Source organism: Bombus vancouverensis, chromosome 16 (genome assembly GCF_051014615.1).
Source record: "Bombus vancouverensis nearcticus chromosome 16, iyBomVanc1_principal, whole genome shotgun sequence".
NCBI classification, from domain to species: Eukaryota; Metazoa; Arthropoda; class Insecta; order Hymenoptera; family Apidae; genus Bombus; species Bombus vancouverensis.
Genome location: NC_134926.1, coordinates 9,142,631 through 9,372,366, shown reverse-complemented (window position 1 = coordinate 9,372,366; position 229,736 = coordinate 9,142,631). Strand labels below are relative to the sequence as shown.

At 38.4% G+C, this 229,736-nt stretch overlaps 3 protein-coding genes, 1 long non-coding RNA gene and 2 other non-coding genes across 11 annotated transcripts; 3 read left to right on the top strand and 3 right to left on the bottom strand.

Annotated features, from left to right (window-relative positions):
- Nucleotides 1-690: 690 nt before the first annotated feature.
- Nucleotides 691-17,925, top strand: LOC117160191 (neprilysin-1). Of its 4 annotated transcripts, none has more exons than XM_076625523.1 (15): nucleotides 691-796; nucleotides 3,771-3,953; nucleotides 4,569-5,330; nucleotides 6,556-6,778; nucleotides 8,764-8,802; nucleotides 12,543-12,788; nucleotides 13,182-13,390; nucleotides 13,759-13,938; nucleotides 14,350-14,561; nucleotides 14,774-14,990; nucleotides 15,248-15,430; nucleotides 15,540-15,702; nucleotides 15,818-16,134; nucleotides 16,955-17,223; nucleotides 17,496-17,925. In XM_076625523.1, the coding sequence occupies exons 3-15, from the start codon at nucleotides 5,223-5,225 to the stop codon at nucleotides 17,497-17,499; spliced, it is 2,370 nt and encodes a 789-aa protein (XP_076481638.1). In that variant the 5' UTR covers nucleotides 691-796; nucleotides 3,771-3,953; nucleotides 4,569-5,222; the 3' UTR covers nucleotides 17,500-17,925. The 4 variants fall into 4 exon arrangements, with proteins under 4 accessions (XP_076481638.1, XP_076481639.1, XP_076481641.1 ...); XM_076625524.1 differs by lacking the exon at nucleotides 691-796 and adding an exon at nucleotides 1,461-2,116; XM_076625526.1 differs by lacking the exons at nucleotides 691-796; nucleotides 3,771-3,953; nucleotides 4,569-5,330; nucleotides 6,556-6,778; nucleotides 8,764-8,802 and adding an exon at nucleotides 8,836-9,046.
- Nucleotides 17,926-29,454: 11,529 nt separating this feature from the next.
- Nucleotides 29,455-180,306, bottom strand: Ecr (ecdysone receptor). Of its 3 annotated transcripts, XM_076625533.1 has the most exons (8): nucleotides 155,173-155,480; nucleotides 154,515-155,077; nucleotides 148,245-149,747; nucleotides 106,227-107,390; nucleotides 37,338-37,756; nucleotides 36,916-37,173; nucleotides 36,286-36,661; nucleotides 29,455-36,034 (listed from the first exon to the last, which is right to left on the bottom strand). In XM_076625533.1, the coding sequence occupies exons 4-8, from the start codon at nucleotides 106,696-106,698 to the stop codon at nucleotides 35,790-35,792; spliced, it is 1,770 nt and encodes a 589-aa protein (XP_076481648.1). In that variant the 5' UTR covers nucleotides 106,699-107,390; nucleotides 148,245-149,747; nucleotides 154,515-155,077; nucleotides 155,173-155,480; the 3' UTR covers nucleotides 29,455-35,789. The 3 variants fall into 3 exon arrangements, with proteins under 3 accessions (XP_076481648.1, XP_033196662.1, XP_033196665.1); XM_033340771.2 differs by lacking the exons at nucleotides 154,515-155,077; nucleotides 155,173-155,480 and adding an exon at nucleotides 179,589-180,306; XM_033340774.2 differs by lacking the exons at nucleotides 106,227-107,390; nucleotides 148,245-149,747; nucleotides 154,515-155,077; nucleotides 155,173-155,480 and adding an exon at nucleotides 58,417-60,408.
- On the bottom strand, nucleotides 92,909-93,856 carry LOC143303758 (uncharacterized). Its single transcript, XR_013060385.1, has 2 exons — nucleotides 93,466-93,856; nucleotides 92,909-93,188 (listed from the first exon to the last, which is right to left on the bottom strand). It is a non-coding gene; the product is annotated as an uncharacterized LOC143303758 (long non-coding RNA).
- Nucleotides 180,307-183,881: 3,575 nt separating the features above from the next.
- On the top strand, nucleotides 183,882-183,965 carry TRNAL-CAG (transfer RNA leucine (anticodon CAG)). Its single transcript has one exon. It is a non-coding gene; the product is annotated as a tRNA-Leu (tRNA).
- A 36,769-nt stretch (nucleotides 183,966-220,734) lies between these two features.
- Nucleotides 220,735-220,807, bottom strand: TRNAV-CAC (transfer RNA valine (anticodon CAC)). The gene has a single exon. It is a non-coding gene; the product is annotated as a tRNA-Val (tRNA).
- A 2,264-nt stretch (nucleotides 220,808-223,071) lies between these two features.
- On the top strand, nucleotides 223,072-227,930 carry LOC117160200 (uncharacterized). Its single transcript, XM_033340775.2, has 9 exons — nucleotides 223,072-223,246; nucleotides 224,073-224,153; nucleotides 224,233-224,281; nucleotides 224,359-224,449; nucleotides 224,511-224,639; nucleotides 224,802-224,980; nucleotides 225,044-227,245; nucleotides 227,333-227,438; nucleotides 227,596-227,930. The coding sequence occupies exons 1-8, from the start codon at nucleotides 223,094-223,096 to the stop codon at nucleotides 227,377-227,379; spliced, it is 2,931 nt and encodes a 976-aa protein (XP_033196666.2). The 5' UTR covers nucleotides 223,072-223,093; the 3' UTR covers nucleotides 227,380-227,438; nucleotides 227,596-227,930.
- Nucleotides 227,931-229,736: the final 1,806 nt, after the last annotated feature.

Sequence of the window (229,736 nt, the reverse complement as noted above, 5' to 3'; positions counted from 1 at the left end):
CCCGACGTTGCGTCACCCCTGTTCAATAATTCAAAAACAGGTTGCAAATTCGTTCCACCGTTTAAAAAAACGTCTCAACGCCGCTTGCGTCTCTCTGCATGCAAGATGAAATCTTGCATACATTATTATACCTGTGTCTTTTTCACGCCGAACCTAACCTTATTTTGAGCCTCGCTGCAGCAGGCAAACTTATTATAACACCTTGAAACTTATTACAGCGCCTCGTAGCTTTAATGGACTGGAGTTTGTAAGAACGGAATATATAAATTTGGAATTTTCGATTTTGTTAATTAGAATTCTATTTTTATTTATTATATTTCACAATGTATTAGATATGAATCGTTCTATCGATACGAAAATAGTAAATTATATATTTGCGAGGGACTTGTATTTTGATTATTCATTTTAAAAAATAGAAAGAAATAGAAAAAGAAGAATAAAGGGACGATAAAATGGTCGAATTAATTATTATTAATTAAATATTCTAGATATTAAATCGAAGAATTTTTTTATTCAGGATATTGATTGAAATAAACATTTAATTCTCTTCACGATAAATGACATTTTTTTGCTGAAATTTAGCATGAAGTTATTAGATTGCAAATAGTTTGGAAATTATAGGCTCGTATATATGATTTCTTAGGATTACGATAATGACGTGAATTCACAATGACGGCGCATGCTTGATATCGACTTGTACCAGCAACAGCTTCGTGAAACGCAGTCACAGCCGCAGCAGCAACAGCAACAGAGAATGACCACATAAATGGAGAGACAAATAGAAACAGTTTTGCTGGTAAGGCATCTCAAGAAGAATCTTTCAACAATTCTTCAAGCTTTTTTTTCCAATTTATCGTACACGCTATTGTTAGTTTATTTCAATTGTAATTGTCATTCCCTTTCTCTGAACGAAACAATCAATTATTTTTAATACGTTATTTCATTTCCATCTATTTCTCAATTCTACAATTCAAGCTGTCGTAAATATCATAAATTTCAATTCCCAATCTTTATTTTTTGTTGATATTTTATTACATATATATTTTTTTTATTATATATTTTTCAACTTTGAAAATAGTAACTTTTAAAGTAGTTCGTCAGATGGAAAGAGAGCCGTCGAATTTACCCTTTCGGTTCCATGAACGAGTAAATCAAAGCCACGTCGTTGAAATGAAACACCATAAAATTCCACGCCCCAATTGGCACATTTCCTCTAAATGATTCCATTAAGAATGCTCCAGAAAACTACAAATTCATCGAACGAAACAAGTTTCCAGACATTCTCGATTCCCTGTAGCAAGTTCCTCAGCTATTTTAAGATCTTGCAAAGATATATATATATATATTTTGAAAACGTTCAAAATCGTGCGACGTGTCCGCGAAAAAAAGATAGAAAAGGTGCGCCGTCGATTCGCGCAGTCGCGCCGAAATTCTATCGGCAGTCCAACATTGACCGTCGTCCGTGTTCGCGTTTTTTTTCCCGGCTTTCCGCCCGGAAAAATAGCCTACAAACGATAAACCTGTTTATTTTTTAGAAAAAAAAAAAAATTGACGAAGACCTAAAAATAGTTGCACCATCGCTACGAGAGCAAAGTACAAAGTTTATTTTCTATCGTCGAAATTTATTTTATACGAAATTACGAAATATACGAAAACTATCGTCAATTACGATAAAATTGTAAAATTAGTACTTTCGTAAAATACCGGTTCGACATTTTCGTAAAACGAAAGATGAATCTGGGAGTTGGAAAAAATGTTGTTGTTGTTGTTCTTCAACAGCGGTAGTTTGTTTGTTTTCTACGCAGTTTCAAGCGGATATTTCGAAAGGTGTAAATTAATTCGTTCGTCTCGTGTTTAATGGACATCGAAGTGTTGATTGGTGCTTGGACAACGCGTTGAATTCGCGATGCCGCTTGTTGCATCATGATATCGTGTAAACAATTGGAAATGCTGGCGAGAGTGGCACTCGGCATGCCACCCTCCCCGTTCAGCTGCTTGAATTTCACAGTGGAGGCACTTCGGAACGTTTTCGACGACTAACCACTTGACATACACACAGAGTATGGTTGAGAGGTTCAATTCACGCGAAAAAACAACCTTCTTTGGTATAATATACGTACGTATGTATGTACGTTATTACAGTTTATTAATAAATTGTTTAATACGAAAGTAGAGACGGTCCTCGTCGATTTACGATCATCGTAATTCGATAAATATTGTATTAATTTTAATATGATATTAATCAAGAATGATATAAAATACAAATGGAATATTTTATTCCAAATTTTCTGTTTTCTGCACGGTGGTATCTCGTATTTGATATTTTTTTAGAAAATTCGATTTCACCAGCCTCTTTTTATAAATTTAACAATAAATAATTATTATCCAAAAAAAATTCGCTTCGTTATTTTCTATATTATCCTTTTACTATCTATTTTCTTTATTTACAAAAATGAGGTTGAAATGGATCAAACTACAATTAGTATGGCTCAGAATCTTTAAAATAGATCTCGGAATTTGTTGCAAAAAAGATATTTTAAATCCAACAAATTTAATCTTAAATGTAATAAATCCACCCTCTGTAATTATTCGGTTAATTTTATCTCGAAAATGAAACTACGCGAACGAGGATGTTAATTACGTATTTATTATTTTGCAAATAAAATATTTGTGGCGTAAAATTTGCCAGCTCGTTCGACCACTTAACTGGAAGCGCAACCGCGCCTCGATTTTGCGGGGGTAAAGTGCATCGCAAATATCCATCAATAACGCGGTTAACCTGATCAACCGCTTGTTGAATGCATCTTGAATTAGCAAGTAGCTTTTAACACTATTTGGCACACGACATCTCTCTCATTTTGTTTTCGATAAACCCAGATAATGTAAAAATTTAATCAGACCATTTTTGATACACTGTACAGGACTGTAAATAGAAAATTATTCTGTAAAAATGTAAAAATCGTCAAACAGAATTTTGAATTCCAAAAATATTACACAAATAATTAATTATGTTTTAAATAAAAACTTATTGACAAAAGTTTTAACAAATATATCTATATAATTTTAGAATACCAAAGAAGTGCGTCGCTCTTAGATCGTTTCAGTGAGATAAGTATAGCTAGCGAAGAGTTATGGTAGACAAAAAAGCCATAGATTCGAGAGGATTTAACAGTCGAACAAGTCTGTCATTCCGCAGGTTTTTTCGGATTAAAAATTGTATTATTTACCTATACCAGATTTTTCGAGATTCGTAGTACATTTTTCATGCTCTAAAGACTTTTTTTCCTTTTTATGAATTTCTATATTTTTTCATGGAGCCCCTCAACTTATATTTCGCTTGAAAATAAAATATAAAACTTTCTCTAGCATGAATCGACACTAGAAAGAGATAAAGAGGACGGAGAGAAGAAAGAAAAGCAGAAAATACTAAAATACTTGAGAGATTCTTAGGCTACTCTAAAATAACCATACTTCGTATCACATGAATTGATATAAACTAGATTTATTAATAGAAAAACCGAGACATCGATCGATGCTAAAGCTGCATGGACAGTATCTTCGTTTTGCAACTAACTTTAAATTAATTATTCATATATTAGCACCCTCCTCGATATCCTCGTTAAGAAAACTGTCCAAACTATCTCTTATACGATTATTAGCACAAAAAAAAAAATAATTTTGATTATTAAAAAAAAAGAAGATTGTCCGTATAGTTTAAATGGGCCATTAGAAATTATATTTATACTGACAGATTTGTTATTTACTTACAGACTATTTTGTCGAGAGGTGAACGTCATTTTCTGTAAGGAACCAAAGAAAATTGACAACGCGAAAATGTCCCGAACGATGGGCAGGGAAGGGGGGTGGAACGTGGAGGAGGGTGAATTTGTGGAGCAAGCGAACGACGATGTCGATGTACGCACCCCTCTGATCAGCGATCCGTGTCACCCCAGGTAAAACGGTTGCAGATGCTTGAGAAACATTGATACCACGTTCCATGGACGATTATTTGAATATCGAATGAAAAACGGCCACCATTTCATTGATACAGTAGAATGGGGTGTAGTTAGATTTATCATTTAGTTGGTTCTATTATTATATGCAATATATATATATCTTTACTGTTTTCTTAACAACTTTTTTATTTGTGTTTCGATATATTGTCACATATAACGTAGACTGAAAATCATTTTTTAAATAAATAAATCATATGAATAGAAACTATCGGTTAGAAATTATCACACGAGTTGGCAATCGCGAATCAACGAGTAGAAGAACCCAAAATAATAAGAGTAACAAAGAATAATAAGTGACGTTAGCAAACGACAGTCATTCGGGAATCTGATTAATCGCAGAACTACCAATAAAAAATTAATACAATCAAGAATTACAAATTCTATAGATTTCTCATGATAGTGAAACGAAACAGGCAAAGTTACAGACAACAGGGCAATTAGACAATGATGAAAACCCTCATTTACAAATACCATAGGAACCATAACCTAGCATGAAAATCATAAACGTCAAGAACCATGGAAAACTAACGAGAAATCCTATAAATTCCTCAGAAAAGGCGACGGTGTGCCCAGAATCCCCACCCCTGTCGCCTGACTCTCGTTGTAAACAAAATCGAGGGTTGAGGGTGAGGAAGAGGGCGAGTGGAGGGGGCAGGTACAACGGAGGTGGTGCGAGAGTGCTAGGTGTCGGTGGTACTCGTCAGTAGCACAGCGGTCACAGATCCTTTCGGAACAGAAAAGCTGCCCGACCTGAGCCGACCAACACTAATCCTCGGCTTCTCTTTGTCATCCTGACGATGGACTGGCAATTGACCATCGACATCTTCGTCGATCAAAATCGATAAACAAAAAGAGACATCGTCGTTCAAGATCTTCCTCTCTATCGGCCGATAAGGAACAGGGAAAATTGCAGAATCGCAAAGTAATACCATAAAAGTGTATACGAGAGTCTTCTGATAAAGTGTTCGATCGTTAGCCTTCTCTGTTTCGAGTGTTGAATACAAAGATAAACAAGTTGAAAGAATAAAGAAGGTTTGAAAGGGTGGTCGTTGAGCAACGATCAATGGTCGATTGGCTGCGGCGGATCGAGAGCAGCCGCGATGCCAACGTTACACCGGTCGTTGACACAGATAGTCGCTTGAAATTCGGTTCAGTGTCCAGCTACTGCAGTTGATCCAGGGATTCGGTAGCACGGGTAGAGGGAGGATGAAGGCTGAAAGCAACAACGGATACCTGAAGGCGAGCGTGATCGTCGAACAGAATGAGATAACCGGAGGTTCCGGCCAGGAGACGTCTACCACCAATCACCTTCAGGTAAGAGATTTTCATTACTCAGGGGTTGCAAGTAGTAATTTGGTAAAAATGATTTATTATTCGTCCTTTCGACAGCTTATTCGTTGGGTCAATATTTTGTGGCTTTAGAATGCTAATTCGTGGGATTAATGTTTTGTAGGTTTGTCTTGTTCATTTGTTCCATCGGTGTTGTTAATTTTTTGAGAATGCAAGTATTTGGGTTTGTTAATTGTCTCGAGAGAGGATATTTTGATACAAGTGTGGCGCCAATGCAGCCATAAATTAACGAATACACAGAGTACCCTAACCTTCCCTGATTCCGCACGTGTATCATTCAGGTATACCATCCTCAGTGAAACCATAAATTAGCAAATAAGTAGGTATCCTAACCTTCCCTAATCCCAGATATGTATCACTCAGCTGTACCACCCTCGCTTTTATTCCTCTATAAAAATCCATTCTACCAATAATCTTTATCTATTTATTCTTTTATATTTGTCAATGGCAGTGCCAATGTATTTGTTGCATTAAAATATATGGTCTAGTACGATCTTTATAAGAATTCTTATTATTTATTAGAATCATGAATGGAATAATAATTGGTAACGGACTGGGTGGTGGTGAGGATGTTTTGTAAAGCGAAATTGACGAGGTTCTTTGGGACGACGATTCCTTTATGAGAGAGTTCGAGACGTGAGAAAGAGAATCTTAAGGCGCGATTTTCAATAGCAGCTTATTATAAGGGTTCTTTAATGTTCGATAGAATCTCATTGCGTGAATTAAACGAAAAATTGATCTTTACAGAATATAAATAAGTATTCTTTCCAAAAAGATTTCGAATGCTTTGAAACTCCTAAAAAGACAGATCTAAATATTTTTAAAAAATTAGAAAGCTTCCATGTTGATAAAAAAAAAAAAAAAAAACACTCGGACAACCCTAAAATATTTCTCAAATTTCCAAATTCTTAAAAAGTTGCCAAGTTTCCAAATTGTGACAAGAAGAAATCCAAGTATTTCTAAAAGATTCCCCGAGCTTCCAAAATCTCACAAAAAAATATCTTTACCAAAAGATTCCCTCGAACAGCCTTATATCCCTCTTTAGGATAGTTTCATTTTTACACCATTCCTATGCCATAATCACAGTCTCATCAATCTTCGTGTCACACCTACGCGAAAGAAGGAAAAGCAAAATTTCCTACGACTCATAAATCATAAATAGAGGCGTGTAACGTGTTTTCCATCACAGGTGACTTATGGTCCCCGTGGAAACACTACGACGACGGTTCTGCAGCATTCAGGAAACAATCGGAAGCCTCTCGGAATAACGCGCGCGACGTCGATCAGACGAAGAGGGCCAGCCAACAGGCAGCAATTGCTCGGTGTGCTCGCCGTCACTCTTCTTGCCACTTGTCTTTTCATTCTACTGCTATTGGCGTTGAACACGAGCCGCGAATGCGTGCAGGAGCCCCGTAAGTTGAATTAGCCCTAAATGACACGATTAGTTCCGATGGTAGTGATTAATTAAGCGGCTGACAACGGCCAGCTCCACTGTCATACGCTGTACTCCGCGTGGATTTAGGCGTGAAGCGCGTTGACGTGGGATCTAGGTGTCGAAGAATAGCAATACGAGTCTATTGAGTTGATCCGAAGATTGCACGTAGAATTAGAGTGAGTTAGCGTTTGATCGAGCGCGACGGAGAACGAGTTAGGGTAGATAGTGGCATAGAGTGCGCTAGTGTAGTGGCTAGATGTTGCGATATATTGGTTTTAAGCTGTTCTTGGTAGATTGATCCGGAATTAAAATTAGTTACATTGGTGTTAAAATGGTTGGGTTAGCGTTACAGAGGATTGAAGCGAAATTGATGAGAGTTTACGCAGGGTATTTTTTAGTTTAGCGTAGCAGAGATATTATATTTGGTATATCTTATTTTAGTATAAAAATTGAACATGGAGTTACGTATGAAAATAGCTTAATGTGTATATTTAAAAATGGTTCGAAATAGGTTAGATGTTAATATATAGACATAGGTTTAAATGGCGGGATATAGATATGACGTGGTATATCGAAGTGTAATATATTCTATAAAAAAAAGTATAAATCTGTTTTTGAGAACAACGTAAAACAGAAATACAATGCGCCGAAGCACAAAGAACAAAGTCTTAGGAGCTTTCATTGGAAAGTTTGTACTGTTTTCGCAGAAATCTCTTTGCAATCTTGACTCCCACAAGAATTTCTTTCAGCAGAGTTTAATTACAAATTGATGAGAGACTTTTAAAAGAAGATCGCGGAAAAGAGCGCGTCCTCGCGTGAAATTACTCGAGGAAACTATTTTTCTCCTTTATTATACAAAGAAAGTAAATCTTACATCCTAATAACAAAAGTTTCTTTTTCAACAGCAGAGTCACACCAGGCGTTTCATTACTAGAATTCTCTAATTGATTGCAATTAATTATAATTCTCTCCGCTTTAATAAATAAATAACGATAAAAATTCTTGACCAAATTTTTATTATAGTAATTCGTAGAAATATTGGGTTGGAAACTAAGTATCCCTTAGTTGCCAACCCAATAGACTGTAAACTGTGGTGACAGTAAAGCATTAATGAAATTCCCCAGCATAATGCCAACAATAATATAACCAATAGAGACAGTAATATGAAAGAGAAACCGGCATTAAAATGTATGGTGTCATTAGAAAAATTCAATTTTCATTTGCTTTGCATAACCTCCACGACAATTGTTTAGTACCTTCCAAGGATAATTCCATATAGTGATTTATCGATAAATACTATTGTAGAGATATGTCGAGGAATTTCTTGATAAACGTTGCTTTGATATTTGCAATTTATAACCACGATTACACACGGAGAGGAAAGAAAATTACGTAAAAAGGAGAAACAGCAAATGGCTTTCAATGTTCAACAGCTCGTGTCAGAAGGGAACATCAATCAACCGAATCGAATCGAGTCGAGGTTATCAGGTTCTACTCGAAAAGGCCTGTGTTACCTCATAACCACTGATAGAATTAATCACTATAATGACATCTATGAACGTTGGATTAAAAAACGGTTCGAAAAAATATTTTTTTTTTATATACATAATAATACTTTGCTCTAATAGATGATTTATTACAGACCATTGCAAATATCAAGGATTACTTAATCATTTCCCGCGTTTGTGATAAAATGAAATATTATAGTGATTTTTTAGTAGCATCGACAAATTTTATGTAAGTTTATGGAAGCAGAAAATTGTTTTTTCTTGTGGCTGCAATGCTGCTTTTTGGGGGAAAATTGCTTCCTTTCCTCTCGACACTGTGCGCACGATTCTCACTGAATTATTTACATTTTGATAACAATAAACAATTTTTTATCGTATGTCCTTTAGAACGAGATTAAATTTTGGACGCTTGCGACGATAGTGGTTAGTTGGACGTATATTCTCTTTGTTACAGGTCCAAACATTTGCATGACAGAGGAATGCGTGAGAACAGGTAATGTCAAAATTTGAATAAAACTATTTTCCAAAATTCTTCTCTACGTTGCAAACACGCCAGAAAATCCCATGAACGCCAAGCCGCGGAAAAATTCTGCGGATAATTAAAAAACAAAAGAAGAGATAATTGGAAAAAGCCAGAAATTAAAAACCAGATTAAGCCAGTATCCAAGTATTGGTTATTCATAGAGTTTCCAGATTTTTTCCAAACATTTGCATAACAGAGGAACGCGTGAGGACAGGTAATGTCAAAATTTGAATAAAACTATTTTCCAAAAATTCTTCTCTACGTTGCAAACACGCCAGAAAATCCCATGAACGCCAAGCCGCGGAAAAATTCTCCGGATAATTAAAGAACAAAAGAAGAGATAATTGGAAAAAAACCCAGATATTAAAGACCAGATTAAGCCAGATATTAAGCCGGTACCCAAATATTAGTTATTCATAGAGCCCGCAGATTTTTTCCAAACATTCGTATCTAACGCAATTAACGTAGAATCGGGATGACGACCAACTGGATATCGAACCAATTTCTACGAAAAAAAGGGCGAAGGGGGATCGGGTATTCGATCATAGACAGGGCGAAATATCACCAGCCAATATCCGAGCGGAGGTAAATGAAATCAGATCAGTGAGAACTGATTGGTGGTCGGTAGGAATTGTGTTTGTCCCGCGACAAACGCGTGCTCCTCTCGCACACGACTACAAATCGGATTAAGCATTCCCAATGGAATTGCCTGCTGACCGAGAGGTTGGCCTGCGATTGCATTTTCATTTGTCGGGAAATCCGCTATCCGACCCGCTGAAGATACGGCATCGTGCGGTTTAATTGCAGTGGAAACGCGGCCAATCCCAGAACAAGCGGCCACATTCCTGATTACTTATTTATTCGCAGCAACACAGCAAGGCAGAGCGAATTTTCGTTTATTTATCAGCCGAATGAATCACCCTGATCACGCCAGAAATCACTCGATTTATTTGATCCGTTTGTTCGTATAAAATTAATCAGCGAATTATATGCACCATGAATTCAGTTGCGTACCGTGGTGATTGTTTTCTTTTTCTTTTTATTTTTTTTTTTTGTATAAGACGTAGGCTTTCGAAAAAAATAGAGGAACGGTTGTAGTATTTTTTTTACGAGTAATACGATGATTTGAATAGATTCTTCTTTCCAATTTATCACGGCTTTTTTATTTAGCGAAGACTATGACAAATTTGAGAAATCGATTCGCCTTCTCATTTATTAGAAATTAATTGAAGAATTACGGGGATTATTAATTATCCCGTATAATAAAATGGGGAGCCGTTTTAATTAACAAAGTTTCCTCTCGCAAACAATTCGGAATTAGATTAAAAAAATAGAAGACAAGCGATCTCTCACGATGATTAAAATTTCGGGAAGCAGAAAATAGCTTTCGTACGAGATATAATCCAATTCTTTTTTAATATTTCACAATTACCGTGTCTCTGCGCCGCGGGTTGGTAACGAAGTGGTTCGTAGTGGTTGGTCCCTGTGAACAGAGAGCAAAAAAAGAAAAAAAAAGAAGAAAAAGGGAGAAAAAAGTTGCTCGACCTGAATTTAAAATTGCTTAAAAAACAGCAGCCTCTTCGCCAACCACGAGTGTTTAAAGAGTCTGAGCTTGCGTGTTTGTTGAACGTAATTAGAAAAACATTTCCCGACTGTAGGTTTTTATTCGCGTGCACGTTAATTATCACTGGGCTGAGGTTGCTTGTGCAAATGCAAATCTCTTGCGAGTAAATTTGCAATGAAGCGCAACCTTGCATTAAAGCACTTCGAAAAATCCGATTATTTTGAAATATTTCCAGTGCATTACAATCCTCGGTTTACTTACTAACATCGAAAACAACGTTATAATTTTTACAGCAGCCAAAAAAATGCCGTTTATTTTTTATAATAATTACTTTAATAGTATAAGGTTAATTAATCCTTGGTACAGGATATCGAATTGCCCTAGAGCGGTGTTATTACTCGTTAGAGATAGTTTATCGGAAGTGCAATCAATCCTCAGATCACGGTTGGCCTCGTTAAATCTTCCTCGCTCGATTGGTCGTATATTCATCGACCGTAAAATTACCCGTTTCGATTAAACGATTCGTATTACACCTTTAAACGTCGACCAACGATATTACGAACTGTTAACATCTAGGAGCAAGTACTTTCGTCTCTAGAACGTGTATGTATAGTTTATTTATCTTACAAACTTAACAAAATGTGGCACCTATGAGTATTTATAAAAAATGGCGCGACATACGCGTTACAAATATATCGCAGTTATATGAAACGACGTATACGTACATATACGTCACCGGTTATTAACGAAGAAAAATTTTCCGGAAAAAAAATCTTCCATTAAAATAATTTACTGTTACAGTAATGTATTATAAAAAAAACGTATGTGTACCTACAGTGAACGGTTTCTAATTTTCGCGAACGCGTCAAATACCGTGAAAAAGATCGTACGTATAGCAGATATAGGTTAGAAAGTCGCGGCACCAACCTGTTGACAGAAAATGAGATTGCGCAGAACGATTTTATAGCAAAATGATCGCTCACCTACACGTTTAATCTCGAGTTCTCTCGCGTTTACTTTTATATTCTTCGTTTTTTCCCTTTTTCGTTTTTAACGCTTTCATCTTGTTACCTTTGACGCGTCTCTCTCGTTGCCATCGCTGGAATTCAATTTCCTGCACGTGACAGAACAATTTGACGTTCTTGCGCAAAGATACTGTAGCCGATATCAGCTTCGGAATTTAATATCAGCTTGTTCGTCAATATGACCGTGCGTGAACGCGTGACTACGAAAATTTCGATGAATTTCCTCTCTTCAAAACAAAATTCCATGTCCCTTAGATAGAAATTCTCTCCGCGAAAAATTCTACACGCGGAGTATAAAAATTCTTCTATCAATTAGTAGTCGGAGATAATCGCACACATAATATTATAGTCATCTGTAGCCACGTTATAACCACCCTAATTGCATTATATACAGTCATTTTATACACACGTGTGTTAACTAGCAATTTATTGAACGCAAGCAATTACGTTATAGTCTGTTATAGTCTATTATAGTCACGTTATAACCTCCCTAATTGCATTATATGAAGTCATTTTATACACACGTGTGTTAACTAGCAATTTATTGAACGCAAGCAATTACGTTATAGTCTGTTATAGTCTATTATAGTCACGTTATAACCTCCCTAATTGCATTATATACGGTCATTTTATACACACGTGTGTTAACTAGCAATTTGTTGAACGCAAGCAATTACGTTATAGTCCATTATAGTCACGTTATAACCACCCTAATTGCATTATATGCAGTCATTTTATACACACGTGTGTTAAATAGCAATTTGTTGAACGCAAGCAATTACGTTATAGTCTATTATAGTCACGTTGCGATAACGCTCGATCGCTTCAGACTCACTCGTAAATACCTAATTTCACGCGTAGATTGTAGATAGTCGCATTGAATAATCGTAGTCACCTTGTAATTGCTTATAGTCGCGCTAAAATTACTCTTAGACGATTTCTACGAATTTATGATGATTTTTTAGCTGTTTGTAGTCACTTTGAACGCATACGATCACGGCATAATCACTTATAATCACTGTTCGTCAGAAACAGGGGAAGGTTAGGATGTCTAAATAGCGTAGAGTAAGCAAAAGTTGCATTTCTAACTTTTCACTGATGCGATCATCGTGCGATTTCAGCTGCCAGTTTATTATCAGCGATGGATCGCACAGCAGCACCATGTGTCAATTTCTTCCAGTACGCGTGTGGCACGTGGAATCGTCGTCACGTGATTCCAGAAGATCGAAGCTCGATCAGCACGTTCGAGGTGCTGGCCAATCAGCTTCAAGTGATTCTGAAACGCATCCTGGAGGAATCACCGAACGCCGAGGATAACAATGCTACTCTGAAGGCGAAGATGTTCTACAAGTCATGCATGGACATCCGTGGGTACAACGAAAATGCTTTTCGATCGCGTGTTTCTAACGAGTTCCGTGAATTCTATTTGAAAACGATCCTTAAATCGTCTGCTTCCTTAAACGATTCCTTTCCTACTATTTCCTCCAATAAAGTTCCCTTTCTTCCTGCAAGGATTCTATCCTTTTCGTTCTCGTTGAAAACATCTTTCCCTTCTAATCTCATTGAACAATTTTCTTCCTTCTCCTCTTCGCTAGATACACTCCTCTCTTTCTATCCTTATTAAACAAATTTGTTTTCTTTTTATTTCTCTCCAAGAGAATTTCTTCTCCCCTTTCTCGTAATGTTGAATTCGGTTTCGAAGTAAGAAAAGAAATCCGTTGCCACGCTAGGAAGGTGTTTCTAGTCTTCTATTTTCGCAGCTCGTATAAGAAAAATCGGTGACGCGCCATTGAAGAGGACGCTGAAATTCCTTGGCGGCTGGCCAGCGGTGGTTGGACCATCCTGGAAGCCACCACCATATCCCGTCGAAGTTTTATTAGGTCGATTACGAGGGGAATACAACGAGGGAGTATTGCTAGAACAGTGGGTCGGTCCGGATGACAAAAACTCCTCTGCCAATATCCTCCAGGTGCGCCGGCAAAGTAAGGTCCCTTGGTCGACGACTGCACAGTATAACAATTGGATTTACGTTGTACATTCTAGAGCACTGTATAATAAAATTCGTGCAGTAGAACTCCATTTAGGATACGACTTTAGTTTTCAATCATAATGGATTTTTGTCGATCAAAATTGTTATTTGTGAATGTGTGCATTTTTTTTTTTACAATTAACTATATATAAATGGAGTTTTGCAGTAACTTAAATAACGTATAAAATTGTTTATTAAGAAGATACGAACTACTTCGTGTCGTGCTTTAAATTTAAACAGAAGTTACTTTTGCTCGTGCAATATTGCGCAAGCGAAGAATGATCGAACGACTATAAATTGTTCCTCAGCTGGATCAGATGCAAGTGGCGTTGCCAAGTAGGGACTACTACTTGAAGAAGAGCAGCGAGGCTCAACTTAAGGCGTATCATCGCTATATGACGAACGTTGCCGTGTTGCTTGGTGCTAATCCACAAACCGCTGCCGAAGAATTCAATCGCGTGATCAATTTGGAGAAACAGTTGGCAAATGTACGCCTGTCTTACATTTATGACACAACGGATAATTTGTTAATATCGGATCGCTCCATATGTGGATGCACCTCTTTACGAAAAAGCTTCGTATAATTCGTAACGATCATTTGATACAGACAGAATAGAAATAATAAAATAGCAAGCTGTACAAAATTTTACAAAATAGTACAAAATACTCGTTTCTTTCTTTTTTTTTTTTCATTTCTCTGTAGCTAAAAATATGCGTTTATCGACTGATTTGATGTATTAAATTGGTAGGATTCTTCTGCTATTGGATCTCTTTTTATTCGATATTTATTTATCATTCTATTTGAAGAATTTCATATTTTGTGAGAAATTCGATATGCGTTATAGGAACGTCGTATCGCTTTGTTTGACGGTTCGACTTATTTTTAATGAAAATTTCAGGCGTCGATACCGGAGGCTGATAGGCACGATACATCTGCCATTTACCGGAAGTTGACGCTGCGCGAGCTGCAGCGTGAAATTCCGCAGCTGAAGTGGCGCGAATATCTTCAAGAATTTATCAACTCGCCCATAACAGAAGAGGAGCCGATCGTGGCATACGCCATGCCATATTTTATGCAAATGGGCCGTATCGTGCAAAGAACGGACCGCAGGTATTTCGTTAACGTTCAAAGTTTCCAATACATTCGCTTCTTTAATTTTTATACAATTTCTGTTTCTAAGTAAATTCTGCCTTTTCTTCCATTTTTTCTAACTTTTTTTTTTTTTTTAATTTTTCAAATACATATTTAGTCACCGAAAATGAAAATTAATTAATCGCGATATTGATGAAACGTTACATCTTATTTTTAACTATTTTTTACAGAACGCTACATAATTACATATTATGGAGATTGGTGATGTCGATAATGCCTCACATGATCGACGAGTACCAGCAGAAAAGGGTGGAATTCCGGAAGATTCTGTTAGGCATACTGAGCGAGAGGGACAGATGGTCCCAATGTGTCGAATGGACGAACAAAAAGCTTGGCATGGCTGTGGGTGCACTTTTTATTCGCGACAATTTCAATCACGAGAGCAAGGTAATCTTTCCATATAGAAATTCATGATAATTCATTTAAACGGTGTAACATGAATTTCAAAAATGTTTAAATACATGCATGTATATATGTATATAAAAATTCATAAGATACGAGAGATCATTGTGTGTGAGCTGCTAATATAATATTTAAGTAATTTTTACGATTAATATAGATGGTATTAATTTGATATTATTCGGTAATTTGTCAATTGAAATAATGTTATTTTTAGTCGATTTTAAAGTTGATTTGGTTTTCAGGAGACAGCACTCGAAATGATTCGTACGATACGAGAAGCGTTCAATGAACTCTTGGCTGAGAATCATTGGATGGATAATGAAACTAGAGCCGTAGCTAAAAGCAAAGCTGATTCCATGAACGAAAGGATTGGATATCCTGAGTTCCTGAAGGATCCTGTGGAACTTTCGAAGGAATACGTGATGGTACTTAATCTCTTCGTAAATATGCATAGAAGAAGAAATGGAATTTCCAACGAAACTGATGATATTTCATTTTATACGTACGATCTGTTTCTTATCTTTCACATTACAGTTGAACATTACCGAGAATCATTTCCTTGAGAATGTACTGGCTGTGCTGAAATATGACGCTTATCATAATCTAGAGAAACTACGGAAGCCAGTTGATAAAGACAAATGGTCTACAGAGCCAGCCGTCGTGAATGCCTTCTATAATCCCAATAAAAACGACATTGGTAATCATTCGGAATTTATTTCTAGAACGTAGTATTCTTTAGACAATAAGATTTAAGTCTGACAAATAAATTTCGACTGTTCTAATTAAACTAGCAACGATGTTTCTCGTTCCAGTCTTTCCAGCTGGTATTCTTCAGCCACTATTCTACTCTCAGCACTTTCCAAAATCATTGAACTATGGTGGAATAGGAGTGGTAATAGGCCATGAAATTACTCATGGTTTCGATGACAAAGGACGTCAGTTTGACAAAGATGGAAACATGATGCAGTGGTGGAACAACGCCACTGTGAAAGCTTTCAGAGAAAGAGCCCAGTGCATCGTGGATCAGTATTCTAGATATAAGTTGCAGGAAGTTGATCTGTATATCAATGGGAGGATGACTCAGGGAGAGAATATCGCTGATAATGGAGGACTCAAACAGTCATTCAGGGTAACTTACTTTATTGCATATATTTGTTGCAGTTTCTATCATACATTCCTTTTACTCTGTTTCATATTTCTTCTTTTTTTTTCTCATATTGTTCATCTTTGAAATAGGAAATAAAATGTCCATTATTCTTGAGAATAAAGTAAAGTAAGTAAAGTAATAACAACAAGATCATATATTCCTTTTACTCTCTTTCATATTTCTTCTTTTTCTTCTGATATTGCTAATCTTTGAAATAGGAAATAAAATGTCCATTATTCTTGAGAATAAAGTAAAGATAAAGTAAAGTGAGTAAAGTAATAACAACAAGATCATATATTCTTTTTACTCTGTTTCATATTTCTTCTTTTTTCTTCTCATATTGCTCATCTTTGAAATAGGAAATAAAATGTCCATTATTCTTGAGAATAAAGTAAAGATAAAGTAAAGTAAGTAAAGTAATAACAACAAGATCATATATTCTTTTTACTCTGTTTCATATTTCTTCTTTTTTTTCTCATATTGTTCATCTTTGAAATAGGAAATAAAATGTCCATTATTCTTGAGAATAAAGTAAAGATAAAGTAAAGTAAGTAAAGTAATAACAACAAGAACAGTAGAAAAAACAAAGAAATAGAAATATTGAACTTTCCAATTATTCTACTATTTCTACTGCAAACTGAATAATATTTATTTTTGCAATATGAAATATAGAGTCGCATGTTCGTCTTTGTTAAAACCAGTATTCTCTTAATGAAATTAGAATGTTCTTCATAGAATCAGTATTTTCTTAATACAGTTTAAAATCGTTTAGTGAATCTTATATATTTTTACTGCGTTTCAGGCGTATAAGAAGTGGGTGTCGATACACGGTGAAGAACCGATGCTTCCTGGTGTGAATCTCACTCACGATCAGCTGTTCTTCTTGAACTATGCACAGATATGGTGTGGATCCATGAGACCAGAGGATGCATTGACGAAGATACGAAGCAGCGTTCATTCACCGGGTCCTATAAGAGTTTTGGGACCTTTGTCCAATAGCGAAGACTTTGCCAGGGCCTATAATTGTCCTCCAGGCTCACCGATGAATCCGACTAAAAAATGCAACGTTTGGTGAGTTCTTTCCTATCATAGAATCCTTCTGTTTTTGAAATTGAAATATCAAGAAACGCTGTACGTTATTAAAATCTATTTTAAAGCACGAGACAATTTGCAATGAAAATATCGTACACTAAAAGCATTTATTTTAATGAACAAGTTTATCATAGAATTACTTCTTTAATTCAACATATTACTGAATTAAGATATTTTGTGTTACTAACATTTATCTTTAATACGTTTACTACGTCTATTTACATTTATATTATTTTGTACAACAATTACAGGTAATGTCAGAGTTTTCGAAAGAAGAAAAATGGTGAAAGGGAATCTATAATTGGGAATTGCGGTGCCTAGTGCTTTGAAGAGACTATAATCATCGTATTGTTTGGTAACCACGATGGGACCACAAAAGACTATAGAGTTTTATTTCGTCGTGGTTCACTGTGTGTGAGTCTTCTAGCACAGCAAGAGGGTTATACTTGACAGTACAGTGTGTGCATGCGTGTGTATGAAAGAACGTGCCAGTTAAACAGAAGTCATCGAGGGTGAAAAGAATCTGACCACCGTGTGTCAGGCTAAAATTTTCATGAGTAAAAGCTGTGTATATAGAAGATACGTTTTAATCGTGTATGTAATCCTTTATGTGTGATTCATCTCGTCGTGGACGAGTCTAATAAACTTTTCGATCAAATTAAAGAGCAAAGCAAGGCGAAATAGATATCATACGTTTAATTCCCTTCTCTTTACCTTCAGTCGAAATTGTTGAAATTTTAGAGACATCCTTACTTGCACTCTGCCATGAAGTTCATGGCTGGTAGAACCAAAGGTAACTAAAATATATCATAGTACCTTCTATTATACTTCCTTCTTCCCTGCAATCTTGCTGGAATTTTGTTTCATCGGCAGGAACACAGGTAGGTAATAAATCCAATGATTTTCTCTTCCTATCTTTTAGAATATTTCATTCATGCTGCATTACTCACATACTGTATATCCTATACCCAGCATCTAATACCAATTTCCCATATCTTCCATCCTATAGCACATTTTCCACGTGTTCTTTCCCACATCCTATGTGCAATATTTATTGAACCATATTCCATATCCTCCTGTATATTCCATATTCTGTTTCCACACCATTCTCCATCCTTTACATTACAAATAAAACTATTTTCTGTGTGTCCTGTATTCTGATGCATTTATAAATTATAAATAAACAAATACAAATACAATTGCAAATACAAAAAATGGCCACAAAAAGTCATTATGTCCCACTAATGGAATTTGTTCTCCACTGTCATGTAAGTTTGAACAAAAGTTTTAGAACAAAACCAGAATCTTGTACCAGGAGAGCATAACTTGTGAAAAGATGGTACAGAAGATTGCAATTTTGTACCAGGGGAATGTAAGCGGAATTTAGAATAGCTTTCTAAATGAATAAAACAGATTTTTCAATTTATTGCTGATTTACTGAAATCATTTTATCAATATACATACAATTTACACAATGAATGTACAGCTTTTTATATTTGAAGCTTCAGTAACATAGAATATGCTTAATTGTACCGCAGTGTACAAAGTACCCTTAAATAACTAATGAATTAACAATCAATGTAACTTGAATAATTCATTGAAATTTCGCATATTTGCAATTTTTTAGTTTACGCGTGTTAGGATCGATGAAAATTCGATGTTGCTTCCAATGGAACTGCTCTGTGCATTTCTGCAAAAGAAAATATGAAAAAAAAAATTATTAATAATATAGTCTACAAGATCAAGTTAAATTACATTTGCATATAGAGTATTATTATATATAATACAAATATAAATTGAGTGATAATATCTAACTGTGTCATCTTCCAAATAATGGTGAAAACAAGCTACTAATATGATAATAAAAATTAATCGTTTCTACCATGGCCAAAATAACATAGAGCTACATATCTGTAATGAAATAGAAGAAAAATTAGATAATAATACGATGAATAAAATATGTAAATTATTTACTCACTACTTAATATCTGGAAAATATCCAGAAACTTCTTCCAAAGTCATCCATCTATGGTGAAGACTTCGATGAAACTGGTAGCGTGCGAAGTTTCTCGATCATTCTCGATCACCCCCACCACTTCTCTTCAAATTTCTCGTTCTAATTACTGCAGGTCAGACATAATACTGAAAACTAGTAAATTCCGCCTTTTAATCAAACAAAGAAATTTAATAATTGACTAAGATTCCTATACATATTGTCTGTGTTATTAAAATTTACAAAATGAGAGGAATTTAATAATAACCGAGTATTTGTTGAAAGATTTATTCTATATTGGAACATATCATCCATACATAGCACGGTCAATACCGATCTCGCTTTGTTTCATGTAAAAAAGGTGGAAATAAAAATAATATACAACAGACAGAGGGCTCTCCCTCTTTCTCTTTCTCTCACTTCCGGTCAGACTCGCGACGCTCGCCGTAGAGTCGCTTTTCTATCATCTACTACCTCTCTTAATTTACAAGAATTCTTTAATCCAAATTAGAGATCTGTACATATAATATAATTTAATTAATAAAAAGGAAAGGGAGAGAAATTATTCCTAGCACACTGTTGTTTGCTAGATACAACGAGAAAAAGAAAATATCGGTATTTGTAATAGTGAATCGGTACCGATTAAAATAATGAATCAATAACAACGAAAATACAATTTCTAAATTCTATATTTTACACGGGGAAATATATATATATATATATATAATTTTCGAATTTAATTCGAATATATGTATATATAATATATTTAAAATTAAGAATTATTCGGAAGAGAAATAAATTAATATACAAAATGCGAAAGAATATTTTCCAATTTGTTAATATTTTCGGAATTATTTGGACGCCCAGTGTGTGTTCAGTGAGAGAAAGTAAAGAAGAGAAAGAACATCAGTCGACTCGATCAAGTCATCCAATTAATCGCGAATAACAATATGGCTACCTGCGGTCTTCCGGTCTATGTACATGCAACGGGTGATTTCTTTATTTTCTTTCTTTTTCGTATAACGATTATACCTGGAGGAGATATGTACACGTTTTCTCTCCTTTACATTCATTTTCAAACCATCATTATTATTTAATTCAAGAAAGACTTTTTCGTTCGGATATACTGCAGCGAAAATACATTTTCTGTTGAAAGAAATTTAACTTCGGCGCTGTAATTTATCCCATACGTTGTTTTAACGAAAATTTCGCGTCTCTTTTAATATTTGTTGAGTTTATTTCAATACCTCCATTGAAATCTAAAATTTCAATGAAATTAGCACTCAAATTTCGCGCCATTATTAACTTCACGAATCATATATAGTTCTATATCTTGCAATTACGAATATACGTATAATTAGTGCAAAACAATTCATTGTTCAATCAGGGAACATATATAATTCATGAAAAATTGTTTTTCTTTCAAGCTTTCTCGAATTTGATTTCAACTCACAGGCAGAATAACATGTTAAATAAACACTAGAAACTAAAGGAGAAAATTGAAATTCCCAATTTGCTTCTCGTTGAAGCTCTCGTTTTCCTCTATTATAATGTTTCTCTCAAAAAAATAGTCATCTCTTTACATTTTTCTCTCTCGCTTTCTCCTATTAATCTACACCCTGATGCCCATGCATAATCGATTTATAGTGAAATTTTTTTATTGCGTCCACGAGGTCGGATACGTCTTTGCAGTTATTATTCTTTTTTCTCCATTTTCTTTTTTTCTCTTTCTCCCTCTTTACCCCAGAAAAATATATATGTTTATATACATGTATGTACGTATGTATGTATATATGCAATATGTATATTTATATACATAACAGAGTCACGAGATGGAAACCGTCGACAATAGACGATACTTTTATTTTTTATCTTTCGCGAAATAAGTACCAAAGTAAATCCGTCGTCCTGTTTCGTATTCATATTTCGATTTGTCATTTCACGGAAATGTACAAGTAATAAAATATATTTACGATTGATAAAATCCTTGAAATTGCCAGCAATTTTAGTTCTTCGTCTACTTCTCATATCTTTTTTCTGTCCATATTTAATATATCTTTAAACGCTACGGATGTGAGTAATATGAGAAAATTAAGATGGCCAGCAAACATGGCGTCTCAATAGAATCTAACCTCTAAAGAAACTATTGGAGAAATAATTCTATTAAGACTTTAAAATTAGGCGAACTACTTCCTTTTGTTTTCTTTCTGTTAAAAAGAATATTCATTTTTACTTATACCTCTGCCTGCGAGTTTTTTGCTTAAATGGGAATTGTTAACATCCATTCGTCCCTTGTGTCAATTTACGAAAACTTTGTTCCTTTCATTTCTGATCAAGGAATTTTACAGCTTATAATTACTTATCTTTTCACTATCGGGGCATTTCTATTATTTCTGTCAAATTAACACGGTCTAAATTTACAAAAATTCCATTTTTGCAGTAATAGAATTTTCCAGTTTCTAACTATTTACCTCAACTCAAATTGACACCAATAAATTAATAAAAAATATTATTTTAGGAAAATGAGGGACGAATGTGAGTTAAATACGAAGTATACAATGTGACGCAAAGGTCTCCACACGCACGATATTACTATTATAATTTTTCTATTTGTATTGATTTGTATATCGAACATTCTCTTTATAATTTTCACTGTCAGAAAAATGTTTCCTATGTATAAAGATTTTTGCATCACCCTGTATAAGAGATTCAACGTGAGCAGACATCCTCCATGGTTTATGCAGCAACAATGAAACAAAGAAACAAGGGAGGTGGGGATACAATGTACAAAGCTAATTTACAAAGGTGTCGTTCGGTTACCCTCTGTATTTCACGGCTCGTCTCGCGATTCTTCGTCCCTGCTTCTTTTATATGTACACAATGCACTCTCTTTGAACTCTATGGCTTCTGTGATTTTCTCTATCTCTCTCCTTCTCACTCGCACACCACGCATTCTACGTTTATGTTTATTCCTGCCTTCTTATTCTTACATAATAAACGCATTTCTATCGCCAATCGTCTGAGAAATCATCGATTACAAAATTGTTGCCCCTCGTCGTCCGCCATATGTAACGCTCCCCCCATCGCTTCTCTTTATCCCATGAAAAGGCTTTGCAATACTGTGTAAGAAAAATAAATAGCTTCGTCTTCTTTTCTCTAGCACTTCTTCTCTGTTATTAAAATAAACTTTCAACGTTTCTTGGATCTTTCTTTTTCCAGGAAAAATAAATATACTTTAACGATTCAATAGACTTTGTTGTTGGTGCAGTTTTTTAGGTTAGAATTCAACGTGGAAATCATGCAGCGCCCTCTTTCCTTGTCTCTGTTCTCTATTGTTGTACTGGATGTGGGGCACGTTCGTTTTGAAATCGCTCTTCCGGGACGATTTTGTAAAATTACTGTGTTCTTGGTCAAAACTGACGAAAGGCTTCCTTTTAAAGTTCCATCTTTTTAAAACTTGAACTCCTTTTATCGAAGTTTCTTTAAAATCTTTCGAGATTTATTTCTTAAAGAAATGTTGAGATTTGTGTTTTATTGGATTTGGAGATTGTTGCCAAATTGTGTATTTTCGAAATCCAAGTTGAAACAATTAACGTTTCAGAAAGGATGGCAGATTTCCCTCAAAATCAGAAATAAAGAGGGACATTCTCCTCGTTCGTTATGACTCTCACAGTATTGCATATGATAAATGAAATTTGTGAAACAAGCAAACCTTAAACAAAATTTGTCATTTTCTCAAAAAATCGGTGCACTCGAACTTTGTACCACTCGAAGATCGATCTTGCGTGTTTTTCATTAAACACCGCAAGAAAAGTTTGTTCTTACACGTATAACGTGACGTAATTGCACGTTTTTAATTCCTACTATATAGAATTCGAGAACGTCCCAAAAACATTGACTCGTAATGTTTGTATGTATTTTGTATGTAGCTAACTACATACCTCTTTGAATAAAAGCTGTTTTCCATTTAGTCGTTCGTTTTGGGACACTTCGAGTTCAGAATAAAACGGAGATCTTCTGAGATCTTCAGAGTTTTGTTCATAAAATTCTGGATTCTTTCTATTCTTAAATCTTGGGCAAGTGCAAAAATTCTGACGATTGAATTGTGATAGAATACCACTATGACAGAGTCGTCGTTGACATCGGTTTATACCCGAATGATTCCAAAATTATTTTCGGAAGAGGTTTTTTTTACTTTCTTCGCTTAAACCTTTTGGTATTTTGTAAATTGCAATGAACCTTCAATAATTTCCTCTTCTAATTTAATACTTTTATATTTCTCTGTTATATGATTGTTAATTATTTTTTAAAGAAACCGACAGAATTATCGCACTTACTTGATAACAGCGTTGTTCGCGCGGCGCAACTTGGCAACCGCGCGTTGCCAGTGGTTCTCAGCCATTCTTTCTCGAATCATTGCTTAGGGGGCACTTTCGATATTAACTATTGCTTAAAAGATGGAAGTTTATTTGAGTTGATCTCGTGGCATTTATTTCATTCCTTTAAAATAACTTATCTCAAATAAAACAGTAACAAATTTCCTTTTGGTTTCCTAGGAATCAAGTAGCAAAATCAAATAATCTCTTCGCAAAAAGATAATTTCAATAATTTTGTAATCCTATAGTAGTTTCGCAGAATACCCAAAAATAGAGTTAAAATTGCACGATACTTCTAAACCTTAAATAAAAACGAAGCTAAGAGTTTTACAAAACCAAAATAAATTTCCATAAATCTTTTTAGTTTTTCTTCGGATAATTTCTCGAATTATTAAGAACTTTAAACGTCAGGGATACCAACTAACTCGAAAAAGGAGTCAGCCCCGTGGAACACAAACTGGCAACAACGGTCTTCGGTTCTTTCTCCAATATATTTCTCGCCTCGTTTCCTCGCAAAAAATACACATCGATTTTTAAAAGACAGATACATTATCTCGTAGCTCCTCCCGTCCGGTTTCGTCTTTAACATCTGTCGCTCGGTTTTTGTAACTATACATTCAGGATTCGCGTTTCCTCGTCGCCTCTCACTCTCATTCACTCTCATTCTTTTCATTTACTATCTTTCATATGTTTTTTCCATCATTTTCATCGTGCAACACTGTATTATATGCTTAAAGACTTCATCGACATCATTATCATCGTTATTCATCATCATTTAGCAATCGTTAAAATTATTGTACATTATTTAATTAGTAATCGTTAGAATATAATATTGTTGATGTACATGTGGCTCCACCATGTCCATTGCGGAGAACGCGTAAATTACTAGACAGGCGCGAACATCGGGGAATCCAGCTTCGTTAAGAATATCCGAATTGTTCCTAGAAAATTATTCTTCTATCGAAGAATTTTTATCTTTTAACCTTATTTCTTTTTCTTGTATTTTGGAAATCTTGGGCGTTACATTTTTCGGATATTCGAAGAGGTTTCCTGGCGCCACAGTCCATATAATTGCAACTACTTTTATAGGTAAGTTTCAGTTATCGATCCCGGGATTTTTAAAAGCAATGTTACGAAATTACAGAATTACTTGGCAATTTGTGAAATGTTGTAACTTCATAATTTTGCATCTTCATCATTTTATGAATTTGCAATTTTGGAACTTTTTACTTCTACAATTTTTTAAATTTGTGGTTCTCGGTTTTGCAAGAATATGAAAGTTACAAAATTCCCCACAATTTCAAACATTTTCAAACATTCATAAAATACCATACAAATTATTCTGTAATCCCATTAGTTACCTATAATGTATCTAAGGAATTTAATCTCGACGTATTTCTTTCAAATCTTTAAGTCTCTGATTTCTCATTCTGCCAAATTTTAAAATTCGCGAAATCAGATAGACTGGGACGTTGTTCGCACGTGCCTATCAAATATCTACGTCATGTAACTTCTATTAAACGCACACGGGCGCATTAAGACGAACCGCACCGCCGCATTGCCAATTCACAAAAAATCTCCCTGCACCTGCGCGACGAAGTAGTTTTTCCATTATATTTCATCTTCCACGTTGTTTTTCTTTTTCCTTCCGCTCATTCTGGGCGGAGTGCACGCCGAGTCCCTTTCTCTCCTATCATCCAATCTCAACCACTCTCTACACACGCATACACGCATACATACACTCGTCCACGCTCAGTTCCGTTCGAACAGAACTACTAATTGTTGTACATACAAAGTATCGCTTGCCATTTTTGTTAATTTCGCGCGCGCGCGCGCGCGTTTATATGTTGTATACACACGTGTGAGGTTAGTGTTGGGAATCGCAACGCGAACATATCCGTCTCGAAAATGATTTTTCCCTCTTTTACGAATCTCTTTTCTTTAATCACAAACGAACAAATTCGTAACTCGATAAAAATTCGACTAATCGAAAATTTGCCTACTAAAATTTTACCAGTGGACCGTTGAAAGTTAATTAATAATTTTGTAATTGCTATCACGTTCCACGAATAACACCAAAAAATTGCAACGACGCGGAAAAGTTTTGCACGAATCGGCGTTCCTAACCTCAAACAATTTTCAAGGACACTCGTCTACCGAAATCTTTCTTTCTCTTTTTATGTACATAATCTTTTCTTGGCTCGGGCGTCCCATTAAAAAAATTCCTACAGCCGAAAACACGAAAATTTCGAGATTAAGAAACCGTCGACTCCAAGCAAATTCGAAAGTTCCCACGCAAATCGTTCGAACGTATCGCGGGAACGCTTCGAGCGTCGAAAATGAGGAACAACGCCACGAGAAATGTTTTCCTTCAACGCGAATACGCTTCTAAAAAGAATTTCGAAATACAATCGAATTTAACAAATCTAACCTACTAGAATCACAAATGTTTACGCAGAGTGCCCCTGCAAATTCGATCATTAAATTTAATTTAATTTTTACTTTTATCCCTCTTTCACCGATATGAAGATGTCCGCCATTTTAAAATGGCGCCTGTGACAGCGACATCGTGTTATCGATAATTTCTTAAATTAGCTTTCTTACAAACAACTGTCCGATCACAAAGGCGATTTGATTCCCATCACTGTACGCAAAATACCATGTAAATGTGTGTCTGTGTATGTGTGTGTGTAAGCATGTTTGTGTTTGTCTGTGTGCAACCTAGCGAATATATAATATATTGTATATATATAAAACGCTCCAAATAGAAATAATATTTCACTAATTATTAATCGAATACGGAGCAAAAGAACTCCTGTCAAGTTTGTTCTTCTCGATTTCTTCGTTAGTATGCGATTTGTTTTTTTTTATCGTTTTCTACTAAAACGTACAACAATAATTTTTTTCAGTCTAATACATTCCAAAGCACCAATTCGTTAAAGTCTCGCAATCCAATATGGCCGACACAGTCGAGTGTCTAACAGGCCACGGCTTTCTTTTTCTCGCGTTTCTTTTCGATGCACGCGCTTACACCTACTTAAAAATGAAAATAAGAAGTGAAAAAAGAAAAAAATAGAAAAAATGATAAAAAATTGGATAGCCAAAATCCTACGTGTCCATCCTTGCTCTCGACTTAATTTTTACCATCTCACCCCGAATCCTCGGTTTAACAATAATTTCGTTACGTTACGATTAGTATGTATAGTAATTATCGTTACATAGTTGCTAGTAGAAGATACGAGACGCGCTTGAGATTTGCTCTTCGTATGTTTTTATCGAACAAGCGCACGCAGCTTTGAACATCATGTGAAGCACGATCGATCGAGTTCGAGTTGATACAGTTATATAGTTGAGAGGACTAAAAATTTTTTCTTTTTTTCTCTTACGACTAGTAAAACGTAGATTCGAGTCAAGAGACGAATTTACAAGCTAAGAAAAAACGCATGTGCTCGTAGCTCGATTTTGTAAAAGCTAGTATAGTTGTCGTAAAATTTCTAATATAGTTGGTAGTGGCAGCATATACTTGCTTCGATAGTCGTGAAATCCGTTTCGGTCCTCGACGATGAAATATTTTATACTGTTTTCAAGGCTGACGATGATCGATGGTATATAGTCGTTAGTATAGTTCTTGACTATAGTGAATCATCGTCGAATATCGATTACGCGGTTCGAAATCAAACGTTAACCGATCGCAAACGTCCCTCGACGGTAAAAATATCACATACACACGAACAATAACGATTAGTATAGTTGATGGAAATGTTCGAACTACGAGGAAACGACTATACTTGCATCTATATAATGCGATTTGATCTACGCAGACAATTTCCTGTTAAATCGAATTCTATGCGCTCAACTATACTTTGCACCCGATTTAGAGCACCGTAATTATGCTTAACAGTCAACTATAGTTACGTGTCTTTTCGATAAATCGCTTATTCCAGAAAATGTTCTCTTAAATCGAATTACACGCGTCCAACTATGGTTCACACTTCTCTTGGCGCCAAGTAACTATAGTTAATAGTTAAATATAGTTGCACATTTTCCTAAATTTCTTATTCCAGATAAAAAATTTCGCACTAAATTCAATTATGTATGTTTAACTATAATTCACACCCGAGATGCAGCTGTCTAACAATAGTTAATAGTTAACTATAGTTACGTATCTTCTGAATAAACTGCTTGTTTAAAAAATTTCTCACTTAAATCGAATTATATGCGCTCAACTATATTCCACGCTCGATTTAGAGCCCAGTAACTATAATTAACGATTAACTATAGTTGTACATTTTCTCAACCATACTTATTCCAGATACGTTACTCCAATCAAAAATGGCTAGCTGCGGCCTAATATTAAACTTGAAACAACTCCGAGTGCTAACTATTGTCGATTAGAGACCAACTATAAATTATATCGACCGTACTTAATTTTATTTCAATTTCACCAACCGCGTTTTAATAGTTCTATCGCGGAGATATATGTATTTTCATCCGCAAAACTCGAAGGTAAAATTTCAAATCGAGACAACCATATCATCCAACGACAACTATACCTTTTCGCGATCGATCGATCGTACGTGTTTGTTTTCTTTGTATGTGTACGCGTTCTTTCTTTGTGTATGTGTGTATCCGCGTGCATTCTCTGTGATACAAATACAAATGTTAGTGTTAAGTGTTAATAATAATAATAATAATAATAATAATAACAGCGGTAACAGGAGCAATAATAGTAATAAATAGTAGTAATAGTAGTAGTAGTAGTAGTAGCAGTAGTAGTAGTAGTAGTAGTAGCAGTAGTAGTAGTAGTAGTAGTAGTAGTAGTAGTAGTAGTAGTAGTAGTAGTAGTAGCAGTAGCAGTAACAGTAACAGTAGTAGTAGTAGTAGTAGTAGTAGTAGTAGTAGCAGTAGTAGTAGTAGTAGCAGTAGTAGTAGTAGTAGCAGTAGTAGTAGTAGTAGTAGTAGTAGTACTAGTAGTAGTAGTAGTAAGTCGACCGGGTGCACATCCGACGAGGGCAGGTCCTACAGTGACAAACAATGACGGTACTCGTTTTAAAAAATTTTCCAACAGTTTGTACGATCATCAGTACTATACACAGTTATTTTTTCACCATATCGCGTCATTTTTCTAATCCTGTTCTCAACCATTTTCCACACGCTTTACCATCACTATGCTGTTCTTCTTATATGCCTAGCAGCGATGTTATTCTATTTTTTTTGTTGTTTCTTTATAATAAATTATAATAAATCAATTGTTGAGTGGTTTGTTGACAGCAATGGTTGATAGTCGATACGCGTGATGAAAATTTTTGTACGTTTGGTGTTAGTAGTGGCAGCCCCGAAAATTTTGTTAGTCGTTTATGGTTGCAGTTATAGTCGCTTGTTAGAAATGATAGTGCATATACTTTGTTATAGTGATCTTATATGAAGTTCTTATACAACACTGACTTATTGCCGTTTTACCGCCACAATTGTTTTCCTTCTCGAATTTCAAGCACGAATTTTACGTCATAAATAAATTCTCTTCAAATAAATGTCAGATCTTTCTTAGAGATTAGCCTTCGCTAGTTATTATTTTTTTTTCTTATTTATTTTTCTTTTTTGATTGAGCAAATTTCTTAAAATTGCAGAAAAGCATGTTTCCTATAATACGAAAAATCCCAGATTTCGATTTGTTAGTAAATAATACGAGGATCAATTTCACAAAGAATTTCTACGCTATAATTTTCAAAATAATATCAGGACCTTTCAATGAAATTTGGAATTTTATATCATTTTTCGTGAAATTGGTCCAAAAAGGGTTAGTCAAAAATTCCAGAAGGGGTGAAAAACGAAGGCAATAAATTTCGATAAAAATTCTCAGGGCTCCTTACATTTCTCTCTGCCTCTTTCACATTCTCTCGTTTTACAAATAACAATTATGTACAATATAAATCGTATTATTCCACGGATGAGAACAGAAAAAAAAGATGGCGGAGAATATCGTTGCCGTCGACGTTATTATCAAACCCAGAAAAATAATGCATCAAACTACCATAACAAAGTATAATCATTTAACTTTATTTATAATAATCTTCAGCTTATAAGCTTCCTCCGTTTCTTCATTTCTCATCGTTTTTCTACAGCTTCCAATAAATTAGAACGACTCTCTCTCTCTCTCTCTCTTAATCTTCGCGATTAATAACAAGAACCTTCCTCACTGTGGCACTCTTACACTCTCGTTCTCGCTCTCTTACACTCATACTCTCGCTTTCTCTCGCAGGGCCGAACGTTGCCTCCAATAAGAAAATACCGTATCTCAACCGTCTGTCGGCTAATTACGAACAAGGACTGTACAGAGTCGTTTCACATCTCACGTACAAGTATCAAGTTACGAATTCATGGTGACTGATTGCCCCCAACTGAACACGTGGTGTTCATGGTGGAGGTTAGAAGGACACGCCGGGCGCTTTCTTACTAGAACTTCAATTTCGCTGACAAGCGAACTTTATGGTTAGAAAGATCATGGAGATTGTATTTATTCTCCACTGTTCCTTTGTTTTGTACTTGTAACAAATGCGGTCTATGAAACTGTTATTTATATATTTTCCCACTTTTCAGATTTGACAGACTTCATAGATTTATAAATTTCTAGACTTTCGCGATATAACCTAGATTTAACAATTTTTAGATTCTGCAGATTTTCACATTGCACATTTTTCCATTGCACAGATTTTTAGACTTTCTTAAGGAACATTCTCCTTATTAATATACACTAACGTTACTAAAAAAAAAAATCTGTGAAAAATTAAAATTCAATGCCAATATTACCATACAATAAACCTACCTACTTCTGCTACTTAGCAAAATTGCGTATTTTTTAAAAACTCAGTGCGTAACCACTTTACTAATTACTAATTGCTATACGATAGCAATTATTACCAATTATTTTCCTAATTTGAAAAATCCATTATTCAAATTACAGCTATTTCCAATGAATAATCAAATAAAACCTTGACATAATTTCTCAACTCATTCCTTCCATCAGTCACCGTGATTACGATCCAGAATCAGGAATATTCTACAAACATCTACATACGTGTAGGGACAGGCAAAAGGGACACATAGGAGGAGAAACGGACAGATCAGGGTGCTCGGTTGGATAAACAGACAGACAAGAGAGATTGCGGCACGATGCGCATACATATGGTACATAATCAGCGTGTGTAATCTTTCTAGTGTAGGGTGTATGTGTGTCTCTGTATGTGTGCCGTGTGCGCGCGCATACGTGCTGGTGTGGAGTATAAGTGTGGCTCGACACATTTAAAAGGAGTATTATAGTTTGTCCCTTAAAAAACACAGAAACTCGAATCTACGCTTGGCAGTATCATGAACAAATCGTTCGCTCGTACATCGTCAGAAAACTCGAGCGAACGCGCTATATAATATATAGATGTATGTAACGTAATATATACATATATATTTTTTGCATTTTTCATTATCTCGTTTTCGTTAATCGCTTATAATATCTCTAGATGTCGCCAAATGACGCGCGTGGTAGTAGTAGTGTGTCTCCCCTTTGTTCTTAATCCTCCAATTTTTCTCCACTCTGTCATGACTACTTTGTTGAACCATTTTGCAGCAGCGTTCGAGAAAAACGACAACTACGACACATTCAGACAATGAGAAATCGACGTCGACGGTTAACGCCCTTGGCAGTGATCGTAGAATTGCATCTAGTTTTTCTTTCGTTCAAAGTGTTCTGTATGTGTGTTTGTGTGTGTGTGTGTGTGTGTGTGTGTGTATGCGTGTATGTGCACGGTTGTGTTGCTCTGTATGTGTGTGTACCTGTGTGTGTCCTCTCTTCTTCGCTCGTCGCCCCTCCACTCATACTCCCTTGCATTCTGACTCTTTTATTCTATCTTTCTCTCTTTTCACTTCTCAGCTCACACTTACACACGGAGTAACGTGTGACCGGTTTCTGATTCGCCGAAGGATGCGGTTCACCTTGATTCCCGCCCGATCTTTTTACGTCAAACACGTCCGGCTGAGAGAAAACGTCGCCTAAGGCGAGATGCATATCTCAACGCCGCCATCTGACGGTTGCCGCGCGAACTTCACAGGCACCGTGTCGGGAATCATGGCGAAGATTCTTCGCGCAACGGGGAAGACCCTCGGGGATTCGAGGGTGACTCTAGACGCTACAAACGAAAGAGTGTCGATGACGACCTGCCGTCGACGGTCCGTGACGATTTTTCTGCGCTCCAAGGTACAGGGATCTCCATTCTGAGAATTTAATTTCCGCCATGCCGCTCTCCCATCTAGCAAACTGATCACCACAGATTTCATTTATTGCACGATTTTCGCTTTGGTATTGAACCAGGAGTCCAAGGAGCAATTGTTTTCTCCGATTGTGAATGGTCAAGCTCTGAAATTTTAACGGTATTATCTGTTAGGATACTTTCTTTGCTTTCTCTGTTGAAAGCAATCAAGTTCCATGAAAGAAGAGTCTGAAAAATTCTTGAGGTACGGTTGGTAGCTAAGTATGTTCCATTAACCTGTTCACCAAGTTTTTTAAAGCTGGAAGATTAAAGGTATAAATGTAACCCAAACCACGATTTTGAATAAACATACTATTTTTATAAAGATACCGAATTATATTAAAAAAAAAAAAATGAGATATATAATTGTGGACCATACATAGCAAAAAAAAAATCAAAATAAAAGATTAGATAAAGACATTATATCTAAAAAAAATTCTCAATTAACAAGTTAAAAAGAAACTATAATGAGCAAGGTTCGATAAATGGGAAAAGCTCATAGCAAGAAACAAGTAACGTAGTCTGGTCAAAGCTTGATCATTCTAACCGAAGTTGATCCCAATTCTCAACTAAACATCAGTCTACATACATACAACACTTACGTATGAGAGAACGACTTTACAAGTCTTCAGCAATGGCGATTTAACTCAGTGAAACATCTTTGCAGGGTCTCCACTGATAATCAGAAGGGAGTAGATTTTACAAGCTGTCGCAGTACGCTTAAATATTAACTCTGTAAGGACTCTAGAGTCCAAACGAACGTGTTAATTCATCATCGACCCGTGGATTCTCAAACACGCTTCTTACCACGAGTCAATGACTGTTAGCTACTTTACAGATGTATACAATAGGCAATGTCATCGTACTTCAAGAAAATCTTTCTGTTCCCATCACATTCTCACTTTATAGCAGAAACGGCGATGTCTAAAACCACTTGGTGTTTTTTTCGTGATACAACAAATGCGGTGTATAGGTGTGTGCAAATGTGTCTGGTGTTTCTATACAAGGCCCCTCAGCCTCTACTCATTGCTGGAGCCACTTGTTCTAAAGATTTCTTCATCCAATTATACCGATAGACCGTGATCCTTTTGTTCCCAAATTTGGTAACCAATTGGTCATTTTCAGATCCAATCAAATATCCAAATTTGGCTCGCAGCAATGGTCTGAGTCATTGACCGAGTTCCTAAAGGTGTCATCTCATTGATTTTGAAGAACAATGTGAATTACTTCAATGTAGAAGCAACAATCACATTGATGGGCGATGGTGACGATGGTTTGGATATCTTTTTTCTCAGCTTCCAGTAGCTCTGTCTCGCATTTAGCCAGCACTAGGTTCTTTTCACGCTGTTCTGCGGTGTGGCAGTGTATGCCTTACGGCATTAATTTGTAGATCTTTCATCATAGATTCGATGGGACGTGTCGATTGTCCCTGTCCGTGTCAGTTCGATCTGAGGCAACAAGGATGTCGTAACCTAATGGACGTGACTATTGGTGGTGATTATTAGGTCACGTAACTAGTCCCGAGTATCGAACATGAAACCCTCCTCGAGCCCCAAATCGACCAGATCGGAGAAAAACGATATTACCTCGATATAGTAACGTGCCACTTGTATTTTTCGCATCGTTCAACATATAATTGTATAATAGTAAAACACTGTGTCTCTAAGATGTTTCTATTTTTGCTCTAGACGATGTACTAGTAAATCTTCCTCGTGTCCTTCTATATGTATCCAGTCTCATTTTTCTCGTCATCCTTTTATCCAGATGTTCGTCGCCAAACGTAAATCGCCTGTCAAGTTCGATCACCTGTTCTTCTTTTCTTCTAGACTCGACAAAATTTTGCACGCACGTTATTTATCTTTTTTTTCGCTTTTTTTTTTCTTTTTGGTTTGCTCATTTAACTTACTACGAAATTACAACTGCGTACGATCAGTTAATAGCATAGAGTTACAGTGTTACAACATTGAGAATCTTAGTGTACAGTGTGGCTCACATTGGTGTCTGTGTGCATGCGCTGTGTCTTTTCAAATTTACCGATTCTCCTGTGAAACCAAGTGCGTGCGCGCGTGTACGTGGTGTGTACGTGTGTCTGTCACTCTCGGTTCGAGTATGAGCCAGCTGAATGTCCTCTGATTATTCTCAGTGCTACTTCATCCAGCCTCCTTCAGCAATCAAAGTGTGTTTTTATGCTAGCATTGTATGTCCCAGGGTCTGGCTAGGCTGTTGTAGACCCAACGTGTCGAAGCGTATCGTCACCCCCTTAAACCAAATTCCGTCTCCAGCTGATCTGGCGCGACCCTGTTCCATGTTTCTCCTTTAGAAAGATCCTTTTCTCCAATTTCTGTCAGTTTCTCGCGAAATCAGCTCTCACCCTTTTCTCTTCAATGTTTTTGTTCATTTACTCCCTCACTCTTACATGCTGATCTTTCTCTCCGTCTAAACGCAATTTAATTATCCCATCTCAGTCACTCCCTCTCTTTCGCTCTTGACTCTCTCACTCTAACTTTCTCTCCCACGTTTGCACAAGATTTACTTAATATTTTGCTTGATTTTGTTGATTTTTTCATCTTTTTTTTATTAAAAAATTAAAACGGACGGTTAAATTTCATATTTTCGTTTTGTCGGTGAGCCGATGTCCGCTGCTGAAGGCACAAGGCTTTGCACTTGAACTCGGTCACCTAGCCTAGCTTCACTGACTTACTACGACCTACTACCAACTAGCCTCGCTTACTTTTACTTTACTTAACGTCCTACATTGCTACTACGCATTTTTTAATTCTCTCTTCCTTCCTTTCCTGCCCCTTTCCCTTGCCAGTTCACGAAAAAGAAAACCCGGACGCGCGCAAATGCCAAGCCTCGTCTTCTGAATATATACCTATTCGTCGCGGAAAAAATTGTTTCCACCATCATCACTCAACGATCAACTTTTCAACCACCACTCTCTCTTCGAACTTCTCTTTCCACGTATAAACAATGTACATGCTAGCAATATATTATTATGCTATGTGTTGTGATATAGACTCTATGGTATCATTATGTATAATCGTATGGTTTGTTATTATTTTTCATCATCATCATCATTATTATTTTTGTTTCTTCGTTACATCGCACTCGATTCGTGTGTCGGCCAGGCCAGGTCGCTGCTCAACAGCCGGCCGGGCCTACCTCGTCTCTCTCTCTACCCTTATTTGCTCGCACGAAAATACAAGGAGTGCGATTGTATCCTATCATCAATCGTTTATCATCGTGATTATCTCGTAGTGATCAGTCACATTCTCAGCCGAAAATTGCACACGCATACAATTAAACACACACTCTCTCTCACATTCTTGTCTCTTAGCTCCTCTGGTTACACTCGTACTCGCTTGGTTGCTCTTACAACGCGCCCGCTTCTTTACCTTATTACAATTACACATTATACATTTACATATCGATTCCGGGGGTAGCCAGGTAGAGGATATAGTAATAACATAACTGTAGGTAGCTCCTTATTACAGTCTCTGTACTGTCTCTACATATCACAGCCTGGGTGCCTCGCCACTGCCTTCTTCTTCCTGACTTTTTGTATTATGTATCATCCTCCGCATCTAGCTCCAACTAGCACTGCCGAAATTAGCTCTCCTGCAGCCCTCACGAGGCCGGTGCAGAGCGCAGAGAAGGTGAGAAGCGAATTCTGAACGATCCGGTGCTACTCAAAGACGCCGGCGGTCTATTACTCAGGCAGTGGCATGGTGGTGCACTAGTACAGGAGGTTCTGCACGTCCACGTTCCACGTCTGTCGATGATGCTGTGCTCTGTCAGCTTCATCACTCCGGACGCTGCGCGGACTCGCGATGAAACAACAACGGTGTTAGCCGACGGGGATCGGCTACGGGGGAACTAGGGTGTCACGTCCCAGATCTCAGCGAGGAAAACTGGCAGCTTTTTGTTCTTGAACTTCAAACTGAAGCACATCTCGCTGTTCTGGTTGCCGAGGGTCCGCAGTTCGGTCAACACCGACAGAAGCTTCGCGAAGATCGTGCCGGACTTCGGCCTGCGTCTGTTGTCGACGTAAGCCTTCAACGCCTCCAAGTAGATCTCTTGGATTTTCTCGACTTTCCAGCCTTCCAGCAGGTTCGGTCTCTCTGTAAGAAAATAGGGGGATTCTTTTCTTTGTAGGTTGGGCCCATATTCGTGAACGTTGATGAGGCTGATGTTAGGTTAGTTGTGTTTGCGTGAGTATTAGTCCGAAGGTGTTCCTAATGATCCTGTGTATTGTATAAATAATTGACTGAATTCTTCGTGAATTGATGATGTTTGATGATGTTTGACCGAAGTGACGAGAAATTTGTCCAGATCCAAGATTCGGGTGGTCAAAAATTGATTGTATACGTACCTGAGAATATGACAATGGCAGTCAACAACGCGTATTCGGCATTATTCACTTTCATGGCGTACATCTGCCGGCAGAAGTGTAACAAATCCTCAATCGTCTCGCCCATGCCTGCCACGTTGTAACTGTCCCTGGTATAAGGCTGGTTGTTGGCGAATATTATGCTGTCCGTCTGCACGTCGTACTTCCTCGCCATTCGAAGCATCATCACCTCGCTGGAACAGGCCTTCAGCAGGGCCATCTGATCCTCTCGCATCAACTCGTCGAAGCCAGGTAGCCTCTTCGAGAACTCAACGATCAACTGTACCGTCAGGATCGTGATCTCGGTGATGTGCCTGAATTTATAATCACTGATGTCTTCTCCTTCTGAGGGCTGATTCTGGAACAAAATAGGTATAATTATAGTGTTAAGTTCATCGTCCTTTTTTTTTCTTGCGAGTTCCTTTGAGGATCTTTCTTTTCACAAAAAAAGCATTAAGACTATATTAGAGACCACCGAATGATAGCTTTCATTTAATTTCTTATCCTTAATTCTCCATTAGCAACTTTCCAGTACTATAACAGTTTACACTTAACAAGTTATCTTTAGTCTACTCAGATATGATTTGCAGCATTTTCACCGTGTCTACTTACAGTGATCCTCTTGAGATCCTCTTCACTGGGTTGTTCGTACTCGTTCTGGAAATACACGAGCCTGTGTATCAGCTCCTCTTGCTCCGGGCTGATCGGTTTCACGTAGCCATAGGGGCTGACCGGCGTTAGAATACCGCTGCTACCAGACGTGGACAACGATTCTGCTTCTGCTGGTTCAATCTTCACTCCCATCTGATCGCTGCGTATCCCACTGCCTGGGGAACCGTTCATCGTTGTACTGTTCGGCTTGTCCTTCTCCTGGAACAAAACGACCCATTCCTGATTGATCCTGAACTACACAGACATCTCTCTATTATTAAATGTTGAATATGAAATGGCCTATTTTGAAAACGTGTAGAAACGTAGACCCTTTCATCCTTAATGGCTTAATATCGTTTGACGATGAACTGTCAACAGCTTACCTTCTGTGCTTTCTTTTCCTTGCGTTTGACAGCACATTGGTATTCAGGCACGACACACTCAGGCCTCATACCCACTGTCAGACACTTCTTCAGTCTGCATTCCTGACATTTGCGCCGCATGTACATATCGATCTCGCAATTATTCCCGTATTTACACTGGTATACCGCGTTCTTGGTGATGCTGCGCCGGAAGAAACCCTTACAGCCCTCGCAGGTCAGTGCGTTGTAGTGATAACCAGAGGCACGGTCACCACAGACCAGGCACAGTTCCTCCTGCTGCCTCGGGGTTGGTCCTTTCTTCTTCCTGGCGTCACAGCCGTCGCTGCCGCCACCTCCACCGCCCCCTCCGCCTCCACCACCTCCGCCACCACTGCTTCCATAACCGTTCAAAGAGCCAGGCTGCGACAGCTCGTCCCTACCTGCAAACAGATATTGCAAACTAGATTAGAAATTGTTCCTTGCTAGAATTTGAGGTTACGATTGAAGAATAATTTGAATAACCAAAGATTGTTATGAAAATGCTGATTCTCATTAAGAAATTCCGGTTTCTCATTAGGATCTGAGTTCCAATGTAGGTTGCTGTAAAATTACTGGTTCTTTTATATATCGGTTGAGTAAGAGTTTATTTGGTCATGTGTTACACACTGGTCGTTAATACCCAAAAATATTGGCTACTAGGGGTAATATGATGCCCCTGTTGTCCTAAATTCCATCAGTAACCCGATCTCTGCGTTCCATAAATAGGTGAGTCTCCGAGTAGTTCCCATGAACGCCTTAGATATTCAGTTTCTAATTGCTTGCCAACATTCTGATTAATCTTCATTCGCTAATCAGAAGTCATTAAAATCTAGAAGAATCTTAGAAGAATGAAGTTTCTCAAATAAAAACAGATTCTTGGAAAAATATTATCCTCTTCGTAAACCAAGGAACGTAACAGTGTGTTCGTAAAAAATACTATGAAACATGAAAACCTGTATTCTCAAAATATTATTTTATCCTAACCTTACATGGACCTAACCTTAAAAAAAAAATCTCATTTACCGATCAAAGATTTGCAATGGGCCTAGACTAAGACTCGAACAAGCCAAAAATTGAAGGTCTCTCGATTTGAACAAACTCGATGGTGACGAGGTGATTTGATCCGTCGACGACGAGTTCCTGGCGAGGTTTCCGGTGATTACTTGGCGCGTTACGCCGCGGCTGGTGCGCGCGTGTAACGCCCGTGACTCGTTCGGCCGCGAGCAAGCGGGTTCCAGTAACCTACGTGGCGACATCGCCTCTATTACCTCCTTTATCCGTGAAACTTGTCGAATGGAACGCCGCGCGGTAGAAGTCACGGTCGGTGAAAGTACGCGGTGCGCTCTGCACGCACGCGCCTTCCTCTAGCGAGGCGGAATCGAGCGCCGCGTGGCTTTTGCCTCAACGGGAACTCGATTTACAGTGCCACTAATAGAACAAGTAGAATAGTACCACGATAATTATTCTTCGAGACGTAGAATGTACAATTGTTGTTGAATAATTTGGTACCATGACCAAAATTAGATTCTGATCAATATCATGGGTTGCAGTGTAAGTTGGAAGTATGCAGTATTCGAAGACCAGACTATTTAATTTTCTATACATGCTATGGATAATTTTGGTGGAAGTAATTTAATTCTGCTTAAAATAACGCTTCTAATGAATTATTGTGTCTAATAGCGCGACCGAATCCAAGAGGATATTTCATAGAAACAGTCAGAATAGTTCGAGTCACTGGACAACGTTTTATTCCTTTTTGTGGTTATCCACAGTGGTCACAATTTTTTATCTATTTCTTGTCTAACGCTTCTAAATCTGTGCGTTTTTAAAAAAAACACATGAAAGAGGCTGAAGAATTTACAAGGATTCTATACAGAATTTAAAATACAAAATCACTAATTATGTAATATAATTATTATAAAGTAACATGACATTCTAATCTCAGACTAAATATCAGACTCAATGATATATTGAGAATTAAATATTGAATATTATATGGAACGATCGAAGCTGCATTTTTTTTCTTCCTGAGCCTTCCTTTAAAGTAACCGAGTTGTTCATCGATCGAGAGACCGAGAAAGGAAATGTCGCTTCGATTTTCTCCTGTTGCGAAAAGCGAACGTGTTCTCTCTCCTTCTTACTGATTCTGCGACGAGAAGCTTGGAGACGGGTTCCTCAGATCACCCGGAAGTACTGATCAGTGTGAAAACATCCGCCTGGAACACTGAGACACTGACCGGGCTAGGTGGTCACTCGGTTATTACCCCTTCTTCATCGTCCTCTCATCTCAACTCGCAATCTTTTCGCTGCCGATATCTTCATTTCTCCTCTTCTTTTCATCTTTTTGCTTTCTTCCAGACTTTCTTTCTCTTCTCATAAATTTCCTGCCTTTCACATGAGTTTCTGCCTTTAGGAAACATTTTCTGACACTTTTCCGCGCGATACAATATTCTGGTTCGTTAATTCTTAATATCTAAGCGGGCTGTTCTTCAAAGTTTCGTATCTTTCGAAAAAGTTACTAAATCGGGCGGTATTAAGGATACTTTAGATTTGAATTTTTCAGCAATTTCCTGTAACATGTGACATTTCGATTCATACATTCTGGAAATTTAACTAGGGTGCTTGAAGGTTTCGTATCTTTCGAAATAAAGTAACTAGATCGTAGCTACGCGTCGACTAGACTTTCCAGATATTGGATAATATTAAAAACTCCTAGCTTATAATATCCATAGCAATTTTACTATAAATATTCGCTACAAATGGACAACGTTAGTTCCCTTTCGTTTTATACTTGGAATATACCGTTGCAACATTTTAATTAGTGCGTCTGAATGAGGGAACTGTCATTAATCAAATAAAAAACGTTCATCTGAAAATGTCTAGTTTATCATGAAGTTGGTACAGTTCTTACGGTTTGCAGAACGTCTGAAAAATGATTCGCTGGTAATAAATCGGTGAAACTTGGCGAGAGAAGTTCGCGGCAATCCTCTAGGAACTAGATCCAGAGATCTGGACGCACGGGAGAAACTGCAGGCTAATAAATTACCGGTATGACCTGACACTGGCACAAAACTGATACCAACGTCTGGTTTGTGTACATATTAGCAAGTAGCACATAACGATTCTATGTAGAGCGAGCAGGCTTCTCGTTTCAGTGCCCCAAACAGGTTTCCTCGCTACTTAACACTGGTTCGCTCTTGCTGGTATTCTTGATAGTTTCTTCCTCCGCGATGTTGTCAAAATATAATTCAACGTTGGTTCAATTTAATCGACGCTTGTACCGGGATTCAGTGGAAAATGAAAATATCCCTAGATTTTCGAACAATACCTCGCAGACTAAATTTGATTTAATATTCGTCTATGAATGAATTAAGAATGGAGTAATTAACATATTTAAGAATCACTCGAGAAGATCTGGTTGCTAAATTTGTTAGATCTAAATCTTCGTTACGAGCTATCAAAATAGGAGTTAGTTTACTCGTAATAAGTTCTTCGTATGAACTATATCTTTATATCGCTGTTACAGATCTAGTAAAAAATAATGGAGTTATAAAACTTCTTTGGATCTAACGAAAATCTGCTGTTTTTGTGGTCAAAACGTAGCAATTAATCTCCTAATAAGAAGGTTTCTTTTAAAACTAAGTTTCTTAACCTTAAACCTTAGAATATTCATTAAAAACTGATTTACTTTTTAGGTTAGAATCACTTCGAAAGATCAGTTACCGAATAATAAAACATTAGAACTTGAAATATTTGAAGTATACGAAAAAATATGCGAGAATTTTTATAGCAAGGCAGCTTTCTTGCCGCTGACCTTGACACTGACTTCTTTCCACCAAGCCTGTATATTTATAGAGTGCAAGATGGGGAATTTAGAGACCGAGGAAGAGTCTGGAATTTCTCAGTGTGACTAAACAGTTTGGGAGTTCGTATGGCAATGACTTTTTGGTCGTTTCCTGAATATAAAACAAAACGTCGATCCCTATTTAAAATTCCCTATACCTCCTATATTTCTTACGTTTCTCCTTGGAATTTCGATAAATTCGTATGAAGATTCGTATGAAGTAGTTTGAAACTCGTTTAGAATTTGAATGATGAACAAAATTTGATGAAACTCGGAGTTCGTTTATTTGGTAATACCAAACGTTCTAGATTCCTTCCTGGAATTCCTAAACAGAGTTTCGAAGACCCTGAAGCTCCGACGTGCCACAGCGACTTGATCATACATGCAGTGGCACAGTGAACTCATCTAGAAGTTTATTTCAAACTTGTAACGCGAAATTGCTTTTCGAAATTCTTCGTTTGCCGGACGAAAATTGGCTAGTGTTCGCTATATGAAATTCCCTAGAATCTCAGTAATAACGGGTATTATAGTCTATTCGATATCACGTTTATTATTAAATTTCTAATTTTTATTTATTGCGGCGAATATTTTGTTGAATATTTCTCTAGAGAAGTTGTTGAGTTGTCGAGAAGTTTGAAACGATAAATATAGACAACTAGGATCATTAAACTAGGATTAATCTCAAATATTTTCCAAAAGTAATTTTTAAGTAACTAAGAAGTTTAAAAGTTTGCAACTATGGAGAAACTTAATCATGATTAAATCACTTTCTACTGCAGGATGCTTGTAAAGTATAAAATGTAGTGGAAACTGCACAGTTTACGGTGAAGTAGATTTCATAAGCTACAGTATCTACCAGACTGAATACAGTTAACATTGAACGTTCACGTCAGAGCGCAAATGTACCATAGAAATTGCCATCGACCTATCTATTACACAATCTTTGAGGATCTTGACTACAGAAAGCTATCTTTGCAATGATCAAATTTCGAATCAATCTTAAAAGAAGAAATTTCCAGAAAGATTAGCAACGAGCTTTTCATTATCTTAAAAACTGTTAAACCTGCAAACATTGAGATCCAGAAACCCTAATTATAATCGTCACCAAATTTTCCCCATTATCTGTCCCAGAATAAATCTGTCGAAAAAAGAGAAAAGAAAGCATAAATCAAGAACAATTCTACCCAGAGGGCATAAATTAACGACTAATCTGCCCGCAACTACCTAAAAATCCAATGTCCATAAATCACATAAAAATCCAGATATAGGCAAACCTAATAAACTAGAGGAAACCCGACCGTACCTTACTGCAGAATCTAGGGGACATCAAGCAGAAGTTACTCACACAAAGGATAAACTTGCCCAGAAATACTTAAAAAGTTAGTCTCCAAAGGCTTTCCTATACGTCAAACAGAGACAAATGCAGTAAATGGCCAAGAAAGCTGAATCGTAGTGGGTTTCTTCAGAATTCAGAGGACGTCAGCTCAATATTACCTACATAGAAACCAAATCTGTCCCAAAATACCTAAAAATTCAATCTTTTCTATATAGCAAACACAAACAGACAGAGTAAAGGACAGATAAAATCCAAGTGGACTCGGTTTCCTCTTTGGGGGGTGAGGGGGCGCGCGCGCACAGATAGCATACAAGGTGGCTGGCTCTCCTGCTATAAAAAAAACAGATCTGCCGAAAAATACGTAAAAAGCCAGTGTCCAAATACCATCTAAAACGTTAGACATAGGCAAACACAGTAAATGACCAAGGAAACCCGATCGTAGTCGGTTTCTCCAGAATCTAGGGGACACAGAGCAAGTGTACTCGGTTCGACATAGCCGCTATACGACGTGGCTTGCCTCCTATACTCTACGCAGCAAGGTTTCCGTGCTGGTTAGTAGCTCTCTCACGGCGGAGCAGTGAGCGGCCTTGACTCTGGCTGGATGCCTGGCTGTGTAACCGCGCAGGTACCTCTTTTACACGCGCGCACGTTCCTCTGCACGCGTCCTTCTCGATCCTGCTAGCTTGCCTAACAGACAACGAGTGTTCGCCTCTCTCTTCCTCTCACGCAGTCAGCTTCCTCTCTTTCCTCTCCTCTGCCCCTCTACCTCGTTCTCTTCTTCGTCAACTCCTCCTTCCTCTTTCCCTCTCGTCTCTCCTTTCGCCTGCTCGCGTCTCAACCGATCCGCGCTGTCGCTCTTGCCAACAGAGGAAAGCTAAAACGGGCCAGTGAGCACTGCTTGTTGCAGCTGAGCCTCGCTTCCTCCCAACCATCCACGAGGAAAGGAGAACGACGAGACCGTGCTGGGATTGAGTTCCTTCTCGTTCACTGACAGCCCAGAACACGCCGATTCATTGCGGTTTTTGGCCGTTTCCGATTCACACCGAGCTTCTACGAGGGACTTTGGCCAGATTAGACGAACCAATTGCGCTGACGGCATTGTTGTTTGGCTTTATGAATTTTCAGGGCTTACATGCCACGGAGACGAGTAAGGAGAACAGGCATTCCTTTATTTGGTAAAAGGGAGGATTTTCGAAGAGAATTTTTCGCTCGTTAGAGTTATCTTCTCTTTACTAAAATTTGTAGGGCGTATGCTAGGACAGCGTGTGGAGGCAGGTAAAAAGTAAAATTCCGAAACTGTTTTTTACGTGATTTGACAAAGTTTCATTTTCCACCAATCAATCTGAAAGTGCAGAATAATACAAAAACATAGAGAACAGCATACGCAGGCCTTGTAACTCTAGAAGCATTAAGTCTCAGACTGGCGATTAATCATCGCTAATTTTCATCGATTAGAATTGTAAACTTATTTACAAAAAAATGTTCGCAAGGCGAATAAGCTAATTAGGATAACTGTTTCGTAAATTAACTTCTTTTTCCAGTTGTGAGTTGGTGGTGAGCGTCTATGAACAGACTTTTACGTAATATTTCTCTTTCATTTTTAGCCGTTCTGCTTATTCTTGCGTTTGTTGTGTAGAACCGATACCAGGTTAGATTAGGTTAGGTTCCTTCATTCTGTGCAACACAGAAATATGAGAGATGTATAGGAAGATCGAGTACGAAGTGACTACGACGCTAGGACAAGATGGACGACTAGCGGCACATCGCTCTAACGCCGCTGACTATCATTCAGGTCTCTGCGAAATCCGGCCGTAGCACGCGAACACAAAACGCGTCTCTCTCTCCTCGGCTTCTCTTTCATTCCCGTCACATTTCACGGGTACTGCGTTTCTTTTCCACGTTAAAATTCATCGCGCGCACCAGGGGGACGCGACTTCAGCGTCCTAGCGACTTTTATGGCTAATAATATCAGACGAATTATGAAATTTGCGTGTTATACTACTCTTATTAGATTACGTTTTCTCAGAATACTCCACATTCGAATTAGTTCTTTTTTGTCAGCGTTCATATTTCCGTCGAGATGAAAGAATATTCCTTTATTCCGATTTTTACATGTTACCTTTATTTTCGCGTTCGTTGTGCATGTAGAATTAATATTAGGTTAAATTAGGTTTAGATTATGTTACTGAGAATACGATAGATCCAAATTTGTACGTGTCTTTCATTTTCATTTCATTTGAGCATTCGTTTTTATATAATTTTTCTCTTTCCTAGATGTCTTTTATTTTCACGTCTGTTATGAATGTGGAATTAGTATTAGGTTAGTTTAGGTTAGATTAGGTTAGATTTGTTTAAATCAAAATATGGCGTAGACTATAGATAAGTTTCACTTTCCATCTTGTTAAAATTTTAAACGTGCCAAATAAATCAATAAATGTATAAGTTATTAAAAAAAATATCGTCTCGAAAGGGCTAGAAATGGTGGTTTGAGCCACTCCTAACCTGACACGTTGCAAAATCATCAGAAGCAGGAGTGCATGCGGCCTTGCCCTACCCTCGAGTCCCTTTAAATGGCGGCACCCATCTCTGTTTCCATTCTGCATGACATATACACGCGCATGTAACTAATAGATGTCATATCCGGTCACGGTATACGATCTGATAAGATCTGGGAACAAAGGGAAAAGACAAGACCAACACGCGACGACCATCCTCGTAATCCCAAGATAAACATGGGTGCAGTTGCATGGAAAAAATATTCCATTGCTCTCTCTATTGCGATCATAATCGTATCTTTCTCCGTTAGTTATATATAGGGCCACTCGGAAAAAGCCATTTAGCAACTTAAACATTGTAAAATAAAGAATAACGAGGATATCTATGTATTTACGTGAAATTTCATAATTCTTCATAGAAATTTGATAGATCATGCATTTTTAGGAATTCGAATAATTTTTGGAAAATCATGAAACGGTAAAAGTAAGCATTATTTTTTTAAATTCATCCCGATTTGCCATTTTTGTATTCGTTAAGTGGATTTATAGACGTCGAGCGTTTGTTTCCGAAGGATTAAACGTTAATCGCGTAGCCAGTTGACAAAATTGCAAAATTAACAAACGATGAAGTCGACTAGCTTCGCTTCAGCGCTGTGTAATTGACGATTTTCCTCCAATTTACCAAAAATGCCATCAATCTTAGTTTGGTCTAAAGTTGAAGATAAATTTAGGAGGTTCAGTTTAGGATGTATTGTGCACAGTCTATTGTCTTGCCTGTGTAGGTTGGAAAAAGTCGAGATGGAAGACCAGAGAGACAACAGGGGAGGGCAGAAAGCGCGCACAGGAAATCCATGAATCACCGACGACGAATTTATTTTCGTTGGAATGATCCTACGCAACCGTGGACGACTTCGAAGGCCTCGAAAACTCATTTCGTATTCCCGGTGGGCCGCTCAGTATGTTGAAACTTCAGCCACAGGACTTTAATCCACTTCGTCTTCCCAGATTCCGTCGAAAATACTCGTTCCGCCAACTCTGGTTTCCGCTTTCGAAATTTCGTTTATTTTTCACGCTAATTTCTCCATACCGCTCGAATTCAATGGTATCCTGAGATCATCCTCTCAACAGTCGCTTAATTAGGTTTCCAACCAAAAACAACGCCCCTTTTTCTTCGTGAAAATATATACGAAATTAAATTTTGTAGATTTGACAAAAAGTCATTCTATGGCGTTTCTATGCGACGTAATTCTTTGCACAAAATTGAATCAAAAGCGTGGAATGAGTTTTCTTTGTACGAGACGTCGCGCCGTTATGGACGAAGTCGACTTTAAAGTTTCTGGGCTACGTCGCTGAGCGCCAAGCGCCACGATTTTCAAAATCGATTTTCTCGAAAAGGAAACGCGCTAGCAAAGTATTATCCTATGTTCCCGTTCCAATTTTTCACCATCAATTTCTTTCATTCCAATCCATTGCCACCACGAAAGTAACGCGTAGTTTAATGTAAAAATGAATCGGACCAACTCGAAGCTACTGTAAGAAATCATAACAACTAATCGTTCGTCCCTCGATAAAAATGTCCATTCGACTCTCACCAGGAGAATCAGTAGAGTCAGAAAGCGACCGATATCGATAAAAACGATCGTTTTCCCAGCAGCGCTCGTCGACTACCATGGAAGTTAATGGAACGTGATGATTTCCAACGTTTCCATTGCAACCACCGGTCCAGCTGAGCGTGACATTGGCCGCTAGCACCGGATAGGATTTATCCTTGAACCGGAGTAGCCACTGTGACTACTGGTCTCCACTGGCTCAGGCAAGAAACTCGAGGAAGGCTGAATGACATAATATCGTTTCAAGAAATATCATCCAGATTATCTTTAGAGAAGCTACCGAACGATGAAAATTCATAAATTTTGTAAAAATTTCCCTAATAGCGAGTCAGAAACTTCAAACCTCCGTTTCCAAAAATGCCGATATCAGATTCTATCTCTTCTGTGAATTGAGAATTTATAGAAATAAAAATTAATGAAATTTTCCATACCGAGGGTTATGTCGGTATCGAGAAGTCCCTAAAAAGTTGCAGTAACAAAGATCACTAAGTAATTACCACTAAAGAGCTTTTAAGGAAGAAGAACTGTCACATTAAAATCTAACCTATAATCTCTTCTGGATACGTCGCACGATCATCGTGAATAAAACGACTTGGACATGACTGAAAATGTAAATTAAATGTAAAAATTCTCAACAAACCGGTAACACTATGCCCAGATGGTCCTATGTTACGAACCATCAGTGTCAGTTTGAAAAATTTACGGTTGGAAGGTTTTCATGTCAGTCACGCGTCTTCATTTTTGTTATCACGTTCGCCAAGGACAAAATGGCGGATAATGGAGTTACGCTAGTTCTTTTGCAATACGCTATCGAAGAATTATTGAATCAAGACTGTTAGCCAGGCTTTACGATCCATTCTGATTTACAGGTTGGATCGTGGGCACTCTGTTACGCGAAAGTCGCCACGCGGACGTACCGGATACGGTACTTTTACCGGAGGGAATACCATCTTCGTGCCAGCGCAGAGAAAACGCGCATACCGTCCACCACGTCAGGGTTTCCCAACCTCAAATCTCCTAGGACATTTATTCTCTCTTTTTTCAAACTCGTTTCAGATCCAATCAGAAACTTTTCTAGTCTTGTTGAAGTGCAGTTGTATATGCTGATCATGCAATGCATTCAGAAGAGACTTTAGGTTAGGTTTGGTACTGCGTTACTTAACCTAACAATTTTTGAAGTTTCGAAAGCTCATTAAAACTCATTATACTACAATAAAAATATCTCTTGCGTTATGTATAATATGGAACACTAAATGAAACCAAATTATGAAACTCTAAGATTAACTATACTAATGCAAACTGTTCAATTACGACTCAAAGATACCAATTCCGGGCTAAATTGGAAACAAATAATTTTCAAGCTAAAAAGTCCCTTGATTTTGTCGATATATCGTACGGATATACGGATAGAATAGTTAGAACACAAGACTAGGGATCCCTAGAAATTTCTAGTTACAAACTTATATAACATTATTCATCATCCGTTCACTGCGGATCTGATTTTCATTTTCTACCATGTTCTTTTCATTTCTAAACTTTCACAGTTTGCGCTTCTGGCCGTAATCTGGATTAAATATGTGTCTGGATCCGTTCGATTTGTCACCACTCGTACTAGTGACAAAATGTGACCACCAAGTGTCATCATGTCCCAAATCAAACAGAATAGTAACACGACATCGATTCTCGAGTTGAATAAACTACATGACATGTAGTACTACGTCGTTAGCCGTGAAAGTAATAAATGTGACAAGGAACGTGCGATTAATCACTCTCGCGTCTTGCACTTGCGAAATGTCTATTAGTAACTGGATCTGGTAAGTTGGTTTGGTGCCAATGTGACTCATTTCCAGGTGAAACTGAAATTTTTTCGCCGGCTCGTTCTCACCAATCGGAGATCATTACGACGAAACAAAAACCAACGTAACGTTTGATCTCTAATCACCTATCGATATTTTTGAACCAATGACTAACATCGAGCGTTTTTAATCGCAGTGGAAATAGACATTAATGTCTACACAAGAGCACAGGAAGCAATCACTCAACAAGTTAAAAAAGAAGATCATTTATATCTTAGTAGAATAATTAACAAATAAAATCTATACTGGTTTAGACAAAATTTTAAGACATCGGTCTGTAAAAGATGACAAAATTTGCATCAATTATTCTGTGTATATGTTACAGGTAAACAAGCATATAAATACATTTTTCAACATTCGAATAATAATAACTAGAAAATTAGGGATTTTAATTTTGGTTCAGTGTAAACTTTGAGGCACCAATTTGCAAAAGGAAGTCGAACGATATAATTATCTCAAATATGGCAGCAACCAAAAAATTATAACGGCTGACTATTGTATTATTAATAAGTAGAAAATAAATTAAATTGGTATAAATGTGTGATGGTTCGAATTGGACATACAGAATAATTTCAATTGCAAAAAGATACATAGAAAACACATGTCTGCTGTTTGAAACAATGTCTGCCGAAGGAAACAATATACAGATCCAATTGACGCAGAATGGTATTCGAGAGATGCAGCGAGAACGTTCTGAATATAGACCGGTATATTTTAACCCTAGCTACTCTAATTACTATCTGCTTGATGGCCAGCCAATTCCAACTTATTTTCACCGTCATTTTGTTGCAAGTATCTTTAACGTCATTTTTCTCCTCCTAACCTCAACTCGTCTACTGTTCCACTTGATGTATCGGATTAATCAAATCCCCTTTCCAACTATCAATCTAACCTTTAACGACTATAATCCTCCTTTATAGTCACCTAGGAGCCGTTGATTTTAAACCACTACATACATCTCTTCTTTGTTGCTTCAGGGAGGGGGAGGCTACATCGTTGTCACGAGTATCAATTATTTTATTTTATAGTGAAAATAACGAGATTGTTCGTATAGACTTGAAAATTAATAGTACACCACAGAAATAGCATCCTTAAGAAACTTCCTGTCATGGTATCCTTTGTTTAAAATTTGTCCATTCGCGAGAACGAAAACGATGAATGACAATAAATGATTGGTTTGTGTAACATGATAATTTAAGTCACCTAATAGTCGCCTAAAAGTAGCCAACATTCAGCCTAAAACGTACCCTTATTAATATTCAATTTCGTCAATTCAAGACAATTAGTGACTCGTTTAAGAAACGGTATAATTCCCCAGACGATACTTTCGGAGATATTCAAAGTTCCATCCAACACAATGGAGGCCACTACGCAAACTGTTCCTCGGAACAGATGAATAAACATACAAGTGTCATTTGTAAGCGCAGAATTGTTGCCTGATATTTTTTATAACATGTACAAAGGTCTGCAGAGACTTGTAGAGCGCTCGTTCAAAGTTGAGAACCAGTGCTCCACGAGTTTCTGATATCGTTTCCCGTGTACGTGGCTCGTTACCATTCCACGCACAACTCACCAACACAAAGAAAAGCGCGCTCTCATACGATACACCACTTGATGACCACTGACGACCCACTTCTCCTGTCTGGTCGGTCGTTTTGTTGCTCGACGCTTAATCCTAAGTAGTTTTCCCGCATCGAGGAAAAGTTGCCACGGATTCAACCGCCCGACTATCGAGAGAACGTTTCCGTCGTGTGAGCTGCAGCTTTAAAGCGAGTGCAGCGAGCGGAAATGCTGGATCCGACTTCAGACGATGAAGATTTTAGCGTCTCTGGTTGGTTTAACGAAGATTGGAAGCATTTTAAGCTTCGTTTTAGCCAGATTCCTCTTACTTTAGCGAGGCGTCTTTAGTGAGTTGGCTGAAGATTTTGAGCACATGAAAGGTAGCTTTTGGCTCGATTCTGCTTGCGATTACTTTATGTTTTAAAGATCAGGTTAGGATTAAGACTCTGACGATCAAGATTTCAGTGTCTCTGGTTGGCTAAATGAAGATTTTAAGCACTTTAAAGTAGTTTTTTTCCTCTTACAGATGTGTCAATTGCTTCTAACGTAAAACAAATTGATTACCATAGTCTTAGCTAGACTGTATAATTGAACGATAACAAGCATCGATATTCCTAACGAGAAAATCATTTTAAAAGTCGAAGAAGTATGACAAGTTGATCTAAAGAAGCTTAACAGATTTCCTAAATTCCCAAAACTCAAAACCTCAAACTCTGCTAACCTAAAAAATTCGCCAGACAAAATCTCTTCATCAAACTACCGACTAGACAATAAACACGAACCGACTTAATTCCCCACGAGCGAATCGTCACAATCGCGTTCAATTTCATAACTTTAAGAATAGAAATATAGAAATGGAAGCTTCATAGAAATTTGTTTCGTTCAGTGAATACTAAGAATACTTCAAACCCACTGTTATATATTCTGTCTAACGGACAAAGTTAAACCCTAATTTGGGTAACGAAAAGTTATAGAAATTCAAATCACAAGTTAACCTATTGCGCCATGCTCGACCTGAACGATCAATCGAGCGAGATCTACACGTGGACACCTAACCGTAAAGCTTGGTAGATCTCGATTTAGAACAAACTGGCTCACCTTATAAGGAACAACCTGATACATCAGATTATCGTCCGCTAGACGTTGCTTCCACACGATTGAGTCTCCTCTTTCTCGAGTGAGAGTGACCTACTGACCTCTTCCTGCCTCTTTCTCTTTCCCTCTTACTGCCGCCTTCCACCAATTTGGCCCTTTCCCCAACCCTAACCTCTTCATACACCGTGAAACAGGAAATGGAAGGTACACGTGGAAAAAAACGGGCCTAGTGATTCGATGGAGAAATACTTCTCACTTGAAACGATCTTCGGGAGGGTTAAAGATTATGCTGATCCCTGCCAAATAGATTTCATATTCACTTGCTTTGATTTTGGTAACGATGAATATAGGGACTTTGTACATAGTTCTTTTTAGAGGATCATGGGTTTGAGGTTAAGTTGCGGTACTTTTTCTAGGTGTCAAATTTAATGGAAGGAATTATTTATTATTTGCAATTATCATTTGAAGGTTATAGTTTGTCGATTTTTTTAGGTTCCAACACAATATTTCTAGACGAATAAATCAGTATCCCTATATGTATAAATGGTGAAGTGGAAAATATCGAACGCAAGGTAGACGAGTTAACTGACCTGAGTTCAATAAATTAATAAAATTAAGTAAATGTATACGTGTTCTCCCCTCCATTCTTACGGATGAAATCGTTCAGTTTGGGACTCACTTTCGAACGATTTGCACCAACGGGCAGAAACGACACGAAAGATGCAAATTAAATCTAAATATTTCCTTTACGACGTCTAGTAATTACACGGTGGAAAAAGAGAAACGACGTCGCATTACGAGTCTGTGTAATTACGTATCCTCGTGGGGTGCAATTTGCGTGTAATTAACATCATTGAAATGCTCCATTGATACTACTATACCGGTTATTATGCGATTTCATCTGAAAAAAAAATGATCGAGGAACGATGTTTCTCTAAAAACGAGGAAAGGAAATAACCTATTGTTGCATAAATCACGTGAAAAAAAGGAAAATATATTATCCTACATGGAGAACTAATTTTTATTTAAAAGGAAATTTACATGCAAAAAGAAAATATTAATAATTAACACGTAACAAAATTTAACTTACAATTAAGTCGAAATTTATGCGAAAAAGGAAATTGTTGGAAATTTAATTCTCATTTTATATCGAAGTATATGAATGCAGGGCAGTAAGTAACCCTCTAGTGATAAAGTTGGTTCATAGTCGACATATAATGGTTTTAAGTTAGCTGATTTAATTCGTAGTCTGGGTTTCATGTGATAAGGATCATAAACGGTATTTATCATCGTGACCTGTGACTCCGTAGTAGCAGTGGAGAGTTAATGAAAAGAACATGAAATGTGCGATGATTTCAACTCGAAATTCAATATAAAACACACGACATTTATAATTAAAAATATTTCTTTATATATATCTAATCCTCGAATTGAAACGTCGCAAAACTTAATTGAAAAGATCTCATTTATTAATTTATTTACAGGAAATAATAATAATTCAATCGAATTCGAAAGACACAGGAGTTAAGTTTAAATATGTATTTTTTTATTTAAATTTGAGTATGATTAATTTTAGATTACTTGCTCTAATAATTTTTATTATACTAGCGAGAAAATTTTTTATTGTAAAGTTATCGAACCATACACGTTGACATCTTATAAAAAGTCTAAGGTTAGTCGAACAAGGTTTACCAAGAAATGTTCCAACGATATTTCTGAGATATTGTCACGGTTCATTCCCCTCGAGCGTCGCAGACGTGCGAACTAGACGAGCAAACCTTCAGAAATTAATGAGACCCCGACAGAAATCCGCGTGCAAACGTGCAAAAATTTCGCGACCGCATCGTCCTTTCACATTCCGTGTCGCACTTGCGATTCTCGGGAACATTCGTAATTACTTGCAAAGAATTACGTGTAATGCTTGCAAATTACGAAACAGATTCCTCATCTTCTTTATCCTTTTCCCGCCCCTTTTTGAATTTAAATTTTGGATTAAAATTTGAATTTGAATTTAAATTGAATTAAAATTTGAATTTGAATTTAAATTGAATTAAAATTTGAATTTGAATTTAAATTGAATTAAAATTTTTTGAATTTAAATTAAAATTGAATTGAAATTAAATTAAATATAAAAAAATAACTAGAGATCTACGAGAAAAAGGGAAATTTCGTCCGGTATATTTAAACGACTAATATTTTTCTGAAAAGCGCTTGCCTAAACCATTATGATAGTTCTAATTAAAAGAGAAAACCAAATTCCCAAATATTCCAACTCCCAAAATACTCAAACTTCGAAAACTTGAAAATCCACCTAACCATCCATAACCTAACTCCCTTGGCTTTTAAAAAATGAAATCAAAATTTCCAATAAAATGCCCGATTCCTCGACGAAGTTAAAATAAATAACCAGCGAAACTCTGCAATTTCCAAATATTCCGGCTGCCAAATTTCCCAGGGATGGAAAAATGTCAAAATTCACTTTTCCATCTACATAACCTAACTGCCTTAACCTGCAAACAATGAAACCAAAATTCACAATAAAATTTCCAATTTCCAACGATCGCGTAGAACAACCCATGGCTTAAAAGATGACAAATCAGACACGTAAAGAAATAAAAATTCCTGCGTCCTCCTCTATCGAGTTTCCTGTTGAGGCAATGGTGAGATTTTACGAGGCGATCAGGAACGAGTTTCGTGTAGTTCCTTTTCGGTCGCGTCCGGCCAGTTTCTACACGTATACGCGTCTAACGGTGCCCAATCGCCGAAACCGTATGGTGTGTCCGTCACAACGGAATATTTACGAATGCTCGTCTATCTAGTACGTTCGTGGGCCTGTGTGCCGCGTGGCGATCGGTATTCATCCGTTCGACTGGAATTCGATGACCCAATTCGAGAGGAACGAACGACCACGTGCACTTCAGCCTCTAACCATTGGTATCTCGATTACAGCGTCGAGGAACGATCCACCACGTGCACTCGATTGCATTCACAGAACGTCTAGGATGGGAAGGAAGAGGAGTCCTCTAGGGTGGATCACCCGTCTCGATTATCGTCGATTAAGTTAGGAGACAGGGCACGATCCTCGACACTTCTGCTGATCGATACGCTCAAGATCGTGGAATATAGGTTAATGATTGACCAGAGTGGCCTCCATCTTGGTATCCATTTTATGATTTTTGATGGAGATTTCATAGATCTACTGAAGCATTATGGTGTAGTAATATTTTTCAAATTGGATATTTGGAAATTAGAAAAGTTAGGTTATATACATACAAGAGTGTAAAAAGTGAATGAATTTTTCATTTTTAGGATATTTTGTAGAATTACTGAAGTATTTGTGAGCATGTTAATAACTTTCCATGTGCATTTTTTTTTTCTTACGCTATATAATAAAAATTATCTGGCTATTTACCAAAGATCAATTTGCTATGAATCAAATATCGAAATTAATTCTCTTAAACATTCATCTGTTAAAAGAAAATATTCCCTACCGTATTCCAAGTATATTACAAAATAAACAAACATCATCCTGCTATCAAAAACCTCTTTAAACGAGCTAACAAACTCGACTATATCGAATGTGTACCAACCACCTGAAAGTAAAAATTCCCTAGACCCTTCAGAAATAGAACACCGTATAAATTCAGTGTGCGTATAGAGTGTTTGATAAAACTTTCCTGCGTGGTACGATATAAAATAAAAAAAAAAAAAAAAAGAAAAAAGAAAAAATATCACGAGATAAGAAAATACGACCTGTCTACGAAGCCGTGAATCATTGGCGGGGAGGGAAAAAACCGAAAGACCGTGACCCAGTTTCCGGGTCATCGGTATCGCGACTGCAAACGAAAACACAATGGTTCACCGCGTACATCGCACCGACATATACGTGACGCATCGTGTTATTTAAAGCCGCTGTATGTACATACCTGTGTTGGACAGACGTCACACGATGCAATAAACTCGTGGAGAGAGTGCAAGGATGAAAATAACGCGGCCGTGTGAGCGACGATGGGGAACGTAGAGAGGGAGGACAAAGTTTCCACCCCCGTTCTTTCAAGAAAGTGATCGAACTTTCGTCACAAAGATTTTTCATCGTTGAAGGATCATCGTTTATTTATAAACTTTTACTGCTCGTGACAAATAAATTAGTACTCTTCGACATACTGTTGTTTGAGAATTATTTTGGTGCAAGTTATTTCGTTACTATTTTCCACAAAATAGTGTTCTACGTCTATTTCTAATATTTCTTCAAAAATATTAGAAATTCTAGTTTCTTTGAAAAAAATTCTTCATATTTTCAATGCCATTAAAAATATGAACTTGTAGTATAATTGCCTCTATATAGCTCTAAGCTTCAATAGTAATAAATTCTAATATTCGTTATATTAATCAGTTTCCAATAGCATATAATAATTTTAATATTAATAAGTTCTTTTATAAATGAATTTCGACATAAAAATATACGAAGAATGGAAATTCAGATTTGAGATACATATTGCTATATGTGGTAACCCTGGTAACCCTGGTAACCCTGAAAGAGAAAATTCCCCACAGTTAACCCTAAAATTATCCACAATGAAGTTAATTTGGCCAGAACCTTTTAATGGCAGGATGTTTGATTAGTATAAAAACAGAGATATTACGAACTTTACGACTGAGATCACGCAATGAAGGTGAAGTTTCGAATAATACACAAGTCATCGTGCATATTATGCTTCGAATGCAGTGATCTGCGGTAATTAAATAACGGGGTCACGAAGGTCGACAGTTAAACAACCCGGGAATAACTTGGTAATTGCACGTTTCGTGTGAATCTGATTTCACGTGTGCACCAAGCGAACAGGAGAACCTTCACCATGGCATGTTCCCTCGTTCAAGGATCGACCATTCTCTGTGGAATACCCTTCAATTATCGAGAGACAGTGTTATGTTTGTTAACACTGTTATTGTAGCAATGATTAATAGTATTAAATGGATTTTTGTGTGTATAAAAGTTGTTTAAAGGGCATATAATATAAGTATTATATTCTATACACTACATGTCCATGAAGTAATAAATAAAAGATGCTGAGTGTCGTTCAAAGAAATTTTTTTCAACTAAAAAAAAATATAGAGTTCCGTTCGAGGAAATGTATTTTCAACTAAGAGATACAGGGTTCCATGCCAAGAAATTTCGTCCGAGTAAAAAGTACAGAGTTCTGTCTGAAGAAATCTTTTTCCAAGTAAAAAGATACAATGTTGAATATCCAAAATTTTATTTAAATAAAAAATATAGAGTTCTATTCAAAGAAAATTCATTTGTAATTTTAGAATTTTAACTAACAATAATATTAAATATTTAGCATTTAAAAATAACAAACAATTAATTACAATGAACCTCATCAAAATCCATTAAACCACCCACCCGGGATGTTCTTAGAATTAAACCAAATGAAACTGCAAAACCAATACAAAAATTACGAAGGTACCAAATATTTCATTTATTTAATTATTAAAAAATCTTCTGATCTCGCTCAAATCTATTAAATTACGCTTTCGAAAAATTCATCCAATTAAATCAAACGAAACTACGAAAGCAATCGAAAAATCATCTGGAAACTAAAAAAAAAATGCATCGTTGGGAAAAGAGCGGATACAGAGAGTCCCAGGAGATTGCCATCGAGGCCACCGGTTGCAACAAGTCCGAGAGCGTTGATAACGTGGCAAAACAGGAAAAAACGATAAAACGACCGAGTCGGGAGATTAAAAACTCAGCGGCAATAGCGAAAAATAAAAATCTATCAACGAGAGGAACGAAAGAAAAGAGAGACGCGTGAAAAATGGCGAAATTGCGCAATTGACTCCAGCTATGGTGCAAGATGGCGCAATCGATGACGAACGCCATTACCGGGTCCTATGAGGTCGTCGATACTCGTTTTTGGTCCGGCACAATCGGCCTCGACCTGATTTCGTAGAGAAAAAAATTAGGTGAAACTAGGTATGCTTGGTATTTCGAAAAAAAAGGTACAGTCGCTTTCTAACGAAATCGACTGACGTGTGTAGGTCGATCACCTCTAAGGCCGTTTAATGGCTCACGAAACCTTCAACCCACTCGACTTTCGATCTTTCGAAACTCTTTTGTCTTGGCTCTATTTTACGTCTTTCGGACAACCTTTTGTCTTCTTTAATATTCCACATTATATTTACGTAATATTGTACCTTAACCTATTAATTGGAACATCTTCCAACCCATTAAAGACCAACATCTCGTTTACAATATTTTTCGATCAATTTACATTATCGAATTCCGTTTTTTAAACATTCTGGCTATGAAAAGAATTCCAAGGATTCGATTGATATTTCTTGCATCACTACGAAATTTGAAAAAATCGAGGTATTTATAACATTATAATACATCATTTGGTCCTTAATGGTTAATCAGAAAAAGTCAAGGCTTTTGACGAAGATTTTCCAACTTCTCTCTTCTCTTTCTTTTCTGGTCGACTTTGTACAGAGGAATAATTTCAACTAATTAGCAATTTGTCAGCTACAAGTCGAGTAAATTAATTTTTCTGTGGATCCGGCAAACAAAGTAACTCCCCATACCAGTTTCTTTCTTTTTTTTTTAGTCAATTAAAAGTTCGTTATATAGAAAAACCGTTTCCATGTATATTCGTCAGATTTCCCGGACTCTCTGTAGAAAACACGCTCTCTTGCTTTTTAAATTTTTCTTTTGATAGCGTGCAACTGAAATATGACCATACATATCTGTAACTTTTACAAACTCACGAAACTAAAATAATATTTACAAGTGTAAAATCATTAGAAATCACGAAAAATCACTAGAGAGGCCTAGAAACTTGTATAGAACTATAACGTATCTCTATTTTAGAGTAAAAATATACGTTATTGCAAACAACTACTTAAAATATGTATACAGCAATCATAAATAAACTATCGTATCTAAGAAATGAATCATCTAGCGAGTCATATATCTATTTTACTCCAAAAATAACGATTATTAAAATAAAATAAGATTATTATCAAACATAGAGTTACATTATAAATAAAAGAAATTATATTTAAGAAACGAACTATCTGACAGACTTTCTCAAGTAATAGGTTAAAATTCAAAACAAAAACCATGTACACACATGTTACTCTCCCTCTTAAAAAAAGAAACTTTCGTAGCGCCACCTGGAACAGTCCTGGCACGCGGTAAACGGTACAAGTAGCACTCGTGCGCTTACGCAACGCGACAGATACGAAAAGTGTCGAGCACAAACCTTCGACGGGGGTGGTGAACGGCGACGCAGGATCGGTGACCGTTGGCAGCACTGTAGTAGTCGTTGTGGCGGTGATGGTGGTCCGATAATGATCTCCGTTCGTCTGGAGCCCCCGATGAAGGTCGAGATCCCACAACTGAAGCTCTTCGTTCTTGACAGCTGCACTTTCAGGCGTGGATGGTTGAAAATTCGGCGGTGGCGAGAGTACGCCGCTGCTTGACACTTCCGGGCTCGACTCCTGCAGACTTCCGGTGTGCCTGTTGCCCCATCGTCGCTTGACACCGGCGACAGGCACACGGGGCACCGCCTGCAGCATATCGCCAGCCTGCTCCGCCTTCTGGACCACCGTTTGCTGTTCCTTCGGCTCCACCGTCTCAATTTTCCCCGTCACTTCCGCTGGAGAAAAAATCTCGGCCACCGCGATGCACCTTCTCACGCGCACCTACGCGCTTGTACACACGTGTCCACCAGTCTCTTCCTATTCGTCGATCCGATTTTTCTTTCGAACGAAGGCGCGCGGGTACACTTTTGTTTACACGAGGTACGAGGCTACTACGCTAGTCGTTGACCTCGATAATTCGTTCAGCGACCGAAATTGCGGCAAGGAATACGAGGTCAGGGCAGCGCGAGCGAATCGATTCACTGTCAAGAGTCCATGGTCCCCGAGCTCTCACGCATCGTCTGTCTCGCTTGGCCGCGCTGCTTTTCCTCGTGCCCCTCTTCCTCTTCGCAACAGAGCGCTCTGCACGTATACACATACACGTAGTATGCACGACGTACGGTGTGTGTCTGTGAAGAACGTAGACGGGGGAGCTCGTGACGGGAGACGTACGATCGTCTTCGTTTCGCCTCGGTTGCTCTCGTTTCTCTTTCTCTCTCCCCTGCTCTCGACTCCTCTAATGGCGGCCAAGCAGCCACGGAGTGTCGGTCATCGAAGAAACGGGGTCACGATCGCGCAAAAGGGAACGCAGCAGGCGCGGGCGGTGGAGGGGGGAAAGTGGGGACGGAGGGAGGGAGAGAGAGAGAGAGAAAGAGAGGACGCACAGCCAGCCAGCCAGCGGGCGAGCCGACGTCTATCTCTCTCTCTCTGTATGTTGCAGGCACGCCGCGTTTGCTTCTGGAACGTCAACCAGCCGAGTAGCCGTGGTAGAAATGCATGATTTTCACTGGCGAAATTCTCGTTGTCTGAGGCTGCGCGCACGATCGACGAGGAACCGACAGCCAGATGAGTATATACGTGTGTATCGAGGTCACCAGAAGAACGTGTATACGTTCGTTCGAGCGAGTCTCTTTCTTGTTCGCTCCACTTTTCTGTCACGCTGATATGCGGCGGCCACTCTTTCTCCCTCTTTCTTCTCGTTTTCCTTCGTCTTGTCTTCGAGTCGATGATCGTCTCGCTCGCTCTTATCGGACGACCGAGTTTCACGCGGTGTCCTTTTCTCTTTCTACTTTCTCGTTTTCTCTTCGGCACGTACACCACCAATGCTCGAATTACACGCTTTATATATATAATATCGCGTATGTGTATTTCGACCGATGCGTAAGCGATCACTGCGGAACAGATGAAAAGAATTGCAACGCCTTCCGGACTTCAATCGAGCCCTCCATGCCGCGCAACTATCGTCATTCCTGCACACGTGTGCATAGCCGACAAACGTGCGGGAGCCGCGCGACGCACAACAAAACACGACGGTGGTGTTACGTTACGTCACACTCAGGGCATACACACACGCGTACACACGAATTTCAATACGTACCGGTAGCTCTTTTAAGTACGTATAAGTAATACGACCAACGAATGCACACTAATAACAGGTATACACGCAGTGCACAAGAATGTTACGTGTTCCTCTTTATTATTCTTCTCTATTCCCCTTCTTCGTGTGTGAGACGAATACGTGTGAATACGGGCTGCGTGTTACGCACGCGCCTATACGACATTCAACGATGTTACTGCGTCTACGGTCCGACACTGACTGAAGTCGTACGGGCTGGCCGTGCAGGCACGAGGGTGCCCGCCAGGCTCCGACGTACCTCGGCCGACTATCGACCAATCAGCGCACGACTTCTCGCTACTTTCACTGTCGCGCGTACCCTGCACCGTAGGGTGCCCCATACCTGTGCCGCGCAAACGCGGTGTTTTCTGCGCTACAGCCTCGATATGTTTTCCACCTACGCCGTTTTCATTTTTTCCCCCTACCAACGTGTGTACGGTAGATTCTGCGTCAGTGTTACTTTTTTTAGGGAATCCTTTACGACATAGTATCACAATATCTTGTGATAAGTATATGCACTTTTGAGGTCAGTATACGGGGTGTTGTATAAAGGAGGAGGAGGTAATTCTAGGTGGAATAGGAAATTGGAAGGATAGTATAAGGGTTTTTTGTCTGGCGCATCATTTGTGGGAAAATTGAGATCGAACATTTAGAATAGGTGTGCGCTAAATATTTTCAACTACTGTTTTTTTGAAAATAGAGCATTAAATGAGAGAAATCTATCGTACATTTCCGACTTTCTTTTTTTTTTACGTAGAATTATGCACTTTTCAGTTATAAAATAATTACTAGAACTACCTAGTATTTACAACGATAATTCCTTATCAGTATATCTTGTAAAATATGATTCCAAAATATGATATAATATAGGGACTGTAATCAAATCAAAAATTTCAGTTTCTTTTACAATTTTGAGATCGCTATCTTTCCTACGTGCTTCTATTTCATTCCTTTGAGATTTACGTCATACAGAATCTGTGTAATCTGATTCTTTATGATATAATTTTGAGGCTATCACAATTATGCGCGATTTTTCTGTATTGATTACTACACATTTCCAGCATCTTTTTTACTTTTTTGAAGTTGAAGTAGTTGAGAGAAAAGACAAAAGGTACTGTAGTTTTCTTGAGAACGTATCAAATAAATCTAACGTCTTAACGAGTTTTTAATGTCCCCCTCGAGAACAGCATACTAACTCAACTGCAATCCGTTGCTCAGTTTCGTGGAGACGTAATTAATTCGGAATTTTCTCGAATATTTATTATTCACTTTTTATGAGTAAACGTTTTTCAGGACTTGGCTGACAGCTTGCTCTGTTAAGCAGAATACAAGCCGTTATAACCGAAGATTTTCTGAAAAGCATACGCCCACAAAGTCCCCTTGATGCAAATCTCGGCCTTTACATTCGAGAAAATAGATTCTTCCGTAGTTGGAACTTCAATGTGCGGAACCTTGTATCTTTCCAATGCGTTTCAATTAACAAATCTTGGATTTCGTTGAAAATGATATTTCTCAGCGTGAGAAATTGCAATTTCCAATTATATGTTACTATTCCGCTATTTCAGAATTCTTTTATAAAAAAATTCTGAATATTTTTAACTTCTAAAATTATTCCCTAACCTGTTTTGCGCAAAAATAGAAAAGTTTCGTTTTCTTGGAGATTCTTAGTCATCGACTTGACCTTTCACCTGTGTCTTTTTGTTATTTTCATGAATATCACGAACTTGGCCGTGTCTTGTAACAAGAAACGATAGAAAAAGAGCCTGTAAAATGCATACTGTGCCTCTCCTACACGACAATCCAGGAAAACAGAATAATCGAGAAGATATCTCGTTGAATGAAAATCGATAGTCTCCAACGAGACAAGAGATCCTCTTGATAAATTTGATGTGCGTTCTTGGAACCCAACTGAACACACCGTTGACGAAGACTAATCGATCGAATTAACTGTATTTAAATAAAATTTAAATAAAAACTTTGCCCTATAACTTCCGCAATAATTATATCCCTTAACTTAATAACCCTTCCATATTTTTCCTCCAATTTAAGATATTTTTTAAATCACGGATAGACCAAAAGTAAACTACTGTAAAATTTAATATTGATATTTTTTCTTTGCTTGTGAAGCAGCTTTTCAAGATCAGCCGGACGAGACTTGATGATTTGCTTTTGATGAGCTCAAAGTAGACGTCGGCAGTAATGGGCACTCGATGAAATTGATTATTTGAGAAAACCAGCTTAACTCCAGGGTTAAGCAAAGAATCGATTTCTAGGAAGATTCTGATTTACTCTTCGATGCAACACAGCATCGCATTTTCCATTGTTGCCACCGAAAACAAACTAGAACGAATCTACGCGTCATTTATTTAATGTTCTTTTCTCTCCGTGAAGAAGGCAAAATCTAAATTAGTTTTATTAAAGTAGGGTGGGGGGAGGGGACCTAAATAGGAAATTGAGAAACCCGTAAGTCACGGGAAAACTGCCATAAGAGCGCGAAGAACGCGTGTATACTAAACTTGCCTTATGCCTGCCTAGTATGTATATACTCTATGTATATAGGAACCAAGTCCCAAGTTGCAGAATGAGGGTTCGGTGGAGGGAGGCACCCTTTTACTAACTTGATGTTAGGGGGTTACCACCCTATTCGTGACGTCATCCACCTGTTACACCCTGAATAAATACACACGGACGCATGCGCTCGTACACCTACACACCTAAAACACACGCGTACAAACGCGGGCACACAGGTATACGTAGGATCTCGCCGGGAAACACGGTGAATGTCGCGGATCAGTGATGCGCAACCTGTGGTCCGTGACCCGTTTTTCAATGAAGCTACAGCCCCGTTTTTCATTAATTCACAAATTTTCAGGCCGTGCTTCAATGGAAATTACCAGCCTATCTTGTCCGATTCAATCGTTGTCCTGCCAATTTTCTACTTTTTCCAACGAATTCTGTAAATCTTAGGAGCGCTGAGTATTGTATCGTATAGTATAATTTTGTACGGATGGAATTATCTTTTTTTCGAAGATCGAATTTTTCCACCTGAATGTTTGTAATTCGATCTCTATATGTATGTGCAGTTCTTGTTATGTTAAATTAATAATATTACGGTTTTTATATTATTATAATAATTCATGTATCATACATTTTATATTTTGTGGAAATTGATTTTATATCCATCCGCGTTACCACGGATATATAGGGTAATTACTAGATTTTATGCATTTATGCATTTATAGGAAATTCAATATACAAGAGTGAACGAAATACGCGTAATATTGAAACATGTGAAAGATAATAACGAAAATAAAATCCTCAGTAACATATTAGTTATAATATTTAAAACAAATCTATATTTAATTCCCAATTTTTTTATTTGCATTCATAAAAATATGAATTTCCATGAATGCATAAATGCAACCCGATAATTATTCTTTCAATTATATATTAAGACAAATTTCCAGTCACACTGTATATTCATTAAAAATTTTTTAAGCAATTATTAATGAACATGTTATATAACAATCGATATAGAAAGCTTGCAAGGAGTTTGCGAACCACTGTAGCAGTTTCCACAGGGTGGACGAAGGATTCGACGGCTGGGCGCGTGTGGGTCTCGCTTCATCCAGCCAGGGCCATAGGGGTGGGTCATGGCCAGAGAGAAATGAGGACAACCCTCGGCGTAGGCTGAACCTAAAAGTGTGGCTGAATTTCTAAACGAAACCGACAGACTCCTGGAAACATCCTGGGTCAGCTGTGTAAGCTATTATGTCTGGTCAGGATTTCTATTTCTAAAAATTGTAGTTTCAAAAAAGGTCGGAATTTAACGGCCATGAGTTCAAAAGAAATATCGCTTTTGTGGAGAAACCGAGATTCCGACAAAGATGAATCGCTATGTATTTTCATTCCAGTGTAATGGTTTTGGTGATACACAGAAGATTTACAATTTTTTACAATTTTTTACTATTTAAATTTCGTGAAAATCATGTATGACTAAATATAGAACTCTATATTGTCGACATGGAAATGCAGCAATGTTACTAGCAAAGAATTAATATTAATTGTTAATTAATATTGATTTATTACATACAGATGATGATAACATTTCAGGTTAGAATGCTTAATTCCATTTAGTATTCTATACTTCACGCGATAAAGAGTATTATTAATTCCATCGTGTAAAATATGTAATATTATACATAATTAAACGACCATGCCACGTACAAAGACTTACGTTATTTATTACATATTATACGGTTATTAGTAAATTTTCATAATATTTAACAAAATACTCTTCAACACACACAATATGAAATTCAAATTTTCCGTGCGAAATATTCGAATACTTTCTTCAACCAGTGTATCTATATACATTGGCGTAATAATCGTTAACACAACGACTATTTACGTTATCTTTAAAAGAATTAATACACATACAATATAGACAGAGAAATTCGTCAAATACTTTGATGACCCGGTATACGTAGATGCAACAATTGGCAACGCGAAGACGTTATATTATTCAGAAAAATTGATATACTGACAGAGCTATTAAAATGCAATCTATCACACGAAACGCAGCCAGTCGGCTAAATCGGTGAGACGAATATACAGGGTATTTGTAGTCCACTATTAGAAGAACGGAAGAAGTCGAGAAGCGAATACCTATTATAGGTAGTACGCGATGCGTGACTAATGGCGGTAGCCGTAAAAAGAATCATGCGAGATGCTAGGAATTCATTCAGAGAAGTCGAACGCATTAACGTTGCACCGCGATAGCGCTTTAATAACAGGCGATCCAAGGTCGATATGGCTCCGCCACTGTGAAATGTTCAATGTTCAACGATTTCACTGCGTTTCAACCTGCAAGCAACTGGCCGCCAGTTTTATTTGCGCTACCGCCATTTTCTGGACCTCTTAAAATTGCTCTGCTCTTAGTAAATTGTCCGAGACCAAATCAAAGCTTTCTTCCTGATGGTAAACCGCGCTGAATTCACGGGCAGGCTGTTACCGTTGAAAGTAATTCGATCGAATGGACGTTGGTTATTTTCGCTCTAGGGAATTCAGCTCTAGGGAATTCTTGGGAAAATTCCTTTGGTGCATGGCATTGTTACATCGTAGCTGAGATACTGTATGGAATATATGTTTCGTTGAGAGTCAAATAAGTGTAATTAAATAACTAGGCAACAGCTAGGTTAATAGTTAAATAGCCTGATAAAAGAAGTACGTGAACATATGTGTATCGGAAGCAAATAGGAATAACAGTTGCAAAACAAATCCCTTTCCACGATCAGGATTTTAGTAAGTAAATTATTATTATACGTTTCTTCGATGATGATATCGAGGTTATGTGGATATCGAATTATCTTAATCTTCTAACCAAAATATTTTTTGCATCTAACCTCAGTAACGTTATACCAAAGAATAATAATATTACTATGATGTACAAGCTATGGAAATTTCTGTAAGTTTTTTAATAAAGATAATTTTTACTTCAATTCTTCTCGTACGTTCTCTTCTATTTTTCACTGAATTTAGTTTCAGGAGAAGTCTTGGAAAATCAGATTAAAAAATTACATAGAAACAAACATAAATACTGTTGCTGCAAAGGTATTCTTAAGCAAATCTTTATAACGGTTATAAACAACGAAACACGATCTAAGTACATAAAAGTTATCGATACTAAGGTAATACTTAAAATTTCGAATAATCTATATTTACTGTTAATAAAAATCTTTATATCTTTTATCTAATCACTGTACGTATCTACGATCTACAGAAAAGAGAGCCATAAATCTAAAAAGTACACAAACGAACTAAAAATATTGCTGAATACTGGCGACCTTAATTAAATTTGTATAATCTCAATATTCTAATTCTAATTTTTCAAAATTGCGATCTCCCAACATTTTCAGTTTTCAAAGATCTCTGCAACCTTTAAATCAATAGAACACGGTATATTTCGATGTTTAGACGGTTTTATTGCAAAATGACAGATTGTATATCGAAATGAGTCATGGATCAAAATCAAGATCAAGCTGATGTGAGCGTAAATATTTTTCTTGAACGAATTGAATATAAGTCTTGAGTATAAATCCAGTAACGTTAAACACAGTAGCATTTAGAAAAGGATAGTAAATGTATATCCTGCTGCTACTGTGAAAAGCTGAGATCAGCAAATTCGAAGATAAGAAATAAACCACATGGCTGGTCAAGAAATGTTATGAGTAACATTCCAATAAAAATCTGCCATCGAGTCTGAGTGTAACACCTCAAAGTGCACGACGCATAAATTAAGTGTGCGTTATGCAACAGTTTCTCGTCACCTATAAGCTATAGAGAATACTGACAGCTTGAACTAAAAAATATATACCGTCTTGATAATTACAAATCTACAAGTTCTTATCGAAGATGCCCTTAAAATGAAATTTCCATTCTACTTAAACATCACCCAAAAATCTCTAAATTTGTCTTTTAATTAAACAAACCTACGTAAGACCTGTGAAAAAAATTTTTTTTTTAATTCGCGAATAAACGTTGCTATTTACAATAAGAACTGAAATTCTCGGATTAGACGAGGAAGTACGAGGCGTCTGGCCCAGAAACGAGACCAGAGGTCGGTGATACGTGTATCGCTGGTCAAAGATCTCTGCTCATGTGGCGTGCCACGAGGAAACGACTACCGCAACGCTTGTCCGGCCTCGTTGGATCGTTTAGCGTCGTTCACGAGCGAGCCTTAATCACGGTGACCTCGTGCCACTGTTTACGATCCGCGAGTCGTCACAGTGCTGATTCGACGTCATCAATTTTACCTTTCGTCGCGGCACAACTCCGCAGACTCATTTTTTTATTAGTCTCGTGCGACGTAGTATACATGATTTAGAATCTACTTGCCAATAGTGCAGATAAAATAGAATTTGTTGAACTAAAAAATTCAATTATTATTTTTTGATTTATCGAATCTAACAAATTGTGAAATTTCACGTCATTTAGATTTTTATTTCAAAAATTCTATACCTTTGTATCACACGTTCTTACATGTATACTGAAAGTAGGCTAAAATAAAATAAAATAAAAATTGATATTCTGAACGAACTTGTTTTATTTCTTTCCTCATATATATACATATATATACGTATATTTATTTATTTCCATACTTTTGAAACTTTTAAGTGGGTGGAACGAACTATCAACTTCTCACTGATAGCCTAAAACTAACATTGATCTAGGTCAAGGTCCTAGAACGATAACAGGAGATTTGAAAATAATATTGCATCATTTGTATCCACTTTTATCTGTTAAATCGCGTAATACATCATGTTGAAAGGAAAAAGAATGCTGGAGATATGGAAGATAACGAAGATATCTCTTAATGCACCATTAGTCGAACCATCTCATTATTCTTCAAGAACATCGACAGAGTTGCCTTGAATTTAAGATCAGTTTTTCATAGAAAGATAATAATGCCTGCTATTAAACCACTTGGATCAGAACGAGGAAACAAGGCAAATTCAGATCGGATAAAAGAAAATGTGCTGTTACATAGGAAGCAACGTAAAAGAAACGTAGACATTAAGAAACACAGTTTGATCTGCGATCGGATTTACAAATGCAAATTGGAGACACGATTAAATCATCGTTCGAGATAATCAGCGGAGGTAGAGATAAAGAATGCGATGTTCTCACGCTCTGAAAGGCAGAACAACAGGATAAAATAAGGTGAAAACGCAACGTAGAGAGACGATTGTGCAATATGACGGAGAGGTGACCGGGTGTCAAGAGCACCAGAGACGTTTTTTCGTCGCCGTGCACGTATGAATATACACTTGGAAGTCTTCTCGTTAGTAGCATTATCGGTGACTAACGATCATGATCGCCAAGGCCTTTCGTTCTGCTCGGCTGATGCACCGCTCTACTTTGTTACGGGCTCTGTCTCTTTCTGCACGCCACTTTCGATTCAGCTTCGGTTATGTCATCATCTACTATACGTTGGTATTGTTCCACCTTACGTTCTGTTATTTAATCTATTTGCGAAGCAGTTACTCTGTACTCGTCATAGATAAGAAGTTATTTCGTTGTTGATATTAAATGAATTATAATTCTATGTATATGACGATACTGTATAGAATGGAATGTATTTAAGGATATACAAAATTCAACACAAAATTAAACACAAGGATACATTTAATATCGAACGTATTTCGGAAAAAATGGAAGTAAAAGATGAATAAATCTGAGAGTGTATAAGATCGAATAAAAAGAAGAAGCTATACAATATTCTACTCATTTAATTTTGTGTCATGTTTTAAAATATTCTGATGTAGATAGAAAAGATCCTAACCTAGAAAAGCTAATTCCCCTGACAATTACACATTAACATCATAATATTTTCTGTGTTTTTATATATGTTTGTGGAAAGTAAAACGACACCATTGAAATTCTACTATGAAGATCCAGTTAAATAAAACAAGCTTCTACTAAATCCCATTAGAAACATAAATTTCCATATAAAAATCCAGACTAAAGCCATCACGCTTTCCTCGGATCCTTCCTTCAACTCGAAACTCCTCATCCAATAGTTTCAACTTGCAACCTTTCATCAAATATCCTTGGAGGATGCACGACGAGAGAAAACAACCTACCTAGCCAGCGTGTGGTCTGTGTCAGAACCTTGAACTTGAACCTGAACCGTGGCAGACCGTCCCCAGCTCGGTTTCTAGGTTGATCCGGGTCAGGTGTGCCTCGCAATGGGCCTTCGAATTGAGGTTAGGGCTGCATTTCTCTCTGACCGACCCGGTCTACCTGTGAACCTTCGACGAATCGCTCGGGTGACCCCCATGCGAGCATCCGCGCACGCGCCCCTTCGTAATTCTGGAAACGGGACAGCTGCCGTTCCGCTTCCTTCTCCTCTCTCTCTCTCTGTTGCACTTCGTCATCCTAACCCCGTATCGACCTTAGTCTGTCTTTAGGTGACTCAGGCAGTCTGCAGCAGCAGCCACAGCTTTTGTCTCCTTGGTCAATGCGAACAACTGGGGATTTGCTGACGACACCTTTTTTTTGAAAAAATTTAGGAGCACGTATTATATTAGGTGTTACATGACGCCTGTTGATATTTGTAGATGATGGCTGTTGTGGTTTGGGCTGATTTTATGTTTCACAAGGTTCGCATACCTTTCATGACTTTGGGTTTCAACTATGTAGCAAAGGCGTAATTGTTTGAGTAATTCTGTTGACACAACCGTTCTAGCTTCGTAAATATGAAAACAATGGTCAGCGTGTGACATTTACCAACCTGCATAGATTAAATTGAACTATGAATAGAGGTTAAATCGTTATTAGATCAGACTATGGACAAGTTTCGGAAGTAATTTATTGGCTACGGTTAGTTGAGGCGAAAAGACAATTCTGTATTTTGAAAAGTTACGAAGCATCCCTGAACAATTGCAAAATGACGACTATTATGGTCCTTCTAATTGCTAAACGTTAATAGAACCAAACTGAAACGCGAGTTAATTGGCAGGAAGAATACGAAAGAAGAATTTCTATGCGTCCATGTTCAATAGAAAGAGAATAGACTATATCCCTATTTTAACTTGGCTATAGACACTGACTCTCTTCGTGTTGATCGTACTTATCGAACGAATAAAGAAATTTTGTTCGTTGCTTGGTTCAACCACGAACTATATATAGTATAGCATAGCAGAACATCCACGTTGAAATTCTTTATTCAAAAGACAGTGAACAAAGTGAACAAAGAGCAAAAGAGCAACGAACATCAGGCAATCTGTTGAGTAAATTGAGGTATTCCACGAAAAGGAAATCCAGGAAGAGGAACGACATCTGTTCCGGAGGCCCTGACCGCTGGGCTACCACATCCTTCGCTCGCTATTACGCGCTCTGCTCCTCCATGTTGAAGTTTCGAATCTGACGATTTTATGATCTTTCGTAACATGCGATATATCTTTCTTTTTCTAATAAAGAAGATACAAATTTTTTATAATTCCATGCTTCTTAAATTTTTGAAAATAGATTTTAAAATAGACGCCAAATTAAATAGATGAGCCTTATGTAGAACGTGACACATAATAGAGGCCACAATAATGATACAACGAATACAGAATACGTCACGCGTATATAGCGAGAGACCTCGCACGCTAGTCGTTGAATCTTCGTAAAATAATCGGTTTCCGTCTCGAGAAGAGGCGGTTCCGATCGCAACACGCGAGAAACGAGCCGCGAGCAGCGAGTCGCGATGACTGGTAAAAATACCGGTCGAGTGAGTAATTCCGTGGAAGAGCTGGCAGTTCGAGAAAGAGGGGCTCATGGTGACAAAAGAAAATATGCGTCTATCGGTTGCACATGCACCGAACGGCCTTGAACAAGCAGCGAAACCGACCGCACCTTTCCTTGCGTGCGACTCTTCGGCAGTTTCAATTTCTTTGTTCAGACTGTATTTTCTTCCTCCGATTGTACGATTTCAATCCGGTGCTTTGTAGGCTGTAGCCAGATGGTTTTGAGACATAGAAATATTTTCTTTTGTGCAGTTTTATGATGATGATTTGAATTGTATATTGTTGATTCAACAAAATGTTACATTGGTATATTTAATGTTTTTGGTGTAAAAGTTGGATTTAAATTGGTACAGACTTGATTTTCAGATAAAAATAAGAAGATTCGGTGAGATGAATTTCTTTCGAAAAGTGAGTCGATTGAGAGTTACAGGAGATTGAAGTTAGTAGGGTTTGTTGCTTAGTGCAGCGCCCGACAAATTTTAAACGCGGATAACTTTGATGTGGAAGCTGCTTTCGCAAAATTTCTTTTTTCAGTGTTCGTAGTTTTTCGCGGAGAACTTTTTTAAACCTAGTCTGTTGTATTTTAAGCACGAACTTTCTAAATTTTTAAAATTTTAATAATTCTTCCCTTACCTACCTCTATTATCTTTGGTCATTTGCAAAGTGGTTCGTTAAAAAAATAGAGAGAAATGTATAGAGATCTTTGTGTAAATTTCTACACAGAATTTTTTTAAACTCGGTATCTTCTATTTTGAATCCTAACTCTCTGTAGGCGATTTTTTGAAAACGTCAAAATTTTAATAAACAAGCCTTCCTTTTCCTGTCTCTTTTATAAAAATGAGAAAAATTCGAGAAGAGTTTACAAAATTTACGGAATCCATATACTTTTATCTCCAACACCCAACGGCGAATTAATATTTTTTAATTAATGCACGCCCGCTGCGCGTAAAATGGTTCTATCTTGATATTACCATTATTATTCTCGATAATCTGTGCTTCTAATCGCAAATTGTCGGTGTCTCTGATGTTACTCGGCAATGTGGAGGAAACCGGACATGATTACGGAGTCTCTTGAAGCTTCGTTGAGCATCGCGAGGTCTCCGCCACGCATCAGAGTCTCTTTTCTCTCTATTCCCCTCTTGTTTTATCGCCACCCTCGCTCTAACATGTTTTATTTGTCATTTTTTCTCGCGTTAAATGCTCACCTACTATTTCCATTCGCCTTAATTCGTTTTTTGATTCATTCAACGAGCTATAGCAATGAATTCGCGAGAAAAATGACAAAATCAGAATTTTCGATCCAGGGACCGTAACATAATATGTGTTCATATTTAAAACTCACCATGTTCGTAATGTTAAACTGTTGGAGTTTGGTAATTCGAATTATCCAGAATGGTAAATAGTACTCACCTGAAACAGAGAGAAAATAAAATTAACCATGAATTATTTTACAGCAATATTGTCAATTCTCTTGTATATCTTTGCATAATTTTTAGATACTTTCTACGAGAGAAATTTTCTAATAATTACATATATTGGAATATAATTATAGTAGAAATTTTTAAATTCTTAATTATTAAATATTCTAATCATAATAAGAAAAATTAGGTGTATTAAATATTCGTATAGAATACCGAAAATATCTTTCTAAATATAGAGGAGAATTTCACGAATCAAAAATTCAATTGCACTGCGTTCACGTGTAATTAATTAATATTCAGCTGGGAGGTTTTTAGTAAATGCTAATGTTAATTGAGCTGCCATGAGAAAAGCAGCGTTAATTTCCCGGGATTTATATCGAGCATTGGAATTTATTTGCAGGGTCACTTCGAGGGTGACGCGTTCAGCCACCTGTTGTTCCTTTCCCACCGCTGTGTCCACCTAATTGCCATAGTTACTGAGGCTTCGAGTTCTCTGTTCTCTACCTAGCGACAGTTCGACCTTATCTGACACTGCTGAAACCTTTGTTCGACTTACCTGTCCAATACGATGCGCTGAGTGGCGCCACTGACGTCAAACCTTAACTTTCCACAAATTATATACAGGGTGGTTGGTAACTGGTGGTACAAGCGGAAAGGGGGTGATTCTACGCGAAAAAAGAAGTCGAAAATATAGAATAAAATTTTTTTTTTTTTTCAAATTTTTCCATCGAGACAACGATCTACAGTGAGTTCCGTTATAACGTACCGCACGCGTACCGAGCGAAAATTCAAAATCGATTGTCTCGAAAACAAAGCCTCGAACGAAAAATTGTTATTCTATATTTTCGACTTCTTTTTTCGCGTAGAATCACCCCCTTTCCGCTTGTACCACCAGTTACCAACCACCCTGTATATCTTGGAAAGGCCATCAAGGCCACAAGAGCAGAAGAATAAAACGTAAAATTCTATTGTTAATTCGAAGTAATTATTTTCTAATAAAATTTCATTATTTAAAAAAGTCATCATTCGGCAGATTTTACTTTGCACCGAAAAAAGGAGCGTTAGAGAAAGTAACAAGGAGAGTCTCGCTTTATTATTTCTAGGAAATCGACGTTCGTTTAAAAATCACCTCTAAAAAGAAAAGAAAAGAAGAGAAAAATTGATTTTTAACTACCTTCGCGAAGATATAGAAAAGTAAAGAAAAAAATAATCGCTATTGTCAAACGAAACAGCGAACACAAAGATCGAGTAACTTGGGCAAAAAGCGGTCAGGTCGGTTGATCGATTATTTCTTTTTCTGCCGTTGGCAATTCGATTCGTCGAATTTAGTGTACCTGTTCGCGTGCAGCTGGCTTTTCTTTCGCGCAAAACGCGCACAGCAAAGAGGAGATGTTTTGTGGAAGCGGAGCCAGGGGCCTGGTCGTGTCTCCGACTCGTCGTTGCAAGCAATCAGAACATTTTGTTATGGTAATTTCGAGACGAACTCGGCCGGACGCCGACAGAGACTCGTCACAAAGGACGCAAAGCTGCGGCTATTTACATTTTTCGCGAGCCATGTCCGTGAGAAGTTTCGTTCCTGTTTCACGAATCGCCCGGCTCAATTCACACGTGAAATTCACACCGAGCCAATCGCTCGTTCGATCTCTGCAAATCTCCGGATATCATGTTACAACTGGACGGATCGTCTTTCTATTTTTATTACGTTGGCAACTAAGTGATCGCCTAATGACAAAATCCGTAATCGCTCAGTTGCCAATCCAAAATATTTTCCAATCGTTAATATCCAGTCTTGAACGATAATTCACGATATTAGAAATAATTAATGACGTTAGAAAATCGACAAGCCATATACGAGTATAGGTATATCTCACCGAACAATTACAAACTTTCCAACCTTCGGTCTATTTGATATTAACAATCTCGTTGCTGCTACGCAACACCATCTGACAAATAAGTTGGTTCTCCGCATTAAAATTGGATCTGGTTGACAGAGTGTGTAATTTAAAAAATTCTCCTCTTTCCCCATTATTACATACATGAAAAACGAATAATCTCATAATACACGAGTTTCGCTATTCCGTAGAAACTTCAAGCCGCAATTCGTAATTATTAAATGTCAGCTAACGCGTAACAAATGATCGTACGTTTATTCCATCTGGGATTAGATTCGCTCGAGAGAGTATGGAATTTCGAAAATGGATTTTCCACTAGTCGAATAGGGAAAATCTAATCGATTATACTTTCCTCCTCTATGATATCCATTAAGGATAACGCTCGTGGCAATTTTCACATTTTCCAGTCGCCAAGCTTGCCAATTAATCGAAGCAACGAATCCTTCATTCATGAATTTCCAAGAGGTAAGCGAACCGCGCCTCTTTTCCCTCTTATTCATGGATGCTCAACGGTGTACATAAGAAATACGGCTTTAATTGGCCGTCACGGAAGGTTAATTGGTAATTTCTCTCACGCTCGCGAAGCGTCTCACGCGGATTTCTGCTTTGTCAGACATCCCCCTTTTGCGTCCGCCGCTTGGTCAGAAAAGAACCTCTTTCTCGACGTGACTGGGAAGCAGAGAGCAGGAGGTCCGTTCGTCTCGATGAGAATTTTTACAGACATTAGGCGAAAGAATTTACCAAATTGTAAAGTAGAGATTAAATAATAAAAACGAATCAGGCGAAAGCATTTTTTTCACTTGTCCAACCACAACGTTTTGCTTTGTAATGGAAATTTAATAAGAAATAAACTGTGGATATTTGTGCAAATTTTCATGTACATTTTTTACTAACACAATTAAGACAGAGAGATTATCAAAAATCGTAACAAGACTGGTTTGTATCTTTGCGATATTATTATTGTTATTATTATTATATTTATGCAAATACATGTTTCTACGAAAACAATTGACAAGATGTAACCTGGATAGAAAATTGTTTAACGAGTACTATATTTTATGTATTTTTACATGTTATGAGAATTCTTTTCATCTTCAATTTTTCTGCCAATTTATCAAAATATGCAATTTAATAATACGATTTATCGAAAGTTGAACAAATATTCTCTCAGTTTTTAATATCAACGGAACAGAGAAATTTGATTAAGCGGTTCTTCCTTCATGAAGCGAATTTAAACGAAAACTTTTGCAACGTTTCTACGTTGGAAAAAGAAAATTTCTGTAAAAGAGTTTAGAAAAGAGCGCGGCAGTGGGTTTTATTATTATTATTATTTTTTTTCAGAATTCGTGCTTGTAAAGCTACAGATAACCCGAGGCAGCCGTATACCTGAGGAAGGATGGACAGCCATCACATTCCACCAGAGATTAGATTAGCTTCCACCCTTCTTCAGGATCAAAAGTGCAAGTGATTCTACGAAAAAAAACTGAATCGTGCCGAGGAACTATACAGAGTCCAACTGTTCATCGTCAAAGAATCCTTTCTTCTGGAAATTCTGTTGTATTTGTACTCTCTAGACACTTGCACGTTTCAACGAGATTATGACAACGCCCAGATTTAAATAATTTTTAGAACGTTCAGAATATCGTCTAAAAATTCATTGCGAAATTTTATTTAACAATTTTTTGGAATATCCTGTGGGTTTCTATAAAAATTTCAAATAACTTTTGCTATATCAACTAGTTTTGTATAATTGAAAACTTGTATAAACTTGTATGCAAAAATTTCCATGTTAAAAAATCATTCTGATGGCACAATATCAATTAGGATGTGAATTTTCCCCTTTATCTTTAATAATAGCAACTTCAATCGCGAAAAATATGTTCGAAATATTACGAATAGGAAACACGCGTCGTAAAATATGTGAATATTGTATTTTAATTTCTGACTGCGATTTCACATGGGATAACCTAATTTCTACTGAAAAATTCCTTCCTGCGTCTTCCAAAAAGCGAAGAACCACACTAACGCCGCTTTAAATTCCTTTTAAAAATAAAATCTTCTTAAATTGATGCAAAATATTGGGTCGGTAACTAGGTGATTGCGGCTTTTATCATTAGATGGTAATGACAAAATTCGCAATCGCTTAGTTGCCAACCTAGTAGTATCCCTATGCATCAAAAAGTTACCAATAATAAAGAAAAGGAGAGATGTGTCGTGCTACCAAATGGCATGCGATCTAGACACGTATCTCGTGGAGTGACAGCGATAAAAATCTTCATGCGACTCAGGCGAAGATGATGGTGGCCCTCGAAAGGGGAAAACCGCGGTGAAATGGAAGAAAGGGAAGATGGAGTGAGGTAACGGTACGACTAGTAGCGAGATACGTCGGTGGAAAGCCGGTTTAACGTCGACCAGTTTCCTTCATAAATACTAGGAAAGCCTTAGAAAACGATGTTCCTGTGAATGTAGCTACTTCGTCGCGTTTACTTTCAACCCTTTGCACCCGCGCATACCTATTGACACACATTGCCTACTGTACAAACAGGACAGATCCTCTTACGACAATCTACGATCTGTGGGTGCTACGTAAACTACAAAAACCTAGAATCGTTTTGATTATTTTTAGTAGTAGTACGCTTGAGTATGCGATTACCGAGCTACGAGCAATTAGAAATGTACAGATTTTTACTGTGGAAATTCAGTTCCATTATCGACTTACCCTTCGTTGATCCATCTTGTCCGAATCTTCGTATTCGTGTTAATTTGGAAGGAGTCATGAGACACATTAAATATCAAAATTTGTAAAATAACGTTTCGGTAATTCTTGTATAATTTTTATAATTACTGTATGTTCGGAAAAATTAGAAAGGAATAAAGAAATTCTATTTGATTAGTCCAGTGATAAAATAAAGATACGGAAGAAAAGTTGCCAGCCAAAATTGGATACAACTTGCTTGCTATACGCAACGTTTATTTCGTATAATCGACGATCAAAGTTTGTTTCGTCCGAATACTATCACATAACCTAAAAAATTATAAAATCGTCGTGCATAACCTAGAAACTCTTCGATCTAAAGTAATCGTTACACTTATCTAGTAACTTTAAAATCACCAAACTACGAATATTCCAATTACAATGGTTACTAGAGTCACCAGTAATTCTAGGGACACTAAAATAATCGACGCTCCTCATCTATTAGAATTTCAAATCTGACAATATAGTAGATTCTATGAAAATGTCATGAGCCGATCATGTTAATCTGTGACTGGAATAGTTACGATTGCATGTGGAATACGAAAGGCAGATGGTTGGAGGCTGGATCAGCGACGAGATTCGACGTTTCCCGGGGCTTTCCGCGATCGAACCAGCAACGAGATACCGAGCACGTGACTCTCGGTGAGGATTCGCGCGGAACGACCTGCATTCCGCGTTTAGCATTCCTTCCTTGACATCTCGTCGCTGCTCCTCGTCCCTCTGTTTCTCACGGAGAACGCTTCAAGGCCGGGAGTGGGCGCGGAAGGCACACCCGAGCATGCTAATACACGACCCTGATCGCCGATCGACGCGATGACGTTGCTCGTTAAGCCGCTTATACGGGGTGTGTGATAAGTGAACTGCGAATTTTCATGCAAATTCTTATTTTGCAGGATACAATCAAAGGCGCAGAGCAGAAAATAGGTAGAAAATTGTCTTTTACCGACCGAGTACAGTAGAGTCTCGGTTATTCCAGTCCCGTTTAACCGAAGTGTCCGTATTATCCAATTTCATGCCACTCGAAAGTTCAACGTAAAGAACACGAAAGTGTGAACAGTCAGGTATCGTTAAGGGAGTTGATCAAACTTTCAAGCAATTAATTAGTTAATTAAATTTAAATACATACGTACGATGTCACGTTATCGAAATGTTTTTTTTTACAATTTCATCGCACGATTTATTAAGATGCATGGATCCTCCCGTATTATTCGAGTTTTCCATTATCGGAGGTAGGTTAGGTCCACGTTCGTTTCAAGTAAAAATATTTTTAAATTTATAGAAATATCGAACGGGATAAATATTTTGAAATTTCTGACAGCAATAACTTTAGGACACCCAGTACATAGTTACACCGTGGTGTTAATCAAACCAAGTGCAGTGGTCGCGCACTAAGTCGCTTTTGCGCATCCTTTCCAGAGCACAGCCCAAGGTGAACGTTTTTTTCTTATAGGAATCGCATCGCACGAAACACAACACAAATTTTACTTTTCAATTAAGAAGCAAAGATACGATCTTAGAAAAGAATAATTCATAAAGATCGCCTGTATTGTCTATTGTTGAATACCAAGAATCGTATAACGTGCACGTACGTATAGTTATAAAATAGCAATGTATAGTATTTCATAGAAAATGATTTTTGATCTATTTTTGTCACATAAGAATTCGTTAATTACCAACTGCTGGAAAAATCGCTTTTTATCTCTCTGCCATTTTTGTTCGCTAACCAAAGTAACGTAGCTATCTTAAAAGGACACCCTTATTTAGGAAACACCCTATACATGAATAACAATTCACGTAATAAACTGTTCATCATGGTAATTTCCATTTAAACCGCTTGAATTATTATTCACAATTGCAATACGCTTTCAGCCAAAATTATACGTAAAGCAATTTCGGATTCTGCTTTGCTAATTGTACAGGGTCGTTCATTAAGCGGCGGTAATTAAAAAAAAATCGTAGCTACATCGTCGCCAATGGACGACAGAATAAATTCTGCGGCATTGCCGCGAAGGTCGAATGTGGGCGCTCAAGATGACGATGCCACAGGCGCATAGAATGACGAATTTATCCCATCCCGCTGCACAGTTCAGCCTGTGCAATTTTCTAGTTACGTAGGCCTCCAAAAATACTAACTTCGTACTCGCCTCTCGTCAAATTATAGCATAACCTCACCATACCATTGATTACGATTTTTATTCTGGAATATTCCACTCCAAATAAGAATTAGATAACATTGAACTTACATTTAAAAAGTTTTTCCAGAATTTTCCAATATTCTGTATTTCCAAAAGTTTCCCACCTTTTCCAATATTTCACACTCGCAAGAAATCTTCCAATATAGTAGCTACTAAAAGCTTCAGACAGAAATATAGTATATATAAACCTATAGGCATTTTAGAAGATTCTCGATCTATCGATGCTTTTAGCGTGTCAATTATAACCTCAAATTTTCGTCGCAAAGAGACTTCTACCAATTAGGACCTCGTTCCAGTGGCATCAAAAACACGCCGTTGCAAATCAAGTCGCCAAAGAAGCCGGTGCGAAGCGAATTGTTTTCATGGATTGTTAGTGAACACGCAAGGACAACGATCTCGCGTGATAATCGACGCAACAAAATTCAAGGTTCGACCAGTGCACACGCGTAACGTCACTCGATTGGCCATTTTTCCATCCCATTTTTATCGTACTTTATTTCTAGCCAGTTGTTCTTTCGCGATTATTATATCACGACCGATAGGTAAATAATTATCGTGCAAGCGAATGCCGTTTTTGTACAGGTTGCTTCAAAAATGTTAGTCAAACCTCAAAGACACTGAAACGATATTCAACGAGAGAAACGCAACAGCGCTAAGAAACAACGGATCAACGATATCTGCTATTAGATTTCAAGTGTAAATATAGAAGAATAAAATGAACCGTAATACTTGAAAATCTTGAAAAATGTATACTTTTGTATACAAATTGGACCGCAGATTTTTATTGTTTTGTGTAGAACTTAAGAATGCAAAAATAGATAAACTACGTTAAATTTATATTTTGTCTAGTGGCATAAATTTCTGCATAATTTTCATTTTTTAAATGAATGTTTATAAAAATGCGAACTTCCACAAACATCCGCAGTCTACTAGTGATATCTTATCTTGACCTGATTAAAAACTTTCTGTCTCTGATGACTGCAGATTTTTGAAATAGCCTGTATACAAAGGTCAACAAAATAATAACAACTAGCGACACCACGGAGTTCTCATAGTCTCCAACACACTGGCAATATCAACGCTGAGTCGCCATTAAGGTTTATCTACACGAGTAGAGTAATAAAGGAATAATAATAGTTGTTGCTTGTTGCACTTGCTTCCTGGAAACAAATGTTTTTCTCTTCTCTTTCCTTTGGTTTCTTCTTCATCGAGAGGAAAAACCACAATCTGTTTTCTAACAAAACCACTCGATGGCAATTTCGGCGTTTCTCGCTAATTGTTTCCTTATGAGGCTCGTTTTATTAGTCTGACTGGTTGAGAAAGATTACCCAAGTAATTTCCATGGATTTGGATTCCCCTCAACACGAAATTGCTTCGTTCTCGTCTCTGTGCAATTCCATGGTTAAGTGGAACTTGCGAATTATGTATTTCCGTTAAATACAGCGAGTTTGACAAATTAACCATCAGTATTATTTTTCCCTTTTTAATAAATGATAAAAAAAAAAAAGAAAATATCTTTGCTTTATTTAATTTACGATGAGATCAATTTAATTCTGTTCCGGTTCTTCCTCGCGACATATTTTTTTACATTGTCCTATTGAAAAGAATAAATTCTCTACGTTTGAAAATCTAAAATAAATTTTTACTAAAAATGTTGCTCATTCGAGATGTAATATCGGACACCAGGAGACACAAGCGAAAGAAAAGAGGCACTGACCTGCGCAATGAACGCAAGGTGGCCAGAATAGTGGCCACAAGTGATCATATCGGGTTGGGTCACGGTCGTTAGCCCTACAAGTATGACTTCAAGTCGAAATAAAGCCAATTAACAGAGTTAAGGAACACAAACTATAAATTAACCTTGTTAAGCTGCAATAATTTCCGATAGTTTTACTGCCATTCTAATAATACCTCAATTACTTAACGCTTTTGGTTACAATTGTGTTATACTATGGGCTACTATATAGTAAATTAAGCCATTCAGCAGTGTCACCTACTGATCTAAAGGTGCAGACGTGTTTATGATTGCATATTTCTTTCATTTTACTTTCATCCTGCAGCGTAAAAAGGTGAGAATCTTTTCTAAAATTATTGCAACAAATCTTACAAACTCTTGGAAGCAATGGAATAGAAAATTTAGTAAATAGCATTATTGAATAAACTGTTCTTATAAGTATCGTTGAATTTGCGTCATTTGTCTGCATCGTTTTGTTAAAAAGACATGTAAATAGAAGAAAGAACGTAAATTTATTTATATCAATTTTTGTGATAAAGCTACTCATATATCACTACGGTTGAATTCATCTCATCCTTCTCTATAATTTCGTATAAAGGAGTCTAAAGTACTAATGAAAAATGTGATATTAATATTGCAAAGAAAAATAAATATTAAGTTGCACACTAAAGATTCTACATTTATTCCTTTACGCCTCAAATATCTGTCAGTATTATCGACAGCGTAAAAAGATAAGCCAATTTAAATGAAACACCCTGTACAAGTTATACATCAATTTACTTCCCCATCATGCCAATTCCAATTTAATTCCTACCAACCAGGTATACCAATAAAACTCCAAATCCCTCCGAAAGCAGAAAGAAAAAACGAAAAGATTAAATTCCGCGGCAGAGATCCTAACCTCAATCTCTACGATCCCGTTCAATCCGCCTCAAAGAGATTGCGAACGGATTAATGGTTTCCCGTTGAAGCTACGCAAAAACAGAGCAGAGATGGATAGATAGATAGATAGAAAGGGGTAGAGAGAGAGAGAGAGAGAGAGAGAATGAGGTACAGAGAAAGAGTGAGAGAAGCTAAGGCATTAGAAGCATCACTGACCTAACATGTCACGCGTAAAGGCCAGCCGTGACGCGTGGAGATCGCGCGGATCAGGTCAAGGTTGCATACTTTACAACAGTGAAGCAGTTTCCACGGAGGGAAATGGGGAAAATAGGGCACCGGTGACGAAAGCAACACGTTAATACCCTGGCTGTGACGACAGCGAAAGGACGACGTGTCTGTCGGGCTACTTGCGCGCGACCTAACCAAGCTTCAGGCAAACTTCCTGAACCCTGGAACTTTCTAACTTTACCCAGCATCTACCCAGCGTCTTTGCCGTTTTATCGATGGTCATCGAGGTTGACCCCAATTTTAACGTAGGATGCACGCACCTTCAGCCTCGAATGCATAATTCTGTTATTTGATAATATAACGTATATGTATATGGTGTCCCATCCGAAATCGGCCGGAATTTCAAATCGAAGAATTGTCAGGAAAATAGTAGGAAGAGCAAGAAAGACAGAATTACATGGCAAGGCGTAGAATTATAGAATTTATTAGATCGTTTTGCTTTCAGTAGAGAGTCGAGTCTGAACCGGAAAATTAGTAGATTAAATTTGTTCGCAGGCACGTGGGCTCGTGTACCTGTATTTTGAAATGTACGTAACAATTATCTCACAATGGTTAGGTCGTAATACTATGAGTTACCAGGCCATAAAGTCATAAAGCGTCATAAAATATTTCAGGTTCAGGATAAAGAAAGTGACAAGAATACAGGTATATAACGAGGGTGTAAAAACCGTGACAGGGTTGTACAAAGGGATTCTTTTACTCTATACAGCACGTTTTGAATGAACATCTCATAATTTTATATTTGTATTTTGTATTCTAACGTTTTTGTAATATATATTTCTATATTATAGTTTCATAGTGTATAGTCATTTTTGTATTTATTTTGCTTCAAATTCAAGTCATATTCTTTCCGATTTTCTACTAATACGTTGAAATATTAATTAATGCCTGCAATCTTCCTACTTATAAATGAGATCTTCTTACTTATAAAATATAATTCTGTTTCTTACACGGTACTTTAAAACAGAACACAAAGTACAGCTCTGAGCTGCAACTCTAAGACATCAATCGGTACCGCCACTCAATGGTTTAATCTATCCAGAGCTGCTACTTTTATGATGATTGGCTCGCTAAATTCCTTTCATTAATTAATTCCCTACCTATAGCGGAAGATTATAAAATTTCAGTGAAAAATGACGACATGCCTGTTAGCTGAATGACGACAATAATTAACAATAATTAAACTATAATAAGTTGCACAATGACGAACGAGAGCATCGGGTTAAGGGTTGAAAACAGAGAGCTGGCCATGAGCGAGTGATCACAGCATGAAAACACAAGGGCTGATATCAATCGAGCCACTGTCCTGACCGTTCACGTGTAAAGGCCACTCGTGACGCGTGTCGCTGATCCCAGTCACACGTTTCCTCTAAAGGTTGCACATTTTACACTACGTAAATTAATCGACAACATTCGTGTATACGCCGTGCAAAAAGAAAAAAGACACGAATTACGTCAGGAGGGAACATCTCTGACGAAAGCAGCTTTAAAATGCCAACAGAATGTGAAGCGATGAGAAAAAAAACAACGAACCCCTGAATATTGTCTTTGTCATTAACTGCTCGCACTTCCTATTAACATTTCCACTGTGGATTAAAATGACGATGGGTTGCGATAATTAAATATTGCAAAATTTCTTCAAATTTCGTTAAATATGGATTTTGGATATAATTACTTACTTAGTGGTTAACAAATACTCCCCATATGGTGGTTTTTTAAATAATACAAAATGGTTCATATACCATGAGGATTATAAAGCTGAACAAGCGTCAAAAAGTAGTAAAAAATATTGTACGAGCATAGGTTTCTTATTAACACTGGAACTACCGATAGCTATTTCTACCAAAAGCAGTGAAAATGACTGGTCTTTAAAAAATACCTAATAATAGAATATTTTTATATTTATTGGTTGATTACTTTCTTACAGAAGCAATTCCATGTTACGTAGTACATTTTTGGTATTATTAACCCATCTAGGATCCCTAAACGAGGGTTGACACATTTATAAAATTGTAGAACCAGTCATTTTCACTGGTGTGGTATTTCTAGTTTTAGCACCTAGGAATCGATCCGGAATTTTCTTGATAACTGATATCATGATATCGAATGGTACGCAGTAAAGATTTGAAAAACGTGTGGCAAGTTGTAGAAAACGGGGAAACTGGTTAATTGGGGTTCGATAAACAGATTACAGGACTCCTGTACACTCTGACAAGTACTCGCCATTTTGACTGGTGTTGGTACGAGTAGCATTGATACAAAATTATTTTCAGTCTAAATACATAAAAAAGAAAATAAAATTCATTTTTAATTATCGTTGCGAAAGTCATTACACCATTGTGGGAAAAAATATAACATGAAGTAGGAATTTGAAAATAATTTCACTGGTGTGGTAGTTCTAGTGTTAAGAAAAAGAAGGGCAAGTTTCCTATTCAGAAATGTAAGTCTCAAGGACTTTATTAAGAAATTTTACGACTCGAAGTGATTGACAAATTTTCAGCGAAATTTTCCGCCGTTCATTTCAACAAATAAATAAAAGAGATGATTTTGACGAATGACTGTACATCTGTTCCTTTTCCAAGAAATCAGCAGGAAGCTGAACGCCTCGATAACTTCAAAATCCAATTACACATCACGTCACGGTAGACATAAGGCAATCATCGGAGGAAATTCTTCGATGAAAATTCGAAATTTCGCGCTAGATGGTTCACAGAGCGTTTGCTATGTCAAAGCGAGGGTTCGTGGTCGATAAATTGTGCAGCCTTCGACAGCCATGAACGAAGGAAGGATATCTACGAATCGAATTCCCAAGTGAACAGTGGACCAGGATAGGAGGGTCGAGGATAACCACAGGCGTGGTGGGAAGCTGAAAGGCGCGGGACAGGGAAATATGTCGATATCTGGCTATGACCTAGTTGTCCCAGTTGCCCGGGAAAGTGGCGGCGCGACGCCCAGACAATCCAAGAAACACGGTTCCATGGTAATTTCGAGACATGGGTCAACTACCTTCTCACAATATTGTTCCATCTACAACTGAATAATTATCATTAAATACCAGTTATTTTATATAATATTTCTGTTAGGGACTTGCAGATGGAATTTTCTGTCGTCATTTGGAGATCATAAAAAGCAATTTGTATGAATGTCATAGTGGCAGTCGTAATTCTCAAGTATTGGGTTGTCCGAAAAGTTCCTTTCGTTTCATAAGATGATAATAAATGAACAATAATTTATGTTTTATATTATTTTATTGAACTAGGTATGATACATTTCGATACAATAATTCGATAAATTAATATAAAACAAGAAACATTGTATGTCTATTATTTCCTCGTAAAAGGAAAGAAACATTTCGGACAAGCTAATACCGCGCTATTTGTCCTAAGCGGCAGAAATATATATTTAACGTTTGTAAAATATTTGCTCGGCCAATGAAAATCTAATAAAGATCGTCCCAACTTAAAATAAGTAAACGTATCCAATATTTTTATATGTAAGTGTTTTCTTATACACAAAAATTTAATGGAGATCTATAGAGTAAGAGTAACCAATATCCACGGGAAGCTAATGAAAATATTTCTGTTACATAACGACTTCAGACTTCAATGGAAACATTAAAAATTACGAATTTAATGTTATTCACAAAAAAAAAAGAAAGAGAATTCTGAATTTTTAGGAGAAGCATGCGCGTGCAGGTTTTTAATTTCTAAGAACAAGTACAGAAAATTAATATGCACAGAAAACCTATATTGCGCAAAAATTAAAAAAAAAAAAAAAAAATAGAAAAAGAAGAAAGAATTGTATCTCGATGGGCCAATATTATTTGTCAAAAAATTGTTACAAGGACCATGCAGTAGTTTAAACTTGCGAGATCCAATTGCTGTTCTTAAAAAAGCCTGGGCAGCCGGTTGTTTCCGTTAACAGATATCGGTGCGAGGATTTATGATATTCAGCGGGTTTTATAATGCGGAATGACGGTTTATGGGGTAGGTGGGGCACAGTAACCCAAATATCAGCGGAAACTGCGCACACCAAATCGACATTCACGACCCTGACCCGGCACCTTGGGTCGCGTATTTTCACGGAAATCATTTTCCACGCAATGGCCGGAAAATGAGTTTTGCACGTGACACACTGGCCGTCGGAGCGCGCTGTTCTTTTTCCAGCTGAAAACACGACAGTTTATCGCCTTCCGCCGAAACAAAAGGCATTCCTCGCTCTTTACTTTATGACTGGCTACTGGCAACGAAATTTAATAAAATTTACTCGTTCATAGTGCAACCATGGACACGAAAGGCGAAGCAAAGAAGAGTAGAACCTTCTGCATGTGGCCGGTGATATTTGGAAATTACGAAAAACAAAATGAAACAGGGAGTTTCCTCGTATTGGGTTGGCAACTAAGTGATTGCGGATTTTGTCGTTAGGTGGCATTGACAAAGTCCGCAATCACTTAGTTGCTAATCCGATATATTCCATTCATAAATCACATAACCTAAAATGCTTGATCTCATGAAAAATGTAAAAATTCATTTAGATTATCAAAGAGGCGATTAATTAACTTGTACGTTATTAGCATTATCTTATTATTTGTTAGCATTTTGTAAGTTATTTGTATCTCGTAATTTGCGAGGTTCTACCAATTAGAATTAATTTAGTTGTACGAGAGAGTCCGAGATAAAAGGGGTGAGAATAACAACGATAAACGTACGGATTGAAAAATGTAGCTCGTGCTTGTGTGTGTGTTTTTATTCGGTTAAACGGTGGACGCAAATAACACGGGACGTAACTTATTCCAGGTTCCTCGCGACTTAGTTGCGCGCGGCCATTTGTTATGAAATGTAAGAAACCCGCGTTACTGGATACCGAGATAATGTTAAATCTTAAATCAAGACGATTCCAGAAATTCTTCATTACGAGGGAAATTGCCGTAGATGGCTGTGCACAGCCTTTATCGATATAATTTACGAAGCTGAATCAACACGGACAAAGAATTCTCGCAAGATACATATATTACATATGTAGCGAGCATATACTTTTATATTACGACGATTAAGTTTGGTTAGAGCAGAGCCATCTACGCGAGCACCACAGGAAAAAAGAACGTAATAAATCTCATTTTCCACGTTTTGCAAAAGAGCAATTTTAAGCAACCTCGATATTCGAAATTCAATAAAAATTTATACTGTCAATTTCTGCTTTTTTATTCGGTTTTACTATTGAAAAGTAATATTGGATATATATATATAACATATTTTTGTGCGTCATATTTTTGAACATATGGAAAACACTGATTGTCGTAATCAGACGGCGGATCCTCGACTAAACTGCAAATTTTTGACTGCTATATTTTCACAGATACGGAACAACAGTTTCATGCCGAACGAAAGAGGGTTTCATTTTTTAAATTATTTTCCGTATCGCATATAACATGACTATTTGTAATATTGCACTTGTTTCTACGCCTTTGCATATTCGTATCTGTCATTAGATCTACACAGTGCACCATTAGTTTTGTTGTTGCAGACATCGCAGATATGTCAGGCATTTTGAAAAACGAGCCATTATCGTTCGAAAGAGGCTGAAACATTTACAAACGCTTCTCCTGAAAATCCATAAACGTCATTATTCATATACCAATTTGCCTAACAGTATCATATTCACGATGCACCCTAAACTCTAGAAGCTGAATTCGAGGAAATCTGGCCAGGAGGTTGGAGAAAACTAAAGTGTCGTCGACTGGAGAAAACTACTATTGCATTCTCCGTATGGGTAAACGTGTGTGGCAACCGTATGTACGATGCATGTGCCACGTAACTACGATAGGGTAGACAGTTCTGTTCGGTAACTGGAAAGGAGAGAGCCCCGACAGGCCAGTTAGATCGGCGCAAAAGGAGGAACGAGGTTGTAGCTAGAAGAGAAGGTTGAGGTCTGAGTTCGAGGCCAGCTTCCTCACTTTCCCACACTCGTCGCTGTGTTACGTGGCTCGCGTAACGCGCTCGCTGCACTCACAGACTCACCTACATTCCTCGCTTTGGCGCAGCACACGAGCACCTACACACCTGCAACCGTGCGTTGCAATCGTGTTGCAGCAGGGAAACCGCGCCGTTTCTCTCCAGTCACGATTTTTTTTTAGCTCACTACGCTAACGTCCTTTTATTTTCACGTATAAACTGACGTATTGGGTCGGCAACTAAGTGACTGCAGATTTTTCCATACCATCTAATGATAAAATTTACTTGTTCATAGCGCAACCATGGACACGGAAAGCGAAGCAAAGAAAAGTTTCTGTATGTGGTCGGTGATATTTGGAAAATAAGAAAAACAAAATAAAAGAAGTTTCCTTGTATTGAGTCGGCAACTAAGTGATTGCGGATTTTGTCATTAGGTGGTGCTGAAAAATCACTTAGTTGCCAACCCGTACTTTCCATCATTTTGTCGTCTTATTGCGTAAAATTGTTTTCTTTTCGTAAACGAAACCTCTCAGTGGCGCGCGCCATTGGCTTAGTGTTAACACTTTACCGACCGATAGATGTTAATCGGTTTTTCGTCGCCGACGCTTACCGATCGATAGACTATTAATTGGTTTTTCGTTGCCGACAATTTTTCTCATTATTTGAGCAGTAATTTGTTATTTAGTACCAAGGTACCTTGTTCAGTTGCGTTGCTTTGTAAGTTCTCACAGTTTTATACCAATTTGGAAAACTTACCGTTCTGGATAAAGGAAAAGAATGGTATTGAAGAGTCTAAACCGAAACGGAGCTGGCGCCAGGGGAAATCTGTGCCTGAGCTGCCGGTCGGACGTGCGTATGCTGTTGAACCGCTAGCAGTCGGTAAAGTGTTAAGCGGCTGCGGTTGTATCGCGTTATACAACACGCACATGTCAAGTTATACGTGTATGAAAATTTGATTGCGTATCTGTATTTTTCTCAGCGTTGCAGAAAATCGTAGCCGTGTGTTTCTCGCGTAGACGAAACCTCGATTACTTTTATCCAGACACCGGGGCAGAAACAAACGTATCCGCGCACCATTTTGCCATTGTGAGCAAGACGCGTGAGAAAACGGCCGCGAGCAAACAGCCAGGCTTGGATTCAGCGAATTCCAAAGATTCGCACGATAAGTGTCGTAGCATCGTGATACCGTACCGCGAGAGAGAATCCACTCTGCCATTTTCTTGGCAAAGCAAAGCGGCGCATTCCGACGTTGGTCGTGTGAAAAGCCGCGATTTCTCGTCCACGACGAGACCATTACGCCAGGAGGAACGAGATCGAATCGGCAGTTTCAGGCGATCCTAAGGCCAATCCTAACCCAAAACGCGTTTCTACGACCGATATAAAACTTGACTGAGTCTACGGTTGCCAGCGCAGTGATAACACCTTTCTTGGCTTTCCGGGTTCCTATAGTTTCTTTCTTTTGTTAGATGATAGTGGAACTTGGTGTTTCAAGAGTTTCGAGAGCTGCCGAGATTCTGCAAATCGAGAACCTACGAATATTTATAGGGTCTGTGTTCGATAAAAGCGACCTCGCGCGATTATTAAGTAAATTAAATTATTAAGTTGCCAGGTTGTAAAATTATGCGAACGCGCGACGTTATTGAGAAATTAAGTAAATCGCTCGGTCAGTGTGAAACGAATGTATCAAAGTGATAGTAACATGATAAGACGATGTAATAGATAAACTATGGAGTGGAATAATAACAATAATAATAAATAATAATAATCGAAGATTCATTTATCCGCTGATGATAATGATTGATAATGATAATAACGTGGTATTTGCGAGAAACGAATTTTTTTACAGATCGTGTTTCTTCGATTAAACGGAAATATAAATTTACATAAATATCCATAGGTGCACTCATTGAAATAACTATAAATCAATCCGCGATTTATGTACATATTAAGTTTCTAAAAATAGTCTCCGATGTATTTTGTTCACCTTGACGAAACAATTTACGATCTCCAGTAACGTTGCTTCTACGTATAATTTAACAGCCTGATCTTGAATAACTTAATTTATACATTACGCGAAGTCACGTTTGTTAAGAACGGGACCTACAGTACTACTGTACGTTGCAGCATATTGGGTTGGCAACTAAGGGGTTGCGGGTTTTGTCATTACAACCTAATGATAAGATCCGCAATCACTTAGTTACCAATCCAGTATGTAGTCATATGTATTATTACATGGAATGAAATGTCTGATCTATAAAAAATAAATAACCTACCGTATTCGTGATATATTCCTGTCTGAGTTAATAAAATAGTCATCGACAGCTCTTGAATAATCCAGCAGTAATAGAAGTCTGTGTACCCGTCGTCTCCTACTGACTCACCAGACATTACATAAACGTCAGAACGACACCTCTATAATAGAGTTCGCGAATCTTTCGGCGAATCCTGTTGGCCAACGGTCAATGTCAGGAAACGTGTTCGAGTATCACATAAAGAAGAAGCAATTGCCGGGGACAATGTTCCACTTCAAGGATATCTACCGTGCACGGTAAGAGAAGGAGACGGAGAAACAAAGAGAAACGACACAGCTGTCAGATTCTGAACAAATGAATAGACGGAGACTGGAATATCGTAGACTCATCTGTTAAATTAGTTCTTTCTCTTTTTTTTTTTTTTTCTTTAAATTATAAATGAAAATTGCAATTCGTTGTATCGTAAATGTTGTAGCTCGTCTCAAGGCCGTATCCTATTATTAGGCTCGCTCGAACATTCGTCAAGACTCGAGTCTCGAAAAGAATATATACTTCTTTGAAAAAAGACGAGAATAGCGGCGAAGTGGATAAAAAATTCCAAGAAGAAAATGGGAAAATTTGAGACAAACTTTTCGTCCCGGATATCCCTTCGAACTATTCGCCAAAATTCCATCGAAATTAGGTTAGACCTAACACAACCTAACCTAACCATATTAGGAAACCTAACCTCAATAATTCTCATATCGTTAGAAACAAAGATGAAATTTGGAAAGTTTAAAAAATATCGTAATTTTGCAAAACAGTATTTTCATTGACAATTTGTATGAACAGAGTTTTATCGTGTAATTATAATCACGCTCTAATAATAATAATTAACTAACTCAGCTTTTGTTTCGTGAAAATTACAATTTCCCGTTGCAGATCGTCTACTTATTAAGATCTAAACGAATATCATAGTAATCGTTGATCTTGCTGGATAAATCAATCGAAGCAGAACTACGAAAAGTGGCAGAGAATATCAAGGCGAAACTATCGCGACAGTGTTTCACGTTGATTCCTAGTTTGCCACTCGTGCTTACACGTAATTGTAAACTCGAAGGGAGCTGGTGTTCATCGTGCGCGAAAGAAAAACGCAATTAGCTGCTCCTGTACCGCGACCAAGCTCCTCTTCTTCTGTTGTTTGCTTCTGTTACGCCAGTGTGTTCGTCGCCAACGACAGCAAACTGTTTCACGAGAATGGGTCTGGAGACTACTTTAAAAGCGTTTTCCTTTCACGACTCGTGTGTCTTCGTAGCGAGTGTCATTCAAGTTAATTTTAACTGGCTGGAGAATTGCTGTCATCGCGATGCCAACAGGCATTTTCAAGAAGTCTGTTTGACTTTTTATTAAAAGCGCCTAACCAGAGGGAGATATTTCCTTGATACTTCTTCCTCTGCGTGTACTTTTGCCCGAGCTTACGTAATTATGTCTAATTACACGCTCGTCGTTTCGTCTTTTTCCTTCTTTCCTCGCTTGCGAAAACTCTTTCAGACGGAGACAAAAATACAATGACGAGGAAATATAAATCTTCTTCGTGCGTGGTTCATAGCAGTTGTGTACTTGTCTCAAAAACAAAGTTCGTACCACGTTGCTACAAAGATACTATCTTTGGTTAGGAAGCCAACTGCTTCACACGGTAAACCACGATTATTTCACACTTGGAAAAATAAAACTCTTCTTGGTGATAGCAGCGCTGTATTCTCCTCCATCCTCCACGTTTCTTTCTTCCAACATTTCCACAAATTGTACTTTCAATCTTTATTCGTCAACCACGTTTTAGTCAGAGTGACCTTGATCGTATCTCGTCAATAAATTTAATGGAATCTAAGATCCGTAGGAAATTCTATTACACTGAAACGTAGATTCTTAGCAAATATCAGTATCAACGTGAAACTTCTATTTAAGTTGGAAGATGTATACTCTATACCTGGTACAGAAAGTCCCTCTGTCTGACTCTTTGTAAAATGCAATCTCGACGATGAGAAGGCAGCTGACTTCTGATAATTTGATTAAAATATTCAATTCAAACTGGCGAATAAAAATAAAGATAAATTCTCAGAAACATCATGGAAGGCTCATCCGTCTTCGTACACGATGATCTGACAAAATGAATGGTCCTATCAACACTGCATATTCTCTGTCCTGTCATTTTCCATGGTCCATCAGGATCAGCGCAAGTCCACCACTATCCAGTGGCAAAGAAAAAAAGCAAAAAGAAAACGTTTCTTCGATTCTCCGATTCTCTGATAATTAAATTACAATCTGTAAAATAATATCCGTGAAAAAAATAAGATGAGATTATTTCGAAGAATTCCAAGTTAATGTTCCACTGAGATCTGACGAAATGAAACGTTGTACGAAGAGAGCATATCTTGCATCTTGCGAGTGTTCGTGTTTCTCCAGTTCAGCACAAGCCCATCGCTATCTAGTGGCAGGGAAGGGCGTGGAAGAGTCGGCTGATTTCTGATCCACAGGCGGATTTTGCAGGCAAGCGAATTCGCGACGGTGAATGTCAGACGACGATGAAACGATCGCAGTACGTAGAGAAGAAAAAAAGAGACGGAAGTGCTCAAGGACTACGGCGATGGTCGCGTCGAGTGGCTCCCATGTGGTGAACGATCATGAGCGGAGAACACGATCTCCAAGGTGTAGAATAGTGTATAGATAATGGAAGCAGAATCGCCACGCGACTGCGGACCAATTTCGTAACCTGCTTTTCGAATTTCCACCTCCTGTCGCTTTCGTAACGATCGCTGTTCAACCACAGTGTGTCGTTTCGTAACACGGCTTGTAGCTCATTGTCGAAACTGTGGGCCCCTCAGTTTCTGACAAGGTTTCTCCGCTTGGTTAACTCCACCGAGTCAATAGCAAGCGTGCTTTTCTGAATTCCTAAGTGGGCTTGGTACGACCGTGGTGTTTATTGAATTAAACAAATTTTGTAGGTCTTGGAATTCTTGAATATAGAGCAGATTTTTAGGGAATATTTTCGGTATTCAAAGACATTCAAGGATATTCTTGGAATCTGTTTTTTAAAGATTCATATCGTATGCACATTGTCGACTGTTGGAATTTTTAAAGAAATTTCTAGGCGTTGGCACGTGTTGCGGATTTCTCATGAATTTTTCATTCTATGAAAGTGGAAATCTTTCTGACACATGGACATTCAAATTTTTCTTGGTTTCTTGCACATATAGATTTCTATTTCTTCCTCCTAAGAATTTCATTTCCTAATCCTCTTCATAACTTTCCATTCAGCATTCTGTTTCAGTGTGTTGTGTAAGATTGTAGAAGACTGTAAAGAACTAGGATGAAAGAACGTCTACCAACACAGATTTCCTACTTTGTTTCTCTTCTCATAGATAATTACATATACGTATAAATATAGATGTGTAACTTAAGCACAAGAATAAAAAGATTATAAATTGATCTATAAAAGACTAAAGAAGTATAGGAAGAAACGCTATAAAATCATGTTAAAATATATATAGTGCTATAAATTCATTCTTCATTCAATATATATTTATCATCGGCTGAGTCTATTTTTACACACATGGTATTATGCAACCTACCTGTCTACAACGTTTATTAATCATCGTGATTGCAGAAGAATGGAATTCCTTCATTAACATACTGATTTATTTGTCACCAATCCATGTGCACAGCAGCACTTCCTCATTTCGTTATTCTTCGTTTAATAAATGTTAGCACTTATTTATGTATCGTTGATTTACAATGGAACCCAATGCCACGTTATACGAGGCTTCTCTTCATCTATTGTAAGTAGTTCAGTGACCAGTATGTACACCATAGTCGTCTGTTCTACTTTACTTTGAAATCTTCTGCTTCGTTATATCGTGTAAAAGATTGGTTTGAAGATATTACCTGAGAAGGTTTCACGGTTTTGGATTATATTTTAATCTTGTGGCACGCAATTCTGATGAAGTGATTATTTAAAGTTCTATTGGGCTGGCAACTAAGTGATTGCGGATTTTGTCATTAGGTGGTATTGACAAAATCCGCAATCACTTAGTTGTCAGCCTAACAGTTGAGAAGAATTTGTATAAAAATCGTTATTACGCACTTTTCATTCTGAAATAATTTCAGACATTTGGGATACAATGGTTAAACGTTTGATAGCTTATTTAGAATAATATCATTCTAAATCTGGCATTTTAAAAATAATAAGTTTGAATTGTAAAATTTTTATATAGCTTTTAATGCGTTCCAACGAGCGAATTTTTCAGTCAATAAATTTTAAACAATACAATGGTCGCCGATCTGGAAGATTATTTTTTTATAAGTGTAGCTGGTTTTCCTCGAACGGAGTTTCCATTTTCATAACTTCGGAAAACTGTTTACGCGGCTAAAGTTGATTATAAATTCTGCCGTTTCTATAGATGTAATGGACGATTGTGCTTCTACGATGGAAAATATTCTGCAGCGAGTAAAGGTTAGCGTTAACACACTTCACAAGTTTTACGCCGGCCGAGAGGAAAAGTACGCCTTTTATAGACTCTCAGACAATGCGTCGATAGGTTCCTGCTGCGCATTGCCATTTCCTTTCGTCGATTTCCATTATGAAAAAGTGAAACTGTTTCATAACTTTATGTCTTGTTACTTTCCTTTGGCAAATGACGCTTACCTTTGATTTGCTTGAAATATTCTTCACAAGTCTAATTTTAGTCCACTGGCTAGTTCCACTAATGATACTAAATATTATTAGAACTAAAATGGCTAAATGTGACCCCAAATTTAGTATTAAATTTAGAAACAAATATCTAAGATGTAAAAATAATGAAACTTATAAAATAACAATCTTTCATAATTATACAAAAGCATTTTCAGTTACTGGAATATCTCTTATTATGTTTCTGATATTCTGTAGACTTTTAATTATGTATACGGTTTTATGCTACAGATTTTACGTTCACAATTTAAATGGCGATTATCTGCTACAATAGAGGCAACAATGTGCAGGTATTTGTTGTACTACTGCCTATGGTATTATATCATTGGTATTCAGACACTGACGTGTAACTCTAGTAACCCATATCTTTATAATAGCATACCACACTATCTAAATATTAGAATATTAAATAACAGTATGAATATTTGATATTAAGATGAGCACCAGAAAGATAAGAATGTTGTACAATGCTGAAATTGTTAAGAGTTATTTGCACAAAGCTCTGTTGAGGTTTGAGATGCTCTTAAAAGATTGTCCTCACATTATAAGTAATATTAGAATACCAGGTAAGAATATTAAAAATATAGCATATCATAATCGATATCAGAATAACAAGTAACATTAAGTTGTTGTTTAATGTTCTAACCCATAAACCTGACTAATATTGTAACATGTCATTAATACTAAATCCCACTTAGGTATACTAAATATGACACTAAAATATCCAAATAATGAATGTCAATTATCTAATACAATTTATAACGTATAATTGCTATTAATAATCCTAAAATTTTGTCTAGTTTCAATTACCAATTCTGTAATCCATTTACTACATTTAATCCTTCATTGTATATCAACCCAATAATGCATTGCATACAGATTATTATATGTGTAAAAATTGCTGATTTTTATACATTCATATCAAAATTTAAAATATAATCATATAAAAATATAAATTTGTGTGAAAGTCGGTTGTTTAATTATTATTTATTATCTTTTTACTCATATTATATATGATTATAATCAAATTACTACAAATTATTAGTAATATTCTATGTCTACCAATTATTAATAATATCAAACCCAAAAGGAATTCTAAAACTGTACCCAAGCATTTTAAATCTTTCCATATTGTATTTCATCAAAATAGCATAATTTTCAAAAGAAAAAAGGTTAAGAAAGTTATTTCTCTCCATCATATCTCAAAAAAGAAGAAGGAAGAAGAAAAAGAAACTGATATACAATAGCTCTACTAATTCCCCAGATACAAGTCAATTTCACCAGTTTAAAAATCAATTCTCTATACCTCGACCGCGATATAGCCAAACTGTCGCTGAATCTGCGAAGGGGAACTAACGCGGACAGTAAAAACTGGTCGAGCGAGTGCGCCAAGTAAACGCCATTCCTTCCTAGCGTTCTCGTGTCCTCGTGAACCGAGGACGCCTCTTCCCGTTTCTAACCAACTAACATTCCAACATCTTTTTAACGTTAGAAATTGAAACCGAATTGAACACCGCTAAAGAACGAGTTGTACGTACATAGTTTAACAAATATTAAAATATTTTCCACCTTAAAAAGATAAGTCAACGTCGCCATGTTATTAAAATTGTCAAACATTAAAAATTCAAATTTTTTAATCTTGATTTAAAAGGAACAATTTAGATAAAAACGATAATTAATATTACTTAGACCATAAAGTGTCTTTAATTATTTGGTATTATACGTTGTTTAATATGTCAACATTGAATCGATACTGAAATGTGTGTTGTAACATGTCACTTGGAAGTAATGCATAGGTTAGAAAATTTCGTGTCAACGGTGTGGATATATCGAGGTCAATGATCTTTACTAAATGTTGCATACAAATGTTGATAAAGCGAGCATTCTACCTCTTTTCGTTGTAGAATATCGTTGAGGCGATTAATGGACCCTTGCAACATGCTGTCGACAATAGTTCACCGCTTTTTCACACTTTTTACGAAATTACGCCGCCAGTTCGATTTTTCAACAACCGCCAAGCGAAACTGTGCCGCCATCTGCCGATCAAATTGGGTAATACGGGTAATTCCTGGGCTGGTAGATGGCGTCACGGGACCTACTTTTAAAGAGCTACTTTATGAAATTTCGCTGAGACGTTTTAAATCTTTTTCTTTTTATTTAATTAATCATTTATACTCAGACAAAAAATGAATAATATTTTTAAATAATATATGATAAATGCGGCGTGCAGATAAGATGTTTAACTCTGATAAGATAAATTAATATTTTTGTTAAATGATAAACTTATGTACTCCAGTGCAGATTTTTCTATGGTAGCTCTTTTTAAGTGAAATAGAAAAAGATTAAAAACCCTACGAATGAAAATATCATACATATACTGTATATGTAAGATTTTTAAGCCAAGAAAGATAAAGTAAATATTCTTAACAAGATAATGAAATCATGTGTTTTAATACAGCCTTTTAAGCGGTAGCTTTCAAGAAAGAAATTCCTTAGAGTAGCGCGGCAAAGTAAAAGAGGTTATGTGCGTCGAAAGTGACATTCTAAACGAGAGACAAAAATATGATAACCTCCGATCGAAGCAATCGTTTCACTTACGACCGTCATCGACAGTAAATAGCAAAGAAATTTCTTCGATATTTACATGGAAATATTCCCAACGAGGCACAATTGATTCTTTAAGAATTTTTTTTTATTTTTCTTCCTCTTTTTATACGTGCGAAAAGTGGTTTCGGAAATGAGAATAATTACAAACAAGTCCACAACATTTTCAATCAACTTTGAAACATTTAAAAAAATTTTTCTTCCACCATACAAAAATTAATTTTGGAGATGAAGGAAGGTTTTGTTTAATGCAAACGATTGAAGTGGCCGATTCGGTAAGTTCGAAGTTACGATCTCACGAAAATTGCAAGCTGCATAACGCGTAATCGGTTACCTAGCGGTCGAGTTGCGAGCACGAGGTGCCCTTATCTGACCGTGATAACGCGGATCGCGATAAGGTAAGGTACAGTACGTCCTGGCGCCCGCACCTCGAACCAACCCGATATCGTGCGACCTAAATTCGCGAACCTCGCGTTGGTCATCGACTTCGGCTGGTCTCAACCAATGAACACCTGTTTTAAGAGATACGTATGCACATATTTCGCTATTAGAAAATAATTAGATCCTGTTATGTTATCTTCTTAGGAGATAAGGTTATCGTTATTGATAATGAGTTTGAAGTTTCCATAATTGGGTATCGATAATTGAGCAGTTCAATAAGCTATGGAATTTTTTGATTTTTGAACGTTAGTGATTTTAAGGAAGTTCGAAGTTATCCTATAATTTTGAAATATGTTAAAATCGGTTCTGTTTCTTCGAGGACGATACCAGATTGCAACAGGAACTCGGTCTATCGCGACCTCTGAACTAGCTGTTTCCGGAAGCAGTGGGCCTCGCGTGTTTCCGCGTAAACGGACTAGGAAATGGGCCGATCCCTCTCCGGTAAAGCTTACCGATGATGGGCGGAGTGAAGCTCATATAATTGTCTAGATATCGATCAGCTAACAATCAGGATCTACGAAGAAAACATCGATCTAATGAAATGAATAACTAGGGTATGACTACTTCGATATTTTGAGAAATTTTTATCCAAATCACAATTAAAAAATTGCAGGTCCATTATTGTAATAAATAGCAAAAAGTAAAATATTAAATGCTCGATTTTCAGTGAAATTCCAATTTATAATTATCTTGACATTCTTAATAATAAGCTCGAAGCTTTGCTTTTTCCAAATTGAAAGTAAAAAGTAAACTCTATGAGATACAAAAAATTATCTTTCAGCTGTACTTTGATTAATTTCACTTTTCAAGCAGAATTTACTGAAACGTGTAATTAAAATTTGCTAGGAAGAAAATTACATTTAAGTTTATTTACTTTTAAAGCAAAATTTATATTTCGATTAAATAACAAAATACGATAAACTAAACGATGACTTAAAATGAACTGATTCCTAACCTATATTACGGTCGATCGAAACGATATTCACAAAACGATTGGACGAAGTTTCTAAAGATCCTAACTGGCTACTGTTTCATCGGTCGAAGCAGATAAGAAAAAATTCGACAGAAGCATGCGTCCGATGTGAATCACCGCGAAAATTCTAAGCAGGCTTCGCGATTTCGATTGGTCACGAGCTGATGTGGGTCAGGCATGGCCCGCACAGATGATACGCCGATAGCGTTTCTGATAAGCGAAGCGACTGACTGATTACGCACCGACGACCTACATCAACGCCACACGTACACATCTGTTCGTCGTTTCTCAGCGATAACTTCGCATTTTTTCAATCCTCTGGACCCTCGTTTTTCTGTCAGCCACGAGATAATGGCTGGAAGGCTATGTTATCAGTCAGATTCGATTCTTACCCCTTCTTTTTGGATTTCTTTAGTTGATCATGGTTGCTCGAGTACAAGCCAAGTGATCTTTCCTTTATATAACAATTTATTAACTAATAACGATAATAAATTGACAAGTCCCAAGTTATAGGTTATATGGAACTGCGATATTTCCAAATTTCAAATTTTCAACTTAACATTATCTAAACCAAGTAAATTATTTTTACAAAATCTCAGGAATAACCAATAATCCAAAACTTCTCATCAGTAACCGGTCCATTAAATGTGCCTACTTATTTTAAACAATATATAGTGTCTATTCTAGAACGTGGTCCACAATTTCCCTATACAAGATTTTCAAAGACATCTCCAACTAATGTCAGATGACCTTTAAACGCTGTGCAAACGCGATGACAGCAAGATCATTCTTGATCTTTTCCCATAGGGAAAAGGGAGAAGCAAAAAGAAATAAAGGAGAAACGAAGGGAGAACGAAATGAACCAGAAGGACACAGTCTGCAACACAGATTTGAGGTTATGTAAGAGAGCGAGCCACAGAAAAGAAAGATAAAAATACACGATAGAAAGGTGCAGGAGGTGAAGGGAGAAAGCGGAGAGCCCAATGTTTGCTACAGTACAGAGAGGCGAGTCGCCTCCTCTGGCTGTCTCGCTGATAAGCGACTGATAAGTGAACCGTTGGTAAATATAGAATGTCCCGATGTTCTCTCCTCGGTCACGTTGCATATCGACGAGATGTCTGCTCGCCGGTGTGCGGATATGTCAACGATACGTATGTTCTCCTATGTGCTCCTATCGAGCATTAAAATTGCGTCGTGACGCCACACTTTACCACTTAACCTCTACTACCGATTCTACTATTTTTCCATTCAGGAATGTTTTCACTTGCCGATATAATGGATCAAAATTTTGATTTGGAATTGACTGAATTTTTTTTTATCATTGTTGAAAAGTATAACCTCTACTATTGATTAGGACATTTTTTTTATCGAGCATGAAAATATGACGGTTAAAGGTTTTGCCAACTTGACATAGATTGAATCTTTTTGGACGGTCCCAGCAATTTTAATTGAATATTTGGCCTTTGTTGGAGACTTCGATTGAGAAACATTGTCACAAATGACTTGGATGTGATCCAAGTTTTCGTTCAAAGTTTTCACTTGAAATTGATTGATTTTTTTTCGAAAGGTTCCAGGAACCTAAATCGAATTGAATATTTCATACGACCTCTACTATTAATTCAATATGTTTTATACTGAATCAAATCATGTTTCCCAAGAGGAAATAAGATAAGTTCTTGGAAGCATGATCTGTCTGTGAATAGATGTCAAATGCAAGTGCAAAACCGGAGGTTGGAAATGTACTTTCATCTGCGTGGTCCCCAGCTTGCAACGCCCCACCAGAGCTTTTGCGAACGGCTCTCCAGTGCCACTTCCGGTTCTCTAAACCAGAGGCGGATACGGACCGGAAGCACCAGCGGAAGGTCACCGGAAGGATCATCGAAGGACATTGTGCAATTGCTTTCCAGATTGCAACTGCAATTTTCATTCAACCACTAACAGATATTTTCTTCTTCTTTTAAAATAAAAATAACCTTTCCTTGAAACTGTTTCATTCAATAATTGATCTCTAATGTTCACTGACATTAAGATAGTTCAATAAAAAGGGCTAGAAAATCTGATATTTATAAGAGTAACATTTTATGAAGATAATCTCACATCAAAACAAAAAAACTCGATGTCTTCTACGTTTTGTTTTCTCCCTCTTCACAATTTATCACATTCGACATTTGGTAAAATATAGTTCTACAGATGCTGTCAAATTTCAATGAAAATTACATTTATGTTCGTAATTAGAGTTACATTTATAATCACAATCGGAAACGTAAAATCCATAGAAAATCTTCAAATTCCAAGAACCAACACGAAGAACAGTTCAAATCTCTAAAACTAAAATAACACAGACATAACCTAAAAAGATCCGGAAAGTATATATCTAGGGAATTATTTCCAACTTAAAAGTCCATCATCCACGGAAGATCTGGTAAAACGAGAAACGCATCAGTGGTCCACTTGTTCGAGCAAAAAGTCGGAGACCTAACCTAAGTAAGGAGGAAGCATTATGAAAGAAAGAGACGAATACGCGAGAGATAAACAGCACGAAATAACCGGATACCAGGAGCAGACCTTCCCGCGCAAAAACGGCTCGTTCAGCGATGGAAAATTAAATGGTTGGACGCGTGTGTGCGTGTCTGCTGCACGAGTCAGAATAATAATTATATGGGCCAGTGCAGTCGATGCGTGGGAGGAACCGTGGCAACTCAACATATTGTCATTAACCTCGTCCCATCAGCGCCGCTTCACACTTACGTAGGCACACATACAGGGTGTTACAAAAATGTGGACGATAGTTGAAGATCACAAGAGCCTCACACTTTTTATTTTTTATGGGATAATATGTTATGGTTTATCGGTTTCCTAACTGTGATATTAATTCGTAGCTAAATATATAAATAAAATATTATAACTTGAAAAATAAGTCTGAGATGACATATATTTTTATTTAATGAACGTAGAATGAACTTTTTTTTATCGCCCTGATATCTAGCATTACGAATATTGTTCGCTTTTTGTAACACGTTATATATGGATAGAGACAGAGAGAGAGACTCTGTGGCGCGAGTGCATTTACGTAACTGTTGCACTAATCTGCCGCATGAGTCGATATCACGCGATCATCAGTGATCACGCCTCTCAGGTATCGACGCGTGAAGGCTGCTAGTTGAAAACTAGACGAAAGCTCGTGAACTTTCGGACTTTGGATAATAACATAGATATGCTGTATGCTATCCTTTTAAAACTATGCATTACATTTTGAATTTCTTGAATATTTTTTTCTTACGCTTTTTGCAATTCTTTTGTGATTTTATTTCCAGTGTAGTATATTTATGTATTTAGGCGACTCCTCAATTTGGTTATAATCGAATTTCTTACATATACAATTCTATTTAATAAACTGATCCTTAATATTAGAAAAACTTTTATGAAAGTAGATCTAGTCATTAATTACTCGTAGGTCACTATCAAAACAACCTAAACTAACCTAACCTAGTCACGCCTGTATGTATAGGCAACGATATATCGAAGAACTATAATCTTAAATCAAGATACACCTTTCTCAACAGATCAACAGCTCCAGGCTATATTACTACTCCTTAACATATTTCCCCACCAACGAACAACTCCCAAAACAAGCATCAGAACGGATGTCTCCTAAAAAAGAGCGAAAGGCAGCCGGGCAAGCATCAATTTCCCAGCCGATCCCCGACTCTGACGTCTCGCAGAACGCATAAGCTCTAAATAACGCGCAGTATACACGTTACTCTATCTGGTAGTATTAACCTCGCCTGCAACATACATGGCCGCCAACCGCACACAACTACCAGTTTCCATTGGCATGCGAGTGAGCGAAGCCTAGTGATGGACTCAAGTATTTCGCAAGTAGGTTGGAACACTAACTGACAACATTGGAATCCTACATAAGTGTTTTAAAAATAGAAGCAGTACTCCCAAGCGGACTTAAATGTAAATCTGACAAATTTGGATCCTTTATCAGTGATCTGAGAAATACAATAAGTACTCCATGAGTAGATGAGTGGCATCTCGACACTATAAAATTAATCTTGAGTGCTGGATTTGATTCACGATTATCAGTACATGTTAAACTTAATCCCATCACTATTAAACACTCGCGTGGCGCTAGTGACGTGTCAGCCGTCAAAGTATTAAGCATCCATTGTGACCAATCAAAAAAAAGTTTAAGGTCCCGTTAGTTCGATACAGTCTCACAAAATTAACATGTGATAATTCCAAAGTAGAATTCTCAAAGTCACAGGCGCATTATATATGAGCTAAATTTTGAGTTTGCTTTTTTATGGTTACCAGCGTTGTTGTTGAAGGTAAATTGTCAATTACAACACTGAAGTATTATATCTTGCGATTACTATTCGGATCCCGTGAAATGAATCTTGGACAGCGGATTGGTTCGCATTTATTGGTTCATATTGAACTTGATCCCATCAGTAGCAGAGCCCTCTGTGCGTGTTGCTCACGCGAACCGTGTGCACTGCGCACGCACGCGTTCGTGTATCGCCACTCAAGGCCGTATCTGCATCCTGCTGCAATTCACACAGTACCACCCGCTATTAGCCGTTGGAAAATCCGTCGTGGGTTCTCAGACACATTCCTGGGCCGTGGAAAAAAATGGAAACGCTGGATGGATAGGCGCAGTTAACCTCACCTGGGCAGATCCTCGCTTTCCACGAATTTGTCACTTTTCTTTCTTCCATATTGCCCGTCTCGTTTTTAACTTGTTTTAACCTCTCTTTGTGAGGTTTGATCTAATTTTCTGAATATATTGCTTAGATTATTTTGTAGAATTGTTTTAGGACTTTAGTGAATTTCTTCATTCTTTCAAATTCATTATTTTTGAAAGAGAAGGTTTAAAATCCCTTAAATTCATCGTGTTTATTTCTCGCGACGTTGAGAAGATCTAAAGATAAATGTCCCTCGTCGAAAGGTGCATTATGGAAATCGTTTCAAATATTTGCGAGCATCGCTTATCTTTCGTCGTTTGTCATAGGGATGCGGGTCCAATCGGCAACAGTCGCGAACGAAATACCCATATCACACCAAAAACCGCTTAGAACCCCTCCGATAATGGGCTCTATTTCGTAATTAATGTTACAGCCCACATAAATGCGACTAAATAGAACATACCGTTTGTGGTAAATTAGTATGGGACATGCCAGCTGTTCTACTACCTAATTCATGCATTTAATGTATCCTAGAGAGAAGCGAAAGTCCCTAGACCAACTCGTCTCTCAAAAAGCTCTGCAACTGTTTATAAATAAAGTAAAATAACTTAATAGTATGTTAATTGGAGTGGCACATCAATAAATGTTCAGAGTGTAAAGAGTTAATTCATCGGCGTATCTCATCTGAGATTCCTAACCTCAATCTCTCTTTAAAAACCACGAACGATTAAATCCAACCTTCCAACTGCAAAAAGAAGTTAATTAAACGAGATTAATGAAAAACGAGTAAGGAGGAGGAAGGAAAGAAACGGAAATTCTAAGTGAAAAGTCAAGTTCTACTGATAACGACTAATTACCAGGGGCATAATTTATCAATGAAATGAGCTGGCGCGCGACTAATTAACAAAGACCGAAAGTAAAAGGATGAATCATTGCGATGAGATAGTCGACGCAGAAAAATTCAACCGTTTCTCGCGGCTAACGACGAAGAAAAGTTATTAACGACGACAATCGATAATTTAGCCTAATAAAACTGGCGGCGCGGCGCTGGAATACTTAACCCCAGCAGAGGAAAAAGGGAGAAAAAGTTGCACCCTGCACGTGGTAAAAGCAGCCAATTAGCACATGTCGCTGGGCACAGAAATATAACAATCAACCCTATTTTTAAATCGCCTCGAGACACAGCTCTCATTAGCTATTTGATCAGCCGTGGCTTTTCTTTCAGAAATATTTGGAGATCTCTTTTCTAACGCTTTTTAAAAATAACTTTACTGTTATAAAATTACTATATAGTATAAAATTGTCTGAATAAAAGTTTAATGAACATTTTTAGAACTACACTTTACAACTGTGGAAGAAGCTCGCCTCGCCGGTTTATCTGGTATCAAAAACCTTCATTAACGTTAGATAATACTCCTTTTATAGTCCATCGGACTATTTATCAGACCAGGAGTTTCGTTCGTTCAACGAGGAAAAGAAGCGAGGAGGTTAGGTCAGCCTGTTAAGTTCTCATTTGGCGCACGAGTTTCCTGAATTCAGAAACCACGGTTGAATTTTCTCCTGACAAACTGCGTTTCTCATTCATCCTTTGTTTAGTTGCTGCGGAAGACCTTACAAGAATTCTTTAAAATTCTTTATTTACTTTCTACCTTAGGGAATTTTTCTGCGACATCTTGTTATCGAATCTATTATCTAAATATTTTCACCAACGTGAAAGAATTTATCAAAATTAAAACTTCTCAATTTTGTGCTTCCTCCTAATCAACAATTTTACTCAGTTCTTCTTTCTTACTTAGAAATTCATTTCCTTGGATCTACTGGATAAATGTCCACTAAAATGTTAACCTAACCTCATAAATAATTCTGCTTCAAGATCTTCTTGCTAGAAACCTTATCCGTTCATGAGAGAAAATCATATTTCAAAAATTATATTTCATTGACGAGTCTTATGTGTCGATGTGAAATTGAGAAACATACTGATGAATGCTATATTTAATATACGTTTAAATATTTAACTATTTATGTATTTACTCTACTAATCTCAACTACGTATCTGTTTTCCTAACCTAATCTTCATCGAAGCTTCGTTCAACTTGACTCAGAAAATTTCCAAGACCTCGACAACAAACGTCCACCCCCAAGAGGCAATTGAACGAGCTTATCATCGGCGCCCATCGTAGTCTGTATCGCGATCGCCTGGAAGCTTCGCGTGCATCGAAGCTGGCACGCGAGAGAGCGGTGCAGTATGGCAGTAGTGCAAGCAATCACTTGGATTGACGGAAGTGGACACGAGAGACACAACGACTGCAGTGGACGAAGAGAGGGCGGTGGAGACGGGGGAAGTCTGCGTGAGAGGAGAACGTGGCCGGTGACGTCACATCCGGTAGCTGGTCGACGTTTCACTCTCTTTTTCTCTTTCGCAGAACGCGCGCGCCATCAACAGAAAGAAACGCGAACGCGTGCACTGAATTCCTCATGTGTCCCGCGTTTCTCGCTCATGCGTCTTTGCCAGGATTTACACGTGTCATCTTTCTTTTAGCAAGTTCGTAGGTCGAGGATTGCTCAGAAGAGATGAGATTGATCGCTTCTGCAGTTTGAGAACTTCTGCATAGAATAATTTTGTGGCAACACAGCAGAACTGCACTACATATTATTAGTATTCAAGCTTTCCAGATAATGATAACGATAATGATGATAGCTTCGTTGGTTTCATTGGCTTGAGGACCCTCGATGAAGCTAGCCACTCTAACAGTGATAAACAACCCAACGATATCGAAGATTGAGAGCTTCGAAACTTGTGCAACTCGGTACTACATTTTATCGATATGTGTCATTTGGTCTCTGATGAAGCTAACTGCAGTACTTTCCAAGAAAATGTTCCATCTCTTAATGGAGAATTCGGAATTCCTAAATAACAAGAACTCCACTTACCTATTTTACTGTTGGGACTGTAAGGATCGTAGCTGCTGGTGCTCATAGGGCTGGCGTATCCGTTGTTGCTACTGGGCTGCTGCTGCTGTTGATGTGCCAAGGGGCTGGAATGAGCGAGAGGCGGTTGCTGTTGCTGCGACTCGGTCAACTGTTGCTGAGGATTCGTGTAGACCACGTGTTGGCCCTGCAGCGTGGCGGTCGGCGAACCTGGGCTGTTCGCGGCTAGCCAGTCGTCGGGTCTGGCGCTTTTGTTACCCGCCGCGATCCCAGCGAACAGGCCACCGGCCGCAGTAACCGGGCCCGCGACCGATGAGGACGTCGTGGACGTTCCAGCCAGGAGTTCAGGCGTCTCGGCCTTGACCAGCGTCAGGGACGCGGCTCCAGCCACCACAGAGGTGATCGTTCCGACGCCTGCTACCCCGGTATTCGAGCCTCCGTTAGTCGTGTCCATGCTGGAGTCGCTGGTGTCCATGCTGGACGTCGCTGGATCCGCAGTGGCTAACCTGGAAGTGGCTGCCAACACGACACCCCCCGTGCCAACCACTCCCGACGCCTCATCGTAACGCACCGCTACGTTGCCGCTCACTAAGCTGGCCACCGTGACGGGTCCTCTGCTCACCTCTGTTCACTTGCCTCTCAAAGTCCCCTAGGGAGATTCTAGTAGCTTTTGTAAACCCTTTCTCCCAATTTTCTGATGGTTTTGATGAAATTCGAGGTGGTTCGTCGAGTTTTGACGCTGTTTGAAGAGGTTTGAAGAGGTTTGGCTGGCTTGTTTAAGGGGTTCACGATAACCTGGCGGCTTGAAAGGCAGTGGATTTCGTCGTCAGAGGCTCCCAGGCTCGATTAATTGGGTTCTGACCCTTGGATGCCGATGGGTGCTCTGTGAGTTTGGATTCGTATGGGGATTGCAAGAGAAAGACCCAAGTTTGTCCTACGTTTGGTAGGGTGTGAGCGTGTCTTGGGTCCAAGTCTCTTAATCTAACTGCTATTATGCACGCGATTATGCTCTGGTTACAAAGGACGAGACTCGAGTTGGTTGCACCGATTGCTTTTTGGACTCTCGTCGAGGGACTTCCTCTACCGCATCTTGAAGTGCGCCTCGAACCGCGGGCCCAGGTGCATGCTAGTCGAGTCGGATCGTCGTCCGTTGCTGTCTTGAGGTATCTGGAACAGAAGATAACAGCTTGGTCAGTCAAAGTCTTGTTGGATTATGTCTCATTAGATTAATTCAATTTTTATTGCTTTTCTGTCCGAATCGTAGAAACGAAACAGATACTAGGAACTGTACTTGTCGAAAAATCTGTACTTTTCTAAATGTACAATAGAAGAATCCATAACAATATGTACGATAGAAGAGTTTCTAATTGTGCAAACTACGGTCGCTACAAAATTATCAAACTGGTCTCTTTCATACTTTTCATAGCCACGGAATCTCACAAGATAATTAACAGTGTATCATAGTAATTCCCGCGCTAAAAACAAGATTAGAAGTGTCAAGGTTCAGTGTACCCAGAATTTGCATTTCAATCGTTACGGCTACCGCATTGTCCATTAACATCATCACTCGGTTTATCGTTAACGGATCTCAATAGATTGTCTGAAGAGGACGCGATACGTGTAATTTTACGCCTCTCAGGATGCTCAATGTGTCGATAAATATAAACTGACTTGGTAAAATCTGAAGCTTGTTCTGTATCAATGGTGGGCTAATGGAAAATTAGTGGAACTCAATGGAACATTGATAGGAAATTAGCGAGCAATTAATAGAAAAATTCGTAACACGATCTATTTCACGCAACACTGCTCTAACATAGAATTTGTCTTAATAAAATTTCTATTCTCAAATCATTCAGCAGCCGTCATTAATCGGTAAAAAAAGGGTGAAACGGATGGAAAAAAGCATAATTGTTTGGAAATTACAGGTTGCAGAAGAAATGTGTATATATACTGTACAAGAGAGTGCACACGACACGTCATTACGTCTAAGAGGAACTTCAGAACAGCTCTGGATCGACGCCACGCAATTTCCTCCTGCGTGGAGAAATCGCGGGTAATGATACGCTTGAACGATCGGACGAGCAGCAATGAAACGGGAGCTGGATATTCTTGGTCCTCTGATCTAAACTCTCAGTCGCCTGAAAAGCGACCACCAGTGCCAATAAAGTTCTTGCAAGCTCGTGACAATCGCGACGGTTCACCGAATTATGCGATCGCAGAGGATATTTGCGACTAGGAAGATGAAACGAAACGTAACAAGAAAGACCAGGGCAGTTTGAAAGATTAGGAGATCGGGAAAATTACGGGGAAAATTGTCAGGAAATTGTGAATAGAATTCTTAATTTAACAAAAATTTATAATAAAGATTTCTAGTTGAAATTAGTAAAAATTACAGAAACCATTGACGAAATAAATTTTCGCTCAACTTAGTTTCGAAATAAATCGATGAATCATCGAGAGAAATTATTTAGCCATACGTCGATTAAAAAATAGCAGGAAATTTGAAAATATTAATGACAAACGTAGCTTTACTTTTTAAATCACTTTTTTAAGATACAGTTTGAAACTTTTAAAATACAAGGACATCGATATGGCAAGTGGTTTAAATGTCTCAAGTGAGAGAATAAGAGGGTCGGGATGCATCTGACAGGGCAGACGGTTGTTCAACGCGGCAGAGTCACGTGGAAATTGAGCAATTGAGAAAGAGGAGGATTACGACAACGCAGAAGTTGCGTCCCGGAGACACGTCGCTTGAAACAATGCAATTGTAAATTGATAGGATGCTCTGTGTCGGTAGTAGGACGCCTTTTTATCAAGTAACGACGAGTGAAAGTCGCTGTTGGTCACGTGGGCAAATCGCTTTTTACAATTCGCCCGTAAAAACAGTTAAAACTGCAATAAATTGCTGTAATCACATTGTGCCAAGCAAAATATTCTATGTAATTCGAAATGAAAGACCATTACCTCTCGCTTATTTATTTTCAAGAAGCTTTCAGCTTGAAAATTCACTGTAACACGCTTTTTTTCAAAAGAAAAACAGAAGATTCTTGTATGGTATTCGAAAATATCACTATAACGCGTTTAAATCACTTGAAACTATCACGAATCACGAATCTTCACTGTAAAAATAACTTCAAACTACCTGAAACCAATATTTTCAAAATTGCGTTAAAATCACAAATGCAGAAGCCTTTTATCTTGAAATTGAAACAATTATTTCAACAAGTGGCAGAGAAGAGAATTTTATTTTTATTTGTGAGAAATTAATTCCATTCGTTGTACACTTCACTGGAAACAATAACAGCGATGAAAGCATGGAACCACGGTGGCGATTTTTAAAAAGCAATTCTTCAATCTGAATCACACTTCACTGAGATCTAACAGCAAGAAAAACTCTATAAAACCACAGCAACGATTAACAAAAGTAGATTTCCCAGCTTCGATAAATCGTACGTACCGCGACAAATGCATTTAGCGATCGCTGCGCCATCTAGGCTATCCCAAACAGCGTCGAAACGAAACTAAAACGCGGCGGGAATCCCCAAACGCGAAAACCAGCGGACAGGAACGTTGGCGAATCGACGTGGAACGAGCGTTTCGAGGAGACGAGTCGTATGGTGCGACGCAGTTGCCCAAACCGTCCCCACCATGGCGATCCATAGGCCTTGAAACGATGACCAATGGCGAGACAAGACAGAACGATTGGGTCTGCGACTTTCTACGCAACTGCGGCCTGACTGGCCCCAAAAAGACAACTGAGAATTCCGATTGCGACCAGGTCTGCCCTCTCGGCTCCCCTCTAACCTCTTTTGTTTACCTGTCGTTTCCCTACCACGTTTCTCGGTCTCGCAGCTCCATAACGGGCCTGTTACGTTTACTGGTATTCCACTTGTACATTTGAAATGTGTTATGACACTTTTCAGATCCGAGTTTTTACTTTTGTAGTTGAGATTTCTTAATTTCGGACCAGGAGCTCCGCAACAATTGCGAAGTATTTTTTAGAAATACAAAATGTTGTAATTATTTTTATGGGAAATCTAGTTTGTTGGTATTCCGTTTGGATTCTGACGTATTTGGAGTTTGTCGAGGATTTGTATGAACGACAGATCATAGTTGCTGTATCCTAGGCCTGATCTATCGGGCAGTACATCGCTCGTGTCAGTGCAGTCGAGACCGTGTACCCGAAAACAGCGATTTATTAATCACCGTTGTCATCTGGAACACGCACGGCCGACTTCTGACAATAGCAGCCTGGTAGGCCGTGTGTCACCAGCAGAACGACCAAGCTTGCTCTGCACGTCGTTGCGGCACGACTAATCGATTATTAAAGTCGGACATGGCGCATCGGCGATGACACTCGCAGTGATCCTAATATTTGGACGCGGTTCAATTACTAAATCAGTTTCGACGGCGAGATCCTCGCTAATTAACGAGAGTAACATCAGTCATCCGGTCGAAAACTCTACTTTGGTTGAGAATTAATGAAACATTGTTGACAAGTAAAAATTTTAGCATTACCCTAAAAATAAATTAAAAATACAAATTCCAATTCCGCACAATTAATAAAAAGAGCACATTTAAAAAAATGATTCAAAGAATGCATCGGATCAACTGCTCGCAGACAAAATAAAAATGGTCTTAAATCCGGTTTGCAAAGTGTGAGAAGACTCCGCGTGTAGTATGCAAATTGGATGGGTCTCTGTGAGCAGGTCTGGTGGGGCAGGCTCGGTAAGAGAGCTAGGAAGTTCAGAAAGTGCGACGAAAGTGTACGAAAATCGTACGAGTAGTTGTGCAGCTAGTAAAATATCGATCCAATTACAGTGTACGCCCCTTTACCCCTGTCCCTGGCGCTGAACTCATGGGGATTCTGGGTAGGGGGACAGCCTAACCTTCGACACTAACCCTGACCCACCCCACTATGGTCGCTCGCCAATTCCTACCTTCCTTTCGCGACACTCTCACATTTCTCTATCCCTTCTTTAGAGATCCTACGCTTCCCCATTTGATTTTTCGAAATATTCATTTTTTAGAGAAATATTTTTTCAGTTCGATTGGCACTGATGATGAGAACGATGACTTGCATCAGAACAATTGACGATCTTCCATACACAATAGCATTTTCTAAATGATATTCGTTCAAGCGATATTGCAACCTCATCCTGATCGTAGAATTTCTTTTTCGCTATAAACCAAGTCAGCCCGGTGCGGTATTCAATTTCCAATAATTGCGGCTGAAGAGAGTCCGGTCCCTTTTTCTAGCGGTGTTATTTCGTTTTCAACGTAAAAGCTGGTGAGAAACACATCGGCGTCGTCGGTATCGAAACACGTCCGGATATTATTACGGATATTGAATTCATGTCGGAGGCTTGGACGTGCGCGTCGAATCGCAAATTGAATGCGCGGTTGAATCGCGCCTGCACGACGGCAACCGGGAACAGCGTTGCGCCACGCGAAATAGTATATCAACAGGTAGCCCCTCGCGGTTTTTGTCGTATTAATGCTGTTAAATCGAGCAAAATCCTAGCTCCGGTTCAGAAATGTTGACATGAATGGTGGCTTTCCTACGAAGGACAGTAAATCGATGATATAATCAGTTAGGAAGGTGATTGAAGCTACAGTGGCTCACGAAAACACTTTTCCAAGTGAAGTTTAAGAGAAAATGACAAGAAATTCCGAGACATATTTGAAACTGAGAAAATAAATAAGAAAATTGTAAGACAAAATCGATGTTTCGTAATATATTAGATATATTCTTTAAATATGTTTCAGAGATTCGGCAAAAATTTTTACTACAGTAAAATATAGGGTTTAATGAACTCAATTGTATTTTTCATATTAAGAAGTTTACAGAATCCATTTGATTTCGAAAGAAAAGTGTAATTTTCATTATCTGAATTTATTAAAATAATAATCAGAATGGGATGCAAGCATAACAAACAGAATAGGATTTAAGATGGAAAAATGACACTGACACAAGTATAATAATAGAATGGGAATGAATATGAACAGGGCGAGTGGTCGAATTTTTTCATAAAATTTTAAGTAATTTATGCGTGTGCTCAGAGGAAACAACGTGTGTCTGGATTAATTTGAATTAACCAGCGCCGAGTTTGCATGGAATCGTGAAGCTTGTTTTAATTTAGGACAGAGGTACGTGAGGTCTAATTATACGATTCATTTGGATGGAATTAAAAATCTTGGCTTGCATAAAAGATTTTATTTTAGTCGAAATTATTACGTTTATCGTGCATCAACTGGGGATTCTATAAAATTGAAGAAATTATTCCAAAATTGGTAAAGAAGAAGTAACATTGCTAAGTAGGTCGAGACATTCGTGATCAGACATCCTTAACGCTGAAGTCTCTGACGATCCATCTAGGGTCACAAGCAGAAATTTCATATTCTGTCTCAATGAAACCATTTCGCCATTTAACTATTTTTATCGTAAATGCTATTTTTATTTAGAAATAGAATCAGTGATCTTCGATTTTTTCTGGAATTTTCTGGATTTTCTCTGGGACGCGCAGAGTTCAAAGGTAGATTTCGCTTCTGTGGTGAGTAAGAGGCACGGATGCGATCCTCCTCCTGCATCCTCTAGTAGCTCGTGGAAGGTTCATGGCTCGTCTGGATGAGGGGGGTTGCAGGGTGGAGGGATTTATTGCTCAGAGGTCGCAGCCGGGATCCGCATCCTAGAGCTGGGCTAGGCATTGACCTAGATGTCCTGTTTGCGTTTCTAGCGTCATTTTCTTTCGTTTTCCTCTCGACCCACCCTGTCTGCACACATTTATTCTCATCCCTTGTACCACTTTTTATAGACTACACCTCTTATACCGATTTTTGTTAATTTTGCAATATAGAATTTTTAATTTAATTACTCGACAATTTTAAGATTTAATATTGGGATTACAGGAGTCAAAATGACCAATTTTTAATTTTTTATACATTTTTGTTCTTTTTTTCGTATTTTTCCATGTGTATTTGTTCATACGTTAGAGGAGCGAAGGTTCCGTATGTGACTCTAATTCGATGGGCAGGGACTGTAGAGCTAAGGACGTCTGACCAAAGCATCTGAATCTACATCTTCTCTCACGTTTGTAGAATGGACGTTAAAACTCATTTGCATTAAAATCACTCCACCTAATGTTCCATTTCAATAACCAAAACCCATAGACAAAACTCCAACCAATCACAGAACCATCCATGGATCAATACGAAGATCAGGAATCTTAGCGTATCATCAAAAGTATGAAAACCTTGCCTGTATACGAGGAATATCCTCCAGCGATTGCTTGCACGTTTCAACGTCATGAAAAGAGAGAGGAAGAAAGGTTGATGGAAGAGAGCCAGCCCAGGGCCAGAATCTGCAGTCGAGCGAGAAGTTAGGAAGAGGCACACAGGACTGCAGGGATACAGTCACCGAACGAGGATGGAGAAAGCGGAGAGAGGACATCTAGGTCAATGCCTGTCCTCGCTCCAGGGTTCGTATCCCGGCTACAACATCCGATCAACACCACCCTGCAACCCTCCTTGCGTCGAGACTCTCTCTCCCAACCACCGCGCCTCCCAGCGGCGTGTGGCGTATCTCGAAAAGACGCCATAGTTGGATCTCTATAGGGTGAGGCGGAAATTGTGCTGAGACTAAAAGGACCCGGAGATTCTTTCTGCGAGATGAAACTCTTTGACGAACTTTTAGATTGGGGTAAATGTACAGGTCTACTGTGACGATTTATATTATATGGATTTTTAGATGATAAAAAGTATAGCTGTTATTGGGGAATGTAAGGAGGAGGAATGTAACAAGATCGTTTGATATATGAAAAATATGAGGTTAGAAAATATCACTTAGAAAATTAATTGAAATTTTCATAAGAACTGCCTGCAGACTTCTAAATATTCCTGGAGATATTATGCGGACTTGAAAATATCCCCAGAAACTTCATATGGACTTTGAAACCTTTTTAGGGATTTTCCACCAACTTCAAAATCTTCTTAGAGGCTTCTTGTTAGGCACTTCAATTTCTCATACAAAATCTATTAAAAAGTTTCTATAATTCTAGATCCACCTATTAAAATTTCAAATAAAACTGAAATTCTCGAAAAGGAATTTCGTAAAAATCCGCTCGATTCTGTTATTAAAAAGCAATATCGGAAATCGAAAATTAACCACACATTCGCACTAGAATCAAAGATTTGAATTAACCCCCTTTATAATCACCCTGCGAGTTTCGCCCCACCCAGTATACGCGTCTGCCTAGGCTTCCTCCTCTCGTTGGCCCGTGTCTCACTCTCTCCTGGTAACTAGGCCATCAGATCGATCCTGCAGCGGCACCAACACCGCTGCAAGCATTGCCACCACCACGGCAGCACGTCGTCTCAAGTTTCTCCGAGTTGGTCTGGGTTAGGTCTGGGTTAGATCCTCTTCGAGGCCACTCCAGACTTCGGATTCTGGCCGCAGAGAGCTGAGAAAAGATTTTACCGCCTAGTAGAACGTGTTCCTTTGGTCACGTGCATCTTGCATAAAGTTAGAACTCGCGATTCTGCTGAACCAACTTCTCAGTTTCTAGGCTTTGTACGTTGGTAGCACTCATTAACACCTCGATGGGTCGAATGGAAGTGGGAGTTGAGGAAAATGGATGGTACTTGAGAAAATCGTCCGACTCAATGGTTCGTGTAGCTTTGATGAAATTTTTGAATTTCAGGCCAAGTCCTTGCCTCGATATTCAACTTTATAGATATAGTAAAAGATTATGAAATCGCAATGAATCGTCGACTGTGATTAAATTTTAGATATAAGAATCCCAAACAATACGATTTTTATCGTGAGAACCTTCTAATGTTCCTAGACTTTTTCCCTATAGATCTAGTAACTTTACAGTAATAATCGTTACATGGAAATGTGAAAGCGAATCCTAACGTGAAAAATATGACGAGTCCATTTAATTGGAACAGCCAATACGAAACACAGCGAAGAACAGTGGCCGATCTGACCTGGATGCAAGATTCATCGGCGATCGTGCTCGCAGCCAGGCCAGTTAATTTTTCCATTGCATCCAGCAAAGAAACCGATGATCCTGACTATCGTTGACCCCGATGCCAACATCGAGGCCGCGATTATCGCGTCGAGCCACAGATATCAGGCCTTTTCGTTCACGTTACGACAGCCATTACGTAATCGTTACACCGGCTAGACGTTTGAATGGAGCTTCTGTTTAGTTTTGAGTCATCAGCTGCGTGATTTAAACCCTGTTCAGTTAATTAGGCGCCAGGTTGGAGCAATTCACTTCCGTTTGATTAAATATGGAACAATTTATAGGAATTTTGCCAACCTAACCTAAAATTGTAGACTTGCACTTAATATGTTTTTAAACGAATCTTTAAACGATGATGACATTTAAAAATAGCCGAATCTTAATTGGAGAATAAAAGTGTTTTGCATTTAGAATGATCTTTGATTAAAATATACAAAAATTCTATAAGATTATTGCAAGTTATTGCAAGTCTGTAACGCACTGTACGCGTCGTAGTTACAGCGTCCATTTTTAATTGAAAAAAAAAAAAAAATAAAAAAGAATTAGAGAAAGGAAAAGGTCTTGTAAAATGTAAAATTGATATTGCTTTACTTGCAAGGGATTATTAATTATGACAGTATGCGATAGTTACCAGTATTTTTAGAAACTTTCTTTTCCATGATTCTTCTTATTAATATTAAATTATCCTGGGAACAATTAGTGTCCTTATTCTAATCTGCGATAGATATAAGCAGAGCCTAACTGCTATTTTCCTATCTGCTGCTGATAGATCAAGAAACGAGGCATGCTGTTCCAAGATGCACTTTCGAACGGTCGATAAGGATCGACATTGATCCAAATGAGCGGCCTGATGTTTGCACAATCCAGGCTAAACGTGTTCGCTGTCTGCTGACCCGCAAGTAGGTCGCGACAGCCTCCATCTGAAAGTTCATGGTCCATCGCAAGAAGAAAACACTGTGGTTAACCTCTTGTTATTACTCTAACCCTTTATACTATCAATACAATGCACCAAAAATTGTCCAGAAAATATTTTTTCTATATTGACGTGTGCTTCATAGCCGACAGATTATTGGTGGATTGATATCTTTAAAAAGTGAGTGGTTATCGGATGGATAATTGATATATTACTAATTAATAAATTGATATTTAGAAAATTGGCAATAACTGGGTTATTGTTAGCAAAATTAATATCTAGGAATATAGTAGGTGAAAAATTCACAAGTGATAGCTTAATTGGTGGACATTGCCAAAAATTCTCAAATTCTACTAATTATCTAATTTGTTTCAAAATGCTAATGAAAATAAATGTGGCTGGTATTAGAAGAGAAGAAAAATTGCAATATTTGGTAACGTATTCTTTGAAAACCATAAGTTGTTATGTCAAGAGATGAGATGCAATGGAACGACATTCTCAAACATCCATCAACTTTAACGAACCAAGGAAGAATTCGTTCCCTCGCATCGGCCAATTAGAATAATCACTAAAAACGAATGCACATGTTAACCAGAGAAAATATCGGCGCGAGAACGGCGAACTAGCTGGGAATGCGGCGAAAAATTTCAATTGAATGGAAAATATGTTTTTAGAGAGGCCTGTTTTCCATTCGGAATCAAGTCCAACGCTCTTCTTCCTTAATTAACGTTCGAATTGAAATCGGGAACGAGGTGAACGTGGGAGAACAGGAATTATAGAAAATTCTCTTCTTAAACTTGTAGATTATCCGATTTTTCATCTTTATTAATTATAGTAATAACTAGAATTTCTTTAAGCTAATTGTCAGTGAATTAACGTTATTATGCACGGGATTTGATTTTTATTCTAGATAAAGAATGACTTTCTGTGGCAAAAGTATTTACCGAAGAAGATTATCAGAATTGACTAGGTTCCTCAATGTGGCATTTCATATAAACGTCATTATCGGTTTATTGAATTGTCGAAAAAACTTGGTTTTGGTTACATAATTTGAGAATCACTTGGACTAGAAATATTTAAATTAAAAAATTGCAATAGGAAACCCCGTAGAAAATATTTTTAAAGGAAACCACAATTTAGGATCACGCTTAACAAAGATCCAAATTTGGTGACGTAGTTTTTGCAAAACGCCCGAAGCAATTTCAATCAAATTTTGACTGAACGTTCCACTCATAATGTTCAATCAATTGCACATACAGTTTATTACTGGCTCTCCTAAAAAAGAAATTAAATAAAAGATAAATAAAAGATAGTTCTGCAGCTAGTGAATGGTAGTCGTTCTCAAAAAGTTGGACGAACAAAGTAAGATGAGCGAAGATCGTGATTTCGTGGCAAGGGAGTTGCAGAAAGGGAGGGAAAGACTTTAAGCAGAAACTGCTGAGCCACGTTCCTGCGGTACATTGGCTAGAAGACTCGCAACATGCTCTGCTGACTCGGAATCTTTACTTTGTCTCTGGGCGAATCTCTTGAGCAAAGTCAGCCTGTAACACGGTTTCTCTTCAACGCCAGAGAGCTTCGATCGATGCTCCGTGAATGGAACCTGGCGAATGTTCCCGGCAAACTGCGTGCAATCCCTAACTTCCCTATTTTCATCCCTCACGATCACTTTTTTCATATAACGATTCCAAGAAAGGGCCATTGAAAGTAAAAATTGCAAAAAAGAATCTTAATTAACTTATTTCGTTTGTAACTGTTTTTTGGTCGATTTTTGTGACTGAATTTTTTTTTTTTTTTTTAGGCGAGGTTTTGAAAGGGAATTCGAGGAATTTTTCCAATGCTTTCTTCCTCTATCTAGTAGTTTTATGAAGTTTGAAGTATATATTTATATGTATTTTAAATAAATATTCCTTTATTATGAATATTATATCCTTTTACGTTCCTTATATTTTTTATAACATTTATATCCCTCCCTCCAAATCTTCTAATTTTCTACTAATAATTCTTAACGACTACATGTATCACGTCACGATCGATCACATCCGGTGATTAAGGCCAAAAAATCAGAAAATCCTTTCAAACAGCAAACATCTCCCAGAATGACCAACTTCAGACAGCAGATTCCCCTTGTCCGCCATATTATTTCAATTTCTAACCTTTCCATCATATTTCAATTTTATTGTCTACCTTGACAATCAAAAAACTCTTGAAACAGGACAAGATTAATGGAAAAGAGAAACTGAAAAACACGTACATATAAAAGATTCATAAACAAGAATTTATACAGCGTAATAAGGGTTCAGATCAATAAAGAGCGACCATTATTAGCATGATGGTTAGGTTAGGAATAATTTCCATGGATTTTCGCGTGGGAGAGAATGACTGGGAGCGAATTTCCCGTGTAGAAAATCGACGAGAACCAGCCATGGGAGTGTTGCCGCTCACTCGAGGCGCGAGGAAGGGGCCGAGGGATCGATTTCTCGGTTTATTCCGCGGCTGCACGGGGGTGCATGCGCGTTGCAAGTAGGGCAGAGGCGACGCCGACTACGACGCCATCGTCGAACGCGTCCGCCGCAACGAAAACGCGAGTGGGAACGTGTGAACGAAAAATCCCCACGAATGTTTATGAAGTCTTCGATGACTATGGCGATCAACCCCTTAAGTTGTAGGTCTTTTTACAGAATTTAATAAAAAAGTAGTCATATTTTAACGACAGGGGTTATGAAATCTTGGATGACTATGGAGACGAAAGGAAAAATTTACGATATGCTATTAGAAATTTGGAAGGAACATGTTTCGACAAATTCATCTTAGATTGTGTTTGTTTATAAGAATCGTGGAATAAACGGATCTCCAATATCTTTTGTAAAAAGGCATGGGGAATTAAAAATTTGAAAAGAATAGAATATGTAAATTACATACGCTAGAAATAGAATTTGAAAACGTTTTGTCACGCGATATATTTAGAAAACGCAGAGAGGAAGATTCTCTACGGACAAAGCAAACGGAAGTAGCAGGAGCGAGGAAGATGGACCGAAAAAACGCAGTTCATTAAGACAAAAATCTGGTTGAAAGAAAAACCGGTAGCGGACAAAAGACGTTGGCAAAGAAAGGAGATGAAAGACAAGTTACCAGGGTAGTAGAATTAGTAGAAGAAGGAAAAAAGGTGAGAGAAGCCGTAGAACAAGTCAATGGAACACAAAACCAAAGTACAGCACGTGACGCAACATCAAACGCAAAGAAAGGAGAAGGAAAACAAGAGAACGTAAACTAAAGAGACGAAGAAAGTCGGATTCAAAGTGATTACTAAATATGCAGACAAAATGTGGCTTAATCTACTTTTGCTCTCAATATGATGATAACAACATGATATATTTTGCTCTCGATACAGTAATGACGATAATTCGTAGAATTAATAATAAATACACAATTTAATCTTTTTCGTTAGTTTGTAAATAAAATATTATTTGGCTCGTGAACATCTAAAAGAAACTAAAGGAATTTTGTCAAGAAGAAAGTATAGTCATGAAGAACGCACGGATGGAAGAAGAAAGCGTCGACAGAAGCGTGGATCGGGCAAAAACGCCGATAGAGGCGCTGCAGTCGAAAGAGGAAGCAAACAGTCGACGGAAAGCGGAAGGAAGAACGGAGATAAACGGCCACTCTCTCTGTCAATGCACCACACACATATCGACCTAGTTCATAGAACAAGGCTGAATGCCAAGTCACACGAACGCGTGACGTGACGGGGGACCAAAGGAGGGAAGGGGAATTTAATTGGAATTGCTGCGTTCATGAGCTTGAGATAAGAACGAACATGCGAGATTTAGTTGTCATTTTCTGTTATTGGTATACGCACGACAGGATCGGATGTATATGCCGGGAAATTCGCGATTCGCTGCTTCTCAAACGTTATATAGGGTGTTCTCAAACAATATAGCTACTTGTCTTTTGATATACATGACCGAGTGAACATCATTGTGGTGCAAGCTGAGATATTTTGAGAATTTTAATTTAGTAATACGTGTTTTGATTACTAAGAGTATCATCGTTTAATTTCATCATTAATCGTTATATCTCAATTCTTTATATCGTATACTTTAATAAAGTAAAGATAACATAATAACAAGAAGAAAGAATTTAAGTTCCAATGGAGATCGCGCAACGGTTAATTTGGCGGGAAATTCGAATTCAATGTTAAAGATTTGTCGACCCGCGAAAAGTTCCATTCTTGTACGAGCGACTCTATCGGGTCACGCGCTAATAATAGGGCCCTTGATATTAAAATAACTCGGGGTCGCGACATCATTGGTCCACTCGTAGATCACGGTCAAGGACGCTCGTTAGCATTTTAAGAGAATCCCTGCTATCGCTGTTTGATCTCAACGGTTCTCTGATAACAATTAAAATCATATTTTGACTCATTCTAACCTTTAAAAATCACTTTGGCGAACTTTTATGCGAGGCTGGATTTTACATTCTAATGCATTTTGTTCGCAATAACACATCGAGCATCTTTTCTTAATTTCTAACCTAAAAATGGAATTCAATCTTCCTCGCTAGCAACGTATCGTTCACCAACTTTCTATTTCTTAATAAAAATTGGTCAAAATATTTTGGAGCAGCGATTCGATGATAAAAAGCGAACTTCTTCGCGTCTCCTTATCACGCCGAACTGATAACGCGTATCGTTCGATGTCTTTCGATCGATACGAAACGCGCCTCGGAGACCCTTGAACTTGAAAGAAGGCCTTGAACCGCGATCATGGATTCAAAAGACCTCTGTAAATTCGTGCAATAAATCGCAACGATCGATTCGATAGAACAAGTTCAAGAATCGATTCGCTCGCCAATCCGTATCGAATTTCTCGGCTGAAGGAACGCGGGGCAGCCGCCAGCTTCGTTATAGCGAATCGAGAACTGCAACTGGGTCTCCGCGTCTTGAAATAGCGTGTGTATCATCCAGCTTCCGAGGTAAACGCGAAGAGCTACTTCCTCAGTTCGTATCTCCCGCGAAATTACCGAAAATTCATGGCGAATAATTTAAAAATATCGATATAATAAAATATTAACCTTAATAAATATTATTATTAAATACAATTCGCAAATATTCTTCCTACTAAATATTACGATGATATTTAGTTTCGAAATTTATATCAGAAACATAACTTTGGAACGAACTATGGATTTTTATGTACAGTATACAAATATCAAGACTGATTTATCAGTGCAATTATACACTTACTATATTAAACAAAAACCTAACCTCGTTTCCAACTTCAAATCCATTTTTAAAACTTCTCATAACATAATGTAGTTTCTTCGTTTTATAGTTTATTTATCATTTTATTATTACACAAAATCTGCATGCATAATCCGGATAACCTATAGGCGAAACGGAGCGTAACTTTGAAAACACCTGTATCTTCGTAACGAAAGTTTGTTTATCAAACGAAAAGCGAAATACTTCCGCGAAATTCATGATACGCCGGTTGCAAACTGGCTTCCTCAGTTAAATAATGAGAATTAATTTACGAGGCGCAAAGGCATCGGATCTCTGCACTCGCGGAATTGGTTACGCGACCGAAAATAGCGCGTGTTCCAAAAACATTTAGAGTGGCTCTTCCTCGACGTTCTTTTCAATCATTGACACAAACCATTCTGTAAATGCATTACGAAAGAAAAGAAAAGCAGTTTGTTAAATTTATCGACACCATTTAATTTCCCTTTTCTTTTCTTAACCTTCTCAGGGTCGAAACATTTTAGGTTATGTAAACGATTTGTTTTTACAATTAGAATAGATAGAAATATAATTTTGCAAATTGGATGACTTCTGTTTCGCAGATTAATTAATATCGTTGAAAAAAACGAGAAATTTTGAGTATTTGAATATTCTGAAACCTTCATGATTATAGAAATTATTGTATTTAAAAATATACAGAGTAAAAGCTATCGTCGAAGATCGATATAAACGTCGATAAACGTGTCTGAAATTACTCGTTAAGGTCAACATATCGCGGTGCTGGTAGCGCTGCTTAAAGAACAGCATGAACAAATGCAATTCCTATGCGCAGCTGCTCAAACAAGCCGCAGGTCTGCTTTCGAAACCATATGCAGTATGTGTAGAAAAAATTCAATGGCTATATTTAAAACGAGATGTTGAAGCTAGAGTTGGACTGAATGCCAATAATTATTTCGATCGTTAAAAATTTGTTTATTAAAAAAAATAGATATATTTGTAGAGGAGGAACGAGAATTCTGACGTAAAAATTTGGTTATTAAAAGAACTGCTTTATTAAAAATTTCAGGCATTGAAAATTCAATAACTAAAAATTTCAATTACTGAAAATCCGATTATTGAAAATTCAATTATGAAAATAAATTGTGCTAGTATATCTTTATTAAGGATTTCTCTATTATTTAAAATATTCTACATGTTCTGAAATACGATTTTCCCAAAAATACCATAACCTAGAAATATTTCATCCATGAAACCACTGTCTTTGAAAGTCTCCGCTATTGTATCTTTTTCTTACTATAGATTTATCCGATATGCAATCTGATATTCGCGTGAGATAATCTAGTAAATTTTACCGCGTGAGAACATTTTCTAGTAATTAAACTCGGTAATACACGTAACAATTCCACTGCTTCAGTGAACTATTCTAGAGAATGTTCTTTGGCAAGCAGGGTTATTCGATACGTAATTGTCGTGCCTTCAGGAGGTATTCTAGGGAACTTTCGGTTTGATTACAATCGTCTAACACGCAATACCGGCTACAGACTAAAATAGATTCTCTGTGAATGGCTGTTTAACGAATCGATCATCGTAAAAATGAAAGGCAAAAAGTCTGTATAACTGTTCCTCTGGAATTGATTATTTTTGACCGGTTCCCAGACAGCAGAGGCCAAGACTCGTTTCACCGTAAGCTCCCGTGAAATCGATAAATTGTGACCAACCGCTCGCAAATTTGCTTCTTTAATGCGGCTTTGCTCTAACGAGCCCAATAACTCAGCCAGGGTATCGTCCATAGAGTTTGCAGTTCCATATAAAACCTTAAAAACAGATGGGAAACTTGCATTCTTAATATTGGCCGGCCTGTCATGGCCGCCAGTTCAGGCCTCTAGATTGTCTGGTGAAAAATGGAAGAAATCCCCGAGAAACTTGAATCTGACCATAAACTTTGATGGCAGAGTATTAAGTGGTATCAATTATAGCGTGAATGTTGTACACAAATTTTATTACTCGTAACGATTTTTAGTGGGAAATATTTAATAATCCAAATTTGTAATATAGCGGAATGTTCGATAATTGTAAATTATAAGTTTTATCGATAAAATTGGACAACAGAAGTATCGCAAATTAAATGATTCTCCATTAACAAATAATATCTTGAAAAACCCCATTGGCGTATAAAAAATTCCGCTCTAAATGCAGAAACTCCTTAGGGTATTTTATCAGAATCATCGCACATTCTTTCAAGAATGATCATATTAGAAGAATCATTATAATTCTACTTTAGGAAAGAATATTACTCGACAAATTTTTTTCAAATACAAATGATCCTATCTTTAAGAGAAAAAAATTCCTTAGAATACTTCGCCTGGGTAAAAAATTAGAGCATTTACGAGAAAAATTACAACAATTGAATAAACAAAGTCGTGGAAGGATACCTGTAAGCAAGTCGATCGGCGAAAATTAGTGCATTGGCGTCGAACAAAGGTTCGAATGTGGTTGTTTAATCCGAACGAAATTGTGTCGAAGCGGCAGTGCAGCGAGGTCAAGAGCCACGAATACGTTCACCAGGACCTCCTGCGGCGGAGGAGCCGCTACCTCTTCCTCCTTTCTGCTTCTTTCCCTTCTCGAACCCCTCCCTCGATCTTTCGTTCATTCTCTCCTTTTTTATGCGGCCGCACATGGCCGGACACAAGCGACCGTTTGTATACACTGTCGAGCACGTTGCTCGCCTCGGTATTTTTGCTCAGACTTGCGGAGAAATCACGACCAGTTCATCTTGAAATCATTTGCGAGCTTTTATTTTCTCTGGCTGATCGATAATTCAAAGAAATTATTAAAAGGTTAGGTTCTAGTAACTTTTTCAGTAATTGAAATTCCCTAGAAAAATGGCCTTATACGGTCTTATATATAATAGACCCAAAATATGAAATTTAAAAAAATTTTGAATTATTCCAAAATTGTCTATCGCTGTTTGTCGACTCTCGAACACCTAAAGTTCTTCAAGATCCATTTTTATCTAGTCACTGCTACAAATAACTGTGGTATTCGTGACTACTTAATTGGCAACACTTTCGACTGAAGAAAACAACCATATCGCGAATCTACGAGTGTCAAGCTCGGTCAGGCTCGATGGAACTGACATTAAGAACGCTAAATGATCGATTAAAGGCCGCAGCCACGTCAAAGGTCTCATTTCATCGCGCCTAATTGTGTTCCCCTTCAAGCCCGTTTGAAAGTGGACCGTCGATAAAGACAGGCAGAAATAACGATTCAGGAAGTGAGCTAACCAACCAAGCCAGGACAAAGGGAAAGTCCAGAAGAACTGGCGAATCTCCTGCTACAAACGAGAAGAAAAAGTATCGAGAACCACTACATTATACTCGCCATGTAGCTTCTATGGTTGTTTCGTTCTGGCAATTAAGAACGAGGAAAGAGGATTGTGACGCTGCGAACCAAAGAGTTTCCAGGGATTCTCGATAAATATCTCGTTCCTCCTCGCTGTTTTGGTAATTAAGCTGGGAACAAAGCTGATCATGCAAATGGGATTTCAATGTTCCAAGATGAAACACTCAAACTTCGTTTGATCTAACTTGGGTTACATTACGTCTAAGTGTTTTAGGTTATGTTGAGGTATGATGTTTAGGAAATATTTAGTATTGTAAATCTTAATATGAAATACTAGCTCCCAGTTATGATTTTAGATATGTGATACTTTTTAGGTTATGTGACATTTACAAAATGTCCTGTAGGAAATAAAAACTCGATATCTGAACTATTTGTGTCTAGTTTTATTAAATCTTAAGACCGCAATTCCCTAAGAATGATCTTCTCAAGAAACCTAACCTCAAAAGGGATGTATCTAGGCAACGGTATACAAAATTACAATGGGAAAGAACTAGGAGGGGCCGAGTAATAAGAAAACGTTGAACAGTGCAGCGTTACGAAACAAGCCCAGAATAAACCAGCAAGAATCGTTGAAAAAAGAACGGAATGGGTGAGTAGTCCGCGTGGGCGCGTATAATGTTGCGAGTTTACTCGCGCCACTACGGTATACTACGACAGACCGGCAGGTTTATTGTACCGGCGACAAACGTCGCAGAGCACATCAAACGCAAGCATTACGCGTGCTTGTTTACGCCATGTTTGGGCGGCCTTGCGTTCTTCAACCATTCTCTCTCCTTTTCTTTCTCTTATTTTTTCCTTCCTGTCACTTTCTGCACGACTTTTCTCCTTTCCTTAATTTATTAAGAAAAGGAAAAAAACATTTCGACCAATTTATTTTTGAGATTAAAATGAACTATCTTTTAAACTTGTTTTTAGAATTTGCTGTAACTTTTTAGCTCCTTTTCTTGTTCAATATTGTGATACTTTTATTCTTGACAAAACACGTTAGTTATTCTAATCCTTGAAAACAATATATGGAGTGATTATTCATTATTTATTTCCTTCAAAAGGAGGCAAAAAATTAGAAAAACCTGTACCTTCAAAATGGCCACTAACAAGCTTCCATTCACAACTAAATTCCCAAAATTCTACTACTAACCTAACCTCGTCATCTGCATATCTCAGCTGAAAACTAAACAATAGTAAACTATTGTTCCTCTAACCGAAATTCCCCAAATCGCCCTTACAAAGCATCTCGTCAATCGACAATAAGGACCCAACAATTAATAGCGAGAGAGGCGTGTCAAAAAGGCAAGGGTCCACGAAGAATCAGCATAAAGTCAGGGATGAGAAAGGACCAGGCTGACTGGCAAAAAGGACGGTGAAGAAGAGAAGCAGGCTGGTCCTTTCGGCTCTCTCGCGACGCAAACAGAGGCGCGCCACGGTTTTGATCCCGTAGGAATGTTGTTGGCCGTGAGAGAAACGAGAACCAACCGGGAGAGATAAGAAAAATCAGCGAGAGACACCGGGAGAATCTGGTCTCCCTGGCGAAAGTGAGGAGGAGCCTTCGTAATCGGCCTTGAACCCAGCCAGGATCGCTGATCTCAGCCGTGAATGTAGATCCTGATAAAGGATGTGGGCGTTCGTTCGTGAAAAACGAACAGGATAAGACGTCACGCAGCTTCTCGGATTGCCGGCGTCGTTCTGGGAATCCCGAACCTGTATTCCAGCCGAATAGCATCGCCAGCGCCCTCTTTGTTGCCGACGACACGGGCTGCAGCGCTGGAATGATCGAACGTTTTCGTTTGTTCGAGTCGAGTGTCATTTGTGGCGGAAAGTCAAGCGTGAATGGGGCTTAATGCGTGGAAAGAGCGGTTCTCTTGTTGGAATGGCTTTTAGTGGTTGCGTTTTGGACTTTTATAACAAAAGCAGTAGATGGTAATTCTCGTTAAGTTGTAGAATTTATGGAATGAAAAGGTTGAGTGTAAAAAGGGCTTAATGTATAAGAGGAGCTGTTTCTTCGTTGGAATAATACCTTTCGTTGGTTTCGGTGGAAAAAATCATCTTGGAAGTGAGCAAGCGGCGAGGAACCATTAAAAATTCAACTCACTTGAAAAGGAACACAGATTATTTAATCTAATTTAATAATTTCAAATTATAACCAATAAATGTATCAACCTCAAAAAATAACCAAACCTTCTATCGGTCCTTAAAAGTAGGAAAGGACAAGAAAAAAAAGTTACATCGTATGAAACGAACAGCGAGAATTTAATTGAATTGCGCGCGCAATTCAATTTTATTTTCGGGCTGAAAAACGTTCTCTGATTTCTAGCACAGTTGCGTTATCAGTGCGTCCTGACGACCGACGTCCTCGACATCCTCCCTGTCCCATCCCCAGGCTGTCTGTGACGTAGCTTTTCTCCTTGGTTCTCACCGATGTCGTCCAACAATGCACTCTCTGCTCGGATATAACCTCGCCATTGTCCCCGTGGACAGTTTCAGACACGCGGGAACGAAAGAGGAGAGTTGGAGGGGGGAGGCTGCCACGATATCCCGATGAGATACAGAGTGTCTGCCTTGACTCCGCGCGAGCATAATGCGAACATTCAGACACGTTGTGGAACAACAAGCGAGTAATAGGCTCTCGCTTGTCTGGCTTTTTGCTGCCCTATCTTTTCACTCTTGACCATGGTATTTGGTATCTTGGAATTTGGGGGAGCAGTGCTACATTCGTGTTCCTTGAATTAGGTTATGTATCCAAATTGAAAAGTGTGAAACATTGAATGTAATCTCGATACATAACCTAATTTGTAATTGTAATTTGGATTTTGACGAGAGAAAAATTCGTGTATGATCTCTATAGATCTGAATTTGGTAAAACATTCTATAACTTGATTAATTTATGGAGATTTACTCGTGAATATTCTATATTTAAATAGCTCGTGATTGGAATTTTATCTGTCATTTGAATAATTTGCGGTTAGATATACTGTGATCTGATTAATCTATGTTCTGAATATCTTATGACTCGATATTCTATGTTTGAATCATCTGTAATTCGATGAATCCTCAATTGAAAAGATCTATTCATAATTCCCTACTCTCCGATTTTCAAAATCGAATTTTGTACAATTTTTCCACACTATGACTCATGTATTTGTTTATATCCCGCCCACAAATAATTGTATAATCTGTTGTTGGCAAAATCACCATTCTCGAAATTCATGATGATTCTGTACGTCGCACGTGAAATGCAACGAAAATATTTAGTCTCGCTCGGTGGGGAAGAAGTCGAAGAGAAATTTGGCATGAGCCACGTTGTTCCATCACCATGTGACGTTGCCTCTGACAGATCTAAATTATGCATTGTTTGCCGAGCAGAATTGGTCAATTCGTTCTGCAGATGGTTGTATTTTGAGCTACCAGTCAGTGATGAATCTCGTAGCGAGTTTTATGGATTCTTCGAGGCAGCTTGATGGCTTCAGTCAGTCCTGTATTTCGTGCTCTGTTTACCATGATGTTTATCTCGTTTGAAGTGAATTGGGCGTCCAACGAGGAAATAATATAATTTATTTATCCAGACAAATAGTAATTAATGAATACTGTTTAGAAGTTTAGATCAGTTTTCTTAGTTATATACATTGCATAATATTATAATAGTCATGGAGTATTCAAGCATAGACTATGCAAATCATAGATAGAATTCTCAGCTCATTAATCAAAGTTTATAATTTACGAACGTACAACATTTCATCATAGATTACACAATGCACAGACTACTCAATCATTGATGATATAAACCATAGATTACTCAATCATAGAATAACAATTTCGCACGGAACTAAAACATGCGAAATTCAATTAAAGAGTATAATATTTAACCGTGGATTACACGAATCATAGATTATCCAATTATAAATTATCCAACAAAAAATATAAATACTTTATCTTTGTAGATAAAAATTAATGCATCAAATTGGAAGAGTTAATCAGGCAGTATTAAACGCGGACCAAAGGCATTAACAGCGATTGAACCAAAGGTAAACCATACGCCCGATGTAAAATATCGAGCGAGTGCATTTCTCCTACCTATTATTCCCAGCAAGCTCGGCCTTGCACTATCTTTGCCAACTCTGACCATGCCTATTTATAGGGGAAGCTTTGAAAGTCGACGTTCAGGTCACGCCGGACTCTGAACGCCGAAATACACGCGCGACGAGTGCATTGGACAGTGTCGGGACTTCGCCCTCTTCGGGATCGACCACTGCCAACTGTATACTGACGTAACACCGTGAAAACGATATCAGGTGTTCGATCACATTCTATACTATGTCGAGGAACTGTGACACCACCTGCTTTCCTGTGTTCGTGCTAAACCACGTTACAAATTTATAGGTTAGGTTTGACTAGATTAGGTTAGGTTAGAATTTCTCAGGTTAGGAAAGAAGCTTGTCAAAATGGAAAGCTTTGACGAATTTAAAACTGGAAAGCCATAAATATGTCGGCTAATAATTATAGTGGAAGCTTCAAGTTTGAAAGTAAATAGTTCCTTTGAAACTTCACAGAAAAAGATCAGTCGATTTCAACCTGTTGAGGCCTCGCATTGTGATTGCGCAATCCATGTCGAAATTGGTGCACGCATCGACCTGATCCGCTAATGAAACCATCGACCTCGAAGATCACGTTAGGCCTGCTTATTTTCGTCTTTATCAACTGGACGTAACGTTTCATCGTTTCTGGCACGATCAAGTCACAGGCTCCAGCCCGAGACGTGCAATGATCCCTCGACGTTGGCACGGTATTCCTGGTCACGACAGTCGTTAACCAAGATTACGACACGCGATATCCTCCGTACACACGTGTTACTAAAAGATCGACGTTCCTCCACCTGTATTCAATTTGGCACCGAGGCGTTTCTCAACAGTCATCTAGCGGAGATCGTTTTTAATCCCTTTGGTGGTCAGACTATTCTTGTTAGAGATGGTTAACACTAGAATTCTAGGAACTTATCTGATCTGCTAGCTTTTTTAATGGTCATTTTGATGGAGTATGTTTCTTATTAACATTTCCAGTAATTCATATTTAAAACGAAAATTATAAAACGCGCTCTGTCGATAAAATGTTCGAGAATTGGTGCTTAAATAGGTAGATTTTTTTGGATAAAAAGTATGTACAATTTATAGTCTGAAAACTTATCTTAATTAAATCCATCGAATGGCAATTAATATCTATAGAAATATACGATCTTTTCGGGGAAGGGAAAGTTGGCAGTTAATTAGTTTCTATTGAAATGTTCGATCTATTATGAGGACGTAAAAAATGAATAACCAATCGATTTATACGAAACTTTCAAAGGCTGCAGTAATTAACCAGCTTCACTGAAAGTTTCACCATAGCGAATTAACATCAAATTATGGAGAAGTTACGATTATAAAAGGCTACAAAAGGAATTTACTTTAATATCTTTCTTTACTTGCATTCTAACTTCAATTTGTCATTCGCGACAATTTTCAAAGACCAAGTGTCATTAAAATCTACTCAATTTATTGCTAGTATTTTCTCGTAACTCCCTAGGGAATTTATTTCGGAAGCTTGAGCCTGTGGTTCCCCTGGAATACAAGGCAAGATGGCGCCATATTTTACAGGCAATCAGGGGAACGCGTTATTTTCACATTGTCCGCCCGCAATTACGTCGATCGATAAATCATTCGCCGGGCTCCCTTCATAAATCAACGAACTGTCTCGAGACTGATCTTTAGCCTCTCTCTCACACTCCGCGTCTGTTATTTCGAGTGGCTCGTTTCCACGGTGCGACGCTTTCACTTTCATTTCCATTTTATTCCCCTCGACTCGTAAAGTCATTTTCTCCTTCTCCAACAAATTTCCCCCTTAATTTCGCCTCCCTCTCACAAAATTTATCGTTGACTGAAGCTTCCAAAACGAACGATTTTAATCGATTAAAATTTGTTCTCGGATAATGGAACAAAGGATTCCGGCATTTCGAAATTGCCAGTATTTTATCGTTGAGTATAGATTAATCTAAGCGTAAAACGAAGTGGACGAGAAAATGAATCATCTGTAATGGTAGGTTGAGTCGAATTCGACTATTCGTTTCGAGCTTAACGAAGGATTTTCAAGATCCACTCGAAAATCCCTTGTTAAATTTGTTCGTGGACTGAATCGACGTGAGAAGATTAGTGTTTTATAAAAGTTACGTTTTTTGTATTTATAGTCTTTGTTTTGACTAAACAAATTTGAGATTTAAAATATCTCTTTTGTCTATGAACAGAATCAATATGTGTAGATTGGTGTTCCGTAGAGATCTTTTTATTAAATTTTATTCCTTATCGTCTATTCGGTATTTTTATTCAATTTAATTCTAATTTGCCGTCGGCGTTTATTAGTAGGTTATTTAACGAATATAATCGAGCAGGGAAATTACAAAATTGCTCGAACCTTTACAGGGAAGTAATTTGCCAAAAGTATTGATTCTTGATATCGAATTAAAGAAACTAGAAGATCTACCTTCGTTTCAAAGAGCAATTTTAAGTCTAATTTACAATGAATAAAAATAAACAGTCTGGAAAAATGAAATATTTTCACAATAGTTAAATAATAATTAACGATAAACAGAGACGAAATTTGCGTTGCATTTCTTCGCATAGAGATGTATTAAAAATCGGGAATTGTTTGAATGAAACTGGACGGGAAAGGACAGAAACTCGACGAAGTGAAACTTATCAAAGCGAACAACCGGGCCAGAAGGAAAATGTCAGTTGAAGCCGTGGCTGACGTAACAAGAGGTAAGGAACCATGTAATTACCGGTCCGTGTAAGTGTCCGTGCAAGAAACGAGTGTGTTTGAGATTTACGCCTGGCGAATCGCGGACGACTGCCTTGGCCCGCATTCGACGTCCTCCAACGCATGTTCGATGCTTATCGACGCGTCGCCACTGTCGTCTCTGTCGATTAGAATATGGTTAGAATCTGTCACGTGATCTTGCCTTGTCACATGCTATAAAGTTCGTCTTCTCGTTAGATTTATTTGCTCGAAGCGAAAAATTCAGACCACATACTTTGCAAGGATAGAACTGAAGTATTTTTTAAGAGAAGAAAGATCTATACTGTTCGAGTAAGTAGTTAGAAATTTTAGACGAGGTTAGAAAGAAAAGAAAGATAGGTTAAAGCTATATTCGGCAGAAAAATGTATTTTCTTGTCAAACTTATTATTAAAAAGCAAAAATTCCGGTGAGATGACTTTAAAGAACAAAATTTGCAATGTAAAATCCCAGGATAATTTAAAGAATAAATAAAATATCCATATAAATAAAATTACCATATAATGGTAATCATTAATGATAAAAACACGAAGGAGATTGATATTCTTGTGAATTCGATTTTTCAACGAATTATCCACACGAAGAAGCCTGTGATTCATCGAAATCGTCGAGATGAAATGAAGCAAAGGCCGAAGGAGAAGGAGGAGCAGAAAGAATATAGTGGAACTGAAACGTGAGATTCGAAATGCACCGTGACCTTTGAGGAGCAGGATTACGACGAACATTCTGGAGAACGTGGTCACGAACTTGGAGGGCGAGTATCGATCGTCGTGGCACGCGATGCACCTTTTCCTCTGGATCGCAATTCCTCGAGTAGCAAACACGTGGATCGTTGAAACCGGAGACCCACTTTCTAACCTATTAATTTCTTACCGATCGAAGATACCATTGGATTTGATTTCTCCTTAATAAACGCCAAAATAAATATATCATTCTTTTCTTCCCTCGCTCTTTTTTTCTTCCTTTGTCTTTGTTTAAAGAACAGAATTTCCCATTTCAAGTCTAAATCTAACGATAAAGAAAGTTGAAAAAGTTCCCGAAAGATCTCGCTTTTAATTCCAACGGGAAATCGACAGAAGCAAGAAAAACGAGAAACAAGTTATCGTGTTCGATGAAATGGAATTCCAGAGTAAAAAAAAAAAAAAGGCAGAGAAAGACAAAAATGTAACAATTAAAATTGTATCGCAGAATACAAAGAGGGTAGAGGATAAAATCGTCCGTTATCGACGGTGAAACGACACATTTTCTCCATTTTTGTTCACGGCGCGTGCAGAAATTACAATTGTAGAGAACCCTCGCAATTAGCCGATAGGGGATTTTCGGGACGAGGGTTTCATCCCCCCGAGGAAGCTCGCGACGCTGCTGGAGCGGAAGTGGTTGAAAAACGCTCTCCAAGGTGGGCTTGTTACCCGGCCCGATCGATAACACGGTCTCGCAGCCTCGATCCACTCGCGCTTTCGCGAGACGAAAGAGAAACAACGACCGGTTCTTCCCTACAGCGTATTGCATACTCTATGCCAGCAGGTTGCACCGATAAAGGAGCAACGATCCAAAAGATTGATTTGATCGATCGAGCCGAGATAAAATGCGAGTATTTTATTTTTATTTTACATTTTATCTGCATAAACGTTTTCTTACTTTTTTTAATAGAAATATTAATGATTTTGGAATGATAAATTAAGCAAGCGAAAGCTGATAAGGGAGAATAGTTTTTTGAAAGAACGACAGAATAATAAATTTCTCTTCTCAACTTGAATAATAATAATAACAATTGGACTGTAATGAAAATTTTGCGGATTGAAATGGCGATGATTTTACATTTAATATGTGTGTGTGTTTGTTGCGTAAGGATGGGAAAATTGGGAGTAGATCTTTGAATTTTAAATAATAAAACGTCGAATGGAAAGTCGTTGTATTTTGAGAAACAGGCTACTCCTCGATGAATACTTTTTTTTTCCATCGTAATATCCATTTGCAAATCTGAATATCGTTTACTATAACCATCGTTTTTAATAATCGTTGAATTCTCGCATTATTGGTTACAGTACTAAATTCGTACAGTGAATTAAAATTGAAGAATTACAGATAGATTTCTCAGCTCGTGCATTTCTATGAAATGAAATCTTGTTAGAAGAATAATTCGCCTCCATTTGCGATATTGCAGGTGCATAATTTGCAATGTCTGTAAATATTAATGCATTCGTGTGAATGTTTTATCGGAGGGAAGGAGGATTAGCGAAAGATCAGTAACATTAATAACATGGCAGCGTTAGCGTAGTGGTAACTAATACGAAATCCGCGCAGAGACGTTCGAGTAATCGATAACCTTGGCCGATCGTATCGCGCCCACGCCGACTAACGTTGATGCAATAATTATACCGCAAAATAAATTACCAGCATTATCAAACGTGTTAATACGGTTACATAGTAACCACTTGCGCCGATATCGCGCAGTAAACCGAGCAATCGACTCCAACTTCGATATCACTTGTCCTAATAAAATATCAGTGTGATATCTTGAAAGCTAACAGAAATTGTTTGAAAAGTATCAACAAATCCAAACGAATTAATAAATTCATTTAAAAAAATTCCATTATACCTTGGAATAATATTTTTCGGGATATTTTGGAGTTAGCAAAAAGATTTTAATAAATCGATGAACTGATTTAACGAAACTATAAAAATAAAATAAAATATCAGAGTATCTTGAAAGTTATTTGAAGAAAAGAAGATGAATTAAATTTATAATAATAATTTGTCAAAAATAAAATAGCAACACGATAGCTTTTATTAAAAAATGAAAAATTGTATTCGCATGATGGGAGAGTTAATGGAAATATGGAAGAGAAGGTTCGTTATTCTCATAAATGAAGCAAGTAGATTGTGGCATTGCTCGTCAGACACAGTGGATCGTAGAAAAAAGTAATTGCACCGTAAATTAACGGAACGTCTCTCTATCTCAGTATTGATAATACTTATACAAACAAGTAGAACCGTATAATTCTCTAATAGAACTATTTAACCCTTACAAATTCAAAAACGATCCTCGTGAAACCCCATCATAATCGTAATCATCGTTCGAGTCGAAGCCACTCGAACAACTTGGCTCTATCGACTGTAACCGATAAAAGTAAATGTAAAAAGAAGCACGAACGTAAGAAAGCCCGAGGAATATATCGGCGGAACATCGAATTGCCATAATCGAAGCGGTGATTTGGAATGAAAAAAGAATCTACCACCGAAACGATTGGTGAAACCTGTTCAGCATGGAGTCTGCGGTGAACTTGTCCGCTAGAGAGTAACTCGCTATTAGCGATGGGCTCAAGTACGTCGCACGTAAGTTTGAACGTTGACCAACGAGATTCTAATCGTCCGTAAGTATTCTAAAAATAGAAGCAGTACTTTCCAATAGACTGGAATCTTAACGTGACTCACTACGAGCACTTTGAGAAATACAGAAAGTAATTTATGAGTAGACGGGTACTATTCGAACTTTATGAAGCGAATTCGAACGTGTAAGTGGATACTGAACCTGGTCCTGTCAGTAATTAACGCCCACGTGGCGCTAGTGTAGCGTTCCCGGTCGCCATAGTCAGCTTGCATTGTGACCAACCAAGAAAAAGTCTAGAGTCCTATAAGTGTAACATAAAGTTTCACAGAATTAACGCGCGATGGTGTCACAGTAGGATCATCATAACCTCAAATATATCACATATGATAGTAAGTGTGAGTTTGCTATTTACGATTACTCTAGAGCCCTATAAGTGTGACGTAAAGTTTCACAGAATTAACGCGCGATGGTGTCACAGTAGGATCATCATAACCTCAAATATATCACATATGATAGTAAGTGTAAGTTTGCTATTTACAATTACTCTAGAGCCCTATAAGTGTGACATAAAGTTTCACAGAATTAACGCGCGATGGTGTCACAGTAGGATTCTCATAACCTCAAATATATCACATATGATAGTAAGTGTGAGTTTGCTATTTACAATTACTCTAGAACCCTATAAATGTAACGTAAAGTTTCACAGAATTAACGCGCGATGGTGTCACAGTAGGATCATCATAACCTCAAATATATCACATATGGTCGTAAGTATGAGTTTGCTATTTACAATTACCATTGTAGTTGCGTTGTTCATGAAGATAAATTGTCAAGTAACGATTACGTGTTACGATTAGCATTCTTGGGAATTGGATTTGATTCGGATTTATAAGTTCGTATTGAACTTGATTCCATCGCTACTCGCGGTGGTTATTATGGCGTATAGCGCATCGTAACAGCTTCACGGTGCTCAATAGCGTAATTGCAACGGAGTATGGTGCGCGTTACCGCGTACGCGATATTAGCATAATATTCCATGAGAGGCGTCCCGCGTCTAACGCGTTGGCCAACTCTAATGGCAATTATTCTACGGTGAGAGCGAACGTTGCAATCGGGAAAGGATTTCTGATTCGATCGGTGATCGGATTAAATAGAGATTTTTAGTACTCGAATATTGCAAATTTAACTTATGGAAAAATTGTCCAATTTCAACAATTAACAAAGTTTCATGGTGACAAATCGTCGATATTGCTAATTTAATTTCGTTTAAAATACACCTTGGTTTTTATATTTCCGGCGAAAGCACGACAAATCAATTCAATTAATTAATTAATGAATTGGGAAAGGAATAAAGTTTCGATTTTATATTGGGTTGGCAACTAAGTGATTGCGGATTCTGTCGATACCGCCTAATGACAAAACCCGCAATCACTTAGTTGCCAATGGAAATATCGGCGTTTTTCGACGTGCAAATTAGCGAAAATTTCTTTTGCCAAATACAAGGTGGTTGGTAACTGGCGGTACAAGCGGAAAGGGGGTGATTCTACGCGAAAAAAGAAGTAAAAAATATAGAATAACGACCTACAGTGAGATCCGTTATAACGAGACGTGATAAAGTGCACGCGTACCGAGCGATAATTCAAAGTCGATTTTCTCTAAAATAAAGCCTCGAACGAAAAATTGTTATTCTATATTTTCGACTTCTTTTTCCGCGTAGAATCACACTCCCTTTCCGCTTGTACCACCAGTTACCAACCACCCTATATATGGAAATTTTGTATTCTTTCTGCGATAGAAATATGGAAAATTATTAACATCTAATTTTTGTAATAAATGTACGTAACATTTGGAATTTTGTATTAAATAATTCGTGGTAATGTTTGACAAATTTAATGGAAAATATTTCAAGAGTTTGCTAAAGAACGAAGAATTTACTTCGGTGAGATGAAGCCTTCAGATGGTCGAGGGCAGATAAAACGGACTATGTAACTTAAATCACGTTAAGTAGCTTGGGCTGTACCGATATTACCGATTAGAGCCAAGAATTACGAACACGCTAGCAATTATGTTCCCCCGCCTTTCCAGCGTTTCCTCGAACACGTTCTGTGTGTTCCTGCTGACCCATTAGGGCGTGTGAACCTGACCAACCGTTCAGAATTCCGTTTACTTCAAATCTCTTTCCCTCGATGTGCAATTTTCAACAATTTCCTAACTATTAATATATTATCGGAATGGGTTACGAAGATAATTGTTGGTTTTAGTGTTCGCTTCGAGAAACTTTCGCTTTATTCGGAAACTGACCAGTTAGGTTACTTAGTTTCGCTATTAATTATTTTTATAGAAAATTCTTTATGTAAAAAACTTGTATAAACAAGTGTAGTTTGTTTAAACGTTTTCTAGAACTATTTCTAATTTCCAATGTTTCCACTGGCGAAAAGGAAAACGAGAGGAAAATATCTTGTGAATTAATTCTAACAAATAAAAAACAATAAATAAATCATTGAATTATTGAAAAAAACGAGGATGAATAATATTCACATAGCTCTCTTTTCCTTTAAAAGAGAGAAACAAATCTTCGAAAATATCCGTACTACGAAAATAAAAAATTATTGCAAAGGATCGATATCCATGTTTCACCAGCCGTTTCCTGTCAGCTATATTCCTCTTTGCCTTAAAAACCAAAATAAAAAGAAATCTGCAAAAATGTTATACACAGTTATGGGAAAACGACAGGGCGAAAAATCGACATCGATACCTTATCACTTTTCTCCACCGATATATTCCACGTTTTGAAAAGGAAGACACGCGACTGTTCGAACGTAATTGAATTATTCGAAAAGAAGGATAAACTCCAACAATGATCCCATTACACGAGACCATAATCTTTGCTTACTTTCATCCAACCACAAACAAACGAGATACAAAAAAAAAAAAAGAAAAAGAAAAAAACGTCGATAAATCAATATCGATACTCGACCCCTCCTATTTCATGAAATATTCCTTCGCTCCTGCAAAGATAATAAATCCCGAAGAAATATCCTTTAAAAGGAAAGGAAGGATCCTGAAGGGTCGCTACAGGCACTTTATTATTCGCTTGCCTGCAAGAAACCGATCAGGGGAGAGTTCATAGTCCTTAAGGGGTCCAGGAACGCGAACAGGAATAAGAATCGCGTGTTCAACTGGCTGAAATCCTACGCCTCTTCGGTTCGGAATTAACGATTAGGAAACGAACGCGACGGGCAGCCGCGGAAATTCGAAGTGCTCCGAGAGGAAGAAGAGGCGATTGTGTTTCAAGGATCGTTGTAACGTTGCAATAAAGCCGAGAGGACGGGACAAGATACAAGTCGGCGAAAGGTGGGAGTGGCAAGGGTCGTGTAAAAGCCAAGGTAAAACGGAGTTAAATTAATCTTGAGCCCACACTACGACCGATCGTACACGCGAGATCTTTTCACGGGGAACCGAAGCCCCGGTTCCTCTTCAAAGATCGACGTGTGTCGCACGATTTTTAGAGAATGTCAGGAATCTCAGGAATTAGAGAGATTTAATCGTTGAGAATTGTGGATTTTAATCGGCGAAATAAAGGTAAAGGAACACTAAGATTATATTTAGAATTCGTATTAAAATAGTTTTAGATTTATTTAATAAACGATTCCCAGGATCTTCGTCGATTACATTTGCACGGGTCTCGGCGCTCTCTGTGTCTCGCCGTCTTCCATGTCACACTGCCAACGGAACAGTTACATTCATCTGTTTTTCGAGACGCCGCGCGCACATATGCTTCCACACACTCATATTCACGTACGTGCGTCACTACTACGCGACCAATGTAGTCCAGCACACAAAATTATACGTATCTCGATATTAATATCGAGCAATATCAAGGAGTAATATGCCTAAATGAAGGTTAACTGAGCGAGGAACACGGATCATTAAATAATTTAAAAAATAGTCGAATATCTTGTTTGGTTATAATTGATGATAATTGAGATGCGAATTTCTGGGCTTAATATTTTCGAGAAGTTAATTCCGAAAGAAGAATCTCTGGAGGATCCGTCGTTCGCGGCAAAGTACCGCGGATCAGTAGAGACAGAAGCAATGGGCAGACAAAGCGTAAAGAAAGTTAAATAGTCAAAAATAGCAGAATAAATTCTAAAAAAAAAAAAAAAAGGAATTGAAACAATTTAATTTGAAGGAACAGTTCTCGAGAGATCCATCGTTTTAAGACAAAACCTAAAATCAGACGAAACAACCAGAAGCAACTAAAAAATTTGCCAGATTAAATATCAAAATTTAAATAAAATAAACTAGAATAAGATAGGACGACGATTCAAACAATTTGACTGGAAAGAAGACAAGCACCGAGAAACTGCATAGTTCCCGCAATCAGACGGCCAACAGCCGAAATAAGTAGATAGAGGCGCGCGAGTCAGACAAGAAGTCACAGAAGAAATAAAGATGGAAGCATGGCTATTATTTTGCAGCAGAGGATGGCGCTGTCGGTCGGCGGCAGGCGTACAGCGCATTTTGAATAATAGAGACCGCGGTCTATTTATGCTCCGAAATCAATAGCCTCGCGTCTATATCGCCGCTAGAACACACCGGCACGCCGTGGATCGTTCAGTGTCGTTCCTTCGTTGTCCGCATGAATTCACTCCACTTATAAACGCGTCTCATTGTGCTCCAGGGAGACGCTTCTATCGTGGATCGTAAATGGGGAACTAGCTGCCGTTCAGCAGACGTCTTTTTCTTCCCTCCACCTTTTTCCCTTCTCCCTTTTCGAGAGAACGCTACAGCTCTGCAAACAATATAGCGTCTTTGGGCATCTTTCGACGTTTAGGATGCATCGTTCCTCCATTTGACTGGTTTAATCTTGAGAAAATTGTATTGGGTTGGCAACTAAGTGATTGCGGATTTTGTCATCAAGTTGTAATAAAAAAACCCGCAATCACTTAGTTGCCAACCCAATAGCCTCAGCTTAGTCATTAGATATTTTGTTCCTTTAGTTTTCATTTGAACCTGTGCATGCGTGTTTCAGAGATTTGGAAATGAAATTGCAAAGGTGAAAGGCGTCGATTTTCCTGGTTTCCTAACGTTTACAGTACGTCGTTGTACTCGTCCAACGTGAGTTTTAGAAGACCCACATAAATTTAGGCAACGTCGGTCTTCAGTCGCTGGTATACGACTAGAGAACAGATTAGGTAACGTAAACATTAGGAAACACGATCCACAGTCGCTATCTACAAAACCGAACTGAAGGAAAAAAACGAGTGAAACAGATATCTCCAAGGACCAACGTTACGACCACGTTCGGAGAACGTAGCGACTAACGTGACCGTTTAACCCAATCTGCCAAGAATCACAAGCAGCCAGTTTAACATTGACCAGATGAAACCATACGCGATCATCGATACGTATAATTGAGAGACCGGCCGCAGCTGATAAACTGCGTTCAACAAATATCGATATTGCTCGTGAAATAACCAGTCCAGTCTCATGTAGATCGCTTCTTGGTCCGTTGGGAACGGTCATCTTTAATTACGAGAACTTACTCAGCAATAAGCGAGGCGACTCTCGTGAGAAGGAACCGGTCCCGGGACCACGAAACCAGAATTCGCCAGTGAAGCTTGTATAAGAGAGAGGAGGATGAGAAGATGGAGGATATATGTTGCTTTCACCGCGACGCAATTAGGGACGCGATCCTGGATTGCAATTAAGAGGCCGTCAATTACGAAGGCGTGCATGAAAACCTGTAATCCGTCGTCTGTGACGTCTACTAAATTCTCCAGTCTCCTTCTTAACTCAACCACGCCGCCACACGGCATTTCTCGAAACTATACACGCGGCCTATTTTATACAGACCTTCTCCGAAATGAATTTCGCGATGAAACGTAATCTTACGTTTTAATTTTAAAGATTGAGGTTAGGTCTTGGTTATCTTGGTTGCTTTTTCTGATCGTTCAAAGATTTTTACTTTGTGACAGCGAACCGTGAAATGACCCAGTGGCACTTTACTTTACTACCAGACTTGCACACAGAGATCCAGAGAGACTCTTTCCTCGCCGGAGATGTAGAAGCCCAGGCACAAACGGACGTCGGAAAATGACATAGAAAGTTTTCAATTTGTAATTTTAAAAATGTAAAAAGCTCGCAACATTTTTCAGTGGCCGTATGGAACATTTTCGGTTTCTAATTTAAAAAAACCTTTTCTAAAAATTTCCAATCTATAGGACAAGGATACGGAAAGTTGAAAATACTTAACAACAAGAATATGAAAAATTTGCCATTTTTGGAGCAGAGATATTGAAAATTGAAACAGAAATACGAGAAATTTACAATTTGCAAAAATATCTACCTAACCTATGTCAACCTATATCAACCTAACATTGAACTAATAAACCGATAAATTTTCCAATAGAAAAAATTTTAAAAAATTTAAAAGTCCAAGTACAAGCAGAATCCACAGATAAAGAATGGGATAAAAGAAAGAACAATGACCAGAGGAGAATCGAGATCTCAGGATTCATTGTGTGACGGCGGCGTGTAATCCGTGTTAGGCCTGTAAACTGCTCTGGCAGCCTGTGATGCCACCAGGAAGAAAGACAACGAGTCAGAACCAGGGATGATAAAAAAAAAAAAAGGAAAGATAAAAAAGAAAAAAGGCCGCGGAAAAAGAGAGATAGTGAGAGAATGAGGTAGGTTGGGAAACGAGGGGGTGGCTGGGAGAAGCCGACGAGTGTTGAGACTGTATTGATTTCCATTCCGGCCCGTCTGGCTCTAGTCTAGCCCATATCCGGTGTTCTTCGTGCTCTCGCGCCGCGACGCACGTGCACACGCACCTTTCGATCTCCTCGCGACAGTCTGGTCCAGTGTTGTTGCGACATCGTGTGACGCTGTTGGATGACGCATTCTTGTTATGGGATTATTTCAAAAGTAGCGCGCATACCAAGAAACCAAACGCAATTGGACGAAATGTAAGAAGAAATGCGACGAAGAAAAATCGATGATATTAATATCTTTTCGGTGTTCTACGTTCCAGTAATCCTGGCATAATCGGCAAAGAGATTTTACGTGAAAAGTTATTCGTTTCCGGTAAAATTGAACTTGAAAATTTGTTTACTATATGCAAAGTTGACTAATTACCGACCGAGTACGAGTGAAAATTAACAAGAGATTATCGTACGTGGATAAATAAGTAAAAATGTAGACTACTTTTTCTTTAAAGTTTCTTTTTTAAAAAGATAGAATTTCAATGTGTCTCGTCAACAACCAAGTAGTCAGTACGTGTACAAGTGCCAATACATTGAATATTAAAGTCGAGTATCTGTGAAGATAAATCACAACGAGGATAAAATATCACAAGGGAAGTCACGATACCGAAGGATGAATCATTGTTCCAGGAATTGGTCACGGGCGAGTTGTGCAAAGATGAAGAAAGGGGAGAATCGTAGCAGAGTCGGAGGGACGAAGAGAGAAAGGACGAATGAAGCGATTCAAAGGTTTGCGTTGTTAAAACGAGATAACCAAGACCAAACATGGACTTGCCGGCGATTTCAGATGGAGACCGATTCGCGATCCTTTTACGGCCTGGTTACCTTCCTGTCCCTCGTCGCCCAGTCTTTCGTCTGCGTATCTCATCCACAGATAACTATATCCCAAATTCTTCGCTTCAAAAAAACGCTGTTACAATGTCTTTTCCATGTTTACACGCGGCGAATTTCAACGTCTTACGTGGAAGAAAATTCCACCGAATCATACTCAAACCCGGTTCAAACCTAACCTAAAAAGAACGATAACACATTAAGACAAAACAACTGAAACTTAACCGAAAGTCAATGCAAACCGTCGCAAAGCAAAGCAAACGGAAATAATTCTATCTAACTCGCCTAAAACATTCTCACAGCAAACTATGACAAGCCAACCTAAGCTTCCTCAAACGTACCCCAAAACCGATCTAATTCACAGTCTACTTCTTTTCTCTGCTAACAGAGGTAGAGTCAGGTGTCAGATATATTTGGTACTTTAGGACTCTAAAGCAGAAGCAACACCTCAAACGCAACAAGAAATACCCGGTGACCCTGATTGACCCGAACAGGATTCCACACGGTCCGTCCTCGTGGTATCGAGACATAGTCAGACGCTATACGGCTAGAGGCACGCGAGTAATCGATAGTCCGGTTCACAGGCACGCCCGTCAGTTTCCACGCGGGAAGCCAGCAGGAGTCGAAATCCGGCGCGCGGAGACGCAAAGTGTATATAATCGCAGGAGCGTGCCAACGTGGTCGGTTGCGACACTTGTTTTGTGACCTGGATATCTCCACTCTATACCCACTACCTCGTATACCCAGTACCCAGTCGCCTCCCCGGACTGTCCCTTTCCTCTCTTCGGGCGTCCCGCTGCTACCCCTGCTCCTTCTGCACCGAGAAACAGAGACCCGTCGATGCCATTCGAATATCTGGTTCACCGTGCCTGCCGACCGCATGCCGCTCGTCCCACCCTTCGTTGCCAACCCCCCTCTTCGCCGCACGAATTCTTGCAGGGAACCCCGTGACCTCAGCTTCTCCATTCTTCTACAGTAGAACTGCATTTGTTAGAACGAGATTTTAATTAATGGCCGATTTACCGAACTTTCTGCTGGTTCAATTCACGTATCTCAATGCGAACTTCTATTATGCGAACGAGAATGTTTGTCCCCCGACAAATTCAGATAAGTGGAGTTCTACCATACTCAATCTAACTTGCTCTAATTGAGTGCTACAGCACTCATACATGTAACCCGAAGCGCATTACAGACGTGTTAAAAGATTAGTTTTAGAGGTTATGTTTGTCTTTTGTCTCTGGTTGTATCGATGAGATTTAGGGACTTATTTAAGGAGTTTGATGGCACGTAGAATGTGATTAGAGTTTGAGGTTAGGTTATAATTTCCTGTTTCAGGGATTCCTTAGAGGTCTGCGATCTAGACGTCTAAAGTCATTAAACATCTGACATTTTATCGCAATTAGTCCATACCCCATAGGTTAGATTCAAAGATTGTTCATACAATTTGATTTTAAATGTAACATTTGGTAACTAGCAATATTTATACGTTGATATATATGTGTAAAATTTTGCGCAACTTATGCGAATGTTAGGTTAGATTAAATTCAAGGTTAGATTTAAGCATTCATCTTTCTTAGGTCTCTTCAGTTATGAATGTTAGCGATTCAATATCGTATCGTCGTATCAGACGTGCGATATTGAAATTTGAATACGTATTTAGAGTTCGCGTATGTATTTAGAGTAATTGTTGCACGAGAAACCTGTTCTTACTATGTAAATCGATGCCATAATATGTGGCACGTGACTAAATATCATAAGGCAAGGGTTAATCTCGAGTTTGCGTGCATCGTAGAAAATTAAACAGAAAAAATCATAATGCATAGCAGCGAAAACTTCTTTTTATTTAATACCGTTGATAAAAATTAATAAGAGAACGTTATACAATAATATTAACGTTGATCATGATTAAAGTTCTAATACTTTAATACGCCATTTTTACCAGATTTTCAAACCTTCAAACGATCTAGAAATTCCTTTATTCCAAAAATTAATTATTTACTTTAATATACGTATACACGAACATCCATTAGAACATCATAAAACAAAGTTACATTCCAAAGGTGACATTCCTTTAGAATATTTCAATTCTAGTTTTTCAAAGTTCAGAAAGAAATTTTTTTATTTAAATAAACGAAAAATATCATTTTTCTACACTTATCCTACTATTACTACTATTACATCATACTCATCTTATTATTTTCAATACTACCTACTCCAAGCTAACCCTAACCTAACCCCAATCTGTTCTAACTGTTCCTCCTTTAATATAAAATAAATTTATTTGTAGAATAAACGTAGCATATATAAGAATTGTTACAAATACAAACTAAAAGAAAAGAAAAGAAAAAGAAATAATATTCCTAACTAGCTGAGGCTTCGAATCGATATTTTATCGAATTATAATGGCTGCCTCGATACTATTGCGAACAATTGACCGGAGGAGTTGGCGCGAAATCACGAACGGGCTTCGTGGGACGTAGAAGAGGTAATCGAAGCACGTGTGAGCGGACGGCGTCGAGAATTTCAACGAGCAACCGATAACTGTAAACCAAACACTTTTTTCTTTCCTATTGTTCCTCTACCGTCGATTCTTGTCGCGATTTTCGATCGCGTTGCTTCTCGAATTGGATCTTTAACTCTAGTTTGCTGTCGTTTGATCACCAGATCGTGCATGTTTATTTGCATATTTTTATAGACGCAAGTGAGAAAGATAGAATCTATAACAATTACTATACTATGTATATTATACGCATTTTTTATATGTTCAAACAGTTGGATTTGAGGTTAGGTTAGTTAATTTGAACATATTCCAAACTGCTTTCGTATTACCGAAACTATTTTCTAGCCAGATGGCTTTCTCTTAATCCTAATCATAAAAATATAAGTTTGCGTACAGTTCCACGGTCTACTTATAATCCAGTGATGACTATAAGCAATCAAACAAAAGCTCAAACTGTACGAGACACTCGAACAGAACCTGCTTCTCAATTTCGAAATGCCCAAAGGATCTGCCAACTAAGCACAATAAATCAACGTCCACGCTGTTCCACGTTCCTCGACATCGTGAAAATAGTCACGTGTGCACGAAGAACGCGTGGGAGGAGAAGTGGAAGAAGTTTGAAGAAGTTTAAAGCGAACACATAGCGAAGCTAGGAAGGCAGTAGGGACTAGGCTGTCGAAGGCTTCTTAGAAAGCTGTTAAAATGCGAATAGCGTGGCCGTGAACGATACTCGCGAAGACGAGCAAGCACGGGAAATTCGTCACGTAAACGCAGGACAATGACTCTCCTGCTACCTGTGAGCCAAACGAGTCGCCAAGATACCCGTTAGTTGCTTCACCATGAAAAACCCAACGAATCACCTACCGCAGCGCGTGTTGCGCTTGCACATGCCGTGCATCGATACCTAAATCGCTATGAATTTCGTGTTTTTCTATGACCTCGACACGATTACCCCAGCGAAAATACCTGAACCCGGCGATTTACTAGAATATACTCTCGAGGAATGTACAAGAAACGTGACAGTGGTTGGCTTTTTCCGAGGTTCCAGGAATTTCAACATTCATACTCTTCTTGTATATTTTATGTAGGGTGGAATAATGACACAACTACAGGAAAGTGATTTTTCAGGGGAGCAGGGAAACCAATCTCATTTCCTAAAACTTGGAATTCAATAACCAGGCAAATGTTGCACAATGTTGGGATTGAAGCAGTTGTTAGCATTCGAGAGTTGGTTGCAAGTTTATTGAAGTTTGGCCCTGAATTCGTCTCTGTTGTACAGTTACGCAATTCTTGTATCAAAACCGGAGACTGATATTCTACAGTTGTACCAAAAAGTATATTAATGAATAAATTTCAGGGTGTACTAATTTTGTGCTTAAAAAATAGCACAGAGAAATAATTGACAGAACGTTGCAATAGTATTGTCGACACAGGATAATGAAACATCATTCCACAGAGATTCAACACTTAGGTCAAACTTGATCAAAACTTAATAAGATGGACCCAAATTTGATTCAAATCTCCCAACCTTGCCAATCTTATCTGGAATCTGAAAATTTAATGGCTTGACTTGAACTTATTTCAAATCTATTCAAACTGAATTCAAACCCCATCCAACCTAATCAAACCTGCCAAGCCTAAATTCGTATTTCAATAGCTCTTCAATCATATTTTCATCGCAGTCTGGTCAACGTACCTATCTCTATTACTACGACAGCCTGTTCACCTACTATTAATAATATTGTCATACTTTAATCTTCCTTTGAACGTAAATTTAGGTTAGCTCAACATCATATTGTCATACTTCAATCTTTCTTCGAACGTAAATTTAGGTTAGCTTAACATGAAATCTAACTATAAACTTCGACACTCGTCCGGATCGACGTCAATCATTGTCCTGAGCGATCAGAGTGGAAAACGAGGCCAGGAGGGCCTCGCACGTGAATTTCATACGGGGGCCTGTCGAATAATAGTCACGGAACTTGTGCGTTCGTAAGTGAAAGTGAGAGGCCTGGGTAGATTCGACCGAATGTCGAGCAACGATCGTAAAAAGAATTCCATAGGATAATTTACGCCGAGCGAAGCGAGGGGAACGAAGAGATCGACGCTGCTAGATAAAGAAATTGCGAGAAGGTATCGGGCACCTTTCACTTGCGAGCGTGTGACTCCCATCGGCGTGGATCGTCGGCTTTTCGTCCACCCGTGGCCGCTAATTATCGCGCGAGAATGAAGATTCTCGTTGCAAGATAGAGACCCCGGTAAAAGTTCTGCCGCTTTCCGGATCGTGGATATTGGACGTTCGTTAACGAAACACAAGGCTTGCGTTTTCGTGAAAGCACCGCCGATGCGATATCTACTCCTGCGTGAGAACGATTTTCGCAACACGTACCGATCGATTGTAAACCTGTGTATCTTCTCTCTTTTTCATGGTCTGTGTTAATATGAGTGTGTTTGAATATGTTTGAGCGCGTCTCTCGTGGTTTGAGAACGAGCAAGAGGATTCGTTTTGCCCGTATCCGACTTCCCCAGGAGGTTCTTCGTTACTTTTTGTTGAATATTGGGAGTTGATGCAAAATCTTTGATATATAACGGATGATAAGTGTTTGATGATGTTTGATATAGCAATATGCCTGATTTTTACCACGCCTCTTGATCTGTATTTGCGCATTTGTTTTCAGTAGTTTGTATGTCCCTGTAGTTTGATATATATTCAGTAGTTTGTAGTTCCTGAGTGTGTTTGTCGTGGTTTGAGAACGAGGAAGAAGATTCGTCTCGTTCGTGTCAGACTCGTACAGGATGTGCTTTGTTACGGTACATTCAGACTGAACGAAAAATATTCGACGCGATAACTGAACTAGATCTGAATTAGGGTTATCTTATTGATTTTTTAAAATCCTTCTTGAAAAATATTGGCACATATATAACAAATGTTATTCTAAATAAACATTTCTAAATGCAAACAATCCTTTTACAAATACTCAACGACTATTTATTATCGGCATTAATAAATTCCTTTTCTAGAGTTCAATATGCTGTACCGAATATTTAAAAGCAATAGAACTCGAAGAACCAAATTACAGTAAATATACGTTGAAAACTCAGTTACACGAATTATTTGAGAAAATCCTCGAATTAGTCCCGATGAATGAAATTCTACTCTACAACTATCAATTCAAAGAACATCAGACTCACCTTGATCGTATATGTAGAACAGGCTCCGCAATTGCTGAGTAGATTAACCGTGAAAAGTAGAAGTACTCTAACCGTAGCGCGTTCTAGAATTATTTAAGCACTCACACTCTGTTGTACGATCTTCTTCTCTCTTTTCCTCTTAACAACTATCGTTTATTACTTTTTAATTATTATATACTCTTATCGATATCGTTATTATTCTCTTTGCCCTTAGCTGTTACTTGTCGCCTTTCAACAGGCTGCTTTTTACTATTTTACTACTATCGGTGTCTGTTTGTGTGTCTGTATTATATATACTCATTTATTTATATAATATATATATATATATCATATAAATTATTCTTATAAATATATCTGTGTTTGCTGCAGGTACTTCGCTGTCCTGGTTCGTATTAATCGATTAAGGGGCTCGAAGGGGGAGAGGTACCGTTATCAACGAGAATATTCCTGATAAGATCTATATATCGACGCACCACCACGATTCTTCCTCTTCAAATTCTGTCCAACCTTGGACCAAGTGGTTCGTAACTTGCTCGATCCCGATCTTGATCTCAACAGACCGCTCTTCTCTCTCTTGCATACGTTCACGTCCGTATACATACAGATAGTCACTGGGTTTGCCTATGTTTTATGTGTGTTTGTGTACGTTTATGACTTGCAAGTCGAACGAACGAAACTGACGATTATGATTAAAACGTTAAAACTTCTTTCGTCTCTCGTTAGATCTTTTATTTTCTCTGTATATATTTATATATATAATATATGTATAACGTTGCTATTAATTATTAATATTATTATTTATTATTATTTGTATTATTATTATTATTTGTAGTCGCGTTCTTCCGGAGGGGCCTAGGCACTATTACGCTGCGAAAAAGAGGTTATGTTTGAAGGTACTTGTACGCACGAGGTATATGTTCTCAAGGTAGAAGTTATATTTTTTTTTTTGTTCTTTTTTTTTTAATGTACAGGAGCGATATCCCGCTGCAGAAGGAGAATGTCTTGTGTGTGCTCAACCTGGCCACGAGGAAGGAATTTATTTCTCAATGTTTCCCCGTTTCTTTCCCACCCTCTTTCCTTCCCTTCAATTCGATTTTTTGTTGTTTTCTTTTTTCAAATTTTATGGCGTTTTAATCGCGTGCTTCTCTCTCCAAAACACGTATCTGTATTTCTCTATCCCTGTTGATGTTTGCCTCCCCTTTAGAGCTCGCCTTTTTTACTCCCTCTTTCTTTTTCACTCTCCACCCTTTTCGTTTCTTTCGTCGCCGTTTTCGTACTCAGTTTCTTCCACTTCTTCTTCTTCCGCCTCTTTCTTCTCGTTTTCTTCCGAATGGTGAGCCTTTTCGCTTGACGATCGACGGCGGCGCCCTCTACGTCGCGGTACACGCTCTCACGGAAGGTCAGAAGTCGTTATCACCTCCTCGAGCTTTCCCACTTGCTAGCCACATCGCCCTGGGCCCCGCTGCCGCCCTCCTCCCACTGGTGCTCAACTACCACCACCATCTGTAAGCAAAAGTAAATAAATAAATAACATCGTTTTAGGAATATTCTTCTTTTCAAGCGAGTTGATACGAGAAAGTTAGGTTAGGAACGTAAACGATATGCTATGAACGAATATACGTTTATGAGTCTCAAGTTTTTCAATATTATACGATTAATTCCTAAGGAAAGAAACTATATTGTCTGGTTTTTATCATTGCTTAACCACTATCGTCTGCAACCAGAGAAACAGGGTTGTTACATGATTGACATTGTGTAAAGAGAATTAAATTTTAGCGTCAGTGTTCCTTTAGGATCATAAATTTTGAATGGATCGTAGAAACTACCCCTTAACCTCTGTACGATTGGGTACTGTTATTAACCTTTATTACTGCCTAACCTCTGTTTGTCTAACGTTTGTGAAATTATTATCGCCTAATCATCGTAATATGTACGTCTGACAATGCGGACCGAGAATTTAATTTTGAAATTAGTGCTCCATTAGATCCAGGAATCTTGAACACATAGCAGGGACTATCCATTAACCTCTGTACAATTACTGTAATATTGTCTACTCGATATAGTACTGATATTCTCTAAAGGGAACTACATTTTTGAGGTTAGAGTTCATTTAGAGTTTACAAAGCTTCGAACAGATAATACAAATCACCCGTCCAAATCTTTAAAAATTTGAGTAGTACTACCTAATCGCTGCAACGTGATTAATGGTTAATGATCTAACCTGAAGAGGGTGCTTCAACATGATCAAAAATTTCGCAATTAATAATTTTGACTACTATAATTAAACATAAGAAAAGGCAGGAAATTTTCTACGAGAGAACGTAATATCTTCGAAAATGGAATGGCGCGTGTTTGCCAGTGGATTGCAGGGCACGTTGCTTTTAATGCACGTGCATTTCTCTTAGGAGTCAGAAAATTAATTTTCACGGAATACGCAGGCAAAGTGGAACGCACAGGCATAGTCTGAGACCCCCGAACGATCCTGGCAAACCCGCCACGAAGCTGATGAATTTAATATGTCCACGATTACCCATCCCAATAATGAAACATTTCTCTCGTTCCTGAATTACGAGAAATATCGTGCAAACTAAAAGACAAACCTAACCTAGAAACTTCGATCCGGATCTTTTTTAGAATTAAGGCTATGTTTAAGGTTATGTTACAATAACTCAACCAAACGCATTCTCATTAAGATTCGGTAAAATATGAATATGAAAAATCAAAACTATTTCATATACTATGTTACGATATTACATCAAACATAATGCTTCACTCCCTGATAAATAAATAAAAATACAATTTTACATCGAATATAAATGGTATGATAAAATTGTAATCCCTGAAATCTGCAAAATATCCTCGTATGATTTCGCCAATTGTATTACCCAACATCTTGTCATTACACCTATAAATTTATCAACACAAAAATAACCTGCAACACACAACGCATAAAATTTTACTCGAGTCATGTAAGAGGGCCCGGTCAAGCAGGATCTCGTAATAATAATACCAACAGTAATCGTAGCCCCTTCGAGGGCAGCATTAGAACCAACCGTCAAGCCAGACCATAAATAGAAGGGTAAATACCCTATAAATCAGCGGTGTGGCCTCGATCGAGCGGGCAAAAGGGAAACAGGGCTCCGTTTTCGTGCTCGACGGCCCTGAACGCGTCAGAGGAAAACATAGAGACGGCCTGCAACGGAGGGTTTCACGGTATTTTTAATTTCACCCTCTCTGATCGTCGGCCGAGGCGCTCGTGCGCGCGCGCTCACACACACACACACTCGCAATATTGTATCTATGTGTGGCCATTTCACGTGAGAATGGAACAAAGAACGAGGCTCACGCATCAAGCCTGGTTCGCAACGCGACGGCCACGGCCCTGTGGTGTTACGCATGCGAACACAATGTGCTACAGACAATGCAGCTCCCTGGACCTACGTCAATGCGAAATTAAACTGGCACAGTGGCGACCCTGTCCCTCTTCGATCTCCCTAGGGAACTTGCAACTCGTATATTCCACTTCAAATCGCGACTATATGAGCTATTTTTGGGTACTGTGATTATGATCACCGAGGCAAATAGATAGAGGGTTCATGTGTATGCAGAGACAGGACTATTTATTTAGACTTGGATTATTTTTGGTGGAATTAGGGGCTAAATAGGAGTACTTGAACTGTGACTATATCGGCTATTTTGGCATGCAGTGATTATAGTCACTGTGAGAAGCATATTTTTAAGTCGGGTGGGACTAGACTTGTACCTTCGCACTGCTTCTAAACGATGAGCTTCAACCACCCGAGACAACTTTATCAAACAACAAACTAGTCACCAGGTAGAAGTATAATTCATAACGACTATAACGAACAACAGACCAAAAGACATTTTCGCCAAATTTAGAGACAGGTTATACAAGTCACATCTTTCACTTCTTATCTATTACCAATAAAAATTCCAAATTTCCTATATCTAGGGATATTCTACGATATAAGGAAACGTTATAGTTGAAATTTATACGATCGACAATCATTCTGTCTCTTCAACAACTTTATCTATCTGTACTAAAGCTAGTGATATTCCACGATGTACAACAATTTCATACTCATTTGGCAAGTGTATCTTCTTGGAAGTATGTGACCACACAGAGCACCATTGCAAAATGGCGCCACGTTTGAATTTTTAAACGACTGTAAGATCTGAGACGTGTTACTCGAATAGCTCGGAGGACAAGTTTTAGAAATGTCTGTTTCGAGAGAAATTCGCGTATCTCAGGCACCCACTCAGCTTTCCAAGTGGTTCCTCCGTGTAACCGCGCATTTTAGATCGAATCTCCGTGAATGTACGGCGGACGGCTGAAGCTGGATAAGCGGCCTTTTAAAATTATTGCGAAAGATCGTGGCGGAGATCGCGCGACTACAAAAGCCAGCGACGACGAATGTCGCTATAGAGAGGAGACAGCCGAATATCGACGATGGTAATTCACACACAATGGCCGGATAAATTACGGACCGTTTATCAAAGATTCAAATGGATAGCATTCGCGTGAAATACGGATCTAGTTTGAAAGAAAACGGAGAATTGTTTTCGCCATTGTCTTCCTAGAGATGAGATCCCTTTTTCGTAACAAACTTTTTACTACGTAAAACGTATTAATTACTATTACAATGTACTGTAACACATACATTTTATACAGGGTGGTTGGTAACTGGTGGTACAAGCGGAAAGGGGATGATTCTACGCGAAAAAAAAGTCGACAATATAAAATAAAATTTTTTTTTTCAATTTTTCCATCGAGACAACGATCTACAGTGGGATCCGTTATAACGAGACGTGATAAAGTGCACGCGTACCGAGCCCAAATTCAAAGTCGATTTTCTCGAAAACAAAGCCTCGAACGAAAAATTGTTATTCTATATTTTCGACTTCTTTTTTTGCGTAGAATCACCCCCTTTCCGCTTGTACCACCAGTTACCAACCACCCTGTATATCTTTATAATTGCATCTAATCCGTAAAGAATAATACAAATGTAAAATTTGAGTTATTCGTTAAAAAATTGTCGAGCATATTGAACTTGAAGATATCGCTACGCGTCGAATTAAGACGCGTCCTTAACGATCCCGTTTGTCACGGTACTCGACACGTTTGCATCGCGGCCACGAGACGCGGCCACACAGCGGACAACGTATGCAAATGAAAACGAAAATGGAAGGCGTCTACGCACTTCCGGACAGATGTCGAGGCTCAGGCACATTATTCGCCCCACTCCCCTTTCCTATTACTCTCCTTCCTGCATTCTTTCCTTCCCTATGCCTGATCTCTTTCCCCCATTGTCCTTCGACCGCTAGCAGCGCCAAGAAGAATAGCAATGGCTTCGATAATGTTACTTGGCCGTGGTTGGCCGCACTTGCGCCACTGCAACGTAATTTTCTCGCACGGAAAAGAACAGTAACCAGCTCCCCGTGAATTTGTCATTTTATAACCAACCGGGTTTTTAACGCCAACCGTGACTGTTACTTATGAAAATGATGACTAGGCAGATTGAACGTCGTAAGTGTGATTGTAATAGTGGAAAATACTCGTGGTATTCGTTTATGCGTGACTATAACTGGTCAAAGGTAGGAATGATTCTAATAAAAATAAATTACTACCTGCAACCGTTTCTACCTGGCTATTTGGGAACGATGATTACGTAGGATGAATGATCGCAACAGCGTTAATGTTATATTTCTAATATTCACCTATGCGTGATTACTCGACGTAGACAGGTGATTATAAATAGTCGGACACTGGAATGATCGTAGAAAGGTAAAGTAGTCGTCGAAATGACTCTACATCTGTATAAAAAAAAAAAGACGAAAGGAATTATCTTAACGATCTATGTCACAAAAGTCCACTCGTGTTACGCTGTAGAACGTGTAGAAGGACGTGCAACCGAGTGCCATTTGGTCAACGAAGTATCTAGAATCCGCTTGGACGTAGGGAAACGTAACACCTCTATTTTGCAACACTGACAGTACAACGTTTCAATAGCAGACAAAACAGGCCCCGTCTCCTGTTGTGATACCCAAGCTGGCAGTTGTGATACACGGGACTATCCGACGCGTGAAAAAAGAAAAAACAATGAACATAGCCACCACAGGACGTGCATTCACACACGCGATAGTCAAAGGACACGCTAGCAGCGTGGTATGAGTGAAAATGTATGGCTGATCCAGACAAGGTCATTCATAAGTAGCTCAAGTTCAACTAATAGTATTGTATTACGATACCTACGGCCCTCTTCCTCCTTCTTTCTCTCTCGTTCGGGCCTCCTCTATCGTTCAGCCTTCTCTTTTTCGCCTGGATCGTTTCCTTCGTTCACACGAACGAACAATACCTGCTGATCACCGGTTAATTAATTCGTTCTGTAATCCTCCGCCGCTTCTTAGATTCTTCCCGTCATCGTGCAACTCGTTCGTGATCGTTCATCCAATTCCAGACTCTTCCGTTTGTAATTTTTAACTGAAACGGGTCTCTATCGCCCGACGAAAACGACGACAGCAACGTAATTTCGTTATATTTCAAGAATTTTTGTTCGTCAGTTTTTATCGATCGATTTTTCTTATCGATCGATTTTTCTTATCGATCGAGTAAGACCGCAACTGCCATGGACCCCATATAACGACAAGAATTTGGCACGTCGAACCTTTGCATATTATGGAACACGCAGATCCAGGGATTTGGTGGGATTTCGCCGCAGAAATTTGTATAAAAATTGTGCTCGTTAGAATTCTCGTGAAAATCCCTAGTCTACTGATAAATCCACTATGGCACTCTTCCCCTTTTATCTTCCCTTTAAGTGGAAATTAATCACGATGTAAGTCTAAGCTTTGAAATAGCCGAAAACTGCTTCAAATACGATATTCATAGAATTCTACCGATACTTACTAAGTGGTTCCTCGAAGAGGAGTGGTTTCTTGTTTAATTCAAATCCCACCGGGGGAAATTCCCTAGATATATTGCCTGCTGTCAACCGGGGAAAGGAGACAGTGCTGTCACACAGTTTCTTCTCTATTCCCACGGCGACGTGTCAATGATTCTCAGACTTGACAGTCCTCTCCCCGAGCCTCGTCTGCCCGTGATGTTACATAACCTCACAGTTGTGTCGAGGTTCCCGCGCGAGTAGACGCCCGTTTCTGACATCCAATCGATTTCTTTTTACCTGTTCGCCGGATATTATCGCAACCTTGTTGCATAAAATGTTCGAAGACGTTCCAAGGTTCTGGGAGAAAAATAATATCTATCGTCTGCAATAAAAGTATTATAAAAATAATATCTATCGTCTCCACAAAGTATCTCTAACCTATTCGTAAAATTTCGCTATTTCGCAGATCCAATATATTTTAGCGCGGTTAATTTGTCAAATATCCAAATACAGCGTATCTCGTGGATGCTATTTTGAAAGAAATCTGCTGAATCTTGTCAAGTGCAAAGACTACGGTTCTAAAAGTCTAGACCTAACCTAATCTAAACTTCGTTCTTTATTTGTCAAGCGTGTTATAAATTCACGTCTATTTGTACTGTACACAAAGATGGTGCGAGAATTCGCTGCGCAAGATCCAGTGGAAGAAGCATGAAAGTTTATCAGCGATTTTCTAGAGCAAGCAAACAGGTTCACTTTCGTGCGACTCGAGCATGGTCAAGGCTGAGTGTTATTACGCTCTCTCGTTCGCCGGCTGCAAATTACTATTTTCTTTTTCCTTTTTTCTCTCTCGCTGTCTGTCCAAGAGGATCCTTCGCCGCCGTGTCATTGCCGTGCCGGCTATTTTACGTCCTCGCAATCATGCACGCTCTCATTGTCCTCGTAAAACGATGTTTCATGCTCGGCCAAACGTTTGCGTTCGGCTTGAATTGGCGAAAGAAAGGTGAAAATAAAGCGGACGTCCTTTCTTACTGAAACGTTGCAACGTCCTTTCAGACGGAACACTGACACATTTCGCCTTTTTGGTTTCTCAAAGTATTCCTAAAATTTATTTCGAAGATTCGCTAGACCCGCAGAACGACAAGATTTTAAACATTTGGCAAAATCGAGGATACGCACAGACGGAACGCACAACAAATCGTTTGAACTTCAATCGTTTAAATAAAATTCTACATTTTCTTTTCTTTTTTTTTTTTTTTTTTTAGATAATAACTCGATTTTCGAGTAAAATTAGCGAAGCTTTAATTTTCTAAATAAGATACAGGATACAAGAGCGTACTTTACGTCGAAAGAGTAGAATGTATATGTTGATGATTCACGTTTTCTCTCGTGCAAGCAGACCATTTTTTATTCGTCGAGAAGAAAAAAAAAGAGAGAAAAAAAGGAGAGGAAGACGAATAAGATAAGCGACACAAAGAGCCGGTCCGCTTGTGTACCTACATCGCATATACATACATACGATTAACGGCCGATCGATAATGTATTCCGCTCGAAAATAAACTGACCTATACCAATACCGATGTTACCACTTCCGCCGAGTGACCCCTCGTCTCCCGATAAATATTTACGCGACTGCGAACTCCAGAGTTGCAAGTCGAACCAGCCATCGAACGATCTCGTTAGTCATGAAAATTCTACTGATTAACATTCAGACATAGAGATCCGATACACATATACGAATTGCGATCCGAGGTTACTCGATATGCAGACTATATATAGAACGTCTGGAAATTCTATGATTTTTATCGTCTCGACAAATTTGTTTTTTCCAGTTCATAGGACGTAAAGAAAATTCTCCCGATTTTGATATCTTCGATTCGAATAATTCACTGTCGAGGATTTATACTATACGAATACGAGTATAAATTTTAATGGAGAATTCGTGAAGTCAAATTGCTTCTTAACCTATCGATCGAGTTCACATTTTGCAAGAGAGATCTTTCTTACGGCAGTCGACGGAATAATTCAGCGAAATTTGGAGAAAGTAAATTATCCTTATTACGCGTGGCGTTGTTCGATGAGGCAAAGTTTCTCGCTTTGAAAGAACGAACTTTACCTCCAGTGTTTCTTTAACATCGCGAATTACAATTTATCTCGCACGCAAGATTCCTAATTTACCGATCGGAACGAAGTGTCTAAGATGGAACTGATAGCAAAGCCGAAAGCTTCCAAACGACGTGTTCAACGAACGTAGACATTTGCGCAAACATAATTTTCAGGCAGTTCCTCGGCGAAGGTGTGTAAGAACGATTAAAAAATTGATGGCAGTGCGTAGTGGTGTTTGTAAGAGTACGAGCAGAAAGAAACCGCAGAAAGAACGTAATCCAATAACGTTTCAAACCGAGCAGCGAACCCGATGATCCCTGGGGGCAAGCAAGAACAAAGGAATTCGAAGGATACTCGCTACAAACGTTGATGGCCGCGTCACGTTCGAGACCACGAGACTACTTATCCAGAATACACCGAAAAAACTGCATCGACAGCGCCATTTGGGCCGAACCAAGTGTCGAGGACACCGGCGTAGACTCATCGCCACTTTATCACACGAACGTGACTTCTTTGCGTTTTTCGAATCCACAATATCGAATGGTATTTTTCAGCTATTAAGATCAATCATACTTCTATCGATTGACGAACGTAAGAAATAAATTGAAACTTTCTGATTTCCACGAGACCTAGGGAAAAATTGAAATGGTCACGTAGACCGGAAAATGTAATTGTTTGATTTAAATAAGAAGAATCTTTAAGAGCTTCGGCTAGAAGACAATATTTATCTTCCTAGGAAGCTAGAGACCTAGGGAAATACGGGAAAATTCCCTAAAATTTGTGGAATTATTCGTCCAGGGAATTCTAATCGATGATCAACAGAATTGGTTAGAAGATTTCATAGGTTTCACAGTCACGAATTCTAACGAAACTTTTCAGGAATTTTTCAGCAACTTTGTGAATCTGACAAACAATTAACATCAATGCACTGGACACATTCTTTTAAAAATTCTAACTTTCTAAATGGTTTCACAGGTCTAAGACACAGCGTGTATTCGACCACTTGCGTCACATTACAAAAGGGTAAAAAAGGACGAGATTGTACGGTTTCTGAAATTTTTCGTGGCTGACGTAAACCGGTCGAAATTACAAAAGACCGTTCGTGTTCGTTCCGGATATAGAGAGACGGACAAACGAGACTCTATCAGCTTGAACGTGCATGCCCCAGGAACTCACCCTTGAAAAGGCAAGCAACATGGGGATGAGAGAGGGCGTGTGATCCAGAGCCCTCGATGGTTGCATAACGCGCGCGTATAATGCAATTGCAGGCAGACTGAAACGCCCATTAGCGTGGATGGGAGAGAAAAGAAGCGACGGATAACCGGAGGCCACGTTGCGTTGCGTGAACAAGTGCACACGCGTGTACACCGAGGAGAGTACGCGCAACCGGTGTTGAGACGAAACTGCTGGCGCAATTTACGAGCGAGCCGCTCGAATTTCGTGGCGCGTGTCCCGTCAACGATCGTTCAACGAACGTGAACCGCCAGGCGAAACTACGCTCCCCGGTTTCGTGATCAGTAATCGCGATACGGTCCAATAAACGGAACCGAGCCAAGAGTTGTTTGTAACCAAGTACTTTCCAGGCTGATTCAGGTACACTGTTTAAGTTCATCGACTCTTTGATGAAAAGTTTATGAAAGTTCGTTACTAGACTGATATATTTGGGGAATTTTTGCCTTCTAATTTTCGTTTAAATAATAAACGATAAACACTGTTCAAATTGATAGATGGTCAAATGCATCTGGAAAAGCGCAACGAAGACGCGATCCAAAATCTAATCTAACCTAACCCCAATTTTTAACCGATATATATACACAGCCTGCGAAATATCCAAACGCTTAGTGATTAAAACCTAACCTAGTCAAAAATATCCCTAGGACACTTAACAATAGTCTCTAGCTAATGACGTTTCAACAACTTGCAAACAGAACGAATCGCGTGATCATTTTTCAACAAAAAGGTGCAGTCATTAGCCGTTGAACTGTGAGCGTTCGAAACGGAAGGGGAAAGGGCGCGTTTGGAAACCCGAGACGAAAAATATCAGGCAGAAACTGGAGTTCTGGTGGTCTATCGTTGGGGCTGATCGTTAAATCGCTAGATTCCTCATACGGGAGCTTAAAAGCGAAGTCTACTGTTCCATTTAAGCAATGTAAAACCAGCGTGGTGGATTATTAATGCAACTTTCGCGTGAGATAAGCAAACCTAACCTTTACACTCGTGACTCGGCTGCCTGTGCCGACGAACATCTAGTCCGTACTGTTTCCAATATTGATTTATCCTAGCCACTGCGTTCGAGGGGATTTCTATGATCGAGAATGTACACCATAAGTAATTGGATACTTAGCGCAATTCACTTTCAATTATTACCTTTTCATTTATACTAATTGATATTAACTATACGTTTTATCTGTACCTACTAGCTGTATATGATTATTTAGACGCTTACGTTTATTCATTTCTTAGCTACTTGTCACGTAAAGACAATATCGTACGAGAGTCGTTGGGACAGTTGCTTGAAGTAGAATAGGACGTCTATATACAGACGGTATAGTCGACTGAGTTTAACTTGTCTTCGTCTGAAGCAAGGAAAGCCATTCCGGAACCGGGACGTAAGAGAGTAGACTTAGTTTACGTTCCTTTTTTAATTGCATTACATACATATTATTATTATTATTATTAATTAAGCGCTATATTAGAAATCTTATTAAAGATAGGGGATTCTTGAAGAATTTTCTTTTAAACAAGATATTAATAAATCGTGTTAAACAATGATTGTCAGACGTTACAGGTGTTTTCAGAACTAGTTTAAAGAAAACGGTAATATGGCGCGCGTTTATAACGATATCTCGGTGAACGAAACCACTCCCATAGCTATTAGGGATTCATCAAGCGTCCAGGGAACAAAAATGCATCCTCAGCTATTGTCCTCGGTTCGTCCTTACTACATGCTAGCGATGCACATTCCGGCCACCGTTGCCAGAAACGGCCGATCTCCCGTCATGTTACTTTCGGCGTGATCAAAAATTCCCTATCATCAAATCGCTCCACTTAACCAATAAATATCCCATAAATATCCCTCAAGCTTTCACGTTTAACTGACAACATGATACGCGAAGACGACAGCGCCATCTTGATCAATTGAATTAATATTATACAGGAAGTTTTACAAGTTGACATTAACATCGCAGTTTATGATCTATTAAATTGTTAATAAATTCCCTTGTACAAGGGTAACAAGTTTGATAGTAGAGAGTTTGATAAAAGAAGTAAACTCGCGCAAGTAAAGTTTTAAAACAAAGATATAAAATTCTAAAACTAGATTTCTACAATCTGTAAAAGATCATAAAATTTTACAAATAAATTATATACTGTCAAATAATCGCTAAACAATATTGTTAAGATGAAAATGTGTTAAATGTTCGTTGACATTTGGCAAAAGAAAGAAGTGGAAGATTAAAGGGTGGTATTTTCTAAAATTATGGAAGCTTCCAATTCCACGACTTTCCTTGAAACTGTCCCCACGAAAAGCACTCTAACCCCAGTTGCTGAAAGCGTGCTCATTCCCCCATTCACTGCCCACCTTGCTCATCATTTACGAGTTCTTTCGAGGCGTTCTTTCATCGTACGTGCCTCTACGCATCGTTCCCTTTCGTCTTATGAACGCTGTCGAGGTTATGACACTTTCTTTCATAACTCATCTACATTTCAATTTTTTATTACTCAATTTAAATATTTTTTTATGTATGAAATAGTAGATTCGTTCAATGTTTATTTTATTACAGGTGAGAGGCATACGAAATAGTTAAAAAGTAAGTTGTTAGGACTTGATGAAAAATCGTGGAAAGTTAAACAAGTCGAGATGAGAACCACTGACGCAAAGACCACACGAGTCTATCGTCCTCAAGAACTCTCGGTATGAGCGGGCAATGTTTTCAGCTCGGTCACTAGTGCCAAGGGAAAGCGCCCACAATGCAATCGAGGAACCTACCATCTCCCACAAAAACATGAGCTCGTGCCTACACTTGCATCTACCGAGATGCTCGAACAACTCGCGAATATTTCAAATCTAAACAAGTTTAACTCAATGCGTAATCTTGCAGATTATAAAATTATTAATTACCGAGTAATTGCATTTTACCCAAACTAATTTACAATGTGTTCATTATTATGGCTAGAAAGTTAGAAAGATGTTGTGTAATAATTTGCAACATGTGTGGGAAACCAATTCTAACCTATATAAAGCTAAATATACCCTATACAACATTTTTCTAGGAACTTCCAAATTATTCAATTCCCTCAACAGAAGCTAATATTCTATCTCACAATAATCTAATTGCAAATTGTTTAACATAACTCCAATTGTTTTAACAACTGCTATACTAACTGGGACCCATCGCCAGCTAAGTTTGGCCCACCTAGAATTTCTCTAAAAAGTTCCAAATTGGTCTTTCTTCTCGCTCTAATAATTCTAATATTAATTAATTCATCCTATGCAAAATGTTTCGAAAAAATTCCAAATTGTTAACTGTAATCCTACTCAACTCGAACCCATCGCTGCATGAGTTTGGCCTATACCGCGCACTCGGTCACTCGCACTGTCCACAGAGTCCGTCGGCCGTGTGTGCATTCACCAGGCCATCCGTACACGCATATCCCCACACAACCAACCTGAACGCGGTGGAACGACGACGGCGGCGAGGGCGAGGAGAGGACCTCGAGCAGCGCGGCTGTATATGTGGGCTAAAAATGATACGCTGGTTGAGGTGACGTCATGCGAAGTTAGTCCGTCTGCCGACGATTGCACTGGCTGCAGCTTCGCAGTTGTTACGCCCGGCAACGATGTGGCTCTGGCCGGCGTCAAAGTCGCCGCGCGTACTATCGTCGTTTTCGCGCTTCTTTATGCGAGTGGCGCGCCATCGGATCCGGTTCTCTGGCTATGCTCCCGAGGATCGATCACCAGGGACGGGTTCAGAGAGAGGCCAGAGCTTTGTTCGGTTGAATCGATCCGGGTATATAGGTTCTTGGGCGACGAGAATTTGGCTGGACGTCGAGCAAGGTCGAATTCTTTAGCATCGATTTATGAGCCAATATTTTTTCGCCTTTGCACCTTAACGCTTGCTTATCGTGGTTACACGTCTGACCACATGTCTTTGATAGGTTTCGGTTAGGATTGTTGGGTCTTATATTAGGATTATGTTCTGTAATGGCTGGAGAAATGACTGGAAAGAGGTTAGGACACGTTTTCAATAGACTTATTGTCCATTTTGTGTCCGAGTAATTTTTTAATTGGAATCATACATTAGTTTTAAATTGACATTATGGATTGCGATGATTTAGTTGGATTTGAAAAGATTAGGATAAATTTTGGAGACGTTTACCATAAATTGTAATTATAAATATTATAAATAAGTGGTTGTTCATTGAGTTTTAAATTATCGGGGTTATGATTTGGGAATCGTTTCAAATAAATGAAAAATCTTTAGTATCCCAGAATCTGAATTCTCTAGGAATCCTTGACATCCAAGTTTGAAATCTCAGATTTAGGGACCACAGATCTCTGAATCTATGTTCTAATATTTCATGTTAGTTTTGAACGCTACGTTGCTGTCCTCGGTGAAGAATCGCTCGTAATAAATTTAATCCTGAATATTCGCTGAATCTTGTCACCACGACAGAGATCAATGACTGCCATCATTGTTGAACCGAAAAAAGAGATAAACGAACGATTTGATGACTCTCAAGAGTTAATGAGATTTATCGATGGGTCTATTGACCTCCTTTTTATCCATTCTCGAACAACTTTTACAAGCCTTGGCAATTTACGAAAGTCCATTACTTTTTACATCGAAAGGATCGAAGATATTTAGGGGAATCGATGCTTCACGGTTCAGTCACAGTGAATGGCTTCATCGTGTTGTTGGACTGGCATCAAACCAACATTTGACAATTTTATATGCGCACATTTATATCATATAATATTCAATTTCTCAATTTTACTTTACGATTATTTATTTCGTCCACTTATTCCAAATAATTTTCGAAATTCTCTTTCACAATTTCCTTTATTATTTTTTATTATTTTTATCTTCTCCGATCAATTGTGTCGAATTTCTTTCGTAAAAACTGTACTTGTACGGCTTTTTTAACAACTATTTGATGAGGTTAGTTAGTAAACTATAAAACGTAGAATATAGAAAAGTTTCTCTCTTACGGTAGGGAAAGAAATCTTATTACAATAACAGGCTCGAACTATAGTAGAACAAGTTCCAATTTCCACTAATAGAGGTTAGTTTCCTAACGTTGATCAAGATTGTAGTACGCATAGTGGCTTTTTCTCATTTAATTCGTATCGGCGAATCTCGGTGGTAGAATATAAATTCTGCTCTAGTGCCACCAGTGAATATCAGTTGATCGCCACATCAGCTGACTACGAGCCGCGTCAAGGCTGCTGGAGAGATCAAATGAATAATGTACCCCTTTCAGCCAGCTGCATAACACATCTCGGATCATTTTTAAGACTCGTTCGATAATAATGCGCGATCGAGCACGCTACAAAGTATCCTCATGGTAATTCTCGTGTATTCATTACGACAGAAAAGCAAAAAACGATTTACGTATCGTCTGTTGACGCTAGGTTCGATCGAGAATCAACGTGGCTCGATGGATCATCGTATGTGGTCCGCGAAGAAGAAGAGGAAATCAGATTATTGAAATGATGTCACAACGTTAATATCAGCGAAGAAAAATGTTTATATGCGGAGGTTATTTATAAACGAAAATAAAAAGTAGAATAGACTGTGTCTAACTCTGTATGCAGATCGCTGACGCAAAACTAGCTGCGAAAAACCAAATATCTGCTGAATACGCGTGAATACCATTTGCCAGTTGTCTACAAAGGGGTCTGTTTACAGTGGAAATTACAAACTAGGTAGAAATTCGATTGGTTTAAAATCAACGTGGAAATAGTCATGGAAAAAATGTTTTAATGTTTTTAATTTTTCGTAGAATTTTTATAGATTTATAATAATAATTCAACGCATAACCTATAAACAATTAATTCTAACCTATTCGAAGCCAACACGATCAACGAGCTCCTCTCGCTCAATTTAATTTATAATTAAATTTACGATAATAGGTAAATTTAGTAATAAATAATCTTAAACCCGCGTTTAATATTTTCTAACCTAAAATATCCGACAAATTCCTATTACAATTACAATTAAATTTACAATAATAAGTAAATTTAATAATAAATAACTTTAAACCCACGTTTAATATTTTCTAACCTAAAATATCCGACAAATTCCTATTACAATTACAATTAAATTTACAATAATAAGTAAATTTAATAATAAATAACTTTAAATCCACGTTTAATATTTTCTAACCTAAAATATCCGACAAATTCCTGTTACAATGTTTCTTCCTTTTCAATCGACGAATTGAACAATAGGACAGAGAAGAAGTTTCGCCGGGAAAGAAGAAAGAATCCATTTGGTTCGATCTAGCGACCACCAATGAACATGTCAGCCAGAAATACCTTGCACCTAGCTATCAATTGCGTAAGTATCTTGCCAGGCAAATAGTTATTGACCTTTATTGCCGCCAGAGTCAATGTAACAATGGCTCTCAGGTTAAGTTATTAGAAACACAACATTTCACTTTGATCAGGCCCTCTATTTCTATCTCTATACTCCTTAAGGAGAACATGTTGCCATTTTATTGAAAGTAAAGTCAGCTGAGAGACACTGGGCTCGTTTAAATCCAACAGGCGTCGCGAAACGAAGAAATTGAACAGCCGAGACAGTCGATTGCGTTTTTGAAGCGCACCGTCGCGAATTTAACCAACTTTGATTTTGTCGTTCAGCAAACAATTACGAATATTTACAAATTTTGCATAAAACTATTAACAATAATATTAATTAAATCGATTTCCTATTATAAAACCAATTAAAATTCATAGAAACTTAATCCTCTATGTTAATCTTCCTCAAGCCCAATCCTTATCAAAATTCTTAACAAACTTCGACATATCCGTTCTCAGATCTGAATCTCTCGTGATCTGTTCTTTAAAGATAAGATTACGAGTTCAGATAATATCCTCGAACCTCTACAATCGACGCAGATAATCAAGTTCAAATAAAATAAGTTATCAAGTAATAGAACTAACCAGAATTTTCGATCTAACCTAAAATTCTAACCTCACCGAACATAACCAAAATAATTCTGAGAAGTTATAAAAGAAACAAGAAAAATTCTGAAATCAGAATTTGAAAATACTCTGTAAAAAAAAGAGGGAAATAAAAATTCCTCAAGCTGAAAAATAAGATACTAAAATAAAATTTTGAAGTCGAAAAATTTTGAAAATCTGACGAATAGAATAAAATTTCGCGTTGGCAAGCTTAAAGAAGGAAATCATTACAAATTGGTAGGGATATTCTGAATTAAATCTCATCAGAAGAATTGCCATCTACGTGTAATTTTCCACAATACCGTGGAATCGAGCCGATAAGGAGCAATTTGATCGTCACACTGCATTTACCTCGGGCTGGTTTCCGCGCGTGGAAAGCCACGAAAGCGAATGTTGGATAACAACAATGATCCTGCCGAGATCCATCGACAATATGTAAACCTAATTATTCCGTACGCCCAACCGTAAGCCAGCCAACTTTCTTTTATTGCGTCGTCTAAATCGCTGTATAAAGCTGATATCTCGAATTTACTCAGCGTTTCTTCGGATTAAGTCGTCAGACCAATTGATCATGAAAAAAATTCCCCTCAATAATATAATCCGAGAAATTATTTCGAATGGCAGAATCTAAGCAATTTAACAAAATTTCAATTTTTAATAAATTCCGATATAACTGAGTTTAAAAGGAATTTATAATTAAGTGAAAAATTGTGTACATTAATGGTTTATTTTAAATTGGATTTCTGGATTTAATTAACAGATAATAAAATGAAATTGGATTGCCTTAATATTGTGCGAATTTTGTATTATTTTTGTTCGTATATGGATATTGAAATGGATGAAGTTGCAATTTCGAGTTATTTTTGTCGTCGAACGGAGAAAGACTTTATCTGAAGGCAAGGCAAACACGATCGTATAATTTTATCAGACAGCCTGTTACGACATCGGCGAGGTCAACGAAATGCGTTTTCCAGCAGAACGTACGAATTGCAACTTATCGCGAATATTATCTGGTAATTGCATTACGATGTTCGAAGACCTTGCGAGAAGTGTATCGCCAAGAAGTTTACGAGAAACCACGATTATTATATTTACTCACAAATTAAAGTCATAAATATAATTTACATTACTTTTGGAGATTAACATTGCGGAATAACTGAGAATAATAACCTCTAAAGTTAGTGGCTAGAATGAAATTTCATTCCAAATCATTATACGACGAATACGACTGTTTCGAAAAGAAACTAAAGAAATGATTGTTGTTGTGATACGTAATTTTATTAGAAAATCCGAACTTAAACCAAAGTAAATGTAAATACATAATGCTAGACAACAACTGTACGCAATGTTACTATATAAAAATATATAGCCTTCTAATTTTTTATTACTTATTAAAACCTCCTATTTATGATTGATGAAACTTCCTAACCTTAATGTTCAAGATCATCAAGAAAGTTGCCAATCGATCACTTTACATATTACATATTTACGTTTCAAAACTCACAACATCCTCCATTCACTTTTGTTCGAAACTTCTAACCTCAAAACCCAGAACCAAACCATAGAAACTTTATACCAATACGCCATTCCTGTTCTATGCCACCAGAAACACCTTTTACTCTTTATCCTTATTTATTTGACGCTCTTATATGATGCTGTAGATATTTTTAGACATCATATGTATTCTATACATTTTTATACCTTTCATCTTTCCATAAATACATAAAATTTCAAAAATTAATTGGATGTAAAATTGCAAGTAAAACCTAACCTAAACATTACCAAATCACAGAGAATCGTGAGTTTCACTTTCTGCAAATCTAATTTATTTATTATATTACGGATTTCATTTTCTGCATATGATAGGTCTTGTTTTCTATAAATATAATTTATTTATTATAAAAAATCCATTATATGTGTATTCTAACGCAATTTTGGTAAACATACCAAAGATCAAATCCCTAAAAATTTGTTTAAATTAAATTAATTCGCAATCTACTTATAATATTAGTTGAAACTCTTGAAAAAAATGTAGCTTTAGGTATATAAAGCGAAAAATATATCCGGAAACTTTCGCGCATGACCGTATCTTTCATGGCCAGGTCAACGATATTTCGCAGCGAAACACGTCGAAATGTCGCGAGTTCATCGTTTTCCATTCGTGTGGCCACCGTCTCGGATTGTTTTCGAGACGCGTCGTTTTATCGGAGAAGAAGAACCGTGTGGCGACACGATAAAATTAAATGTTCGGTGGCTTGACCCGGCTCGACTTCACGTGATTATTACTCGAGTTGAAAACATTAGACTCAGCTCGAGATGCACCGCGGCGCATACTGATTGCGTCACGCTCGAAAAATAGGCACGCGTCCCAATTTCGCGAGTGTTTTGACCGGACGTTTCTCGGTAAACGTCCGTCCCCTGATTAACAGACGCGACACTCGACGTCAGGTTGCCAGACCTCTTTGATCCGCCGCCGATTTTATCGGCCATTTGCTTCGTTGACAAACGAAAATGTTGCTCTCGTTGATAGCACCTTGTTTCGAGATGATGCCGGTTAGAATTTTCGCGATAGCTTTCTATATCGAAGTTAGGAAGTTTAATTGGGAATAAATGGTGGATCTGGATTTAATTCTTGGTTAGAAATTAAATCCAGGATTTTTAATGCTTTGAACTATACTCTGATCAAATTGTAGATAGGTTTGGACTAGAATGACAAGTTCGGACTTCTAACGTTTGGTATGATATGTGGCAATAACAGGGAATTCATGATACCCCTTCGCAGATGTATGTCTATCATGCAATTTGTCACGAAACTTTTATATTAAACTATCGTCTAACCTCCTACCTCTATCTTACATCCATCGTCAAAGATACAAATTCTCCCATTTACCAGAAAGGGTAAAAATACCTCTTCACACAAAAATTCCCTAGGACCACAAAAGGCAGAAGAAGTTTCAAGCGCGTTTCATGCTCCAGTAAGACGTGCGTCGCGTTTTAAAAGGATCGTTGCCGAGCGAGACGTAATCCCTACGGCGAAGATCTGGCTCGCAAATGCCTCGGTGGCCTGGTTAAAAATGCATTTCGCCCGAGAAGGGTTTCCCCGTCCCGGAAGGGGGATAACCTATGCATGGGTTCAGCCAATAAGCCGAAAAGGGGTCGGTAACATAGGGAATCGGGCGACTTCGGTCGGTCAGGCAGAATAAATCGCATGAACGAGCTCGAAATCGAAGTGGTATCGATTCTTAGGCTAGCGAGGTAGCTTGAAAAAGAGAATAAAGAAGTCCTGCTTGCTCTGTCCGGTTAGATAACACAGGGTCACCAGGTCATCTTTGTCTTCCGACAACATATCCCTGGTTTCCCTGGAATAAACTCGCGTATATCGTTGTTACGCTCGCATATTTCTGGAGATGGGTCGTCGCCTCTATTATTTAACTAGAGATTGCTGGTGTATAGCGATGGCCTCAAGTACGTCGCATTCGCTCACTAAATTCCATCCTTTTCTAACCATTTCAAAAGAAGAAGAGCGACACATTAAACCAGGCTCGAATCTAACTAGCAAATACGAATCCTCTACGAGTACTTTGGCAAATAAAGAAGTAGCCCGAAGAAGAAGAGATATCGGTCGAGTTGTTTTGAAACATTACGAACACTTTACTAAAGATGTTCTATTCGCTCAAAACTGTTTTTCACGGCTACTATATGGAATTTGGTCCGGTCACTAGTTAATGATCACATGGCGCTAGTGTAGCATCATCGGTCGCCATAGTATTAAGCTTCCATTGTGGTTAACGAAGAAAAATCTTAAACTCCGTTCATACAAACTTTCACAGAATTAGCGCTATAGTGGAATTGTCAATGAAGAATCGTATATGATCAGTATGACGTAGTATTCGAACTCTATGAAATGAACTTTGAGCGTTGAATTTGATTCGAATTTATAGGTACGTTTTAAACTTCATCCCATCACTAGCGATGCACTCTGTGACTGTGACAGATACCCGAGGCGCATGCGCCCTTCGCGCGCTACGATTCTTTTCGTCAAATATCTGATTCCCGATTGTACGTTCTTTTCCCTTTCGGTCTTTTATATTGAAAGCAAACATTGGCGATTAAATATTTTCTTTGCGCACTCGCACGGCCGAGAATAAGCCTGATAATTCGAGCGAAAGTGGATGAATAAGAGCGGTTGTTTTCGAATTGTTGAAGATTATTGTGGTTCGAGTTGATTTATCAGGCAACTAAGCTTTGAAAAACAAAGAGTCGCAGATATTTCAGATTCTTGGGAAATGATCGATACTGAATGTATCGAAGATTTTGTGCGAATTGCGCTGCGTTTGTTAAGTTGGCCTAAATTAGTTCAACCGCAGGAGGGAGTGGGGGTGGGGGGTGGGGACGATGAAAAATTTTTTATCTTAAATTTATTCCAAATTTATCCTACATTATCGAGTTAGATTTATATTAGATATTTATCGTTACTTATATACACATTACTTTTATCTACTTATAATCATAAAATTTTACAAATTCGGAAAAAAATTTGCTTAAAATCGCGTATTTTTAAGTAATCGAATAAACGATCAAAGAATTTAACTTTTACTGTTTCAGATACATAAACTGGCCTGGTATTATCTAGTCTGTGAAAAGGAGTCACGTAGCGAGTGATTATTCCGATCTCATTTGCATTTGAAATTTCGCGTTTCGTGAGACTACGTCGATTTAGACTTGGCCTAGTTACGAGTTGGACAAACATCGTTCCCTGAACTTTAAATTACCGCCTTTTCTACAACAGTGTCCAGTCTGCAATTTTTCGCGAAAACGACCAAAAAAAAAAAAAAAAAAGAAAAAAATTCCTTCATTCGCTGCTGTAAAATCTCTGTCAGTTGTTACGTACGCTATCACCTATAAGTATTTGAACACCTGGTGCAATTCGGTTGATATTTTTGTTATATTTTTGCAGTCTCGGTCGTGGAACGTTTCCCTACTGTTAATTCTTTACCACTTGCCACAACTGGGATCAAATGCTCTGCTAAATTTAAACTGATACTAGGAATAGCTCTGCATAAACTGAAACCGAGAAACTATACCTGCATCGCTCAAGTTCCATGTTTATCTGTAACGAATAGCTGACATTTCATAAAATTTCTAGAAACTTTTGCAATGTGCCGAGAAACACGCATAATATATTTCAATCGCTTTGAAACCGCGACATTGATTAGTCACACTTAACGTCACCTAACTCGCATATCTTTTCATCATTAATTTTCGCCTATCGTTAATTATTTATTTATGCCGATTAGTATTATATATTTACGTTAACGTTACTGCTAATAATATATGTCTTTATCAATATCTATTAATTGTTTATTCATTAATTAATTATTCATTTACACGCTTATATTTGTCGACTTTTCAGCCATTTATCGCGGGAAGACAGTGTCGCGCAAAAGTTATTGAAATAGAGTTGCCCGAAGTAGAATAGGACGTTCGTGCACAGACCGTATAGTCGATTCGATTCTCAATTCTCGCTTTCGATCGTATTGCTCTTTTATTTCTACTGATTAATTCGAAATATTGCTTTTATCAATGTCTATTAACTGTACATAGTTGTCTAGGATAAAAAGATCAGAGGTTAAAATCAGGTGTGAATAGATTTCATTATTGGCCGATTAAATGTAATAACAGGAGCGTGTAGCGTGTGAAGGAAATTTCACTCGGAGAACGGACAAAGGCCTGCGAGGTAGTCGCCGAAAGGAAAACAAAATTTTTTAGTTGATCAAACATTCTGACCTCGGACGAGCCTCGATTACGAACGCCATAAACATTGCAGAATATACGAGCGGCTGGAAACACGGTCATAAAGTGCTTAAAAGTGAATATCCATTAGAATTCTTCCATTCACGCTGAACCTGTGTCGATAAAAAAAGAAGAAGAGATTTCAAAGTAGAATTATTCGAATAAACGAGAGAGAGAGAGAGAATAAAAAGAATCTGACAAAAATCAAGAAATTAAAAAACCGAAAAACCTAAAAGGAACGTTCCACTCGAGTAAAAGTATAAAAGTATGAAATACGCGAAAGTATAAAAATCTAATTCGGCGTCCTAAAAGTCCAGAATAACCGAGGGCTGTAATTTTCGTCAAAAAGATCGAAAAAGATTTATCCCGCGATCCTCTCGAGTCAGGAATTTTGCTGGAAAAACGACGAGATGAAAAATGAGGTAAATAAAAGTATCATAGTACATAAAATAAGATAAAATAAAATAAGAAGAACAAATACTTTGCAAAGTTGTTAAATTGGACGTGCAACTGGTGAAAGAACTCCTTCGATGCAAAGGTAGGAGAGAACGCGTGGACGAGGCGATCGACGACATCGTCTGGCCGTGACAAAGGGACCATTTTAAATTTCGAAGCGGAGAGAAAAGAAAAGGAATGGCGAGAAAAATAGCAGAACTGCAACGCGGTCACGGTGTAGAAATCGGAACGCTAAAGGCTGTTTTTCAAGTCGGCGTCCGTCCTTACGTAACTACGCGGCGCGCCGCGTGGTGCGCGTGTGTGCACAAGCTCATTCGTGTACAGTGTACACCTAAAGAAACAGAAAACTCGTCAGAGAACTACAGAAGGCAGAACACGGCGGTCCGTGTTTATCGCCGTCTTTTATTCCTTAAATCTGTTCCACACGAACCTACACTTTTATTACTCTTTCTACCAATTTCTTTATCCTTATTGGTTATTTCCTAATGTTCGTTTTCTATTCGAAATACCAATACGTTCTTTGGCATTTGACAAATTTAACAAGATTTAACAAGGAAAGAAAGAAAATTATCGCGAATGTTTCCTACAGCTTGTTGTCTGTCTTGTTCTCTATACCAAACTCACATATCGATTAAACTTTCAATTTATAAAATGTCTATCTTTTTTTAACAGAAAGAAAGGAAGTTTAGGATCGCGACGCTACCGTACGATGATAAGGGAATTAGATAGAATAAGATAACGCAACAGTTTTGTTTTAAACATTGGGACACTTACGCAGAAGTAAATCAATTTGAAATATCATTGTGAAATTACCAAACGTCTTATCATAGAACGCACGCTCAGTGTCGTGCAATTGAAACTTTTCGATGAGACTTATTCGCCGATAGACTTGGTGGTTTGCGTTACACGGTACGCAAGTTGAATTGTGTTAAACTAAAACGAATCGTCGATCGGAATTCTAGTGGATTGTTAATCTGAAAAATAAACAAGTACCGTAATACTTATGAGTAATGAAAGTACACGTATCTGCGCGTGCAAGAAGCGTTATTCTTGTTGGTGTGACGACACTGGATGTGCACCGTGATAATGCACGGTTCTTATCAGCCTCCGGAGGAGAACCGTGAGCTGCCTGTGGCTACGCCGCCTTATCGCGCCCGCTATCGATGTAACATCGGATAAAACCACGACTCGAAGAACGCTTTGAGCTGTTCGAAAGAAATATATCGTTGGGAAAAATTCGAGATTAAAAGAGACGCCTGGAACGACTGAGCGAGTGCAGTGCGAGCAATCGTTCTTCTCTCTGTTTCTCTCTTTCGTGTAGGACGTTGTGTTGGCTGATTAAGCAGGCCTCCGGACCACGTTGGAAAAAGTTGGACGAATTTCGATGATACGCGAGAACGTTATACGATATCGTTTGAAACACTAAAGCGGTATTACGACGAAGGTTTGCGTAGCACTTGGTTTCTGAAATTGACGAGAGGAACGATACTCGGATCCGGAAATAAAACAAAGGAATTGAACATTTCTAATCGGCCAATTTTAAGATTCTGATGCTTTAAAATTCTTAATATTTCTACGTTCTTAATATTTCGGCTTTTTAATTCCTAAATCTTTTAAGACTCGAGACTTTTTTTTTTAATTTAAAAAGTTCAAGGCTGCAAATTGGAAATTTCCTGTATCGTGTAATTTATAAATTGCAATTTAAATTCGAACGTTTTCTGTTTTCACTGCGTTTCAGAATATTAGGTAACGAACAAGAGAGATAATTTCGTATTCGACGATAAGCGATTTAAGACAACTGGAACGGTTTTCCATAACGTTTCTAAAACACGTTCACTCGTTATTCTACAACGTGCTACTTTTTCTAAAAACATTCACGTCCCTTCGGCATTGGTAACTATCTGAGAAAAGAACGTCCGTACGATTCTCGAACAAATGGTAAATTTTCTGCGAAAGATCGCAATCCTCCGTTCCATTTTCGATTGCAACACGTTCACGAATCTCCTTTCGCAAAAGCTGAATAATTCTTCGGCTATACCACGCAATATGACGAAATTCACCTACGTTTAACATTAACATTTATATCGACGATTTCGATTCCTTTTTAAATGGACATATCAGTTCAGAGACTGTATTATTGTACTGTGTACTGTTTTATCGATAAAGATCAGCCTCGAAAAGATTGCAAATTCCGTGCTGAATTTTGACAATCATTTGAGCGAAGAGAATGGTTATTGGAAGCTTGCGAAACTATGGCTCCACTAATTTCATTGCGAAATGTTGGATTTTTTTTTTCTTTTTTTTAGGTTAGATTCAATGTTTTGTCGAATATTGCGACGGAACCTCAAAGCAATTTCGCTGGACCGTAGCCTGTCGGTGGTTGCCAGATATTCCATCGAAATTTACTATACAGATATATTGCGAAAATTTATTTTCACAGAGAGTTGGATTTTCATGTCAAAATGAAATTTGTTAACGTTGAAAAACTGACTCGCAAAAGTTTGATTTCGTAAAGTGATCCGCGATCGAAATTTACTATAAAAAATCTACTATGAGAACATATATTTCAACAAAAACTTAAATATTCGATAGATTTGAACGGAACTTGCTTTACATTCGAAAGATCGGTTACCTTGCCTCGACCAATATGTAATTCAAAAAATAAAATAATATCGCGCGATTAATTTCTCCTTTTAAAATTATATCCTCTAGAAAAATAATTTTCCTAGACTATACTAAAATACTGGAGATTACAAAAAAACTAGAGATAAAAACAAAAAGCTTCTTAAGCCTATCGATTAAATCTATCGATTGTAACTAGGATAATCCTTTAGTTACTATTTCTTATAACTAACGCATCTGCATATGGATGGCGAACACGAACTCGCGTTGTCATTTTCAACATAATATCGCGCGACTAATATCTCCTTTTAAAATTATATCCCCTAGAAAAAAAATTTCCTAAATTATACTAAAAAAAAAAAAAATAAATTCAGAATTATATTTTACTTCGTTATATTTTCAAACGATACGTTACAGAAATTATATTTTTTTAAGAACATTCAAAAGATCGATTAACTTGCCTCGACTAATATGTAATTCAAAAAATAAAATTTCGTGCGATTAATTTCTCCTTTTAAAATTATATCCCATAGAAAAAAAATTTCCTAAATTATACTAAAAAAAAAAATAATTCAGAATTATATTTTACTTCGTTATATTTTCAAACGATACGTTACAGAAATTATATTTTTTTAAAAACATTCAAAAGATCGATTAACTTGCCTCGACTAATATGTAATTCAAAAAATAAAATTTCGTGCGATTAATTTCTCCTTTTAAAATTATATCCCATAGAAAAAAATTTCCTAAATTATACTAAAAAAAAAAAAAATAAATTCAGAATTATATTTTACTTCGTTATATTTTCAAACGATACGTTACAGAAATTATATTTTTTTAAGAACATTCAAAAGATCGATTAACTTGCCTCGACTAATATGTAATTCAAAAAATAAAATTTCGTGCGATTAATTTCTCCTTTTAAAATTATATCCCATAGAAAAAAAATTTCCTAAATTATACTAAAAAAAAAAAAAAAATAATTCAGAATTATATTTTACTTCGTTATATTTTCAAACGATACGTTACAGAAATTATATTTTTTTAAGAACATTCAAAAGATCGATTAACTTGCCTCGACTAATATGTAATTCAAAAAATAAAATTTCGTGCGATTAATTTCTCCTTTTAAAATTATATCCCATAGAAAAAAAATTTCCTAAATTATACTAAAAAAAAAAAAAATAAATTCAGAATTATATTTTACTTCGTTATATTTTCAAACGATACGTTACAGAAATTATATTTTTTTAAGAACATTCAAAAGATCGATTAACTTGTCTCGACTAATATGTAATTCAAAAAATAAAATTTCGTGCGATTAATTTCTCCTTTTAAAATTATATCCCCTAGAAAAAAAATTTCCTAAATTATACTAAAAAAAAAAAAATAATTCAGAATTATATTTTACTTCGTTATATTTTCAAACGATACGTTACAGAAATTATATTTTTTTAAGAACATTCAAAAGATCGATTAACTTGCCTCGACTAATATGTAATTCAAAAAATAAAATTTCGTGCGATTAATTTCTCCTTTTAAAATTATATCCCATAGAAAAAAAATTTCCTAAATTATACTAAAAAAAAAAAAAAATAAATTCAGAATTATATTTTACTTCGTTATATTTTCAAACGATACGTTACAGAAATTATATTCTTTTAAGGAGGACATTCAAGATTTTCCTAAAAAATATCGATCGTTTGAAAAATCGATGGTTCGATCTTAAAAACATTTATCGACGAATCGCTATTCTAACATCCGTTCGACAAGCGTCAACCACCGTTCTCAATCCAGAGTGCTTGCTCTCGGATTCGTTCCAATCAGTAACGATATCTCTAGATTTAAATTTCCAAGCGACGGCGACCAGTCGTTAAATTTGAATTTGTAATAAGAACGTTGCGAGGGACACTTCCACGCAGAAAGCCCGTGTCGTGTTCTCTCTACGACCAATCAGGGTTATCCATCTTCCTCGTTTCCAAGCAAATCGTTACTCTCTCGATTAAATGAACAATTTATAAGAAACTATCTGAAATCGTAAAAATACGAGGAAATGGAATTACAATGGAAAGAGAAAGTTTACGTTAGAAGATGGACAAAAGCTGTTGTTGCATAATTAAATTATATGGAAGTTGAGTTTTGTAAATTAAATTCTTCGTGCAAATAAATATCAACATTATGTTGTGGTGGTAAAATCGAAAGACGTATAGAACGTCGATTAGTTAGAGTATCGAACGAATCGATTGAAATAATATTATTGACGAAATTTTGCAAGTCACTAGTTACAAGTTGTCGGGGACTTAAAGCAGTCTGTTGTATAAGTCGTACAAGAAACACGTTTCTTCGGGAAAAGAATTTGCAATTATAAATTACGAGTTCTTTGACTATTCCCGTTTGATGAATCATTGTGAAATTGTAAGAATAGAAGTCGAGCTAATATATCTGCAGAAAATTGACGGATTTCAGGAACTCAAAGATCTGACATTCCGAAGACCGAAATGTTTGAATATTTGCAAATTCGGAAATTTGAAACTGCGCGCGCATGTAGATTCGGAAATTTTCAATTTTCGAAACCCGAGAATTTCACGCTTTGGAAAGCCGAAACTTTCGCATTCCGCGCTCCTGAAATTCGAAACCTGGCGCGTTTTACGAAATTGAAAAATCTGGAATTTTGGAAACTCGACCAGCGAATATTTCGCAGTCTGGAAAGTTCGAAACTTTTCCACGTACGAAACTCCGTAACCTTGCACGCAGAGAAATGCCAAAGCTCGCACGTTTCGAACCTATCGCTTGTTCAAATTTGCAAATTTGCGAAAACCAAATTTCCACCAAATCTCGACTATTCGTTTTCAATGCTTCCGTTGACATTTTCATTAATAACAATTGAATATATTGCACACAGAATACACAACCGAAAGCATAGAATTTTCTGCACACTTAACACGCTTGTTTACTCGAGTCAACTGGCCACTGACCACGGGAAAATTGCGCGCCAGGATGACACCAGCGTAATACGGCGTGTCACCGTCTCGCGGTGACACAGTGCGCGCGCGAAAGAATTCGCTTTATGCACGTACACGCAGTCATAGTTTACATCGGTATAGTGACGCCTGTGCACTATTCGTCGCAGATAGGGCCGTATATTTTTAGAACGTATTCTATTTCCGAGAGAGGTGGGCTTGCGATACGCTCGGCCGATATTTGTCGCGAGTACACGCGTCTCTCGCTATTTACGGGAGGAATCGAAAGTGAATCGGAATCCGACTCTACTCTCGCGAACCAGCCACTTTCGTTTCATTCATTGCCACAGATGACGAACGTGCAATAACAATTTTTATACAGGGTGGTTGGTAACTGGTGGTCCGAGCGAAAAGGGGATGATTCCAGGCGAAAAAAGAAGTCGAAAATATAGAATAACAATTTTTCGTTTTTGAGAAAATCCACTTTGAATTTTCGCTTTATCACGCCTCCTTGTAACGGATCTCGCTGTAGATCGTTGTCCCGATGGAAAAATTTAACAAAAAAAAATTGAAAAAAAATATTTTTTATTCTATATTCACCCTCTTTCCGCTTGTACCATCAGTTACCAATCACCCTGTATAATACGCGTATATAGTAAGTTTGTGAAAAGTCGTTAGATTTTGAAACGTTAGCGAAGAGCTAGATCGAGCTAGCGAGTCGTCCGACCTTCGTTTTTGAAGCGTACAGTTCTATTCCTTTCGCGAGGATCTTCACACAATTTGAAACTCTTCGAAACCTTCGATCTAGAGATTTAAATCGCGAGTAACGCATTTGCTACTTCGTTACTCGACATTGCGTACGTGTATCGTGTTTCACGATTAATTCGGACTTAATTTTAAGCTGCGAAATGGTCGTGCCATTTACAAAGAGAAATAAATCTCAGGCGATATTACTGAATATTAAATACTATCGAATATAAGTAGCAAAAAAAAAAAAAAACAAACAAGACAATCTATGATAATAGCCACGTTAGTATGCCAAAGCTTTGGAAAAATAAAAGCAAAATTTTGCTTCGATCCATTACGATAAATAACCTCTTAGTAACTAACCTACCAAACGTCCAAGAAAATAGATATGAAAATAGAGTAGAAACTGTTCAACCAAGTAAACAAATACGAATGACAACCTATCCAATTGCGTATCTTAAAAATTGCATAAATAAGTATGCAAACACGAGTATACTCGTAGTGAATGAAAAATTGATCAAGGATCTAATAGAAAGTAAAATGATGGATTAATCTTCGATTCATCCGTGCCTCAGATGCAAAAGATAAATATCAAATGGAATTAATGAAAGAACGGTATCCCGGTTGGCAGGGAGTAAAGCAAAGTTTATCCCGGCGCATAAATTGAACGTGACGAGGGAGAGAGCGCGGTTAGGGTGCGCGCGAGCGCGCACCAACACACTGCCGACCCACTGCCGGTCCCCGATCTGACCTCGCGCGCACATTCGTTCACGAACCTACCTCACTTTGCCCCGCGACAGACGTAAACAAAACCGTGCAGCGTCCCATAAACAGCCATCTATACACGACGTCGTTATTAAACCACCTCACGCGTCTTACTTCGCAAACAATTAAATAACGGAGAAAATAAGGACAAAACGAGGAGAATCGTGTTTTTGCATAATGACGATTATCTAGGCGGATAGTAGCCTATTATGTTTCACGGAGGAAATAATCGAGAAAGAGAAACGTAAATAAAATCTTCTTCCGCCTATGGTAACTGCTAACCAAAAGTTATTCTATAAAGAGGCAATGTACGATACGATTAATCGGAATGATGTGTACGCGATAAGTGTATTAACCTACTCAAGCGTCGAATTTCAGCGGTAAAATGCTGCGGAGGAAAGTACGTGTCTTTGTTTCTTCGAATAATTATAATTCACGATGAAGTTTCCATCGAACTTACATCGAAGTTTATCGGTAAAACGGAAGAAAGAAAGAACGAAACATCGAAATAAAATCGTGTTTCACGTACGTCGATTACTCACAGTGGACGATATATAGGCAGTCAGTTTAAAGTATCAAAGTTGCGAGGCGTCAAACTCGGGGAAAAAAAAGAAGGTAAATAAAATCGCATGTAAACGCGTATACCGTACGATAATTACACGCGTAAAGAAATATATACGATGAACTTAGTGACCATTGACGAATCAAATCCTATCTATTCTTCGTAATTCGGTAAGAAAATAATTCACTGATAAAATAATCCTCGAAAAGATATATAGTTTCGTGGATGATAACTACTCACATAACGAGGTGTACACGATGAACCGACGGTGGCCAGCGAGCGACACGGTCCCCTCGAGCACAGGCGCCAAATCGAGAAACACTTGCACTGCGTTATTACAAATACACGTGTGTCACACGTCACTGATTTCCCGGATCAGTCTGTGAAATACACCACGGAAGAGAAAACGATGCACGAAATCCTAGAAGACGATGAAAATGTAGGAGCACCGGGATCGTGGGCCTCGCCTCGCCTCGACGAAAACCACCACACGTCCGCGCGTCGTTTTCGTCTGCCTATTAAGGGAGTGTTCCCCTTTGACGCACCACCTCGTCGATATTTACTTTTTTTCTTTTTTTTTTCTTTCGCTATGTTATTCTCGCCGTCGTTTCACTCTCCGTCGACGACATTCACCGTGTGGTCGTGGTTTTCTATGTATCGGTGAAAGGGGAGCGACGTTGGTTCGTGTCTCGCGTGTGCACGGCTCTTTTTCTCTCTATACGCGTGTTTCTGTCTATCCACTTCTCTAGCTGAATTATATTGTTACTTCTTCTTTTCTTTTTTGTTCGCAGGTTCAGAGACACAAAACACGGGTTACGGGGAATATTATATACACCGGGTGGCCGTATACGCGAACACGGCCAAACAAAACAGACCAGAAGACGTTTTCGAGCTATTACGCACGTTACAAACTCCGCTCACCGCTGAGAGTGCAAGCGCGCGACTGCGGCGCCCGACGCCGCTTATGCGCCGGCCGACTGCTTCCTGACTCGGCCGCCGTCCTCGACAGTGGCGCCACCGGCGAGCCACTGCCCTATCACTGGTCGCGCACCGAATTTTGGTGCCTCGAGGCACGCAACGCGTCGCCGTGCCGCGCCGCTCGTAGGCCACCGCTCTTTCTTTTACGCGTTTCCGCGCGACGCGACGCTTTTCGCGACCCTTCGTCAGACATTGTCGGATATTGAAATAGGAGCCGCGTATACGACTATGGGCTCGTATATGAACGAACGACCATATGAGACTGGAAATAGCGAGACGGGTTAAGTGAAAGGGGAACGAGGTTTTGGAAGTTGCTTACTGGAAGGTGTGTCGATAGACGCGCGATCAGTTTGTGACTCATAAATTACGAGATTATTCGATATTGCTTTAAACGTCTACGATTCTGCGGAATGAAATATATGCAGGAATGCACGTTTCGTAGAATTGTTTACGATAGCTGAATGAACGTCTATTTTAATTCTGCGATGTATCGGTAGATATAGAGACGAGATTGGGCAATTGATTGGTCGACGTTTATTATCGATTTTTTTAAAGAATTTCTAGATTAAGCGCTACTATATCAAAATAACGGCTTGCGCGATGATTGCTTTCCTAATAAAAAGAGTAATCTAAACGTCTTTGACTTCGAATTTTCACGATGCCGAGATACTTTGATATTGGCTTTTCCGGATAAACGATCGCGTTTCACGACAGATCCGAAGAAATAGACTACGATGTGCACGAAACGTCAGCCTAAAATATAAGTACAAAGCGCAGCCGAAAAATTGAAAAACGACAAGCGAATATCAGAAACTGACCTGACAGCGAATCGTATTCTCATGCTCGTAAGAGCGGCAACACTTTACACGTAACAAAACTACAACTTACGATGGCTTTCAACAAAGTTCGAGCGAAACAATGTGCCGTCAACTATTCACACGGAGAGCACAAAGAGTCCATCATTCGCGTGTCTCGTATTTTGTATCGAGTTCGATGCTTAGTTAGCTAGAAAAGTGTCGACGATGCCTATAGAGACGATGAAAAAAAAAACACGCGAGAAGGAGAAACGGCGATAAGGTTTCAGAAATTGTGCGACACACCGCCGGCAGCCGAGTTCATTGCTTTGCTGGTCAATAGCCATTCCGTTTCACCGTCAAAACAACCGGAGCCTTTATTAATTTATAGCGAGTGACTCAATGGCTCGAGCGAAGCTACTGAATATCACCGTACGCGTTCTCCGAAGCTAAACGGATCCTTTTTTCACACCTGCCATTCGGTTAATTCCCATTTACTCTGCAAAGTTTCCGTACAAATCCAGAGAACGCCATTTCGCTAATTCGCAAATTAATTCGATCGCTAATCGAACGTATCCTTTAATTCGTATTTTGGCATTTTAATTATCACACGTTAAAGGAGAAATTAGAGGTAGATATACAGGATGGTTGGTAACTGGTGGTACAAACGGAAAGGGGGTGATTCTAGGCGAAAAAAGAAGTCGAAAATATAGAATAACAATTTTTCGTTCGAGGCTTTGTTCTCGAGAAAATCGACTTTGAATTTTCGCTCGGTACGCGTGCGGTACGTTATAACGGATCTCACTGTAGATCGTTGTCTCGATGGAAAAATTTAAAAAAAAGAAAAAAAAAATTTTACCAGTTACGAACCACCCTGTATATTAGCCCCATAACCTACGATCTACGTTCGAGAATTTTGGGCCGATTTACGTTTGGTCCGATCATCTACTACGGGCACAGCTACAGGTTAAGGGGTTAACATTTCTAACTTTTCTGACAGAGCAACCAACGGTGTAAATTTGTAACGAAAGAAAGTTAATCGTGTCAAATAAATTTTACACCAATTCTTCTAATGATTTCTACCTGAAGATAGCGTCACAAAATTTCCTCGTATACAACGATCGTCGACGAGTACATTTTGAAATGAAAAGAACTTGCGTATGCCAAATGGAAGAACAAAATTGCCAATATTCGAGAGTTCAAAGCCTGAGAGAAACTTCGCCACGCGTATTATCTCATCGGTCCCCGAACCCACATCGAGCCCCAGCTCCAAACAAGCTGGTTCCCCAAAATAACCCCGCCCCTGTTCAGAAATCTCCATCCAGGTCCGATATTCAAGTGGCCACTCCAGGTGGCACCCGCTGGTTCATTCCCACTATCCAGCATCGTTCACGTGAGCATCAGAAATTGGGCCAGTGGAGCACTTGGCCTCTCTGACATAATAAAAACCATTCTCTGACTGCCTCGTCTACCTAAATAACAGCCTCCATAAAAACGAACCACGTGTGGCGTCAAGTATGCAGATATAGGGATTTCGTTGTCGAAGTAAAATTTCCTGGCCAGTTTCGTGTCTGACGAGCTCCTCTGACGAGCAGGAGACACGAACGAGTGGAAGAGGAGAGAAGCTGCGTGGAAGGTTGCCTGCATTCTCTCTGGCAGGCAATCTGTGGTAGGAGGCATATAGGACGAACGGATGGAGAACACCAGCGCCGATGTTCGAGCACGCTGCTGGAAAAGGGGAGGCGAAGGGAGAAGGGAAGGGGGAGAGGGGGGGGGAGAAGCGTGATGCAGAAAGAATGGCGAGCCAGCGGCTGTGCAGGCAGATGAAGAGAGAGAATACACGGTTTGCTAGGCGAAGAAGGAGGAGACGAAGGGACGAGGGGAGGGAGAGAGACTGGTGAGTCTTGGACAGGCAAAAAACAAAAGTGCATCGCAGCAAGATGGCCGTCGACTGAACGACTCTCAAGGTTACGCACTCGCATAGGGGAGAAGCCAGCGAATCAGCCGCTTATGGTGTATGTGTGCCAGCGGACTTGGCCGAAACTTCGTGCCCCGTTATTTATTTCGGGATTTTGCGCGAGGATGATTTCGATGAGAATCGTCGTACTGGGAAATATCAAGCGGACAGATTTCGAAATCGTTGCTGGGACGGTTATACGTGGTTTCGTCTTCGTTGTGCGAAGAACTGGGGGAAACAAGAATTTTCGAATACACGTTCATCGAGAAAATTCGACTCTTTAATTGGGTAATTGGTCGTTAATTACGTGGCTATGCGTCACTGGTTCGTTAGAATGGTTCACTGTGTGGTTAGGTTAGGTTTAGGTGTGTTTATTCTAATAGGCTCCACACCGACTTGAGCACTTACTTTTATGACGTACTACAGTAATTTACCATCCCCCTATGGCATACCATCTTCGTAGTCCTTACATTGTTTACCATTTGAGCTCTTCGATTTACTTCGAACATCGAGCGAAGATGATAGAGATTTTGCTGTCGGACGACAACGAACGCATCTTCGTCGCAGAACACGGTACCCAACACGAGCACGTTCACCGGAGACGGAATAATGGCCAAGCAAAAAGGAGGAAAGAAAAAAGGAACTCGTTCGCCGGTGCATTGCTTGAAAGCTTCCACGGCCGCTTCTTACGGAGCTATTTTCGCCTAGCTGCCGGGTAAATTTAGTACGTGCAGACCAGTTTCTCAGGCATAGTACTCAGGGTATGGTCGATTTCTCCTCTTTGTGCTTCAGCCGAAGAGACACGTCAGGATGGCCGAGCGGTCTAAGGCGCTGCGTTCAGGTCGCAGTCCACTTCTGTGGGCGTGGGTTCGAATCCCACTTCTGACAAATTTTTTTTTACATCCTTACCCTTCGAACGAGCCCAACGACCACGATTCGTTATCTACGTCTGTCCGGTGCCAATTATTCGCACCGATAAAACGATTTAAGATTGTTTCGTGTCGTTCGTTCGGGGACCAAGTGGTACGGGACTGTTCTGGTGAGAGAAAACATCGTCCTACCAGACGTACGTTCTAGGCTTAATTTTCGAGACGAAATAAATAAGTATATTAGGTTAAACGGTGGAAAAATAATTTCAGAATATTCAAGACTTAAATCGGTAAATATTTCGTGCAAAAGCTTACGGCTATTTCTATTTGATTCACGATCGTGTCACTGAATTTCCATGGAATATTCTTCGAAACAACGTCGTTTTCCTACACTTGGAAAATAAATTGGTTCGATCGAATTTTTGCATTGCTGCTAGATAATCTTGAAAAACTGTTCCCCAGGATATCGAACAGCACAGTCCAAAAGTCGCTTAATCAACTTTTATCTAGTCTTCTATTAACCCTTTTAGTTGTATGTACTCTTATCTGTTCGTCAATTAGTCCGACTACGGTTACGTAACTCTACAGTAGAAACAGACCAGACATCGGACAATGGTAGGTCAATTCTACTTATTGTGAAATCCTAAATATGTACTTTCATCTACTCGAATACGGTTCAACCATACTTGAGATATATTTCTTCTAAAATATACATTCATCTATTAGTGCGTGATTATTACACAATGTTGATCGTCTGCAACTAATTAGACCAGTATCTGTTCTACATAGACGTCGCAACAGCCTCTACAGAATATTCTCCTCGCAATTAACAGCTGCAACGATGCAAAAATTGGCGGTGTCGATTCTGCTAAATTCCCTATATCGGAAAATCCTAACTGTAACCACTGAACCGCGTGGTGATCGGTCAGTGGCGCCACTGCCTGTTGAATTATTCCCCAGTAGCCTGTGTATGTAGCCTGGAACATGTCTGTGATCCCGGTTGATTCCCCCTCGCTCGTAAATTCGCTTGTTCGACGTGACGATTTGGCGAAGGCGAGGCAAGTGCACCGATTTCCAGTCTCTCAGCCACGTTTCGTTGCCCATCGTGCATTCCACGGCCCGTTTCTCGAGCGGACTGTACACTCTCGTCCCGTGTAAGAGTCAGAACAGTACGAGGAGGCGGAGGAAGAGGCGGTGGGTAACCTTGGTTGAGAGCGTAGACGAGAATAGGGGTAACATAAGGCGAGAAGATAGGTGAAATCAAGTATGTGTGTGTGTGTCTCGGTTATGCGCGCGTGCGTGTGCCTATGTGTTGGTCGAAGCGAGAAGAAGACGGAGAGTGGTTTTATGCAACGCGTACTCTCTTTTTCTCCGCGTGAACAATAACCTTAGAGCGTGACGTGTGCTCGCGCGAGCACAGTGTCACGACGCGGGTCCATGTTTCCCGTCACGCAGGTCGACACAGTTTTCTTAGCCTGTTCTTTCTACGCTACGCTGCAACTACGTTTATCTAGACCCGTTCGAGGGGGACAGTTCGCGTAACTGGATCGTTCATGCACAGTGACAATTCGGTTTCGATGCAGCTGGATTATTGCAAGATTTCAGTGGTTTCAGTGAGAGATGTATATCGAATTCCTGGCGAGCAGACCGACGACTTTTCATGAAATTTCATGATTTTATTAACAAGATTAAAGAAATGAGACGTACATTAAGATTTATTCCATTCATTAAATGTTCGAACAAATATCGACGAGCTTCCGTTATCCGATGAGAGAAGGTTAGAAAGTAAGTCTTCGGTTATCCTAACTCTTTCGAGGGATTGGCAGCGCGTTTTTGGTCGTGGTAGTTAGCGTGGTATGTTTAGGGCAGGAGTTTGGCACAGGTGTGAGTTAATTACGGGAAAATCGCGTGACTCGCGTGATCGAGGACTGGAACAACCGCAGGGTGCGAAGTCTTTGTATCGTGACTCCCCTCGGGAGGATCGAATAGCAATGTAATTATGTAATAAGTAACCGGTCGATACGAAGCAGACCTCGATATCATATGAAAATGCCAACACATGGAAACGCTTGGAATAATTCTACGTTTCTTTCCATCGTGTTCAAGTCTCTCGTCACCCACTCTCATCAACATCAGAATGACCAAAATCCTGGTGACAATCGAGAAACAGTTTCCACTATCTTCTCGCCTCTCCCCTCCCATTCGCCGCGTCCAAAGGCTAAATAGAAGCAGGTAAATCGTTTCCCGCGGCAGTGAACGCACCGTCCAGTTTTATAATGCATCCGAGAGGAAAGGCGAGAGAGTTTGCGAGCGCAGTAGAGCAGTTTCGTTTGAAACCGCGGCTGTACCAGCCTCGCAAAAGCGAACGAGAACGAGAACGAAAACAAGGATAAGAGAGAAACTGAAACGAGGAGAAGACTCGCGTAAGAAGAAAAGAGCGATGAACATAAGCAAAGAGGTTAGAAAAGGAAGGTTAGATCAGGAGAAGGAGAGGGAGAGAGAGAGAAGAAGAGGAGGAGGAGGAGGAGGAGGAGGGATCACAGAGGCGAGCACGGAGATGCATACGAGCGAGGACGAGAGTTTTGGGGGGGGCAGAGAGGATGTTCGGGGGTGGAGGGGGACTTAACGTCGTCCTTAGTTCTCGGACGGTCCGGCCTTGAGACGCAGCGACGCTCAATGCGAATACAACGTCGCCTCCTGCACCGGAAACTGCAATTCTAACTGCCTAGCTTGAGACTCGAGAAAGTCGAACGGCTGCTGGACCTACGTAAACCGATCGAAATCGACTTAACACATTTTTGCCGTTTACTCGCTCGTACGTCGCCCTGTTAACCGTCTAATTTGCCTCCTACATTCCTAATGATAATTATCGATGCAGTTGTTGCATCTGTTTACCGCAATATCTCAGAAATGTCGTTCGTTTTATCGTTACAAGTTAAAGACACGCTGACTATCGTAGGCGTTGTGAACCAATAAGCAAATTAATTTCCTCCATACACGTTTTAACGATACACGAACATTAACAAACTAGATTGATTGATAGAAAATCAAATATACCAAAGTACCTGGTATTTCGTGTCTTTTTATTTAAGGGTAGCGTATGTTACGATACGTAATACAAATTGTTCTGGACCGACATAAACAAGTCGAAAGTTACCGAATTAATGCGTTTGTTATGCTATTGGTGTTAATGTATCGGCCAGGTGATTATCTGTTCGTAATGCAATAAGAACGCGAAGGAAGTGCAAGATACTTCTGTTCAATGGAAAAAATATGATATATCGTTTTCAATTAGAATGTTCGCCTGCGTTTCTCGGAATGCAGAGCGTTTTCGCGCGGGGTGACTGAGTCATCCTTGTGTAGGAAGTAAGGGCATCAGTTCGTTAGGATTCCTTACATGTCACTGGGTTACTATACTCGCATTCCGCGCATACAACGGAAGTCTTTAGTATGAAAGAAACTACTTCAGAATCTCGAGCGTCGTTCATCACACTGCACACCGGCCTGCGCTGAAGGGCTTCACCCATTGTGAATTAATTTCCTGTTTCTTTCACTAGCTCTCCGCGGCTCTGTACAGTTACATTCGATAAGATCGACCGTGTCGCGTGTCCAATGGTCGCCTGCGAGCGAAATATTCTGAGAAACATGGACCAACGTTATATTCTTCGACCTATCGGTAGAATAAGGATGTTCACACGATTATTGGAAACTCAACTATTGGGAAAACTCCCGAAGATGGACAAAACGCATACAACGTGTACAAATATGAAAATAACCCAAACCTTGGATCGTTTCAGATCCTACGATAAATTTCACGAAGATCTTCTTCGTTCAAATTTCGATACTCTTTTAGACAGATAAATCGGTATTCAAGAAAAATTTGTATTTGTATTTGATTAAAAGCTACGTATCCGATTTTCTGATAATCGTACGTATCACGATACGTAAAGTGAGTAGGCGAGTAAGTGGCTAATTATTATTACGTAATAACCAGACAATTAAACGAGGAACGATTCGTTCGATTATTAAAAAGTCAGCCGGAGGATCGTGTCCGTCTTATGCAACAAGGCCCTCGTAACCGCTTCCTGGAAGAGGCGCAGAATTCATTAAGGGTAATTGGAGGAGGAAGAACCGTGGCCAGGATTAACTCTGCCAAGGTCAGCTTTCGTTTTTTCGCCAAACAGGTGCATGGCAGGGCGGCGTGTGTCCAAGGTCACGTAATAGGGCGACTCGAAACAGCAAGATCAAGCTAGAAGCATAATTTTTTCGAGGCATCTGTGGCCCCTCGCCACCTCTCTCCGCAACGTATCCGGCACACCTTGCTCCCCCTTTTCAATCCTCCCGTTTCTAGCCCACGTGGCGTATCCGCGTGAGAAGAATCCGCGAATTTTGGTTCCTACGTTCGAACGAATTTCCTCTCGCGTTAAAGTGGAAACGACCGAACCATATTGCGAGTAGCAGGAAATGGGGTCAGAATTCTGAGTTTTGAGGCGCTGGTCAGGTAATGTCGAGGAAGAGAAGCGAAGAATTAAATTTTGAAATTCGTGAGATGAGACGAAAAATGTTTACGCTTTTGGTTTCGCTGTATTTTTAGGATCGTTTTTAGTGCGGGTGTGCTTTCGCACGATCGCGAGATTTAGTTGAGAATAGGTTCCTTCAACGCGGTGATAATTTTCCTGGCGTTAACAGACAGAAGAGCACGCGTTTCTGTGACGAGTCGCTAGACCACACATGCACCGCAGCGAATCAGAACTCTGAACGTTCTACTTAAAAGGTTAACTGCCTCGATTACGAAGAATCCAGCGTGGAAAGGAGAAAAACCAACGGCACGTGGCGAGCCACGCTTTTCCAACACTTTCCACGAAACGTTAAATTTCCTCTTCCTCCGATGAATGAGAAAATTAACGGAAAAGAAAAATGATAATTTCATCGATGCAGTGCATTTAGTGCGCGTTTTTCTCGCCTAGCAATTCTCTCGTATTATTAGGAGACGGAAAGAAAGCCACGAATTAGTTACAGACTTGCGTAATAGAGGGCGATCATCCTTTTAATTTTCAAAGAAAAAGGCGGCTGCACGCCGCGTGCCAGCACAGATTCAAGATACAAATAGGCGAATAAACCGGCAGACTGCTTGGCGAGGACTCGGACATTTACATAATTTTCCCATTCTTTGAGGAGAGGAACGGTAATGCCAGGAGAGAAATTACACTGTTGATAAAAGAAAGTGAAATTTTTTAGGCGACTCTCGTCGACGCATTAAACCTGCTTTCACGTGCCACGCGTTGCCCAATTCACCGACTTTTATGCTGTCTCCCATAATTGTTCTCGCTCGTAATTGCCTCTGCTATAGGCAAAAGAGTAATCTCTTTCATTTTTACGAAATTGAAATTTAATTAAACGGAAGTTTCACGAATTTTCCAATTTCAAGTTCCTCGGGAACGTGACTTGCTGCGAAAAAAAGAGGCATCGTACCAGCCTGTCGACTCATTTTTTCAAAAAGAAAAAAAGAAAGAAGAAAGAATAGACTCGTCTGCGAATCGACCGAACTGTCTTTAAACTGGCGAAAATTGAGCGTGTCAACGATACGAAAGGTCGATCTTGAGACTCGGTGTTCGCGTTGAGTAAGAATGTGAGAGCAAGGTGAACCATTTTACGCAACACGGTGAACCGCAGCGTCGGATTTTTCGCGAGGGACCGGTCGAGCCGGCTTTTCGTTCTTTCCTTGATTTTCGATGGACGCGTGCACCACGAAACACGATTTATTTATAATCGCGGCTGAAACGTCGGCGGAGAAACGTTGAAGGATATAGGATGACAGGAACGGACACAGAAAGTGAGAACGTGACAAAACAAACGAAAAACGCTATATACTGCTTCCCATAAATAGCCTCGCGTCCACAAGTATTTCGGCATTTGCAAATTATTCCAACAATAACAAATTCTAACCTTCGATCCTATCTCGAACACACAGACGATGGATATCGCTGATAAGAATTGTTGACAAATGAAACTGTCAATAAATAACGAATTAGTAGCAAAAAAATATTACATGGTACGAATAAAGCACAAGAAAGTATTATAGAAGAAACCGAAGACAAAGGTCGATCCCGAGCAGACGACCGATTCGAGCGTTTTAATTTTTCTTCCATGTCGCGCCTATCATTTTTCATTTATTTTCCACGCGAAATCGCCAGGTTGCCGATCGCGCCGTGATAACTGCGAGCCCGCTATTACCACGAAGATATTGGGACTGTTCGCATATTTTTGAGCTACGGTGTATGTGCGGATAGAAGGGGAGAGAGGAGAGCAAGGTGGGAGAGTGAAAGAAGAGCGAAGGGGAAGGGGACAATATGTGCAACTGCAGTCCAAGGCCAAGCGATCGTGACTGGTTTAATGGCATTCGAGTCGCAGCCTCGAGTGCAATTATAATACACTCGGGGAATGTGCATCCACCTTTGGTGCTCTGACATACACGTTCGTGTGTGCACACACCTTCTTCTCCCGTTTCTCCGTCTCTCCGTCTCTCCTCTTTCTTCGTCCTCGCTTACCCACCCAGTGTCAGCGACATGAGTTTAGGAACGCGAGTTGTTCGCAAAAACGCACGGTTCGAGTCAGATGGACCAATGGTCGTTTGCCGATCGTATTGCTTTCCGTGAACAATCAGCTGTGACTGTGGCTCGTACTGAGTTTTAACTCTTCGCGTTTGAAAGAGACGAACGGTTTGAAGGTGTTCGTCTTGGTGTCTCGGTTGTATTCAATTTGGCTTAAGTATCGTTAAGCTCTCTCCTTTGTGTTTGGCTTACTGTACGTATCGATGTTTAACTTAGATTTCTACGGTGGCGACTATTAGCCAATAAAGCTGTAAGCCTACAGCTTCGCATCCTTGAAAAATTTCTTGGTGTTTGAGGCAGGTTTCTGGTCTCTATGTCGTTGGTGTTTGATTTAGATTTAGGTTAAGAATTGCATGCACGTGTCATGTATTTGGGGTTAGGTTAGGTAGTTTCATAACTCTCTTGATCTTTGGTTTAGGTATGTATTAAGTATTTTGAAGGGTAGTCTCCTTGATATCTAGGTTAGATTTAGATTGGCTGCTTCCTATTGGTTTTTTTCATTTTTTTTTTTTTTTGTATTTGCATCGGATGAAAAATTCAGACTTAACCTTGTCACTAGAATGATGAATTTATATTGTCAAATATTTTCAATATAAACTTCTGTGCTGATTTTTCAATGGAGAAGCACTTGATTTTATTTATTTAATAAAAAAACAAGTATGGCAGCTGGTAAAACGCAGACCGAATATTTCAAATCGCCGTCGAAGCTTTTTAATTCCCCGTTGGGGCTGCGAAATTAATTTGAACGACCAAGTTGGCGTGCAAAAAAGAATAACGAAAACGGAACTCGATACAGCGGATCGATTCGACCATCGTTCGTTTCATTTCCGTATTTCTCGATAAATGTATATACACATAGTTAGAGGGACAGTACAGTAGTTTCAAAAGCAAATTAGATAAGGACGAAGATAAGATTAACCCTTTGGGCGCTAGAGTTGGAGAAACCGACGGGTTGTTCAAAAAATTTTTATCTACCGGCAAACAAACGTTATTTCTCCAGAGATAAAAACTTCTGCGTAAGAATAACCGGAGACCATTTCTACCGGACGGTAGACCGAAACTTTCGAAAGAGATATAATTTTTCTTCTGTTTTAAAAATGTCTAAAATAGAAGACTTACCAAAGAGACCCGATCATTAGAAGAGCGCCAAGAGACATCTACGGAATAACAAGAAAATTATAAAGTTAGATTTACAAATTTAATCGCAATTAGAGATTAAAGATCAAAATTTCACAGTTAAATAAAATTCCGTACGAGCAGTGAAACTATCGTAAGAAAAACAGTAGGAAACGTAGAAAATCTGTAGAAATCAGAGGAGTGTGAAAAATGTACGAGACCGAAAGACGACGTATTATCCGGGGACGCAAGACCTAAAGGCAGAGCAAGCGGTCGAAATTCGCGAAAACCTGTTTCGGTGTGTGCATGTGTACGTGTGTGTATATGCGTGGAACAGAGGCAGGCTGCTTAGAATTCTACGCCACGGCGATACGTTATTCCGGTTTCTCTTTTGCCAAACTGCACGCGAACTGGCGGAGTCTCGGCGAGCCTCCCCATTGGCGGGAACATGGCGCAATCAACGAGCTACGATCTGAGCGGCCCGCTCTTTTTATTTCGCGGATTAAAAAGGATTTAAATGTATCATTTGCATTGCAAAGAGTTCCGTCGTGGTCTGACGGCCTAGTCATTCTCTTCTCCACCTTTTACTCTTGGAAAAACGAACCTCCGATCGCGATAATTTTTTAGGTTATGGCCGTTGAATTCTCTTTTTTTTTTTTCAAAAAGCTACTACATCTATTAATCTAATTATCCATATATTTCCTTCTATAAATTGCTTCGTTATTTCCTTGTACTATAGACAGACGTAGACGCGTCTACGTCTCTTGGAAACTCTCTTACGAAATAAATGCAAATTTCTCATCGATATCGTAAAGTGTTTCTAAATTTCTCACTAATTGCATAGAATATCTCCAAGCGCGATACCAACATATAACCATGACTGTTTATGCCAACTTTTCCAAATCCCCTACTAATACTATCTAGTACTAACTAGTGCTATCGGTATCGCAACGTAAAAATTCCCTAATTTCCTCGCTAATGTTTCAGCAGACATACAAATAGCGCTATGTCCACGGCATACGTTCGTTCGAAATGCACGTTTAAAATTCGTTGTCGGAACTCGACCAATCAACGAACCGAAACAAAAACGAAGAAAAAGTTCGATTGCGATCTACCGACCTCCCCGAGAGACCGGCCAGGATTGCAACAAGCCTCCGGAGGATATTAAAAGAAAGCGTGCGCGCGGCATTTGGCCGCCGGTTCTTACGAATTAATTGGCTTACGAAGTAAGGTGGCTTGTTGCATGGTCGTGTTTCATGGCCGTGGCCGGTACAGGACAGGACAGGACAGGGCAGGACAGAATGCGGTGGCCTAGGCGGCGCGCGTTCGCAGCGACGCCGAGCGTCGGTCTGCGTGCGTGTAACGCCGCACTGCGTTCCGAACTCGCGGTAGGACGTAGAATATCCCGCTGGTATTGATCAAGGAGTGGTAGCGGGTGTTCTTGAACCCTGCTGCTCTTGCTCCCACTTTACGATGCGAGGCAAAGCACCGAGGCTCGGCCATTACCTGTACGCTATGTGCCTCGATGTGTACAGCGTGTAGCATACACCCGACATTTATACGTCTCGTCGTTTAAACCGAACGGAGGAAGGGTTCTCGACGCGTTCGTGACAACGCGCCACTTTGTCTTGCACAGGGTGAAGTTATTGGCACGACTTACACTTTGGTGCCATGGAATTAGAGAGATTGCCTTTCTGGGGAATTTCGTTCTAGAAATAGAAAGGCGAGTCTCATTGTTCCGTGTAAAATATATGGCACATGGGAAAAATTGATTGAAACGAACCAGACATTTACGAGGAACGGTGCAACTGATCGTTTTGCTACAGCCAAGTCTCTGCTTTGTTGTAATTAAATTAAGTAGGCAAACTTTAAAAATTATCCGACACGGAATATGAATATACGCATGGAATAAAATTGATGAAAATAATGGATTTGATGTAGGGAGGTTAAAATGTAGCCAGATTTAAGAAAATCGAAGCGACTATAGCGTCAGCTTCTCCTATACGAGGGGCTGCTGGATGACTATGGCTGGCTTGTAACATTGTAACAATGAAAGGGTTAAAAGTATCGACTGACACGTACTGTGGGCCGGTGTCGACTGAACAGGCAGCTCGTTCGTGCAACGATATTTATCTGTGCCACGACAAACGGCCGTAGGTGGGCACGCTAAAAGCATTTACGAGCGAACCATGATGCGTGACCTTGCTGAGACATTGCACCGGCGTAAACAGAGGCCGCGAGCGCAGTCGTGGGCGTGTTTTATAAATTCGCTCTATTGGCACGCCTTAAAGGCAGCCTGGCTTCTCGTTAAATCAACGCAACGTGACCCGATTGCGACAAACCAGAGCAACCAGAGCGTTTGCTTCGACCATATGCTACGAATTTTTCTTTCCGATGTGTACCGATAGAAAGTACCAAAAACCTACAATGCTCGTACGAAGGATTTTTCTTTTCCAAAGCTGGAATTCACGAAAGCGCGAATTCTCGGTACTCCTTCACACGTGTCAGCGATCTCGCGCAGGATGTTTGAAATTGCACCACACCTCCGTGAAATTTCCAATTCCTCTATCGTTTTGGAATGCCTTCGAAAAAAACGAAGAAACGTACGCATCCAATTATTCCATTACCCGGGCTAACCCGAACATTATATGTAGTTTACGCCGCGATCAAGCACCGTGCTTTCACGAAGATTAACAATAGGAATTCAATCCCCTAGAAAATCCAGCTATTTTGTAATAACAGGCTGGCCTGTTAACGGTGAACAAAACAAAGACCCGAACGGCCGATGTAATCGGGGCCTGGCTCTGACGAGTAAAAACAAAAAAAAAAAAAAAAGAGGAAAACATCCTGAATAGATCGGCCATCCGCTGACGCGCAGTGTGCAGTCTCTCGGATAATTTCCAGCCGAAAGCTCGCGTATACACGCGGGAAGGTTTTTCTCTCGCGACAACGTAACAATTTCGCTGGATGATCGAGGGGTTATGCCAACGTGAAACGCTTGATTAAAGGTTAACTTGAGCAACCGACGATGCGGGTACTTGTCCGGCTGGCTAGTGATTTTTACGCGACGATGTTTCGCCAGACTAGCCACCATTGACCCTTTACGGTTACCAGCAACTTGTTAAGAATCGGTTCGACGATTCAGAAATTCCCTGTGGCCAACCTTATAGGTTAGATTCGGTTTATCGTGCGCTTTTAAATGAGTTTCGATTCGGTATACCGTAATTGGGAAATTAATGGGTGAACTGGGTCACTGTTTAGTGAGAAAGTTAGCTGTGAGCACGAAATTACTCGTAAGAGTCGGCGAAGAAAGGTTAATTTCACTTAGAGGCAATTCGACGGTAGATCGAATGTGACCTTTGAACGTTTCGCTGTAATCGACAACATTGGAAACAGTCGTTGCCGTGGTCGCCGTGCTTTCCGTCAGGGTATAACGTCCTCGTGCTAAAAACGACGCAATGTCACCGCGCGCGAAAATACGCGCCAGGTGATGCACGCCATTCGCGGAAATCGGTCGTACTAAAAATACCAGCGAAACGAAAGTCAAGTATACGCAGCTGTTCGAACGATCGCCCCCGTGTTTACAACTTTTCTACTGTTTTGTCGATATTAACAACTTTGATTGATACTAAGAAACCCTACGCGTTCTAGGAAATCTTTGCTGCGAATCATAAGCTACTATATCGTTTCAAGGAACTTTTCTTGACATTCTGAAAAATTCTATCGACGTAACGAAACCGCTTCACCCATCGTACACGGTGTAGCGTTTAAGCGAGGGTTCGCCACGAAAATGATAATTCGCTGGCCAAGTTCGCAGGCTACGTTCGCGGCATTTGGACGAGAATTCGGGACAACGATGAAAAACAACGCGTATAATGTGCAGTTTTCCTGAAACTTGATATCAGAGGATTCGACGCGAGCAAAAGTCTGTTTATCGAATCTTCGCTAGTATTTTCTTTACACTTTGGCTAGCTTGAAATATCTTGAGTGTTTATTTCTTTGACTAACGCCACACGGCAACGTTTAAGTAAATAGTTGCGACGTCGAGACCGATCATCTCATCCCTCGTAAGCGTCGAGCAGAAATCCTCCATTCTCATTTCCATTTGGTTAGAAACGGACAGACTTTTCGCGTAAAAAGAAAATTATATAACAATGTAACGCGATACTTTGTTCGCGCGGGAAACAACCAAAATTACTTGAAATTTAAAATTATACGTATCTCGGTCCGTATGTAGCAAACGCTATATCACTAATCACTAATCGGTTTTTTGTATCAGTTACTTACAGACTGATAATATCATCGAATAATAAGATCAAAATCGGATTATTTCGATCTTTGCCCACTGCATGCAGCACTGTACGTTGCAGGCAGCTTCGTGTGTTTTAGACAACTCTGATCATAAAGATTCTAGCAACGCAGATTCTAGAAACTTTTGTATCTTTTGCAAATCTTCGAACGTATAGTTGCAGGTTCCCGGAAATAACAGCGTTCAAGAAATTCCAATAGCTGTGCAAATCCTGAGAAACGAAAGGCTTAACCTCAAACACATGCTGAACGAATCAACGAACACGACGATCAGTCGAAACGCGAGGCAAGAAAAAGGCAAAGTCTCAGTTAGATGAGACCTAATTACTGAGAACACGTATAACGTGGAAACGAAGGGAACAGGCCGACGAAGAGAAGAAATAAAAGGGAAAGTCAGCAAGCAAGGCAACACGCAGTCGTCTTTGTCGTTCTACATTGCCGTGGAAGAGGACGAGGATCTCGGGGAAGGCCGCAGGAAATTGCTCGGCAGCAATAACGACCCGACTATAAAACACCGAGGTAAAAAGGTGGATCGAACTGGAGAACAGCAAACACCAGGAGGAAAAAAGGAACGATCGAGGAAGAAGGTTTCCAGAGGCGGATGAAACGCGATGCTAGGATTTCAGGAAAAAGCGCGACTGAGGTAAAGGAGCGGATAGAATGGAAAAAAACAGCCATTAACGGGAAGAGCAGCAGCGAGAAATATCAAAGATGATATTTCTTTCATTTCTTCGTCAGGGAGCAAGGGCAGTGGATGAATGAAAGGGAGGGGAAGAGTGGAAGAGACGAGGAAGAGGAGGTCAGGTTCGTTTCAACGACCGAGTTTACTGGCTGAGGGTTAAACTCCGTGGAACTGATCTGGAAGCGACTGATAGTCGATAGAAATTGTCAGCAGAAGTTGATATTGTTATCTTCTGGAACAGTGGCAGTCCTGTGGCTTCGCTTTCATCGAGTGTCATAGTAAACAATTAGAATCATCGGTATCGACGTTTTCGTAACAATTCGCTAAATTCCAAAATCTGTACAGTTGTACTAATTGTAAGAGGAAATGAATTTGGGCCCAATGTTACTTCGCACGAGTTGACAAATTCATTCTCGGGAGATGAGCGTGTTTTCTACCGTCCTCATAAATATGCTAATATCGTTCATTACCCATCATAAATATGCAACAAAGCGAAATCTGTTAAAAGTGTATTGGAGCCTCGTTAATTCGGCCACCTGTAACGGTCGTTATCCTTCTCCCTCCACTGTTCGCATATTCTCATTCAACGTTTCTGTATTTCTACGTGCCAATTTATAGATCAATATTTTTATTTTTAAATCTCCCTAAACTTTCCCCGAATTCTCATTGCAATAATCGTTCCTGAATTCTTTGAAAATTATTAACAATATCAATCCCAAATTCACGACAGAAAACTAACCTAAATTCTCCCCAGGCTGTTCCTAAACTGATCGACAATTTCAATGCCAAATTAATATAAGAAGACTAATCTAAATTTTTCTCAAACTTCCACTAAAATCGATCAAAACACACATCTTTAATACCAAATTTACGATAAATACATAACCTAAAACTTCTCTAGTTTTTTCCTGAGAACGTCTATAAACATCTACAATGAATCCGAAAATATCCAACAGCCAGTACATCAGTACGAGTCCTTTTCCAGAAGGTTGAATCCATTACGGCCGAGGCACGATTCGCTTCTTCTGCGTCGTCAACTGGAATTAGGAGGAGGAACAGAACTCGCTGAGGAGAAGCGACGCAGCCACCTCGGGAAATAGACCGCGTTCCTTTACGAGCGTTGCAAACGATCCGCTTCGAGTCAATCTAGGAGAGCAAGGACGCCGACTATGCTATCGATGCCACACCACCATCCAGTCATCGCTACACTCGATTGCGTTCGCGCGTCCATAAGCCAGACACGCTAACACCATTAAGCTATCTGGCGTCGAAAATGATCGTTGCACTGAACGATGGCACGTTGAAGCGAGAGATGGTGAGATATCGATCGATTTAAGTTATTCTCGAGCGATGGTAGGATTTTCAACCATTTAAACGTAATCTAGATTGACGTCTCGTTAGAAGACGATCACCTACTGGATGGTGCGTTTTGAATAGCAACAAGCAGGTTTTTATCTCGTATTGTGACGCGTGTAAATGGCAGAGAAATATTGCGGGGCAAATGAAAAGTCGAGAGAAAATTATTTTTCGCTTTGCTCAATTTTTATTTTCGTGTAGATTCGTGTGTACGATCGGTTTTGGTCTATCGCTACATACCGTGATAACTATATATGGCAGAAAGGTATCATGGCTCGGGTGAGACCTAACCTAAAAATGTTAATGAAGCATTTTTAGCTGTTAATGTAATTTTGAAGATTAATGTGAATTATTTATTCTTAAACGAGCACGTACATTATGTTAAGAGTACGTATATTATTAGTCATTTTTGGTTCATTTATATCGAACTATGGTGCATATAAAAGCTAGAGAAGCATTAGGATGAAAATGAAGTTAACTTAAAGATTGTATACGTATGTGAAATACTTATTTTTTTATTTAATTAAAAACATCGATTTTTATTTTTAAATAAATTTCCTTAGACCAGATTATTTCTCGTCGCGTCTAGTCTTGACGTCATCTTTCAAGCACCATCACGCTTTTGCCAAATGATACAAGTCCGAGACACTAGATACTCTGTCTGTGCGTCGAATAGCGTGTTCAGACGATGTTGATCGTTTCGTTGGAGAGCATTTTTCTGCGGATCGTATGTGCGTAAACGGTAGAAGGAAACGTCGGTTCGTTCCTGCCCGTACGGTACATCTCTGGTATCAATGGGGTTTTTGCGCGTCTGTTGTCATAGAAACGGGTGTGCCTACCCTGTCGAGCGACTCGAACCATCCCCAAATACCAGCCTCGACGCCACGTGGCCCTGTACCGAAAGGGGAAATCCTCGTGCGTACACATGGAGAGCGCAGAACTCCAGCCTTCCATCGTTCTTCGTCGTTTGATGTATGTACACCAACCGGGGAACCATGGGAACCTGCTAGATGCTGCTGATATATTGACGTGGATTTTGAAAAACGTACCGGTTATGCCACAGAGCATTGTACTCGACTATCACACGCGCGACCTATGCATCCTGTTCCATTTGGTTGCTTTCAGATGGTTGATTTTGGTCCGGTTTATGATGGTTGGTGGTTTCGTCAGATCAGATTGAAACATTTAACGAAATGGAAGAAGATAAGGCAGATCGATGTTTTGCATAATTACAGATAATGTGTCGTTCAATATCTAGCCAAAATAATTAGAAAATTATCTTGAGCCTAAAGTAAATTTAAGGCAGCTCAAACTCGATCAAACTGCGAACCTAACCTAAATATCCGCTTTCCATCCCAACAAACGTACGAGTAACACTCGGCTGGCTTTCGTCGCAACTACTTTTCACCCAATTCAATTTCCAAACATTAAAAACACTGTGTACAGGCAACCGGCCGAGTGCACTTCACCCAATTAACGTTTTTGATGGGACCAATTTAAAGATCCAGCCGCTCTGTCGTGCGCTCGCCTATGTGTTTATCCTCCGTGTGGCAATGGGCGCGGCGTGACACAGTGCGAAACTCGATAGGTCCGTGTTCCGTTCGCGTTTCTTCGAACCGTGTGTGCATGTGATCCGTGGTAATTACCCGATATATATCCAACAGGCTAGTCTAGGCGCATCATCTCATCCATTTCAGAGAACGACGCAATTTTTCCATCCACCCTGCTGTTAAATGGTTTCGGTGCTCTTCCTACACGTTCCATCAGCTTCTCGTTACGAGCTTCCCCGAGTTTCTGGAACAACCCTATCGCGTCGTTTCGCTGTTTGCAGCACGGGTTGAGTGCCGATGCAAATAATCCTCTCTGCTGTTGCCAAGTTTCACGATCGAATCGTTGCTGCCAGGATTTATTGGTTAATCGATGAGAATCCTCTCGATTCTGTATCTGTTTGAACGAGTAGTTTGGTGTTTGGTGAATTCGAGACGAGTTATGGATCTTTCGTAGCTTGGTAGATTTTCCAGGGTCTATTAGGAATTTTTATTGGGAATATTAGACCTCGAGCTTATTAAATTTCTCTATTTACTTGAAGCAACCTACGCATTTTCCTTTTTGTCTTTTCCTAGTGCGTAATTTTTATTTAGCATAGCTGTAATTTCACATAGGTAGAATGAAACATAATCAAACGCATTGCACTACATCAAAGTTTGGGTCTAAACATAGCTAAGCATCAGGGAAGGGAAGACGATCTAATAGTCGAAACACGTACAGTTCGTGTTCGTTCAGAAATTCGTATTCGCTATCGATTTACAATGCACGGAGAATTATTACACCCCTGCTGCTCCCTGAAACCATCCACAATTACAATTCACCTTGAAATCCCTCGAATCCCTAACATAAACTACTTTAAAGTATCAGCGAATTGTAAATCCCCCGAAAAAGAAGCGAGATCGAGTCTTTACTTGGCGAGCTCGAACAAAATCATTCCAACAGACAGGATCAACGGAAAAGCAATAAAATTTCAGGCCAACTACCGTAAGAACGAGACTGGCAGGTGTAGGCGTAGCGACGAGGGGAGAGCATCGATGGTGTTGGAGGTCCCGAAACCGGGGTTGTTAGCCGGTGACGACGATTCGAACCACGTCGTCGTGGCGACCCACGCGTCGGACCTCCCGCGAGGTTCTCAACCTTGTTTACATAAATCATCAGAAACGGTCTGGATGCTCGACAGACGCGGCTCTCGCTTCGTCCTTCGGCCGATCCAACGACCCCGTCTCGAATAAACCCAACCGCGAGAATAAAAGCGTGCCGACAAAGCGAAGAAGGACGTATACAAGGCTGGTCCACGGTTCTGAACCGAGTTCAACGAGACTAACGGAGCAACGGTGCCTGTAAACCGAGAAGACAGGGGTTTCATGCACTGCATCCGGTTTAAAGGTACGTCAGAAAGATTTCAAAGGATCGGGATAGTTAGTGGTTTGGTCGAGGTCTATTTAGGATTTCTGTCTGGAATATCAGGCTTAATTACACTGTGCTTCTCCAGGTTTTGATGATACTTGGCAACCAAGTCTCGAATCCGCGAGCGAGGCTTCTTCAAAATTCCTATCATGCAGATTTTAAAACAGAATTTTTAGGTTAGCTCTGCTATTGGCACTGGTATTACCTCTGCAAGCGAAGCTTTTTTCAAATTCCTATTCCGACAGTGAAGATCTCTCTTCGAGATACCTCTAGTTCCTTAATGGTTCAAACCAATTAGACTAATTGTAAGAGACAATAAACACGAAAATATTGTCAACTCGGATACGCGGACAGAAACAGCTCTTTGTCGAATATGAAAGAGGCTAATAAGTAAGCAAAGCAGTGCATAAAAGCAAGAGGGCAGGGGGACACGATCGCATAAAATATCGCTTGTAAGGCGCAGTGTCTGAGCTATGCAACGACGGCGGACGAGCTGTGGCACGACGCAAAAAGCCATCAGGGAAAGGACGCGGGGCGTGACGGTGAGACCGAAAAGAGGATGAGAAACGAAGCGACTGGACGATAAAGAAGCGGCTAGAACCACGCTATCGCGCTGGGACGTTTTCGCAAACAGTGCTCGAAGACGTTTCGTGCAACCGGTACACAAATAACACGAATCATTCGCATGAAAGACACGGCGCTTTCACGGCCCGCCCTAAAAATACGCGTCACCGCTCGACGATGCGTTATTTTCGCGAATATGTATCCTGTTGCCTCTCGTGCATAACCTCGATACGAGCCTCGTCGAGGCTATGAACAATCGTTCGATTGATGATCCGGATCTCGTCAACTTGAGGCTCTGTACGTGTGTACGTTGGAAAGCTTATTACGACACTTTGGTTTTATTGGGTTTTAAAGAGATATACTGCGTTTATGGCATCACAGCTTGGTATCTGATCTAGGGATTTTAGAAAAGTTACGGATAATTGGTTATACGAGATAGGTTATACGAGGCTTGTGCTACGAAAATTACGAAATGAGGTCAACTTCTCGCCTAACCTACCGCTAACGTCATTCTCAAACTCGGTCTTTTATCGTTTATTGAATAATAAAAATTTGGTAATTTGCCAGGTGCGTTTATCTTCTCAACGGTCTTACTAATTTCTGACAAAGAAATTTTTCTAAGGTAATGGCGATACCATACCAGGCGATTCTAACCTAATTTCTTATTGAAATTCTATAAAACTTGTACCGATCTCCAGCTGTTTCGTCGATATTGATAAGTATCTATACGCATTCCTACGTTACTTTCAAATTAGCCCAACGTCGTCCTAACAATCGGATTAATCGGCTTGTTACAATGCTAAAATTTCCCGTAAATACCCAAGAACCTTCATAAATCGCGGTATACATACTGCACGCTATCTATCACCTAATCCGACCATTCTATCTCTTTCTCTCTCTCTCTATCTCTCCTCTCTCTCTCTCTCTCTCTCTCAAAACCCTATCACACCTCTAGCAACCTGCTCTCGTCGTTGCCATAGCCTCGCCTCATCTTAACTAGAGAAAAGTGTCGAGGAAAACTCGGACTAGCCGATGGTGGGGGAGTGTAGTGGGCGATACGGAAGAGCCAAACTGATGCCAGGGACCTGGAGGATCGGCGTACGGAGTGCAGAGGGCGCGTCGGGAGGCAGGAGGGCGCGGTCTTGCACGGAGGGCAGCGGAGGGAAATCGTGGAACGCGAGAAGGAAGGGGCGTCTGCGTCTGCGACCTTGGTTGGGGTCGCTCCAAGGTCGCCAGAGTGCCTCCTACCCCGTGACTCCCCTCTCTGGCTGCCGAGACGAGGCTGTGCTCTCGTCCCTCGTCACCCGATCGGCGGGCCTCCGCTTGAAACGGGACCGCAACTGCGTACGCACCGCACGCGGCACCGCCTCGCTCTCTCTCTCTCTCTCTCTCTCTCTCTCCCTCCCTCTCTCTCTCTTCCTCTCTCTCTCTGTCTCTGCCTTTGTGTCTCTTTCTCTGTTAGCACGAGCCTGTGTATGGTGTCGCGAGATCAATGCCAGGGTCAATGTCACGGCTACCACGGAGCTACCGTGTGCTGGGTCGCCGGGTTTCGGCCAAGCCCCGGGCACCCTTCCCACCACATGAGACGCGTCGGTCAATGAGCCCCATCATCGCGATGACCTGGACAACTTTTCGTGGCTTGTTTGCTGTCAGGTGGAAAAGATCGTTTAACGCGATTGACTATCACGGTGGCCATCGGTGGCCCACGTTTTACCACATTTTTCACAGCGATTGGAATAAAATAAATTCCCTGAACTGAGAAATATTCGACGACGCGAATTACTTAGATAACACCGTCGGGGATAAAGTGCGCGAATATAGTAGGATACTGTGTGGCTGCAAAGAGGATGTTCCCTCGAGGAAAAATATGTAAAATTCGTGAAGCGGAGGCTTTGGACACGGTAACGAGTGTTTCGAAGAATTTTGAACGAAGAATATAGAAACAACGATCCAATAGCCTGGTGGTTGGATGGCGCGCGCTGCCAAGCAGTTACGCAAGAGCGAAGAAGCAAGGAATAATTAGGTTTGGACGAACGAAGCCCCTTCGAGGACTCTGACACCCTTACTTGGCTACCAGAATCACTTTCAAACTTGTTTAGAAAGTTTTACCAGCGAAAGCTTGCACGGTATAGCCAAATATTATTTTTAGAATCTTATTGCTCAGCTTTAAAGACAATCTCCCGATAATTTGCAGAACAACGACCTTCTGTCCGACGACACAAGCGTTCGTATACTTTTTTCCGCGTATAATTTCTTCAATCGAAACATCGCGTTTCCTGGAAATCCTTAGGCAAACATTAGAAAGTGACTGTTGAGAAGCTCGATAAATAAGTAAACAGGACTAAGATTCCACGTGCATGGAGCCATCGACCTGCCACTTTTCTTACAAAAGAAACTTGTTACGCTCTGTCTCGATCTTATCTTCATATTGTTGTGATTCGACAATAAATCTTATCAATATATGATGATATACATCGAGTGTTTCCTGTTGTTGTTCCCATACGGTTCTTTTGAAGTAACTCAAACCACTTGACAAAATACGTATATAATAAAAAAGAGGAGTAAACTGAATTTTATGAATCGACTTTTCTCGCTGTCGTGTGGTACAATTTGATCGAACGACGAACTATGATACTCCTACGATAGGAAACGATAATTCATTAATTCGCTTCTGCTTAACTAAATATACTTTATGTTTAAATGGTAGAGGAAAAAATTCATAATGGCAAGTATAAATATAAGATAAAAGGAATTATATCGTTTGCATTGAAAACATGTGAAAATTGAAAAGATAGTGGCGGTAACACGTGGCTGTTGATTCGTTAATTAAACAAATTTCAACGCGTGTTTCCGATCACGAAGCACCGTGAGCGGATTCGTAGAGTGAACGCTCTGATAAATTCGCAGAGCCGTGACATTGACACCTTATCAAAGAGCGGTTGCTCTTATCTGGGCTGGTCGATAACACGCGTAAAGAGCGAACGTTCTCGTAAAATCTCGAATATCCAACCGACTGTCGTAACGTTAAACCAGCGTAATTCAATTTCTAATAAAATCTTGATGGAATGGAAAGCCGAATGGAAATGCAAACAATCGTGAAATATACTTTTCCTTCGTGAAGTGTATCCGACCTGAGAGTTAAAAGGTTATTTCCTTAGAGTATTTCGATTGGGAAAATTGATTTTTCTTGTACGTTGTGCAGAAGGCTGTATATCTTGAAACGTATTATACGGTATGTTGGATAGGATACTTGATAGAAAATTTAATAGGAATTATTTCTCAGCAAAATAGTTCGTAAACTTTCTTTGAAAACCGCCATAAAAACGTCGAGATAAGATGCTTCCTACATTCTTGAAGAAAAAATCCCAAAGATAGCCTTTTTTTTTCTTTAATAAATAATTTAAAGCTTCTTTCAACGAGTAATAATTTAAAATAATCAGAATTTTCTCGCGAGTTATGAAAAATTATATATTTCCAATGAATACCATTTTATACCAAGGTATTTTTCGCTAGTAGAATAAATGCAGAAGTAAGTCACTTTCGAAGTGCAGAACGAGACGCTTGATCTTGAGAGCTGACGTCATTTCTCGCCGCTATGTTAAGTGATTATTCCTAAACAAGCCAGAAATAAAGGGGTATATACGGTTCACAGCTTATTGAACAATTCAGAACGGTTCGTGCATCGGCCGCCTGACGTAAGTGTATTTACATCGGCTTTTCGAAAGATACGAAAGCATTTAAAAATACACGATCGATCGCGGTTCGTGACCTTTCCCTAATATCTCATGTTTAGTTTGGTCGTTGTCAGCGCCAGGTATGGAAATACGAAAGGACAAAAATTCACCGGAATCTTCTTCGACATTCCGTAAGAATCTTCACGCTGTCAAGAAAATACCGAGAAAAATGAATTTACCATTCGCCTACGAAATACCGTGATCATTGTACAAAATTTACCTCAACACCCACGAATATTACAAACTCAAAAGTAAAATAAAAAATTCCCTAGTATATAATATCGTGTTTATGACGTATAGTTCGATCTAATTACCCGAAACACCGAAGAATCTTATAGTCTAATAACCTTGAATGTTAGAAACACGATCGAACCTGAAATTGAACGACCACTATACAAAATATAACAAGGTCATAATTTTCATAACCACAAATAATGGATTGGCTACGTCGTACCGCCGCGTATCGGTACCTCTGCCTAACAAATCATTACTAAAATTCATAGTTTATTGTGAATACCAAAATGTATTTAAAATGTATCTTGGTGTAAATAAACGTTATAAAAAAAAAAAAACAAATAATGGATTACAGAAATCGAAGCTCGAGAACTGCTGACCTTTCCATGAAGAATTGCATTAGGACGAAAAGTTGCGGAATGTTCTTCCTATTAATCGAAAGCACGCGATCGAAGAGGAGCAAGAGAGGAGGGCAACGAGTCGCTAAACAGGCGCCACGATCGTCCTTCAACTCTCTACAGCGAGAATGAACGGGTTCACGGTTCACCCCTTCTTTCTATGCCAGTTCGTGGTCACCACGTTCCCCTTTCTCCCTCCGTCTTCCTCGACCGGGGTATATTATGATCTTGTCCAGAGGCAGACGGCCTACAGACTTAACGATCGATAGAGCTTCCCCGTTCCCGCCTCTCTTCTGTAGAACGTTCTCTTTCCCTTGTGCCGCGCCGCTTGCGCCTCTACCCCCACCACCGGCACATTCTCCCTCTACGCCAATCGGCCTGCGCCAGGCCAACGATGGCGCGTTACACGCAACGCGCTCACAGTGGCGTCGACGCTCGATTTAAAATATTTGCTACGTTGGCTACGATTTTAGTCGATGAAATATGAAAAAGTACACGGCTCGCACGTATCCGAACGCATGCTAATTTTTTATTAGATATATTTCAATTACAAAACTACGGTCAAATCGAGATAACACGATTTTCTTCTTCGTGATCGTATAATTGTATGTCACAAGCCGAGTAAACAGATCACAGTTGAAAGTCAATGCGAACAGTACTGCGCTATATGTGGTATATATGTAACAATAAAATTGGCAATTAACGAAGCTTATTCGACTATCGTATGACAACCTCTTTATCTCCAGATTGTTTTTTTCTTTTTTAAGTAAATATTACGCGTGTATCTAAATATCATAATTCTCGTTTCTTATGGCGATCTTTAACGTTTTTCTTCCCACTAATAATTTTCACAGCTTCGTAGCTAGTAGCAGGAAAATGTTATACAAAAAATTGTTACTTTTGATAACGTTTACCGGAAGGTAACCTAGGCGATAGAGTATGGACCTGATTCATTATTTCGGACAGCACATTGGTCGAAAGCGTCGGATGTTCAAACAACAATCACATGGTAACTGAGAGGAAATCACACAGCAAGCGATCGAGGGAGTGGGTACTGCTCTTGCATGCTCGCCTTATCCCGTCTGTGTCATCTCGCTAGCCATCTTCTCGTATCGTCAGTGGCTCGTGAAAGTACTTGAACGCTTGCTAAAATACATTATTTAATAAACTACTATGGAGAAGTTCCATAGTTCCATCTATAAATCGGAAGCAATTTTGGATACACGCCCACAAGTCCCCTACCCTGTGCGAACTCGGTCTTGGAAGTGTATTTTCGACCAATCCAGACCTGTCCTCGCGAAAATATGGCCTAGGTCGGGGATGTCGCAACCGCACCACGCGTTTGCATTTCTCCAATTCGATATCTTATCCTCAAACTCCTCTGTTTCCATCCACCCCGAAGGAAAAATAAGGGACACGCAGGGTAAACTTTGTTCACTTGACGGGACAGTTCTTTATCCTCACCAAGATGTTATTGCGAATTTGTATGTATTATTATACTGCATGTATGTATTATTTAAATATGAATTTTGTATTACCAATGAAGTGTCTCGAAGGTAAGTTCTATACTCTTTTTTTTTTTTTTTTTTTTAGAATTTGAATGCAGATGGAAGACAGAGTTCAAACGATACGAGCATTTTATACTAATAACAAAAGCTTTACGTAACGAAAGGCTGCATTCGCTAAAGAACAGGGGAAGCTTCTACTTTATTTATTAAATAAAGATTAAAAGGGTGGGGAAGATAAAAAGCTACGATACAATACGAGAAATCGATCTTCCAACATCAGACGGCTTATACGAAGACAGAGGAAGTTTCTTCCTACATCGCGCTACGAAAATAACCCTCTGTAATGCCACGTAATTTCCAACTTATATATCCATATACATATATAGATATACGTACATACGTTTCTTGCGTTTCGTTTCATGCATATCACAGCCCCATTCTAGCTTATTAATAAACATGTATAGTACGATATAGTATAGTCATGGTACATGGTACATGGTACATGGTACATGGTACATGGTACATGGTACATGGTACATGGTACATGGTACATGGTACACGGTACATGGTACATGGTACATGGTACATGGTACATGGTACACGATACATGGTACATGGTACATGGTACATACGTGTAATACTCTGTAGGGTAGTTATCATAACACAACTATGAATCTTTCTTCTTTACTATAAACCATACGCTTTCCTTCGCCACTGTACATAAAATATTTCTATCAGCAGTCAGTGTACGTAACGAAATGAATAAATTCACGAAGAATTAAAAACCGATTCGAATCAATTTGCTTCGACTAACGAAACGATAGTAAGCCACTCGCTGTGGATAAAAATGCAGCTTTCTGTGGATTTGATATAGCGATAGTTATCGACTATGCGAAGCAAAGTCGGTCGAGCGTGGCGTCGCGACGCGTCCAGGAACGAAAGCGCGTTCGGGTTGGCGGCAGAAAGGGAAAGAGGAGCAGTGAGGGAAAAACGGGAAGGCTGGCGACACAGTGGCACCGGTGCAGCGGCCGAAATTTAGACCTGGTCCGTGGGGCGTCGCGACGCCTAACGCGCGGCCAACTGCACTACCGTCAGCCGCGTTTATTGATCGACCCGATGCAACCAAGCTGGGCCACAGCTGGCCGGGCTTACCTCGTTCGTTCCTTACAAGTTCGAACCGTCTCTATGCCGCGCTGCCGACATCCTCGTCTCTATATATCTACGCTCTGTTTACTCCCCGTCGGGAGACCTATTTTCGAACCACCCAGCGCCAATTATCGGGATCCACGATCGAAAACACGATCCTTCCCTGGACAAGGTTTTTTTTATAAACAAAAGAACGGACAGAACTGGTGGTGCAGAAGAATCGTTGAATTTATCGAGGAGCTTTGATATTTGTGAATTCGTCACCAGGTCTGTGAATGTTTCGTAGAAAAATGAACTTCGATAGTGAATCACGTTGTTCGAGGAAGATTGATAAATTAGAATTTAGACAGATTTTCGTGAATTGTCAAAGTTGCTGAATTTTGATATCCGCCAACTTCTGTTCAACTGTGTGCGAGTTTTGTCGAGAATGTTTGACCAAGATCGATAAACGAGAAATTTCAAGGCAACCTTTTTTCATAGAATTACTGCAATTTGGAAAATGTATTTTATCGAACGATAAATTCATCGTTCTTCGATTGATGCGTTGTTAACGGTCGAGTGCTTCTCTGTAAATAAATAAAATACGAGTGAAATGCCTGGGCAATATGCTCGATTTTTATCAAAGAACGCGATTGGCACCGAAAACCGTGAATCAGAAAGAATTGCGAAAAAATGACACGGTTTTACTCGGAGCAGTAATAATGGCACGTGTTCGTTCAGAGAATACAACGGTTGCAAAATAGAGAAAACGTTTCAATGGAGGAGTTTTCCAGTAGTATAGGACGCTAGTGTCTGACTATACGTGCGTTACTACTGTAGAGCAGAAATCTATTGTGAAGTAGAAAATAATCGACAATGGCAGACTCGCTGGTGTCTGACTCTTATAGGCCGCTTCTACTTTACGATTCCTACGCACTGCGCGGCCTTTATTTTAAGCTCTATAACTGGGAATCTTTTTTCGTGAAAGAAAGAAGAAAAATGACGAACTTAAAGAGAATGTAGCGCGGATTACGAAATTTGTATTTCAGGAAAATGTTAAGCAAAGTTGAAACATCAAACAATTTTCATCGAAAAATCTGCGTGATTTCAAAGGATTTTAGAATACGTTATTTTACGGTAATAAAGACATTTATTCTTATTTTCCTAAGTGATTTTTCAATCGGAATATTTCCTGGAAATTTGATAACCGTGGAAATTTTTTTACTCTAAATATCTCCTTCCGAATATTTCCCGAGAATTTCTCTAAATATTTTCTCACTCTGAACACCTTCTGAGAAGCCTCTTCTTCTAAGTGTTTTCTGTCGACTTCTTTGTGTATTTTATTATTCTGAATATTTCCCGAGTATTTTCCTCGAGCTTCTCCAATTCTGAATACCTTGCTACCTTAAATGTTTTCTGACAATTTTCCTAAACGTTTTCTTATTCCGATTACCCGCTGAAAATTTTCCCACGAATTCCCCAATTTTTATTTCCTCAATTTTCCTAAGCACTTTCTTCTAACTAACTTTCTACGCACATCTATCTATTCCCTTACGATCGTCCATGGTTCGTCCGCTTTCGACATCGATAAATAATAATTTGTATGCGAAACATCGAATACACTAAAATACTTCGCGCTGCAAACACGCTCGTTACTAAAATTAAATAAATAGATAAACAAAAGTTGGAAAACGCAATAACTCTGTTGGTTAATATCAGTCGACGAAATCGAATATTCCGATGGATTTTCGAGCGGCGAGCAGCGTATCTAAATATACAGACGTGTACCTTGCAGGCACGTCGACAGTCGTACGTATTGATTTAGACCGATCTGTATGCGTACGAGGAGAGCTTTGTGAGGAGACACCGCTCGATAACCACCCCTTTACACTGGCTTTAGCCTTTGCCAGTCGACTTACATTTCCCTCGTCGTTGTCGCTATCGTTAAAGGATCGTCCCCGTAAAATCTGCCCATTGCCACGCCTCGTCGCCAATTACGAATTCCATTCTTCTCGTAAATCTTAACCATTCCACTGACTTTTAGTATTTCAAAAAACCGCTTATTTTACTTCCAATTCATAATCCTTTATAGCGAGCTGATTTTACGAGCCGAATTTTATATTCCATGTTGAACGCTTTTACCACTGCTGAAATTTCATTTAACCTAACCAAAAATAACATAGGTGATACTTTTCGCGGGAGATATTTTTACATTTCACATCGTGATAGATTATTATTAGCTGTTGTCGAGCACAGTTACGAGTTATTGTCGATCACCATTGTTAACTACTATTCACTGTTATCAATTATTTCCGTCAACTATCGTCAAACATCATCGCGTACTTGCAATATTTTTTCGCATCTGACTGCATGATAGATTATTACCAACTATTCCTATTAATTACTATCAACTTTCGCCAATTGTCACTAGCAACTGTTGGTAATTATTGTCAGCTGTCGTCGATCGTTATCGATACCTTTAACCATAATTTGGTCGAATTTAATTATTCTAACTAATTATCAGAGCAGATAAAGATAAGTATGACAGCGCTGAGACGCAATTTTCCTCGTCCGAAATCCGTCAAAAAATGATTCTATTCCCAGGACAAATAATCTAGGGAAATAGAGAATACCATGCAGGTTCTTTTTATCTGATGTACAAAATTTCGTGTGGGAAACAGTTTGCGCAATTGGTCGCGAGAAACACAGGAAAACGTGACAAGCAAGGAGAGAAAAAAAGAAGCAGACACAGAATGAAAAATTCCATTGGCCGCGCGCGTTCGGTTTAATCACCTGAACCAACAGTGTTTCGCACTCTCTGACTCGCGTTTCGGCATCATCGAATATGTAATCTGTTGCGTCGAATCTCTTTGTAACCTCTTTGCGCGGAACCTAACGTATCGTTGGTTTGCTCGGCACAGCGAATATTTTTGCTCCTCCTTTTAAATCGCTTTCAAATCGAAAACTCGCAACGGAATACTTGGACAAGTAAACTCTCAATTATTACTAGACTGCGGATTCTTGCGCGTGTATAGGGCATTTGAAGATGCAAAAATGCACGCAATGCGTATGATGTGCCAATACTTATAAGATATTCAAAATGCAGTATTTATTACCATGTTTAACAGATGAAACGAATCTCGATTTAGGTGCCATTTTACTTACGCGTATAAGCATAAAAAAACGTATAATAAATATATATAACAACATATAATAGATATAAACGTATAAAAATTCATGAAAATCCGTGGACTTTTTCTTGTCACATTATTACGATACTTTCGCTTTACCGACGCTTACCGATGCTCGCGTCACCATTATCGATTGACGAACAATTGGAAAACCAACAGTTTCGCGTGTAATTGGTGAATCGCCGACGAGCAACCCGCAAGCTTCTTCGGTTTTTCCGTTTATTTTGGTCCCTTGACCTCTTTCTTGCTTGAAGCAGCCATCGAAACAAAGTTCTCTTTCTCTCTGTTGATAGCCTGACGATGAGCGTGAACCTAACCCCGACCGGTGTATTCTCTGTATATACGTGTAAGGCATTAGCGTCATCGTACGAAATGTCAGGGTTGAATCGCTGGTAATAACCTGGTTCTTTAACCGCGCTACTATGCAGATTCACGAGCACGTATACGCGAGCAGGCGACCCTGTTATCGTCCTCGTTAACTATCATGTATACATAGCTGAGCCACGATCTGACGCATCACGTGACTTTAAATCGCCAACAGATCGCTCTTCGATCAGCGAGATACACGTTTATGGTGCAGCTCTGTTGGTATGGCAGTTATTTGTCACCTATTGAAAAAACACCGTAACAGGTCTTGGTCGTTTGGTGAATCGATCGATTTTCATTTCTCCTGAGAAAAAGGGAAATTTATGGACTTTAAGTTGCATTTCCCGATGTATGTTATTGTTCGCGATGGTCTTCGTCTTTGTTTAAATAAAATTGTTCGCGCTTCCAGTATCTCTATTGTAAGGTCATTTTTGTTTCAGGACAACGTAACGACAAAATTTAAGCATCGCTCTGGTTTCAACTAGTGGCTTTAGCTATAAAACGACTGTCGATAGAAAGGAAGGAATTCTGTGCAGCTTTCAATTCGACAAGATTAACATTTAACCACATAAACGTCAACGTATAGTTTTGCAGTCGATAAACGAGGAAACTATTGGAAATAAATTTGTTAGCCTTTCTCTCGTCTTGTTTAAAATTTCTGTCAGTGAGAATTAACGATCCAGGTCTTTCTGCATATGCATATTTTTTGACGAAATATCATATTCTATAAAAAGATCGTTTATACGTAACCATCGACAGAATCGTCTCTTCGTGGAACTATAAAAAGGTCTCGGCTAACTCGGCCGTTACGATGCAATTTACGTCAACGTAGACGCGATATTTAATGATTCGATCTATCGTAGATCACGTTTGACGCAGACGTTACCCTTTATGAATAAGGGAAATTTTAATTGTTGAAGTAGACGTTGTGCCTCCTATCTTCGCGTTCCATCAACTTGCATAGTTGCATTTTCATCCGATCCAGCGTGAAAATAAACCGAATTACCAAAATACAGTGGTTCCAAGCAAAGACACTGTAAAAGCAGCTGTCACAATTAAGATATTATAAAACCGCACTATTTTTGCTGATAAGAAGTTCATCGACCAACGGGTAAATAAATTGGAAGTAAACTCGAGGAACTCGCAGAGAATTAATTTAACGGAGAAAAATATGAGGCGATTAGACAAAAATACCATTCTACTGCAATATGATTTAATATGACATTATATAGGTAGAAATTAGATTTTTCTATAGACATTGATATTTTAGGTTAGGCGGGCGTAAATTTAACTTACAGGGCTTCCCCGTTTAATTCCCTGCGTTATTCGCGAACGTTGTCGTTTATTTAAAAAAGAAAACTAAGAAAAATATTACGAAACGTGAAAGTTTCCACCACTATATGCCAGTACTTAAGTTCGTTCTAAGATCAATGACCTTGATAGGTTAGCTCACTTTTGAGGTTAGATATCCTAATTTCAACTTGAACTTGCAACACTCCGGCGTAGACAGAGGCTATCTGACTCATTTCGATCGTTCCTATCGAGAGATAGCTCCGACGGAGATATCACGGGTTGGTCTTTGGCAAAACTTCCTGATAACGAGCCAACAATAGGAAGGATCGCAATAATCCACCGGACGCGAAATCGTGGCGCGATCACGGCCACAACAAACTCCGAGAAACTTCATACGAATGTTTATCGTTTGAGTCACTCGACATTCTTTGTTCAGCCTGGGCTAATGAATCTTCTGACTGTTGTTTCAGGCACCACTGTTCGCTCGACTCGCCGCCAAAAACGCCCTTTTCCTTTCTGTTGCTAATGGAAAAGAGTTTTTCATACCTTCTTTAGTCCGTTTCAAACTTTGTTACGTTTTCGTTGATTCGCAAAGGAATTACTTCGATGTTTATGGAAATATTATTTGAATTCCGATCTCATCTATCGAACGAGGATATTTTTATAACCATTTTCTAAAATTTAGCTGCTTTCATGGAGTATCAGAACGATTTTGTAATAACTCGGTCGTAATTTTGTATAATTTCCTGGATCGTCATTGCGTAATTCTAATTGCAGCCTAACCTAAAGGTCGACTAGTTAAGCAATCCTCGAGTCACTTAGCTCCATCTGCAAATGCCAATCTTTAGACAATTCCCTAAGTCGCAATATCCCCAGAATATTAATAGAACTCAATGTCCTGAACATTTCACGTTCCAAATCTGTTTTACCAATTATTCCACCAATTTTACCAACGATTAAAATCATTTCGCGCTTCTTTAAAGATCTCGTAATTTCGTCGAGACTAACCCTAACGAAATCATCTTAAATCGATCTATACGCGTTATTTTTCGCTGTCCAGAGGAAAATAAAAAAAGAAGGGAAAAATTGAAAAAGAAGCTTCGATGTCGAAAACATTCCAGAGTTTCGCGAGAAACCGTTTTGCCGCGGCGAACGGCGAACTTAACAAAAATGTATCCGGTGTCGGCCGGATTATTTCTGTCCGAGTAGCCGGACGGATATTCGAGGGCGTAAAATCGAGTGCAAGAAACCCGAGGTCCCGATCGTTGACTCAGAAACACGATTTTCGCACGCGAAGCATTGTTTCCTGGTATTCGATTACGCGTTCGCTTATGCAAACAACAATTCCGCCTCTTATTATCGCGTCTCTGTTCGCGCACGTGATAAAAGTTCAAGGTGCCGGATCTCTGATGCATAACGCACGCTCACGTTCCTCCGTACCCGTTTTGTTTCTGCGTTTTTACGAATTTTTATCCCTATTTATATACACCAAGTTTTTTCTTCTCCTATTTGTTTATACGATATTTTTTTCTAGAAGATTTCTTACGTTTTTTTTTTTTTTTTTAGAGGTTATATACATGACGTTCTTTTATAAACATTGTTGTATTTCTTACAAAGAACCTCGATTTTTTAATTTACTGTCTTTTTGCCTAATTATAAATCAGACGAAAAATTCCCAAGAATTTACGAAAAGGCATCGCGTGTACCGATTTCCTCTAAAATTTCTTAAATGAAACTCTACGTCGAAACTAACCTCGTCCGTATATGTATAGCGAGACTGCAAATTCGTACGTACAAAGTTTGCGCATCGAATTAAGTCGAAATGTCGAAAACTGTGCGAAAGTGCACTTTCTCGTAACTATCCATTATCTAATCAGCGTCCGAAAATATTTCCTACTACTTGTGCCAACCTTGACAGATTAAGAAAACATTCCCCGAACATACCTCTATATCGGAATTCCCTAGATTTCCTCGATTAAACTGCATATTGAAATTTCCTAAATGGAGCGCTGTACTGCGATCTTCCACGCGTGTGTCGACGCATCAAAACTCGAAAAGTCGAGCCAAAGCGAGGTTTCATCGAGCGCCAAAACGCGAATCAATAAGACTTCCGGCCTCTGTGGAGCGAGTGCACGCAGCGAACGAAAGAAATATATAATTATTACCATCGAGCCACAGGGGACTTTCAGAGGAACGATGTAAATAGAGGCAGAGAACGTGAACGAAGACGGGGAAGCGTCGATCGAAGAAAGATGGTTCGTGCTCCAGCAACGTGTTCGAGGAGAGGGAAATGGTCTGAAGAGAGACACTCGAGAGCAACAGAGAGATCTATAGAGCGGAAAGTTGCAATGCCGACCGCCGCAGCAGTTCAAGGCCTCCGGTTTCTCTCCGTCTCCACTCTTCTAACTCGCTCTTCCTCGCTCCTTCGCTTACCCGTCCCTGTTTATTTCCTATATTCATTCTATTTTCTGCTCTCCCTTCTAAACCCTCCTACTCCCCATCCCTCGTTTAATCCAGCGAATTTCGCATTTGCATCTCCTGCTCCTCCCTGATCGCCGTCATCCTCCTTCTCCCACTCGAAACCGATATTATACGAATATCTCTCGGAAGCCGGCATTCTGTTAATTTCTTCGTTTCATTGCGTACAGCGGCTGGCGAGAATCCTCCGACACTTCTTTGGAAATTTCTTACGTATACATTTGGACGAAGCATTTGGAGATCTCATTAGCGAAGAGGTTATCGTGATTGTATTGGCAAGGTTAGCGATGGATCTAACGATCTTTATACAAGTTACGAGACATATTTTGGGAGCATATACTTTGCGAAAACCAGCGAAGTATTCGAACAAAGTCGATTATTCTCAGTGTTAACAAGCCACGATATGCAGCCAGACCACTTCTAGCGTTAATCGTACCTTTAAGACTTACTATTCATGCGCTATACTAATTTCTCACTAAGTATATGTATGCAATAAATATCTCGTAATTCCCGTATACACTTTCAATTTGCATTGGAAATTGGTTTCAAATTATACTGTTATAATTCCTATTAAACTAATTATAGTGCGACCGTGCGAACAAATTTGACAAAATCTCAGCAAAAGATTCCGCGATAAGCGTTGAAATACTTCCTGGGCCACTGTATACCTTAAACGTTTCGATACTTGAACTGCAACGGTACTTATCAACTAACCTTACAACGCGTATTAAATTATTTATAATTTAACAGCGCTTGTTCCTTCAGGCCTTCCCCGATCCCACGGATTCCATATCGTCCACCATCTTTCTCTATCTCCTACTCTCTCCCTTTCTAACCTTTCTACTAGTCTCTGTTGGTCTGCTGGCTTCTTTGTCGTTGCATTCGTTCCTCTAACCTCTCGCTTGCTCCTCTATATCGTCGTCCCTCGCCTTTATTTCCTACTCGCCTCCATCCTGCTTCTATTACGCTCCTGTCTCTCTCCTACTAGCCCCCCTTCACCGCCCCTTCACCCTTCCGCAGCTAACGCCGAGTTAAATTGTGCTGATTGATACATTCTCATCGCGGACAACGTTTCCTCCTTCCTCGCTGTTCACTACGTTTGCGGAGCGCTGCACGGAGATCGCAGCTTACTAACTCTTTAATCGTTTTCAGCGAAATGTTCCCTTGTAAATGACGGTGCGCTACGATCAGTCGGAATTTTTCCTAAATATCGTCTGTATCGAGTTTCGTTAACGAGACTTTATTCTATTAGCGATCGTTTGTGAGGTGTTACGGGATCGAACTTTGCAGGAAGGCTTCGTCCCTTAACCTTGAGTTACCGAGTAGCTAAAAACAAACACGTGCCATTTTTTGTTGATCTTCGAGGCTGCAAACTTTCATCCAAATGACATGTTCGCGACTCTATGTTGTTAAAGGTAATCACTGACCGTCGGTAATCGTTGATCGTCGGTAATCCGTATTCGCACTTTTGTCGGATCGCGGCGAAAATTTTGATTTGCAACGAAAGAATTTCGAAGGAATTTCGTGGTTTTGAAATTAGTAGGCTGGAATTGGGATATGCGCGTAGCTGGCTGCACACGATTCGATCCAGTCGATTCTTCCTGTTTGCCTCGCTAAATCTGCCAGCCTATCTCCCTCAGACAAGATAAAAAAACTTGCGATTCTTTAGGTCGTTTCTCGAGGACTTGCAATAACCTCTATTGCCAAGAAAGAAGGGAAGTGACCATACCAGTCGGTGGATATAAATAGCCGAACCAGCCCTAGACTCACCCCATAAAGGAGTTCTACGAAAGTACCACGATACTGTATTAATTGGCAGACGAATCTAAAAACGTTTCGATACGCAAAGAAAAATGACACGATTACTAACCTATCGAATATCGAAATGAAATTTCTATCCAGTGAAATTTTACTCGTGACAATCTTTAACGGGTTGACTGCAACTGCTGCTGGTCATTGGTGACCTATCTTACCTATTCGTAAACTCTTTAGGATCATCAAAATAAGCTAAGCTTCATGAACAAAATTTCGGTAACGTGAATGATAATGCACTGTGAAAGAAAAGGCGCGAAAATACGAAGTGATATTTCTCAAAAATTAAATATTACTTTATCATTATTCATTATTACTTAATTAACGACATATAAAATTTGCGTGACAGTCGACGTGTTAAAGGCTAAAACAACGAACGCTGTTCTCACGAATTAGGCTGAGAATACTGAAATAAGTGCCAAAGACACTTTCGAAGTGCATAGACGCGTTCTCGAAGAGCGAGGAGGATATAGTAGGCGGAGGTGGAACGAGACAAGCACGCAGCAAATACGAGAGAAGAGAGAGAGAGATACACAGAACACACGCAATGGGGGTTTATGTAACTCGGGCATTAGTGACTGTGACGTCACGACACCGCGACGCGATGCAACGGTCGCACACGGTCGATAGTGCAGTCAACTACTGCATTATACGCAGTCGATCATAGAGATCCATGAATTTCGTATTCAATTCTCTGTATTAATTAGTCTTATTAGTGTATTAGTAGTATTACTATTTTTAATCTGTCTTTATTAACTCTCAATTCCGTGACTATAGAAGCTTCAAAATATCTCAGTATTTGAAAATTATTTCAATCTCGCACATTTCAATTTCGCTGTAACATATATCACAGTTGGTCGATACAACGCAAACACGAAGTAGTACTATAATCTTATGACTATGCGACATTCTCGTTCGTTGAAACGAAACCGTGTTGAGCAGGGGCTGAAAATCCTTCAGCGCCACTTACCAAGCCAGAGGGCTCTTTACCGACCTATAGACAACGAGTCTCTCTTTTTCTGTCTTTAATTAGATATATACGTCGGTTTTAATAAGTTCGTAGTCACGAGCGACAATGCCCAACCACGTCCAAGTTTTCGCGTTAAAAATCGTCCTTGCAATTAGTCAACCTGGCGATAACAATCGCTGTGTTTCGTATAATGCGCTCTTCAACCGTGATACACGTGGGATATAGTCCTGGGAAATATAGAGTTTAGCACTTTGTGCTGATTTTTATGAAGCATTGTTCGATACTTTCGTGATTGTTCATAGGAATGGGTCCAAGTGAGACTCGTTGTTCTCTTTTTTTTTTTCTTTAGGCTTTCTACTCGCTCTGTTGTCGACATAATTGAACGAACTTGTTCTTGAGAGTATGGCTTAATGAAGGAGGAAGATTGCATTCTATTTGCGAAAAGTCCGAAATAATGGAATTCGACGGCTTTCGTAATAATGGAAATTGAAATGTTGCAAGAATATTTTTGAGAAGGTGGGATTTCTTGAAATTTGTAATTTCAATTTACAATTACTTATTCATTTTTACGAAACGTCATCCGATCATTTCGATTAACTTGGTATAAAATTCTGGCGTTAAAAAGTAATGAAAGTACAAATGACTCACCGGAAGACGACGAGGCAGCAGTGATTTTGTCTCCCCCTCCCTAAATCGCTGACTGTGTCGAGAAACAGGATACTGTAACAGAAAAATTATAAGTGATTTATCGTATACCCAATTCTTAAGTACAACTTTAATGGGCTATAAAGTAGCCAAGGCAATAAAAGTAAAAATAGACATATTGTATTTGAAAAATCGAATATATAGCACGCGGAAAAGTAATTTTGAATAGGGAAGGTTAAGTGTTACGGCCTCATCGAACTTGGTTATTTCGCGATGTAATTCGAGTTTCGATTCAAGACTAGCTCACACTAGGCCTCATAAACCTCCACCGTAATTACGCAGCCAGACGATAAAGTGAGACTTGAAATATACGATGGATCATGACAAACAGTTGCAGAACATGAAATAGAAGTGACCAATAGAAACAGTGGCAACACTTCGTTCGAAAAGCTTAATACCAAATTGTAAAAAATTCTACGAATAATTTCATATTACGAATGAAAGAGTAAAAATAGAATGCTTTTGTGTGTGTAAAGTTTGAAATTTGTTACTATAAGTATTGTATTAAAATGTGTATTTTGCTATGTGATAGTAGACTATAAATTAATCTGTATATTTCAATGTGACGTTACACGTACATATTTATGGGAAATAGAATTTAAATGCATGAAATTCTACAAACTGTTCATGTCAGAGTGCATCTGTACACCACCTGTAGGGAAACGAAACAGACACTATGATATTTATCTGTACATACATATGCGTTTATCGACAGATATTCCGTTTCTATAGAATAAATTAAATTTTATCACTGTTTCTTCGAAAAGTTTGTAATAAATGAAATCTAATATATAAAAATGAAAATTATATTACAGACTTATCACGGAAAATAAAATGAAAGTATAGTTTTCTACAAAAAATGAAACATGTGTTCATTATAAAAAGAATATAAAAATGAATAGTCAAATATGAATCAAGCTAATGAAGTAAGTAAATTATGTAATGATCGATTAACTGAAAAACATTAAAATTGATCCATTGAAAAGATTTTCTATAAATTTGATAAATCGCACCATCCATAAAATTAATTAATTTTTTGTGCAGTTATTATATAAAATAGAGCTAATTAATTAAAACATTTAAAACTTAGAGTGCACTATTAGTTCAAAATATACGAACTAGATCTCATCCCGATATAAATTAGCAATTACAGTGGAGGGTAACGTAGGATAATATCCTCTGTCGGTAAAGCGATTCTGTAGAAACATGGCTAACATGATTCTAACTATTAGATAACACTTAATTAATGCTACCTTAAATGAAGTATCGAAGATATTTATATCTTCGGTATAATATCTAGGAAAATCTCTTACTATCTTGATCTAATCATGGAAATAAAAATGACTAGTATTTATAAGTTACAAAAAGAGAATTATAAAAACTGTTTCCGCCCGGGATCGAACCGGGGACCTTGTGCGTGTGAAGCACACGTGATAACCACTACACTACGGAAACGTTGTTGAAAAGTGTTTTCTCAAAGCGAAAAATTTACTATACTTTAGTTCCTATTTCTTGGTTTATAAAATATATAATCTTATTAATCATTACAATTTACCCTAAATTGGAGATATGATATGACACATAATACTATATTAAAAATTTTATATTTTTGTATTATATGTATAATATATAGGTCTATGTTTTATATGTCTATATGACATATAAAAATGTCACAATGTTTCTGATACTTATTACTGTAGTAAATATATATGTATATAGTATATTCGTATTATATCTATATAGCAGTATATGTTATATGTTTAATTACGTAGTATGATACAAATATATATATATATATATATATATATATATATATGATACATATATATACATTTATTATTATATATATATATATATATATATATATATAATAATAAATGTAATTATATTATAATAAATGTATAGGTATTTACTGTAATGAGTATGAGAAATATATTGAAATTTCTGTATATTACGAATATTACATAATATAGAGTAGAGAAAAAAGGCATAATACTACACAACTATAATATCAGAGGTATATAACATGTTCCAAATAAGAATACACTTACCCTTCAACTTTCCAATGGTAGGAAATGTTGTAGTAAGCTGTCAACACGTCTGATTATTATCATCACTAACTCAAAGCACATAAATATTCGTAACACAACGACCATTAATATTATTAACACTCGTAAAACCACTAATTATACCGAAAATATCACAAGATTCCACGACGCGTACATTTCCAAATTGAATTTGGAAAAACGGACAAAACTAATATGGAGTCGACACAAATGGATCAATTGAGTGTTTTAATATACATAAAAATAATTCTTACTAAAATATTTCACCCCCAGAAAATCAATTTCTGTCTATTTATTAACATTTACGTTAAAACAACTTTTTAATATAATAATTAAAATTTGTAATTTTGAAAAAAATTGATCTATGTACAGACACTTGACTTTAGCTGTCTTTGAATGTATCGTGTGAAGGGTAAGGAAAAAGAACGAGAAACGTCTGTTCTTCGTGATTTCCCATTTTATAACATATTTTGTTTATAAAAACTAGGATTGCAAACCTATCAACGATTGTAATGTTCAAAATGTCTCTATAAGATATATAGTATTAAAGATTTGGTATATTGGTTACAAATAGGGAATGTTTATTTTGTACTGGAACAAAATACAGATAAAAATTATGAATATTTTATTAATCGTTCTTTTTTATGACGGCTAAGTTATAAACTTCATTTTATGAACGATACAAATGGATTCATTGAATGTTGTTCCTTTTCTAATAGGCTAAAATATTGAAGCTTAATTATTTTCGCAATAAAACTTTTTAATGCTAATCTTGTGACGTAATGGCATTCTTGCTTTTCCCCTTACCCTTCACATTAAAAAGGATATGCTTACTTGCCTGTATTTATGTATATAGAACACTTAAAATATTTTAAAATATTTCCAGTGATTTAAAAACAGACGATAAAATATTCTTTTACAGAATAATCATTGAAAATAATATTATAAAACAACTATCCACTGATAATAGTGAATATTACACGCGAATCAACACCTCGCGATACGCATGTCAACAAAAGACTAAATGTCCTATCGACGTTTCCTTTAGACCTTTTGCGTCATGTCGTTGTTCATTTGTTTATGAGACACTTTTTATTAAACCTATCTTTATGGAACCAAAACTAATCTGACTCATACATTACATTACGTTTCTCTGAAATTTGGAAGCTATTACATTATATTACACATCCATTAAATTTTAAAAATCATTACTCAATTTTATTTTCAGCAGTAATTGACGTGTAAATAAAAATTCACAGTATTTGTCATCTCTTTTTTTTTTTAAAGAGGATTTGTACTTTCCAATACTTTTATTATCAAAACATCATTAAGTTAAGTCAGATGCAAATTTACGTAAGTTAAACGATTTCTTATCTTTAGCAAATCTAAATTTATTTCGATATACATTTTAAGCTTATTTCCGATTAGAAAATACGTTTAACGTACTGCAAAAAAAGATTATTTAAAACTGATTTCTGAGTCGATAATATTACACATCGCTCGGTTAATCGCATGATGGTGTTATCGTCTGAGAATGAGACAAAGTATGTCGATATTGTCATTCCACGTGATACTTGGAGCATCATAAGAAGCGAGGTAACGAAATGTAAACAAACATTGAAACGCTCGTCAATCTCATTCGAAAGGCGCAATTCGTCTTGTCTCCTATCGTAAAATGGGGAAAGCAAGGCATAACATCGCGGCCAGTGACATATCTGTCGATGGACGAAGAAAAAGTGTTCGAGAAGAACAGAAAATTCGTAAGAAAAAGAAGAGACGTAAAAGGGACTTGACAGATCTGCATCAGAGAGTATTCAAATCGAAGAAGGTATCAATATACACATCTGTGCATATTATTATCACATTTTAATAGTATAAATTGTATATTTTGTCTTAAATATTTTATTTATTTTCATCTATAAATCAACTATAGAAATATATGTAATATTATATTTGATAAAAGTATATTTCTAGTTCTACGACAATTTTGGTTATGTCAGGTGATTGACATGTGTCATTGAAAATTTTATGAGTTACTTCAATGTTTTCCTCTTATTTTATTAACAGATATTGAATAATATTTGGGGATTTGAAAAGAATGTTTCGTAGACTATGTTATATACATACATATATGAAAATAAATATATACATTAATACTTTGCTATAGAATCGAATAAAGAATAAGTTTTAAGTTAAGGCTATGCATCTCATGAGATATATCGATAAATCGAACAGTATGAAAATAAGAAAACGCGCCATTCTTTTTATTTTTTTCGAAGAAATATGAATGTATAATCTTGTATAATTTAACACGGTTATTCATCTTGCTACGATATCAATTTTAATAACTACTAATTTTGTAATACTTGAAGCATATCAGAACTATTATATAAATTATTTGATAAATTAATTATTGTATATTTAGTTTAAATAACAAACTTTTTTATCATTAATGTTCGGAAATAATTTCTGAAATCGTAATAATATACGCGCAATTTTTCAGCAGAACCGGATGACATTCAAATTTTGGCTGAGTAATTTCGTTGAACTTTTGCAGCGTTTCGACATACTAAAGGAATATATATATTTGAAAACTTAATTTACCTTCATTCCTCCACTTTTTATATTTATTACTTGCGGACAATCTCTTCCAGGATAAAGAAACGAAGATCGATGGAAAATCGAACAAGGCGCCAAATTCAAAAAGGCTGTCGAACAGGATTCTTCCGGGACCTGTAAATATAAATAACACACTATTTTAAAAAATTAACGCTATTTACAGCAATAATAAAAATTATGATTTTTCTATTCTAGTTGGCTGGAATATACAGAAATGGTGCTGCAGGAAAAGAAATACGAAGATGTACGTCTCATAATTTATAAATATATATCGTTTTATCAAAAAAAAAATAATTGATTAAATACTATAATTATTTATAGTTCAAACGAAAGCAGCTTTGAACGATCTAAACAACGCGCGTCTACAGGGAGACGTGCTTAAATTAATGGATGGTTATGACTCGAAATCAGAGTAAGTAAAAACACTATAAAAAGTTACTCTCGCTCTAATGAATGTATTTTTTAATTCACAGAGACGTTGTAGTTGAAAATGGCAACATAGAGGTTCAGAAAGAATTACTACTCGATTCTACTATCAAAGATATTCTCCAACCAACTCCTCCTGGTGTCCAAAGCAGTCCTATTTTGGGTAAAGTGGATGGGTAAGTCTCAGGTAATTTTCGTTGAATATTTTCACACAAGATATATACAACAACCAAAGATGTAAGTTTAGAGAGTAATTAAGAATCAGATCTTTTTATTTTTTTCTTTTTTGTAAAAGAAAAATGAATTAAATCATTATTATAATTACATACTTTTTATAGAAGAAGGAGAATTAAAAATGAAGGACACATAGAGTTCCATCAAAAACCAGCAGAAAAAAAGAAAACGATTGATCCTGAAAATTTACGAAACTTTGCATTAAGTAAATACGAAGAATTATGCAGGGTTGTTTGTTCAGAAAATTTCGAGGAAGAAAATTTTCCAGACTGTTTCGGACCAGGTATCTTATTTTACATTTTTTAATTATTACAATATTCTCTTTCTCATATTTTTTCTTCGACAGATCCGCTAACGAAGGTGAAACAAAAATTAAGAACTATTTACGCAAAATCATTTCAAAATAAATGTTTACGGGACATGATTAAACGTGGTAATATTTTGAACGAATGCGATACACCGAGTACTTCGATGGATGATTCTTTTCCTCCAGACACTGCATATTGTCCTTCTGGGTATCCTCAAGACGCGAACTTAGTATCTGAAACTATTGATAATCCAGACTGGCATATTGATATTAAAAGTAACAAGGATAACGACAGTTTACAAGAAAGACAAAACCTATTTTTAATACCAAAAATGAATTTAAGAAAAAACGAAATTAATACGTCCAATTTATTATTTCATTCGTCTTCGTCAAACACCCTGGATGCAGGAATAAAGAACAGTCTTGAACCGGAAATGTCACACGAAATGAATAACATATCTAACGAGGATGAATCGACAGATGTAAGCAATCGTACTTCTCTAGAAATAAATTATTCTGCAAGTTCCACACACAAGAACAGTATTATGAAATATTTTGAAATAAATGAATTTGATTGTGAGAGGATAAAGGATAGGAATAAACCTCTCTTATTTGCACAAACAGAAGCAGAATCTCAGAATAGTTCTATTGATAAGAAACGTTTAATAAAACACAAAACTCAACGTAGACAAACAGTGCATTTTTTAAACAATGGATTAAAAAAACACGCGGAAGGACAAAATTTTAAAATAATGCAGCAAGTTAAAATGAAGAATTTGAAGCATATTCCTGCTATATTACGAAGGTGTAACAATGTTGTGGCGAATAATAACAATCGGCTAAATCTATTCCAGGAACCGATGCATATTAATAAAGAGTCTCGGAAAATGTTGTTCGACGTTGCACCGAAGCAGAACGTTCTCTTCACTTCGCAATCCGTGGTAACGGAATCGAATGAAGATTCAAAGAGGCCGCAAAAATCGAAGACTGCAAATACCTTATTCGATAGTACAAAAATGAAAGATCTGAACGTTCAAACATGCGTAATGGATTCACCAAGTATTTTTAAACACAACCAAACTCAGCAGAATCTCCATGCGAATGATATTTTAGTGAACAGAACAAATCCGCCAATACAAAAAACAGTAATGTTCACGAAGAAAGACTCGCGGAATATAGGACACTGTCTATACATAAACAATATAATTGCAGATGGAAAGACTGATAAGTCGAACGTCTGTATCATACGAAAAAATGTTCCTTTGCAGCATGAAAGATCGAAAAATAATTGTACTGTATATAAACACTACCAGGAAGCGCCAGGAAATTATTATAAAGCGTATCGATGCTCGGAAAATTCTGATAGTTCCAATTATAATAGTCAAGAATTTAAAGAAGCAAGCGCACCAGAAGTGCAGCACGTACAGGTACATCAAAAACCAATGGTTTGTGAAAATGGATTAGTAAGAAAGGTCATGCAACCTTCTAAATCTGAAAACGGTAAAAAATACCATAACGATCAACATGTTTGCTATGTGGTGGTAGATCAATGCAATGATGTGAACAACATGCAAGAGTATCCTTATGATAATGTGCCTGAAATTGAGAAATCTAGAACGGTGCAGAATGGACGATTCTGCCAAGAAGATATAGCTGATGTTGGTATCCTGAAAGGCGTGCAGAATTTAAAGATCTTGCCCATGGAGGAACAAGAGCCTCCGATACAAGTCGTTAACAATCAGTGTATCAAAAATGCAGTGATACTGGAGAAACAGCCGATTAAGTATTTGGCATTTGAAAACGATTCAAAGACTGAAAAAATTCCTATTTATATGCAAAGGAATAAGCACGTTGCTTCCGTCGATAATATAGAATTAATTAACTCGGGCGTTAATTATCGCGTGGTATCATATCCTCAAGAATCAACGCAGAAAATTATTTTCGTGCCAACGTGCGAGCAAAACAAAGTCGTATATGTGAAACAACAAAATTTGCCTCATTCGAATGTTACTTTTGAGGAATGCTCGCATCCCAGAAAGGTAGTCATGTGCCGACCTGAAGTACAATACGTCAAAGAGTCCTCAAACGTATGTGAAGTTCACCTTCCAAAACAGAACGTGGTGGAAATAGGAAAATCAGATTGTGACACGATTGTTACTAATTTACAAAAGGCGAGCAGTATGAAGAGCTCGAGGCGGGGTGGAGTGAATCGAGAGGGACTTCATTATCGACCGAATCATGGTAATTGAAATTAATTTTTTAGTAAGAAATTCCTAGTTTGCGACTTCATTTTAATTTTGATTAATTTTGTTCATTCTTTCATTTCAGAACATGATGCTTGTGTGAGGAATCAAACAATATTCTATCAAAAATAAGAATGCTGCATTAATTGAAATGTACGTTAGATACATTTTTGCTATTATATCTTAATGAGGTATGTAGGATTATTTATCTATAATATTATGTATAATTATTCATTATTATGTGTTGTGTTTGCTAGTATTCACAAATATTGTATAAAAAATAGTGATACAAGTAACTGTTATTAATAATTCGCTTTTACTGATTATTGTATAATTAAATGTTTTCAGGTTTATTATGTATATTTATACAAGTGCGACATTTACACAGATAAGTAGAAACTGTCTTTGGAAGTTTATTTAAAGCGTATTTTGTTTTGATAAAACCGTTTGTTTTAAAATATAGAAAACAAACAGTTCTGTAATTTTTGTATGTTGCGTATAAATCGAATTTAATGTAAATTTTTCGTTGCGATTACAAATTACTCAAATATTTGATATTGATGTTTGCTTTGTATAATTTCTCAAATATTAAAATTGAATGTTTAAATACACCTAAGTTTGATTCTCCTAAAAATTAAAAATTTCGTACCAAATATTAATTTTTCTATTAAATTACAAAATATTGCAAATTACTATGTTTTATATATTTCATCTTCCAATAATATCACGATAGTTTTTAGAATATTGAATCCATTCATTGAAATTGTATTTTTGTTTTAACAAGATTGGATCGAAAAGAAATGTTGAAATTTACCTTATACAGATAGATATGCTGTGACTCCAACCATTCTGAGAATAATCAACACTACTTTCGTAATAAATTAATAATAAAACTACTTTTTATTACCACTTTTGATCTTCGTGCCGTTCTACTTTTTATACTTTTATAATACGCGACTGCGCCAATAAAAATACTTTACCGGAAACAGTGGCGCTGTCTGTCGTATTTAAAATATTTGAATTGTACAAATTAAATTAAATTAAATTTAATTTAATTTATATCTAATGTAAACAATAAATTATATTCTATAATTTACTTATTAAAATTCAATAACGTTTTAGGATGATACAATAAACTACGTGAATTTTAATTATTTCATTCTTAAGTTATAATTTTAGTATTCGAAATGTCACCTGGTGGTATATATTTAAAAAATGAGCTGGCACTAAGTACGCACTTCCTGTGTTAGTTGCAACGACGTTTTATGGGTAGTGTAGAGCAAAAATATGTAATTTTTAAGATTATGGTGTTTATCATGGATAGAAGACGGAAAAATGTTGATTCATTGAATAAATTTGGTAAATTCTATTTAATATTCCGTTTAATAGTTTCTATTGCGTTGAATAATAAGTTCGTTCGTGAAGTATACATTTCGAAAAGTGTTACAAAAGTTACAAGATACATAAAACAATTTTTTGATGAAAGATACATCTATAAATAAAATACTGCTTTATTAAATAGATTTTACGTAAAAGTAATAACAATTAATGTAAATAAACTTATCGCTTAACCTAAAATTCAAGTTTGAAGCTTTCCTGCATTTTCGTGTATTAACACATCGCGACATAGAAAATAATTGTAAATGTAATGTGCTGTAAACAGGATTAGCGGATAATAACGTTGCATAAAAGTGGATGACAAACGAATAATTGCAAGCCATTTTAATCAGCTCGCGGTAACATTTTACAGTAAGCTAACGAAAATTGTCACGTTAATAGATTTTATGCTTCATTATATCAGAAATACCGACACATTTTCTAATAATTACGTTTCAACAATAATATAATGATTATTCGCTAGGTCATGGAAGAATTATCCTAATGTTTTACTAAATATATGTTTGTAGTAAATATCTAATTACCTCACGGCAGTCGTTTCTCGTTACAGTGCTCATGAGATTTCAAAATATTTTATATAATATATACGTAAAATGTTCTTAGAAGTGTACAAATATTTTCGTGAGCTTAATACTGTAATTATGAAAACGCGATATCCTTTCTTGCGAAATATTTTTTAAGACCAACAAGTATAAAACGATTTCATTCGTGAAAATGAAAGGTGATAGTGACAGAGCCGCGTGTAAATCGGAAGAAAAATAGTCGGCTATCCCTGGGACGTGAAAATATTAAATTGTATTCCTATGGGTTTTCGAGTCGATGGAACGGAAACGGAGGGGGGTAAAGGGCATCTGAGATCACTAACCAATATTTAATCAACTTTCCAGGAGAATATTATTCTCCCGACAAATCAAGGACATATGTATCAGACCGCTAAGGGGGGTTGACGTTCTCTCACTCTATTGATATAAAAGACGAAACGCCGTTTATGCGAGTGTGCGAGTGTTTACACGCGCACGCATGTTTGCCGTGTTCCCATAGACGTAGACACTAAACTTATTTTAGTGACAGTTTTTCAACGGATCCATCAA

Bases quoted from the DNA above. Each gene is read 5' to 3' on its own strand.
- Ecr (XM_033340771.2), bottom strand. From the start codon at position 106,698: ATGGACACCAGCGACTCCAGCATGGACACGACTAACGGAGGCTCGAAT. The intron at 36,662-36,915 runs GTAAGTAGACAC...ATTTTGTTCCAG, and splicing joins AGGATCTCAAGAGGATCACT to AATCAGCCCTCAGAAGGAGA. The intron at 36,035-36,285 runs GTACGTATACAA...ATTTTCTTACAG, and splicing joins TGCCATTGTCATATTCTCAG to AGAGACCGAACCTGCTGGAA.
- LOC117160191 (XM_076625523.1), top strand. From the start codon at position 5,223: ATGAAGGCTGAAAGCAACAACGGATACCTGAAGGCGAGCGTGATCGTC. The intron at 14,562-14,773 runs GTATTTCGTTAA...TATTTTTTACAG, and splicing joins GTGCAAAGAACGGACCGCAG to AACGCTACATAATTACATAT. The intron at 14,991-15,247 runs GTAATCTTTCCA...TTTGGTTTTCAG, and splicing joins ATTTCAATCACGAGAGCAAG to GAGACAGCACTCGAAATGAT.
- LOC117160200 (XM_033340775.2), top strand. From the start codon at position 223,094: ATGGGGAAAGCAAGGCATAACATCGCGGCCAGTGACATATCTGTCGAT. The intron at 224,282-224,358 runs GTACGTCTCATA...AATTATTTATAG, and splicing joins AGGAAAAGAAATACGAAGAT to TTCAAACGAAAGCAGCTTTG. The intron at 224,640-224,801 runs GTAAGTCTCAGG...TACTTTTTATAG, and splicing joins ATTTTGGGTAAAGTGGATGG to AAGAAGGAGAATTAAAAATG.